Source organism: Papilio machaon, chromosome 20 (genome assembly GCF_912999745.1).
Source record: "Papilio machaon chromosome 20, ilPapMach1.1, whole genome shotgun sequence".
NCBI classification, from domain to species: Eukaryota; Metazoa; Arthropoda; class Insecta; order Lepidoptera; family Papilionidae; genus Papilio; species Papilio machaon.
The window spans coordinates 4292651-4505919 of NC_060005.1; the positions used below are offsets into that span (position 1 = coordinate 4292651).

The following is a 213269-nucleotide window of genomic DNA, read 5'->3' on the forward strand; positions in this document are numbered from 1 at the left end:
TTTATATTAAATTTGAAAATTATACGATTTACAAATAAACTTGGTTTCAGGCAAGTTATTTGAAAATTTTGTAAACAAACTTATTTATATAAAAAAAACACCCACTTTGACACAGTAAAATTTTTTAGTAATCGGAACTTTTACTAAAAAAGTTACCTAATTAAACAAACCTACATAAAATGAGGGAAACTATCAATTTTCTTAACTAAACTCCATCACTGTTATATTTTAAATTAATTTTCTATATCAACATAATAATAATTTTGATAAATGTCGCATAATTGTCGTCGAATACAATTGGTAGAGGTATTTAGTGAGTCCGTCACGAGGACAAGACGCGCGGCCGGCACGGGGTCGCGGGGTCGACTACTCTACCGGGATGAAATGGCGCGGCGGCGCGATACTATGTGCGCAGAAATAATCCTTTGCTTCCAACTTGGAAAATTGGCACTCGCAAGAGGTTTGTTCTACCCCCTTCTGATGTTTGAATACATCACTGTACGTACCTACATTCATAATATAAACCTAAAGACTCTGTTTGAATGCGTTTAGAATCAGCTTCGTATCTCCGAATTTTTCCGATTTGATTTTTTTTTGCGTTTGATGTCTCAATTATTAAGAACAATGATTTACAATAAACTGTTAAATAAATTAGATTAGAGAATAGACAACCTTATGGGTACATATTTAAGAATGAAACAGAAAAAACGCTGAACGAGAAAGAAGCGTCTGATAAAACTGTTAGGCAGATCTTCACTATTTAATATAGATAAATTAAATTAGCTTTTTATATTTTTTTTAGTATATTTAGAAAAAAACATTTACGTACTTTCGCTTGTTGCTCCTTAATGGTTAATTCAATTTACATTTTTGCGACATTTTATAATGTCGTTAGTAAGATTACAAGCTGACGATAATAACAATTTTACGATGACATATATAAAACACAGGCGCCAACAGTGCCCGAAACACAATGTACCATTAAGGGGTTTAAATTTATGATGTGATCGTGTGGTTTAATATTGGTTTCTCTTATATAATGTTGTTAGGAACTTTTGTTTATTAAGTTTCAGCGTACACTGCGTTTGTACTTGAATTTTGATAAATTACAATATTATCTCTCGGCGTTTAATGTAATTAAACAAAATGGAAATGCTTTTATAAGTGATATTAAAATACAAATTTTATAATACTTACTACTTAATACTTACTTATTCCTTCATACTTAATACTTACTACATATATTTAATGTTACTTGTTACTAATATTATAAATGCGAAATTTTAGATGGATGGACGTTTGTTTGAAGGTATCTCCGGAACGGCTCAACGGATCTTGATGAAATTTGGCACAGATGTAGAACATAGTCTGGAAGAACACATAGACTACTTATTACGTTCTTTTAATTCCGCGCGGACAGTGTCGCGGGCCACAGCTAGTGATATTATATATGCGAAAGTTTGGATGGATGGATGAATGGATGGATTTTTGTTACGTATCTCTCAAACGTCTTAACGGATCTCGATGATTTTTTTACAGATATACAACATAGCATGGAAGCACACATAGGCTACTAACAAAGTATTTTTTCATTGCGTGGACGGAGTTGCGGGCGACAGCTAGTGGCTATATTACGAAGTTCTTTTTTAAATAAAAGGAAAACCAACTTTATTCTTCGATTTAACAATACATTTATTAGGTACTATAAAAGAAACAGTAACAAAAAACAGAATAGATTGAAAATTAATAAAGCGTTAACTCAACATAGTCCGAACCTTAATTCTGTCATTCAATTATACGAGTGTACTGCAATCCGACGGCTGTCTCTATATTGCTGTGTTTAGAGCAGCGAGAGCAAGTATTACGTTATCGGCTTTATTATTGCCAAATTAGTGTTCCATTAAATTGCAAATGCGTATATTTTGTTAGATTAAAATTATGGTAACTAATACCTATTCAGTGGTTTTATGTACTCTATTTGATATATAAAAAAAAATTATAATAATTTCAAGTTTTATGAACTATTGGATGAGCTTCGGTATTTCGTCAGGTAAAGTAATATGCCCAGTGACACCATTGCCTGTTTATTTTTATATTATTAGGTGGCAAACGAGCAAGCGACCACCTAGATTCGCTGAAATAGCGATGTGACCACTGCCCATAGATATCGCCAGATGAGGGGATTCACAGAAAAATAATTTTTCTCCTTCCTATGAGTCCCTTCCTTATTCAAATCCACTTTCCCTTCCCATCTTTTCCTTATAAGAAATGGGTGGGAAGGGGAAGAAAACTAAAATTATGCTTCCGGCAACCACACTCGCTTTTTCCTTGCTTTCACTTCATGCTTGTCTTCTGTTTGGTCGTTATTAGTATTGTTTCCCTCAATTCCTTTTTTTCTCTTTTCATCATGGAATTCAATTTATAAGTAACAACATTGTAAAATTTTGTCTAAATAATATTACATCACGAGTTAAATCTCGTCGGGTAGTTGAACTGACGTAGATAGTTAGATATACTTACGTTAATTTGATAGGAATACGAGTATACTAAGCGAACAATACGTTTGTGAAGAGAAGTCAATTGCAGTACAATATCGGCATAACGTTTATAATCGTAAAACAAACCGCAGATATAACATTTAATTTAAGCATCTGTGGAAGCGTATTTTAAATCCAAATCTAGTATTATATGCATTTACAAATAATTTTAATTAATTTCTAAATAGAATAAAAAATGAGTTCATAGTTTAGAATTTATCTTACAAATATTATAAAAGCGAATGTTTAGATGGATGGATGTTAGTTTGAAGGTATCTCCAGAACGGCTAAACGGATCTTGCTGAAATTTGGCATAGATGTAGAACATAGTCTGGAAGAACACATAGGTTACTAGTTAAGTTTTTTAAATTCCGGATTAAATTCCGGACGGAGGCGCGGCAACTGCTAGTTTACAATAAATTATAACAGCGTACTAACCACAAAAACTATTAAAATTATTGCATGTGTCCAAACATTTGCGAAAGTTATATATCTAAGCGTGGGGTTTCACTGACAAAACATATTAATTATCGCTGTATTTTTGAAGGAATATGAAAGATATGACAATTAAATTTACAGATATTTTGACAATGAAAACAATTACTATTCGAAGTAGAAAACAAACAGCACGACAGGTGAAACCGTAGGACACAGCTAGTTGATTATTTTATAATTATTTCGAATACTTTAAAACTTAAATTCGAAGCGTACCCATTTTCATTTTATAAAGCCTCAAACATTTTTACTGAAGGAATTTTACAGTGGAATATTAAAAATTGTTTCTCCATTTTTGTACTATTTATTATTCATACCAAAAATGATTGCGTATTTTAATGATTTTCAAGAGTACAAAAGAACGCGTTAATGGCGAACATATAAGTTAATATGCTGGCATTATCTGACTGTTCAATATCAACAACTTTTTATATCAGAGAGGATATGTCGCTCTTACAATTTGTATAAGTTGACCTTCAAGACAAAAGTGATCGTATTCTAATACACAAAAGCCCGAAAAAGTTCTTTAATTAGCTTGTCATAAGCAATAAGCAATCATTTCGAAAGCAACGCAATTGAATTTTATATAGATGAGATTGTAAAAAAAAGATCGACACTTCAGGCAGGCAGTCCGTATATGTCAACCCTTACCGTATCTTTAGTACCGATATTTTCTCAGTCAAATCGCTACGGCTGTATGGTTAAATATAAATACACGAAAGTGATTAAGCAACACAAATAGATGCGTTCTACTAACGAAAGTGCTATTTTCGCCCTACTTTAAAACATACGTAAACTTCAAACATTATGAAAATGTTTTGCTATTAACTTTGCCCAATTACGTATCATTATAAAGTCATGTTAGCAGCGAGCAAAGAGGTCGGGTGTAGAAAAAGCGCATGAAAACTTTTTGCGAGTCGCTACGAGAGCGCGACAAGTAGACGCATCATTAGGCTGAGCTGCTAATGAGCGAGCCGACATATACAATGTCCCGACACTTACACACCTTACTATATGTATGAAATAACTCGTAATCATTACCATATTTTAAAAGAACCACTTTTAACGTCAGTTCACACGACTGGCGCAGCAGTGCGCGGCAGTGTAAACGTAGCCTTAACGGACATGTTTTCTCTTTTTTATAAAAAAACTGGCAAACTAGGAAACATTTAATTTTATATGACACTCATACAACGAGCACCGCAGTAGTTCAAGCATTAAAACTGAGGCGTAAGACTAAAAATAATTTATCACCAAACTTCTGGAATACTATGAAAACGATTTGCAAGACCTGTCACAGTATGATAGAAATATGTTTAAACTTCACCTGATGTCATATGAGTGTATGTATTTTGATTGATATCTTATTACAAATGCAATTGAGTTGTAAATCGCTTGAGTACTGAGCGTACGTTCCGTTTTCCTCTAACCTCAAATTGGATTGTTGTATATACATTGAATAACATGGTAACACACATACCTTACAGCCAGGTGCGACTGAACGTCCGGCAAAGTTCTAACCACTGCCTAACAGGATACCTTGATGATAACTTTTTATTTTATAAGTCAATATTACTGTATGTAGTGAACTCGTTAGAACTAAATTAATTAATAAGCCGATCCCTTTTAATCTGCTGTAATACCTTTGACACATATTGAAGTGTACCTCGAATCACCCTCCGCAAGTTAAATTCAATGAGTTTTTTCTAATAAAATATTTGCTTTTTTTAATTATTTCAGAAATAAATTTTCTACCACATCTTTATATGTTTTGCCTTTTTACAATCTCTATTATTAAAAAAGTCATAGAATACACATATAAATATTTATAATAAAAATATCAATCGCAATCTTCATTTATAAAATGACTTCTTTATGATACAAGTATACGATATTCGGTTTTTTATTTTTTTTCGCGATTTTGTCTTCATGGAATTAAAAGAAAACCAAGAAAGTAACCTATGTGTGTTACAAAATTCTTCCAGCTCCAATCAGTCGTTCCAACGTAACCTGATTATAAACATCCATCCATACATCCGAACTTCTGCTTTTATAACACGAGTATTATAAACCATCATTGTTGTTGTTATATGATATTGTTACAATTGTATCATCATCATCATCTCCATGGCCTTATCACCGGCCACAAGGTTTTGTAAACCTTTTATATATCATTCATATACAGTTGTAAAATTATAAATAAGCAAAGTTCTCGATAGGTAATAAAAATATATCGGAATAAACGAATATGATTTAAGTCGACATCGATACTCACAACAGTTTTATTACCGTAAATACTCGCGAATACGAAGAACCTTTAACTTTTAAGAGACAGGATCTGTCAAGCATTACTCTCTGTGAAATTAAAACGAAATATAACTTCCTAACTTGCTCTTTTGTGGATTTATTTTGCGTGTGTAAATTTTTGAGTCAATATGTGTTCATAGACATTCCAATTATACGTTTCGTCTTTACCTCACCTGCCGCAAAAAGTGGATGCAAATATTTAGTACAACGGCGGCGGTTTGACTAGTCCGTTTCTCTATCATCAAAGTGAAGATCCGACTAACAAGCTTTACGATTTCGGGGATATCACTAGTTGTCGTATGAGAATATTATTTCAAGTTCACTGGTTTCGCCAATAACTCTGTCGGTGCGACACAATTTGGTCATGTCCCATGGTTTTGTGAGTTCCGTTGCTATGGTGTTTAATATTTGTCGCCAATTTAGACAAAAAATGTACTCATATTTAACACAAAGTTCTGAAAAGATCATTCACTTGTGAGCCGTCTTCTTATAATTTGCATTACAACTTTAAATGAAAATTTTATTCAAATTACATTTATTTTAAGAAGTTAATACGTTCGATTCGATCTTTTGAAGATAATTTGATGGTTTCATATTTTTGTTCGCTTATATTTATGACTACAAAGTTATGCAAACTTCAATCTGCTTAATGAATACGTTGATATATATTATGTTAAAGTAACTAGTCAAAGCGATAAAATGACTTGATTTCATAACGTTTGCTGAAGATGATTAATTATTATTACATTCGCACACAATGCTACTTTCATATTCATTTATACTCGGAGATGGGAAAGTCTTTAAGAAGCGCCTTTGTACTAATTTCGGTGGGAGTTTTCGTCTTGATTGCGGTAATAAATCTAACCATTGACACTGCTATGAGCAAACTCGTGAAGATTGTCAAACGAAACCTAATAACTTTACAACTTAACAAACTTGATTAAGTTTAAGTAATATGTTCTCTTCTCAAATTTATTAGGACGACCGAGGACGGAATTTGCTCGTATGTTTCAAACATGTTTTAATTGATTTTAGTTAGTCTACCCGAGGAAATGTAGGTATGAACGCAATTAAGTTATTAAGACTTAGAACGTGACTGTAAAATTATTACCAAGTTTCAAAGTACGATTTTAACTTTATCAGTCTTCCTTTACAATCTACCAAGTCGCATTCAAGAACTTTGTTAATATAATCGTTTTTTTCCTCGATTAGTAAATGGGCAATATTTTTCACGATGTATGTAAAAATGTGTAAAAGGAGGATATTAAAGTCAAAATTGACTAGGATTAAGATAAATTACATCAAAATACGAAAATTGTGCACTAAACTTTAAAAGGATAATTTAATGTTAAACAAAATTAATATAAATAATGAAATAGAAATAACAGAGTTTTTGATGTCTTAAAATTTCTACTAAATTTATTATAAGTTTAGACAGCGAGGTACAAAATCGTAGTAACATTAGCGGGTGGCTTCACGTCTATCCAAGTCACGTTGTGGCCGATGTACGACACCTCAATCTGCTTGTAATTTACATTTGAATATGATGCAAGTGAACTTTATGCATTGCCAACACTCAGAAACATATTCACTCTAGATCAAATTTTTTATTGGTTTTTTTATATCATAAGGTGGCAAATGATCAAGCGGCCACCTGAATACGCCAAAATAGCGAGGTTACTGCTGCCCATAGACATCCCCAATTGCAAATGCGTTGCCTACATTTAATCGACGGAGGCTCTCCTCCTCTCGGTCTCCCTCTCTCGTCCTCCCTGTCTCGTCCTCTGACAAGGAGATGAGGATATATTCCCCTTCCTATCCGTCTCCTTCTCCGTCAACACCACTTCATTATAAAGTAATGATGTGAAGTGAAAGGGGACTAAAATTAGGCCTACGGCACCACACTCATCAACAAAACGCGGAATTGCTTCCACTTGAAGCCTGTATTCTGTGTGGTCGTGGTATTGCAGCGGGCGAGCCGGCCAATTCGTGCAACAGCTGACCTTAGTTAGAGAGTTAACTGGGTTCCTACTGTTGAATACTAAAGTAAAAGCATCCTATCATTCTAGACGTTATGATTAAATAAAATGATTATATTTTTGTACGAGTGTTTCGGTAAGAAATCACAAAGTGATGTGAAAATATTTGAAAGTTGTTTTTTTTTTGTATAATATGATCAACAGTTAAAAACAGGTCGTAAATATATTGCAAAACGGCAAGCGGTCCCTAATAACTAAACGACTTTTTTTAAAGATTATAATGACGCTTTCTTCTCGCATAAAAGTTTCGACATTATTTTGACCTTGGCATTACAAATATACCTAGTTAAGAAAGTTTGGTTAATATAAATATCTATTGAAATACAAATAAAATATTTATAAGCGATCCAATAAGCGGCATCATTGATCTTCCCTTGATGTGAGCGGCGACGTGAAATTGATACCATTAATCCATTGAACAATAAATGTCCGCTCCCAAATTGCTACTTCTATAACATTTTGCCTTAATCAAATGCTATGTACATATAGTTATGTAATATAACACTAATACTGCTATTGTATATTTATCTGATATGTAAATGAACTTTATTACATATGGAGTCTAAAAATAGAACAAAAGATGTATGATAACAGTAACCGAATACTTTTATACTCTAGTGGGAGATAGATTTCATTTATGATCCACAAATATTCTTTGTATAGTTAGTTGCCTTACGTAAGGTAATATTATAAAAATAGAAAAAAAAAAACATAAAAGTCGAAAACAAATGCATTAATTTGTATATATAATAATAATAATAATAAATTTTATTTCAAGCTACAAATGTTATGCTCATAATTTTGTTAGTAAAAACACTTATTAACTATGTTAGTAACAATATAATTGGATACTACATACAATTATTCACCGCCATGTGGAACTCTGCCCTGCTCTGTATATAATGCCCTCTTAATAGTGGATTAATATCAACTAAACTGATACATTGAACGATTTTCAAACCCCCCCTTCATCTATTAAAGGCCCTTCCTAATTGTAACAACTCCAATCCACAACAACACATCTCACTAATAACAATTTAGCTAATGGCTAAAGGCGGAGCAAACCTTTTGAAGACATCTTAAATATTTCACCTAAATGTAACTTGCGAATTACACATAAATGCAATTAAATGTAATGAATACATAGAAATTACTAGAATTTGTATAATTTACATAAATTATATATCCATATTATATTCGAATTAGAGTTGTACAAAAAACGCGCGAAATGAAATTCCTAAATACTGCCTACCCCTCATTGTTCATAGCGTGATTATTAAGTTATTGGAAAGCTCGAACGCCGTCGTTTAATTTAAAAATATTTACAAATTCAAGTGTCATTTTCACATGAAATCAGAAATGTTTTTTTCATACTTATAAAAGTAACAGTGAATAAGAGTCTTAAGTTTATTACTTAATATGTTATTATTAGGTAGCTTATTAATGTTTATTAAGTGGAGATTTGTCAGTGAAAGTGATTTAGTGTCCTAAACATTTTTGCTGAATCGATCCGGGTCTAACGCGTTATTCACATGGCAAGGTCACTTTCGGGCCTGCGCGGTAACATTTTCGTCTTAAGTCTCAACTTGCAATGTTCCTTTGTAGGCACAAAATAGAGATTTCACGGGAAGCTTTATAGCTGGGATAAGAATGTTGATCGCGCACAATTTTCAAGAAGTCTCATTTTATTTTTTGTCTTAAGTAGAGCAATATTTTATAATGGAAATTACCAAACTAATAATTGATTGAAACTGTTACTATATAGTGCAAGACATATGTTTATAACATACAGTGTATATACCCGTTATATAGTGGAAAACATTTCTTAATTTTTTTAATATAATAATAATGCTATATTCTTTAAGTATTTCAATTGTACTTAATGTTTTTGTTCGTAGTTGTTTTACAGCGAATAAAATGTCGAAATTCTAGATATCACTATTTAAAAATATTTTATTAATTACTTTAACGTGACAGGCTTTACGCAATAATTAAAAACAATATGTACTTTATGCGTGAAGTATAAAATAAGGTTCTTATGTAAATATTCTCGCCAAAGAAACCTTCGCCGCTATCTGATATAATCGAATTCTGTCCCTACCCTGTTCTTATGACTTCCAATCCAATTGGAAAAGCGATCCACTGCGTCGAGGGAACACTTCAAGTTTCTCCAGTAAGAAAAAATATACAAGACTGAGCCAACGACGACGGTGTTGATCTAGGATTTTTAAATTAACGCTCGATCAACTTTCCTTATTATTTTTTTCTTAATATAATAAATACTCTTTGTTGAACCAAATGACAATGCTTATACATTTTTCTATTTTTAAAATTTTCCTTAAGGTAATCTCTGAAATTATCTTCATGTTTTTGCCCTTTTTTCCACTTTTTACCGCGAGCAGAGTATGGTATCATCTGTTGCACGAATGGTTCAGCTCGCCCGGTGCAATACCACGACCACACAGAAGACAGGCGTGAAGTGGAAGTAATTCCGCGTTTCGTCTAATGACTGCATGCCGGAGTCCTCATTCTCTTCCCACCTTTTTATCATAAAGAACGATAGGAAGGATTTGACGAAGAAGTGGTCGCATATGTAGGGAAAATATTCTCTTCCTGTGCGTCCCCTCTCCCGTCTATTAAAGGTAGGCAACGCGACTGCAATTGCGGAAGACCATGGGCTGCTTGCTCGCTTGACACCACCTTATAATGTAAAAAATATTCATCACAGTCAGTTATCATATCTGAATTCAAACCCTTATTACGTATAGCCTCTTCCACATAATCCATCAGTATTTTCTGCGGCTATGACTGAAATAAAAAAAAACAAATTTACAACATAAGAATATATACAAAGATCAGGCTTTAAGAATAAAGATAAAATGTAAGTTATTAGTCAAAGCACGTGTTACGTCATGTTTATGACTCAATTTTGGTGTAACGATAATTTTAACAAATTGTCTCGCAGCCGTAGTTATTACTTGGCACGAAATCTTGCTTTTGATGAATGTACTTAATTAAAGTATTATTTAAGAAATGTTCACAAAAGCTGTGTTATACTTAATCTGGTATACCCGTTGGTTTTCACTACAGAAATACTTGAACAAAACACGTAATTAAGGTATTAGGAAAGTCGCATTAATTTTTATTATAATCGTTAAATTTTATTATAACTTTATATCATTACTAGCGGTTGGCTGCGTTCGTGAGCTCAGCATAAAAAAATAATGGAAGCTACCTTCCCGTCCAAGTCCCGTCAAAATCGGTCCAGTTGTTTCGAAAATTACCCGGTCCCAACGCTGCTTTGCGGACATCCATACATACACACAGACTGATTGATAGACAAACATTTTCAAAATTGGTTTTATTATATCTAATAATAAAATTCTCGTGTCACAGTTTTCGTTGCCATACTCCTCCGAAACGGCTTGACCGATTCTCATGAAATTTTGTGAGCATATTCAGTAGGTCTGAGAATCGGCCAACATCTATTTTTCATTTTTTTTTTAACTGCGCGCGGACGTAGTCGCGGGCGACAGCTAGTATATGTATAGATTAATTTAAAATAACTGTGTAAGCGGCAATTGTTTTTAGTCTTCTAGTATTATTAATAAATTAATCTCACAACTGCGGAAAACATATTATGTAAATAGAACTTTTAGGGGCTCTTTGATTCAAATATAAAGTTATAGTTAATAACCATAGATTTATGACGTAATTATGTTTCATTTTTATTTGCTCCTGGTTTTTAATAAATTGTAACAGGTTAGGAAAATTACCTAGTTGAAGAATGAGCCGTAGATAGGGCTGTCAACTGTCAACAAACGTAGACCCCAAAACTGGCGGCGCTGGCAATAAGAAAAATTTCAACCCTGACTACTGACTGACGGCAACCACAGTTGATCCTTAACAGACGACAAAAAACTAAGTTGCAACTAAAAATAATAACCTCATAGGTCTTTATAGTGCCCTTCAAGAAGGGTGTTGCGGATATCGATGAGCTTCGTGACTTTTTTATCTTAAAAGGTGTTCATGTAACTTCTGAACCCCATGCTCAGTTGCTCCCTTATTCGGATCAACACCGGTGAGGTGTCAACCCTACCCGTAGATAATGTTGCGTTGCGGTATAATGAGGTAGGATTCCACGTTGAACGCGCTGTAAGCGACGCGGGTTTACGACTTAATTTGTGCTCGTAATCATTTGAACAAAGCACCCGGACCCCGACCTGATGTAAATATTCGACGCCTACAAATTCCTACCTCCTGTAATATTGTCTAACTTAAGAAAAATTACCTTAACCTTGTACAGAATGTTTAATTTTGTTATTTAATTTAGGAAAAAAACACATAACAAATATTTTAACAGAATAATGTTATGATGCTTTTGTTCCAAATTTATTTAAATTAAGTCTTTGTGTGATTCTTTGAAAGTCGTCAATATGAAAAACATTTTAATTACCTAAAATAAACTAACGTGCATACAATAATAGAAATAGAGTCTATAGAAACATGGATAAGACAAACTAACAGCGATCTTTTCTTCTTTGTTATTTTTTGTTCACAAGAAAGAGAAAAATAAATGGTGACACTCCACATTTTACTGTCGCATTTCAGTCTATTATTAATTGAGATAATTCACACGTTCAGCTCTGTCTATTACTTTCTTACATAACTATTAAGTATACTTTAGAGCTACGTAGAAACTCATTAGACCTTTTTCCACTTGAATGACAACGATTAAAAAGATCTAAAAGTATTAGAACTTGACGGGTATTTCCCCAGAAATAGTACTGTTTGTATGCTGACCCCAAATGAATAGGAACAGAAGGGTAGAAAGTACTATTCTAGGATTGATTCTAAATGGTCAAATAACTTATTGAGTAAAAGCTTTCATTTGTCATGATGTAATTTGTTAAATCTTTATTGGTCAGAAATAGTACTAGTTATAAAGTACCTTTTAAACAAATTGGACTAGATGACTCGAGTAATAAATATTTTAAGTAACATATCATTTAACATAACATTTCAATCCAATTTATTACTCGTAATAAAAACTTTCTAGAGTTATTCTTCTCCATTCTACCGTATAATACAAGCATATTTCTATTGTAATATAATACTGTCTATTACGTCTTACAACTTGCCAACTAAAACCGAACCTTAAAACCAACTAAACCATTCGAATTTCACTTAGCTTTCTCAAAGGTAGGCATCGCATTTACAGTTCCTCTGGTATTGCAGATGTTCATGTCCAACATCTCAGTGTTCCCTCGCCTCGTTTGCCCTTTTCTCTTATAAAAAAAATTAGAAGATTACTACGGTTTAAAATTGAAGCAATTTTTTAAAGCATAAGTAAAAGCGCTGTAGTCACTGGAGCGAAGTACAATGTGTGCGGTCCCAGCGGATCAAACTGCTCTACTAAATTATACTTCGGTGTGATTTTTTAATTAAATTTATTACACGCTCTCCACACATAGGGGAATATTTTTTAAATTCCTACTCTTAACCTACATTCTCTATAGCTAGATACAAATGTATGAGTGTACAGTTAAACAATTAAATTCTCTTCTTATCATTCGAATATTTTGCATCAAACTGTAACCATAACAGTAATTTAGCAAATTGAAGCTATGCCATATTTCGGACCTAATTGAATTATCAACGTCAGATGACATTTTACTAAAATGGGCAGGAAATAAATTTCCTCGACTGCACACACCTTGGTCAAATTTTCAATCGTTAATAAAATACTTTTTATTCATCGCTTAAATAAAAATACATTTTTACGTACACGTGACGTAAATACAGGTTTTACAACAATTTTTTTTTTTGTTATGAAAAGCGTCTGATACATGCCATAGCGTACGATATTTAGAAAAGCGTAACAGATTGTTATCATTGTCAAAGCATTGCAATTAAAATGGTCGGGTAAAAAACTAAGCTTTTAACTTGAAGCCAATAGTAAAGTGGTAAAAAAGCTCGGTAAAGTTGGAACTTCCATGGGTTCCATGGGAAGTGTTTATTCCTTTTGTTCTAGTGTAAAATATAGTTCGATTACGCATTCATCCGTTCATAAAAAAAAGATAAATTCATTTTTAGATAAAAGCCAAAAAACCCAAACTGACTATAACCTTATGACAATCAGGGAAAGAATACGAATCGAAATACGCGTCACTTGTCATAGGTGGCCACAATGGAACTTGCATACTTAACAAATCCCATATATGACATACGTAATAAATTTAAGTTACACATAGGCGCAAAAAATTACATTACCCTCCTGAGTGAGTAATGTAAAAATTACATTAACACAAATAAAAACCTTGGTATTTACTAGCCATTTATATATATATATATTAAGGCCTTTTTTAATCTAATCTTTGCCGGTTTTAAAAAACGTCTTTTGTTTTATCTAGTAATTTAAACGTTCCAAATTATTATGTCAGTCAAATATATTATTACGTCAGTTATGAAAAGAAAGACTACTAAAATATTCTTATAAAAAGTGCGGTTTGAATAAACTCAGACGCTACAGAGTAATCTAGTATGTCTCAATGCTTCTCTTATGGCTTTTAATTTAAGTTTGAAAGAACGAACTGTGCCCGAGAGGATATTTTGAACGTAGAAATAAAAGGATACGGATTTCTAGAAAGAACTGTTTTATGACTGAGGCTTTATGCATTAGATATCTTCAAATTGTATTATCATACCGGTGTAGTTTCTTTAGAACCTTTACTTATATCTTAAAAATAAAACTATCGCGGGTTTTAAACGATAGATATACTTAATAAAAAAATCGTAAACTCACTATAAATTTTATATTAATGTGGGGGCGGAACAATGGGCCTAGCACGAATATTTGTTGCAATCGCCGTCGTAACGACATCATCAATTATGTCAAAATTAGTTTGTTGGTGTACTTCAGCCCGATAAACAAATGTCAATACAAATTTTGTCGTCGACTATACGATGACGATTGTCGCAAACATTCATGATAGGCCCACAGATGCGCTCTCTTGAACTGCTCTAGTTTATGTTTTTACTGTTGTTTGTGAAAAACAACTGAACTAAGTATTATAAACACTGTTAAAGTTGTCTACACTTTCTTACACTAAAATAGTTGAGAGTTTATTAAGTTTTAGATTACCAAAAGAACACAGTCGTGTTAAGTGATTTATATTATTACTATTAAATTTTTTATCCATCAGATAGTTTTAGTATTATATAAGTAATGTTTTTAGAAAGCATAAATTACAATTTTCTATATAAACAACGCAGTAAGTAACAGCTAAGAATAACCGAATTACATATACTAGTTTAGTTTCAATAAAATTTATTTACAATTTTGAATACTGTATTGGTTCTTATTCTGAGAATAGAACAGAATCCAACGTGTATTGTATTTTATTAAGAAAATACGAGAAAGATTTTATAAAAACATACTCGTACATCAGAAATTAGATTAATTAAATACTCGTTACTCTTTATTTGTAAAGACATTTTAATTATAAAATGGTTTGCACTACATATTGTTACTTACCTTTTATTTTCTCGAGTATTTTCGATCTAACTGTAAATGAAAAAACACTGTAAAGTAAATAAAAAATATATTCCTCCATTCCTTTAAAACAATGAGTTTACTCGTTAAGTAACGTTACGTTAAGTAAATATAAAGTATAGAAAATTTTACTTACAAACGTTTTAAATATTTTCGTAAGTACTTAAAACAATATTAATATTGTAAACAGTAGACAGAAAATATTCGCTTGTTTCTTATGCTAATATTGTGAAAGGAATAAAGTTTATTTTTGTGTAGGTCGTCGACTGAAAATGACTTAACTGTTTTAATGTATTGATGTAGATTCATAAGGAAAAGTTTATTTTTAAAGCCAAAAAGACAGAATAAATATCTGTAACAGTATTTGTCTTTAAATCCTTATTTATCGTTACTTAAAAGTTAGAGAAAACACGTCGCAGAACTTTATGCTTCTTTCCTTTTGGTTAGTTTATATTTTCTATCCCATTTGAATGGCGCTATAAAAGATGAAAGGTAAGAAGAAAGATAAGATTTTGCGGCTGTGGTGTAAAAAGAATTTTCCTTATCCTATGATACAATACATTTTATAGTTATTAAATTGGTCAATTAATTTGTGTAAAAGTTGATAAAACATAGTTTTAACTTAGATAGCGGATGCCTGGGACTTCGTCCGCGGAAAATTAATAAAAATCTAGTAATAAATATAGTCTATGCTACCCACCTAAACCTTTCACTTAGGGGTATGAAAAATAGATAGTAGCCGATTCTCAGACCTATTGAATATGCGTATAACATTTCATAAAAATCAGCCTAGCCTAGCCCGTTTCGGAGGAGTTTGGTAACTAACGTTATGACACGAGAATTCATATATCAGATCTTTCGTGAATATTTTTTGTCCAACAAAAAAAAAAAACATTTTAAAAAGGAAACAAATGATTAAATTTATCACTTGGTTGTTGTTAGTAATGCTCGGTGCTAAACGTTGTACGTACTGGTTTAAATAAATCAAGATAAACTTTTCCGTTTTCACCGCACCGCACGATTTCACATGTAAATGGTCTGAACCACAACAATTTACGAGTATTTAGCGGTAAGATTCATGCTTTTCTTCGTTGCAGCTGTATATTTAAATGAAATGTATACTTGGATTATTAATTACATATAATTATAGCATTGTTTTTATATATTACATATTCTTATTTTTGTTAAAAGATACTTAAACTGACAACTGTCAAATAAGATACGTTAATTGAATTCTCTCTCTCTTAGTGGACACTAAACGGGACTCTTAGTGTGGTTTTCTTATATTAAATCCATGCTAACGATACCAGTTAACGACTTTGAGTACGGCTGGATGTTTTATTATATACTATTTGGAATTCGAATAATAAATTGTCTTAAGACTTAGTTGTCAATAAATAACTAAGTCTAAAGTGTAATTTAGAAGCGTAGTGACAGAATTAATATCAATTGTAGAAGGTTTATTGAGTTTGATAAAGTGTCAGTCTTCAAAGCTAATTGGATGTAGAATGTAAATAATTAAGTGATTCATATCTTAGAACACTACATGAACGATATTAAGTTTAATAAAATATAGAAACGCAAACGCAAAGTTATACAAAATTCATCTTCGAAGACATAATTATATCGAAGAAATTTTTCAATTCGTACAAATGAGTATCTATTTCAGTTTTTTTTTTTTAATTTATTTTCCACGAGGTCGCGGTCAGCAAATAATATAAAATAAAACCAGTGTTCTACTTTTCTTGAATGTATAAGAATCATCAATATCTCTTAAAACCTCAAAAATATTTTCACCATAAGAAGTTGTTCCGTAATCAAAGCTCCATCTCACGAGAAGAGTCGCTTTGATGTTTGTAAGAACACCACAATCAAATACTTACTTTCTTTACATTTTTTTAAAATACTCGAGTACCACTCAAACATCTCAGTTGCTTTTATAAAGTCGTTTGAACTAATTTACACACCTCAACTTTGAGAGTTCGAAAATAAAAACAACAAGAACGCAACTCGCGCCCGTAACCCTGAGTACCCCCTTACAAGCGTGAGTTGGCAAAGATTGCGGAAATCCATGTGGCGCGGTCCTGGCACACCTTCCCACATTCATACATCTACGCATTCTTGCTAGTCGAGTATTGATACCGTCATTCTTGAGTATTTGATCAAACCTTCTTTCATTTATTTCGATGTGTAGAAGCCACCTATACATTTCCTTCACAATTTTAATTAAATAAAGTTACTTTTTCTTAAGTAATTGAAAATTTTGTGTTCACTTCAGCTCTTTCGTGAGTTTCCATCTACAAAGTTTTTGTACAAAGAAAAAGGAATAACGACAAAATATTCTTATATATGTGTCAGTAGTGGGAACTCACTGCATCATACGTGGGACGTCGTCTTAATTCATTACGATTCTAATAATTTGTTATTGATCGCTTTTCGTAGAACTGTTGCTGTCTAGACATTTTTGCTTAGATATCGGCGCTATAATTAAACCTTAATAAACAGGGACAATTATATTCCTATATAACATTACTAATATTGTACTAAATGCGAATGTTTAGATGGGTGGATCTTTGTTAGAAGGTATCTCTAAGGCTCAACGGATTTTGATGAATTAAGGCATAGATGTAGAACACAGTCTGGAAGAACTCATAGGCTACTTATTAAAATTTTTATTTAATTCCGCACGGATCGAGTCGCGTGCGACGGCTAGTATATAAAATAAGAAATTTAACTTCAAGAAGTACCTATATATTGGAGGCATACAATCTAATATATGCATTGACCGTTACCACTATGGTCATCAATAAAAGTAGCGTGGTGTTAAGTGGTCACAATATAACTTATAAAAATAAGTTACATTAACACAATGAAGAAAATTAATAGCCTGCGAACGTAGCGATATAACTAAAAAGCATTAAGAGCTTTTAGCTATTATGTGCCTCCATTAGGGTAGTTCTATATTGTTAGCATTTTTGAGTAAAGCCCTTAAGGTATAATTATGGTTATATTTTGGTTATATTTATATTCCCACCTTAGTATGTTCATCATCATCATCAACTCACTGTACGTCCCCATAGAGGGGCTCAGAGCCTTCACTAAGTTAGGAGTGAATATGCCGTAGTCAACCACGCTGGCCCAGTGCGGGTTGGTTGACTTCACACATATCATTGAATTTCTTCTCAGATATGTGCTGGTTGCACCACAATATTTTCCTTCGTCGTAAGAACGTCGAATAAATGTACATATGTAAATCGAAAAACTCATTGTTACACGGCGTGATTCTAACCCGGGAACTGCAGATTGCAAGCGTTTAATCCCTGAGCTACGGAAGTTCGCTTAGTATGTTACAAATTACTTGCTCAAATATACAATAGTTTACATGTTTTTATATAAACGTCTAACGTCTTGTATTCCGAGATAAGAGCTTATTTTTTAATTTGATTTTATTCTCAGATTAATTAAACTCAAAGTTGAGGTAATGAAGTTAAAACTTTGCCTTTCTATTTCTGGTTTCCACTCTCATGCCACAACAAATATAGTGCGGTTTTTTTCCATTTATATTAAACTCCTCTTTTCATGGTACTTTGACGATGGGAGGAGGCTAAAAAATTACTAATACTGTGATGAAATACAATTTTTATTTGCACCTGACTTAATGTACTCAGAAAAAATATTATTTACGCTATTTATATTTAAATAACTTTTAAAAACATTGGAAAAAATTACGTTATTTTTACGGACATGCTGATAGTAGAAAACTACATTTTTTTCTTTTTAAACCACCTTAGTTAACCATAACAAAATTTTATAGTGCTTTTCTATTTGTTATTCATCAAATATATTTTACAAGATTCAATTTTCATTTGCAAAAAGCATTGTATTTTTCTCTCAATTTCTCAAAGTGGACTGTTTGTATTAATTTACCACTCCGTTTGAAAATTGTAAAAACCATTTCGAAATTATTACCGAAGCAAAATGACATTTATAAACCTTGACTCAAATATTTTTATGTTTCCCTTTTGTCTCATTGAATTATGGTATCCCGTCGGATAAACACAGGTACTGTAACTTATGACCTCTTTTTTAAATGAGGCTGTTTTTTTGCAGTGAAAACGCAAGGATATACATATATCTTATAGTAATATGTCGCTTTTTACATAATTTTTTTTCGCATTAGGAAGTAACATAAATCTTCCCCCAATGTGTTAACAAAAAAAAATATTTAAAAATGCCATAACTATAAAAAGCAGTTAAATTTTTTTAAAGTAATTAATGGTTAAATATTGTTTTTTTTTTCTTAAATCCAAATGAATTTTTAATCTAAGAAGTAAATAAAAAATATATATTTAGTGCAGACAAAACAAATATCAAAAGACTATAAATGAAAAAATATGTTCCCGAGAGGATTTGGAGGAAAAATGCCGAGATTGCGTGAGTTTCTGAGACATCGTGTCTTTGAAAGCTTTTGACTATTTCCACGTAGAGTTCCGTAGGCGTAGCGGACAAATCGAGTTCGTTTGGATCATTATTTACGCTTCCACCTTAACAAGTAAAGCCATGGAGATTATCAGAATATTTGGAGATAAATATAATATAATATTTAGTTGTTAGAATACGATGACGAAATATTGTAATATAAAGTCGAATTAATTGGTTTCAATTTCCTTCCAAAAATAAAATCGCGACGGAAAAAAGCGAAAAAAGACAAATCTTATCTTCCTTAAAATTAAAAGTATCTACATCAATCACAATTAGATAAAAATTACGTGCAAAACTAGTGACTGTACAAATTAAATAATAAAACCTTCAAAATAAATTATTACTGCTTTCTTCTTAAATAAATAAATAAATACTGCTATTACATATTTAATCAACAGCCTGTAAAAATATTGTTATGCGATAATTTTAGGTATAATAAGGTCATTATTATAAAGACTCGTTTTCAACTTCATTAAGACGAGATGTCTCTACTTTACCTTCTTGCATAATGAATGCGGCAATAGTCAAAATTTGCTAAATGTCTGTTCTCCGTAGAAGTTTGTTTTTCATTCATTTTCTACTCATAGAAAAGTAATATTTTTAAAGGTATATTTATGTACATGTTACAGTTCTTTTGTAGCTTTTAATCGGCGAAGTGATTTGATGGAACCGATTAACCAAAAGCATCATTCGATTCGTATTTTTATAGTAGACCAGCTGTCGCCCGCGACTGCGTGTGCGCGGAATAAAAATAAAATTTATTAGTAGCCTATGTGTTCTTCCAGACTATGCTCTACATATATGCCAAATTTTATCAAGATCCCTCGAGCCGTTCCGGAGATACCTTCAAACAAACATCCATCCATCCATCCATCTAAACATTCGCAATTATACATTCGGCGCTTCAAAGTTTTTTATAAAATCTGTATTACATTTCTATTGATTTTTATTCATAACTACTCTTTATTTCCTTATTAATTCTGGAATCAAGATACGAATACAAAATACTTTAAAGAAACATAGATAAGGTGTTAAACTTCAAAGGAAAATCTTCAGATAAGAACTCTCAACTACGAAGAACTCTTCACACAAAAATATCCTGTTTCATTTTTATATTTCAAAGAGAAAAATGGAAATTTCGCAAAATTAATCTAAAGCATTTTAAAAAATATCCGCTGCACAAATTTTATCAACACGGTAATTAACAAAGAAAAAGTTAACATAAAATTATCCTAAAGGTATATGTTTTTCAGTCATTGTAAGAAACAAGGAAAATAAATAAGCATATAACATATTTCATATGTAAAATGACAGTTTGTACTAAAAGGATATTTCAGTGGGCAAGCCACGTTGTCTTGCATTCCTAATGTGCGGTGGTGCAAGTTAAATGCGACAGAATATATCCAGTGAAGTTAATGATGCTAATGAGCATTACAAAGACAACCCCAATTGACACGTTAAATTATAACAGTGGGTCTCCGCTGCTGTATTATCTATTATAATATGACTGAATTATAAATCAGGTACATAAACGTAGAACTCCACTACTACAAAAATTTGTATTAAAACATAATCTTCTCTCTGTTTTGTCGAAAACAATGAAAGGGGTGAATATTTATACAAAAAGTCAATGCAGCGGAATTCTACGGTAAGGAGTTTAGTCTTCATTCCCCTACCAACTGTGTGATTCCACGAACAAATCTTTGATTAGTCACTGTTGAACCGTACAATCAGTAAACATTCGCTAAAGTCAGGCTGAAAGTTCAGATTTGCTGTGCGCACTTATTTTTTACATCCGTATTTGCATTTTATATGATTAAATTTTTCATTGAAACGTCTTGAAATTATCAAGTAGAAAATGAGATCACGAGATAACGTTACATATGAAGGCTTTTGCGCGATTTTCATGTGACCGAAATAAAAGAAATACGAGAAAGACATTTTTCTTCTTGGAGATATTTTTTAGAAATACGAACATTTTCGTGAGTATATCAGTTTGTTCCATTGTTATCTTCTGTAGCCTATAGGTTTGTCCTGTGATTTTGAAATGCAGTATCGTGCATCTTTTCTTCGTCCAACAAGTGACAGAATCTGTCGATTTAAAAGTTTTTAAATAACCATCGCTTATTTTTAACCAGTTAGCTGCGGTTTCTAAATAAAAATCTTGATTTTGTATGTAAATTATATTCTTTGTATGTGTAAAACGCAAACGATTTACAAGCAGTCTTTAAAGCAGTGAATTAGATAAGGCGCACTTTACACAACAGCGCCGAGTGGGGGGCATTAATCACTTCGGCCGTGGTTACGAGTAGCGCTGGCCGCTAAGCGCCCCGAGCTCAAAATAAATCAAGATAAACTTTTCCGTTTTCACCGCAATACACAATTACAATATATAAACGAACAACACTCAAATTTTTCTTATAAAACAATCCTATTTACAAGAATTTTACTTTACTTTTTACTGACATTAAAAAAAAACGGACGTGAAAATGATGGAACTAAAATCAAGCACGTGTAGTTAAGATTTTCACTGGATTTAACAACGATTGTGATTATTATATTATATGTTTCCTCGTGCTTTTAAAAATTAACATAAGCTAAGATATAAGATATAGATAGAAAATAAATATGTATACCGATTGTATATTGTTTTAAGTATTTTGATAAACAAAAGATAATTCTAAATATGAATTAATATATTATTTTCAATCTTCTTATTCTATATTAGAATTTCTTAAGGAGGAAAAATGTTTCACGTATACTTTTTATATTCCGGTCACACGTAAAATGGGTAAAGTAAAAGCCTTCACGTGTTGTGTTATTTCGTGATCCGGTATCTACTTTGCCAGATGACCATTTTTCAAGGCGTTTCATTGAAATATCCTTTCTATACATTTTTATTTTTATTTTAAACTCATTTTTAACTATAGAAATGTATTATGTCACGTTTTAATAGTCACCATCAAAATGTAATACTTAAATGACCATATGTGTCTCTCTTTGTAAGTACTCCTTCTTCATGTTCTTAAAGTGCCTTCATATTATTGAAGGTTGGCATACTTTCTCTATCTTACTTTGACTTTTCTATATGGTACTTAGGAGGTGCGAGTATGCAAGCAGCCTTGTGATATCGCTAAAATTGACTGCTGCTTATAGACTTCTACAGCAAGTTAATTCCAAATACGTACATTTAATGGATTTATTTATTTATTAAAGAGGTACACCAATTGCATGTTCAACAAGCACGAACAGGAACAAGTAACACACGGACAATAAAAACATAGGAACATACAGATAACAGGCGTACACAACATTCACAAGACAAGTTTTAGAAAGAAAGATTTAAAGGTTGTATTGATTCTAAATATTGTATTGAATGGATACGGGAAAGTAAAAATTAAATAAAAAATGCTTTACATTACAGTCCTAAATAGAGGTTCTTTGTTAACGTAGTTTTTATTTTAGCTGTTTCTGTAAACATTTTAATTGCTTTTAAAATTAAATTGGTTTGAGATATACGCGAACAGCTATTGGCGCTTTAACTTCTGAATATACCTGTGTGAATAGAGCGGTCGATCGGGTGCAGGTCGGCAATAAATCGTCCTTTGTCTTCTGATATTACCTTGTACTATCACGTAATGAATTAATACCACCTTCCATATTGTTAACGGCCATATTAAGATGGAAACGTCGTTATTTTAATTGATCTTATAACACTAATATTATTATATTTTAATTAAAAACCAAAAATTCTGGCTGATTGTATCCTTTTTGACATTAAAGGGTAGAAAAACCATTTCCTGAATTATCAAAGGGAAATCTATCGATGTTGACATGAACTATATCTAACTAGCTTTTACCCGCGACTCCGTCTGCGCGGAATAAAAATTGAAAACGGGGTAAAAATTATCCTATGTCCGTTTCCTGGTTCTAAGCTACCTGCCCACCAATTTACAGTGAAATCGATTCAGCCGTTCTTGAATTATAAATAGTGTAACTAACACGAGTTTCTTTTATATATATAGATGATAATGATCTCTTTTGAATCAAAATAATGTCAACTGACTTCGTAAGTAAATCGCCTGCGATTCTTAGTTTAGTTTGATATTTACTATTAAAAATGTAAATAAGTTCCAATCAGAGCATTGGGCTCAGTACACAACTCAAGTCCCAGTTGCCTCAGTTTTCCTATTATACTGTTGCTTGAAAATAAGTAAAATTCATGCTTATAAAACGGCCTTTTGTTTATTTTTTCTTTGTTATCCATATATTTCCACACAAAATTAATATTGTTACATTATACAAATATTTAACCAATTAAATGTAAAACATAGATAACAATTTTTCGTTTGTTATGATAATGATTATCGTCATCTTCTTCATTTACCCAGTAAAAAAAAATTATTTCATTTTGATCAAAATTTCCATTCGTAAAATAAACGACGATAATTATAATTAAACGCTTTAATGAAAGGTAACGCAAGTGATATTCATCAAAGACACACTTGTCAACTGTTACAACATTACAACATTAATTAAACCTTGGGCTTCCACTCTCGAATCATTTGTTCAAAAGTGTAGCTGTCTTTGTTTTCGTTTTTTTTTTTTTCAAAAAATAACGAGTGATATGATATTACGTTATGTACAGATGTTTCACCAGTGGAAACCCAGCAGCGACTTGTAACGCTTCAAGTTTAAATTAAACTTAACTAGGATACTAACTCTCTATTCACTGACACCCTAATTAAGCTTCGGGTGTTTATTTTACTTGTTTTCATTACTTAGTGGAAAGTTTTAATGACATTTTGGATTACAATCTGCTATGAAAATATTAAAATAATGATTAATAAATTCACTTACATAGTACCTTAAAGTGTTATTTAATATTCATTCATTATGAAATATTTTTACACATGTCTCTTAACTGTTTTAACAATATCTTATGGCCTCTAGTTTTTTGCCATATCTTATATATAAAATTCTCGTGTCACAATTTTAGTTACCATACTCCTCCGAAACGGCTTGACCGATTTTTATAAAATTTTAGGTGCATATTCAGTAGGTCTGAGAATCGGCTACTATCTATTTTTTATACCCCATTTTTTTTTTAATTGCACGCGAACCGAGTCGCGTGCGACAGCTAGTTTTACTATAAAACCTATTCCAATTTAGAAAAAAGAAATCATAATATTATCCGGATCTATCTTCTATCCATTTGATATATTTTAAATCTCTTAGATTTTTGTGAGTGATTCGTCGTAAATTACGATCCAAAGGAAATCGATTTGTCTGGTAGTGAGTTCGTGTAATAGTCAAAAGCTTTCAAAGCCTCGCTACGTTCCGGATATCTTATTTATCTTACACAACTGCGTCTTACGAAATTCTTCTATGAAAAATGTCCCCTCCTTTTTTTATGTGATTAAATAATCTGTATATTTTCCACACGTTTGTATAACTAGTACTATGTATGTATGTACGAACTACCGATCTCCCCTAATATTCAAACATAACTTATATTAGAAAACAGAAAATGTGCTATATTTATAGCTCTAATTGTGAAATTCCTCTGCCTTAAGAGTCGTATTAAAACATGTTTTTGGCTACTATTTTTCAAAGCGAAAAAAGGGATCGCAATACAAGCGCTTCAACAATGAAAACCCACGGTTATTCTTAAGATCTAAAGTTCCATAGGTAATCTCTAGTATTCGATAACGTTGTAAGTAAAAACTTTCATTCCGAGCTTAAAATCAATGACAAAGTTCTTCTTTGCCGCTTCCACAAATCTTCTTTTAATTATGCGCTCTATAAAACCAGACTAAAATTGTAAGAACCCTCAGAGATTTCGGATTAACATTTTTATGTGCTCATGCGGCTTTTTACTACTAAGAGATAGGAAGAGACAGTACCGCTTTTTAAATATACAGTCTAACCTGGATAAGCGAAAAACCTCCATAAGCGAGAACTCGGCTTAGATAGAAACCTATATAAGCGAGAAAAATATCGCTGTCCCTTGGACTCTCTCTTATCCAGATATCTTATCTACTGCTAGCTTATCTACTGAATGTACTTAACAGTGGTCTTCAACAACAATATTTGTTGGATGCACCAATGGACCAGCTCGCCCAGTGAAATACCACGACCACACCAGGCCTAATTTTAGTCCTCTTTCCTTTCCCATCCTTTCCTTATAAGAAAAGTGGAAAGTGGATTTAACGGAAGAAGGGACTCATAGAAAGGGGAAATATCCTCTTTCTGTGAGCCCTCTTCTCCGTTAATTAAAGGTAGGAAACGCATCTGCAATTGCGGATGTCTATGGGCAACGGTCGCAACGCTATTTTAGTGAATTCAAGTGGCTGTGTGCTCCTTTGCCACCTTTTGATATAAAAAAAACGTTAAACTTAAGAAATTGCAGCAATAATAATACGAGTAATTGAGTACAAAAATTAAATGGGATGCAAAACAAATTATTAGACGAACAATATTATACGTATATTAAAACAAATTATCACTAAAACTTTAAATGAGTTTTAGCCGTGGCTTTTATTTCCTAAAAATCAAACGGTTTTGTATATCTTGAGTTTCGGTTGGAATTTTACAGTTGCTTTTTACGCTCCTTGTAACTTCAGCAATAAATTGCGAAGACAATCATCCCTTACTTTACTACTGATACTTTTCTTAGAAATATGCTGATCGGAGCGACTTAGTTTGAATGATTCTTCAAAAATTCGGAATGGATTTAACGGCAGCTATTGATATTGGTGAAATAAACTCATACAATTAAAATGTACCGTGGTTAAATTTTATGTTAATATTTTGTTTAAATGTTTTGTGAGAGTATTTTCAACTGTTTAAAAGAATCTATTGTCGTTTACGAATATACGTTCAACATTTACTGATTCGCAACTAAGATTTCAATCAGGCATTATGTTTGAAACAATAGTAATAGATGAAAAGTTTGTATGCAGTTGTAATCAAGGTGGGCAATTCAGATGAGAGATTTGAAAAGAGAACCGTAAAAACACAACGCGTTCTCCAAATCAAATATGTGAAAGGTAAAAAAGAAAAATTAAAATGTTACTTAAACAAAATAAAACTAAGGTGAAATGAACGGGAAAGAGAATCTTTTCTAGTTATTTTTTTAATAAGCTTTAGTGCCATTCGGTACGGGGCTATATCTCTGGAGAGTTGTGAAAAAAAAGAATCAAGCCTCAGTAACCACGTCGTTCTGATACCATCGTATTGTATTCGTTGAACTCCTTTATATCCAGCCAGTCTAAGTTGAACTACTAAGTTATACACTGTTGCAAACCAAGACCTACACTTTGTGAAAAGTTATAACCAACATTATCTTACTAACCTTTGCTTTACACATTATAAAAGTTTATCTATAAAAAAATCTAAATATTACAACTTTTCTACGTACTATATATAACATTAATTTTGACACATGAAGCAGTGTGACATCAATCCTTCGCTGTGGGAGCAGCAGGCTGCCAGACGGCCGGAGTGGAGAGCGCTAGTTAAACATAGCGTCAAACAATTTGAAAACCGGCGGCTCCTTGAGCTAGATGCCAGACGTGACGAGCTGAAAGCCCGACCACCTGCAGCTATCAGCTATAATTACGTGAACGGTGTGCTCTCATGTCCGCAATGTGCGAGGATTTTCGCAAACAAAATTGGCTACATAAGCCACATGCGAGCACACCAACGTCAAAACCGGAGCTGAAGACAGTCGCCGTGGCCGATATCGGCCGGGATTACATCATCATATAACATTAATTTTTGATTTGAACTCAACTGTATACAGTAAATAATCTCTAAGAATTTGGAAGTCCTCAAAATTCTTTCGCACCTGGAATTAGTATGAAGTCTGCAGCTTATCAGAAAACAAAACATGTGTCTATTATTTTTTGATAAAAAAAAAACAAATAGATAAAGGCATAGACGTATGCCCAGCAGTGGGCAGATAGAGGCTGTTGATGATGATGGTGGTGATGTTGATGATGATGATAATGATGATGATGAAATAAATAAAAATATTCTTAAGTTCTTAGTCTTAGAACTAAAGCGCTACGCGTGAAAACCCAATTAGAACTGTGAAAACAAGTACAGTTATAAATTTCAACTTTCAAATTTTAAATTTCAAAATTTAATGAATTAATGATGTAGCAAGTCGACCTATCCATGGCATGTCTTCCTTTACTTTGTGTAAGTTAACCATGTATGTAAACTGATTTGTAAGTTGTATTAACATGAAGGGGCAGGAGGGCCTTCATCAGAAATCATCTTGTGCGAGTATAAAAGCGGGTATGTCGGCAGGTGGGCGTGAACAGATCACGAGTCCTTGTTGCAATCGCAGTTGTTTAATAAGGGTTAGGTAACCAAAAATACACAGTGGAATGAACACTGTAGTGTCTAACCAATGCGAGACCAACTTAATTAAGCGCTAGATTTTAATTGTTAATTAGATGCTAAGCGATTCGTCGCAAGCGTGGTGCGCGGGCGCCGTCTCGAACAACACTGTTTAATGGCCGCCCTCACAACCATCGACAGTGACGCTTCGCTTGGCTGAAAAAGTCAACCAGTCATTTGACTTTGGCGGATACGCCGTCAAACAATATTGTTACGTGCTAGGGTTCGAGGAATTTGGAGAGAAAAACCTGCTGACTCTTTGAAGACTTTATTGAACTAACACTAGGTCCAACACAAAGCACTAGGTCCAATCACTAAGCACTAACGATGTCCTAGGTCGTAGCCAAGTAGAAGGTTTCCCTTGTATCGCTGGTTGTCGCTTCGAAGTCGCCTCGAAGGTAGCTCAAACTGAACTGACTCGCTCGCCTCCCTGCGGCTATTTATATAGGCCGAGTCGAGTCCGAGACCATTCCAGAAAGTTCCTTTCTGGAACGTTTCCAAAAGGCGCGAACGTCATCGACCGATTTGGACGCTTCCGGAAAGATGACTCATTTCTCACGCTCGCGCGCCGCGGTTTTCGAGATACTTCCAGTTTTATAATTTCACAACAGTACCTCTAACGCCATCTAATGTTGAGTAGAGGGTTTCACGTGACTTTGTACGTTCGTAACAATATCAAAGCGTGTAGCTTAGGGGTTAAGCACTTTACTTGTAATCTGCAGGTCTTTGACTCCAATCCCGCTTTGTATCAATGTGATTTCGATTTTAAATTTACATATGTTTATTTATTAATTAAAATGAAGTTCGTTCTTATAATGACGGAAAACATCGTGATGCAATCTGAACAATATCAGTGAAGAAATTCAAAGGTATGTATGAATTCAACCCGCACTGGGCCATCGTGATTGACATGGCCTAGTCCCTAGTGGTGACGTATACTGGGCTGATGATGACGATTAGTAATATTCAATATAATGTGTAGAGAAAGTCTCTTCGCAACTTTATTGAAAAATAGAGAAAGTTGTAATATTTCAGCAGTGTCGAATAACATGTATAATTCTCATTGGAAATGTATATGTATGTATGTATATATACATTATAAGTAGGAGACAAATTTTTAATGTAGTAATTTTTTGAGCGCTCAAAAACGATCAAATTTTTGGTCTTTGTGTTTATGAAAATATTTGATGTACCTACATAGTTTACCTACGTTTACGTAAACACCTGTGACGCGTTTTTCATGTTTAAAATGTTTGATAAATTCTATCATCAAAGAAAATTTACAACAGAAATTTATGTAATATCTATGTTTAAATGAAATAGTAGAACATGTACATTGTATTAATATATTAAAAATACAATCGTACGTTAATTTTCCACATTTACAGAATTCAAAGAAAGTTTCATTATTACATTTTCGGGTAATTTTAATAATTAAATTCAGACTTGACAAGTAAAAGTGGCTTTTCTCGGAAATCAAACAGAGCTTAATTTTTATTTACCAAAAGTAATAAATACCTTATTACACAATAACATTACGTAATTAATTAATTTGGTTTGAAATTAAATCAATAATAAACGAACAAATCTGAAATGATATTAATAAAACTTAAACTTATAAAATACTTTTTATTTATTGAAAATAATGTTTATGTTACCATTCATATTAGAAAATAGAAGCAGATATGTAATTTTAAATTTGCTGTAGAATATACGAAAGTTTAATGACCGTTCTAATTATCTCTGTAACCCTTTCTTTCTCCTAAAATTAAGGCTTAATTTATATTTCATGCACAGCCTCTCGCACAGTTTTATTATTTATACCAGACTCTGTCTACATACTTTAATTTGGGTTGACTTCAATTTACAACTGTCAAATTAGGACTGTGTTTGATTTTGTAAAAGTAAGAGATTTGTTTAGAAACATTTTAAATATGTAGGTACATTATGTTTATATATACTTCAGGCGGTTTTTAAATTCAGTCCTTTATCAATTTATACGCACATTGTAACAAAATATTTTTGAATTAAGCTTACAACTGTATTTCAAATTATACGGCTGTAACCAGAGATGAAATTAGATATTTTTATCCCTACTGTATACTTACTAACGTACCGGGTACAATGAAAGCGAAATTTTTGTGTATTCACTTGAATAATAAAAAATCAGGTAGAGTGGTCTATTTGTTTTTCAATTTGATTCGATTTCATAAGAAAAATGCTCAGAATATTATCTAGCTCGTTTCGTTTAGCGCAGAAAAAAAATTACTGAGTAAAACATAAATGTGAGATGAAATGTAAAACGTACAATGAAATAAGAAAAAATATTTTGCAATAAACTATTCCACGTCTATTGCACATGAATAAAATAATTTACACATAAACATTTTTAATTAATCAATAATTTGGCATTTTTGTGAGATTTATTTTAATTTTATTGTAAAGGTTTAATAAGTAATTTTATACATAAAGCTCTCTCATTCACATAGATTGAATAATTTTCCTTCGAAAATATAACTTTTTTAATCAATTGAAAAGGACTAAAACGTATTCTGTGTAAAACCCAAATAAGTAAAGACCAATAGGTGGAATTAAAAAAAACTAAACACAACATAACATTCTCAGCTCACTATACGGCCCCACTGAGGGTCTCGGAGCATACCCTAAGTCAAGGCCATAGTCAACCACGCTGGTCCAGTGCGGGTTGGTTGACTTCACACATACCCTTGAATTTCTTCGCAGATATATGTAGGTTGCATCACGATGTTTTCTTCTTCAACGTAAGAACGTCGGATAATTACACATATATAAAACAAATTGGTACATAGCGGGATTCGAACTCAGGACCAGCAGATTACAAGTCTAGTGCTAACCCCTGAACCACCGACACTCAAAAAAATTATTATATAAATTCTCTATTACAGTAAATCTCTCTATTTAAATATTCTCAACTTCTTTTCAATTTGACGAACAAATTTATCCGCGACGACAGCTGTCCCGCACCTGATTTTAATCTTATTAACTCAAAAGATTATTTCAGACGACTAACTAAATAATGTGACGATTTATTAAGACTCAATCGATTGATGGTGATTGGTATTTAGAACATACAAATTGTCGCCCATGACTCCGTCCGCGCGAAATATAAAAAATTAATTAGTAGCCTATGTATTCTACCAGAATATTTTACATCCATACCAAATTTCATCGAGATCCGTTGAACCGTTCTGAAGATACCTGTTAACAAAAATCCATGCATCCATCCATCTAAACTATTGCATTTATAATATTAGTATGATAAGATTAACTAAATTTAAGGACATGAGAAACTTTCTATTAACTTTGCGCAAAAGAAGTTTAAAATTTGTAATAATAAGAAGTAATAACGAATAGATAATAAGTTAATAAATGAATACGATAATAATAAAAAAATCTGTTTTACACCTATTTATTTTCGATCAGAAAACTGTGACTTCACAAAACGGCTATGAACACATTCTCATTTGAAACTCATTGTATTTGCCTCTATACTCATCAATCAATTCATCACAATGAAATCAAACGAATTTAAAAGATCAGTAAATCGTTGTAGTTTCGACTATTTACATGTGAAATCGTACCGTACGGTGACAGCAGAAACATTTATCTTGGTTTATTTAAACCTTAGTGCTTACAAGGTTCCACTAAACAAACATTACTAAAATTACCGTAGTAAATTTAAGTACTCTTTCCTTTTAAACTGATTTCATGTTTAAAAGAAGAGATTCTCAATTCGTCTGTATGTTTTTATAATCTAGGGAAACATCTTTAGTCGTGTCATCGGACGAAAACAGTTACCTTTCTTGGCACCTCCTAAAAGATGTAACTCTTTTCCTCAAATGGGTCGAAATGTATTTCAGATGCAAATGGTTACCATGTTATGTAAAGGTGTGGTTCGATTACGTAAAAGATGACATAATTGATAAGGGAGAGAAGATTCAAATGATGGAAGGTAGATCAATCTGGAGGACGTTAGCGTTATACGCCAACTCTACATGAAAATGAAAATGAAATATAGACAGGAAAATGATAGTGTCGCATAAATATGTTGTTGGACTGCATTTTTATGGATTGGCTGGTAATTAAACGCTTAACGTATAATTTGACGTACACACTCATTTATTTCTGGTAACAAAGAGAAAAAGAATACAGGAAACGACAACAATGTTGCCAGCATAAAAACATTGCCATGTTTAGTACAATAAAAATGTTGGTAATTCCAACAGATAGGTTGAAATGTACTCTTCTAATGAACGCTCAGAGTTCATACTATTTTGTTACAAACACATATCGATGAATCATATAAAGCAAGTCTGGGAAAACAAAGAAAAATTTATACTCAAAGTACATCAGGAGCGAAATGTAACGAATAAAGTTTCCAAAACATGTTTTCCTTAACTTCTAAGTAACGATAAATAAGGATTTGGAATTTGTTTCCATTCGTACCTAAACATTGTATATGTATAATTCTGTCTGTGACACTTGGAAGTGTATGAAATAAACTTTTTTAGTTAAAAGCATTTACACAATAAAATATACATTTCTTACAGCACTTCGTCGTAATGTTTAGCACACTACATATTACTAAGAAATCTGTACTAGGCCATTGTCAAAGAAAACATTAAATAAAACAGTGCGAGTCAGTAATCCATAAAGCCTATATTTTAAGTACACAAAAGGGACTATAAAATATAAAAATAATTTTTCTTCCTTTTGTATATACTTCAGCAACTTCTTGGCAAGCTTATTTTCTTAGCAAGATGTCTATGAGTAGCAGTTAATAGTAACTGACAATTCCTTTGCCACCGTATTTTATAAAAAGCATCTAATAATATGCTCTCTTATTAAAATTACTACAGGATAGATACGAACTTCGTAAACAATACTGACAGCAAAAATAAGCTCGTTGTATGGAATAGAAGATGTTTTTATCTCACAATGGAACGTTATTTTTTAATAATCTGGGCACAAAATATATTCAGTCGAAGAATTACTGAATACGTAAGAATATTTTTTATGAAAAAATCTAACGAAAGAATAATACATAGAACAATACTGAATGAAAATATTAAAATGTACATTTTGTACTTAACCATTTAAAATGCTATAAGGTACAATACTTAGATACGCATGTACAACAACATACTAGCCGTAGATTCCAGACTTTGTTCTACATATATGCCAAATACCAGCGAGTTCCATGCAGTCGTTCTGGAATTACCTTCTAACAAACATACATCCATTCATCCATTCCTGAATCCAAACATTCGCATTTATAATTTTAATAAGATAGATGGAGCGTTTCGTACAAGTCGTAGATTTATTTAGTTATAGCGAGTCGAAGTTCACTAAGGCTGCATACTGAAGGTGATGTGAACTGAGGTGTTTAGTTACGCGTTGTTATATTCTCGGTCTAGTTTATCTATGTATTTTTAATTAGTAATTATCATGTTTTATTTACTGTTGTTATATACGATGTTACGAGTATGTAAACTATTTCTAAAGTACGATAGTGTCAAATTGGTTGTAAAACCTTGTGCGCCAACCCCACGTGAATGAGATAAGATGATGGAATGATCAATAAACTGAAATGAATAAACTCTTTAAGTTATTTGAGAAACAAAATGTAACTAAATAAAGATATTATTAACTCAAGATTCCGTTTAAGGGTAAAGAGCTTTATTTAATTTGTAATCTGAGATTTCCGAGAAAATGTAAAATTGTAAGCAGTTCCTAAGATTTAGATTTAACATTAAAATAAAAGTTAATAAAATCCTTTTCTTGCTTTGTAAAAAATTGCATTCAAATAAACATTGCTAGAATAATAAATATACAACAAAGAAATGAATCAAGTTGAAAGCAGGATCTTGATGGGTGTATAATTGTATTTTTGGGTGAATTTAATTTACTTAATAAAACTGTTATCAAGTAATTATGATGCTTTTCTGCATGTTATTATAATAAAAGAGCCTCTTACAAGAAATTCGTTTGCTTTTTCCACATTCCAACATTCTCTCGGGTACAGTTCGCTCTTTCAAACTTAAATTAAAAGCCATAAGAGAAGCATTGAGATGTACTAGATTACTTTTGTAGCGGCGGAGTTTATTCAAGCCATTCCGTCGTTTTTATAAGATATTTTTATCATCTTTATTAAAAGATCTTTTCATGCAAGATTTGATAATATTCCAAAAGAGTATTGTGTAAAGTGACAGAAGTGTTTTTTCTTTTTTAAATTAATTATGTATTAAAGCATAGAGATTAATGACGAAAATTGTACGATTATAAAAAAAAACTCCGGTAATTTGAGATTGTCAAATAAACTCCTTTACAAAAAAATTGGGCACCTATATTTTCAAAGTGTAATTAATTTCTTATCCTTTTGCCACCCATTTTTTAAACATCAAATTAACAATCTCGCACTTTAAAGTAAGTTTATTAAATTATTATTTTTTTTAATTAAAATCAATTAAATCTGTACAAACTGTAATTTATTATAAAAGAAAATTAATGTAAGTTTCGCGCTATTAAAACTTTTGTCACGATGAAATGTTAATGTTCTTTTTAAAAAGCATAATTTGAATTTTTATCACAATTTCTTATATGCCAGTAATATTCCCTCAAATATAAAACATCATATTATTATTATTATTATTTCAGTTATAAATAAAAATCACAACTGACCGAATATTTTTCAAAAGGGTTTATTAGCCTAATCGTAGCAATGTCAAAATTAAAAATATCATAAAAATGCTAGCAAAAAGTTTCAGATAAATTAAAAAAAAATTCCGTCTCTGGCGCTTCAAGAACATCTACCAATAGTAGTACCCCATCTGCCCAGAATTTTAGAAAGGCATAGAACACAAACCTTTAGCCATACAATTTTGAACAAAATATCTTAATGTTAACTATTACTTTTTATGAATAATATTTTGCATATTACAATGCCAATCACGTATACTTACACCTCAGTTACGATATCTTTGTATCAGTTGGCGATATAATAAAATATATTTAACAAATTACGACAGAGGTCACTTACCTATATAAATCAAACACGTGAGCGTAAACGGTTCATATGATTTGAGTTATTTTTAATTAGATACAGTAAAATGAATGGAAGAAAGAGGTGTGATTCGAATCGCATTTTTCTCTAGAACGTCACAAGAGATTACGTCAATGCGTCATATTTATTTTAATTAACTATTACTTGTTTCTACTAAGGCATTACATTTAAGGTATTTATTTTAAAGTAGTTTTACTTTATTTATATAGCTACACTGAGATATGCGGATTTCTAGCTAAAGTTAATAGCCTCATTTTAGAGTAGATGTAACTAAAGCAAAAACAAATATTAGCAAAGTTTGCTTGTTGGTCCAGTAATTGACGGTCCCTTGGCGAGAAAATATTAACCTAGTTTAAATTATGAGGATGACGCAAACATTTTTTTATTACATGAATAACATTTGGATAAATTTAATCCATTTAAATCAAATTTCAGACAGCTATTATTTTGTGGAATCCTTCTTACGTTTCCTTTTGAACTCTAAACATTTAAATAGTTTTGTCTGTTGTCGATTTTTTTTTTAATAATTTAGTTCGGACTGTTCAGCTAAATCGCACTCCTGTGGGCAAAACTGCGAATACTGGGCCTAATTTGAATATTTATGATAATCGACATCGTCAGTTATGTCAAAATTAGTATAAGATTTTTGGTGTACTTTATGCCCCATAATTTTGATATAAATTTTATAGTTGACGATACGATGGCAATTATCACAAATATACGTGCTAGGGTCACTGTACAGTTTAACTGAAAGTTAAAATTTTGCCCAATAACGTAACAATGATTTTCTTTAACAAACGATCTTAAGTCTCATTACTTAGTTTTATAAATTAGAAATTAAAATATTCACGGAGATGTTTCGTGTCTCTCGCGGGTTGACGACCATTTTTTTTCTGCTTTAATGAGTTCACTTCGTTGGAATCTAGATTGGAGCTCGCGGAATATTTACGGCCGTCGCATTTGCCGGGTGAAGGCGGCGCGTTCAAATCATTACGAGCACGAATTAAGTCGTAAAGCCGCGTCACTTACAGCGCCTCGGAAACACTGTTTTATCCTGTTAAAACACGTCTGCATTAAGGATCGGTTTCCACTGTTGACATAATAATAAAAAAACATAATGTCCTTACATTCTCTTTCAAAAAGAAGTGACATGTTGTATGGAAGTGCCATGGCAATCGAATTGCACGGCTAATGCCTTACTTGTTACGTTACATAAATACTTGAGCTATTTTTAGCCGACTGACAAAAAGTTAATGTTTTTCGCAGGTATATGTTATGTGTGTAATTAACTCTTGTGAACAAAACGGTTTAACTGACTGAAGTTTGAGATTTTATTGCATGTTTTTTTGGTGCTTTTATACTTTAACTAGCTGTGCCCTACGAGTTACTGTCTTCTAGTAGCTTTTTTAATTATAAGCTAGGCTCATTATTTTATTTAAAATTATAAAACATGACTACATAATATATAACCTTACCAGACAAACAAACAGACAAGGTTATTTTCGAATTTATAATATTAAGTAAGGATTTATTTACTTATCTTTTTATTTCTAAATGATACTAGTATTATTATAATTTATATTAGTAAAGCCAGGTAGCTTCGGAAGCTATTAAATGAATGAATGGGTCTTCGTGGCTTATATAGAGAGTATATTAAGTATAAAGCATGAGTATAAAGCGTTCTATTAAATTATTTAATAATTATACGTACTTTTAATTGTAAAAATAAGACTTCAGTAAAAATTTTACAAATGCATTTTGGGGAATACAACATTTTATGCAAATTTAGAAATATGTTTTTTTTTTCATAAAACTGGATGAATGTTGTTTAAAGAGGAATTGAAATGGGCTCTCGTATTATAAATATTGTACGAATAAAATTTAAACAAACAAACGCAATATTTTGATAAACCAAGCGTAATGGTGAGTTAGATAAAATATTTCATATTAATATTAAATTTTTCATGTACTCGTATGTTGGCAAGTAAAGGTAAAACATTGTACACATTGAAATATAATCCGAGCTTTCATTTAGTACGCATTTTAATAAATATAATTAATAAATATGAAATACATGCTACATTATACGATTACAGTTCTTTAGACCGAGACTTGGCCAAAAATGTACAAGGGTTAAAATATCCTATTAAAATTTTAGCTGTTGATTTCCACCATAGAAACACTGTGGTTATACCTCTTATTTCCTTAAAAAAAAATTATGCACATTCTTTTCCCATCCTTTTCTTCTAAGAATGACTGAGAAGTAGATTTGGCGGAGGAGGTGACGTATATAGGAAGGTGAAATATACCATTTCTGTGCGTTCCTTTCTCCGTTGAATTTTTGGTAGACGACGCATCTGCGATTTCGGATAGCCGCATGCTCTTTTGCCAACCTTATAATAAAACACTCAAACTTTTGTGATCTAGTTACTGATTTGTTAATGGGACTAAGGTGACTTTAGCTAAATTTTAGAAGTTATATTAAATTGGAGGATTACAATTAAATTTAATTTGCTCTATTTGCTCTATTGGTTTATAAATATTACTGGGTATGATTGTCGGGAATTCATGCTACATACTAATTCTAGTAAAATATCCAGTCCCTAATCCGACCATTCAGTTATTCGTATCACTTAACTCTGCATATAAAAAAGTAGGCGCAATCACTGAAGCGAAGTGTAATTTGTAACTCCAGTCCCAAAGGATTGAACTTTGCATCGAGAATAAAGTGCGATGGTATAAGTATGTATTTTTTATTTTAAATATTAACTGATCATATTAGGCAGGTGTAATTTGGTTCAATTTGCTAAACTATATTTAAAAGCAGAATTTCAATATTTTTTTTAAATACAAATAATCATTGACATCACCAAACAAGAACACAACGATTTATCAGAGAAAAACCGTCTTAAAACAGATAAAGCAAACAGTGTAATTAGTCACGGGATATTTAATATCTAACAAAACAATAAACAAAACGTATCTTAAAATAAAAAGGACATTTTTAGTTTTTAAAAATTCATTTTAAATTGATCCGCACGGTGAAAACACGCAAAGGCTTTTGTTTTATTTTTAATAAACTGTCGAAATAGTGCTCTGAATATTTTGTTTCTGCAACAATTAATCCAAGCGCGCTCTAAAGCTTTCGCTCCAGGGCTGCCGGTACACGGTGTCCTAGATTTAGGCTACATAATCCATGACACTGTATGTAACTCGCACAAATCTTAAATTTACAAAATTATCATTTTATTGCCCTTTTCCTAACGGGGGTCGCCACAGACTATACTACTCTTCCATACAACTCTAACAATCTGAATTCATTCCCCTCTTACCCATATCCACTCTTACACAATCCAGACATACTTGCTTCGATCTTTCTCCACCTCAGTAGCCATCCATATTAAAATGCCTACTATCTTTCCGTACAATAAGACCATTATCTCTATTATTTTTTGGATAAGAAAATGTCTTAGGCAAAACTAAGAGTACTTGCGTATGATATCACCCAATACGTTAACAAACAACATAAAACAATATGCTGATCATTTAATATAAGTAAGTTCTAAAACACAATAGAAAATTTATTCGATACGCGACGCGAGTATAGAACGAAGTTTCGAAGCGTGCCTCTTGGCTTCTTTAACTTCTGCAAAGCGATAAATAAGGATTTAGAAACAAACACCTACATTTCCCAATACTAACATTTCATGATTCTGAAAAATCGGAGTTTGTTAAAAATATTATTGCATTAAATTTTATCAATGTGAATATTTTATGTAACATTTGCATTTATATTTTTTGTGCTTGGTTTTGAAAATAACGCAGTATTATTTTTTGCGTTTCATTTATTAAATTTAGCTATTTTTGCATGTGTTTTAATATGCACTGCCGAAAAACCGTTTCAATATTTTTCTGTCCTAAATCAAGTCTGTACAGTCTTAAAATAACCAGACTAAGCACATTGGCCAAATCGCCAATACATCGCTGATTTGAGGTTAATCGTTTTATTACTTTATTTTAAATCAATAAGGACTATATTGGTATTAATTGTTAATATATAATGGCAACACGTTAAAATTTTCGAATCATTTCTGGACTGGGGGTACATTTACAACCTTTTCTTTTAATGGAGATTTAGTTCCACCATTAAATGACTGCCAAAAATAAAACCATCGATAGCCAAACTAAATTCTTCTATCTTTTAGAAAAGTTAATTACGATTACTCGTATAAGGCTCATGATATTACTAAATGCACACGAGCCTCGCGTGATTAATGGTCAATCCCTTATGTAAAATATCACAACCAATCAACCGTGACGGAGAACTTTTTAAATCCTATTAATTTCTCGAAACTTCTATTAAGGCAAATAACGACCGCAAGAAAGAACAAAGAAAATTACACATCATTATAGCCTTAAGTAGTTAGTTAACACTCTTAAAAAACTTTCCTTGTAATTTTTTTCACTTACAAAGTTTACTTGATTATTACTTAGAACGTACACTACACAGTATTCTAGATAGTTTGGCTTTGAGAGGTACAAAAATGAAAGATTTTAATATTTTAAAAAGCTTCTGCCAGAAAATTTATTTTGTCGGCTTTGGTAATTTCTGGTACGAGGAGGACGTCGGAGATGATCGTAAAATGATTTATCGGATCTACAACGTACTTTTGTTCTTTATTTATGGATCTATGACGGTACTGGAAATATTTGCTGCTCTCTTGGGGGATTTCCCTAAAGACGAGAAAGGTGACTGTGTGACTTTCGCGGTAAGTCACACGATAGTAATGATAAAAATGTTTTCCGTAATCGGCAACAAGGAGCTTATTCGTAAGTTAAATTACGATATGGTGAGTGTCTGCGAAGAATTCGAAGAAACATCTTTGCAGAAAAAGAAGTATTACAATATTAAAATTAATGTTATTGCATATTTTGTAGCAGTCTACTTTTCAGCGGCTTGTTTTGTATTTGAAGGATTAAGAAAAGTTAAGGAAGGTAAGTTTACTAAAATTTAAGTTCACACAATTAAAAAATACAGACATCTCATAAATACGAGTATAGCCAGGGCCTGCATTAGGTTAAGACGCGGTTGGGCTACGTGTATGGGGCGGTACAATGCTCTTTCTGTGCGTTCCCCTCCACTGTCGATTAAAGGTAGCAACGCATTGCGAATGTCTGGCCGCAAAATGTTTCAAATAACCCTCTTTAGCCTCCCCCCACCCTCAAAGGCATGGTAAAAATAAGAAGGCGCCATAAATATCTCGACCTACGCTGGCTGTACTAGCACAGCTAAAATCGTTACTCAGTATAGTGTATGTATGGTTGGCGCACCAAGTTTACGTCCTCCAGGACGTTCCTCTTTTAATCGTCACTCCCTTCTTAATCATGTAATATTTTTCGCAATCCACTATTTCTTGCTACACCTAAAAAGTAAGCTACGTCTATTTCTTTCTTCCTGTTGAGACATTTGTATTTTGAGTTCCCCTTAAGACATGCAATCCTCCTCATGACATGTCCACACTTATTTCTAACCCATTTAAATGCTAATCTAATAACATCATTAAGTTATATCTACTGAACGTTATTTCCGTACGCATAATTATTTAATATTTTATTTTATTTCAGGTTCTCACTTTGTAACAATCGTAACATATTATCCTTCTTTCGAAGATGATTCGATTCCAGCGACCGTTTTTAGAATTTACTGCACGATTGTACTGTTCATGATGATGTTGACAATGATTATGTCGGTGGATGCATTTACAATGGTCAATCTTATTATATTCAAATATAAAATAATAACATTGAGAAGATATTTTGAAAAGATAAGCGAAGATTTCAAAGAAATGCATAAAATTAATCGTAGATTGGCTGTTGAAAATTTAGCAACTGGATTAATAAAAGGCTTTAAGGTCCACAAGGAACTTTTGAGGTACAATAATAAACAAGGAAATATTAATAATTAATATCAAATCGTATGTTTTTAAATTATAAATGTTGCTTTTCAGAATTTTGAAGGACATTGATAAAGGCTTTGGATTTGTAATCGCGTTACAGTTATTTCAAAGTTCCGGTTCCGCTGTGTCTTTATTGTTGCAAATTGCTGTAAGAAAATCTTGCCTTAGAATATGAATTATAATAGTGTTAATTTGCTTGAATTTCCTACTGTTAATATCCTCGAAACTGTCCTTGACTAATCTTTTCTCCGAAATCGTACCAAAAATTATAAGAATCTCAGCAGGACCAATTTATTTTTGTTGCTTTTTTACCACTATGTCATAAACTAAACTTTATCACTTGAATACAGATTTCTGATGATCTTACCTTCGTTGGAAAGTTGAAGATAATGTTTTTCGTCATCGCCCTTTTTTTCCTTTTGGGTCTATTTCTTTGCAATGCTGGAGAAATTACATACCAGGTAAAAATTGTTACTCACAGACGCAGAATAACTCATTGAACCTTTAGCCAAAAATACCCAAAAAAATTTAGGTTATAATTTTGCTCTTTAAATATGCATAGTTTATCCCTGATATAACTACTTACATATATGCCACTTGATACTTCATTGAAACTGATTGAAAAGCAAGTGAGAGATAAACATTCTCAAACTAAGGAGAAGGATAACAAACAGTGTCTTAGTGAACAAAACTTTATCGAGGTTTTCCTCTTCACAGACACCTGAATCTTTTGTGGTTAAATTGCACAAGACGCAGACGATCCCAATTTGAAACTTTGCTAAACAAAGTCTTCGGGGAAGTTTGTTAAAGTACCCTCAGAAACATTTCGGGAGAATAGGAGAATAATTAAATTTATTTTTTCCGCAGAGTGCTCTATTGGCTGATTCTATTTTCTATTGCGGCTGGCACGAGTGTCTTTGGGAATACCAACTTAAAGGGAAGAAGATAGGTCAAATGGTGTTGATAGCTTGCATTCAAGCTCAAAAACCGCTCGTCCTCAAGGCCTTTAAGATGATTGAACTTACTTACGGGACTTTTTTATTGGTAGGACCATTGCAATGTAATGTTCTATCGATTTCGTAACCCTTTGTATGTAAGATTTTTCAGATAGTATTCACTGTAGAAACCATATTAAAAAAGTTTTAGATGGCCAATCTAATAAAGGTTACAAATAAGTAAGTGGAAAACGAAGTTAGGCGTTAAAACCTCGAGTGCCCCACTCAACCTGTGAATCACCGAATACTCTAACTAGAATCTCACTAGAAAGCCTTCATTTAATGATTTATTCGTGCAACAATGAAAACAGCTATAGATGCGTGTCAAAGTATGGAATTGTTAGCACAGCAACTAATGCACTTAGACCTAACAACTTTCCCCTTATATACCGCCTTTCCATAAAGGCAAAATTTACGTAAGTGTGCTTAAGATTATGTTATTAACAAGTTATTTTCTTTACAGGTCATAAAAACAACTTATTCAATTTTTGCTTTGTTCAACGCACAAAGCGGAAATACTTAAAATAAATATTAAAAGTTTAATAATTAATATAACACTAAAAGTCTCTTAAGTACTCGCACAAATATATTGATCACAACTAAACACGTAAATATGTTTTAAAAAATTTATATAAGTAATAAAGTAGCCATAGAGACTGTCTAAAGCGATACAGAATTGATTTAAAAATGAGTAAGGTTTAGGAATAAAGTGACTAACAGGATATGCTTCTAGCTACAGTCGCGACGAACGACGAATATTTCTAACTTATACCTCATTCAGACATTAACAAAGATTTTTCGAAATAAATGTAGCAATGAATGTATAACCATTTAATCCTCTAATTTGGGTTTTACGCTTGAGATTTACCAATCCACTTTATAATTCGTCTCGATCAACTCCCAAAAACTTTTAATGTTGTCGGCATTTCATACTGACTTTAGAGATAAGCCGTAAAACCGTACAGTATCCGTCCATCGATTAGGGCATTAATATCAGACTTTTTATTGAACATAGTTTTAATAATAGATTTTCTTTTGTCAACTATAAAACTAGTAGCTAGCAGCAATTAATTTAATTTAAACAATGACGTTAAATGATGACGTTTTGTTACGAGTTTTTCACGTAACTTAACCCCGGTTAGACGACTACTAAATAAGTCTAAGGTTATATTTCCATTTTTAATTATCATGTCAAAAGTTCTTAGTTCGTAAAATAAACTTTTCTACGCTCATGAATTATTTTCATCTCATAATTTTTATGCATGAATTAAAAAAGTATGCCTTCTCTTTTGTGTTTTATTTCACTATAGTTTTTCGTAGTTGTTTACAAGAAAATGCTTTTAGCGTAAAACTACTGAGTGTTGTACACTCTCTGCAATTTTTCATTTGCAGAATTTCTCTGTGAGGGTATAATAGTTATTTTTATAATGCATCAATAATTCTTTTTCTCAATTAAAGGTAAAAATAGGTGGCTAGTTTTACTATCCAGTTGTAAATAGAATTGTTAGGCCACAAATTAAAGTAATGGTTTCTTATATTATATAATAAATAATAATTATATTAAATATTCTCTAATACTTCTCATTTCGGTAAACGCACACATAAAAGAATCAAACCTCCTTCTTCTCTTCTACTGACTATAAATTACCGAAATCATAAATTACGGTCGTAAATATAAGTGAAAGAAGCCTGTGAAATAAATGCATTTTTAGGTACACAGCTTCTGTGGTGAATCTTATTACTATAATGAACAACGAAACTATAAAACATTTTCGAAATCGCGGCATAAATAAAAGCAACAATGATTTATTACAAATGGAACGCTACAGCACGCCAGCAGCAGCGCCGCTGCAGTATGCTGCGGACAAAAGCAAAAACATTGTTTACTTCTTTATTTAAAAGACAAGATTTATGCTATTTTCATTCAAAAGGAACTATTAATATGAAATATTACAATAATAGTAGATTCATTATCTACCACCTTGTCACCTCCGTCTCGCTACTTTTCAGAAAAAAGATATTATAAATATAGCGAAGGATTTCTATAAAACATTTCAGAAATGTTACAAAGTGTAATCGATCTATTTACAAGGATAAATTGCATTATTGTAGGAATATCTCAGTATAATAAATAGAAATTAGAAAAATACGCTATTCTCTACTAGTCAGTCTATAAGTGCGATGTGCGAGCTCACGAAATTAACGTTGGCATCGGTACACTTTATTTTTAGTCATTTGTGAAATGTGTAATATCATATCGTGCATGAAATTTTTATTTTTTTACACTATCCAAAACAATGTTTTTATATAGAAATAATTGATTTAATGGTACTTTAAAAAATATAAAACTTATGTATTCATATAAAAACTTGGCTGTACGGATTAAACAGACTTTTGTCATTGAAAGTGACATTGATAATGACATTACTTTGACACTTGCTGTTGACAGAGGACAGCTGATAAAGTTACTTCTCGTTGAAATGTTTTAAATAATTTTTATATATCATTACAACAAAAATGACAGACAGTGCTCAGAAATTGTATTCACGTTTAGAATCTTTAAAAAGAAATATCTCATTCTATGCCAATCGCAAATCCTTTAAGTATGGTTTACCATTTTTATTGTTTGTTGTTGGCGGATCCTTTGGTTTAAGAGAGTGGACACAAATAAGGTATTTATGTTGTTATCAACTATGCAATAGATAGAATTTCATTATGGTTAATCAGTTGCATTAAAATACATGTAAAGTTTGGTTTAATAAACCTAATTTATTTGATCAGGTATCAATTTTCACAAGTAAAAGGCGTGTCTAGAGAGGAAGCAGAAAAAATGGGCCTGCATAAAACCAAAGAAGTCACTTTAGAAAAAGCTTATGAAGAGATACAGAAAATTGATATAGACAATTGGGAAAATAAACGAGGACCTAGGCCATGGGAAATGCAAGATGAAAAGAAAAAGTAATTTCAAATTTTGTTTAGTTAGAATTAGAATAAGTGTAAATAAACACAGTTGAACACAATCTTACACTTTTAATTATTTATTTATTTTCCAAATAAATGTACCCAAATTAGTTTTAACTAGCACAATGAGGTACCCATTTATAGGAAAAAAAGCATGCTTAAAAAGATATATCTTTTATTTTTGCTTCTGACTTTTTTTAAAAACTTTATTCCACTAAAACAATTTTAAATTTACTAACCAACTAGTTTTAGTTTCCCATAAGAGTGATACTAATACAAAATCAGTGCAAGTGACACATTTCAACTATTTTTTTTCATGCTTCAATAGAATCCTACGTAAATCAATTGATGTCAAATTCATTTATAAATTAGGTTCATTAATTTACAACTAATAAAAAGTAGACAATCCTGAGATCTAGTTTGTGTTAAAAATTTGGTTTGCCACACCATGAATGATGCACTAACTTATTGACATCAATCTTATGTCATATACCACAAATCTAGTAAATCAGCTACAGTAGAAGTTGATAGGTTTTAGAAATATTAGCTGACCAAATAATATTCTAAAGTGCAGTAAATAAACATACTCCATGCAAGGGATGATTGTGGTCAAGCAATAGTTTGTTCATTAAAAAAGACAAGATAAACAAAAAACTACATTTAGGTACTTACCATGCTACTTTGAGGTACATATATTTCACACACACACTTTGTTTCATTTCCACTATTTTTCAAAAATCCACGGTGGAACTGCAGTATTAACGTTATTACACATGCTCTCAAATTATTAACTATATAACAAATGACAATCAACACTGATGGCCAGCAACAACCGTCGTCATTTGCGATGGAGATTATTTCCAGCGAAATTAGGTCTTATGAGTTTGTTTTAAAGCTTAAATTATTTCGCCGTAAATTTATCAGCACTGAATAGATCTTTTTTGAATACTAGATTTTTCCCGCGCCTTCGTCCGCGCGGAATTAAAAAAAAATTAATAAGTAGCCTATGTGTTTTTCCAGATTATGTTCTATATCTCTGACAAATTTCATCAAGTTTTGGAGATCCCTTCTAGCAAACATTCGCATTTATAACATTAGTAAGATTTCTTCAAAACAACATCCATAATGGAAAAATAACAATTATTAATAATTTTATTATCTACTAGCTTTTACCCGCGACTCCGTCCGCGCGGAATAAAAAATAGAAAACGGGGTAAAAATTATCCTATGTCCGTCTCCTAGTTCTGAGCTACCTCACCATCAATTTTCAGCTAAATCAGTTCGACCGATCTTGAGTTATAGTGTAACTAACACGACTTTCTTTTATATATATAGATATAGATAAGATGAGTAAGCTTGCTTTGATCGCAGTAATTTTCTTATACTCTGATTCTGACTAAATAACAGAAGGGGGAAAAGTTAAAAATGATTTTGAGAAATGAAACAATTTCATTATCATTATAATTTATTACATGCTTTGCACATTCAGTGTGATAATATAGTGTTAAATATGTGTAGGTTATGATAAAATTATTAAATAAAATATATATTGTTTTTTATAAAACAAAAAGTGCATAAATTATCTTAAATGTTTCGAATCGATATCGACATTTTTCTTAGTAAAACACGATTCTATTCTCAGAATAATCTATAGCTTTACCAGGAATATAAATACCTTCGCTTCATTGTGGAAAAATATGGAACTAATTCCTTTCCGCAGATTAGAAAGTAATGTACTAAAAAAGGCAATTGAAGCGTCCCCAAGACAAGGTTTTTTTACTTTACTGAGTGCGGCGAGTTTATTGAGTGTTATACATTTATCGAGTGTTGAGGATATTGAGTTTTGTTAGTTTTGTGAGTGATAGGTGTTTAATTGAGTGCAGTGGATGTGAGCAGAGCGACGCCACGCTCGTAGAACGCGTGCTGCTCCTGTCCCGGTGCGATAGAGAGCCGCACCGTGAACAATAGTTCTGAACGCGCGCTGTTCAAGTACACAGGCAGCGTTAGCGTCTGTCCGGTTACTGGCTCCTCCGGACCGCTAAAAAAAATACTTATGTCAAAAAAAAGAACAAGCGATTTTAAGTAGAAAGAAATAGTTCAACTTAATGTTAGGAGACTTGTACTTATGAACATCTCAATCAATGTTAGTAGATATTTGTTGTAAAAAAGGGTGTTGCTTCTGCCCAGTATGAAATATATTTTTTTTGTGAATATAGTTACAGCTACACTAACTAACTGTGGGAGTTCGATATTGTAGATTTAATATGAAAACTTCTCCTTTTCTAAATTGATGACCGAGTGGAGTAATCATCTTTTTCTCCAAAAATGTCATGTCTAGTACTAAACAGGTTATCGATTCTCTTGAAAGAGCCTCATCCCACACTTGGCCAAAAAATGTGAAGTACACATACCGGACCCAGGTGAGTACGGTGAGGGGCAGGTCCACCATGATGGTGTTGGTGAGCAGCAGCCGGTTGCCCTTGACGGTAGCACCCTGCAGCTTCAGCCCCGTCACTGAGAACGACCACTCCGTCTGAGCGTTCTCCGTCGGAGTACCCGGGTCGGGGATCGTCACCTGTGCAACAAACGTAACACAAGTTGAACAATAATTAAACGTAAATAAATAATTATTTAAAAATATTTTATTAAATTAATTTGTCTATTTACTTATTTTTAAAAATTGAAAATATTTTGGACATTTTTATTCTGAATTCTTATTTTTTATTTGACTTTTCAAAAACAGTTTTTTGAACATACCTGCAAGTGCAGTTCCTCCAGAGACCAGGAGTTGGCCTGCGCTACGCACTGGCGCGTAGCCGTGATGTACGCTTCAGGGTTTAGTAGACCGCCCAGCCATATGGGTATACTCTGCAAGAAAAAAAAAACAATAAAACACTAGTGACTAGTTCAAACCAGTAAGATGTTAAGTCTAGACAATCGTATGCAACCAACATAGGTATAGATGTCATCTAAATCAGGTCCCGTAGTTCGCCAACAAATTGGAAGCAATTCTGGGTAACCCCAAATGAGTTTTTTCCTCCCCTTATTACCCCAATCGGGTAATTTTTCTCCGTATGAAGACTACAGTTAGGGTTTGTTTTGTTTAAAATGTAGCTTAGATTTCGTGCTGCGGATATAGTTGTTTGATAAAACTTGTAACGTTGTTATACCTGCAGTCTCTTGGCACCGCGCTCGGCGACCGCCTCAGAGACGGCGGCGAGCTGTTGAACGCGAGAGGCGAAGTCGCCAGCCCATTGCTGCACGGTGCAGCCGCGGGCCACAGCGTAGCGCCGCCACGACGCCGGCAGCATACCGCGCACCAGCGCCCCCACCATAGACCGCGTCTCGTTCGTCTGCTTCATCTCACCCTGGTACACACACATTAACACACAGCCTTAGTAACAGAAAACAAATACAAGGTTACTAATAAGAGACAGTTGAAGGAGGTTATTGTTTACTAACATACACTCTTCTCATACATAGTAAAGCTCGCATCCGTACAAGAGGATATGTTTTATGTATGTCTGATTAGCTTATTTCAGATAAACATTTAGAAATGTATATATAACTAGCTGTCGTCCGCGACTCCGTCCGCGCGCAGTTAAAAAAAAATGAAAAATAGATGTTGGCCGATTTTCAGACCTACTGAATATGCTCACAAAATTTCATGGGAATCGGTCAAGCCGTTTCGGAGGAGTACGGTGACGAAAACTGTGACACGAGAATTTTATATATTAGATTAAGTTCTAAGCAGTACAAGTGGTCGTGTATCACCTGGCAGATGGAGATGACGGCGCGCAGGTCGTGCAGCACCTGCTGCAGCAGCGCCGCGCCGGCCGCCACCTCACGCTCGAAGAACCGGTACAACGGATCCTTGATGTTCTCCACCGTACGACGCAATGTCTGCACAACACAACACGCACGTTATTTGTACGTACGGTGACTTCATCAACACGTGAACCACTGCTATTTCTTTGTGACTTATTTGTAGCAAATTTATGTTATAGCCCTGAAGTAAATTTTATTGAATGCGTTCAATTAATATTGTCATATTTGTATCTGGCTATGACATTTATAAGGTTTATTTAAAACCGAAGTTTCTGTACTATCTGTCAAACCAATGTAAGCAAAAAAACTTAACATTTACATATCCGTGTATTAACATATAAATGATATAAATATTGGCTTCTTGTTAATTTAGTAAATAAATAAAAATATATGATTATACTAATTACCGGCAGCTCCTTTGGCAAAAGTTGGAGCCAGGCGGTGGCTGTCTGGTGCAAGGTCTTCATCCAGGCCGGCCGCCCATCGCCTACAACCACTATAGCATCTGTGAAATTCATTCATTGATTACTTTATTATCACACCAGATGATTCTATGTTCATCGTAACAATTTTAATCAACAACCAATAACAGCCTATTTTTTTTTTTTGCAAAACTTCTTTCTTTTACCTCGAAATGAATGAAATACTAAGTTCCTGGTATTTTTGTTTGCTATAACTTACTAGGATCGTCTTGCGCAGCGTTGTAGGCCAGCTCCTCCTCGTCCTCTAGTTGTTGCATCTTCAGTAACTTGGACACCAAGTCACTGCCTTGAGTTGTTAGCAACACCTGAATTTTTAATACAATTATTAATGATACATGAATAATAAATATTTTTAGATCATTGTACTGAACTGTCTACATTGCGATATTAATTTCCATAAAGTTTTAGATTTTTTACGAGATATTTGTCAAAAATCATTTAAAATATAGGCTCAAAACGTCATACAAGTCGGGATACTAAGGAAGAGCCTGTTTAATTAACAATAAAAAGATTCTGATTGGAGATAACAAGCGTATATCGTTAGTAACCTTCTCAGCATTGTTGGGCAGTCCTAGCCACGAGGGCGTCTGCCTGTCGGAGAGATCTTCGATCCACTTGAGGAAGTGGTCGCGCCGGTTGCCGTCCGGCATTGTGATGTGACGCTGGTTGCCGCTAGCCTGCACACGTAACATTCAATATTTTAAATACGTTCTTAAGGGTTTTCATTACATTACTAACCTTCTGCATATTTAAACTGTGATAAGTATATTTTCAAAATGTTGATAAATAATGTAGAAAAGGCTACAATAAACTTTCATTTTTCGTCGTTAATTTAGGTCTTTTCATTAAATAAAGTCCAAATATAGTGTTGTTTCTTTTCAAAAATATAAGTTAATAAATCTTGCTTATATTAGCAAGGTATTTTGAATTAAAAAGTGCCAATTACCCCATCGACGTTGGCGACTAGCGCGAAGTCCGCCTCGAAGGACTTTGGCGTGAAAAGTTTGCAGAGGAAGGAGTGCAGCAGGCGCTGGTCGAACAAGTTGTCGATCTTGCCGCCGTAGATGCACTGCGACAGCAGCGTCACCAGCGCCTCCCATGGAACCTTCTCCGGCGGCAGGTTCGTGCGACCCTGAAATGTTTAGACACATGGTATTAGCTCTACATACTCCGCAAGATGGCGCAGAGGTCACAAATTTTGTAATTTTTTTAACCAACAAACTAATGAGATCTTTTATTAATTGGAACTCCAAGCACTTACCAATATATTATACAATTTAATAGACGAAAATAAAACTTTTTCTTAGAAAAACATAAATAGGCTTTTTGTAAAGTTTTAGTAGGGGGTTTTAGTTTCCGCGTCTCAACGATAAGCGTGTCTTCCGTGTGACAATAATTTCCTGGCGATTTCTACAGAAACAAATACTAATATAAAGTTAATGTTAATAAAGTTTAATTACCATGGCAGTGGCGTCTATCCAGGTGTCGAGCGTGTCGCAGGCGACGCGGAGGTCTGACTCGTTGAACTCGTAGTACTTGGCCCAACCCAACGGTACGTAACGCAAGCGTTCCTGTACGATGCCTGCACACGCGATACAAAAAATGTAACATTAAATCATTCAAAAAATAATAAAATGTTTTTTTTTTTAATTTGTAAATTAAATATCTCACCATGGAACCAAGCTAACAGGAAGTATAGTCTTGCTCTTTCTGAAGGTTGTTTCATCATACGAGCTGCGGGTACCTATGTTGACAAACGTAATATCTTAGTTTGAGTCATTTGTACGTAAGCTTCTTTTTTAGCGCTTAACCATTTAAAATTTGAGAATAACACTATCTAGTTAAAATCAAAAAAATAATTTACTCGACTTTAAGACTTTTAACTTTTGTTTTCAAAATGGCTTTAAAAAATTATAATGTTTAGGTTACAGCTTACAGTAGCAAATGTCCTGAGCAAGTTGGCGCGTATGCCGGGTGGGGGCTCGAAGACGAGCACGCGGCCGGCGCGCAGCAGGTTGACGGGCAGCTTGGGGCTGATCTCTGTAGTGAGGAACAGCCGGAAGTTGGGGTGCGGCTGCAGAGAGTGCAACTTCTTCTCCAGCTGCACCAGCCACACCGGCGCCAGATGCACGTTCTTCAGCATCACCCAACTGCACAAAAAACATATGGATTTGTTGCTAATTTTATTATTTCATTTTCATTTGATGGCAAATACAAGGAAAATGTTGTAATTCTGACCGTCCTGTCTTGCAGGCTGTGTTGATGGCGCGCTCGGCTTGGTTGAATCCCTCCGCGGACCCGATGGCGATACTCGAAAGCGGCTTGTTCAGCTCCGTCGCCATGTCGTCCACGCGACCTGCACACAAAGCAACACTTATGACAATGTATTACCGTGGGTTACCACTGTCAAAAATCCCATATACATGACAAGCAATTAAACTTCCAACAATTTATAATATAGATTGGGTACGTAAAAATCTACTTATAGTACGCTGCAATACTACATGCGCTGCGTATTATGTTTTTTTGTCGTTCCCACGTTTCATATTAGTATGTTTAACGCAGTGTTACCGCTAGCGTCGTATCCGGGTACAGAGCAGAGCAGCGCGGGCGTGGTGGCGTTGAGCTGCGAGTCGGTAATGGTGGACAGCTCCAGCTCGGTCTCTGCGCGGGCCATGAACCCGCCGCCCAGCACCGCGCTCACCAGCTGCGTCGCCGCCGCTATCACGCGGTCCGGACGGAACGCCTGACCATCACAGGACATTTGTGTTAAATTACTTAAATTTAAACATCATTATGTTCATATTATTATACCACATTCCTTCCAAAAATATAAAAGTGTTCATTATACTTTCAAATTATAAAAAAAACAATATTAGCAATTACTATGAGTGTGAGATATTGTATGACGGAGTATGTACCTGTATGAGCAGCAGACGGTACATGGCTAGCGAGTGAGGCGCGGGCGGCGTGCTGGGCTCCGTGTCCCACAACGTGGGCACACACTGCTCCGGCGCCGCCTGCGACAACCACGCCGACAGCTCCGGCAACTCGCCCGCCTTCTCCAGCAGACGACGGAACTCCGGCAGTCTGTAACAACACAATACGTCTTCACATCATACTGAGATCAATTAAATGTAAGATATTGTACACAGTTATTTTACCCCAAAGTAAATGTAATGAAATATCACCACCTAAAAAAGGCATTACATTGTTTCATTACTCCTTTAAAATGTATTTTTGAAGACATGGTCAAATAAAGGGAATTAAATTTAAATTGCCATTGATAAATACACAGTTTTTGTGTCAAAATTCTAAGTTTTTTTGTCTTTACAAGATATATTTTTGGGGGTGGCTTATGACACATGATATATAGAGAATGTCACCTGGAGCTGAGCCTCGCGGCGGCGTCGTGCTGCTGGTGAGTGAGCGGCGGCAGTGGCTCTGTGGCGGGCACGAAGCCCTCCTTGCCGCGCAGGAATACCGCAAACTGTCGCTCCAGCGTGTCCTCCGCACCCGTACCCTTCAGCTGGATGCGGCACAGCAGCAGCGCGAACGTCAGTCGGTCCGTGTGCAGCATACCTCGCGCCACGCGCTCATACACCGCCTGATACACCAAATACAATTAACAACTTATTTTTATCATAAACTACCTTGTGCCCATCTGTTTTAGTGCCAAAATGAAACGTAATCCCATCACTTATATCCGTGAACCTACTAAAAGTAGTAATGTGTTGATATATAACCCTTTTGGAATTCAAAGCAAAAATAATTTACAAAACAGTCCCAATAATATCAATGCATTCAAAGAAACTCTTTGGCTCATAAAATTACTTTTTAGTCTAATTCATTACTAACCACTCTCTTGAGCACGGTTCCACGGAATATAAAAAAAAAACATTAATAACTTACCGTAAATAGTTCCTCAGTAATGGTATTCAAGCGAGCTGTATAATCAGTGACGCCGCTGAGTGCTGGACACACCAACACAGAGCTGAAGATGTCGAGGAACATCTTCAACGAGTATTGATACAGGAAGTGAACTTGGTTCAATGACTCCATAGTAAAGTAGATACTGCTGCATGCCTGTGAAATAGTAAAGAAACAATTAAATTTTTAACAATTGTTTTAAAAATAATTTATCTTTTATTTTGCTATGTGTAGAACTTACTTGTGATAGCGGCAAGTACTGCTGACTGACTGTTTCAATTTCAGCTATAACTTTGTCGGTCTCTTCCACCTGTTAATTACAATTTTTATTCTTAGTTCAATTTATAATTACATATTTATTTTTCAATTTATTTAAAAAAATATTTAATTTTATATTTTATTTTATTATTTCGGCAAGTTAGGATTAGCGTCAGACCGGCCACAAAAATTAAACCAAAACATTCGAGGTTTTTAAAACCTTGTGCTCCGATGATTATCGTTTTTAGTTAATTTTATAAAATTATTTTTTCTGCTCTAATTACAAACTCAATTTGTAATTACTGTAGAAGTTTACCTTCTGTCCAATATCATCCGCTTCCTTCTTGAGCGTCTCTAGTGTGGCGATGACGGAGTCGTCGTCCAGGATCTTGCCCTTGGCGTCATTGAGCGCCTGCAGTAAAGACTTCTCAAGTTGTCTCAACCTAAGATGGAACTCGCCTGAGGGAATTATTTTATTCATTATTATGAGATAAGAGAGACATTTTGTATGATATCGGTATTTTGGTAACCGCAGTTTTACCAACTACGTCTATTTAAATAATTAACTATATTAAAAGAATAGCATTTCTATCATTACATCTTGCGTATTTTCGCTTAGAGTTCTATTTCGCTCGCTTCCTAAGCGTTGCTTTATAACTTGACCTTGAGCTGCACGCTACTCAAGCCCTCCCCCATCCCTTTACACCTAAAATTGTTCTATGCACAGACTCGTGCAATGTTCCGAGCCATCAACATATAAAATAAATAGTTTACCTTGCAGTTTGAGCAGATCAGAGCGCTTGGTATCGATGTCGGGTCGCTCCGCCTTGAGCACACGGTGCAAGCACTGCGACTGCAGCGAAGACCGCGTCACCGTGAAGTTCACGAACGTTACCCGCGAGCACATGTCCGGCGGGAACTCCACCGTCGGGTCCCTTCACATACAAGTTAAACAATATAAACTTAACAAATTGTACAGTCAACCTCACCTCATAACGACGACAACGACTGAGTGCGGCAATATTTTAGTCCTCTTCCCCTTCACAACCTTTTCTTATTAGGAAAGGATGGTAAGGGGAAGTGGAAAGAGGGAACACATAAGAAGGGGAAATATCCTCTTTCTGTGCGTCTCTTCTCCGTTGATGAAAGGTAGACAACGCATCTGCATTTACGGATGTCTATGGGCAACGGGTGCCTCGCTATTTCGGCGAATCCAGGTGACCGTTTGCTTGTTTGCCAACTTTTGATTTAAAATAGTTTTATTTTGTTTACACTATGTATTATTTAAGAAGATAATTGAAATAAAATGTGCAACGTACCTTGTACTGAGGAATATGACGAAGGATGGACTGAGATCGATGTCCTGGTCGCCGAGTGTGATGAGCACGCGGCCGCCTGTGCGCCGCAGCTCGCGGTTCAGCACCGGGTTCAGGATAGGGTCGTAGTTCTCTACATCCTATACCAAGAAGACAAAACATTTCTAAGTGTTCTTTCAATTTGAGGTTGGATTCACTATCAACTTAGGCATTCTCTCAGATTTCTGATTTATAATTAACAATATAATGTGTTACAATTATCACACGTCCTGCTTTTATTTAGGTAATTTTTTTTATAATTAATTAAGTAAGAACACTAACCTGAACGAGCAGAGGATTACCGAAACGCAGTGCAGATTCCAAATTCTTCCTGAAGGAGTCGTCAAGGAATGAGGTCTTGGTGATCTTGCGTTCGTTGAATTCTCGCATTATGAATTCTGTCGCTTGTCCCGATGGGTCAATGATTAATGGATAGCGGTTGAAGCGCTGAAAATTTGTAATAAAAACATTAAGAAAACAAAATAATCTTTTTATAATTACTAAGGGTGTTACTTAGCGTTCATTTAATATACAGCAGTTAACATTTAAATTATTATTTGATATTATACCTTAAGCATGATAGCATTTTCAACACACAGCTCGTCAGTGGGCAGCGCGTTGGCCTGCCAGCGCAGGCGCTCGTCTGGGTTGGAAAGGTACTCCGTGCGAGCAATGTCCGCGCGGTACTTGATGCTCGCCGCCGCCAGGTGACTTGTCCATGTAGAGAATAAGTGCTGACGGTACTGAAAAACACTCAGAGTCAATGATGAAGTTCAACTTATATTGGACAGTAACGCGCAATCTTACAATATTGTCATACCTCTCATTCACTTTGAAAGAAACAAAGATAGAACTAGTCACCTCATTGAGAAGGAGCGTTTATAAGGAATATTTATAGTGTTGATTATTTTACTGAAGTATAGACTTTACGAAGATGTAAACTTACATGTTGGTCAAAGTACCCGCCGTAAGCGATGAATGCTGCGGAAAGCAATACATCGCCCACTATGGTGCTCATCTGCGAGCGGAACGTCTCCGAACTGGCTTCCCAGCGCTCGCGCTCGATTACCAAGCTCTTGAGCAGCGCTATCGACCTGTCCACCTGGATGCAAGTAAGTAAGCGATTAATTATTAGAAACGACAGACTTAAACAATAAATTATGAGTGCTTTTATATATAGTGTTAATAAAATGTATAGATTCAAAAGTACCACTGTATTAATTCAAGATTTAAGTTAATAAATATTACTTATCTGGTTACAGATAGTGGGAAACTTAATTAAAATCATGTTTTCAATGAGATTTTACATATTTTTGGTGAAGTGGCATTAAGAAAAAGAAGAACTTAACATGTAGAAAAAAAGAACACATTCTTAATATCATTGTATTTTTAGTTGTCCTTTCTATTCATGTTTTTTTCAAAATACGCTTCTACAAAAAGTTTTTTTTATTTTAAATATATTTATCATATTCATCATGTTTTGCTTACAGATTAAGATTTTTCAACTCTAATATACCTTAGCTTGCACATTTTCGAGATCAGTTTTAATAGCTTGTGCTTGACTGATGAGCTGTGCGTACTCCTCCTTGTACGACGCGATGGACTTCTCCAGCTGTTCAATAAGTTCGCGCACGTCATTGCCAGCAGTCACGTTGGTCTGCGCCTGGTCTTCCAGCGCCTTCAGCTCGTTACGTAGAGGTTCAACGCGCTTCAACATGTCAGCGTATTCGATCTGAAATATTTGATAGGTTTCAAATTAAATTAGTTCATGAAACAAAGTTTGGAGCGAGAAAATAATATATACCAAACATATATATTTACCTGAGCGATAGCCCATTTGACCATAGGACCGCAAGCCATACTGGCTCTGTTGACTTTTTCAAAGTTGTAATCCGGATTGCTGAGGTAGCGAGTTCTCATTTTCTCGCGAACATCGTCACTAGCACATATTAAAAATGATTAATATTGATTTTCATAAACGTTTAAACTTAAAAAAATACAAACATGAATGATAAAGGCACCTCCACACCATAATCATTTAAAAATCCGTCCAACCAAGACATGCACAATTTATATTGACTTTACACATGGACATTGAACATCACTTACCCCAACCAAAAAAAACATGTGTAGTAGAAATCATTCAATGCCTTATGTATTGAATACTATATATAGATAGCAAACAAATAAAAAGATGAATATGGACGAAAAAACAATAAGCCAGTCTGTCATTAAGTGATTTTAACGGCTTTCTTGGTGTTCATATTAATGGAATATTATTTATTGGCAAATACATTCATGCATTAAAAAATCGCAACATGAATTTAAATGAAGTGAATACTGAATTCGTATCACTTAAATGTATTTGAAACTCTTCACTATTATGCAAAATATTTTGCAAATTCTTGTTAATTTGTAAGTCGTTGATAGAAAAATTTGCATACACAAAAGGTACCCATCACCAAGATCATGCCATTAAGTCCAGCAAAAGGTAAAATCTTTAAGACGAATGAGATAAAAAAAGATTGTAAAAGATATAAAAGATTTTACCCGTCGCTTTAAAACTGTATGCTCGCGATACCATGCAAAAAGCACGCTTAAGCCATAAAAAATAAACGAAAAAATAAACAAAAAAAACATTCTCGTGTAACATGCCACTGTGTGAGATTAAAAATGATACCATCAGTCATAAAAAATATAATAATTCATTTTTGTTAGTTAAAATTTTATTTGAAAATAATTTTGAGCATTTTTTTAAATGTCTATGTTACTTCATAAGCTTCATAATTTTGTGATTGGATGATTATTTGTTATAGATTTCATCACCCTTTTTCTGTGAATCATATCTTCTTCTTCATAATTCTGATGGTATCCAAGCCTACGCCACCACCATTGAGAATAAAAACGAAATTCATTGGATAGGGAAGTACAAGGATTGTGGTAAGCTTCACACAATGTAGAATTATTCATAAGGGGTCTTGTGTCACAATAACACAAAAATTATATTAAAAAAAAATTGTGTTACAATTTTGTTGAAATAAGAGCGGTCGCAAAGGAAATTAGTTTAATATATGAACGGAAAAAATAAAAGCGGATGAAAGATGATGTGCATCTATTAAAATAAAGCTATACTCAAAAACGGAAAACGATGAAAATATAAAAATGTAAAATAAACAAAACTATACGAATAAAAAGCACCAAATACTGTTTTGTAATGTAAAGAAAAAAAATATTAGGGAAATGTGATTTAAATTGTGAAAACTTTTTTAATTTTTGGCATTGAATGGGAGAGATAGAACGGACAAATACAATACAAGACACAAACGAGGAGACGTCGTGGACATGTAGGGCTGGGGACTGGAGGCTGAGGGCTGGGGGCAGAGGCGAGGGCAAGGGCGGGGCGGGGTATAGAAGCGGCGGTGCTCACGTGATGTCCTCGGTGGAGAAGTTGGAGACGATGCTGTTGATGAAGTTCTCGCGCATGATGACGGCGCGGATGGCCTTCCAGTCGGTGGCGTTCTCGCCGAGCAGCAGACATATCGACTCGAGCGCCACTTTGACAATCGCCGGCGGGTTCCCCATAGAACGCACTTCCACCAAATGCTGCTTCTTAATAGATTTGACGGCTGTACAGTGTAACGGTCGGGTCGAGCGTCGGGTGCGCGTCGCGGCCGCCACCAGCGCGAAGCGAGAGCGAGGACAGTACGAAAAAGAGAGAGACAAAGGCGGTTAGCGAGGTCGCTGGTACGTACGCAAGCACGTGCGCACGCACGTACGCACGCACGTAGCGGCGCACGTGCGCTACGACCGCCGCGCCCGGGGCGTCTGGGGCGATGTATAGCGGTGTTAGTCACATTATGTCATTATTAGTGTGCCCTACGTAATTGCCGTTTTATTAATTACATACAAGAGGTACATAGCGTTATTTCACATTTCATATTAAAACAAGACACATATGCAAACAAGCTTAGCGTTATATACATTATTATTAAAGGAAATTCTAAATAATCATTCACCGACGATGCTGCGGAAGATCGACTGTCTAAACGACACTGCTTTACAAAATATGGTCAACTAAATACATCGCTATAACATAACTAAAGATCGGATACGCTACAATGTTTTTGCCAATAAATATACAAAGACTGAGAAAATGTACGCTTGCTATCTAATGATGATACATGAGAAATTAATATAAAATATTTTTTAGCTAACATAAACAAGATAGCATGTTGTTTATTCAATTAAAAATAATCTTAGAAATACAAAAGGTTATTGTAGTAATAATTTCAAACAACATGCTATCATAACGTGACAAAAACTTGCAACACTAACGTGATATTCTCAGTCTCGAAGTTAACAATAGTGGATATGAAGTTGTCCTTCATAACGACGGACCGGATGCCCTTCCACGTGTCCCCCTTTTCCCCGAGCAGAGTGCAAATGGACTCGAGCGCCATCTTGACCACGGAGGGCGGATTGGCCATAGACCGCACTTCGACCAGCTGCTGCTTCTTGATAGAACGCACCGCTGTTCCGTGGGACCATTACATTTAATACTACGTTCATATAAACAACAATGGTGCTATGTCCCATTCCAAATGAACGTCTAACAGTTGGTTTCTAAGACTATAATCTTCGTATAAAACATATTGTTATCTCTGTTTTGTCAAAGACAACGAAAGGGATGAAGATCCGTTTTATACAGGGATTTTTGTCTCAGAAACCAACAATAAAATCTTGTAAACACAAAAACGTCATTAACGTCAATACCTAATGGCCTACTATTTAATATTTCGATGGGTCGTACGTATAAGGGCCAAAGTTAACAAATTGATGATTTTTACTTTTTTGCGTTAAAAAGCTACCTCTTAGTTCAATTAACAACATGCACTAAACAAAATACACATTTACAGGTGTAAATGTTATTTTTTGCTGAAGCAAAAAGGCCTATGCGGCCTATTTTCCTATATGGTTGAAACTTTGAGAGCCTCCTGGAAAGTTATCAATTTGCACATTGGCCCTTATTCGTAGGAGCCAACGATTTCATCAAAAATGTTGTAGGTTTTTTAAAATTTTGAGATAGACAAAAATGAAATTGTATGTTATAAATAAAAAAGAATTAATTGTATACATTATTAAGTCTTCATTTGGAACAAGGAATAGACAAGATAACTATTAACTACCTAATTATTTTAAGCAAAAAAAAAAATAGTTTTTTACTTTAACGCTAATGTATCTCACTGAAATACGTTAAATTTATTATTTGGCAACACTTTAGCAATACACTAATTAATCAAAAACGATGTAAAGCTTACAAAAATATAAACTAAATTTATTTACAGTAAAAAATTATGTAAATATCAGATTAGATCCTTCTAACTTTTTCTCATTTTTCTATTAGCGATAAAAGTTGCTTTATCACCTCGAACTATTTACTTGTAAGTAAGAAGAACCTTAATAATTAAGCTGCAAAACTTACTACTAAGCAAAATACTGGAAATTACGACTAATATATTTAAATAAAATCAACACAGTGGTAGAGGAATAACTTGTTATATAAATGAAACAAGGAACCAAACCGTTTTGTGCTTCGATGACAGCTGGCTCGACCTGCGCGAGGTCCGCCATCACATCTCTGCGTTTAGCTTCAATTTCCTTTGTCTGCTTCTCTAATGCAACCTGACATAGAAATAAAACTTAAGTACAAACAGTAAAGTATATAAGTGTTATTATTTTACTCATATTATAAATGCGAATGTTTGGATGGATGGATGGATGTTTGTATGAAGGTATCTTCAGAACGGCTCATTGGATCTCGATGAAATTCTGCATAGATGTAGATCATAGTCTGGAAGAACACATTGGCTACTTTTTATGTTTTTTTTAATTCTGCGCGGACGTCGCGGGAGACAGCTAGTATATACATATTATAAAAAAATCTAACAAAAACAGCAATGAATTGTTATACAGTCACTGTAAAAAATATCGTTTGTTTTATTGAGAAAAAAAAATCCAATGAAATCAAACCTGAATTTCCTGACTTTCGACTTTCTTCTTTTCAGCTTCATGCTGATCTTTGATCATTTGACGTAGTTTTGCATTTGCCGCTTCGTTCTTCGCTTGTAGCTCCTATAAAAAAACATTGTAACATTAACAGTAAACATTTAAATTTAGAAATAAATACTAAAATTACTTTGAAAAAAAAAAACCTTCAATTTTACTAAAAAAAAAAGTTCAAGAATATTATGAAATGTCAAATTAGCAGACAGTCCGTTACTTTATTCTGTTAAGTTCTTTATGAACATGTAATACCTGAGACTTGACGGCAAGACTCTTCTGCATCTCCTCGACCTGCTCGACTGTCTCTGCGATCTTGCCGAGACCGACATTGAGATGCAGCTGCTGCTCCTCCAGGTCGGCGCGCTTCTCCGCGTACAGCTTCACCATTTGCTGGATAAAGTCCAGGTAGTGCCTAAGAAGTTTAACAACTCTTGTTAAAAAGCGATCTCTTGATATTTCCAGTGTTTACTAAATTTTAATTTATTTATTTACATTTTTTTTAATATCATAAGTTGGCAAACGAGCGAGCGGCCACCTGAATTCGCCGAAATAGCGAAGCGACCGCCGCCCGCTATTTCAATGTGTCTTTTTCATCACCGAATTCTACCGACATAAGATGGCTTTAATACGAAAGCTTGTTGGGGCCCCGAGGTTGGCTCTTTCGCGTCGCATCTCCTTGGATTTTTCATTAAAACATTTTATAAAATATTTATGACATCTATTAGATTTGAAGTTTTACCTTGTCCTTGTTATTATATTTTTTTTACAACTAAATAATTCAACAAAGATCAGTTTACGATGAAACAAGCTACTAAACCGAATGAATTCAATACATAGTAGTCACGCTAGTGGAATATGTCCTCCTACAGATGTCTTAAGTGCGTCTATAGAGTAATTTAATGATATAACGAGTGGTGAATGTGGCAGTAATACCTGGGTGTGATGGCCATGGTGCGGTTGGCGCGCTTGGCGAGACGTGCATTGGCGCGATGCAGAGTCTGGTGCACGTAGACGCAGGCGTTGACGACAGCATCACGGTGCGAGGGCCGAGCGCCCAGCTCACCGCACGCCGCCGGGAACTCCGCCGGCGCTACGTACTCCGCGCACTCCAGGTCCATGCGCCGGGTGAACTCCTTGCCCACCTAACACACACAAACATTTGTCATTTATGTATATTTAAAGACAAATCATTTTAGATAACAAGGATGCTGCAAGAGCAATAGCAGTAGGTGCAACAGTAATTAAAAAAAACACGCATCATCTCAACTTACTCAACGATTATGATGATTTCTTAGATGTATTGGAAAAGAAGAGTTAGGAAACATCCGGGAATGGCCCACTATTGCCAGCATTGAACTATTTCGTAATATAGAGGCATTAGTAGAAGGAAATCGTATCTATTTTCTATACAAAACTAAAACAATAAAAGCAGACCTCAAACGTTTTAAAATTACTCAAATAGGTTCTCAGTATGAATATTCATTAAGGGACTCCATTATTGAATATTTACTGACTCAACAGAATCAACAAAGATATAATATAAAAGTACCTGGAATAGTGCCCCATCGCTCCAATCTCCGAACCAGTTGAGCACACATCTGTTGAACAGCGCAGGCGAAGTGGCCGCTCGGTCCTTCAGCCCTTCCGAAGATGGGTTCATTGTGAACACCACATGCAAGTTTCGCATCACTTGACCGGTGAACCTACATAATAACAACATCTCTTGTCTATCATTTCTTCAGACTATTTGTATGGTGGAAAAAAGTACAAATTTTAATAAATAGTGTAATTGTAAGATTTATTATTAACTACCTTTTACCCGCGACTCCGTCCGCGCGGAATAAAAAATAGAAAACGTGGTAAAAATTATCCTATGTCCGTTTCCTGGTTCTAAGCTACCTGCCCCCCAATTTTCAGTCAAATCGATTCAGCCGTTCTTGAGTTATAAATAGTGTAACTAACAAAACTTTCTTTTATATATATAGATTACCATTTATATAATTCATCGTTAGAATCCAACATGAGTCCCTCCCTCTGCGCACCTTCCTTGCATTGAGTCATCAGGGCTGCGAACTCGTCACCCTCGAATAGACCGGGCACCTGAATACAAACAATTTCTACAAATTCAAACCCACTATTACAATAAAATTACTCACTTTTAAATCTTTACACATACAAGTAAATTAATAATAATAATAATAATAAAGCCTTTTTATTTCCACATCTAAAATAAACTATTTACAAGAGTAGTATTTTGTTAGTATTGTTAGTGTTTTGCTTATATTTATATTAGTATAGTTAGATTCATACATTTAGATATGGACCCCACTTTGGGTGAAGGCCTCCTCCATCTTTTTCCAATCAGTTCTGTTCCTACCTAAGGTTATCCAGTTTCTTCCTACTTTATCTTTTATATCATCAGACCACCGTTTATTTGGCCTACCTACATTTCTTTTTCCAAGTGGTCCTTTCCATCTTGTTGCTTGTATGGTCCATCGTGAGTCGGTGAAGCGTGATATGTGTCCTGCCCATTGCCATTTTAACTTGAGTGCTTGTCTTAGAGCATCGGTTATTTTTGTTCTTTGCCTAATATTTTCGCTGGATATTTTTTGTATTTTTCTTATGCTGAGAATACTTCTTTCCATTGCGCGCTGAGTTGTTTTTATTTTCTGTTTGGATTTTTGTGTGTATACCCAAGTTTGACACCCATATAGTAAGCAGGGCAATAAGCATGTCTCAAACACGGTTCTTTTCATTGTAATCGAATAGTCTCCTTTTAGAACTTCTTTGAGTGACCAAAATCTTTTCCATGTTATATTTGCTCTTCTTTCAATTTCTTCATCATTGTTTGAGTTTCTGAATGAAATTTGTTTTCCAAGATATATATAGTCGTCTACATAGTCTATAGCTTTATTTCTTACTTCGATTTGTGATTTGTTACTGTTCGTCATTACTTTAGTTTTATTGGAGTTCATCTCTAAACCTACCTTGAGACTTTCTTCATTGAGCGTTTGTAGCATTTCTGTAAGTGATTTTGCCGTTTCGGCAAAAATAACTATATCGTCTGCGAAGCGGAGATGGGTTAGATATTTTCCATTTATGTTTAAACCTTTTTGCTTCCAATTTAATTTTCGAAATATATTTTCTAGCACTGCAATAAATAGTTTGGGCGATAGAGGGTCTCCCTGTCTAACACCGCGACCAAGTGTTATCTCGCTCCCACATGTTTCTAGTTTAATTTTGCTCTTTGAATGTGTATATATAAATTTTATGATGTTTATATATTTGATGTTTACATTCAAGTTCTGTAGTGTTTTCCAGATAGAATTATGGCTTATAGTGTCAAACGCTTTGCTGTAATCGACAAAAGCTATATACAAAGGTCTGTTAAATTCTTTATACTTTTCTATTATCTGTTCTACCGTTTGTATATGGTCGAGGGTGTTAAATCCAGAGCGAAAGCCAGCCTGCTCTATAGTCTGCCCCTTTTCTATGTCCCTTTCTATTCTTTGTAATAGCACTGCAGCAAAGAGTTTATATATACTATTCAGTAGACTGATTGGTCTATAATTTCCAATATCCTTTGGGTTTCCTTTTTTGTACAGTAGTACAATTTCTGATGTGCACCATTGTTTTGGAACTATTTCTTCTGCCAGCACCATGTTAAATAGTTGTGTCAGATGAGAGAGTAAGACGGGTGTACCCAGCTTGAGTGCCTCATTACTGATTCCATCTGAGCCAGGACTTTTTTGAGTTTTTAGCTTCTTAATGACCTGGTACAGTTCTTTTTCGTCTATTAAGTTTACTGTTGTATGTTGGACCACCTTGGTTTCATTATCTTTCTCTTCACTGTCCTCATCTCGTTTTGCATATAACTGTCTATAATATGATGTAGCATGCTCCAGGATGTCCTGTCTTGTTTTTGTCGTGTTGTGATTTGTTTCTAGGTTTTGTATCCAAGATTTGTACAATTTCAATTCGTTGAATCCTCTCTTAGCGCTTCTAAATTGGGATAGATTTTTTGATATTATGTTTTTTCTGTGTAGATTGTAGTCGTTTCTAATTGCCCTATAACTATCTTTATATAGTTTACTTAATTCCTTTTTTGTTTCTTTGTTTTTGTTTTTCTTATGTGTTAGTTCGGTTCGTCTTTTTATAAGGTTTAATGTTTCCTGTTTTAATATTTTTGTTCTTTTTTCTTTACTTTTTATGTTTTGTCTTAATGAGCGTGTGATAGCTTCTTCTAGTTTATTGTAGTATGTTTGGACATTTGTGACTTCTTTTGTATTGTTTTCAAGGTAAGATTTTAAAGAGTTGACGTATGTTTTAATTTCATATTCAGTTTCTGGAATTTTCTGTGTGTTTTTGAAGTTTTTCCTGCTCTTTTTCGTTGCTTCTAAGGTTAGTGTCGCTCTTACAAGTCTGTGGTCCGATGGAAATCTGATGTTATTCAAAACTTCGCAATTTATTACTAATTTACGGTTGTTTGTCAATATGAAGTCAATTTCATTTTTTACTCTTTGGTCCGGTGACTTCCAAGTCCACCTCTGATTAGGCCTTTTTTTTTAAAATGTGTTCATTATTGATAGTCTATATTCCAATGCATATTCTATAAGTTGCTCGCCTCGTTTATTTCTTTGTCCAAACCCGTATTTTCCAAGTACGATGTTCTCTTCGCTCTTACATTGTCCTATTTTAGCGTTAAAATCGCCAATAATTAGTACGTTGCCTTCAGTTAAGTTATGAGCTTGTCTAAGGTTGTTGTAAAATTCTTCTACCTCCGTGTCAGGAGATCTTTCCGTAGGAGCATATACAGGGTGTCCGCCGGCAGAGTTTATACTTTGGATTTCGGTTTCGCCGAGTGGGAAGGCGGTGGAGCGGGGAGAGGGGTATCGTTCGACGCGGCATTGTTGCGGGTTGTTTAGTAGCCATGAGTCAGTGGACAGTAGCGCATCGCGCCTTTGCGGTCGAGGCGTATTTCGCAAACAATAATTCCGTCAATGTGGCTAGACGTAAGTTTTGTTCTCACTTCGATATCCGACGATTAAACGATGGCCCATCGAACCAATTGATTTGGGCGTGGGTAAAGAAGTTTCGAAAAACTGGATCAGTGCAAAATAAGCCTCGAGCTGGACCTTCAACGTCTGTTACTAGTCCTGAAAACGCAGAACTTGTAAGAAGGGAAATTTTGCAGAACCCGCGTAAGTCTATTCGGAAGATTGCAGCATCAACGGGTGTGAAAAAGACTTCAGTTCATAAAATTATTCGTAAACAATTAAAATTCCATCCATACAAGCTTCAAGTTACCCAGCAGTTGAAAGAAGATGATTTCATTAAAAGGAAGAATTATGCTGAAGTCATTCTGGAACGATTTTCCACTCCTACTCGATTATGTAACATCTTTTTTAGCGATGAGGCGCACTTTCATATTGGTGGGTACGTAAATAAGCAGAATATGCGATATTGGAGCGCATACAATCCTAAAGAGATCCATGAAAGGCCCCTTCACTGCCCAAAGACTACAGTTTGGTGCGCCATTTCTGGTAATGGGATTATTGGGCCTTATTTTTTCGGTAGAGGTGAAACTGTCAACGCTGAACGTTACTGCGCGATGTTGGACAACTTTTTTATACCGGAGCTGCATCAACATGTCAGTTACAATAATAGGACTCATTTTCAGCAGGATGGGGCTACCGCACACACCGCTAGGGTCACAATGACTAAGGTGAAAGAGCTTTTTCCCGGAAAATTAATTAGTCGATTTGGTGACATACCCTGGCCCCCTAGATCTCCCGATCTCAGTCCTTGCGACTTTTTTTTGTGGGGATATTTAAAATCTCGCGTATACAGTGATTCGCCATCAACAATACAGGCCCTACAAGCCAATATCGAACGCGAGATTGCGGCTATCAGTCCAGAACTTTGCAAGCGAGTTTTCACCAACATGAAGGAAAGATTGCAAGAGTGTGCGCAGCGAGAAGGACGTCATTTAAGTGGAGTTATCTTTAAAAAATAAAATCCGCGTTATTCTTCTGTAATATGATCAATAAATAACTTTGATAGTTCTCATGGTTTATTTTATTTTCATTCTTTAAGTATAAAATCTGCCGGCGGACACCCTGTACCTGAATTACAGAGAGGGTCTGATTTTCTAATTTTATTTGCAGCATAGCAACCCTATCAGAAATTCCAGTGAAGTTTAATATTAGGTCCTTACATATGAAATTGGCGTTTTTCGTACTGGCCACTTTAATCACGAATTTCTCCTCTTTGGTAAGGAATTCCAAATTCAAATTTGTACAGCTATAGACTCATGTATTTGTGGTTCGATGACCGTCATTCATTTGTTTTTTTTCTTCTGTTTTTTTCTGTTTGCGTCACTCATTTTACAAAAAGGAAAACTTAAAATATCGCATTATTTACGAGTACGAGTTCCGCCGTGGCACTAGTGCTACGGAAACGACTCGAAGGGTGAATGATGTGTATGGCGGTCGTGTTGCAAAAGAAAACACAGTTCGTTTTTGGTTCCAACGTTTTCGTTCTGGAAATTTCGATCTGCAGAACAAGCCCCGTGGACGGCCGAGACTCAAGTTGATAATGAAGAGTTGAAGGCTATTGTGGAAGCGGATCCATCGCAAACCACGTCCGAGTTAGCTGCAGGCTGCGATGTTAGTGATAAAACTGTTTTACTTCACTTGAAGCAAATTGGGAAGATTAAAAAGCATGAAAGGTGGGTACCTCACGAATTGACTGAAGCAAACCGACAAACGCGCGTCGACTGTTGCGTTACATTACTAAACCGGCACTATAATGAAGGTATTTTAAACCGAATCATTACCTGTGATGAAAAATGGGTTCTTTACGATAATCGGAAGCGCTCAGCGCAATGGTTGGATCCTGGCCAGCCAGCCAAATCCTGCCCCAAGCGAAAATTAACCCCAAAAAAGTTACTTGTAAGCGTTTGGTGGACTAGTGCCGGTATTGTTCATTACAGTTTTCTCAAATCTGGCCAGACTATTACGGCTGATGTCTATTGTCAGCAATTGCAAACCATGATGGAAAAGCTAGCGGCTAAATAACCTAGGCTGGTCAATCGCTTCACGCCACTGCTGCTTCACGACAACGCTAGACCACACACTGCGCAACAGACGGCTACTAAATTAGAAGAGCTTCAATTGGAAAGTCTAAGACATCCTCCGTACTCCCCGGACCTTGCTCCAACAGATTACCATTTTTTTCGAAATTTGGATAACTTCTTGCAAGGGAAAAAATTCAACTCCGATGGGGCAGTCCAAATAGCCTTCAAAGATTTTATTGATTCCCGTCCGGCTGGTTTTTTTAGTAAAGGGATCAATGAACTACCTATGAGATGGCAAAAGTGCATAGAAAATAATGGTTCATACTTTGATTAATTAAATATATTATATTAAAAAATATTCGACTTTTTGTTCCTCCCATACAAACGCCAATTTCATATGTAAGGACCTAATATTTTGTCTTTAAAACTCTTTTTTATAAGAAACCCAACTCCATATAATCCTTTCTTTTGTCCGACGTAGCTTAGAATATAGTCTTCATACTCCTCGATGTTGCAACCCATTTTTCTTACTTCTGATATTCCTAAGACATCAATGTCAATTTTTTCAAGTGCGTGAGTAAGTTCTAAATATCGTTCTATCGATGACAAAGATCTAACGTTATATGTACCAATTTTAAATAAGTTTCTTTTTCTGCTTTCGTATGTGTTAATATGAGATGGAGGGTATTGGTCTAATTCCCCACGAGGACCAGTCGGCTTGGGGAATGCTTTAATGTTTGCACTAATTTCTATTTTTTCATTATTGCTTTCTTTCCGGTGGCTGATGACTTTATCCTAGATACTTTGCTGTGGCTCGTGAGATAAGGATGAAACTGAATTGCTTCTGGTTCTCAGGATATCAAAGGCGTTGATTCTATTCGTTCTAGAGGTGACGTATTGTTTTCGGGGCTGGTTTTGGGTTTTAGGGGAGGTAGATGTCTCTCTTTTTCGTTTTTCTTTATTGTAGTTTCCTTCTTTAACAATGATCTCGTCATATTTTATAATTGCGAAGTTGCCTTTGTTTCTTTCTTCTTTTAATTTTATTTGGAGTTCCTTTCTCTTGGCCACCACTTCCTTTGGGTAGTCATGAGAAATGTAGGCGTCTTTGAGTTTCTTTTTGTTTTTCATAATTTGATTTTTTAACCAACCGTTGACTAACGAGATGAGTATTGGCCTTATTTTCTCGTTGCTCTCGTCTTTTTTTCCTATTCGATAGATGTTGTCTATGTCCTTAAGATCGATTGATATTTCGGTATCATTTTTAATTTTGTCTATGATTGCTCTCATAAGGTCAGTTTGAGATTTTTCCACTTCTTTTATTCCGTAGACAATTATATTATTTTTTCTTTTTTCTTTTTCTAAAGTTGAAATTTTTTCTTTTAATTTTACATTTTCTGATTTTAATTCTTTTAATTCGTGTATCAGGGGATTAATTTTTTCGTTCATCTGTGTAATTATATCTTTGGTTTGATTGGACATTTGTTTTGACATTTCGATTTTAAACTTTTCGAAAAAACTTTCAAAGTCATCCATTTTAGTGCGGATACTTGAAACGGAACGTGTTATATTTTTGAGTTGGCAGCACTGAATTGAGTAGCGAAGTAGCGGAAGTGCTTGTCACTGTCGCAGGAACGTCAGCTTAGTGGTATTGGTAGTCCTGATTTGAGTAGCGCTACTTGTCACTGTCAATTAATAGACATTGTAGCTATTGGCAGAACTGATTTGAGTAGCGATTTGTAAATATTATGTGACTATCACTGATTAACCGTCATTCTTCGCTCATCTTGTGTTGTTTATATTCTTAATAATCACTATTTGTCGGACCTTTCACACTACTTTTCTTTTTTTGTTTTCACTTTCATGCACAAGTACACAATGCACTGTTTTTTTGCTGGATATAATTAGAAATGTTAACAAAATCGTTTAAAAAGCGGGAGAGCAGTTTATACGCGTTTAACTTGTATGACAGCCGGAAACGGAAGCTTTTTGATACAAGTAAATTAAGCAAAGATAAAATTTTCAAATAAAAAAAATCAACACAAAAATTTTACATTTTAATATTTTTTTTTTATATTTAAAAAGTTAGCGCTTGACCACGATCTCACCCGATGAGGTGAAGATGTGGTCTAAAGATGGTACGCGCTAGCTTTGTAGATGCCTATTCACTCTCTCATTACGATAGTTGTATTTTTACTAAATACGAAGTTTACTACAATTAGTTAGATATGTTTACCTCTCCGTTGGCCAGTAACGTATTCATACGCTCCAAAAAGCCGCTATCCAGTACATTAGACTCGTCCAGTATGAAGGCGACCTTCTCATCACGGCAACCAGCACGGCGCAGCACCGAACGTAAGTCTTCATCGAAGTCTGCACCAGTGTATTTGTTGTGCACCTATAGACCAACAAAATATATTTTTATTAATATTGTGTATTTACAAAAACATTTACATATGTTGATTTTTTTTCAAAGTTCAATTGATAATGGACACCTTTCTACACTTGCAAGCGGTTATATTTTCACACCGACATCCCATTTTTGTTTTAAGTTTAAAAGACCGCTTTTTTGTAGCAAATAGGTCCCTAAGCTTACCCTTTAGTGTAAAACTTCACTAAGGAATTGTTTAAGTGATCATTCAAAAACACGGAGGCGGTAAAATAATTCGTCACATTATAAAATTATATTGCATCATATTTTAAAATACTAGCAAGGACGAAAATTATTATGTTCTTACCTTAATTTGGAAGATGCTGAGGCCATTCATCCATGCGACGAAGCGACTGAGTGTGGTCTTGCCGGCGCCGGAGACTCCGATTAACAGCAAGTGACCTTGCGGCTGGCGGAAGATGCGGTCGATACGCAGCACGTGGTCCAGCACCTCATCAAACAGCACCAGCGGCACGTCCAGCTCCTCCTCGTAGAACACCTACCAAATGACGTTAATATAATGCCAGAATCTTGAGTTGACACGTCGATAATACTTTAACCCGTCGTGCCACCTTAAGTGCGTATCCGATATTTGATTTGACACGTCAGGACAACTATAATCAAACAAAAATATCTGGCCCGCTGAGATGCGCTGCTATCGAGATTACTTATGTCACAAAATATTTAAAAGCTATATTAACATATAAGGATCTTGTGATTTTTTTTTCATGGACAAGAAGGCGCTATCACTAGCTCACGCTATCGTAATTTAGCTTGACTTTTTGCCAACGGATCATCTGATCGGAGGTTATCTAACCTCCTTGGTCTAAACATAATTATAAGTAAAAAATAAACGATAAATAGAATATGTTAAAAGATTCATTTATAATATTACCTTTAGACGAGCTTTGACATATTCTCGAAGTTGATCCCTTTGGACTGGTATGTAATCTTTACTTAACCAGTTGCTGTACAAGATAGGACGAGCCAAAGCTTGCTCCCGGTTTATACCTGTGTGTATGAAAATATATAAAACAGTATAGTATTTACACAAGCTCTTGCAAATAAGTAATATATTTATCAATGAAGTACAGAAAGAATTTTTACCTGGGAAGAATCTCATAGCGACAGTGTCTATATTTTCATCCGTCCATTGTCTTTCCGAGTCTTCAACTAGACGATCTTGGAATAGACGCAATGCTTCATGCGCCCACAAACGTACCAGGCCTTCTACGCTCAAATTGTCCAAAGGCCTACAAACATAAAGATACACTTCTCAAAGTGCAATTCTATTTTAAGGTTATAAATACTTTTTGCTACAATGTTTTCAAACATCTAACACCAAGCTTTATCACTTATCTTTTTCTCCCAAAATTAACCGTAAGCCTATGCTGTCTGTATCTATTTTGTATATCTTACTAATCTTACTAATATTACAAATGCGAAAGTTTAGATAGATGGATGGATGGATGAATGTTTCTTTGTAATCAGCGGAACAGTTGAACGGATCTTGATAAAATTTGGCACAGATGTTGAACCTAGTCTGGAAGAACACAAAAGGGCTACTTTTTTAATTATTTTTTTTTAATTCCGCGCGGACGGATTCGCTGGTAAAAGCTACTTATTTATAAAATATGTATGTATGTATGTACATACCTGATGGCCTCACATATGCCGCGCACCCAGCGCGTCATCTCTCTGGGTGAGTAGACGTAGTGCGGCTGCATGTCTTGCGTGAAGCGCTCCTGTGATGCCAGGTAGAGATGCACCATGGCCTGCGTCAGCGGCTCCGCGTACCCGCGCAGTGACGGCTGCATGCGCAGCATGGCGCGCGTAAACGTACCGTAGATCTAACACAACAATTATACATCGTTTCAATTTTTTTGTACTAAGGATACATTCTATGTTAAAGATTAAAAAATGTGTTATCACACACTTCTTCTTCGTACCGCAGGGTCTTAGCACTCAAGGCAAAGGCTTTGGGCTATATTTTTCACGCCATTAAACTAATGGAGTGAGTAAATTGAAAAAAAAATGTTAGGCGTAAAAAGCACAAAAATTGGAAGCCAATAGAAGCAAAGATGTTGAAGGCTTGACATTTTGAGTATTTGACTTTTGTTTTTTAAAATGTATGGAATTTCATGCGGATGATGCCGAATAGGAATAACGTTGATAAATAGGATTTTGAAAAGAAGGAAAAATTAGAGAGCTAAAATTTATTACAAATAATGACTTGATACTAATTTTATTCCATAGACCACATCTATATATATAAAAGAAAGTCGTGTTAGTTACACTATTTATAACTCAAGAACGGTTGAATCGATTTGACTGAAAATTGGTGGGCAGGTAGCTTAGAACCAGGAAAAGGACATAGGATAATTTTTACCCCGTTTTCTATTTTTTATTCCGCGCGGACGGAGTCGCGGGTAAAAGCTAGTTACTTATAAAATTAAACAAAAATACATTGTTAATCCTTATTTTCAGAGCTGGGCATTAACTCGTTAATCCGTTAATCGTTAATTAACGAAGTTAACATTTTGCTTAACGGATTAACTTTTAAGTTAACGTCAAAAAGTGTTAACGCTTTTGTTAACTTCCGTTAAACTCAACTTCCGTTAATAAAAGTCCGTTAATCGTTAAATTAGACACTTGGAGACGTGCTGTCATTTTGTTTAAATTACGCGGCACGCCACGCTGGTAAGTTCAGCTATGTTGGGCGACTGTCGGCGACTCGAATGGTGAACGAACGAGTTGATAATAATTGATATATGTGAAGTTCGCGTGCAAGTGTGATGCATCAGAGCGTCCGGGAAAGACGTGACCAACAGGACAAAATCAAAAGAAGGTTCGAAATAGTATATTTCATTACGAGTATATAAAAGCACGAGTATGTCGAGTATGCCCACATTCCGAACGCTCTTCGTTCCTGCAATACGCCACTTTTTGAGCAACTGTATTAAAAAACTTTTTTACTTGTGCTTTTTCTTTAGCTTTTCCAAACTCGTGCGCTCTCTTTCCCAACTGTCAAAATAATGTCTGTCATATAGAAAAACCAACCACGAAGTTTTTACAAAAAACAATCATTGAAATTTTTATGATTCATGGAAATATTTTTAAAAAGAGGCTCCTAATTTGTTACAATATCAAATTTAATGATTTGACTCAATGAATTAGGTTAGGTTTAATTTTATTTCATCTCATTAAATTTAATTTTCATTTCATATCAATAAAAATAATCTACTGAAGACTTGGTTGTTTGGGCATAGTTCCCTTTGCCTACCCAGAATGGGTGAAGAAAACAAAAAAATCTCTGTTTGTATTCTTTTACGGTTGCCGCCATTTTCCAAACATTTTATTTAGTTGAGTTTATTGTGTTTTTATTATTCTATTAAATTGCTTCATTTTTTCGCAACTGTATCAAAAATGGTTGTTTAGTACACGTGCGAAACTTTCATTACAACTTGTTCCAACTGTCAACTTGTAGACATTTGTCGGAACTCTTTGCAATGACAGGCTTTCCGCACTCGTAATGAAATATATAATATAATGCATTCATGCTTGTCTCTAATACTAATGTGTTATAGAATGTATAGTCAAATTACTATTTTAAACAAGTGTCGCCACATAAGTGTAAAGTTAGTATGTATAATTTTGGTATGGTTAACTGTTAACGATTAACTTTAACTTGCGTTAAATTTTCGAGGATTTAACGCTTTAACGATTAACGAAGTTAATTTTTTAATTAACGAATTAACGATTAACGAAGTTAACTTTTCGATTAACTGTGCCCACCTGTGCTTATTTTTAATAATATAAATTATGATCAAATTACGTTACTTTTGTAACGTTCTGTGCCAATATGGATGTTTATAAATGATAATAAGCACAGGTGGGCACAGTTAATCGAAAAGTTAACTTCGTTAATCGTTAATTCGTTAATTAAAAAATTAACTTCGTTAATCGTTAAAGCGTTAAATTCTCGAATATTTAACGCAAGTTAAAGTTAATCGTTAACAGTTAACCATACCAAATTATACATACTAATTTCACACTTACTGAGGCGACACTTGTTTAAAACAGTAACTTGACTATACATTCTATAACACATTAGTTTAAGAGACAAGTATGAATGCATTATAGTATATTTCATTACGAGTGCGGAAATTTTATTGATATGAAATGAAAATGAAATTTAATGAGATGAAATAAAATGACACCTAACCTAATTCATTGAATCAAATCATTAAATCTGATATTGCAACAAATTAGGAGCTTCTTTTTAGAAATATTTGCATGAATCATAGAAACTTCAATGATTTTTTTTTTTTGTAAAAATCGTGGTTAGCTTTTTCTTTTTAATAGACATTATTTTGACAGTTGGGAAAAGCTTAAGAAAAAAAACCAGTAAAAAAGTGTTTTAATACAGTTGCTCAAAGAGTGGCGTTTTGCAGGGTCGAAGAGCGTTCGGAATGTGGGCTATTACATACTCTTGCTTTTATGTACTCGTAATGAAATATACTATTTCGAACCTTCTTTTAATTTTGTCCTGTTGGTCACGTCTTTCCAGGACGCTCTGATGCATTACACTTGAATGCGAACTTCACATATATCAATTATAAACTCGTTCGTTCACCATTCGAGTCGCCGACAGTGGCCCAACACAGTTGAACTTACGAGCGTGGCGTGGCACGTAATTTTAACAAAATGACAGCACGTCTCCAAGTTACTAAATTAACGATTAACGGACTTTTATTAACGGAAGTTGAGTTTAACGGAAGTTAACAAAAGCGTTAACACTTTTTGAAGTTAACTTAAAAGTTAATCCGTTAAGCAAAATGTTAACTTCGTTAATTAACGATTAACGGATTAACGAGTTAATGCCCAGCTCTGATAATAAGCAATAACAAATAAATACCTGTTCGAGGGACGTTTCACCAGGATAGTCAACATATATGACGGGCACATGTCTGAGCAGACGATGTGAGAGCGGCTTGCGGCCCGGGTCTGTTGGCGGATTACACGCGCCCACAAACTGAATGCGCTCCAAATGCACCCACGAATGATCTGCATACACAATTATTATTATTGAGTACATTTTTTTAAAGAACTATGGCAATATTATTGTAATAGATATATATATAGTACGACAGTGGAACATCAGAATTGTATACTACTTTAAGACATGTTGGAAATATATGCAATGTAATAATTTTAGAAAATTCACTTAACGTAAGTATTTGTTTGAATTTTCATACACTTTGCAATTTTATAAGAAACTTATAATAGTTAGAAAAAGATTTTAAACTTTCGTGAGACATAATAATTAATTAATTAAGAACGGCTAACTCACGTGTGATCGTCCAGTAACGGCACCGACGAGTTCCTGTGCACGACGCGAGGCGAGCGATAAGTCCTCAAAATAAACACTCGGCCTGAAGATGGACCCCCGACAGGTTCGAGACTAGTCGGTGCCGTCACCGGACGATCACACGTGAGTTAAGCCGTTCTTAATTAATTAGTTAGAAAAAGATTTCACCTGATGCTCTGAAGAAGCCCTTGTGTTCAAGCAGTTGACGTAAGAAAGAGATAACTCGCTGTGTGCCGTACTGGTCCATGTCAGGTAGATTGATTTCGTCGCAGAACAGCACTAGCCATTTACCGAGCTGAAAGATAGATACAAAAGTTTAATACCAGTTATATTTGAAATAACTTTATAGATGTAAATAAAACATTATAAAACCAATTAAAAATGAATAAGTACGTCTATTCAATATTTTTTTTGGAATCTCTTGTTACTTCCATAGAGATTACTACTAGATTACTACTTACATATAGATACTTTTATAATACAAAATTTTGTTCTATGCAAGTTTCTCATATCAAATGACCTATACTTAATACAGAACTCATTAAGTGGTCACTAAAGAAGAGCCTTAGGGTAGATATCGTACACTATAAAGCAAGGAAATCCTTAGTGACCAATTATAGACACTGGGTGCAGCTGTAATGATCATACCTGTACGGGAGCCAACACAACACCGTTGGGCGTCTTCCTGTACTCGCAGTAATGGTCGAAGGTCTTGAGGAGCAGCTCCGGCGTGGTGGCGGAGGAGAAGTTGAGGCCGACCACTTCCATGTCGGGGAGTGCTCGGAGCGCAGAGAATAACGTCATCGTCTTACCAGAACCCGGCGGACCGCACAGCACTAAACAAAAATAACATTAGACCACATCTGAAGATAATTTTTTGTACGGATCGGCGATGGAAAGACATTGTTATGTAATACTCACATATAAATCTTAATAATTTGTATGGATGTCTGAATGGTTGGAATTTCACCAAGACAATGGAAAATATAATGTACTTACTCTGTATAAAATACTTATTACTGAATCACATACACTTTCAGTATGTAATTGAAAGGTTTTTAAACATCATGAAATTTAAAACAGACGTAAGAGTGTGAAAATTATTAAGCTATGGTTTCAAAAGCTACATTTACCCAAGGGTTTATGTTCCGCGAGCCACGTGTACAGTAAGGCCTCATGGCGCACTGTGTCCAACGTAGGCACCACCACGTCGGGCGCCGCCACCTTGTGGGTCTCTACCTCGATCTGTGGCACCTTAGCTGACCACGGCACCCATTCCCCGGTTATTGACACCTATTACAAATTATTTTTATAAAAATCTCATAGACAAACATCTTAAACCTAGTCCGGTATAAGTACTAACTAGATTAGGAAACTTTTGAATGCCTTTATTCAGGGTTACAATGGATTAAGCGTGAAATAAACCAATAGCGTAGTAGCATAAATTTTAAAACGTGTTATCTAAAACTAACCTCAAAGTCAATAATGTGTTGATTAGCTCCACAGTTAGGCAGCACCATTGTGCTCGCTGATCTTATAAAATCACCTAATTCGTTTCGGTCCTGAAAAAAAAATGTCACTCAGGGTTTTGTAGATACATCATTAACATGAAAGATATGTTTTCCATATCTATATATATAAAAATGAATCCACTTTTTTTGTTGTGTTTTCATTATCACGAGAAGGTTCTAATGACAGAACAAATTTAAAAAATTTAGATGGGTGGATGGATAATTATGTTTGTTTGAAGGTATCTCCAGAAAGGCTCAATGGATCTTAATGAAATTTGGTATACATATAAGACAGTCTGGAAGAACATATAGGCTACATATTTAGTTTTTTTTTTAAATTCCGCGCAGACGAAGTCGCGGGCGACAGCTAGTGCTATATGTTAATCAAGACTAGAAATGTAAAATTACCTTAAGTTTAGCGTCACCCGCGAAAGACCACAGCAGCGAATAGACCAGCCACTTAGGCACGTATGCTTCTAGCTGATCGTTAGTAACAGGGAAGTCGGGATGCTGTCTGTTGTACGCGAGTATATTCCGTACGCCGCGGTTAAGCATCGAGTGTAAGGAGGATAACGCGCGGTGACGTGTGAAGTCCATTATATGATCAAGAGTAGCTGCACGTTCGAGGCACTTCACCACGAGGCCGTCGCCGTAGAACAACGGTTGTAGGATTGCGGCTACGTCGCGTTGAGTCTGAAAAAAATACAGTCAAATTGATAACCTCCTGATTTTTGAAGTCGGCTAAAAAAAAAGTTATAACATGTTCCCCTATTAAAATAAAATTAATTTTAAAATAGTATAAACATTGTCTATTTGTGAAAATACTACTTGCACCGCTATTATTTTTTCATAAGCATTGTAACTAAGTAAAACAGTACTTACTAAATAAATTTCAAGTTATAATTACCTGTAAACCAGGTGATAGTATATTTTCTGTGGCATTCTGATCACCTCCAGAGGTCGGAGCTGCCATTACGATGCTGAACGAGTCTTCTTCACCATCCTCCAATGGAATATTTCTCAACCTAGAAAAAATATACATATTAAGACAAAGAACTATCACCAATGATCTATAACTATTATCATTTTAGTGTATTACCTCAACAAATAATTCTCGAATATCATCTCAGTTGTGAGCACGTCTTGAGAGAACCAAACCATACCGCAACGAGACACTGTAGCGAGCGTTGCGTATTTAAGATCTTGCACCTAGATGGAATAAATTATTTTAGTACCAAATTACTAGAAAAAATTTCAATCTCAAATCAAATCTTATATTATAAATGGAAATATTTAGATGGATGGATGATCAGGTATTTCCAAAACTACTAAACGGATCTTGCTGAAAATGGGCATAAATCTATAAAGTAGTCTGAAAGAACACACAGGCTACTAATTAAGTTCTTTTAATTCCGCGCTGACGTGGCTGTTCAAAGCTAGCTAAATGTGTTTCTTCTTTTTTGATTTTATATATATTTTTTTATTTTTTTGTGTGGCAATAAATGTTTTTTCTTTCTTTCTTTCTTTCTTTCTTTCTTCCAAATATACTAGTGGATTTTATTTTTGTTTCCTCACCTCGAACATGACGCGGACATTGGGCGGCAATGACAACCTCTCTCCATTGGGCAACGTGAGCAGCTTGTTATCATCCAGCACGGAGTTGAGGTTCTCCACCCACTCGGGATCCACATCACCGTCGAATATTATCCATTGACGCTTGTTAATCTCGCCGCGGACGTTATCGATTATTTTCCTGAGATTTAAGACAATGTTTATAAAAACAATAATATTGACTGCTTTTCATTTATACGCATTCATCAAACTTCAAGACAAAATGGCATAATGTTTATATTTTGTAGTTTTATCTCTTCATAAACTTACCTTAAAATATGTGTGAACAATCCGTCGGTCCATTCACGCGTATTGGGATCTAGTACACCATATAGAGTCTCCTTCGACATTGCTTTAGGATCGATTACGTGAGCCACGCCTTCCACACCTTCGAATCTGTAACGAAATAGACGTGTACATAAACACATAGAGTTGGAATGAAAATATGTTATGGATCGTTCATGTATTGAAATGTTCATAACTTTGAGAAATATAAATTTATGGTCAACATTTACCTTTCCAGTGCTTTTAGTAATACACGCCATGCGGTGGACTTTCCGCTGCCAGATGGACCGACCATCATCAGACCGTGGTTCAGTTTACAGATCTGGTATAACTGCAGCACCTGTAGTCCCATAAAATTGATATCAATTTCTTTAGAACTTCAACAAAGTGCTAAATAAGAGAGAGAGAGAGAGAGTGAATATGTGCAACAGTTAACAAATACCAAGCTAACGAAAAGAAAAACACATAAAAGCTTTTCCAATGTGGCGCTAAATGAAACCAAACGTGTGCTAGTAAAATTAAAAAGGAAATAGAGATCATTAAAACATAGACACTTGAAAACAGAAATAGATTTATCACGACATGAATGCGCTGAATTGCCGTGGATTTTCACTACCGAAACACACGAACAAAAATAAAGTAAGCAAAAAAAAAAACAATAAATAGGCATCATATGGCTGAAAAATAAGCATTAAGTATTTTTATTTAAATAATTAATAACTGTATTAATATTATGTAGTTATTATTAGTAAAAGGTTAATGTATTAAGTCGGTATTAAACATTATTATAACATCACATAAAAAATATTTATATACACCTTAAATAAGAATAGAAACTAGATATTTAGTATAGTCTTCTTTTGATGTTTGTATGCAGATATTATGAATGAAGTCTAAGTAAAGTTGAAAAATGTGTACTTTTTAGCCAAAGAAAGAGGAACTGTACGGTAAGGCAAAGTAACAATGATTGCGAAGTATTGTGTGTACAGTATACTATCTCCATAAAAAAATATAACTGCCCAATACATGATTTGCAAAGCGTAGATTATTTTGTGATATAAAATGTAACTGCAGATTAAACAAGAAGACTGTAAGAAAACAAAAACTGGAACAAGCACCCGTAGAAAAATCTGCAGCGGGCTAGTTAGTAAAAAAAATTTCATCGCATTTCTTCTGACATACACTTTAATGTTTCACTGGGAAAAATATTTCAAAAGGATTTTTTTGCTACGGAAATAAAGTTCGTGGAATTTTAAAGAGAGAAAGCGAGAGATGTTGGGGAGGGAGAGAAAGATAGAGAGGAGGACAGGGAGAGAAAGACTACGACAGAATGACATGTCTCGTTTATATCTACTTTTTATCACACGAGTGGTGATACAGAATCTTCATGCATAGTATTTTTTTTTATATTTTTCCCATGGCAACACATTGCATGTTCACCAGCGGCGATGACGGTGTGCGGTGGGCGGTGAGCACTGACCTTCTCTATCCATGTGCTGTGCTGCGCGCGCGACGACGCGTTCCTCCTCTAGTGCCGTTAGCGGGTTAGCATGGAAACGCATATTCATTCACACTCATACACGATATCATGTATAACCGTGCCTCAACAAACTATACAATTATTGTATCAAAAACCGTTAATCTTTTCAACGATTTAGAACATATCATTGTATGCTAATCCTTGTTTTAAATACAATAGAGCATAGTTTCTCGCGATGATAAGCAAAAATATATTATAAAAATTAGTTGTCGTTAATGAGTTAATATAAGTAAAGTATTAATAAATATTATGGCTGGTCACCATCACCTTGATATGATATATGATAACTTAAATATGTGCCTGTAATGGTAATCATGTAGCAAAACAAGACTTGTGAAATTTGATGTCTGATGAGACGATTCCTTTAACTAAGACAAATTAAATTAAAACCTTAAACCTCATAATCACCATTTTGTTAAATAAACAATTAAATATTCAATATGAAAGTACCTTGTCCATCCAAGTCGATCCTTGTTCGTCACCTTCACCGCAAACCAAGAACTCTTCAGCGCAAACCGCACGGATTTCATTCTTCAAACCTATTTTGTATTAAAAATGTAAGTTAATTTAAAAAGTAATGTATTACTATAATTCCTAGTCAACACTAGAAAATAAAAATACAAAGGGAATGGACAATGTTAATTGTTCTCAATTTATAAATGACCAAACCCCAAAACAAATATTGAACTCTTAAAAAAAAAACTTGTGAGCCGTCATGGGACGCCTGGCAGATGTGAAACATCGTGTGTGTACAAGTAATATGCATAAAATATTAAATATTATAATTAAATAAATAATAATAATAATGACAAGAATGATGATAATAATAATAATAATGTAAACCTTAGTATAGCGTGGCGACCTGTCGCCACGGCAAGCGTCGCCACGCCAACGATTCGGTTTACAAGTGATCCTATAGATGTTTCACATCAAAAATTAACATAAATCTAGAATTGTAAATTACTTACCAGTCATTTCAGCTCTCGTGTATCCAACATTAGGGAATACATCATTTAACAATGAGAAGAGCAAGGGTATGTCTTCAGCCACCAACTTGGGCACCATTGTCTCGCACACTGATTGTATCAGAATATCTTGTTCTGGTAGGGACTCAGCAATGGATGCCTCATCTGGTACTTCAGTACCGCGTTCTATTAGATTCTCCTACAAATACAAAAAACATGTTTGTTTTACAGCCATTATAAATTGAATTATGTAACATTAATTTAACATTATTAGATTTCTTGAAATATATTTAATTTCGTATTTTTACTATTTACCTTTTTTTTAAATAATCATAAATAACATATTTTTAGAAAACTATTAGGAAAAAAGAAAGAATTACTGTTTTCGTACATGTTTTTATAAATAAATACTCTAGTTAAGATACCTTTATCTTCTGTATGCGGTCACGTTTGACATTGCCCGCAGACACCAGCACTGACTTCAGAGCTCGCAGGCCGAAGTCGTAATGAGATTGATTCGACAGCTGCTCGTCGCACAATCTACAAGTAAATTAAAATTATATATTTATTTTTGTATTACAATAGAGGAAAATAAAGTTCAACTATCACCGAAACTATAAAAAAGTGTGGGAATCTCTCGATGACGATGGTAACTAGACTCACTTGAAGAATGGTACAATTTTGCAGGCTAGCTTCTCGGCAGTCCTGAAGCCCTGGCTGAACAGCATCACCTCGGCGATGAGCTGTCTATCTGGCGTGGTCATGGCGAGGCTGCGGAACAGCTTCTTCAGGTTGTCGGGAAGGTTGGAGCGGCCCGCGTACCCCGGGTTCATAGTTATGAAAATCGCCATGTCTTGACTTACACGCACTTGCTTACCAACCAGTTCCACTGTTATGGATTTAGCTGGAAGACAATTTAATTTTATGATAAATTTTAGTAGTTCATTATAAATAAAATAGTCTTGTTTTCTTAGTTCCCAGAATAATCCATCAGTAAGTGAAACTAAAAGTTAGTTTTTTAAGTGGGTAGAATAAGGGACATTTGTACAACAATTTAACAATTTTCATACCCGTGTTATCACCTTCTTGGTGGCTCTTTAATGCTTCCTGAATGGTCTGAACCTGTTGTGACACAGCCGACAACATTCTCTCCTCTAGACGATTGAACTCATCAAAGCATCCCCAAGCACCAACCTGACCATAAACAATAAAAAGTAAATCAAGTCTGCAAAATTATATGACAAAAACAAATAGTTCATGAACATAATAAAATTGACGTAGTAACCTGGCAAAGACCGACGAAGATTCTTCCCATGGCTTGGAAATCGAATGTCTCATCGCAGTTGAACACTAACACAAACCGGCCAAGCTGATTGCCCAGCGCCTTCACGGATTCCGTCTTACCAGTTCCAGCAGGGCCTAAAACATACACAAATTTATTCCAGTAACTATAAATTATTAAAAATATTCAACTAGCTGGAACTAGTAACTTCTACATGACCTGATCTCATGGCCTAGTATTTATGACTTTCTTAAGAATCAGTCACATTGCGTATTGTAATTATATGGAACAGTAAATAATTGCACAAAAAAACTAGTGATCTACATAGTTTTTCTCTCTTCCTTACACTGAATTTACGTATATATGTACATTTTGTGTCTTCCAAATAAAAGTCAACTCTTTTGATATTCCCTGATATATAATAGAGGTATTTGCCACATTGATGTCATTATTTTTGCTTTATTTTTATTATAGGTGACATATTTACCAAATGGTGATCCTCCGAGTCGTGCCTCTAACGCCTGAGTCATGGTGAGATAACAGCGGTCTGTAAGCGGCGTCTGGACCAGTCGGTCCTGCACACCAAGGTACTCGAACCCGTACAAGAATTTTGCATTTGCCATGTGGATAGTCAGCTGTTGTAATACCTGTACACAATATTATAGTTAGTTAGTTATTAAAGAAAATAGTATATAGTTAGTTATAGTCATTAAAGAAAAATATAAAACTAAAACAGAGAAAAGAACCTTCAGCCAAGCATTAAATAGTCACTTTTGATTTTAGAATTATAACAATTTTTGTAACATATTACAATAATAATTGAAAAACACATAATATTTGGAATGAGTGTAACTTACATCATTGTTCCTGTGGTCGAAGTAGAACCTCATCTCGCAGAGCCACTCGAAGGAGCGCGCGCTGGTGACGTCAGACGCAATCAGACGCCGCGTCACCGTGCGCTTGTGTACGAACTCGTTGATCTGTCACAAACAGTAACAATGTATAACGAATTCCATATTAAATTAAAAAAAAAAACTTGTCCCGACATCTTAAAAACAGAGAAATGATTTTCTACATGTATTTCCGTAGTGGAAACACGAATTAAGGTTGCTCACCAGATGTTCAAGCTTCCTTCTTCTGAGCGGCGGCTGTTCCTGCAGCACGGAGTCAGCGAGGATGTTGAGCATGTCCTCGACATGAGTCAGCACCTGCTTGAGGCCGTCGCCGCCGCCGTTAGCTAGTGCATTCTCCACATCCTCCGACCACAAGATTTGAGCGGCGAGCACCACTATTTGAGCCTAGAGGATGAAATTTTATTGTAATAAATTTGTGTTATAGACTTCTCGATAATCGTCTTATTACTTGAATTTATCATCACTTATCTTTTACCTGATATTTATCGCACCATTCAATAAACTTCTGAGGGTCGACATTGCCATCTTTGAACTGTTTGATATCGAACACTGCATCCTTGAGACGGCAGGCGAGAGTGACACGCATCTCGCGCTCCACCAGCGACAACCACGAGTTAATCTTTGGGTTCTCGATCGTCGACACCGGCGATGTAAAATATACCTAGGAAATTAACAATGTTTTAGGCCGAAATGGAAATCTGTTTTGAAGCCTTTGTATTTTAAAAGGAGGGCGTTTCAGACCTTCGGAGTTAACCTTGAAGTATTCATAGACAAGTAGCGAAGATATTATCTAATTATCCGGAATATCGACGTGATAACATACCTCTTCGCCTTCTCGGGACGCGATACCATTTATGATGGTGTTATCTTCATTGAGTATGATGGCGGCGACGCCGGCGAACATCTTCTTGAAGTGCTTCTGTAGCCTGGCGATGTTCTTGCTGTTGCCAATTATCTCCAGCAAGTCCTCGTCGCCCACGAAGTAGAAACTGAAGTCATCAATTATTTTAAAAATGGTCTATTGTCTGAGAGTATAAAATTAAAAAATCCGGGCTACATTTTAGTCTCTTTTAAGGATCATTATATGGCGTCGTTTTGTCTATTATAAGAATGTCATTAGGATGAATAGATTTGACTAGAGATATCAATGGTGAAGAGGCTTGATAGTCTAGATAGTTGCGTTTCATACTTTTTGGTAAATAGATCGAGCGAAACAACACAGTTGGAAACCTATATATGGCGTCACAATCAACGTATCGTTCAAATACATCGGCACAATGGCAACAGAGCAATCGTACTACATAACCTACGACTTTACTACAGTACTACAATGATCATACCGTGGGAAACTGCTCCTCTCTCGCTCGAGGTACTCTCCAAGCGCCTTCTGTATCTTGCCGAGCAGGTCCGCAAGGCGCTCCAGCGAGCGCTGCACTCCGGGGATGTTCAGCACGTCCATCACCATCGGAGACTTGCTCACCTTCTTCATCAGGCCCAGGAACTCCGAACTAAAATCAATCGTTTTCATTGTAACTGATTTTTTTTAAACATTCGTGGTCCAAAAAGACCAATCGTGGTAAGAATTTCGTTTCCTTAAAACCTCATAATAAAGTAAATTATAAGGTTTTTGTAAAGAGTATTTTTGTAAGTACTGTGATATTCCTATTTATAACAACAATAAAAATGGTGATATACAGAACATAAACAGGGAAATAGCTACATCATTTTAAGACCAGGTAAAAGAAAAAAATAAAAGAAAATTCTAGGCAAGATAATTTATATTATTAAGATGTACGTATTCACCTAATACTCTGGAAACGGCTGGTCTCAACAGGCAGCAATGTCTTGATATCCGCGGAGCCGCTGAAGATGCCCTCGAGGTAGACCCAACGGCGCTGCACATCGATCCACACGTCGAACAGCGCATTGATGCGGTTCAGTTTCTCCTCCCATGTTAGCGCTTCCTCTTCAAACACCTTCATACAAATACATAATTTAATAAGAATCATAACTTATTTGTCACACTTATAAATATCCAACTTATTCATACTGCTGTAGTAATTAAACAAAAACATATCATTATCACAGTATATAAATCTAAGAAATATAAAAATATTTCTGTATGGATGTTTCAGCCGTGGTGACCCATCATCATGATGAAGACAGTGCATCCTCCTTATACTATCTACAAAGACTAGGTTTAGGGATAGCTAATGAAATCACATTATTTCAAATTTCTATAGTCAGAACTAGTTATAATGATAATTTTACCTTGTAATAGGGCGAGAGCTTCATGGCGGCGACACTGTTGATGTGCTCCTTGACCTTGTTGAAGAGGTCGTCCCATCCTCGGATGATCTTGCACTTGTTCTGATAATTGATCAAATCCAGCTCGTAGCTCTGCCACGACTCGCGAACCTATTTCATATGATAAGAATAAATGGTACTTAAACCCTTTATACTGACTAGACTAAACTAAAAAGAATAAACTGTTCCCAAATTATTAACGATTCATTTTACGAGATTACAAAAAAAAAATTGTTAATTAATAACATGTTTTATAGTACAGATTCCCACATTTTTTTATAGTCGGTACCTTACTTTTGTAAGTTAAGGGTGTGTCATACGAGCGCCGGGAACATCTAAGTAATCAACAACGCCTATAGACATCGACAACACCAGAGGACCTGCAGATGCATTAAAACACTATACCTGTTTTAAGAACTCCTCTAGCGCCATCTCCCCCTGCGCGACGGACACTACATCTTTGACGGTGTGCTCGTTGTGCAGCAGGTCTGCGTCCCACACCTGGCCCAGCGTCAGCTCTGACAGCGCCCACTCTACACGCAGCGCTCGGCAAAGCTGACGCCAGTGACGCTCCTTCAGCGCGTCAGACTTCAGCTCCACTATTAACATGTTCACCTACAAAAACAACACAATCAAAATTATACCGCCGCTGAAACATTTAACGGTTACTTAAACGCAGCCTTAGTGCAGATATCTCAAACTAAACCTGTCCCTAGAATAATTTATCTAATATAAGAAAATAGTGTGATAAACTAACTTTCATGTTAGAAAAATATAAAGTCATACAAACCTTGGTGTATGATTGCAACAGTTTGCGGACGTATTCATAGCTGTCGTACATGCGGAGTCGCGCTGGTAACTCTTTGAGTTCGTTCAACATTGCTTCCAGTTGTTGCCTAAAATTTAAATAATTTTTATTTATAATCCTACGACTGACACATATTTTAAAATAGAAGAATTTAATTTATAAATCAAATTAGAATTTTTGCATAATGTCACATTCAGCTTTTTAACAATATATTACCTATAAAATTAACACAAGAAAGGAAAACAATAACCTTAGCTTCCTGGGCTGAATGGAGAGCCAGGGCTTCTCCCTGATGTCGTCAATCTGGGTCCAGATTTTGCTAAGTGAGGACCACACGCCTCGCAGGTCCTGCAGCTCCTCCATCACCACGGTCATGCGCTCGTTGTTCACTGAACTGCCTGTTTAATGCAGATACGAATAAATTATTTTAAGACTATGTCAAACAGAGAGTTACGATCTGGTCATTAAGATAATAAATACGCTTCTAATAAAGAAAAAAAATTCAGTCGAATTGATAACCTCCTTCTTTTTGAAGTCGGCTAAAAAGTGAATTACTGTCGCTTATAATATCGCCTATAATGAATAATTAAAATAACAAGATTCCAAATGACTTAGACACTCACCAGTATCATGGAGCTCGAGGGCCTCTTTAGCCTTAGCGACATTATCCCGTTCATCCTTGAGCTTGGTGTATCGCGACTCCATGACCTGGAGGCGAGCCAGCGCGTCCTCTGGCCGTGTGGAGCCGTCTGTCGGCTTGTTGCGCTCCCACTCGCCGAGGAACTCCATCGTACGAGTCTCCACGGCCTTGTCTTCAGCTACGATCTTTTGCTGGAGAGATGCGACCTGGGAAAGAAATTACAATTTAGTGACATCCAATATTTATAAGATCAAGTCAATTATCAAAGGTACTAACTTGTGTTTGAATAGAAGAATCCTTCCTACGCATGATTTCGTTAAACGCACTCCATTCACCTTCGATGTTGTCCACATGAAGCCATTGAGTTGGGAATTGGAATCTGTAAGATTAGTAAATAGTGTAAATTCTTAATTTCATTGTAGTTCAATAATAAAATTATTTTTTAAACCAATTATATTTTCCCAACCTCTGTCGTTCCAAGATGCGTTGAGCCTCCTTGTATGTGTCAACTTGTTTCTCCCAAGCCAACACTTCCCTCTTCAGTTGTTGCACATAAGTGATAAGAGAAACCGCATCACTGGTAGACGCCGCCTCTGTTATTAACAATGATTAATAATAATAATTCGTCAATATTGTAGCTCGATTCTCATATACCTAAATCAATCTAAATGTGGGTTTTCACTGTCAAAATAACTGTGTAAATGTATACACATATTGTTTTCTGCGTTTCAATGAGAATAAGAGCTTATATTTGTTTTCGTATAAGCATTTATAATATTAATAACATATTTTTAAGAAAATATACACTCTCCAATGTCTCTTACCGATGGTCTGCTGCTCGAGCTGTCCGCGCGATTTGGCGAGACGCGCGTGGAACTGCACCATCTCTCCACCGAGCAGTGCGCCGAACTTGCCGAGCACCTCCTTGTGCCAGGCGTCGTATTTCAGCGCCACCTTGCTCTGCACACGCGCGAAGTCGATCACCACCGGCCCGTACTCACGCCGCGTGTCAGACGTGTCGAATGTCGTTCGAGATTTCCTAGTAAGGACAATTTCAACTGTCTCTATATCCATACATTTTATAGCAGACTGACAAAACGACTTTACTTTCAACCTTATTTAAAAAAATCGACAGTGTCGAAAAATATTCAAAAATTTTAGTTCTTTAGAAATGTTTTACTTCAATATTAATGAAATATTCTACTAACTTAATATCATTGAGACACTTGATCCACAGGGTGATATCTTCTCCGAGACGTCCATACAAAGTTTCCGGCTGGAGATCCCATAGCGCTTGGTAACTGTAATATTAAATAACATACTTAAATTACAGAAAATAAAATAATTAACACATTCTATGCCGCTACGGCTGAGATTGGTAGAAAAACTTAGCAGGAAAAACAATATCGTACCGTAGCCATTCATCGACGTATTCCCTAACTTGGGATATCTTCTGCTCGATAGCGTCATACGCGTTCTCCAATGGCGAGGAGCCGCCCGGCAACTTCGTAAGCAAGTTTCTGTATGTCACGGTCTGTGTGCGAGCCACGCCCACTTGATATCTGTAACAAACAACAAACATTGTAACAAAGTTATACATATTGTAAGGAATTGTCTCGAACCAACATGCCATGCCCAATATCGCGGTCTCTTGGACATTCCTTGCAATCCAGGTGCAACTGTTTACTCATTACCTTCTTGTAAGCTCTAGTGGAGTATGACTAACGTGTTTGACCATACCTGGTGCTCTGGAGGCGGTGGAGGCTGGTGACGATGGCTTGCCAGGCAAACATCTGGCGCATGAGCTGGAAGCGCGCCTCCTCTAGCGACGGGAAGAGGTACATCTGCTGGTTGGTGATGCGCACCTCATGTACTACGCGCGCAATCTGTGTAACAAACAATAACACATTTGGATATACTGGTCTTTATTACCTATATTTAAATCATTGCAAATATATTGGGCTTATGCTCGCAAAAGCGCACGTGTACGTAAATAAGTACGCACGTATCTACGTATACATACGTAGAGATGCTTAAAGATATGACATTTACCTGCGGTTCTCCACCAGGTTTGTGCGTCGGCTCGGCGGGCGAATAAGTATCCATGGACAGATCCAGTTCATTAGCCTTTCCTAACAAAGCTGCAGTCCAAGCTTCAATTCCGGCCTGGAGACGAGCTGCCAATTTCTTCTCAACCTAAATATAAAATCAGGATTACTGTTTGTTCGTGCGATTTTCTAAAAACTACGATACTAAGATCGTTACTTTTAAGATTTTTCACTTTGTAAATATAAAATTTCTAGTGACATTTTCTTGTTATTTTTGTCATGAACATACCTCTTCATCGAGACGCTGCACCCAAAGATGCAAGTTGCTGTATTGGCGCAGCGAGAGGTCGTCGATGGCGCGCTGAAGCCGGCTTAGGATGTCGGCGAGACTCTGCGCCGAGTACGGGCAGGTCTCCAGAGACCGCGTATCCACTGATATCTGCTCCTCCACAGCCAGTAGATCTTCCACCTGATAAAAAAACATTATCTCAGATATAATCCAAGTACAGGCTACCATTGTAACATAAAATAAATAATGTAGCACTCTCAAGGGTTCATAACATTTTTATTTGAAGTATGAGTATATTCAATTGGGTTACTTAATCTTTTTTAAGAAAGAAATTTGACAATATGTTATTAGACGATTAAGATATTAGACATTCAATATACCTTCTCTTGGAACAACAGAACAACTTCACTCAGCTTCTGCACGTAGGGGTCCAGCTTGAACGACTCCCAGACTAGAGCCATGCCCTCCGACACCTGGTTCAGTACATCACGACGCAGGCCAGCCACTAAAGGTATTATAGACGCCTTGTCTCGTATCTACAAATTATAAACACGTAAAAAACGTCGAAGAAATTAAAAGACAAATACATAATCATATGAATAAATTGTAGGTAAAAAAAATAACATTAAATAAATAAAAAGCTACATATTACACAAAACATTACACTAACTAAAAAAAACTAACTTACAAAAAAAACCCTCTATAACAACACAATATCGATTCTATGTGAATTTTCTCATAAAATACGCCTTATCTAAACCTGTTTGTTATAGAAGGGTAATGGGGTGAAAAACAATATTTTACATATTATAAGACGCCAAATAATAAAATATTGTAAGAAGCATGCAATCTAAAGTAACTACCTTTGTATAAGTCCTATTATTCAGCTGCGTGAATACAAACGCATGTGTTAGTTAAATCATTTGCCCTGTCTATTTATTCATTGTACAACAGTGATATATGATTGTATTTAGGCGCAATATGTGCCAAATTGATCTGTGCTTAAATATTGTGTACATAAGATAGATTTTATATACATACCTTTTCTAGAGTACGTTCGTATGTACGAACACTTTCGATAAGCGATATCGCATATGGATAAAGTTGGTTCGCCTGATGAGCCTTGTTCACTATGGCCAATGGTACTCTGGGGGTAAAAGTAAATAAAGGTATTAAATGTATTCAAATAGAAAAGACTTATTGTAGAAAACATATTGTTAAAAATTCTAAATTAATTCTTCTAAATTCTTTAGTGATATGTATAAATTATACCTGAATCCAAGATTCTTTAAGTTGCGTACTTCTTTGTATAACGTGATAATTTCAGGTAAAAAGTTAACTTTCAGCTTCAAGATTGTCCCAGTTTTGCTGGACCGAGCACGAACGGATTCTATAGCGAAAATTCTTCCCGACACACCGAGATTTCGCTGCTGTACCTATAATATAAACAACATTATAATTTAATCAAAATCGTATAGTAAATAATATCTGAATTAAAAAAAAAATTATTAAACTTACCTTTCGTGCCCAATCATCAAAGACTTCTTGAGTGTCCAATTTTAAACGAAAACTATCGCCGTCGGCTTTCAATTTTTGTCCCTCGATATGATTTTCCCATCCTTTGCCTGTAATAAATAAATATTAAAAAAAATGATTACCATCAAAACACGAAAGATAATTAAGATGTTAAAATATACAAAATAAATTAAATTATGGATATTAAAGAATTTAAAAAACATACCAAGAACATCTTCTACTCTCTTCAAATAGGCAGTGAGCTGGTGATCTATTTGCTTCGCCCAGATGATGGAGCCAGCCACTGGAGGTAAGTCGCGCACCAGAGACAAACGACTGCATTTCGATTGAGGGTATTGCACCTAATAAAACGATTCAAGTTATGTTAAATTTAAACAATTATAGGTTAACATAAATTTCACACACAAACTCACATACAGCATTATAATAGTGGATTTTAAGAGTTATAATTGTTCTCAGTAAAGAAATACATTGAGGGGCACAGCTTAATATGCTATAAAGTTTGAATCTTATAGTACCTGGAACCTCTAGTATAAAGTTTGAATATTACAGTACCTTGAACTTCTCATGCAATGTCTCGATGTCATCTTTAACACGCTGTATGAGTTGGGTTTGGTACTCGCGGATGGCACCGCGGATGTGCGGTCGTACGAACAGAGCGTTGAACCGCGAGAAGATGCGGAACATCTCATTAGCGTTCTTCGCTGTGCCCAGCTGGTCGCGTAAGTGTGCTGTGATGCGAGTCTCCACACGATCTATACATAAATACATACAGTTCCATACATTTTCATGTACCACTACTTATAACCATTAAATTAGTATAGCAGTAAAATATAAGATAATAAATTTTGTTATTTGTTTACCAATTCTATCTTCATATCGACGTACAGCCGCTTCCCACGCGTCGCATCCCTCTCTCGATATATCCAAGCAATCCACTTCTTTCACATTTTCATACGCCAAGTTGACCTACAACAATTTATCAACATTACAATGCAATCGTATCATACCGAAGCAGTTTTTACGACGATGAGATGAATTTGGATTATACATGAAATGGTCCATACCTCAGCGATGGCGTTGGCGTCGGCTGCATCCATTGGTAGTGAGAGCGGCTGCGTCACCTCTCCGCCTGGTTGTTCCGCGTTCACAGTCACACGAGGACGCAATACCTGAAGAAAGATATTAATTTTAACCTACACCTCTTACTAATTCAAATATTTTATATATATAAAAAAAAACTTAAATGTACATAAAATTGTAAATATTAATTTTGTTCATAAAATTGGTCAGATTGTGCAAAGAATAGTAAATAAACAAATTTTAGGTTAAGTCAATATACCGCATTCGGACTGCATAATACCGACCATCGATAGTTTTATGCAGAAGTGATCTATTAACATTTATCCAGTGATATACCACATTATGTTGTCTATGGATAGTGTTATGTAGATACGTTGTCTGTGGTTCAATGTATACATACGCGCAGCATGACAGTGCGCAGCTGCTCGTGGTGTCGTCGGAAGCGACGCATGTGCTCCATGCGCGCCTGCAAACGTTTGTGCGACGGCGACACGCGCCACACCATCTTTATGTGTTCGTCACGCTTCTTTTTCACAATGTCCCTGTATAGATAAAGATCCCTTACATACTTTAAATATTTACCTCTTACTAATATTATAAATGCGAATGTTGAGATGGATGGATGAATGTTTGTTAGAAGGTAACTGCAAAACGGCTGCATGGATCTCTATGAAATTTAGCAGAGATTATAGTGTTATTTTTTATTTCCGCCTGGCTGAAAAAGGTGTTTAATGACTTACCTCAAGAGACCTTGAAGTTTTTCGAATTCATCATCCCAGCATGAGAACACTTCAAAGCACTGAGTCATAACCCGTTCAAAGTCTTCAAACGGGATATGCATCAGGCGTCTTGTACCCAGAACCTGTTTATATTATAATGTTTATTTATTTCAAATATAAACATATTATTAAAATAGTTTTATTACTTTTAACAATTCCAACAGTTTTTGCAAAGATGATTCATGACAACAGTCAAATAGCGCGATTCGAACCCACAACCACACAATCCTTACCCTTCCAGTACCCTTGACCATTAGGCTATTGGTTTGGATTTGTTTCAATTATCAACTTGCATGGTAACCACTTACCTTCAGAAGTTGTTGCCCTAAGTCCCGTGAAATAGCTTCAACAAGTCTCAGACCGCGCTGGATTGGATATTTCGTAGATCGAATTTTACGGAGATGGGAGAATATTTGTTGCACCGCCAACCTTGTAAATATAAAACAAATCATAATTTTTTTTTCAAATATAAATTGAGAGACGATTTTAACTTTGTGTATGTTTCATAAGGAAACATTTGGTTACAATGACAAAAAATTACATAATTAAGATGGCTGTTACAATTTATACTGTAGTGATAGTTTTGTTTACCTGATTCTCTCGAGTTCTGTAGCACTAAGTAGATCATTGATGGGAAAGTCTTTCATCAGTGGATTGTAATCAGAGACTGTAGCCAGAGCTTGCTTTAGTCCTGTGTCGGTGTCAAAGGACACGGTAGCATGGAAACGCTTACCGTACTTCAGTATATCCAAAGTTAAAGCAACCTAAAAATTATAAAATTGTGTCAAGTTTAAACATTCGTAATTTTGTATATCTTACTAATATAAATGCGAAAGTTTTAATGGATGTTTGGATGGAAGTTTATTACGATACAGAACAGCTAAACAGATCTTGTTGAAATTTTAATAGATGTAAAAAATAATTAGTTTTTTTTATTCCACACAGAGTCGCATCAGACAGATAGTATAACAAATAAATTCAATAACTACTGAAGCGATTTCAAAAATTCATTCGCCATTCATTATAGTCGAGTAACAACTGAGGTCCCTACTAATAGAGTTAAGCAAATTCTATAAAAATTCTGCCACATCTTAATTCAACTTACTTCAATGCTTTCACGTTTTTCTTGTATACGATGTAATGCGCGCTCAAGATTGAGCCAAAACGATATTTCTTGTAAAGCTGTACCATTTGATGGGTCACGGTCTAGCTTTGTCACCTAAAATAAAAGATACAAAAAAAATAATATCCAATATCAATATGTACTTTTCTTGCTTATATAGGGTTAAAAAAAGATCATTACTTTCTGTATCTCTTTAATCCAACGGTTGACTCCATTCTGCAGCTGGTTAAGGAATGTTGAGTCTTCCACTTTGTCACCAAAATCGGCGACGCGCGGTTTTCGACCTTCATCAGCAGCTCTGAAATTTAAAAAAGAATTTGAAGAAAAATAACATAATTAGCAATCACAAATTGAAACAAAGATTCTCAGTAAAAGTTTAACATTTTCTTAATTTTTAAATGTATACGAAAAGAATAATTGAATGTGGTTAAACATTATAACTTATTTTTAATTTTAAATACAATAACTTAGCATTCTTCTGATTAATAAAACTTAACTAAAATGGTATACAGTACTTTTACGGGATTGTGAGACCCATAAGGAAAGACATAAAATATGTATTTATGCTCCTTATTCTATTGTGTATACATCATTTGCATGTATACAAGATGTGGTTATTAATATAGTAGCATAATGATGATTTCAAGTTACTATTCTAAACTAACTAGAGTGATGCAGTGACCCAAGTGGGCCTTAGCCTCCAACAACAAAAGTGAATGTGGTCTCACACTTTCTCCGGCACGGGATCAGAGAAAGTGGAGACTATTCTAAACAAATAAATAAAATTGGTTTGTAATATCAAAATAAAAGTATAACATCTTGAGTGTATGAAATCTAGTGGTAATTAATTTTTATATTGGACTAGTGGTCAGTGGACTAGTGGTAGTGGTCAGCCACCACACTACCTCATAGAAAAAAATGCCTATAATATGCCTGCATGCATCAGCCATCTTCCTATCAAAATCGGTTCAGCCATTCCAGAGATGTAGTCTAGCGGAGACACACAGGGAATTTTTAAAAATTGGCTTTTCATCATCAGCTACGTAAATACATTTTATATGAAATGACTTTTTTGTAGATATCACAGACCGACACTCCAATTTAATATATATAGTGTATATTTCAAGAATTCCTTTATTTTAGTTACTATTTTAGATACCTTTTAATAACAGTAGCAACCAGAGGATGGACAGGCAGAGTGATTTCAGGAATATCAATATTCTGTTGCAAGTGGAGTAATCCCATCTCCAACTCTGCTATCTTTTTTTCAACTGATGGTGCCATTTTGTCTCCATCCCTAAAAACATATTTCGTTTTATGTAACCTGTTATGAAACTCACAAAATGAATCATATTTATTGCCTCAATATCCACAAAAGATATTATGTCTCTTCTATTACTAAAACTTTGTCTTGGTCCCTTTTAGAATAAGATTATAATTTTTTATTTACCTGTCAGCTCTACCACTTTCTTTGACATAACTCTTAAAGAAGGGTGCCATAGTTTTGCTGATGAAAGCATGTAAGGTCTCATATGGTGAGCCATCAGAAAGATTGATGAGACGCAACTGGCTGTGTATAGATTTATCAGCTTCAATCACAGCACCACGCTTGATGCAAACAAATGCTGCAACCCGTGGTGATGTGAAATGGACCTAGCAATAAAAGAGTCACATGAAAATAACTGAAGACATGTTATATATGTATTCACAGTATTATAAACTGCATTACTAAATAAATAAGCAATTTCAATTTCAGTAATATTGTTATAAAGCTCTTTTTAATTGGATTTTAACCAGATTCTTATAACAAGATTTTAAAAAAAAATTTTACTAAAGTCAAATAAATCACATAATTAAATTCAAATATATATGTATGAGCCTGAATATGAATAGTTATATACAATAATGACTATGGTACAACTTTAATTATTACCTCATTGCTGATTTGATAGTTAACTGCCTCTTTCTCTTCTTCACCCTCTGTGGGCTGCTCACTATCATCTTCTGTTAAAAATTCAATAATTAATACTTTTAATAACTCAAAGAAAGAAAAGAAAAAGCATGTATTTTTTAAATATGATTGTCCATTACAGTGGGTACACACCCATTGCATATGCATTTTTCGTAACAAACCTTTTAGAGAAAAACGCTGAACATACAGTGACGACACTTGCGGATCAGAAATGAACTTTCTAATGCAATCTTGGTTAACTTTGTCGTCTAATGCAGCGTTTAGTGCAGGTGGAACGATGTCATCTTCAGGTAAAAGTACCGTTGCAGCTCTGCGCAGGTAATTAGCAAAATCTTGAAATTCTACTGCAACAACATTTTGCGCTTCCGAGGCGCTTTCACTCCCGTCTAGGGAGTCCCCCATGATATTTTTGTTGTTTCTAAATCTAATAAATAAGCTTAAACTCTAAATGCACGTAAAATACTTCAGACAATTGCCGGAACGATATTGACAACTAGATCGAAAAATTGGAAAGAAAAAATTTGGAGTGCAGTCAAAGGATGACGCATCAACCAATGTTACCATAATAAACACAGCAGTAAAAAATCAATAACTTAGCCAAAAATTACAACAAAGGAAAAATGTAAGGAAAAAACTATATTTTTGGTGATTTTGCTATGTCCGTGTTTTATTTTAAATAACATTCTGTGCTCTCTTTCATTTTTCTGCTTCTCTTCATTTAACGGTTTAAAAACAGTTTTATAATAGTGAAGTCATAGCTGTAAGTTGTCTGAGCAATAGATGCAAAATTGATCTTAATCGTTTAATACATGTAATTGTTTAGCTTAAGAAGGAAATTATGAAATGTTAGTTATAGGTCCAATAGATTTTAAAACAAAACAATGCGCTGTTATTTATAATTTTTAAACGTATTTCACTGTTTACAGGACCATAAACAAAACTATGAAACGAGAGTGACGTCATAGACACTGCCTACCTTTTTGCTGCCTACAAATACGTCAGAGGTTTTGGCAGCCCGTGGGTGAACTATTTTCTTCATTGTTGACCTTTCCTAAATCTTAGGTGTAATTATTTCATCATTAGCAGTGTTTGGCTGTATTCTTTTTTTATCTGATACCTAAAAATTGTGTGCTTTCGACGATGGACTCCGAAGACGATACAAAGGATGATGTGGATTCTGGTAACGAGTCTAGCGGAGACGATGTCGACTTTGTCATGGACGAGACACATAGTACAAGAGAAAGACAAACGGAGTTAGAAGAGTATCCCTATGAGGTATTATCTACGGAGGAAATTGTTCAGCACATGGTGGATTGTATTAAAGAAGTGAATACAGTAGTTGAGGTCAGTATGTTAGTGGTAAACAATGGATTAATCGAATGAGGTTACTCGTTCACTGTAGGACAGGGCTATGATGTAGGACAATTGGAATTACTATTAGAAAAACAGTCCTAAAAGTCAAAAGTATAAAAAAAATGTTAAATTAGGAATCAAATCAATGAAATATATATTTAAAAGATACAAAAATACAACAAAAGCCTGTGAATTTTTACAACAATGGAATTATTTTTTCTTTTGTTAGATTTTATAATATTGTATACTACACAATATTCTATACCTATTAATATAATTTTTCCATTATTTGCTTTATTGTTATACTTGAGCAAATTAACCACAAAGTTAAAACTTTCACTTTGTTTACATATTAGACTAAGGTAATAATATTGATTGCTATTTAGATGACTCAACATTTTAGTATTCAATTTAATTGAAAGAATTATTAGTACTGTTGTTTGAGCATTAATTTGTGGTAATTGTAAGAGGAATTATAGTGACATTGTATATAGCTGTGTTATATAGTTACGTTAAAAATGTGATTTTCCAAAAACATTTTGTAATTTACAAGTTTTTGTATAAAATTTGTGGATATCTATGCTTTAGTTTGAAACAAGAGATACTATAGATCAGAGGTTGGTTTTTCCTGGCCAAGATTCATATATTTGTCCTCAGCTCAAATACATCTCCACTGAGGGTTTTGCCTAGTCTAGGGGTGTATTTAATGTGCACATTACATGAAATTTGAACTACAATGTTTACTGGTTGTTTTATATTAATTTATAACCAGTTGTCACCTGCAATTCCATCTACATAGAATAAACAAACTTAATAAGTAGCCTATGTGTTCTTCCAGACTATGTTCTACATCTGTGCCAAATTTCATCAAGATCCATTGAGTCATTCCAGAGATACCTTCAAACAAACATCCATCCATGCATCCATCCAACTGTGAAAGTTTACATTTATAATATTAAATATGTATATGCTTCCAAAGTCATATTTACTTATGTACGGAAAAAAAGACCTTATACTTCATTATTTGATTGCAACATATTACACAAAAAAATATTTAGGAAAATAAAAAAAAAGCAACATTTTGTTTTGTTTTGCTAAATTATGTTATATGCATTCTTAATTGTGGTTTCATTTAATAATAGTTTACCTACCTACTTAATTTAAATTAACACTGATTTTACTTTAATGTTGTTTCTTAACTTGCTTTACTTACATAGATAGTCTTTTGTTTTATTACTTGATTGTTTATACACCAATACTTTATATACTTTGTAATGAATGTATGAAACCTGTTGTAATAGTGTCTAAAACTGATGTAAAAACACATGTACATCTGTTCATGAACCAAATAAATAAATAAACATAAAACCAATAAAATGTTGATATAAGATAATAATATTTATACAGATACCAGCCACAACAACCCGGATACTACTAAATCATTTCAAATGGGACAAAGAGAAGTTGATGGAGCGTTTCTATGATGGCGACCAGGATCAATTGTTCTCCGAAGCTAGAGTTATTAATCCATTTAGAAAACCAGTTATACAGAGGCCCAAGGTATGTATAACACATTGTGTACCAGATTCGGTCTGAATAAGATGCTAACAGTTTTTTAGTAACAATGTTAGTTTTTAGTTTTCAGTAGTTCATGAGAAAATTTTATTTCTTCTCTTTGATTGGTCAGCCTACCTTGTTGTATTCTCAAATTGGCAGAATTGAGCACTTTTTCTAGTGTTAATAGAGCACTTTTTAGGTCATTTTGTAGTATTCTCAGCCATGTTTATGGTTGGTAATCAATGTGTCAATTTTGGGCAACCAAACATTGATCATTTTGACGATAAAAAACAGTGGAAATTCCGCGCGGACGGAGTCGCGGGTAAAAGCTAGTGTTTGATATTTTAATGGCCAAAAACTGAGAGTCTTGTGAAATGATCACTTTAACAATTGCATTAATGAAGTAAAGGTTTTGTGGTCACTTGATGTCTGAGTACAACCGTTTTGCAAGCTTACCTCTCAAGCTAAGGATACCAAAAGTTTATGTTTTTATTTACAGCTACCCAGACGGATATCATCATCAGGCGCAGAAGAATGTGAAATATGTTTTTCAATTCTACCAACATCAGTATGTATTGTTATATTACTTATTCAGTTATCTTTTATTGTGACTATTATTTAAGTTTCTATATCAATTCCATTTTGATCTCCTTTAGAGTAAGATATCATTTAATATCTAGTCTTCAGCAAGTGTTATATGTCAGTTTGGCTTACTGGTGTTTAAAGTAAATACTAACTTGATTCAGTTAATTATAGTGTTATTGTAATGTAATACTGTTTATAATATGTAATAAAAAAAAATGTTTGTTTTAGATGATGACAGGATTGGAATGTGGACACAGATTTTGTACACAGTGCTGGTGTGAATATCTGACAACCAAAATTATGGAAGAAGGATTAGTAAGTTTACACAACAATAAAATACTGTTACTATATTAATTATGAAAATAATATTGAATAGATTAGCCACCTTAGTATGAGATTTGACTTTCCGTTGTTAACATCATTAAAGCTTTCATATATGACATACACAGCTTTATGATTCATCATGATCTTCCTGGCCTTATTCCCCTTATGTGGGGTCGACACACAAGGTTTTATGAACCTTAAAGTTTTGGCAAAGTTTTTACAGCCGGCCGCCTACCTGCCTGTCGCCAACCCTAATTGTGAGGAATTGTTTTAAAATTAAATATAACATAATAGATAAATAATTCAAAATTGATTCTAAAAATACACCAAAAATAAAAATCAAAAATTGTATATTAAATATAGTTTTATGATTGACTTGTGTGTTTGTTTGTTAGGGTCAAACGATAGCTTGTGCGGCGCACGCGTGCGACATATTGGTCGACGACGCGACTGTGATGCGGCTGGTCCGCGACGCGCGTGTCAAGCTCAAGTACCAACACATCATCACCAATAGTTTTGTAGAGGTATTGTATGATTGCCTTTATTTATAATCTGATCGGTAATTTTTTTTATTAACTAGCTGTCACCCGCGATTCCGTCCGCATGGAATTAAAAAAAAGTTTAATAAGTAGCCTATGTGTTCTTCCAGACTGTGTTCTACATCTGTACCAAATTTCATCAAGATCCGTTCAGCTGTTCCGGAGATACCTTCAAACAAACATCCCTCTAAACATACATCCCTCTAAACATTCGCATTTATAATATTAGTAAGATAGTAGTAAGTATATATAAAACAAATTGATAACCAAATAGATGGATTCCTAAATTGTATTATGTTGGCTTCTTGTCTTATAAATGCAATTAAATTGGATAAACAAGAGTCCAATGGATCGCAATAATGTTCTTGCTTATAGAAGTTTCTCTCATATCCAGGTTTGACTGTACATATAACATTATACATAGGCTTTCAACGCGTTCGTTATACCCGTTAAACCTATTAATGGGTATGATCTTCATTACTTTTTTCTTGTCTGTCTTGTAATATTATAAACATATATTAGTGCAATCGTCTGCTCCGCTGGTGCCCGTCACCGGACTGCAGCAACGCCATCAAGGTGGCGTACGTGGAGGCGGCGCCTGTCACCTGCCGCTGCGGCCACACCTTCTGCTTCGCCTGCGGAGAGAACTGGCACGATCCAGTGCGCTGCTGTCTGCTCAAGAAGTGGATTAAGGTAGGATTTGCTATGGAAATACTTTGTATTTGTTTTATATGTTTTGTAGATGGCAAATGTACAAGTTTAGTTGACAAATTAATTCCATATGTAGACGTTGTCGGTGTTTATTTGGTACAAAAGAAATGATTTCTAACTAATTACAAATATGTAAGATATTTTTTTGGAAAAAACACATATCCATATATATATGTTATTGGAGCATTCTTTTATGTATATAATACCTGTGGCAGGTTGCACCGTTGTTATATAACTATTTTTTTTTTTTCAAAATGAAACGCCTACCTTACGAATAAGCAATTTAGCAAAAGTATCAATTTTTCATGTTAAAAATTCTAAATGTTTTTTAATTGGACATTCAAAATTATTTCTCATAATGTTCTAAAAAGCATTGCGTACAAAAATGAAATAGATATGAAAATAAGTTAATTTTTAATGTTTGTATATGTGAAAGTATGTAATTGCAGAAGTGTGATGATGACTCAGAAACGTCAAACTGGATAGCTGCGAACACCAAAGAGTGTCCGAAGTGCAACGTCACAATAGAGAAGGACGGCGGCTGCAATCACATGGTCTGCAAGAACCAGAACTGCAAGGCGGACTTCTGCTGGGTCTGTCTCGGACCCTGGGAGCCCCACGGCAGCAGCTGGTACAATTGTAACAGGTAACTCTGGACTACTGTTCTCCTACACACTATGATACTATCTAATATATAAAATTCTCGTGTCACAGTTTTCGTCACCGTACTCCTCCGAAACGGCTTGACCGATTCTCATGAAATTTTGTGAGCATATTCAGTAGGTCTGAGAATCGACCAACATCTATTTTTCATTTTTTTTTTTAACTACGCGCGTACGGAGTCGCGGGCGACAGCTAGTATTTATATATATTTAAAAGATATTTTGATAAGAAGTTTTTGTTGTCTTTCTTTGTATTATGTATTTCATCGGAATCTTTTTATGTTACGTTGAAATATAGGATTAGTAAATATTATCATCTACTTCATTGCCGTCCCCCTTTTTTACCAAGGCTTTTAGGGGGGGATTACCGAGTCTCCCATCCGTGACCTATTTTAACACCGGTACTGATTTACCTGCCAATATTGAAATGAGAATTTCCATTGCGGAAACGCTTGTTCATAATCATATGGCAAATAATTTGAAAAAAAAAAACTGATAATATGTTTCTGAACAGGTGTTTTTGCAGTGGAAACTCAAAGTTATTTACTCTTTTAGTATTATAAGATGTACTGTAATGTCAGATACGATGAGGACGAGGCGAAGGCGGCGCGAGATGCGCAGGAGCGGTCGCGGTCTGCGCTGCAGCGCTACCTCTTCTACTGCAACAGATACATGAACCACATGCAGTCGTTGCGCTTCGAGTCCAAGCTCTATGCTTCCGTCAAGGAGAAGATGGAGGAGATGCAGCAGCACAACATGAGCTGGATTGAAGTAATTTGCGTCTCACACAAACTTATTGCTCTAGACTAGACTCTTTTAAAATTTTACTAATGTCCGTCAATCCCTTGTTGCTATATTTTTTCCTCAACTTTATGTTCACCCCATCGGGTCTTCAGTGAACTACTTTGGAAAACACTGTTCTAGACAAAACCGCGGTTATTTTAGGTCTGCAGTTTGTAATATTTTTTACTTATAATTGCATTTTGGTAACATTGTTGATGGTCATTTTATTTATTTATTTAACTGTAAATATGTACTTATGATAGGTTCAGTTCTTGAAGAAGGCGGTGGACATCCTGTGCCAGTGCCGGCAGACGTTGATGTACACATACGTGTTCGCGTACTACCTGCGCAAGAACAACCAGTCGGTCATCTTCGAGGACAACCAGCGCGACCTCGAGTCCGCAACAGAGACGCTCTCCGAGTACCTCGAGCGCGACATCACCAGCGAGAACCTCGCGTACATCAAGCAGAAGGTGCAGGATAAATACAGGTATGATGCATTTAACTTATCTAATATATAAAATTCTCGTGTCACGGGGTTCGAACTTGAACTCCTCCGAAAGGCTTTACCGATTCTCATGAAATTTTGTGTGCATATTGAGTAGGTCTGAGAATCGGCCAACATCTATTTTTCATACCCCCCCCCCCCATTTTTTTTTAACTGCGCGCGGACGGATTCGCGGGCGACAACTAGTAGCTTATAAAAATCTTACTTATGTTATAAATGTGAATGTTTGGATGGATGGATGTTTGTTTGAATGTATCTCCAGAACGACTCAACGGATCTTGATGAAATTTGGCATGGCATTCCGCGCGTACGGAGTCGCGGGTGACAGCTAGTATTTTATATTTTAAAGTGCCAAAAGAGCAAACAGCCACATGAATTCGCCGAAATAGTGAAGCGACTGTTGCCCATAGACTGCTACTGCATGTGTTGCCTACCTTTAATGGACGGAGAAGGGGTCGCACGGAAAGAGTATATTTGCCCTTTCTATATGTCCCTTCTTCTGCTAAATCTGGAGGTGGGAAGGGAAGGGAAAAATGAATCCGCACGCAAAATCAGATTGTATGCGGAATTGCTTCTAATTCACGCCTGTCTTCGTGGTTGTGGTATTTCACCGGTCGACCAGATTCATTCGTGCAGCCAACAAATATTATTGCTACGGGATTTACTTTTTATGTCCATCTTACTTCTTCAAGCTATCAGTACGTTTCGAGAGCAAACATTATATACAGAAGTTAACAAAATGTAACTTTTTCAGATATTGCGACAGTCGGCGTAAGGTTCTTCTGGAGCATGTGTACGAGGGCTACGAGAAGGACTGCTGGGACTATACAGAGTAAACATCTCTATTACATCTGTAGTTGTAACTTAGTGTCCCGTATTATAATAAATAGTTATAAACTAGATCATTACGTAAATCTATTTCAGCTTGAATTTGTCAGCATTTTGACATCGGACTTGTGGCATCCAGCCAAATATATTGCGTTAAATCTTATATAGTCATGCGAAATGTTTCTATTTAAAATGAATATAAAACTCTGTATTCTCACTTCTGGATGTGGATTTTTGGTTGAAATATTACATTACACATTTAACAACATTGAAATATAATGTACACATGACACTGTGACGTCATAATCAGGTACCATGTTATAGTGCGCGAATAGTATTCTAACCGGGAAATGTTGAAGAAAATTATTGTTTGTTGGGTTTGCGAAAATAAAAGTATGTAAATAAAACCTTTCTTAAAGTAAAGGCATTATTATTATACTCACAGATAACAAAAATTTAAAAGTTATTTAGAAAAAATTTATTCACAACATTACAATTTTTTTTCTTACTGAACAATATATATTTCACGTTCACTACTTACTGAATAAAATATTTTATGTGACAAATAAAAATGGTCAAAATGTTATTTTTCTTACGAAACTGTTTATTTTCTTACATTATCTACCAAAAATATTTCTAAATGAATGCAGCTAGAAATTTTGATAACAAAAAAAAAATCAAATAAAAATCGTTCATCAAAAACAAATTTTATTTACTAATATCTATTTTATATTAATTCGTATAAACATATTTAGATGATTGACAATTCATTGCTTGCGTATTAAAGGCAGACATATACGGACCACTTTAAGCGGTCGTACAGCCGTCTATATTTCGTTTCGACTAAACTGACATCCGTGTATGGCAAACGTCAACTGCTGATTGGCTAATGAACTCTTGAAATAATCTGTTTCTGACAGCCTTAAGAGATGCAAATGACATAGTCGGTGCGTGATACATAAATGGTAATATGTCAATAAATGGATATAGATTGACTTTAGATGACAGAGAATGGCTTAGCCAATAACTTAAATTTCTTTGAGATGATATATAAATCTTATATTATGTATTTTCTTAGCGATTATAAAATTAAGTTAAAAATATATATATGTTACAATTTTACTTTGCCTCATTTAGTGTTACAATAATTTGAGCAAAAATGTCCTCAGTCAAAGAACTGAGTCCAATATTATAATATACTTTGAGCATATATAAATGTATGTATTATAATTATTTATATATAACAGAAAATTATTTGAATATAAAATAATTTCGTCTACGTTTTAACAGAGCATTAACATGTTCATTTTAATATGATGTTTTATATTAAAAATTGTTGTTTTCTAAATAATAAAAATAATTGTATATTTCATTAAAACAATCATTTTTAGTAATGTCATCAAAACTTTTATTTTAAAAATAACGAGTCATTATTAAAAAATGGTTCACAAAATAGACAAACAAACAATTATTTCAAATCTGGTACAAAAAAAACTATAAACATCGTACCGGCAAACAACTATTATTATATTAAATGTCATATTAAAATGAACTTACTATTTCACTATTTTTATAGTCAATATATGATTATTATTATTTTACTTTATATTTGGAACATTTTGCTTATCGCTTATTTAAGTAGATTTTTAGATCATGCTCTATTCGATATCTTTCCTTGCGTTTCCACTGCCGATACTTGTGCAGAAACATATTGTCGTCACTTCCATTATCTTGGTGGACAGTGGAATCTCAAGGTTTGGATCACAGAAATATTTCATTATAATGTTATATATATATTAGTTTAAGTTATGCTTAGCGTGGCTTGGCTTGTTCATTTCATTTACACTGGTACTTGGATACATTTTAGCACAACATAAACGAAACTAGTATCGGCTGAGAATATAACGAGAAAATATTATTACCAAATAAACTTATTTTTGTTATTTTTTAAACTTTAAGCTAGTTCTCAGATAGTGTATTTTTTACGCTGTGATCGACTTATGATTTTATGCTACGAAGAAGGTTCGTTTGTTTTTTAGATCTCATACTCTTGGTACTCATGAACACTGTAATAATCATTAAACTAATGTAATGCAAACCGCCTTTGCCTAGTTCAGAGGTTCCTAAATTGAGTGGGCCCAGACAACAGAAATTAACTAATAATCAACTCTATTAAAGTTATTATCTACTTTTAATGATATAATCCAAATCAATTTAAATGAATATTGTGAAGAAAATACCTCGTTACCAATACTAAATAAGAACAAAATATATAAGTTTTCGTTCCATACATAATTTACATTCAAATTTTACATTTTAGGACTCCACTCAATATTAGCGACCGATAGTTTGGGAATCTCTGTCACCAATTTCTACATGTAATAAAAAATATTACAAATTTGCACGTAGGAAAACTTTGGGATGTTCATATCTGTATGCTAATAATATACTGACGTATTTTGACTAAATACAGTCGAAGACGTTTATTTCCTACCCATATCGGCGAAGTGGTGTTAAATAGCTCTTATAATGACACGGTAAAATATTTGATTTTAAGTGGGAAGGTAATTTAATTCTCTCACTGTACATGCATATTCTAACTGCATATGTATTTAGAAATTTTGCATATGCCAACCGCGAATGTTTGAATAAATTTACGTTTTAAAATTTGGCAAACTGATCTATGGCAATCGAATTCATAGATTTAAATGGGATCGCTTTCTCATCCAATCAAATGCCCGGTATTTTTAAGTATACGTATTATTTAGTGGGACTGCGATCTCATGACGTAGGTGAAGGTCTGCGGTCATTATTACGCATTAATTGAGTACATTTAAAATTTACATAAAATTCTTCCAAAGCTTTTTTTGTAATATATTTCTCCTGCTAACATATCTGTCAATAATATAATGATTAGTGAATGGTACGAATTGTGCGTAAGTCGATTGCACTGCCAGTATATTTTAATTATTTGTAGCTTGGTCTTGGAGTGTCTATTGGACGAAATGTCCGCTATGTGAAGGATAGGATTGCCCCGGGCGTCTTAGTTGGGGTGTTACACACATACATAACTGTACATATAGATGCTGTATAAATATGTATATTGTTAATGTATTTACAATTCTTATGGTACTGAGGAGCATCTGGCGTGGGAGTAGCTGCGGAAGGGACGGTGCCTGAAGCGTAGACACCGATTATGTAGTCGCTCCATTTTCCCATCTGCATCCATGACTTTCTGTATGTGTGTCTTTGTTAAGGACACGGTTGTCTTAAATAGATAAGACTATAATAAAAAAAAATAGTAACATCAAAGAGTTGTTTCTTTTTAACAAGTCTTAAAATCCAGTCCATAACATTCCGTATTCCTAACTCCCTTGCCACTCCTCCTAACTTCTTATCCTTGATATGACTTAATAAATTAGGAATTGAAACTACGAAACTATTATTTTACGAGTTAAAATTATTTATGTTACAATATATTGAATTTAATTCTTTACATAGACATAAAGTAGCTCAACATATTAAACTTTAATATTTGGTTAAGTTGTAGTTTTTGTAGTATTTTTGTCAAGTAAACTGATATAAAATATTTTTAAGTAAAAGAAGATTTAAGAAAGTAGCACAATCTCCGAGCACACAAGCTTCAAGTAAAACTTATCCTTCTGCGGGTTAAAAACTACAAAAACTTAACAACTACTACTATCTCATTCAATGTAAACTTCATACAACATAAAATATAACTCAATCTGATTGCAGAGTTTCAATATTTAGAAGTGTTAATTTGATATTGAACTTGTTCAGATGTGAATGTAAGAAATAAATATTTATTAATAGAGTATTTACAACAGGGATGCGTTGGCTCCGTCGCCCACAAGATCCAGCAAAGCCTAGTCTTATCGAGAGACGGTAAGTATCGCCAATATTTAAAATAGGTAGAGTTGATTTAACGATTGAATATCGAAAGTTTTAGAAGTAAGCAATTACTAAAATCCTCGAATCTAAAAACAATAAGAACTAGATAGTCTTTCAATGATGCTTTAAACTAAAAGGGCGGGAATATTTAATTTAAAACACAGCACTCTCCAACCTTCTTTCGTCCAAGGATTGATATTGTTTCATAAGTTTTAATTTAATTGCTTAATTTGCAGGAGGCAATTACCACGAACTCGGAGTTAAAAAAATCGAACAAGTGTATACAAGCTACATGATAAGTACGGATTCACTTAGTTAAGGCGTCATCGCAATATACATTGAATATTGTAATTTAAAATGTAGGCAATTTTCGTAAAATAAATTAAAAAGATAAATAAAAATAGATAATGCCGTTTAATTTCACTCATGTAAGCATTATGACAATAATGTACAATGCAACGGCATTTTAGAATAATAATGGCACAAAAAATAGATCTGCAAAAACTACTAAGTGTAGTGTGTTTTCAAATCCTATTTATTACATAGAACTCAACAGAGTGGCAATGTAACTAAACTAATATTAGGTTAACTACTTGTAAATCAATTTTTTGTTTGTCACAAAGTTGCAAATTAAAAACAATGTTGGCAACACAGACATGACCTTATTTATCTTATCATTTGTGCAATTTGATATCTTTATCTTTTTGACGTTTTGACCACTCTACACCCCTAGTGTAAACACAAAACAATGAACAAATATTAACAGTACTGTTATACTTCTTTATTTGTCAGTAAAATTACACTGTGTTCAACTTTTATCTTTAAGTTTTGTCTTTTCGAAAAATGGAAGGAAAAGAGTTAAAAAGTTTAGACGAACTTATAAGGAAAAACCTCACGGGAGCCGATTTACTGGAATTCAATAGAATACATTACGGAAGAGTGGACAATCATGAACTTGAGATTAAAAGAGAAAATGTTCAATACGGGAGTGAAAACAATTTCGAAATATCATGTTATGATTTTCCCGCAAATAAAGAGGAAATTAGAAAACCCCGTATTGTTAAAGTTGGCTTGATCCAACATTCTATTGCAATACCCACGGATAAACCAATAATTGAGCAAAGAACAGCAATATTTGAGAAAGTTAAAAAAATTATAGAAATTGCAGCAGATGAAGGTGTCAATGTTCTGTGTTTACAAGAAGCTTGGAGTATGCCTTTTGCTTTTTGCACCCGTGAGAAGCAACCCTGGTGCGAGTTCGCTGAATCAGTCATAGAAGGCCCCAGTACATTGTTTCTGAAAGAATTTGCTTCGAAATATGGCATGGTGATAATCTCACCTATACTTGAAAGAGATGAAACTCATAGTGACACTATATGGAATACAGCTGTTGTAATAAATGAAATGGGCAAAGTTATTGGGAAGCATAGAAAAAATCATATACCTCGGGTAGGTGATTTCAATGAATCTACATATTACTTTGAAGGAAACACAGGACATCCAGTCTTTGAGACAACTTTTGGAAGGATAGCAATCAATATTTGTTATGGACGTCATCACCCTCTTAATTGGCTAATGTTTGGGGTGAATGGGGCTGAAATTGTCTTCAATCCTTCAGCCACAGTTGCAGGTTTGAGTGAACATTTGTGGGCTGTTGAAGCTCGTAATGCAGCTATTGCTAACAGTTATTTCACTTGTGCTATAAACAGAGTGGGAACAGAAAGTTTTCCAAATGAGTTTACTTCTGGAGATGGCAAACCTGCACATAAAGAATTTGGTCACTTCTATGGTTCCAGTTATGTTACAGCACCGGATGGTTCCAGAACTCCAGGGCTATCAAGAGTCAAAGATGGTCTATTAATAGCTCAACTTGACCTCAATATGTGTCGACAAATAAAAGATAAATGGGGTTTTTGCATGACACAGCGCTTAGATCTTTATGCAAATTCTCTTAATGAAGCCATAAAACATGATTTTATACCACAGAGACTTCCTAAGAACTAAAAAAATGAATTTTATATGTTTATTTAAATTAATTATTGAGGTTTTTACGATTTTATTTACTTAAATATGATTATACAATTTTTACCTTTTATAAATTTAGTATTTTTTTACATTAAATTAATAAAATTTTCTTTGTACTTGTTGTTGTTAATTTATGTAAAAGAAAAACATTTACCAATAAAAATAATTACATTTTTCCTGTTTAATATAAAAATAAATGAAATATTACTAATTTAAGGCATTTTTTTACTAATTTCATATGCACATCAGAATATTGCATGTTAATTTTCTGTGAAGGACTTGGGGGGGGAACATTTCTAATCAGGAAATACAGCTCAAATATACTACAAATACTGTTAACTATAATAACTAAAAACCTGACTGATTTTGCCTCTGTCACTCGGGGAAGAAATGAATTAAATGACTTGGCAAATTGCCTTAATGGCCCCAAAAGTGTAATGGAGGTTATTGATATTTATGTTTGATAACTTTATGTAAACATAACACAGTCGTATTTACGTACCAAAATCAATATTATTTTTAATTACAGTTTATTTTCACAAAATAAAACAATCTTTATAAAAACAATGTGTATTCAAGAGTAATACAGATGTGATACTAATGTATATATTGTATGTATAATATAGTTATTGAGAAGGGGTACATTTACTTCAGGGACACCACAAGACAACTTCAAGTTCTAAAATAATTTCTGGATTGAATTAATGAATTACCAACTATGTTATTTGATCCAATTTATATCATAAATACAGGAACAAGACACACTTATTACTTCATTTATTACAAAATTTACAATTCAAAACAAAAATTTTCTCTGTCCCACAACTCAGATTTTCAAAACATTAATGTACCACACAAAATTGTTTTTAAATAATCTAGATAAAATATTTTATGCAATTTTTGCACGAATTGCAGCTCTCTTGCCAGTGACAGCCTGGAAACCAGATTTTATACTGGCAACAGAGCAACGTGAGCCACACGTCTCACACTGAAGGAAGAATAATCTGGTATCCTTTTGCAATATAGTATCGGGTGAGCGACAAGTGTGACAAGTTACATATTCCTTAATATACCGACGTAAAACATTCTCAATTTGTTTCTGCTGGAAACGGCCTTTGATGATCAGCTGACTGTTACCATCAACAGACCCACTAGTACCCAATTCAGCCAGTAAAAAGTCTAATAAATGTTTCGGCTGTCGGTGAAGGGTTTTGCAAATTTCTGTAAAGTTTGCAAATGATGTTTTTTTTGTTCCAATTCTTACAACTTGTGGTGGTCTCATAATGAACTTTTGTTTTTTACCGGAGACCATAGCTGGGTTCTTCTCACGCATTATGTCAAATACACGTTCAAGGAGTTCATCATAAGTATAGTCACGATCCGTGCTGACCCAATCACCATGTAAGTCTTCAGCATTCTCTTGGTTCTCATTATTCTCCTCTTCGGCAACCAGTTCATCTAAGTTTTTCTTCCTTCTCTTTTTCTTTGTTTTTGAGAAATCTATCTCAAGATCCAGATCATCGACAAGGTCCTCCTCCTGGGGCTCTGGCTCTTCCGCGGGTGGTTTTTCTTCTGTGGTTTCTGGCAGTGCACTTTCCAATTCCTCCAAATTAAAGAATGTCTTCTTTTTTTTCTTCTTTTTCTTGCCGAAATTATCTAAATCAAGATTTTCGTCCTCGGGCACGTCGACGTCACCCGACTCGACGGGCGCTTCAACAGATGTGCTTTCACCTTGTTCACTAGCCAAAGCTGCATCCATGTCGAAACCAGTCTTCTTCTTCTTTTTCTTCTTAAGAGAAGGATCAAAAATCATATCGTCATCCATATTTGCCACAATTTTATTGGATCTTTACAAAACTTGGTTATAATATTTTGGCAGGTGGCGAACTCAAAAATCACTTTTGTGCTCTTGCATCAGCCGGCTAGGGACGTTCAGAATCTAAAACCTAATCCCAAACTATGTTTAAAAAATGAAATTAAAAAAGATAAAAATACCGTCGCATGTTGGTTGTAATTAATTTTCAACGAAATCTTTACTATAAATTATTATTTCTTGAATCAAGAATTCTTTAGCTGATTCAAATCTCACAAATAACCAGGTATATTCTTTTATCCTTATCAAATGACATGTGACGTAACTAGCTGACTGTCATTCTACGGAAGACTAGGCAGTATGGTCGAAAGACTATAGCCTGCGATGGGCGAAAAAAAAAAAAAAAAATATCTGACTGTCTCTGTCAGTTGGACATAACCTTAAAAAAATTTCATCGTCAAGCTGTGTTTATACGATGTTATTTTGCTAATAAAGTTATAATTTGAAAATGCATTTATCGAAATTGAATAGAAACATTCCTAAATTTCAATTGTGGACTAGAAGATATTCTCATGCAGTGCTACACGACGAAAATGAGTATACGGATACCCCCGTGTATCCTCCGATTTTGGATATGTCGCTCCAAGGAAGAAAATTGCGGGAGAGACAATCCGTTCACGAGAAGATAAGAAATTTGAAAACCGTCGAAGAGAAGCAAATCGCATTAAACATGCCGCGGTATTATGGATGGAAATGCGTCATGTTCAATAAAAATAGAATACCATATAATGCTTTGCCAATGGTTCAGTGTTACACTAGAACACATTTTAAAACTGTAAATTCCTTACCGGATGCATATTCTGAGACAAATCCACTTGCAGAACAAGTCGTTAAGGAAACAAAATCAATTATTGAAGACATAATTGCTGTTGAATCTGAAAATGTTAGGTAATGATAATCTTTTTTAAATTTTGTAATTAAATTCGAAAACAGTTTTTTTTTTTTTACATTTGGGTCAAAATCTTAAATCAAGTAGGTGGTAAATATAGCTATTTAAAGTCTAGTTTCAGTTACATGTAATAAATTACTTTAGGCACATTCACAACAATCCACAAGAAAAGTCTGAAGAACAATTAAAGGAAGAGAACATCACAAAGAATATAGTGAGGCAAATCAACAGAGTTATCTGTAATAAACTTGCAGACCAGTTACCTCATGTTTTATCTGCACAAGTAAGTATGTTTATCATTTTAGAAAAGGGGAAAGGCAACACTGTTATTTATGTAACATAAGATCATAACTTACATGACTAAAGTCAAACCTGGATAAGTGAGAATCCTCTATAAGTGAGTGTCATAGTCCAGTCCCAACAGACAACCTACATGAGTGAGAAATTTGGGTTAGTGAAAAATTTTGATAATCAAGAACTGTTGCAGTCCGTTGGTCTCTCCCTTATCCACGTTTGACTGTTAATCATATGGAAACAAAACAAATGAAATTAAAAAAATCGCTCATCCTAACCTAGGGTTGCCCCTTATTTTAACAAACTATTTTAAGTTAGATCATATTAATATTATTGCAGATTGATTATGAACCCAGACATGAAGCATTCTGGTTTGTTGGTGGTACTGATGTACCACATAATGTAATCCAATGGAGAAAACAATATAAGTGGTTGCATGATCGGCTTGAAGAACCCATTGATAGACCAGTGCAGTATATTGGTAACTTTATATTTAACTAGCTGTCAAAAGCGACTCCATCCACATGGAATAAAAAAAAAAAATAAGTAGCCTATGTGTTCCAGACTATGATCAACATTTATGCAAAATTTCATAAAGATCTGTTGAGCCATTCTGAATATCATCATCATCATCATCATCATCAGCTCACTATACGTCCCCACCGAGGGGCTCGGAGCCTACCCTAAGTTAGGGGTGACTAGGCCATAGTCAACCACGCTGGCCAAGTGCGGGTTGGTTGACTTCACACATATCATTGAATTTCTTCTCAGATATGTGCAGGTTGAATCACGATGTTTTCCTTCACCGTAAGAACGTCGGACAAATGTACATATGTAAATCGAAAATCGAAAACACAGTGGTACATGGTGGGATTCGAACCCAGGACCTGCAGATTGCAAGTCAAGTGCTTAACCCCTGAGCCACCGACGCTCTTTTACCGATCTTTTATCGATTCTGAATATACCTTCAAACAAACATCCATCCATCCATCCAAATATTCACATTTATAATATTAGAGAGATTTTTCTTTGTGAGAAGAGTTTTAAGTTAATAGAACATGTTTTCAGGTTCTCCACATCTAGCTGTAAGAAGTCAGTTGCCCCTGAAGCCTATTGTGCCATATGAAGAGGCTACAAACCCAGATTTTAAAGTCCCTAAATTCACCTATGTACCTGAATCTGTTGGCTATTACACAGAGTTCAGGCATGGAACTAATATCCCAGGTATTGAGGAATTAAAATCAAACTTTTCTTTATTCTTTTCTTTATAAAACATAAACAACAATGTTGCCAGAATAATTGTCTTATTATATTCTTATTAATTTTTTATTATCATATTTTAATTTTTTCGTGAGTTTTTTACCAATATAACTTATGTTAATGTTACAGGGTTTTGGCCAGGTGACTATGATGAATTTGGCTTATTGTCTTATCATGGCAGAGATCATATGTTAAGTAGAAACGAATCATATGGGCATGAAGATAACATCAATGCATTACATTCACAAGCCTTGAAATCTAGTTTTGGCTGGCTTCTTGCTCAAGCTAATTATCAAGGCTTCACTACATACAATGATATAACATATCCACTTGTGACTCAAACTGTTATAACTAATGCCAAATTGTGGTCATTTTATGTATATCAAATGAATACTATAACTATGCATAATGAGCAAATGGATGAGAATCCAAAACACAATATATGCTTTGGTACAACACCTCTACAGTTGTACGATACTATAGAAAATGGTCAAGTGAAAGGTTTGAATGAAGATGTCTTGAAAATGTTAGTTCAGTTTTACCTGAATGCACCAGAAGAACGGGAACACGACATGAAACCTTACTTGGGTAAAGACGAGCAACTCATAGCTGATATTGAAGATGATAATAAGCGCTGCTGGCTGGAATCTACATACAAACATCTTGTTTCAAATAGACCAAAACATAACTTAATTCCAGAAATATATCTATGGGAAAGGATTTACAAAATTCAACATAAAACAAGATTCTTCGAAGCAAAGAGGCGATTCTTCGAATGCGGTATTAACCCATACAAAAGGCGATTGAATGAACATTTGCCACCCTATATACCCAAAGCTCTCAGGGAATATCCTAGATCTAAAAAGAAGTTTGAACGTACTTATTATCCTGATGTTTAAATACAAAGTTTGTATGAAAAAATAAATCTAAATAGAATTGTAATAGTAAGATTAATTTATACGTTTCGTTTTATTTAAAATTTCATTTTTATATTTTTCTATCCTGTAATTCAGTACCACATTAAGTATTAATTATTCTCGGAATATTTTTTACTTAGGTGTATAAGATGGCAAAAAATATGGAGCGTAATTTTACGCTCAATATAACAACAAATGAGTCTTTTAATGCTACGTTAATTTAATTTAAGCTTGATTGGAAAAAATTAGTTTATGATTCAACCGCTATTGTCATTTCAAATATCTTGACGCCCTAAAGTCATCGGCGCGCTGCGCAGTGCCCTCCCCTGCATCCTGCTTCATCAAAAATTGTGTTCACGTGATGTTAAGAGCCGCCAAGATATTTTAAAACATCCTGAAATCGATTCATGCGGCTTCATTCTCGCTTAATCGAATTTAAGAGACATCGTGCTTAATAACAATCATACATAAGCTTTGTCATTGTTTAAAAAAGTGACATAAAGAAGTCTACTCTTTGTAGCAAAGTACTTTTGACACTTTTACAGCATTGTTCGAAATTTTTTAATTCGTCAACACTAAACAGTTATGAAAAATTTAGAACTTTGGGAAGTAAATACCAGAGGTATTAACATAAACTCGAAAGAAAAGTTCCATTTATGTTACAATTATGATGGAGAAAATACAGTTAAATTTTTTGCCGTCACACATAACCTACAAGTATCAAATATTGATGAATCTGGAGCTATTAATTGGACAAAAGATATATCTGAAATTACCAACTGTGAGAATATTCCTGTAAATATAACTTACATCTCATTATCAAATCAGTTATGCATTGCATTAGCAAATGGAGAGCTAATCACAATTGACGAATCTGGAAGTGATTATGAACTAGTGGGAGTTTTTGAAAATGGATTGATGGTAAATATTGTTTTCATTTTAACTTTGAGTATTTCCAAAATAAAACGACTTAGGTTCCTTCAAAAAGACAATGTACATCTTTCTCAAAGGCTGGCTCTCAGCAGCAGCTCCTGTTCGATAATCACCTCGGTATGCCCGCCGTTCGTTCTCCTCCTTGTCTTATAAATAAAACTATAAAAAAATCTAAATATTAAATAAAATTCACTTTTCATTATATGTCTTAAATATCCCATAAACCTATTTTTTATTATTTTACTAAATCATGATTTAGGAAAAAGTCTGTTTTGGTAACACTTATAGCAATATTTATACTATATTTTCAGGCAATGGAGTGGAGTCCAGACCAAGACATACTAGTTTTAGTCACCAAAGATTTAAAAATGATAACTATGTCATGTACATTTGATCCTATATCTGAAGTGGAATTGTTGAGTGATGATTTTGGAAAGAAAGAATTTATAACTGTAGGTTGGGGCAAAAAAGAAACACAATTTCATGGATCAGTTGGAAAGCAAGCTGCTAAACAGAAACTGGAATTTTCAGATGAAAATGAAAGTACAGATTCACGTGTCAAAATTACATGGCGAGGTGATGGAAATTTATTTGCAGTTGGTTTTGCAATGAATGGTCTGAGGAGATTCAAAGTATTTGATAGAGAAGGAAATTTACAGTACACAAGTGAAAAGCAACCAGGACTTGAATGTAATTTATCATGGCGTCCATCAGGAAATCTAATAGCTACAACACAAAAGATTAATAATAATTATGTTATAGCATTCTTTGAAAAGAATGGTTTGAAACATGGTGAATTCAAAATTCCAGTCAACTCGAAGACTATTGTGGAAGATCTCTATTGGAGTCCAGACTCGGAAATATTGACTTTGAGCTGCAAAGACTTAGAAGATAATACACAGAAAATACTTCTTTTCACCACAAGCAATTACCATTGGTATCAAAAGCAGATTATGATATTTCATGATGCTGAAAGAATTGATCAAATCTTTTGGGACAATGACTTTGACGTTGCAAGTAATAAAAAATTACATATTGTTTTACAGAATGGTAAACATTTTATTTATTCTTGGATTTGGACAATCAGCCATAGTCGAGGAAAGAATAGTGAAGATGATGCCATGGTTGCTGTTATAGATGGGCGTAAATTATTACTGACAGGTTTTAGGCAGACTGTAGTTCCGCCACCGATGGCCAGTCTGGTATTAGAATTGGATTCTGATATACATTCAGTTCATTTTGCACCACCTCATATGCAAAATAATCATAATTGTATTACAAATTCTTTCTTTGTAAATACAGAAGAGAAATTAATATTTTTCGAACAAACACAAAAGTTCCCTCTACAGTATAAAACTGTCAAGACTATCAACAAAGATGTGCACAGTTTTCCATTTCAAATTTACAATTGGTACTGGTTAAATTGTAATACAATAGTTGCTGCACAAGTTGACAAGTTAAATTGTTACAATTTGATTGAATATGATATAAGTAATGAAGTACTTTCACAAAGCAAGACTGTGCCTTTACCTGCACCAGTTGTGCGTCTTCACAGCGATCCAATTGACCCATCAACTGTTTTTCTCCAACTAAATACTGGTGAAATTATGAAATACAGCTCTGGTAAAAATGTTACTATCCAAGATATATCTTTCAAAACATCTTGTAGTAAATTTGATATTGTTTTTATACAAAATAAGTTACACTTTTTGGGTCTTTCACAGAAAGGAAATTTATATATTGATAATGTCAGTGTACTAAACAATGTTAGTTCATATTTTGTACATACAAGTTTCCTTCTTATAACAACATTGCAACATTATCTTCTTTGTACTGAATTATCACAAACTGGGTTTGAAGCTATTACAGAATATCAGAAAAATGATTCACCTCAAGTTTATAAACGAAAGATTGAAAGGGGTGCAAAATTAGTAATATCTGTACCAAATGCAACCAACACAATATTTCAAATGCCTAGAGGTAATCTAGAAACAATTCAACCTCGTCCGTTGTCATTAAAAATCATTGGAGAACAACTCGATTCACTGGATTATGAAAAAGCATTTGATTTAATGAGAAAACAACGGATAAATCTTAATTTAATATATGACCATAATCCTAAGTTGTTCCTCGACAATATAGATAAATTCTTAGATTCTATTAAAAACACATCATGGCTCTGTCTTTTTCTATCAGATTTAGAAAACTCCGATGTTACTAAAACTATGTATAAAAGTAGTTACAAAAATAATGTCAACAATGAAAGTATGAAAATCCAAGAGATATGTGACATTGTACAAACACAAATAAACAAAAGAAGTGATAGAAGTGACAAAATATTACCTTTATTAACAACATATATAAAGAAAAATACAATTGAAGACCTAGAAAAGGCTTTATTGATAATAAAAGAAATAAAAGTTCATGAAATGGGTAACAATAAGCTAGCAGTAGGATCTGATGAGGCAATAAGGTTTCTCTTATACATGGTTAATGTTGATGAACTTTTTAATGTTGCCCTCGGTATGTATGATTTCGATTTAGTATTGCTAGTTGCAAATAAATCACAAAAAGACCCAAAGGAATATATTCCGATGTTAAATGAATTAAATGGTATGGATGATAATTATAAGAAATTTTCAATAAATAAATATCTAAAGAGATTTGATAAAGCAGTAAAGTACCTTGTTAAGTGTGGCAGTGATAAGTATGAAGAGTTAAAGGCATTTGTTAAATATCACAGCCTTTATAAAGAGGCATTAGCACTCTTTAATGAAAATGAAGATATTTATAAAGAAATAGCTGATGATTTTGGTCTTTATTTAAAGTTAAAAAAGGACTTTGTTGAAGCTGGTGTTGTTTATGAAAGATCTAAAAATTATATAAAGGCTGTAGATTGTTATAAAGAAGCTTTAGAATGGGAATTAGCTTTAAGTGTAGTACATCATCTGACTGATGATCAGAGATTAGAAACATGTAGGTAAGTAAAGTTAAATGTGTAACAATTATTAGTTTTAAAGTTTAATTTGTACCATTGAAAATTATTATTTATTTCAGGTATCTAGTAGATGCTTTGAAAGATGAAAAACGTCATAAAGAAGCATTAACCATATTGGAACAACATTTGCAAAATGGTGTTGATGCAATAATTTATGCAATTGAGAATGGTCAATATAAAACAGCGATACGACTATTGTCTAAATACAACAGACCAGACTTAAGAGGTTAGTTATATTTTAAGTTTAACACTTTCATTGCCACAGACTTGGCTGTCGAGTTCATATCCATACAATGAAGTTGTAGTAGCATAGAATGTATTAAACCTATTTTTTTTAATTATCAAAAACATTTTCAGAGCAACGTCTTTTGCCTGCATTATTAGAAGAGTATCAGAATCTCAAAGGTTTAATTGAAAATAATTTGAAAGATTTTATAAAACATAGAACACGATTATCAGAAGTGAGAGAGAATAAGCTAAATAAAGCTGATTATATGTATGATGCGTTTAATACAAATAAAGACGATGATTTGTATTCAGATGCAGGTAGTACTATAGCATCATCTGGTTCAGGGTATGTTTAAATTTTATTTTTGAGAATGCCATTCCACATATTTAAAATTTAAAAATCATAGTCGCATTTGGTGTGTTAATCCAAAAATTCAAAGAATTTAAAGTTTATTATGTCAGGTAATTTGATGCCTAAAGGTATGTATCTTGGTGATGTGGTTGAGTGTTCAAATCATGACATTCGACTATTGTCCTAAACCTAATACAAGCCTAGTAGGAAATACCAACTAGATTTCATGAATATATTAATAATTTATTCTTGTTACATTATTTACAAATTCTCCTCATATATTTGTAATTGGTATTGTATATTTCAGGAGATCTTTCCGATCTAGTAAGAACAGAAGAAAACATCAGAGAAAAGTTGCTTCATTGAAAGAGGGTTCACAATACGAGGATGTAGCACTAATTATGACGCTCCACAGTCTTGTTACATCATCATTTAACTTGAGGTTGCAAGTCAAAGATGTCAATGTAACATTGAGCGTTTTTAACAAGGACAAAATGGCCTCTGAATTACAGGTATTTTATAACTAAATTATAATATATACTATACTTATAATAAAAGAAGTTATTTCTGTATAAACTTAAAATTGATTGTACCATTGATGAAAATAATTTAACTTGTTATGAGCTTTCACACAGCTGAGCATACTTTATAATAGTGACTAGGCCTTAGTCAACTATGCTGGCCTATTGCTACTTTTTTTACTTTAAAATTCTTTCATTAATGATTCCTTATTCTGAATTAGTTTCAAATATATTATTAAAAAAAAAATGCATATGGATTTATTTTAGAAAAATCTGGACAATCTCCTGAATGAGATGAGGAGTCACTTTAAAGAAATATGGACAAATGATCTTGTCTTACAAGCCACCAAAGCTGCGATAGACGCTGAAAATATACCTGAAGGATCTAATGTTATAGCTGATAGCTTATCATTCCTTGGTAATTATACAAATATCTTCCTATGCCTTAATATACATACTAGCATTCGTCCGCGTCTCCGTCCTCACTGGATTAATAAAAAAGTAATTGGTAGCTGTGTGTTCTTCCAAACTATGTTCTACATCTATGCCAAATTTCATTGGGATCCATTGAGCCATTCTGATACCTTCAAACAAACATCCATCCATCCAAACATTCGCATTTATAATATTAGTAACATAATACAATACATATACCTTTATATATTTGTAAATTTCAGAGCCTCATGTAAGAATAGCACCAGTTATTCAAGATATAAGCTGGAAACTAGAAGGTCTAAGCTAAATTGTATTATTTTTTAACAAAGTATGAATTTCTAAAAAAAACAATTATGTACAATAAATAAATTATATTAAGAGAAAAGTTTTTTCATTATTCTAACAATATTTAACATAACATTTAGCCGAACAGAAGTAACATTCAAATTTCACAGTTCTATTATAATCAAAAACAACAACTCTAAAATAATCCTTGGGATCAAATTCTCTAACAATATATTCATTATTTACAACAGGATTTCCACAAACGCACATTTTAGCGTCATCGAGAAATTGCACCAAAGTCAAAGGTATAATGTTAGGTGTGTAAAACAGTTTATTTTTCAATACTGCCTTCGAAGCTAAATTTGTAAGGCTGTGAATATAAAGTTCCCAGCCATTGCTTGTTGAATTATTTTGGTATCTTAAATCAGAAACTAAATGAAAGTTATTTGATGACAAATCTAAATTTTCTAAGCGACATTGCATTAAACTACAGGGCAATGTTTCCAGTTGATTCTTTGATATGTCCAGATATCTGAAAGAGACATATTTATAAATAGTAAATTGATGTAGTCCAGTAAAATAAATTAACACTTTCACTGCGGTTGATACACTGCAAGTTCTCTGTTTTACTGTGGTTTTCAGAGGTCGAAATCTGTATAAAACATATCATTATCCTTGTAACAATGTATTTTAAATGGAGATTTTGGTCTTGGAAATCCATGGTTAATTAATAAATCAGGGCTAGACCTTGATCCTACTAGACGTTAAGGTCGAAAGATGTTCCTCACTAGTTTATTAAATGTCTAGTCACTTTTCTCATGAAGGCTCCCACATCATACTGTATGGAAAATATGATGCTGTCAAGTTCACTTCAATTAAAATCATAGTGGCATTGAATGTGTTAAATTAAAAAATACCTACTACCTTAATGTTTGTATTCTCCCGATGGTTGCAGGTACCTTAACTAATTCATTACTATTTAATTTCAATGTGACTAATTTTTCCAATTTCCAAATGGCTTTTGGTATAAATTTTATTTTATTATCACTGATATCCAGTAACTTCAATGTCTTGATTATCTAAAAATAAATAAAAACAATTAACAAAAACACCTGTAATTTTGAATTCAGTTTTTTGAAAAGAATGAAAATCATCTTCAAAGGTAAATGGATATTTTTGACTTTAATAATGATAATTTCTAAATTATAAGAATCTTTAAATAATTAACTTACTTGTGGCCCAAAAAGCCATCTCCAGTCTACATCATCATTTTTCCCTAAAGCATTCTTTGAAAGATACAATTCCCTTAGATTTTTCATTCTACCTATAAAAAAGAAAATCAGTAAAATAGATATAAAAGTTAATAAATTATTAGTAAAGAAATTATTCTTACCAAATTCTAAAGGCAATTTTTCTATTTCATTATTACTTAAATCTAAGATCAACAAGTGACTTAATAGTAAAATATCTCTTCGGAAATTACATAGTTTTAGATCATTCATGGACAGGTATTCTAGTGTCCGTGGAAAGCCTTTAATAGGTATGTCACTTCTGGATTGTATTGTCATTTTTACAGGTGCAATATCTGATGAAACAACACTTAAGTTTGATAAGTTACTCAATTGGGAATCTTTGTCTCCAGTTATGCACGCCTTCAATAATCGTAAAAAGCATTTCAGCTGAATTACTTCACTTTTGATACACAAATCATGAGGTGGCTCCTCAAATCTTAACGTGGCTTTTCCTTCGTTTAAACATTTAACAAACACTTGTTTCATGTTTTTAATTTTATATTTGTTACCACTTTTATTTACAGACGAAAAATGAATGAGAAAAAAGTCTTTGTCTCGTTTTGGTTCCTTTCCTAATGCTAGTGTTGATTTTGAGTATTTCTTATTTGAACCTATATTTACATTACAGTGATGTCTGTTAACCACTTCAACTTGACACACTAACTTCATATTAATAAATTTCGTAGTTAATAATTGTAATTCAGAACCTAATTTAATAACGATAACATTTATTTGAAAAACAAAACATAAAATTACTTTACCGCCAATTTTAATAAGTGTCAAAGTGTCACAATATTGACATCGGCCAAAGAGTGAACTAAATTAATTAGATGTTGCGATTTATAAACCTCCGTGAAGTTAGCCCCCTCACTTTAATTTTTTTAACTTTTTTTTACGCAAATCGTTTGAGAATCGTTTGAGAGGGTTTGAGAGAAAAGAAATATCGTTTGAGAGTTCCTACTTTCTCCGTAAAAACAATTTCAAATTCTAGTGTGAAGTTGGCCCCCTCACTTTACTTTTTTTTATTTTTTTCAATGCGAATCGTTAGAGAGTCGTTTGAGAGACATTAAGAGAAAAGAAATATCGTTTGAGAGTTTTTACTTTTTCTGTAATAAATATTTTAATTCTGAGCATCGAAAGTTACAAATCGATTTTCCTTTTTTTCCGAATTAAATATGGCAATCATGCACTTGGACGTTTCAAATTTATTGTGTAGGTAGAGAATGGTAAGAGAGTGATTGAGAGAAAAGAGAAATCGTTTGAGAGTTAATACTTTTTCTGAAATATATATTTCAATGTCGGAATCGAAAGTAACAAATCGATTTTCCTTTTTTCCGAATTAAATATAGCAATCATGCACTTAGACGATTCAAATTAATGGTGTAGGTAGGGAATGGTAATAGAGTGATTGAGAGAAAAGCGAAATCGTTTGAGAGTTAATACTTTTTCTGAAATATATATATTTCAATGTCGGAATCGAAAGTTACAAATCGATTTTCCTTTTTTCCGAATTAAATATGGCAATCATGCACTTGGACGTTTCAAATTTATTGTGTAGGTAGAGAATGGTAAGAGAGTGATTGAGAGAAAAGAGAAATCGTTTGAGAGTTAATACTTTTTCTGAAATATATATTTCAATGTCGGAATCGAAAGTAACAAATCGATTTTCCTTTTTTCCGAATTAAATATAGCAATCATGCACTTAGACGATTCAAATTAATGGTGTAGGTAGGGAATGGTAAGAGAGTGATTGAGAGAAAAGAGAAATCGTTTGAGAGTTAATACTTTTTCTGAAATATATATTTCAATGTCGGAATCGAAAGTAACAAATCGATTTTCCTTTTTTCCGAATTAAATATAGCAATCATGCACTTGGACGTTTCAAATTTATTGTGTAGGTAGAGAATGGTAAGAGAGTGATTGAGAGAAAAGAGAAATCGTTTGAGAGTTAATACTTTTTCTGAAATATATATTTCAATGTCGGAATCGAAAGTAACAAATCGATTTTCCTTTTTTCCGAATTAAATATAGCAATCATGCACTTAGACGATTCAAATTTATGGTGTAGGTAGGAAATGGTAATAGAGTGATTGAGAGAAAAGCGAAATCGTTTGAGAGTTAATACTTTTTCTGAAATATATATTTCAATGTCGGAATAGAAAGTTACAAATCGATTTTCCTTTTTTCCGAATTAAATATGGCAATCATGCACTTGGACGTTTCAAATTTATTGTGTAGGTAGAGAATGGTAAGAGAGTGATTGAGAGAAAAGAGAAATCGTTTGAGAGTTAATACTTTTTCTGAAATATATATTTCAATGTCGGAATCGAAAGTTACAAATCGATTATTCTTTTATTACGAATTAAATATGGCAATCATGCACTAAGACGTTTCAAATTTATTGTGTAGGTAGAGAATGGTAAGAGAGTGATTGAGAGAAAAGAGAAATCGTTTGAGAGTTAATACTTTTTCTGAAATATATATTTCAATGTCGGAATCGAAAGTTACAAATCGATTATTCTTTTATTACGAATTAAATATGGCAATCATGCACTAAGACGTTTCAAATTTATTGTGTAGGTAGAGAATGATTAGGCAGTGATTGAGAGAAAAGAGAAATCGTTTGAGAGTAGATACTTTTCCTGAAATAAATATTTCAATTTCGGCATCGAAAGCTACAAATCGATTTTCCTTTTTTTCGAATTAAATATGGGAATCATGAGGATAAACGATTCAAATTTATTGTGTAGGTAGAGAATGGTTATAGATTGATTTAAAGATAAGAGAAATCGTTTGAGAGTTAATACTTTTTCTGAAATAAATATTTAAATTTTTGAGATTTGTAAGTTTTTGAAAATCGATTTGTTACTTTCGATTCAGAAATTGAAATATTTATTTCAGGAAAAGTATTAACTCTCAAACGATTTCTCTTTTCTCTCAATCACTCTCTAATCATTCTCTACCTACACAATAAATTTGAATCGTCTAAGTGCATGATTGCTATATTTAATTCGGAAAAAAGGAAAATCGATTTGTTACTTTCGATTCCGACATTGAAATATATATTTCAGAAAAAGTATTAACTCTCAAACGATTTCTCTTTTCTCTCAATCACTCTCTTACCATTCTCTACCTACACAATAAATTTGAAACGTCTAAGTGCATGATTGCTATATTTAATTCGGAAAAAAGGAAAATCGATTTGTTACTTTCGATTCCGACATTGAAATATATATTTCAGAAAAAGTATTAACTCTCAAACGATTTCTCTTTTCTCTCAATCACTCTCTTACCATTCTCTACCTACACAATAAATTTGAAACGTCCAAGTGCATGATTGCCATATTTAATTCGGAAAAAAGGAAAATCGATTTGTAACTTTCGATTCCGACATTGAAATATATATTTCAGAAAAAGTATTAACTCTCAAACGATTTCGCTTTTCTCTCAATCACTCTATTACCATTCCCTACCTACACCATAAATTTGAATCGTCTAAGTGCATGATTGCTATATTTAATTCGGAAAAAAGGAAAATCGATTTGTTACTTTCGATTCCGACATTGAAATATATATTTCAGAAAAAGTATTAACTCTCAAACGATTTCTCTTTTCTCTCAATCACTCTCTTACCATTCTCTACCTACACAATAAATTTGAAACGTCCAAGTGCATGATTGCCATATTTAATTCGGAAAAAAAGGAAAATCGATTTGTAACTTTCGATGCCCAGAATTAAAATATTTATTACAGAAAAAGTAAAAACTCTCAAACGATATTTCTTTTCTCTTAATGTCTCTCAAACGACTCTCTAACGATTCGCATTGAAAAAAATAAAAAAAAGTAAAGTGAGGGGGCCAACTTCACACTAGAATTTGAAATTGTTTTTACGGAGAAAGTAGGAACTCTCAAACGATATTTCTTTTCTCTCAAACCCTCTCAAACGATTCTCAAACGATTTGCGTAAAAAAAAGTTAAAAAAATTAAAGTGAGGGGGCCAACTTCACGGAGGTGATTTATAAAAGCAAGCCCTTTAAACAACAATTTTTTAACCTTTTCATAAATGGACATAAAAAAATATGAGCAGGATTAGTAAATACTTATTGGCTATTAAGCCATTTTCTTAATTGTTGAATATAGAAAAAACTCTTGTGTTCAAGTTATTAATCCATCTATTCACCTGGAACAAAATTCCTAAGGGTAACAGATGTCTAAGTAGGATTCGGGTTGCATTTCATATTGTCCTGAATAGATGGACTAACCCCAACCCATTAATTTGGTTAATTCAAAAATTATCTATGTTGCACTGTGGCAATGTGGTACTCTGTGACACGAGTTTCAATTTTTGTCCTTGGTTATCCTTGGTCAGCGATATTGTTGTCTTTGGTGATACGATTTAAAAATTTCGATTTTATTAAAAAACATTGTTTTGTGTTGTTCACATTCCGCTATCGTTCGTATAGTTGTTTGCTGTAAATAAAATTTCAAATCTAAAGTAAGTATACTTAATACATTTATATTTTAAAATGACATGTATTACGGTACACAAAATGTAAAGTAGACGATTTTCTTTACTAGAAAACTAATAATATAATTGACAACGTTAATTATTCAAAAAAACCTACTACAAGCCTACATATTGTTAAATACAAAAATCTTATTGGCATTTTTGTTGTAGCTTTCAAGTGAAAATGGCTGCCTTAATCGTACAATCGCGTTTTGCTGGTCTTAACATTGAAGATGACGATTTTCCCACAACGAGTTGCGCCCAAAAGCCCAAGAAAACCAAAGTAGAAAATAATAAAAAGTGCGAAGTATCTAAAAAAACAAAAGCTAATGGCAACAAGTCTCAGGTACTCGTCGTAGTTTAATTAAAGCTGGTAAAAAAGGGTAAAAACCAAGATCGAAATACCTACAAAAGACAAAGAATCGTTGTAAACAGTTCCTTTTGTTTAGATTTTTCTTACATATAAAATGCAGTAATGACAGGAAATTCGCACATAATCGGCTTTGCAAGAACATTTTTAAAACATCTTAGCTATAAAATGCCTAAATATATTTTTTAAATCAACATTTAATCAATTTAAAACCTTTATATCTTTTCCATAGACAGTTATGTGGTAAACATATGTATGTAATTAGAAGTTAGTGTGTAATTTTTATTAATTTTTTTAAACAGAAGAAATTGTTTTAATAGAATGCAAATAAGAAAAAAAAGCAGAAGGCCAATGGGCCAACACCGGAGCAGTGGGAGCAATGGAAAGAAAAGGATGAGGAACTTGTCGATGGTAATTTTGAAACTGAATTACAACAAGTAAGACTTTAATTTTATTACTAATTATATTCCTATTTGTTTGTGTTAGGTAAGTAAGAAAAGAAATTTTGCAAAATGTGCTTCACAAGTTAATATTGCAGTTTTTAATTCATTAAAAAAACTTTCTTGATTTAAAAATTTCGATTTTATTAAAAAACATTGTTTTGTGTTGTCCACATTCCGCTATCATTCATTTAGTTGTTTGCAGTACATAAAATTTCAAATTTAAAGTAAGTATACTTAATTAGTAAGTATATATAATTATTAAACATTTATATTTTAAAATGACAAATGCAGAAAGAAATTAAAAGTAAAATAAATGACAAATAACATCTGTCAGTAATGTGACTTAAACAACAATAAAATTTTCAGGCAATTCTTTTATCCAAGCTTGATTATGAAGAAAAGAAAGATGTGTACAAACAAGTGAAGAAGGATGCAGAAATGGAGAAGAAAATGGAATCAATCCGTGTGAATAATAAAAAAATGAAGAAGAAAAATGTCATGAGCTTGGATCAATTTAATGAAATGGTCAATCCTACAGAAGATACTAAAAGTGAGTTATTTTCATTTAAATCTTATATATAAAATTCTCGTGTCGCAGTGTTTGTGGTTAAACTCTTCCCAAACGGTTGACCAATTCTCATGAAATTTTGTGAGCATATTGAGTAGGTCTGAGAATCGGCCAACATCTATTTTTCATACCGCTATTAAGTTTTTTTTACTGCGCGCGGACGGAGTCGCGGGCGACAGCTAGTTTTATTATAAAATCTTCATTTATGAATGAATTCTAATAGTGAGCCCAAATGGCTTTAAGAGTACAGCAATAAATAATTTCATGATTAATATCCTGTATTGATAAGCTGTAGTGATAAAAGATTTTTTTATTAGAGTGTTTTTATATAACTTAAATACATTTAAACTTATTTTAAAAAATCTTCACCAAATTGAAAACCAATATAACTTTTACTACTTAGGCTACATTTTTTATTTTATTAATTTGCAATATTTTTTTGCAGACATTAAAAATAATGAAATAGTAGAAGAAAAATGTATTAATAAAGACACAGAGTTTTTCGAAAGAATAAAAGATGACACTAAAAATGAATTGCTCAGAGAGAAAATTAATGATAGAATTAAAAACCAACACTCTGTATCTGATGAAGTTTTGTCTAGAGTACAGTTTGCTGATGCTTTGGATAAGAAGAATCAAGAAATAGCAGCATTACGCGAGGAACTTGTTACTCTGAAACAGGAATTACACACAGTTAAAACAAGAAATAAAAAGCTATGTAATATTCTTGGCCAAGGAGAAAGTAAGATTGTTTTCTTTATTTTTCTAAATTATATAATTTTTTTTATTACATACAAAATTTGATGTATTTTTTTTTATGAGAAAGTGTTTTTTTTCTTAATACATTGTTGACCGGTCATGACTTAACTCGTGTTTCTATGGCCGAATGTTGCTGACCGGCCACAAATAAACTCGTGATGTGGTTTTTTTCGCATCACTGTTGTTTTCTCTGTTGACGACCATACAGTGCACTTGTTAGTATAACACAAGCTGTTTCTCTTTCTTATAAGACCCGCCAAATATTTTGTTGTAAAAAAATATTTCATAATTTAAAAATTAAAAAAACGATGACGGAACGTAATGAAGAATCTTTCAATGAATTATACGCGGGTTCCATGATTGATTTTCAGTAAAATTGCTGGTCAACAATGTGTTAATATTTGTACCTTTCTAGCAATTTTTGACAGATTGAGGTAATGTGAATTTTTTTATTGAACTATTCAATAAATAATGCCATTGATACAAATATGGAGCAGTTGGTTTGCTTTTTTATCCATAAGCTTTAAATGACTGTGAAAGTCAACTTATATGTAAATATAAAATGTTTTTCAATTTTTTTCAGTGAAAGACAAAGCAGAATTACTAATAGATGTGGAGAGACTGCACACAGTGAACTCTGAACTGACTGCCGAGTTGGCATCACTACACTCTGATCTCGAGAAGGAACGTTCCAGACACACCGATACTAAATCTAGAGATAAGGTAAGGTTGATATTTATAATATGCACATTTATATAACTACGGATTATTAAGGAATTATTTTTATAGTATAAACTTTTTGACACAATGTGATTGATTGTGGGATATAAATAATGACTTTGAGTAGTGTAGATAACTTACATTAAATCTACACTTAAGAACCACTTAACTTAATTTGGACTCTGAGTGAAGCGATGAGTATAACAGTTAACTGGAAAGTCAGCTTTACCTTTCCTGGTTACTCAATTTGCTTTTTTTCAGAAATATCCAAATAAAAAGAAAAGCATCCGATTCGATGTCTCGTCAGAAGCCCTCGTTAACAAGGAGGCTGGTTGCGGGACGGAATGACAAACAGATATTGTTGACATATGTATACAAAAAGCAGCTGTTTAATGTAAAGATACAAAATATGTGTACAGATGAATAAGTTCACTTTTTAACCCAACAATTGTAGGCTGATAGTATTTGTTATTTAATTTTACTGACCATATTGCTAATTTCACACGAGGGTAGAACAGTGAGGCAATGTGGTAGAGCATTGCAAAACAGTACTTTATTTCCTACTGTTTTCTTCACTGCGCTGTCTTTCTCTGTAAAATGTGGTCTACCCTTAACACTTTTAAAGCCTAATTAAATTAGTGAAAAAAAAAAGTCTACCATCATTGGGTTTAAAATCGAGACCTTGTTTTTTAATGATTAAAATAAAAATCTCATAGATCTATCTTCACTTTAATATTTTAACTGATTAAAATTTTCTTAGTGAAGTGATTTTTTTTTATGATTATTTCATGGCCGTAATAAATATTGTGATTGATGTAGTATTACTCGCATGCGAGAAATAAACAAGCATATTTTGATATACGAATATGATATTTTATTTATAATCTGTGGTTTACATATTCTATGTATTTGTGGCAAGTTTCTACTGGTTTTTCAGCAAGTTTCTACTGTTTTTTCAGCGGCAATATGGATGACAATTTTTTGTTTTTAAATATTTTGGCAGTAAAAACACGGTAATGGGCTCTAGATCCTTTCCAAAACAAATGTTAATTTTTTATAAAAAAATAAAATTATTTTGACTGTGTAGTCTAGATTGAATTACAGTCTATGTGGTTTTATATTCTTTATCTATTATTAGAAGTTCTAAGATGTGTCTCTATTTGGGCCGATCAGGCTAAAATCGGCCCAATAGGAAAAAAAAACAGTTGGACTAATTGATCGGTATGCCGAAGCTTCGAAATTCAAATACTGGTTCCGTCACTGGCTAATGGATATCCGTGACGTCGACCTTGAGAAGCGTGTTCACATGTTATTACACACCTTTTGTTATTGAGTGATACATGTTTTTAATTTGAATGTTTTCGGCAATGCAAACATACGTTAAGAATACTTAGCGAAAACTATATAAAGCAGCAGGACAACGGGATAAATGAAAAATAATATAAAACATCGTATGATTTTATTCCGATCCTTAATTAAATACACAATTGTAATTAATAAGTGACAGCGATACGTGTATTGTATTTGTAAATGTAAAATTAATAAAATATAACATTTCTAACTAATGGTTAGTTTTATTGTTCTTCAAATTAAAATTGTGTATCAAAAGATCGATAGAAAATATTCTCTGACGAATCTTAGAACTGAAACATCAAGAATCAACTTTACATATGTCTAAGTTATAGTTAGATATTACTGGATAAATAAAAAATACTACTAAAGTTACGATTATGCTTCGTCGGTTAAAAGTAATGAGGGCACAAACATATAAATAAATATCTTCCGCTTCAATCTTGACGCGTTTTCACTGGTTTTTATACATATAAATTAGTCTTATCAAAATCAAGTAGTGGGTTAAATGTTACATAAAATGTTTACGACGACACATTTTGAATACATGAAGTTCGGCCTGCGCGGGCGACGGTCTACGTCGGCGCGGCCGCAGGCGTTTGCGTCTCGTGACTAGGCACAACGAACAGCAGCGCGTCAACGCTATCCGTATCCATTGTGATCCACAGCAATCCATTCGTACAAACATATGAATTCTGCAGCATTTATTAGTATTACCTATGTATAAGCTTACAATGTACTTATAATACGAGTGTCATATTGGCAGTAATCGTGTTTATGGCAACGTGAATTTGAATTAAAATATATTTTTGGTCCAAATTTTTTTTTACAGTAATCTACTTACGACTTTCACGTCCCGTTACTTTATTATACTTCGAAGGAATACATACACCACATTAATACTGATGTTATAAGAATTTTTAAAATATTAATATTCGTTAAGACTAAGCGAAGACTATGTTAAAACTAGAGTTCACTTATATAATATGGCAGTAAGTGGTAATCGCGGAGCGTCATCTCGCGTGCAGTCGAGACCCGCTCGCCATCACACGGTGATGTTATTCGAGGCCGTGTTAGTGAATTTATACTACTCGATGGGCTACGTACTCAACATTACGTATCTCACACGACACCTCGGCAAACTTTATATCACTCACACGTTAAATTGTCACCTCACATCTGAGACTTCGCACTTTATAGTTCATTCAATATACGTTTCGTTCACTTGACTCAATTTCATTCTCGTTCTTTCCATTTTTGTTTGTGGTCACTAAAATGTTCGACCTGTGTACTTTTTGTAACTCAACATTCAGTCGTCATTCCATCATTTGGATTTGCAACAATTCGTTCGTTTATTTGTGAAATACGCCACGTTATTTCATCTTTTATGTTTTTTTTATTCCTTATAATTTTCAAAATTGTTTCATTTAGCAGGCCGGCACATCAGCGCACTTGATAATGCTGATGGGCTTAATGGCCGCGTCGCATAAGGAATCTGGTATGACGTTATTCGTTGTCTTGTCCACGCAGTAAACGCTCCGTTGTTTTGTTGCATCCTCGCCCTGCACATAAATAACATAATTAATTTTGTTTAACATTTTTTTTGCACCATTGATAAGAACGAAAATGTTGATTAATGTGCCAAACCTTATACAAGCATGCGTATCTTTATACTAGTTTTTTTCTAACTTATATTTGCGACTCTATATTAAAAGGAAAACTGGTCTGTTGTCATCAGGTTGTAATATTTAGTTTATTGCCCTTTACTTATGTAAATGGGGAAGCTACATGTTGTTCTACGTACCGGCATGTGGCAGGTGGCGGAGCAGAGGTTCCAGGCGCCGACCCACCAGTGAGCGCGCGGGCAGGCCGCCGCCCGACACCGCTGCATCAGCGCCTCGTGCCGCGGCGGCTCGGTCTGGTAGCATTGCGACTGCTCCACCACTCCTGCAATACATTATACCAACCAACCAATATTAAATAGGAGTATTTTCACTTTAAAACCTTAAAGTAAAACTTAATGTATGAAAAAAATTACCTCCAAATAGATATTCGGGTTATGGATAACTTTAACTCTGTGCTATCCATTGTTTCTAAGCACTCAAAATTAGGTATCAATTACTTTCGGAAACATGTAAACTAACTTAGAACCTCACATAAATGAATAAAATCTAGTATATGATGATATAATACAACATAGACAAGTATAATTGCAGTACATACGGTTGTGTTCGTCGACGCACTCTATGTGCCTGCGCATGTAGCCGTCGCCGCAGGAGACGGAGCAGGGCGACCAATCAGAGAGGCGGTAGGTGTGTCTGCGCTGCGGCCGCGACACCGTGTACTGGTACGTGACGCCGGGGTTGCGGTGTTTCCCGCCAGAGATACGTTGCTGCGGATCACACGCAACGGTACATGCATTACAGCGACATCTAGCGTCACTCCTCAAAAATATATAGTCAATAAACAGTCTGCATTTATATTTGTATTATTTACTTTATAAATATTTACTCTATAAGAAATGCATTAAATAATTAACTGCGACATTTGTTAATGAATATTTTTATTACAATATTTTTTAAACGAAATTACTAGTCCTATTACTAAATCTGCTATTGACCACTTAACGTCTCTGTGTATGTCCTAAAATTTTGTGGTATTTACTGTAGATATTTGATATCCCCTAACTATTACTTTAATATTATAGTTTGTATTATTAATACTTACGAATACTTTGATATCTTCAGCAAGTGGTCCACTGATGCGCACTTTTTCCCAGTCCCGGTCTCGCTCGTAGATCGCCGGCGCCCCCGCCACGAAGTACTCCGATATTGTTGCATTTCTATATATACAGAAAAATTACGTTAAAAAAATTAACAAGGCATATTATTAACTATAAAAGCTCCATAAATTCCACTCATGGCGAAAAAAATAAAAAAATTACAGGAATAATCAATGATCAGGTTCTCGTGAAGTGACCAGAATATTACGAGAATTATTGGACAACATTCCGATATTGACAATAGTCACTGACCTGGCGCCGACGAGGTACATCCTGCGGGACTTGGCGCTTCTGATGGAGATGTAGTTGCCTGTGCTCACCTTCTCTTCGATCTTCACATTTCTGGAACCCGCCGGGATCACTGCAACCTGGAACAAAACATTTTGTTTGAAATACTAAATATTGTATCAAAAAAATCTATTGTACGTTATCGTGGCTTTCTTTACCTATGACTATAAAACATAATACTGTGATTGAAGTTTAGCTAGATTTTTCAAAGAGATGATGATACGTTTTAAATCTGAATGTTACGACTGTGAAACATGTTTTGTAGTGTGTTTACCTCAGAGAAGCCGGGCTGTCTCGCGGTGTCCTTGGTGTATATACCGAGTACAGTCTTGCAGGCGGCGCCGGAGCCCCCGCAGACGCCGCACGCGTCCTCTTCCAACTCCGAGCCCACGATCCAGTCGCAACCCACCTTGTAGCACACCCCTACACAAACACTTACCATTATCGCTACAGTTTTTTTTACACTAAGTTTTTTTATATATCCAAAGGTGGCAACCGGCCACCTGAATTCGCCGAAATAGTGAGACATCTGCAAATGCAGATGCGTTGTCTATCTTTAATCAACGGAGGAGAGAACGCACAGAAAGAGGATATTTCCCCTTCCTATGTGTCCTCTTCCGCCAAATCTACTTCCCCTTCACATCCTTACCTAATAAGAAAAGGATGGGAAGGGAAAGAGGACTTAAAATTAGGCCTCCGGTACCACAAAATGTGTGATTGAACAAAGTGATTTCCTTAGTTATAATTAAATTAATATTTATGACTTTGTTTAGCTGTTGAGAGCTCTGTGGTCGTATTATTTTTGTGATCCGCTAGCATTATATCAAAGACTGAAAAGTAGGGTTAACAAATTGTTGATTAAAAACCTTAATCATTGTTTTATTTACTTCGTCAGTCGTCACGATATGAAAATATATATACATAAAAATTTACATTTCGATTTAGAATATTGTAGTAAGTACTGGTTCTTGAAAGCAATAGTGTTATATTTACCAGATATGCACATGTCCCTGGCGCCGAGGTTCTGTTTGCAAGGCGTGCCGTCCGCCACGAAGCCGCCCAACATCTCCACGTCACTGCGACTGCGCGGGATGCACTGCAGCTCGCATGGCTTGTCTAAATAACATACATTATTGTATTGAACAACGTAGTTATTACATTAAATAATACTTTATATCTGGAGTGTCAATAGTGTGAGATTTTATTTGACTATTGATGTCAATGGTACGGATAGTGCTTTGACTGTTGCTAATAATAGTACAATTTGATTGGTGACGTCAATAGTATAGAATTGATTTGATTAAAAATGACAATAACGCGAATTTGGAATTTACAAATTAGGTGTAAGATTGGGGCCTTAAACATGGCAATGATCTTACTCGTAGCCGAGATGTATTCCTTACTGTGTTGCTGCTGCTAAGAGTGCAGTTACTGAAGATAAAAATTCAAGTTTCTCTGTAACTTAATATTTTTAAACTAAGCTACGAACCTTGATCAAAATACGGCACCCAGTCGGAGATGGTCTCGTTGTTGTATGTAATGTTGTTATACTTGGCGCACTGCACCTCTCTGAACGTCGGCTCGTTGATAGGGCACGGATCCGTGTTGCAAACTTTGTAGCTGTAATTATAACACATCTTAAGGCTAATCTTAGTTAATTATAGTTCTTAATTAACATACAAGGAGTGTGATGTAAACAGTAAAATTTAAAAATTAAACTTTATTCAGAATAGGTATGTAAACATCCTAAAAAATCATTTTCGTTTTCATTTTCATTTTATTGCGTTGCGGTGCGTCGCATGTTTTAGAATAAGTCTTACTTAATACTTTAAAATTGTCTTATATTAGTTTGTAATTATTTATGGGTACTATTTAAGCCTTTTTGCATGTAATTCTAGTTTATTTCTTAATTGTATATGGCTGTTTAGTACCTTAATAAAATAAATAAATAAACACTTATTACTGAGAATTGGAAGAGGAATATGTGAATTGTTACGTGTGCATTACGCTTGTGTATACGAGTTTTGTATTACATTAGGTTCGAGACAAGTTTGAATTTGTTAAAAGAGGAGACCAAGAGTTAGGTACAGATATTGTTAACGTCTGTTTTAACGTTTTTTATTCTTTTCTTAGATAATCTAGTCCACACTTGGAAAGGAACTTTTAAACAGTATTTAACTGTGCTTTGGTGATATTTTGCAATGTAGGTGTTGGAACGTATTTGTTACCGGCTCCTGTCACCGATGCAGTATTTGCCGTTGTTGAGGGGCTCGGGGCGGTTGCACTCGCGCGCCTGCGTGCTGACGCCGGCGCCGCACGAGCGCGAGCACTCGCTCCACTCCCCCCACTCGCCCCACCCGCCGTCGCGCGGCGCAGGCGACGGACTGCGCGCCACACACGTCTGGTTTTGACACCACTGAACAACACCATAGACAAATGTTATTTTTTTATATTGTTATAAAAGACGAAAGTACCCGCATTTTAAAAGAATTTAGAAGTGGTTTAGATCAAACTTCTGCGACAGTATAACTTAATAAAATGACTCTTGTTTGCGCTTCGCAGAAGGGAGAGCTTTTTGAGAAGTACTTAAATAAACAAATCTGTTTCATTAGAAACATAATGCTAGTGTCCATAATTACGTTTCCATCAAAACCTTAGATTCTTCTTACTGCTACATTAAGCTTCTGAAGAAATATACTTATAAAAATAAAATAACACATGAGGGTAGTCGTAATTTCTTTCGATAGTACAATTGTTTAGCAATCATACAATCAATATCTTCGATTATATCGAACAGTACCATGTTTTCTCCGCATGTGGTGCCTGGGGCGGCGGGACGCAACATGGTCTTGCAGGTGTTGTTGACGAGACACCAGAGATGCTCGCACAGCTCCGTGGGCTTGGCGCACACCACGGCCTCCGCACCAAACTGGAGGTGACACTGCGTCGCCGCATCGAACGTCACTCCTAACATCATACACAAGTAGAGACATTTTAATTTTATTATAAATATTAACAGGCCAATAGTCAAATTTGAGAAGGTGGTAAATGTTGACGGGTGCTAAAAATTGCTAGATGGTAAAACATTATATAGACAAATAGAAATTAGTAATATCAACTCACCAGCTGGTACTTCAGGATAAACGTACTCTTGCTGTGAAGGCAAGTCGCTGAGGCATTCTCCTAATCCGGCGCTGAAAATGATTACAAACTTTTTACCAGCCGTGCATCAACGAATTAGGTTTTTTTTACTTTTGTGTCGACTTTTTGAATGTCGGATACTTTCGTATTTTTAGAGGTCTTCAATAAACTCAGCGATGTGACAGAATGGTAGTGAATTTTAAAGTTGACAAATCAAATTAATAAAGATTTTGTTTAATTAGATAATTTGGGAAAGTCGTTTCTAAAGTTGTAAAATTCGACTTATCACTGATCAAATAAATTACAATAGTCTATTCTTAGGAAAAACCTGATTTGCCGCAACTGTTTGATTATAGATTACTTAAACGTTTATGTTTTGAATATGTAAATTAAATATATTAAATTTAAAAAGTATTTTGTACGATGTGATTTAGTATTAAAATGACAGTTTTATAGTTATTCACACGGGTCACTGCAGTCGAAACTAACAGACAATGATTTGATTTAAATCGATAAGAAAATTAACAATTAATTTACATAATTAGAGAATAAATGCAGTTTTTTTATATAATCTAAGTCATACTATGACTAAATTAATTCGTTCTTCTGAGAAACTGTGACCAAGATTAGTACTCGATTTGTCTAACGCGTTTTCCGGAACAACTGAGTTTTATTAGGATTTAAAAATCAAAATGGCGACCACTATGTTGACTAGCGTCATATGATTTATGTTCTACAGACCGGTTATTCAAAGAAACATATACAGATAAAGTTATGAGTATACACAATGTATGCAAAGATTAATTTGTTTGATTTAGTTGATAATTTACAGCTTTATCGCGTTAATTTTGTCTGTTCTATTTATAAATATTGTTTGCTTTTATAAAAATTATACGCGTAACGGTAACTTATATTTTAATAAACATATCTGACAAAGTCTCAAATAATTGACTTTAGTATTAACTGATTTCTACTAAATTTTTTCTAAAAACAGGTCTTGCCTTTTTACGGTAGTGTATTCTCTTTTTATCTGTAGTTGATAGTTGTTGTTGGCATTCTATAAGTAATCGCATAAAGAAATGAAATTACTTACTCAAGGAAATTGGTTACATCTCTCTTGCTGCACCGTGACCATGCTACTTGTATGGTGTCAGCTTCGAAGATGGGTGTCATGACGTGTAGCGTAGACCCCTCGCGGCGGTGACATCCAATTTTCTCCGTGTCATGGTACAGGCCGAAACTGATCGAAAGATATATAACATCAATTAAAAATAATACATAATCAAACACGCCTAGATTTTTCGTGAACGTTTCCATGCATAAAAAGTGTGGTAACAAGCATAGTTGTGCTACTTAAAATTTGCATGTAAATATTACTTAGGCGCCATAATAAATGTAGGTTAAAATTTGTAACACGAGTATCTTAGGGAATTGCATTCATTTTTAGACGAATATTGTATGTATAGAGCGTGCGAAATATAAGCCCGTGTTTGGCTACATATCTAGGTCACGGACGTGTTATCTTTATATTCAAATTATGTTTCAGAAATGCATACATTGATATCTTTAAAAAGACTTCATTATTTACTATGCAGTTAAGATTATAACAATGTCTTCAAAATATAAAGTTGCGTGGGGCCGATAGCGTCGCGTCAATGCGCTGGAGTGCATCGTACTCGACGAATGATGCATTCATACTGAGGAAGAAGGTCATTGCCTGCATTTTACTGTTTGCACGACTTACGTAACCAATATTTATTTAGGCTCACTGCGACTCCACTGTATTCACTGTTCTCTTAAAAACATATTATGTCCGCGTCCGGAGCGTGACAAACATAATATTAAGATGTGGGAACAACCAGAGTAATAGAATAATTTCTTGAAAAATTTAAAGACAACCTTAATCCAATTAAATATTTATACGTAACATAGAAATTTCATATAATATAAGCACATACTGAAGGGTGTCCTTTTCCTATGAAACAAGGGTTTATCAAGTTTATTTTATAAAAAAGCCAAAAACAATTTGGTTTTAAAAAGAATCGATTAAATTACCGATTTATAGTTTCAACATAATAATGTACAATAAATTTTTGATATATTATAACAGTTAACGTTAAGAAAAACATTAGGATATTTTGATAGGCGCGGATGTTGCGCCGCGTCCTTGCGGTAGTCTCAGTTCAGAGCGTGACTCACGTCTTACAATCGAAGTGCTCGGCAACAGCTCACGAATAAAACTCAATACAGAATTATTCCCGAATGTATATACCCATATAGTACGATGCTAGAACATTTGAATTGCGTAAACCCGTTTACTCTAAACTAAAATACGATGTAACAAGTATACGAATTATCCGAGTATGCATAGGCGTGCGTCTTATGTATTTTTTTAAATTCTACCAAGTTTTGACCCAAAGGATCACAAAAACGGTAATACCGAAGAGAATACGACGTTATTTCTTCTTTCAGTTAATTAACACAAAATTAATAAACACAGATTTAAAGATACCAAAGGATCTACTCACTTGTATGGCTATCACCACATAGTTGGGGTTAAAATATAAGAGACCTTTTGTAAATTAATATAAAAATACCCACATACAAAGTTTTAAGGTTAGGTCATTACGTGAGGTTAAGTCGTTCGTTAAAAGATTTGTGGATACTTCTAGCGTAAAATCTATTCTAACAATATCTTCAAATCGTTTCATAAGTATAACAATAACAATCCGCCCTCTAAAATCAAGATTGTAAGGATTAAACGATGCTGTTGCAATGTTTTAATAACCCATTTTACGAGAGTCCGCATCGTAATTGTGCCTTGCGCCGTACGCACGGGCTTTTGTACTGGACAATGCAGGGTTGCCAACATTACTGTATTTATGGACGATTAATGTTCATGCAATTTATGTTATCTGTTATAATAAATGTCAATTAACAACTACGAATAACAATGTAGTTAAACGATTTTATCATACAAACATCTAAATAAAAATTAAATTTTAAATTGATTTAATTTAAAGTAACGCTAGTGTAGAACGTGTTTCTGTCGTAAATTAAATTGTATAACAAATACATTGATATTATAACCTATAGTCGCAAAAAAGAAAAATCGATAGTCGAGAACACGGACGTAAAGATTGGTTACGCCATAATGTTAGATTTAAATGTTTCTTGATAAATGGTTAATACTACTAATAGGTTTAATTTAATGTGTTAACATAATAGGAATCTTGTAACCTTCTGATAGGAAATTGATTTCATATTATTTAAGGAAGAGTTAACATTTTAAATTTAGTTTTTTTTACAATGGCCTTAAGTTTGGCAGCCTCTTATAGTATTGTAACAAATTTGATTGCATCATTAGAGACATGTCGTCTCACAATCACTAATACGCTTGCAATAACTTTATAAACCGGTTGTATTGCTTGTGTTTATTGTTAGGTAATTGATATTTCAGTTAATTTGAGATCAATTGAACCATAGACATTCTGTTCGAATGGAATGAGCACAATAAGTAATTATCGTAATTTAATGTTATACAATGTTGTTAAAGAATAACACTGCTCAGTTTTATGTTGTTAGATAGTCCAATTCTAAAAGTAATACTTTGTAGATTTAGAAGTTTGCATGCTATGCTAGACTGAGATTTATTTACGCCAGGGAATCAATATGCATTAAAGTTAGATTTTAGCGATAATGCTAATCAAAAAGTAAAAAATATACAAAACAAAGGGCCCAGCACGAATATTTATGACACGCAACTTCATAACGTCATCGCCATAATTTGTATTAAGATCCGTGCAGCGCTTTTACCGTGCGTAAAGTACACCAACAATCTCATACATGTTTTGGCAATTAAGTTGTGAAGGGGCGTGTCGCAATATTCGTGGTAGGCCCTCTGACAATAACTTTTTTTGACTATTCTAATAGCGTTATCACTAATCTAATGTCACCGCTTCAAAAAAAAGAGACTTCGGCTGTGCTCGCCTCGGCAGTACACTCTGAGTACTGTGGGGTTGGTATTTTAATATTTTAATTATGATACTGACTTGTGTCCGAGCTCGTGCGTGATGGTGTGCGCCAGCATGATGCCGTTGTCTTCGTTGACGGAGCAGCTGCGGTCCGGCTTGCACATGCCCGCCACGTGCGCCACGCCCAATGTACTGCAACAACACGCCCGTTACACGATACATGTTTTAAATATAGTGGGAAATGACAGCAGTTGCGGATGTCTATGGGCAAAGGTCGCTTCGCTATTTCAGCGAATCAGGTAGTCGCCTGCTCGTTTGCCACCTTATGATATAAAAAAAAAACATCACACTGGCAGCAATTTTTTACTCAGTACTGTTAAAAATGCACGCACCAGCAGTTTATTAAATTAAATATATCCATCATCATATTATTAAATCAAAAAGTAACATATAAATTCGTTATCATTTATTTTTCATACAAAATGAATGAATGAATGCGTCTTGTTACATATCGCTCGAAATGAAGCAGCAGTAAACCAGACATGGCAGTGTCAATATTGAACTACTTCGGTTTACTTTTACCACAGATAAGATTTTATAACCCAATATCAGCTTTATCTATTCCACTTTAGGCTATTTCTTTCTTATATAGATAATTTGTTTTAACATCCGACGTTTCTGGCGCTGTGTTTAGACATGTAAAAGGTATACTAAAATAAACGCAGTGAATATTTTAGATGTAGGAGATTTTATATAACAAATGTTTTTAGTACTCTATTTAAGATCGGGAGTTTAAATTAGGTAAATGACTTCTGGCTTTTCATGTTTATTAAAATATTCTTTGACTTTTTATCAACAAAATAGAACTTACGTACAGTCTTCAAATAAATGGAATAAAATATATTAGGGATAGAAATGACGAATAAAATATGATTACTGATAAAGTGTTTATATCTTTCACAGTGGAACCGATTACAGATATATTTTAAAAGATTAAATAAAAAAATGTAGTACAGGACTGTAATGTGTACCGTCTGGAATAGAAACTTGTTGTGTCGTCTGTTTCGCGTCGTCCGACCACATACCAAGGTTCTACAAGTTGTCCGGCGCCGCGCACAGTAAATAACGCAATCAAATGTTTGGTCGTTCGCTATTTCTTGAACTACGACTAAAATAGACGTTGCAAATTGGAATATACCTACATTGTGTGTTATACCACTTAATGATCATATTTCTTTAGGTAATTAATTAATTATTTTCGAACATAGATGATTCGTTCAGACATACGTATCAAGAATATATGACTATATCTACAACCCATAGACAACGATTTTCCTTCATAAATTAAACGTTTTCATGATCAATTTTAGTCTACCAATTAGGTGTAATTTTAGCCCTTTTTTCCCTCATTATTTTTATTAAGACCAAGGGAATTAAATCACGTTCCATTTTCAAATTCTTGTAGATGTTCTTTTCAATCTGTTCCATGCTCTGACCTCTATACATGGACAGGTTATAAGCCGTGGTATTTTGTGCTTAATTGAATTGATTTGATAAATAATGGAGATAGAATTAACTGTCGGTAACATCAACATGCGTGTTTAAGTTGGTACGAAGCAAAAGCTTTTATTTCCAAGCAATGACCTATTCATATAGAGATCTGTGGGTTTAGCACGAATATTTATGACAATCGCCATAATATCGCCATCGACACATTATGTATTAAAATTTGTGCAGGGCCTATATCGGTAAAGTACATCAAAAAATCATACTAATTTTGACATAATTGACGATGACGATACGGAAGCATTGTTACAAATAGACCAGGCCAGTTCCATAACACGAAACGCAAATATTCAAAATATTTTACAGTTGCATGTATACATGTATGACATAATAAATCGTCTGTGAACTGTCAACACACGATTACATTAGATTAAAGTTGTATAGTGGGTGTGGTGCATAGCAATATTGAAGCATCGCGGTTACGGGCGCGGTTGGTTGCTGCCAGACGGGAATAGGCGGCTAATAATATGCGCCGACGCTGACTCAGCCACGCGGAAGCCGACAGAAAACTTTATAAATTCACAATAATAAATTCTAAAACTCTATAATACTTAAATAGTGTCAACACACCGCGCAATCTTAAATTATTTAACATAGTTGTTAATTTATCACTATATGACATACTTATTGTAAAATTGTAGGATGAAAAAACTAAATTAGAAGTTATGTGATGAGAATTATGTAATTGTAATTTAGCTGTTTGGATCAAGTTTATAAAGACTTTTATAAAGCTACTTAAGGTAATACCTACAACTAAAATAAAGTTACTCATAGTAATATTTACTAGTGTGATAAGTAATTATAATTATTACTTATGCGTTGATGTCTTTTCTTAGCGTGTTAAGTTACGAAAAACATGTTATATTACCATGCAATAAGCTATATAATAGATATGAAAAGACTTATTAAATCTTATTAATGTATGTGTATTGTATGTGTTGTCAACAGGTCGTCGGTAAATGTTAAAGACGTTATTACAGTGTCGGCTCGGAGGTCCTGTGTAACTGGAATTGGAATTAGTTTCGAAAACAGCGTTACGAAATACAAACGAGCGGTTTGCGGCTCGCGTCCGACTGTTACTTTAGACTTTAATCGACCGCGAACAGGTTGTCGCGTCACAACCATACCGCTTTTATATTTCATTTCAGTGTCGGCCTTTATTCGGATGTCATTAAAAATTAAACAGAAATAAATGTTATGAATGAACACTTTTATAATTTAAATGAGATTACCGTTTAAAAGAGAAGAACTTGCTTTTAAAAACCGAGTAATTTTTTGTGAATATTAATGTTTGGCCTTCGTTAAATCGTATTTTTAATTCAATGCAAAAAAAGAATCGCATAAATATAGTCGTGCGAGGCAAAATAATTCAGACAGTTCGATATTTAATGTTTTTTAGAGCGATAAATTAGTTTTATACGGCCAGGTTCTTTTAATAATAAGCAAAAAGTTTTTATGTAAATGTCTAGATGACTAAAAAAAGCTAGTGCAAAAAAACTAGAATTACGTTCTTCGTCAGAGATTAGCGAAGTGGGTGCGCGGCTTTGAAGCGTGAGGTGTGAGGCGTGAGGCGTAAGGTATGAAGTGTGAGGTGCGAGCCGAGGTGAGATAAGTCGTGGCGACACGAGACCGCTTGGCGGCGGCGCGGCGGCGGCGGCGGCGGCGGCGGCCAGTTCACGCTTTTGAATTCCAATCGATCGACTTTTATGTACAATACATGATACGTCACGATTAGATGATTTATTGAAAATATTAAAATTTATGTATCTACAATAAAACTTACGTACACTTCAAATGGGAATATTAAAAAAAAATGTTTTGAATAAGATAAAATGTCAGCGGGCATAAATACCGAAAGTAAAGTGACAGACAATACAAATCTAAGTTGCGATATCGAGTATTAGTGTTGGTTCTTCCTGGATGAATTTATTAAAAATATATTTGTTAACTTAGGAATAAATGCATAATGGATTTGGCACTATCGTAAGACATTCTATTGGCTATAACTACATAATATGTACACAAAGTCTTATGTTCAGAACTTAGATAAATACTTCCGGGTATTTGGATCAGAAGTGAGTGACATGAAACTGTCTTAAATATATGTGGGTAACTAGTTACTCGATGAGTTAAAGTTTCACGGTTTTCAATGCATAATGTATGAATACAGAGGTGGCGGCCACCCCAGCACCGTTACCGCCTCATTGTATTTTGATTGCAGACTTCCCAGAATATTCGGCTACTCGTTTGTACCGTTTACTGCGCCCATCGGCTTACCTTATTGCATTCATTATACGCTTTTTTGGTGGAAATACGTGCCCAGTATAAGAATTAATTCGCTTAAATTCAACAGTAAACATATCGACAATTTAATCGGCGATATTAAAAACAAACAATCTTAACTGCCAACATCGTCGCTTCTTTTTATCGACTTTAAAGGATATGAGGCTGGTTTTTTTGTTTAAAGATCTTTGCAGTTATGTAAATTTATATTGTCCCTAATTGATATTTTATTTCAAGAGTGTAAATTTGTTTTAAAGTTTCGGAAACATACGAGTATAGTAGGCATGATGGGGTTGGGTAAGAATCGATCTTTGTTTGGCAACAGACAGCGTCTTGTTCATGTTTATGTAACGTTCAGTTATAGGCTTTTGTTGTAATGAATACCCAATTTGTACACACCCAACATCCTTGGCCTTAATGTCGGCGCTTTTGAAGCGACGTCACGGCTCAATCGCGCCGTTAGCGCTTCGCGAAACCTTCGCAAAAACTGATATTAATAAGCCGACCGGTATCCGTCCACATCTCCTTTATTTTGACAATGACGTAATTATTTTATTCATACTTAACTATTGAGTACGCTAACGAGATTTAAATCTTAATGACAGCCTTGTGGAACATTAACTTTTTTTCGAACGCATGTAATTTTGTTTAATTCGTGGTCATATTTTACGTGATATTCCACCGCTGTAATAATTCTATTAAAATATATCATTGTCTCTGGTTTTTTAATGAATGAGAAAGATAACAATATGTTTTATACAAGTGTTTCAATAATGGAAACTTGCAATTGTGTAGAGATAGAGGCAGGTATTTTATAGGTAGAGATTTCGAGAACTTGTATGACAAGATATCATTTCGAGTGCTAGTTTAATCTTATCGTATTTTGTACCATATTTCGTGTATACAAAAAATTCTTATTCAAGAACTGTTATCTAAGTTTCCAATATGTTTTGAAATATTTTGTCGTACGTTGGCGCCCTGCTGACCGACTTCAACATGATATCTGTTAAGGCAACGAATTGTCACACATATACGCGAAGTGTTAGCTTGAAGCGTGATTTATGTAAACAAAAACGTTGGATTTTTTTTAGCTAATTGACATCTTTTAATTGATTATTGTAAATTGATTTAATAGATAATTTGCCACACTTAGACTTAATTAAATAGTGACTGAGGACTAAGATCTAACAGCAGTATAGAAAATTTCTTAGTTTAGGAAATCTAAACCAAAGGGTCTGAGATTGAAACTTATTAATGAATCTGTATGTAGCAGTTAGTTGGCCGTTTTTTCTATTTAAAATGCTTTTGCTGCGTAAATATTGTGAAAGTACAAATCAAGTTTTCACTGTAAGAAAGCTTTTAGAAACCGGCAACAAATGTTGACTCATGTAATTTTAGACGAAGAGCAACAAATAAGCAAAGGTTCGCTAAACCTTTTATCTTTAATAGGACTAAAAGCTAAAAGACATAAATGGTTTCCTATTTATGTAACACATAATAACTGTTACATGACTTACCTACTTTTCCCATGTTATTAAGCTAATTAAAGCTAATATTAAGTTCATATTTTTATTGACGTTCTTACACCCGTTGTGTAATTGCCAGGTACTAAGCGTCGTGAATGAAAATTCGCTTGTAAATCTATCAATAGTTTTGTTAACAAGATGTATATTTACAATTGTAAGTAATACGTAGGCAGTGACGATTGGCCCAGTATTGTGGCAGGTGAAGTGGCCCACGTCGGAAAGTGTTCTAATTCTAGCCGCACGGTTACTCACCGGACTATTTACTTTGCAAACAGACGCCCCTGCCATTGACCTTGTGATAGTGATTTTCACGAACAGATGTGCCTATCGTCAATTTATAAAACGCAATTACGAACGTAATAATCGTACGTAGATTCCATTAAATATGACCTTACTATTAAAAGCACTTCGCAATTACTTTTAAATGTAATTTCTTGAATTACTTATAGCTTTAGCTCTATCAAATCAACTATATCTATCGAATCAACGTTGTCGTTTTTTAAATTAATGAAACACTTGAATTTAAAATTAATGGAAACAAACAACATTAAAGTTCTCTGTTTACTTCATTTTTGAAGGCTATTCCTCTTACCAGTTACTTCTCTCAATTTCACACTTAAAATTATGTATAGCGGTTACTTAATACTACATATACCAGTGGGCAATTGTGACTGACTATAGACTGATAAGGATATCTGACCAGGTGAGCAAATATCAAACTAAACTATGACAGCTAACTAGCACCACTCTGTTAATGTTAAAGTTTTACAAGAACCATGTTTTTACGGTAGCTGTTTTGTAGTTTTTCTTTAAAACCTATTTAGGCACAGAAAATGTCACAATTTTATTTTTGTGACTGTACTAACCGCGATAGCTGTGTTTTTGCCACCGAGCAAGATAACCTTGTTTTACTATAAGGTCTAGTAACTTATTTATTATTATTTATTGTAGGCCGGAACTTTGGTGATGATACATATAAGCGGACAACGATTTAAAAAGCTAAGTCAGTAGCGTATGTGCTATTCCAGACAGCATATATTTGTTCTAAATTTCATCTAGATTTGTTCAGTCGTTCTGTAGTTACCTGATAACAGACATCGATACATCCAAACATTTAATTTTATAATAGTGAGATAAAAATGATATTCGTACCTACAAGGGGAGTCATGTTGGCTGCAGATGTCTTTCCTGGTGACGAGAATGGCCACGTCGTGGTGGTGCGGATTCTCATCATCATCAGGATTCAGCTGCTGTTGCCACCAGCAGAACGATTCCAGCGTCGCGTCCGCGTTCGTCGACACTTTCAACTCTGGCGCTGATTGCATCTCTTCGACCAGAATTATTTTGACGACGGCAACTTTTATGTAGTTTCCAATTGATGGGTCCATATACAGAGACGAAACCTAGAGGATAAATATAAAGATATTTGTAGTAAATAAAATGTTAAAAGTATGTTATGATTGGCAACATTGAGTATTATAACAATGACTAATTTTCAAGAGAGCCATGTAATTTATATTACCTGGGCTCCTATTTGTTAGTATGCTCAAAAGCTTACAGAGAACCCCATCTTGTTTGAGATATTCTTTAACAAAGCTGATATTTAACAACTGCTTTGGTGTTCTTGATGTGACCATGAGAAGTTTTTTATTTTTGTATTTTTACTCAATTTAAATAACAAAGTAATATAATTCACATTCTATGTGATTCTGCACTAAGCATACATTAAGAAACATATTTAGTAAAAAACGAGATTTACATGCAAGTTTGCTTTAGGAATTAAATCTTATGTTGTTATCGTTGTCTTCAGTTATATTTTTGGATGGAGTATCTAAATATGTCGATTTGATGATATTTTGTCATGGAACGTAAACACTCAAAATTGAACAAACTTTCTTATTTTAAAAATATTATTTGTACAATATTAAAGCACTTTCGTTCTAAAAAAAAACATTATTTGTCAAACGAGAGATTTACTTCTGCAAATTTATTAAATAAGTGAAATAAATATTATATTTACCATATTCATAATAGTGAGTAGGTACGTCTCCAAGCTTCCCCGATCGTGGAAGTCAGTCATTGACTTATCAGCGACTAACAAAACCTCGACGTGCTGTGGTCGACTGACAGAGCGCGTGGACCGTCGCGTGCTGTCTCTACTGCCGTGCTTCCAGTGCTCCTTACTGCGACTGTTCTAAAATCATACTTTATATTGTTATAAATGTTGTTAATTTTATTGACCAACAGATAAACAGATTGCTAGATATATGTGTTTAGTAGCGAATCATCTCAAGGCATATGTCAGACAATTTCATTTAAGAGCGAGATTTGTAATTCTTAAAGATTTAAATGGTAATAAAGTTAGGAGAAACACTTTAGATCCCGCCGCATTTCTCGTCCACCAGTATACTAGACTTGCCTTATTCTTGCCATTAAATCGCCGACGATACACACGTGATTGCAGCATTTCGCAACTAGAAATCGTGGGATAGCGCTATTTATTACACGCTTAGTGTATCCGTTATAATGCAACCATAAACTCTCCTTACACTAAATAGGGTCAGTCCTGAATCTGACATTATCTGCTTTCGATGAGACTCAAGTGTTAGTGCACATGTATTTCTAAAAAGCGTTTGAAGCTTACCTTAATATTCTGGTGCGTACTTGATGTGTCATTATGCCGATGGAAATTTTTCGTCTTCCATTGATACGGAGGTTGTTTAGTTGCGCAATTTTTCGATCTCTTTCGCCTTCGTCTATTTCTAATACGTCGTAACCTCAGACTGTCCGATGTCTTTTCTCGACTCTGACTTCTGCTGTGAGAAAATTCGTAAGAATTACTTTTTTCGACGGATCCACTTCTTGAATTTGATTGGTGCCGTCGTTGTTCCATTCGTAATCTCGCCTGGTGCCTCCTGAATTCGGTAGGATTAAGTCTAATAGCTTCTAATCGTTTTCGTCTTGCTTCTAAATATTCTCTTCTCCGTCTGTCCATAGCCTCTTTGTTGCTGCGGTTTTGATGAGTGTTTGAGTATCTTCTGTAATTAGTGTTAGTAACTTTGTTATTGGCTTTATTTTGTGGTAGATTTGAATTAGTTCTGCTGTCAACTTCTCTCTTCGCTCGATGATAAGCTTTAACTTTGTCTACGGCCGACCGCTTAAATATTACGTGTGGTCGCCCCGCGGAACTATCGGTGGGAACTTGATTGGATGGCTCGATCCAGTACTCTCCGTGCTCAGTCCGTAAAAGGCCCGCCTGTCGGATACAGAAATTCTATTACAATTTTATTTACTATACAAAAATATACTATATAAAGTTATATAAATAAAATATATTATAAAAATCCTAAGTCATCAAAAGATACTCATTCTCCAAGTATTTGTTGAATTGTGAAATTAAATGGTTCATCAGTATGTGTATATCTTTGTGAAAAGAGTTAACAATTAAAGTGACTATGTCTGCACGGTCTCTGTATAAGTTTTAATAATGGATTAAGCCTTATTAAGTAGCCTATGTGTTCTTCCAGACTATGTTATACATGTATGCCAAATTTCATCGAGATCTGTTGAGTTCTAGAGAGACCTTTAAACAAACTTCCATCCATCTAAACATTCGCATTTATAATATTAGTAAGATGTTCAGTTTAAATTCACGCATCTACAACCGGTTTTACTAGTCGATCGACCAATCTGTTTCTATTACTGCTCGCTACTAAGATAAATTGTTTGATAGCGAAATCAACATAATTTTGCGGGGAATTTAACGTAAATCGTTTCATTTAGACCGCTTTATTAAGTGCCAGTTAACTAATCTACAATGTTGTTAAATGTTATTCTTGGTCATTAATGTGACCAGATATCAAATGAAGATTGTATCTTTTCTACGAATATAATAATTATTTAAGTTTTGTAGCGTGAAAGTTACTGCTTCGTAAGACAGAAAATGCCTACAGCAAAATTATGTGTATCACAAAATATAGTTAAGTTTGATTTTTATTTATACGTTGATTATAAATGTTTTGATGTCGATAATATACGTACACTCCCTAAAATAAATTATATAAATAACATATAAATGAGGAACACATGTTACGGTACTAGACATAAAGTCGACTATAGTAAATATTTGCTATCGATTAAAAATTTGATAAGCATAAAGCGTTGCTAGCACTTGACTGGTCACTTCACCGGGCGGCGGTCGGTCAAGTGGCTCCTACACGACTGATAGTTGACTGCTATTTATATCAATTTTCTATTATTATCTGGACTAAAAGTTTTTATTATCTTGTTATGGAAAATATTTTAAAATATGCAACATTTGGGTTTCAGCAGAAAGAGAACATTCTCCTATGTGTCCACACCTTCGTTAAATCCACTTCTCTTTCCATCTCTTTATAATAAGAGATTGGGAAGGGAAAGTGGACAAATTATTCCGGCATTAGGCGAATCGCGGAATTACTTCCACATCACTTCTGTTTTCTGTGTGGTGGAGGTATTGCACCGGGTATACCGGCCCATTCATGGAACAGATGCTATTGTTGCTGGCGTCTACCACTGTTAAACGTCTATCAGATTTTAGTATTACAAAAAAGTGTAAAAATAATTAAAAATAATATGCTCTTTGAGTTATGAGCTTGATTATTTATATATCTATTTATTAATTTTTAATGCATATTTATTAGATTACTCATGTTATTAGATCTTTAAACTGAGGATCAGTCAGTTTTAGATGTAAATACTAATGAAGGTTTACATCTGAAATAACATATGACCGTCAACTTACGACCATGACTAAATCCTTTTATCTTTGTATCGAATTAATCGACCTCATATTCAAGTTGGTATAATAATAAACGTGAAAACGCTATTCATCGTATCAGGTGAATAAGATTGTGTAATATATTGTTATTTTTAAATTAATAATAGCTCTCGCACGCGACTCCGTCCGAACAGAATTAAAAAAACTTCATTACTAGCCTATGTGTTCTTACGGACTACGTTCTACATCTGTGCCAAATTTTATGAAGATCCGTTTTGATCCGGAGATATTTCATATCAAACATTCATCCATCCAAACATCCATTATTTATCCATTAGTAAGAAGTAAGAATAAAGGTTATTACCATTTTTTGGCAAATCGTAAAGATAAAGGCAGAGAAACACTCTAATGTTTTATTAATCTGTACTAATTTTTTCTAGTGTGCTATTATGTTAATCAGGTGCGTAATTTTTTTTTTTGTTGTACTTATCAGTTATTGGTTTTCGTGTAAAAAAAATAATATTTCTGTCCACCCCGTAAAGTTTAACAGTGACGGATCAATTATATTATAATTTATCCAGATAAGTATCGTACCCATTATAATGGTATACTATCGTATGTTTAAAGCATATTGAAAAAATCATGAGTAGAATGAATCATAATAAAAACCAATCTATCGTACGATAAAGCAAACACGTTTTTTTTTCTCGTATATGTTTATAGTTTCGAATGTATTAAATCTTTTAAATTGATTAAAAATCATTGGCCATTCATAATTCAAACACGCCAGACAACTCACGTTTCATAAAGTCGAAAAAAGGACGGCTATAAAATAATTTATGTTAATTAAGACTAAAACTGATTTGGATAGAGTCTATTTTACAATAATGTTGGCTAATCAGACAATATAATCAAGCTATCGTATTTGGGATTAAACAAGGGACAATAAAATACGATATGTTTCAAATTAAAAAGTAAGAAGAATTCCTCATGTATATCGAATTTACAAATTTTATAAGCTTCATTTTTAAAAATAAAATTTACAAAACAAATGAGGCAACTAAACGTCAACATGACTATCAACGTGAAAACGGCGAAGAAGAAAAAAACACAAAAGATTTATAAAATAAACACTTTTCGACAATTTAGACTTTTGTTTAAGACTTTTTATTTCAAATAAAATCCAAGAGAAACAGTGAGTTCATACACACGTTGTCACAGGAGTAAAACGGACAACTACATATACATTTGTTTATTGTTTACTAGCTTTTACCCGCGACTCCGTCCGCGCGGAATAAAAAAAAATGCACACAAGATAAAAAAGTTCCTATGTCCGTCTCCTAGTTCTAAGCTACCTCCCCATCAATTTTCAGCTAAATCAGTTCGACCGATATTGAGTTATGAATAGTGTAACTAACACGACTTTCTTTTATATATACAGATTTGTCTTTTATTTTCGTCTCAGAACAATATACTCTCGCATATAACCCAATTAAAAAACCTTTAGAGTTCATTCACCAATATGGCAGACACATCGCGTTACGCTCGTGTAAGAAATTATAAAATAATTCCGTTTTACAATTAGGTTGTTAATTTTATTTGACACTTAATTTAAAATTCAAATTCGTTTCATTGAATAAACTGTAAATCTTTAAAGATATTTTTAGAGCTTAAATAACCTATCATTAGAATTATAACAATTTTTTAATATTTCTTGGTAATTATAATTTGCATAGATTAAGCTACTACATTGTATGGTGATCATTAATTTTTATATAAAAAGCTACAAACTTATTCATTTTCTAACAGATTCATGTGTTTTTTAATTTATAGCGTATAGTATAACCGACAATAAAACCTGACAGTTCTTAGTTATACTTAATTTTTTACTACTTGCGGTTATGATGGTTTTGCATTAGTATGGTAATTCGAATATACATAGTACATGAATGGATATATCCATCTCTTTCCTCAATTTAAATGATAATTATAGTTGATAGCAAAAACAGCTATTAATTCTAAAATTGTTAAGATAGTTAAGGCGGAAAGATTTGAGTGGTCACAAACATTTTGAGGGTCTTCTCATATTGAATTTAAGGTAACATTTTAAGACACAAAACTGCTGTAAAATGATATTGATTTTACAAGTTCTTCAAACTTATCTAGTCCGGTAAGAGTGGCACTGTTATCGCGGTTAATTCTAATCAATTTAGATAAGTTTGCACTATTTGTGAATGAAAGTTGACTTTGACTTGTGTATGTGACTGTATTCAATATGCAAACTTTATAGTTCGTGGTTGGCTGTGACTGGTTGTCTACGCAGGTGAATGCCAGGAGTCATCTGCTAGTACCCCACGCCATTATTCCTTTTACATTTTAATTGTTTTTAAATACGTTGCTACGTTTAATAGTGTTGTGTGTTTCTTCTGTGAAAATCAGCTTCAATAAAATTTCTATGCATCTATATGTACGTTGTGTAAGTGAGTATACTGACCAGGCCATCGCACGCAGAAAGCGCGACGCTCGACGAGGGCTGTCCGCGAATAGCGCCCGTGTAATGACAGGACGTGGCGGCGACATGCGGCCTCTCCCGCGTGCGTCCGCTCGCCGTGTGCCTCTCTATCACCATCGCCGGAGTTATGAATGTTACCGAAGGCCTGCGTAAACAAAATGATTATTGTATTAACTGCGTTACTGTACAAATAAGAATTACTATACATTATTTAAAATAACTTCAATGATATAATGAAAAATAAAGAAAAATGAAGAAAAAAGCTTTTATTACGTTAATTAAAAGAAGTAAAAGTAACAGACGACTCAAACGAGACCAAACTCTATAAGTTCCTTCAGCCATCTTCTAGCTCTATCATTAGATCACTGCCATATCATCATAATATTGCGTCACGCGATTTACACATATATGTAAAATTTCAGCGTAATCGGTAACCGGGAAGTGGATCAAATTGAATTGCAAGATTTGATGACAAACATCTGTATAAGAGTAATTAAAAAAAAACTTGTAAATAAAAAAGCACTACATCAACTATTTGATGGTAGCCCAAAGTGATTCTATATAAAAAGACTACAAGTTTTCTATTGTATATGGATATGGAATATATCCAGTAGTAGACTGGTTAAAACTAAATAATTTTAAGATTTAAAAAAAATTAAGAATAATGTTTGATATGACCAAAAATACTATCAAATTTTGATGATCTATGAATGGTTACCTCAAAAATCTTAGTTCGAATTTTAAAAATATTTTAAAAGATGAATGTTTTTAGGATGTCGCTGTAATTCCCGATAGGACGTGTCCCACATACCGATAATTTAACAGGAATGCACGGACGATCAACTGGAGATTAATGACCCAACGAAGGCAACATAAATAAAATAAGAAAACTGCATTCGTTGCAATTAAGTTTTAGCATTTATATGGCCCCTTTTTAATTCCAAGTATTAAAATAATTACTCTTAATAATTTAAAACAGATGGCGTTTTTTATGTATTTCAATGTCACATGTCAAATTAAATTATTATGTTCAGTTCGATTCAGTTCAAATCTGAAAATGTGAATCTTAGATCGAATTACGACGAGGCAACGAGGATTTGTTTTGGAAGATTACTGTTTATTTTACGTTCTAGTGAAAGTTTAAAGAAATTTGATTGAAAAACACTATATTAGAGCGTGAACTTTCGGGGAAACTTAAAGGGTCTTCACAGCATTTATTACTCCTCCATATTAGCCGTCATATCTGTATTCACCACCTTCTTACACATATCCTCTTTTCACACAATCCATCCATACTTTCTTTGGTCTTCCTCTACCTTTGTAGCCATCCACATTCAATCTCATTACTTTAAAAATGTATAACTTCAAATTTGCTATTATTACAAATTCTTTTTCATTCAAGTACCAACAAGGTACGATAACAATAGTAATTTTTTTAGGTTCCTTTCAACAACGAACACCACAGATTTTGGTTAATTTTATGAATCAACGCGGGTTGTAATTTTAAATGAAACCGTCTCGCGGTTAAAACATATTTTTCATCGGCTATAAATCGCGATTTGATTGCATATCGGTCAAGGCATCTGTCCAGTGTGTTGGTCATAAAAAACGTAGAATTCGAGTTAGCACTCGGTTAAGATTTATCGCGCTAGTTCCCATGGCCGGCCTTAGACGACGGAAAACGAGGAATGCAACAATTTATTGACCGCTACAGAAAAGGCAAAGATATATTACAGTACAGCCATTGACACTGTATTGACTAGTTTAGATGCGTTACATTAAATATTTATTAAAGAACCTTTTCCTTCTCTCTATTCACATATGTTGGAAAAACGCGTCCCACTTTTGGTAGAGGTCAATCTAAGCCAAGTTACTAGGACAGTATGAAATAAAAGTCCACTAAAATGCAGTTAAACAGTTACTATATTAGTGAAAATTATAGAATCCGATAGTAAATGAAAGGTATGGGGGTTTTGTTATCGACATCTCAACAATTCGTATTTATCTTACTTATGATTAATAATACGTAGACTTTCACGGCTATTTTATCTAAGGAATTTTCTACGTAAGTCTTTGTAAGGACTTCAATGCGAGCTTTATATCATTTGTATTGAGGAATGCTATCTTATCAAGTATTATTATCTACTACTACTAGTACTATATCTTTAAGATTGCTTTTATAATTAAAATTTCTAGTTAAGCTTAATATCTTCCAATCTTATGACTAAAATGAAGACATGAGAATTAAAAATTTTAGAAACGGTAGTCGTCAACAAACTATTACAACGAGACATTATTCAACAAATGTACAAAATCCAAACACAGTCCGGTCTATGTTATTTTAAGTCAATGTGGGCAGTTCAACCTTGGACAGGGTGAGCTGTCGATCGTCAGGCAAACAGGTCGGCAACTAAGCACACAGATAAGGCTCATTATGGCAATTAGTGGAGGTAAATATGGCCGCCCCAGATATACAGAGGCGCTACGGCTGGCGCGATTTGATACGACGTGTGGCGTGTAGTCGGACTAAGTGACAAGACATAAATTAAGCTATAAGGCGACAAATTTATCTAACTCAGTTGGAATACGTAAAACTAAATTACAATAGCTAATCAGTGCCCCCTTTGAATTCAAAAAGTGCAAAATTTTAATTTTGGAGTGTCTAGTCCGACAATATTTTCTGACCCGGTCGGTACAAGTTAAACTAAATTGAAACATTATGCTGTATTTCCTATTCAGTTTACCCCTTTCAATGTCAAAAAATGCCACAAAATCCTCGTCAGACTGTAACTGTTTTGTCTTGTTGTGTTATTTTATATGTCCAAGTAGCGCAGCGTCCTCTCTCATCGGGTTAGTTAAGTTTGTTTGAGTATACATCACCGATGCGATCCACTCTCGCGATTGATCTTTGTTTTACCTCATCGTTCGTCTCAACGACACTCTAGTGGATTGTTAGTAACTGTTTGAAGTACTAGCGTAAGTTTGCAAATTGGAGATATAACGGAATAATTAGCTTGTCTTACGAAAGTTTTTGTTTTTTAGTGGAAAACTTATTTTAAGTAAATAAAAAAAAATTAGCTCAAGTACAAGATAGTGAGTGTTTATCGCCATTAAACTGCTATGCAATGAAATCAAAATTCTTATAAAATACATTTTTTGTAAATAAATAAATAAACATATATTGAGAAGTATTGTCATACTCTGACTACCTATTCCATGTGCCTTTAAAAAAGATGAAACATTCGTATGTTTTACTTAAAAAAGGTATACTTAGAAATCTTTTGACCTTTAACAGATAAAAATCTAGTCATTTAAACTGAATAGATGTTTAATGAAATTCATTTTCCATGCGAAGGAATCCAAAAACGGAAATGATTTGTAAACGAGTTTACCTTTTACCGAATTTAATATTAATAAGTTTGCTTAGCTAGAGCTTTGGTGGCTTAGGGGTTAAGCAATAGACCTGTACTGTGCAAGTCCTGGGTTTGAATCCCGTCATGTACTAGCGTGTTTTATTATTTATATCTGAGAAGAAATTAAAAGATATAGTTGATAGTCACCCCTAACTTAGGGTAGGCTCCGAGTCCCTCGGGACGTTTAGTGAGCTGGTAATGAAGTTTGCTTTTTAGCCGACTTCAAAAAGAAGGAGGTTATCAATTCGACTGAATTTTTTTTTTTTTTTTTTTTATGTGTGTTACCGCGAATCTCCGCCCCTGGTGGTCCGATTTTGATAAAAATTATTTTAATCGAAAGGAAGTGCTTGCAGGTGGGTCCCATTTTTTTGTTTTTTTTTTTAAATAACTAGAAGACTAGTAGATTTTGAATAAGCTTCAAAATTTGTTGCGAAAATTAGGGACATTTTTGCTTTCAGCGCTTACGTAGGCTAAACTATAAGACCTACATCAAAATGACGTATGGCGAATTGTAGCTCTTTAAATGTGCTAAATAAAAGTCCGCGATAGCATATATCTATCTTTTATAGTTTTCTCACAATAACCATTCTTTTCTTTACGAAACATTAATTAAATTCTTGCCCTATTTCCGACGCTATTATTCAAGTTCAGTATTAACCCTTATGTAAATAAATATGTTCATTAACAAGAGAATTTAATGTAGATTATATTTGCAATTGAAACTATATCATTCTGTCTAATAATTTAGGAGATATCGTAAGAATAAAATTACGCGGAAACGAAAAATGCTACATCGCGTTACAATGAATAGCACAAATTTGCTTTCTGGGCTTACGTAGGTCAAACTATATGACCTACATTAAAATGATGTATCGAGTAATTATAGATCCTTAAATTTGCTAAATAAAAGTCTCAGGTGGCATATATCTATAATCTATGGATGTCTCACAAAAACCATGTTATTATGAACAAACTTCGATTAAATTGCACACGAAAAACAGCGTCGTAAGCTTACGGCGCTATTATATTATATTCGATATGAATCCTTATCCAAATAAATATGTTTGATGGCTAGAGTATTAAATGCAGATTACATTAGCCTTTAAACTATGTAATTCTGATCAATAGTTTGGAAGATATTAAATTATTAAAAACTACGCGCATTCGAAAAATGCTACTGCGGCGCGCGGCTGGACAAAATTAAAGGCACGCTACGATGTATTAGTTCGTTAATTTTCAATTTGTATACCGATTTTGATAATTATTTCATTGTTTAAAGGTTAAGTGGTTATCTGGTGTATTCTAAATTAGTTTTTGAATGGAAGTACACACATATTAAATAGGAAAGTCCTTTTCTTTATTTGTCTTATTTATGTCCTTATACGTATTAAGGAAATTTGTAATTAAACTTCAAATTCACTAAAAATTGAGAAATAAAACAAACATTTTAAGAAAAAAAAAATAGCCGACTTCAAAACAAAAAAAACTATCTCAAACAAAATGCGCTCAAAAGTAACTTAAAAAAAACAATTTCAAACAAAATGCACTCAAAAGTAACGTAAAAAAACAATTTCAAACAAAATGCACTCAAAAGTAACGTAAAAAAAACAATTTCAAACAAAATTCACTCAAAAGTAACATAAAAAAACAATTTCAAACAAAATGCATTCAAAAGTACCATAAAAAACAATCTCAAACAAAATACACTAAAAAGAAACAAAATAATGTCATGAAAACTTCTTCCTTTCTTTCTTCTCTCTTTCAAAAACCCTCTAAACTCTAAAGAAAGTTCTCTTCTTTCTTGTAACATGTCTATATTGTATAATTATTGTTATTTTGGAGTCGGTTTCGGCCTAAGTAGGGACATAAACGTAAGTATGTCTAATACATCTCAAATATAAAATGTCACCTATTTACTTCGGCCGACACCGACTCCAAAATAACAATAATTATACAATATAGACATGTTACAAGAAAGAAGAGAACTTTCTTTAGAGTTTAGAGGGTTTTTGAAAGAGAGAAGAAAGAAAGGAAGAAGTTTTCATGACATTATTTTGTTTCTTTTTAGTGTATTTTGTTTGAGATTGTTTTTTATGGTACTTTTGAATGCATTTTGTTTGAAATTGTTTTTTTATGTTACTTTTGAGTGAATTTTGTTTGAAATTGTTTTTTTTACGTTACTTTTGAGTGCATATTGTTTGAAATTGTTTTTTTACGTTACTTTTGAGTGCATTTTGTTTGAAATTGTTTTTTTTAAGTTACTTTTGAGCGCATTTTGTTTGAGATAGTTTTTTTTGTTTTGAAGTCGGCTATTTTTTTTTTACTTCTTTCTGTCGTTTTGTGGGACGAAACGATTATTATAAGATTTTTTTGTTATAAGTAATAAATAATGATAAATTTTAAGAGTTATAAAAACAGTGTAAAATTATTTAAGATCTCGTTTTATTTCTAATATCTTTAACATAATATGTGTTTATGAAACTCGACTTTACCACTTATTTCAATACAACTTAACTTCAAAGTTTAAAGGATAAGTGAATTAAGTAACAATTGAAATAAGTCATGGTATAAATTTTCTTACCCTTTAAAGTACTGAATAGACTTAACATAAATCTCTGAGAAGTTTTCTGCCTCCCTGCTGAGTTAGTACTTTATTTTATTATGCTTTTACGAGGCCTTTGCACTTGAACCTTGACTTTAGGCCGTTTAAAATGATTTTTTTTCTCACAGACGCTTCTTGCTTTATGTTTGCAATTTTGACAGGGAGAAATAAAAGAAAACATTGGAAGATAAACGATCGTAAACATTTCACGTTGTTTGAAGAATGCGAGGAAAAAGGTGCAAAATGTGCGCTAATGGTTACCTTGGAATTGCCTGTAATTTTTAGGTATGTTTTTTAAATTATTGCTCACTATACTTTAAAAAGTAAGTTTCGAAACATTAACAATTTGTTAATGAATACGGTGAGATCATGATTTATTGTTCGCAACATTACTCTGAAGCAATTTTAAAAAAATATAAGAAGAAATTGTTCCTTTTAGCAGTTAGCAACAGATCAATGTTCTTGTACTTTTGTTTAAGTATTATATAGTAACCTACTCTACTAATAAATATAAAAATTTATATAAAAGCTTTTAAAATAAATTAGTAAACTAAACTACGTAAATGAATCCGCGGGCGTTGGCTAATATTTCATAAATAATATTAAAATCGTATTCGCTCTGTTACTAAGTAGCGTTAAACTGGCAACATTGCGTAGGGCATTGCGTAAATCGATCTAACCGAACTGAATTTAAATGGCCGTTAACCGCATGCTGGTTAATTTAGCGTCATCTATATTAAACTTTACCGCTGCTAAAATGAAACTTGTACAGCGATACTGCGATGCACTAATACAGAATAATTTGCGCTATAATTCAGTTGTGCCATTTAAAAATTGACTACAAAATTTAATTTATGATCCGTAAAATTGTAGATTAAAAATCAAAACGTAAATGGGCAAAATCAACTGTGGTAATTTAACATGGTTGCAATATATTGGACGTCGTAGGTAGACCTCCCACAAGATAGAACTGGTCAAGGTTGTAAGAGTGCAATTAATTAAGATGGCAAAGATTATACTATTTAACTGTATTAAAAAAAAACTATCTTTTTTTAAATTATTTGTCCAGTGTACGTTTTTTTTCAATTAATATATGTTAGCTATTAATCGGTGAAAGGTTATATCAATGATAAATACAGAATTCATTGAGCAAACTCTGTCAGCACTTTCAGATAAGTAACGCACGAAGTTTTAAAAGCGGAGATAGTTTCTCAGTAATAAGGTCTGATGAGACGCTGTAGAGAGATCCTTCCGAGAAACACTCGGAAGCGAAAACCTGGCTATTGATTATCCGATGATCGTCCGTGTAGTAATTGTAATGTGAACTTACGTTTAGCTTTTACTTATGGCATTACGGCCGCAACCAACTATGACAGGTGGAGATTAAGGTTTTTATTTAGTAACGGTTTAAGCTTTAGTGCACTGGGCGAGATTTTATAGCGTCCTCTTTTTTACCATGTCTTTTAAAAACAGACAGACTGTGTAATTTGCAGATTTGTGACGCCCCTTTCTGACCAGGGTCTTGGACGGTCGCCTAACCGAGTCTTACCCTAATTCCGGCACTGTTTCTATTAGGTGTGATCTGGCATACCTCTTTGGCTTCTTTTTTGTTCATATAAATGTACATATTCGTATTTTTGGTGCTCCTTGTATGATGTTTCTTTTATGTCAGATTTTTGTATTATATTATACTAGCTTTTACCCACGACACCGTCCGCGCGGAATAAAAAATAGAAAACGGGGTAAAAATTATCCTATGTCCGTTTCCTGGTTCTAAGCTACCTGTCCACCAATTTTCAGTCAAATCGATTCAGCCGTTCTTGAGTTATAAATAGTGTAACTAACACGACTTTCTTTTATATATATAGATTAATATCTGTAGTTATTGACCTAGGTTGCAGAAAACTAATCACCTACTCATGTAAAATCAGACGATTGCAAATGGAAAATTAAATATATAGTTATAGTATCCGCGTTTCGTAGTATTTTCGTACGCGAAAGTTCTTTGATCCTATATTTGTAATTATAAAGCCATGTGATACAGCGATTATGTAAACTTGTTAAGATTATTTACTACAAATTCTTTGAATTAAAGTTCTATTGATTCTATAATCGAAAATTAAATCGATATTAATGACTATTATATTACTAAAATTTTCGGTATATTTTCCTCAATTTGGATTTGAACACTTTAGAAATTATCCACATTTTTCTTAACTTTCTAAAATTATAGATTGTTAAGTTAATTGCATAATAATATATCAAACAAAAATATAGACATTTACATACAGCTTTGAGCGATGTTATCATAAACACCGATCTTATTGGGACAAGCTTTGTATGGAAAAAATGTTACAAAACAAAAATTAGCGTGGGTCGAAAGATATTGATGATAGATAACGTAAGAACTCAACAATATGTAATAAAAACTAAACGTAGTATAAAAATATTCCTCAATCATGAAATAAAGAGAATTACAAGTATCTTGTAATTCTAAGGGGTTAGAAGTAAAGGCAGACCAATTGAGAGACCACTAATATTTTAACGAACATTTTTTATGAATCAAAAAATAATTATAATAGAAAAGTTGGCGTTATTTATGTTTAAGCTTAAAAATTTCCTTAGAGTTTCTTTGTGAGACTTATGTCGGGGGAAATCTGGATGCGTAATACTTAGTACTTCTGTTTTTTGATTTTGATTCTTTTGTTTTTTAACTTTGTTAGGATAATTATAATAACTAGCCTTTGAATCAACACGTACATTGTATCTTTTGTTGAAAATCTACGTATTCAATTTCTGTATGTAATTTTATTGTGTATACTAATATCATAATACAAATAGGAAAAAATTGATCGTTTGTTTGCATTGAATTGGATCTGAAATTACTGAAGCGATTTGAAAAATTCTCACACTGTTGGGAAGCTACACTAACCCCGGGTGACATAGGCTATGTTTATTACTATATATTTTATAATTCCGCGCAGACAAAGTCACTGGCAACTGCTAGTTATTGAATAATTAGATAATAAATTATGTAAGTTATACTATAGATATAATCTTCCTTATAAACATAAATTGTAAGTAAGATATAGCATTTGTAGAATAATCAAATAATTCATAATTAAATGATAAATACGAAACGGTGCCGTTCCGAAAGTTGAATTCAATATGCAATATTCTAAACAAGAATGTTGTTCTGGTGCCTTAATATGAATTAATTATATCTAACTTTAGATAAAGATTAAGGTAGAACTATGTACGGCAGCGGTAGATAACAAGCTCTGCGGTTATTTATTGCTTGTGGTCAGCGCACTCAGTCTATTGGAATTTTAGCGTCAACAAAGACAATGTCTGAGGTGTAATCGACTATTTAATTTAATTTTAAAAGAGGTGAACACTAATTCAATTGAAATACTTAAGGTATCTTGAATAAAATGGAGATGGGAAATTAATGCAAAGTCTAAACGGTTAAGTAGTGCTTTTCTATGTTATAAGGTGGCAAACTAGAAAATGTCAACCTGAATTCGCTGAAATAGAGGAGCGACCGATGCCAATAGACACCCACTATGTATAGAAGATGCGTTGCCTACATTAATTCGACAGAGGAGGAAACGCAGACTTCAACTTGCCAATGACAATGTCTTTTTGGTCATAAACGTAGTTCATATTTAGTTATAATTACTATTTGATTATTTAGTATGAGAAATATACACTAAGGGATGGCTTAAGTAAACATTAGTCTCTGCGTGTGAAATTTAGAAGTTAAAAGAAAAAGTCTAACTGTCGTCGGTAATATCTTTTTACGATTTAAATTAGAAGATGGGAGGTCCAGGTATCCAATCTGTTTATCAAGAAAACTTAAATGATAAGAATCGAATCCCCTACAAAACACCAAGCGACTTTATCGCAGTAAGCTGCAATTACTCTTTTATTTGGGATTAACTACCTTTTATTTGGGACTTTATAATTCGGACCCAATACTGATCACTATCAGATATTTTCGGGACATTCATCGAACGGAAAGATGCATTAGAGCGTACTTTTCATGGAATGAAGCTAAGGAATTTATAAAATTGGAGTGCCTGTAAATATATCCGTTATATTTTTAAACGAATTTTTGTCTGTCTGTCCGTGTTTGTTCCGGTTAAATACCGTAACGGTTGCACCGATTTTGACGGGACTTTAACTAGAAGGTAGCTAAGCTTCAAGTGCGGAAGTAACTAAGACTACTTTTATTTTTCCTGACAAGAATGTAATGTATTTTTTAATTGCTATCTTCTGCTGCTCTCAGAGACGTTAAACAGTAACTTAAGTAGTCTAAAATGTATTTGTGTTCAATAAACAGTGTTTTGGCAGTGGGTACGGTTACTTTACGCTGATATTCTATACGATTCTGAGGGTAGTCTCGTAGTATTGTACGATGCAAATTAAGAGTGCGATTATTTTGAAATTTCCTCTACAATAATAAAAACCTACAATAGAACAAGCGTTAAGATGTTAGGCTCATTGCCAACATCTTGTACGAAATTATAATTCACTTGCATCCAAAACAAACAATGATAGATGGGTTTTTAGTTATCTAACAACTAAAATTGTCCCATAAAATGCCACAACACAGCGATTAAAGTATCTTTCTTTCTTCGCGTGCCCAAAGCGTGAAATAGCTTTGTGTGCAGTGTCTCTAGTTTTGCCTAACTTGCCTGTTGGCCTACAGGTTCTAGATTTGAAACCTATATAGATTATAATGTTTAGATGTTTGTAGTACATATACAAACAAACACATCCATGAAAAAAATACCGTTGTGTTTGTCATAGTAAGGTAATTATTAACATGTGTTTCTGTCCCTTCTGGGTTCGAGTAAGGTACAAAGAGGTTAAATATTATTTCGTATGCCACACATGAATGACACGCGTGGCAACATTGTGTAACCTAGAGTCTTATGATTACGGCTCACTGCACATATAACACGGACAGCCATACAAATTGTTCTAATTTGAATACAAAGTGGTACCATAATTAATACTGACATCAACGCTAAACAGCCTCACCCCTCGTCTGGCGGCTTTACAAAGATTAATGTGTATATTACTCGGTAACCGACGGCATGCTCAGATGCGTCTCAAGGCCGGCGCGCAATGTAACGTATTAAATATAAATTAATCTTTAAACATTACACATGGACGGTTTTATAAAATGTTATATTGCTACGTTTTTAAAATTCAATTTTTATATTCTTATAGACGCCATGACGCCATTTTTTAGTTATAAATGCCATAAAGTCTGAACACTTATTCTCCAAACATATTGACAGAATAGATACAAAAATCCTTAACGTGTGTGTGTTTATCAGAAAGTAAATTAATTATTCGAAAGTGACTCAATTACATTTCCTGCCCACCTATTTACTTTTACCAGATTATCTTTTTATCGCTAACATTTATCGCTCGCTGTGATATATTTCTTTGACACGAGTCTTTTGTCTGGAGATACGTTAACCTCAGTAGGAGCGATCAATCAAACAAAACACAAACGTTAAACGACTTGGCAGGTTTTTGTTTCATACGACCACACGCGCCCAGAGAGGCCGCACGGTTAAGGCCAAACACACACGATCCGGTTTTAACTGCAATCGCATCGATATTGCCGAAACTCACGAGCTCCGTCTGGTCTACACCTTCGACGATCGAACGGCAGCATAAGGTTTGCAGAAGTTGCAAACAATCGGACGCCTTCCACCAACCGTATCGTGAAAATGGAATAATTTTTTTTACGTTCCAATCGATCTAAGCGACGAAATCAGATATTGCTCTATAGATTGTTTTCGTCTTTCAATAGCTGTACTCTTTCCTTACAGAATGTTTTCGTCACATAAAAGATGTAACCATATTTTATTGCATGTGTCGAAATCTGCATTGTACATAAACCACGGGTATCGCTCGTGTATACGGCAACACAGGTAAAATGGATGGTGAGTGTTTGGCCTATACCGGATAAAAGGCATTATAAAACAGACGTGACGAGAGATAACGAATTATGACATTAGTGAGAGCGACGCGGCGCGGCGGGGTAACGAGATATGAAACAAGTTCAAATACACGAGAAGGTCGATGTGATAGCAAAATAAAGTGTGCCAGATTAGGACACTTGGTAACAATAACTAATATCATGTAACAGATATAAAACTTCAATGTTTTGCTGATCATAGTGTTTGATTAAAAAACAAAAGAATCGAAAGATCGATTTTCAAAAAGAAGACTGTTGGTACAATCATAGATAGCAACTAAAGTAATTTTAAGAAGATTTAAAAGGTCCAGAGGTAAGGAGAACCGAAATATAGACGAGATTTCTTCTTTATGGTGGTCTGTTTAATAATAAACTACTTAATGAAGTTGTAATATGATAATACCAACACAATATTAAGTTACTGTGGATCTTAACTTTCGACGGAACTTTACAAAAAATACTATGATCTCAGTTTCCCAAAAGACGGATGATTATATTTTCGTATTATGTTTTGTAAGAATATATCACGGTGTTGATAAACCCTTTATCGCATGGTTATTATACGAAAAAAACATTTCGTATAATTTGTGGGGCCTTGAATTGATAGTATAATAGAGGACTAGATGAAGAAGTCACAAAGTCAATGACTTTTTAAACAATGATATTGATAATGAGTTAATTTACACGTTACATAAACGGCGCCAGAATTATTAATTGTCATAGAACAAGTTTTTCATGTTTGGGTTAAAGATTCCGTCTTTTGACTGATACGACTAAAATACGAAAAAGAAATTAAAACATTAATAATAAAATAAAGAATCTCGTAATATTTTATACGATAGTGACAATAATTTCAACATCTAATTGCGGATACGAAGGTCAAGTTAAAACACGATATAAAGAGATAGTGTATGAGTAATATCGGTTAAGTATTCGTCATAAATTATAACATGAGTGGCCAAATATATATGTTCGCAAAAGAGAATTAAAAAAAAAACACCGTCTATTCCTAATTTCTCTGAATACTTTCTCCATGCCTCATTAAATTCATCTTCAATTTTATATTATATCATCGTATACACTTGTCTGCTCTACTGTGGAACCCAGAGTGTCCACCCGACCACTTTAGGAATGTTGTAGTCTACACTAGTAGACTATTCAACTACTCAAGAAATAGATAAACGAAGCTTACCTAAGGTCCAGCCTCAGTTGTCGGCCGTCGACGGTGAGGTTGTAGTGCAGCTCGTGCGGCTGCAGATGCTCCCTCTGGTGTAAATCACGGCGAGCGCGCGCGTGTCCGTGCGCGTGCGCGTGCTCCACTTCGTGCGATAGCAACGCCCCCTCGCTCGTCACCTTCACGGGCACCGTAACTTGCACCTGCGACGTGTCCAGGTGCTTGTGCGAGTAAATACCTGAAGCAAAATATAGAGTAATCATGTATCCATGCGATTATTATTTTTCCTATGTATAGTCAATTTCCACTGCCGCGGTTATAAATGCTGCGTGTTCGGCTATAGTTCCGTGACTAGTCGTGCTAGTAGAAATAGGCTTTAAACCATTAGATTTTGTCACTGATTGTCTCGCATTATGTTCGCATCGTGTTCGTTGTTAACTCTAGGTGTTGGCAAAGATAGATAATAAAGCATTGCAGTTAATCACATCTGATCCGCGTGACTCTAGTCTAACTATTCAGCTTTTCTGCGATGATAGTTAGTGAACTATTCTCAACATTACATAGTTCAACAATGAAATGATAACCCAGTTATAAATTAATGGAGATTAGTCATTTTGAATGTGGATTTAATGGCAAGTGATTTATGTAATGTTTTTGACCTTCTCTATTGCGTGTATGAGGTTCTCAGAGCCAAGCAAACGTGATACAGCCGAAATAAACAGCAATATATTAATTTGTGGTATGTTTAAGTGACAGGCTAATAATAAATGTTCATGGTCAATTTGGTTTTTTACACTTTTAATCATATAGGCCAAGTATATAGATCGAATTCACATATTTGATTATATACTAGCCTGATTTTGCCTGCGATTTCGTTCGCGGGGAATTAAAAAAAAGTTAATTAGTAAGTAGCCTATGCCTATTTATTAAACTGTTCTGAAGATACACAATACCAAACATACATCCATCCATACATATAAACTTTGTATTTATAATATTAGTAAGAAGTAAGATTGCCAAAATACATACATAATTTCGTAACAAAATTAGCCAATGTGTCGTATTTCAAAATAAATTTATGCCTCCTACATTTTATTTTAAGGTTATAATCAGACGTCAGTTTTATAGCTGATAATACGGTATCCAATTACTGATCACCTGACTTTGCTTTCCACGAAAAACGGAAACTTATCCTCATTAAGTAAACTCAGTAAATGATGACTGAATAGTTTGTGTGTCGCGTTTAGCGCGTGTTTATACAAGTAATGTCAGGCTATGTAATTTGACGCCTTTATGCATCCGTCAACAATAATGAGAGAACTATGCAAAGAAATAGATAAGTAAACTTTGTTGTTAAATGCTTGTTTTTTTTTATATCATCAGGTGGCAAACGAGTAAGCGACCACCCGATTCGCTGAAATAGCGAAGCGACCGCTGCCCATAGACACCCGCAATTGCTGATGCGTTGCCTACCTACCTATATAATTAACCAAGAAAACTACGACGAACTAGGAGGTGAATACGAACATACCTAAACGATCTTCAGTTCTATTTTCATTCTCGCTACAATTATGGACTCTATTTCAGCAAAGGAAAAAGATATTTTTACTACTTGGGATAGCAATTAAAATTTAATTTAAAAAAAAATATATTTTTTAAATTAACGGTTCTATCATAATTATTTATTTTTCACTTAGGTACTGTTCGTTATTAATTCGCATCAAATTATTTAAATTTGAAAGATTTACACCGTTGATTTATTAATAACATATAAAACTTGACTTTAATGGTTTAAATTAACATATTTTATATTTTATAAATAATAAACCCTTCTCATAAATAAAAAAGCTGTTCATGTTACATCTTCATTATATAAACTTTGATAAAATCATTACCATTTTACTTAAAAGGTAGGTCGAAAGTTTTATCAAACAAAAGCAACATTTTTTTTTTAAGATAAGGGAGCAAACGAGCAGCGGGAACACCAAGGTATTCATCTACGCCCATGGACATCTGCAAACCCAGAGGAACCGCAGATGCGTTGCCGGCCTTTGAGATGGTGATACGCTCGCTTCTTGAAATTGGTAATTAAATCTTAAAATAGAATTATAATAAATTACTCAGTGAAAAGGGAAATAATCGATTCATTAATCATTTAAATAATAAGGTTATCAATGTCACCACGGCAGGCAGTGGCATTAACATGTCAACCGGAATAAATTAATGAGAGCTCGCGACGTTCGGGTGTGAACATACTGTGCGAGGTTCAATGCCGCGCCCTCTGCACTCCAGATGGCGCCACATATCCTTAGTGTGAGTTTACACTGACAAAACATATATACAAACGTATACTCTTATCTCAGATGCAAGTTGAATGGAAGGGATGACACATTAGAAAAGCGTTTCAGCAATGAAACCCCACGGTTATGTACTTGTATGATATAGGTGCTCTCTTCGTACGACTACGAATAAAAATAGATTATTGCTTTTCTTTAGATTAATTACTAAATAACAGGAAAGTAGTACATTAGTAGTATATCGTTTAAATGCTATCACATTCGTTAAATAAATAATATATCCGGAAAGATAACCAGTTAAAGGTCAATTTATAAACTATTTTATAAAATCTAAAAACTATAGATTGTGTATTGTGTATGTATTAGGTTTATTTTAAGTTTATTCGTAACTTTAAAATTATATTCATACTAATACTAGCTGTCACTCGCGGCTCCTTCTTAGCGGAAATAAAAAAAAAACATAATCAGTAGCCTATGTATTCTTCCATAGTATGTTCTACATCTATGCCAAATTTCATTAAGATCCGTTGAGCTGTTCCGGAGATACCTTAAAACAAACATCTATCCATCCATCTAAAAATTCATATTTATAACATTAGTAAGAAGAAGTACCTAAAATTTTTACGAATTCACAAAAATATGAACCCTCTCTGCTCTAAATATTACTAATATTATAAATGCGAAAGTTTAAATGGATGGATGGATCTCCGGAACGGCTTAACGGATCTTGATGAAATTTGGCATAGATATAGAACATAGTCGGGAAGAACACATAGGCTACGTATAAATTTCTTTTAATACCGCGCAGACGGCATCTTGGGCGACAGCTAGTATATTATAAACATACAAAGGGATTATAGTATGTATCATTGTGATAATATTGTAGTAATGGTGCGTAAGATTTACTACGTGATATACATTCAGTTAGTCATTACGTATATTGTACACATCATTTAGTAGGCAAAGTTTACTTCCGTTTGAACAAAGGTAGTCGTAATTGGACGTATGACAACGGTGTAAAGTGTTATTATTAACAAGTTAATCAAATAATATATGATATGGTAAATATGATAGGTCTCTGATAAATAACTATGATATAGTTCAACATGTCTTCTGGAGTTATCTTGAGAAAATTCATCACCGCAAGGTTTTACCTTTAAAATAAAACTGAAGGAAAATAATTTTTAGTAAATATCTATTGGGTCTTGAATTTAATTTCGGAATAAATACATCTCAGATATAGGATTTAAAAAATCATTGAGGATAACTGTTTTATAAACAACCTAAGTTTATCTATGAGAATTTATTTTAATAAGTGTCTCATAGCAACTAATGTTTAAACTATCATCAAATGACTTATCAGTGATCGCATGAGTAATTTCTTTGGAAGTAGGATTGGCGAGTCAGCGCATCATTGATGCTAGTTTCACAGAAGCGTACTTTAATGAGATAGTACAGAAAAACAGTGCAGTACTGCAGCCAAGCAACCGAGGCGAGAAACAGTACTGTTATATTTGTTTTTGGTGTACTCTACGCCCGCTACACAAATTTTAATACAAATATTAACGATTACGATACCATGGCGATTGTCACAAATATTCGTGCTAGGCCCACAGAACTCTACTGCAGTGACACACACAGATACGATACTATGTATTCGAAACACAGTGACAATTTTCGTTCTAACAATACCAGTAGGTACTGTACTGTCAACTGTTCTGCCTCATTGTGTCTTCGTGTAAAACAATTATGAGTGAGTGAGTGAATGACACTGGACACCCCGCAGCGGGTGCTACGGCCACACAAGTTTCTCTCGCAGTTTGTACTTTTCTCATGCCTTATTAGTCTCAAAACACATACATAATTCATTGAAGTGGAAGCGAATGAAGTGATACGTATCAGACCGGTTCCTAAGTGGTTCGCGCACATATCATAAACGAAGATGCCCGATACTTATAAGGGATGCGGTCGCTTTAATGTTGTCTTAACGCGCGAACTCTCACGACCACCTTGGTCTGTACTAGCCTTTAGGTCTGTACCTTGCTCCAAATAAAAACCTTAATAACGTAAAGACGCCGAATATTTACGTTAAAAGTCATAAATTGCAAAATATCTCTGGAAAACGCTTTTTTTTCAAGTCCTTTGTTAATTATATTTAGACATCTTTTTGAAATAGAGTAATATACTGTAACAGTATTACTGATGTCGTTTTAAAGTCTTTCTTAATTTGGAATCTAAAGAATGTTATTACATTTCAAATCTTATTTTTCTTTGTATTAGAATTTTAATAATTTTCATATTGTAATAAAAATACAATGAACAATAAACATTACAAAATTGTTTAGTAATAAACAATATCGGTACGCAACCAAAATACATTTTTTAGTTGAACCTTATCCAAAATCTGTATTCGATCCTTGAGATCAATTCGAAGATTATTTTAATTTCTTTGTATAAAACCGAGCACAGAAATTCCATTTCTATTGCTATCTTTAGATTTAAATTTTAATCGAACGGATTAAAAATGTTATGTTAAATATACGAATAAGCAAAAATGGTTTAAGATCGGATATTGATTTCAGCCGTTGAGACATAAATTATTTTTGCGGCATAGTGTGGGTGGCTTCGAGATTTACTCGAGTGTCGTACAGAGGCTCGCCGGTGATTATTCCCCATTATCCGTAGCGCCCTCTAACGAGCCCCGAGAGCGTCAGACCTAGCGCGTGGGAGGAAGTTTATCCGAACGACCACTTAAACTACAATCAGATTTAAAACTAAATAAAAAACAATTGAGTGTTATCTTGTCTGTCCGTGTCAATTAACTTTTTCTATAATTCTAGAAGTATGAAGGTTTGATAGTTATAACAATAAAGATCGAATCTCTCTGAGGTAAATGACCAAATGTGAAAATCATATTTGTGTATGATTTTACGACCGTACACTATATTATAGCAAGCATTATTCCAATTTTCAGTGAACATCGGAACTTACAGACATCTAAAGATATCAATTAAGTGAGTTATATATAAACTAATCTCACAGAAGATCCATTTCCTAGATATTATAAAAAGGTAAGCACGACCAGTACTTTTCTTATCAACTGAAAACGCAGTCATAAATTATCTCTACTTCATACATGTTTTTTATGAGGTTATACATTATCGGTTATGCTAGCCCATTCATGGGATTATCATATAAATTGTGCTTCAGCCAGGAATCGAACCCGTTAATTATAAGCGACATCTCCTGCGTAAATAATCGTATTTTCCACAATGGTATTTTTTTTTATATCGACTTCGTGAATACAAAAAACATGGAATAAAATAAAATAAAAGATAAAGATCTAAAAGCTTTCGGCAAAGACAAAATATTGTTATAAATACTAGATTAAGCACGTATATATATTTTTGATATAATCAAGCACCTTGTATCTATTAAGCGTTGAAACGTTTTTCTTTTGGCAATAAAAAGTGCTAACGACCTTCAGAACAGATAACACTGCGTATAATCTGACTTCTTTTTTTTTCACGCGTTTTATAATGCGGATAAATTAGACATCTTAAATGAACCGTGTTTTAACATTTTAGAATTTATATAATATATATTGCGTAAGGCAAAAAAGTTAAATGAGATGAGAATACGAAACATCACCCTATGTAAGATTTTGGTAAAAATAAAACACGACATAAAGAAGCAAATAGATTAAAAATGTTATAGGGCCCAGCTGTCCTAGTTCAAGAGCCAACGCTTCCACAAAATTATGTAAATGAGTGTCAAAATAAAGCTTTTATTAAATTAAAAAAAAAATAGATAAGCAAAAATAGTTCGAGATTGTTATTGGGTCATCACAACATCTGTTAATTCAATTGTTTAAGCTCTTTAACTAAAAAGAAGTCTAACACTCACTCACTTCACTATTCAATTGTAAAGGTTAAATTATTTAACATTTATTAACCGGAATCTAATACAAGCGTCATTTCTATCTTAAAAATGAAATGCACTAATTGAATTTGCAGACAATGAAACTAATCAGTTTGTAGTAACACGAAAATTTTAAAATTAAAAATGGGTTTGTATGTTTTATTAGAGCTTTATGAAATAAGAAATTATGTTACACAAATTAATCTACAAAACTAATACTTCACTAAAATACGATACACAGATTAGATTTTTTTTTAACTTTTAATTAGTCTGCTACTTTCCATTCGGAGTAGACAGAGATAGTGAAATGTTAAATTGATACTGCATTTCCTTAGCGCGTAGATACAAGGTTAGAAGGATTTACTTGTGCGATAACGTTGTTACATCATCTTTAATTGTATACGTTGTAAGTAAACGTGGAATTATAGTATGGTGTGACATTAACAAATGTTTAAATAGTCCACGACAGTTATAATTTTTACAAGATTAACTGCCGCACTCACAGTCGTACGATTATAGATTTCTAATACTAGATTTAAAATAAAAGACTGTGAGAGTGATCATTAAACGACCCTGAGTAGTAAATAAGTATAACTAATATTTTACTATGGTAGAAAATGAATATAGATTAGAAATAAATCGAATACTAATCTGACCCGAAAATAAATTAAGGCTAAATTCTCAGTTATTGATTACGTAAGCATTTTACTTTAATGGCTAGCAATTATCTTCTCTGTTTTATAAATTTAAATCAAATATAGGGTTGCAAGGTTAGATTGATATAGACAATATAGTGTACAAAAATAAAAAACTAAAACTAAAATTTTGAAATAAAAAAAAACATTGGAATATTTTATGGGAGGAAATCACGTATGTTCTCAATATAGTAAATATAAGGGATAATCTCAGATAACAGATAGCGCGTCACAGCGTCACAGTGGATATTTGATTTGGGGGTATTACTATCTAAATCTAAAACCTATATCGCACGACAGATGACGTGGTTGCGTCATACGTCACCACACCGCTGGCACCTCTCACCACAGATAAGATAGAGCGAGCTAATATTGATTTTAGATAAACCGGATCGTTACACTTTACACTTTCGGTGATAAAACTTCGAGTAAAAGTACGTACAATTACGATAAATGTGACAAATGTCGAGTTGTATTTGATTTACTCTTTAAATTGACCTATTGAGATAGTTTCTTTTTTATTGATAACATTTGATATTTTTAACTTGATTTAATATTATTGTTACATCCGTTTTTAGTTTTCGTTATATTTAAGTTTTAGGTTATTCTGATAAAGATAAAAAACTGAACGATAGCAAAAAAAAACTAATTTTTCAACCCACTGCAATAATTATTGTAAACAAAAACAATATACCGCGGAAGACTGAAGAAAAGTTGTTGCCAACCTTACAATAATATGAAACGGACAGAACGATAATCAGAAGGCAACATGTATAAAATAATATTTATAACAGATCGGTATATTAAGCGGAAGTTAAAAGTTCAATGATCACAACCAAAAGTAAGAGTACGAGGCCTTTAGTACGTTGATAGCAGATCCACTTTTGCGTTTTATGATTATTGACGTACCGACTCGGTGCTTAGGTTATGTTGTGAGGGTATGCTTTCATCTCTGTATAGATATTTTTAACTTATCAGTCTTGCTTTTACAACAGTTGTTATGCAATATTGACCGTAAACTTTAATAAAAACGATATTTGTACTGACTGGGAGTATTCTAGCTGCTACAAATATTAGACTAACTTGATAAATTTTAAAAACTACATGATAGTAATTCGATCGTACTGATATTATAAAAAGGAAAGATTTATTTATTTACTAATAATGGGTCACCATAAAATTTAAAAAGTTAACAGTGTAAGGAGGGAAAAGATTTAGCTATGATAAAATCATAAAAAACTACAGACGTAAATAAACGATTTGAAACAAATTTGACTCCACATTTATATTGTAAAATGGGGCAACCGTTTAAAAGAAAGAAAACGAATCAAGCCCAAATGTTTTATATAGATTCTCGTCATTCTAGATTAAACATTGATTGATTTATACAATACATAATGGTTTCAGACTTGCATACCATTGAGAGTAAAACGAAGCGAGTGAGCCGAGACCCTGTCATCCTAAATCTACGAGCGTCAGGACTAAAATTATCCTTCAAAGTCGATTCTGTAACGTCACTCACGGCTCGTATCCAATTATCGTCCACTCAAAACTCCTGACATTCCAAAACAACTCGAAGCGGTTAGTTTTGTAAAGTTTTAAACCAACTGTCGTCTTCGATCGTTTACGCTCCAAGAGATTATTTAATTTTCTTAGAATTTTTTATTCTTGTGGTGGCTGTCTGAATTTTAGAATGGAAAAAAATAAATTTGAAATACGTGTCATAAGTAAGAACCTTTATAATCAGCTTTAAATATATTTGCGGATAAAAATGATGAGATTCCAAAAAACAATTAGAAACGACTACATTCAGGGTAGGTGTGATATAAGCGCCGAGTTTAACTAAATACAAGTAAACGTGATTTTTAATTAGTTTAAAAAACGTCACACGAAAGTTTAATTACAACAAAATTACAAAGTAAGTTAGTTTTTAAAAATACGAGTCACAGTTAAATAAAATACTCACCCGTATGTATTGTTTGCCTGATGCTATCTTGGATTTCATCTTCCAAGTGTTCAATATGTACTCTTGGCATATGTATATACTTGGCAGTACATCGATCCGTTAGCATTAGGAAGAGAAGCAGTTTGAATATCGAATAACGTACATCCATCTTCCTAAGCACTCGGTAATCTGTTGTAAACATCCTTCACTTCAGAGTCCCTGGGCTCTTATACTATGATTCTAACATACTAGTGATGGGAAACTATGAAACTTTATGTTTGTAATTAGATATCGATAGAGAGTATATAATTCTTCCTCTGCCTTGTTGTAATCTCATCGTAATCGACCTGTAGACAAAGAAAAATAAACATTATTAAATTTTAGTTATTACAAAACGATATATTAATTCCGACCCCACCGTAGTAGGGTAAGGACAGAGAAAATGATGACAATATTGAATCCCCTACTTTTTCCTTCTCTTAGCTATAACTACATCCTTTTTTAAATCTCTATCTTTCTAATGTGAGAAATCTTTATAGTTTTACCCAATATAATTAATCAAAAATGTTGTACGCAAATGTTTAAAAAGTTAAAAAAAAATAATGATGTTTTTCTATTACCTTTAATTTAAACCGACATAAATAATCACTTGAACACATGACTTTAAAATAATTCAAAACATTATTTCTTGATAAAAATAATACACAAATAATTAATTATTATTTAGTTAACTTACAACTCTGCAAAGATATTAAAACTATTTATTCATTGACTTTTCACATTATAAACACAAATATTAGTATTTTAAATAGTTACTATACTCGTATAAATTATAAATATTTGTGAGATGAAATAAAACACTAGTTAATTTTTTCGCAACGTCCCAGCCGGCCGTGCACCGAGGTTGCTATCACCTAAGTGATAATACATCTGTTATATAATTTCAGTTTTAAACTTGATAATTTTATCTCCCGCCCACCAACGTATGCGTGAATTACGAACAAATTAAGATTATCGTTGTACAAGTTTTCTCTGGTAAAATCCAATTTTATACTTCTTAATATTAACCCAGTCATTAATCGACCAGTATGTGAAAATTGCAACCAAGAAGGTTTTAATGCAGAACACATTAAATTTATTAAAAAAAAAGTATGTGATTTAAGCCGCAAATTGTACAAGGCGAGGAACTATAATCGATTCGATCCCTATGTGGAATGATTGACAGACTTACGCGGGTTACGCAAACAATCGACACGGTCAATAAATTACGGTATTTTACTACCAAATTTTTGGACAAAAAACGGCATGACACGTAAAAAAAGAATATTACAAAATAATTTAACATAACCTCGAATTAAACAGTATAACTGTGAGTTTCCATTGCTGAGAACAAGCTGTTAGACAAAATAGAGCAACTCAACTAGAATATTATGACCTAACAAGCTTGAACATTGATGACATGACAGTATGAGCCGAAAACTTCATAATCAAGTGTAAATAAATTAAAAAGAATGTTAAAAATTTTTACAGTCAATATTCAATCTCAACCTATTTTTATGCCATAATAGGTCAACAGTACTGAAGAAAATAACTTGCGAGGTTGATAGTAATCTTAAAACAAAATAAAACAATAATTCTATAATTTTTTGTTGTTTCAACGATATTGACATTGAACAGGCGAACCCTTTTTAACGTAAGGAATGTGTTCTACGAACAAAAAGCAAGGATAGAGTCCACGTGCAACGATAAGAAAGGCGCCAAGCAACGCGTCTGTCCTATACTTACTGTTTTTGTTTCTTTTCCAAGCGGGTTAAAGCGGTGCATGGCGCCAGTATGGATTGTTTACTTTTTGGTGATTACTTTTTTTTTGTTAGAAAGTGAACTAAATACATGTTTTACTTAACTACGAAGTTCTAATTGTGGAGGTCATTATTGTAGTTGTTGTTTTTCACTTTTTATAATGATTCAACTTGTTTTAAATGTTTTGAATTAAACCTTATAATGAACAAAAAGGATATCGAATTCTGTTATGTTTGTTTCTTTGGCTAATATTATAATCTTTTACTTCATTAGGCTGTCAAATTGTCAAATATAGCTATTTGTGGTTAAAGATCTTTATTTCTCTAAGAATTTACAAAATTCATTGTATGAGAAACAAATTATTATAATATAACATACAATTCATATTACACCAGTAGTCTAAGTTTACATACTAAGGTTTGTATATATAAAATTTACATTTTAATAACAAAATTCTTCAGTGTGTTTTTAAATGATGACATTGTTTTTATATCACAGATATATCTAGGCAAATTTTTATACAACTGCGATCCCTCAAATGTTACATTTTTCTGACCAAAATTCGTTCTGGGTTTTGGTAATTTTAATTAACCTTTGTTTCTGGTTTGATATTTAACATAATAATGAGTGCGAATGATTGTAATGGTATATAATTATATACGAAACGTGCGAACGTTATATATTTACTGCAAAACTAATGCAAATAACGTTTTGTAAAGTTGGGTACAACTGAGTAAATTTTTATACGATCTGTTCTTATGTAACCTGTGTTACTATTTGAACTAAATTAATTCTATAGTTATACGTTTTTATGATATCAAGTGACGTATAGAAAGAAATTAAAACCTACCGCTAAGGCTAATCTTTTTAAAACTATAGTAGCCTTTTCTTTAAAAAAAATAATAAAATTATAGCCTATTGAACAGTTAATATTAAATACAAAAAATAAGTATTTGTAATATCTATATATATAAAAGAAAGTCGTGTTAGTTACACTATTTATAACTCAAGAACGGCTGAATCGATTTGACTGAAAATTGGTGGGCAGGTAGCTTAGAACTAGGAAACGGACATAGGATAATTTTTACCCCGTTTTCTATTTTTTATTTCGCGCGGACGGAGTCGCGGGTAAAAGCTAGTTAAATATATAAATAAATAGCTGTCGCCCGCGACTCCGTCCGCGCGTAATTAAAAAAAAACTTAATTAGTAGCCTATGTGTTCTTCTAGACTAGACTATGTTTTATATACATCCAACTAAACACTCGCATTTGTAAAAAAAAAAAAAATTACAAAATTATTAAATTTAAAATTTAATGATGTTATTGGTGTATATGTAATATAAAATTATCTCATGATATAGTATTAATAGTTAATCTTTACAACTCTCTGATTTCCCAGTATCATAGTATCTGTTATCAGTGGTGAGATATCGGTGTGTGAACAGCGCCTAATCTTAGTGCCGACCTGAATCGCGTCTAGACTAATAACGACGTATGACCTAGACTCAAACTCTTCCCACCGGCCTTAGTTAAACAATAGATAAGGGAGATTTAAAGTAGGTATCGCATTTGGGCCGTCGTCATGGAAAGGACGTTTACGACGACCGAGTAACAAAGTTTGTTTTTATTTTACGACAAACTTCTCCGGTTTCATCATATTTTTTTTATTTATTAAATTAACTAGTTGTAAATACAGTAATAAATATTTGATCAATTATTTTAGATGCTTAAAATTTATAGGATTTATTTGATATTCGTTTGTAATAACTAAATTAATTTTGTAAAATTTTTAAATTAACATAAAATTATGATAATGCCTCTGGAACGAACCTGTTTCTAGTTAGTACTATTACTAAAATACTGTAAAAGCATCGTATTATTGTAGACAATACATAATTGTCGTAGACTTTACCCACTTATAAAGCATTCACTTCAAAGTACCATGGCGTCACCATGTCGCGTAGCCACATCGACGCATTTGGTGATGCTTTACAATTAAGGCGACACAACTTTTTACTCAATTGGTTTCTCAAGACATAAGAGCGGGCATGCCGAAACAATGAACAAGGCAAAAAAACAATCCATACGTACATAATGACGAGACAATAATTTATCTCCTATTATGGTCGTTTCGAGACATCGAATAAATTTTGTATTACGTTGAATTATACGTCGGAATTGTTTGTATGTATATGTATGAATGTAATGTTCGGATACGGAATTAACAGTGCTGACACTAATTTATACGCCCTTTACATTTGGTTTATGAATAAAACATAAGAATTGGACGTTTTAATGTTGATTTTTTGAGTAACAGTACAAGACAAGACTGTCGGAAACCGTTTCGGCAGATTACTTTTTCTTCTTTTTAACTTTAAAGAACCGATATGTAAAAAAGGAAGAAGCAATAAAAATAACCGCAGTATTGAATTACTTTGATATTTTATAAAAGCTCGCTTCTTTTCAGTCCATTCTAAAAATTCTTAGTTTAGGAATTAGAAGGAAAGGAAAAATAACAAAAAACGCATCATCATTGTAAATGACTTCGAAGATATGACAAGATCTTTGTTTAATTAGATGAAATGACGAAGTGCGTAAGCGACCTATTTAAATGCGGTGGAGCTATTCCAGATGGCATTAGGGTTGCCAATTTACAATATCCATTTGTTCTAAAACTCTCAACGAAAAACTGACTTGTCAACCCTTGTCTTCGAGGAGGACGACGAAAAATTCGAAACATATTGACCATCCACTATGATCTGAAGACATCGATGTTAAGACTGAATTTGCACTTCCGGATAGAAGCGTCACGTTGTTGGCGCAGAAATTAAGCACAGACTCAAGTCCAAGTTCGATCCCCGCCATGTCCCAATGTGTTTTTAATTTTGAAAATTTCATTTGTATATTTATCGGACGAGATTTAATCTGCACATTTCTGCCAAGAAATCAAAGATGTGTTATCATCCAATCCGCACTGGGTCAGTGTAATTAACGTGGTAACCCTAATATATATGGGGTATGGCTCAAGAAACTCGGTGGGGATTTGTATGAAATTTCGACGAATCCCGCAGAGGTGGCAGCCCTAGGTGGCATCCGTCATCGTCAGGCGGGGCTTTGTCTGGAGCCATTGTACGGACCGGTAGCGCCGGTTGTGTAGCGCCCGACTCGAATTATTGCCCTTTGTCGACTATGCAGCTCCGTCTTTAGAATGTTGGAAATGTACATTTATATGTAGCACATGTTACGTGTATTGTTTTGTTAGTGCTGCTATTAAAATAAAAAAAATCCTTGAGTCAATTCTTGAAGTGGTAAAAACATGTATGTACTTTTAGTTCTCTATATTGCAAGGTATGTATGAATACAATCAAAATTATCAAAACCTTTCTCAACAAGGGTACCTATTTATTCAATACGCGTAAAAAATTAGGGCTGGCAACATCTAAACAATTGTCATTTATTGTAATGTGAAAACACTATTTCTGAATATAAATATAAAAATCTCCTGAGACATTATGTTGCATAGAGTCGTAACAAACAAATATGACGGCGTGCGCCGCGTCGCGCCTTTGACTCGGAAGCGAGGGAACCCCTGATTAGTTGCACGGCGACCGGTATGACCACTTTTTATTACACAGTCTGTGGCCGCGACGGCGTCATTTTGACAGATGCCATTAACAATAATGACGGCAACAAATAGTGGTGCGTAAAGATACAGATTTCTAGAGCGTTAACCAAAAACATACTACGAAATAGAAATTTCTAACAGCAATTTATTAACATGTGCTTGTTAAGACATCGCCCATCGAAAAGCAAGTTAAAGCGACAAATTAATTGACATCGAAGTGAAAGTAATCCTGTCGGTACTAGTAAGTAGTTGTCACGTACGGTTATTGAACTTCGATAGTGCGAGTAGATTATATTAAAATTAGTTTAGTTCACGTCGCCGAATGTAAGACGAGGTTCAAGCGTGCGCCTTTTTTTAATTGAATGCGAAAAGAAAAAGCTTTTAATAGATGGCCAGTGTCACAGATTGTCTAAAAAGAAAACCAAAGAGGTGATTAGCCTATTCTCTTAACAACGTTCAAACATTTGTGTTTCGAGAAATAAATAGAATTTACTTTTTTACAACATAAATGATAACAGTTTTAGTAATTATAGATTTTACGGTGTATTTAAAATATTGCAGATCAAAAATTTGTGTTATAAGTCGTCCATTCACCCATGCTAGCTTACTCAAGGTTATAGTAATGTGCCAATTTAGCACCATTCATCGATTGAAAAAAACGAGGTTATAACTTAGAGGACATGCAGGTCCGCCTCCGTCTCGTGTTGTACAGACATACAAATAGTATTGTTCCAATGATGACATGGTTGAATTGCAGATTGTAAGTTCTACTTAAAAAATATAGTTAATTTAACTAATTGTTATTGGATGCTATTTTAACTAAGAGAAAACCAACCGAGCGTGAAAAGTTGTTATACATGTTGTTTGTACAACCGACGTTATTACGCTTCGAGATATGAAAAGTTATAAAATTATCATTAACGATGAACCTATTCAGGCCGTTTATGTTATCTAACCAGTTTGGCAGACTGGAACTTCGGCTTTAAAGCAATACCACGTATACTCTGTGATGACCAACCGCACTCAGTGTATTCTCAGATCAGAAGAAAGCAGTGAATTCAGATATGACGGCTTTTAGAGGTCACACAGAAGTACTAAATACTGTTCCGAATCTCCGCCAGGAAATGAGAAGGAAGATAAGATGTCAGATCAGATACCATTTGTAGGTCTGTCAATAAAAAAGTAGAAGAATAAAATTATCACAAACATTAATTAAATTATATAATATTCAAACATACTTTGTGTTACGGACTGCAAAAGTGATGTTTTGTTAATATTTATTTTATGTACTGGTGATTAGAAACTACCATTGAGTCAATATGATCAGATTGGATCAAATTATAGCACGTGATATCTTCATGGTTGTCTATTGGCTTTTGTCTTGGAAGGTACGTAATCGGTCAGGTAAAATGACGCTTACGCCTGAAATACGCATTGTGAACTACGAGTATGCACCGAAACGTTTTATGCACACAACAAAACAAGATCGATTAGAAGTTGTTATAAGATAATTGTAAACAGTGGTTGCTAGAGTTACGAAGAATATTTTTCGGCACCAAATGGTCGTGAGTGCAGATTTCTCATACTAAATCTAAACTAAGAGACTTCTTTAGTGATAATTAAACGATTATGAGTTCAGAAGTTAAACTTTTAATTCATCAACCTTTAGGTGCAAGACAATTCAATAGAGTCACAAACAACTAGTCCTCTTTCAATCGTTCAGGTTCATTTTTTTGGGTACGTTCACAGATTAACCTTAAAGTTTCGTTTGATTTCTAAAAAACTAACACAAGTAGCGTCCGGGGCGTTCACTTCGAAGTCCATGTTATGACACTACTGTGCTTGTTTCGAATGACAACTCGTGAATTCTCAGAATATCGATTTAAGATCGCATACCAATGACTTTGATACTTATGCCATCTTCACACGAGGGTAACAGTGACAGTAACAGGACAGTAGACAGTGCAACAGTACTAGTTTTTGAATGCACATTTGTTATATGACCCGGTGGACACAATAACTCATTAACGCCTCCCTGTAAATGTCAACAAAATATGACAAAATGCTTTTTGCTTGCTGTCTCTTCTTGGTTAAGTTTACACATTTTCAGACTGAGAACTAAACGCAATAACAGGGCTCTCACTGGGCCAGATAACTTTGTTGTACTATACTGTCAAACAGTACTGCTCTGTCTCGGCTTTAGCAATACTTCTTGAAACAATAGCAGTACTGCAGTCTACAGCTCTGAATAACAATTCTACCCTCGTGTGAAACCGGCATTAGAGCGTGTGTGAGCGTCGTACGTGTAGGATGGGGTTTATCGGCACTGTAACGAGTACATTCGACCTATGTTATGTCCCATTGTATTCCGCATTTGTCGATCGAGATCGACTTTATTCGGTTTACAGAGATATTTGCATATGATTCGAGTTTGATTCGATGTTTAACAATAGCTACATAGAAAGTGGTACAACATAGCGAAGGTATTCAGGTAAAGAGACAATTAAATTTAGAGTAAGACATTTTCAATTAGCTGCGTACGCGTTTATATATCGAACAAGTTATATTGTTTACGTAATCGAGGCTTAATAACATGTGTGGAAATTTTAACATCAGCGTTATTATTAGGTATCTATACAGTGTCATACGATTTTAGACTGATCCAAATATTTCCCATAATAGCATTGAAAAGAATGTAAACGGTTCAAACTATATATCTAGAAATAAATTCCAAGGGTCTAGGATGTTTTAAAAATAGATTTTAATATTATGTGCACGAATTTTTTTTTACCAATGCAATCGCAAATAGACGTACGAGTCATCAGAACTTAAGCTGTAACCGCATGCTGCCACATTTACAACACCAGCGGAAATTTGGATACGTTTAGAGCATTCAACTCGCATAGAAAAAAAATACTATCAGATGTGGAAGAGAAAACAGTAGCTACATTAAAATGTGATTTAAAAAGAAGTTATAAAAGTAAAAAAAACTCTTTAAAAAATAATACGTACGTATGTTAGAGCCCATACTTGATGTGAAAATACTTTGCTATATTTGTATATATACCGGTTTTATTGTAAAAATCTTAATAGGCCATAACTATGTGGGACTCGCCATAGCGTACGAGGTACGCGTGTAAATTCACAATTCGTCTAAGTATTTACCATCGACTTTTAAAAGACAGGACCTGTCAAGCTCACACATTCCACTCAGTCATATAAAAACGATCAATAACTTACTTGTGGGCTCGTTAAATTTTTGACTCAGTATGCGTTACTAAAGACATTTCAATTTTACTATATATTAATCAGCATGATATACACGTGTGGGATTGTCATCTTTACCTGACTCCGCACAATGTTGTAGAATTTATTTATTACACCGGCGGATCATTGCCTAGTCCGTATCTATATAGTCAAAGATTGGCATACTGTATAATGGAATACATTTTCTTTGTAACTAATCAGTTTTAATTATAATAACGATTAAACTTAGGAACTAGGACATAGGACACGGCCTAACTGCCGTCGTTTCCAATCTAGTAAAAACTAATTCACTCAATTAAATTCATTCGATAAAGTTCACGCGTAGTTCAAATTACACCCACGTTGACCCATACAAATGTGAAATAGTGCATAATACAGCTAAGATTTCTAGTAGATGCTTAATGGATCAAATTATAAATATAAATGTACGTACGAAGGATCGAATTTAAAAGCGAACAGTCGTTTGAACGGTTCGTAAGCATTGAGACGACGCGGTAACAATAACCAATAGGACGCAGCTTTTAAATGTATGAAAAAGGTCGATCAATGGTACAAGACTAATTGCTTTTCAGTATTATGCCGTGGTTTGTGTAAATCACTGCTCCCTAATTGGTTATTTTGGTAAGAAGGGACGGATTGTCTCGTTGCAAGGAACAAGGTAATTTATCTGTAAGTGGAACACCGCGAAGGGCCCTGACTGTACATACTGTACCGACCCTGACAATTCGAGGCAGTCAGTTCGTAGTACTCTTCCATACATATCAATTAACTGTCATATCAGAATTTACTCTCTTATTGTGCACTCTCCTTCACACAATCCATACGTACTTTCTTCGGACTTGCTCTACCTTTACACCCATCTACATTCAATCTCATTACCTTCTTATTTATGTACCCATTACCTTTCCAGTTACGAAAAAGACAGTATATACAGCATATTTGTTTTGCGTTGTAGACAATGGCTCAACTAAAAGTTTTGTTAAATTATATTTCAAAATATATAATGATTATTAATTCCACTAAAGTTGCTTAAAATTTTGTTTTAATCTTTCTAATTCTCTAATAATACATTATTAAGTCCCTACGGAAATTAAATTAGAATTATGTTAACAATTTTGAAGATAAAGATCGATTGGAAATTGAACTTAAACTATTTTTAGTTAAGAATATAATAGCTAGATTATGGTCTCAGAAACCTACGATATATCGGGCTTAGTCATTAAATTCTAACATCAATATACACATAGATTATTTATAAAATTATGGACAATTTATGTTATTCGATTTTAAAAGTCAATGTTTGGTTGTATTGTAAAATATATCATTCAATTCTTTCGTAAGCGCTTGACAACAATCACACTTGATGTTGAATGACAATTTGACCCATTCATGCTTCGCCTTGAAGACACCCACGTCGTACTTACAATAAAATTCATAAGATAAGTATTACAATTATACCTACCGATTGTAAAACCCAACGGGATTTTCTAATATGCATTATAATTTGAATAATTTACTATAATTCAATAAACTAAATTTTAGGAAACACGAACATGTTCATAAATACATACTTTAACAAATAACACACTCGTTTTTGGGGTTCCGTAACTCGAAAGGAAAAACGAAACCCTTATAGGATCGCTTTGTTGTCCGTCCGTCTATCTGTCTGTTAAGACAAGTCTGTCAAGGTATTATGCTGCAATTTATATGAAATACTTAGGTCTACTGTCCCTTGGAGCTTATTTACTTATATCTTACTTAGATATACTTGTTCATTATCTACAGGTTTGTACAGAATACTCGGTGCGTAAGTGCGACTCGCACTTGGCCGGTGATTTAATAAAAGAAAACAATATAATTAACAATGATAGAAAAATAAACTAACATTCTATCAACGCTAGCAAAATTACCATTATTTGCTCAATAAAATTCTATACTAATTTTTAATATGTTTACTTGCAAAGCACTAAGAAACGATGTAGTCATTAAATCCGTCCCTTAGTGTAGGTTTCTTTAAGCAATAAATACTTTGAATGTAGTAGTAAGATACCTTGACCAACTCCTTGGTCTTATCCCACTCAAGGGTGGACGTAAACGTTTTCATAAACCTTAATGTTTTAGCTTCATTTGTTATAACCGGCCGCTTGCCTGTCGTAGTAATGATTATTTAAGCAAGTTTATTTAAACTCTACATGAAAAATCACTACTACGCTAGTATCTCTAGTATGTCTGTCGTTATTCTTAAATAATAAAATCTCTGAAGCTGTATCGACTTTAGTAAAGAGTTTAAGATGAAACGTATCATCAGATTTTGTTATACGATACTAGTTAACAGTGTTAAATTGCTGCTTACCTTGTAATATTATGGTGAATGGACGCGGACATTAACATATTGAGGGGACGATTAAAAAAAAACTTTAATATAACTTTCGTTTTTCAACCAGTTACAAGCAACCTTGTACGGAATGGTGCATGTTGAACATGTTTTTAGACTACAAGCTCATCCGTTCTCTTTGTACCTACGCATTCAAGCATTGCATGTTTAAAGACAGTAAGTTGGCTTTTATGTTCTTTTGAGTGATTTCAACATGTCAATTGGTACCGGATGATTTCAACTATATAAAAGTATACGCCTAAACATGCATTCACTTGTCCTTGACAATCCGGCCCAAAGGTTTGCACTCCTCCGCGAAATAACGTATAAATAGTAAAATCGACTAAAATATGAAGACAAAAATTGAATCTATCATACATAAACAAAACACAACTGGAAACTCCCTTCCGGAAAAGAAATAAGTATAAAACTGATATAAATGTTTAAAAACAAATTTCAGCAAACGTTATTGTTGGTTTCACATAGCATTATCACAATCATTTACTTACAAAAAAATAGAGACATCAATATTATTGTGTTTCGAAAGTGGTAATCGGTTAGATAGTAGAAACATAAAAGATAAGTTTTATAATCCCCCCCCTTCTAAAATTCGGAACACAAATGATTACTCAATTATAACTCAATGCTATCTTAAAAGTAGAAGAATTACGTAGATGGACGTATGATATCTTATCAACAGCTCAAGTAGCTTACGTTTTGATAGTCCCACAATTACAAGACAGTCCGTCACTATGTATGGACCGAAACGTTAGAGAGACTGATAGTTATTATATGTGATCGTGATAAATAAGTGATGTATTTAATAAATAATATTGAATTAAGATTTTAAATAGTTTAAATGTAACCGCTGATCATATCAATATTGCTAGTAGATGATCAATAAATAATAACAGCTGCGTCGGACGTTCGTGGCGCGGTATCTCCGGCTGTCTCATCTCTTATTGTTGCCGCCCACTCGCGCGATCTCAATACTGGCTCATTTCAGTTCTACATTATTGTAAATATAGTCCTACTTGCCTGGTTACTATATTAAGGTAGGTTAACACGGTGTGATTCAAACGACCAAGGATAGCACACCACGCACAAATATCACGATTATTTTTTGTTTTTACATGACCATTATCCCACTTCATGTTAAGTAGTGATGTGGTCAAAAATTACACGTCAATAAAGTTAGTAAATATACGAAGGTTGTAGTGAATCCGATGTTCGCTACCACACGCAACTCTCCACGGTGGTGCGTAGCATCTCATAGGCCGGTAGAATAACGCACGGTGGAAACCAACCCTAATACAGTTAATAGTACAGCACAAACAAAATGACTGCGGTTTCCTTTATTTTATGTCGGTAACAAGACAAATGAGTGATCTTACATGGCCAATTTGATTTAAGATAAGATTCAATTCAGATAACAGAATAGATATAGGATCTGTTTTAAAACCTAGCGATGGAGAAAAGCTGTGAATACTCGAATCCCATACATATTATGTTTAAGTTTCAGCCATCAGTTTGCTTTATATTTTTAGCCGACTTCAAAAAGAAGGAGGTTATCAATTCGACTGTATTTTTTTTTTTTTGTATTAGAAACTTGACTTACAGTTCTACTATCATCTCAGTTAGCCACTTCTTTATTAAAGATGTAGATTTTTTAAGCAAAATCACTTTTAACTGTTATCAATTAAATTCGAGTAGCAGTATTTAAACCGATTTATTTAATTATCAAACCTCTTTACACAATCATCGTGGTTAAACACTGGTTTGTTATAAAAACGATTTATAAAGATTGCGTAATACAAGTAGCTTGCATAGCTCTATTTAATTTTTGATAGCAACACTTTCGATAAGATAAAAATCTTGACAAATCTATCTGATCAAATCATTAAAAATGGCCTCATTAAAAAGGGGCCCATATTAATGTGTTCATTATACTATGAAAATAATTAAATTATGTTTTTTAATTAATAGAAAAATTAAGTTGATTTTATAATAGTATCCTTGTGCGTGATAATTTGAATTAATTATAAACGGTTATTTATATTAAAATAGGAGTAGGCAGAAGTAATTACTGTACTCATCAATTTTCAATGTCAAAACATCTGTACAAAAAAGAATCGTTATCTTTTTTATTTCCAAGAAAATGTGCGGGATAATAATAAATCATTGTACAGGAGTTTCGGCAGTGAAAATCACCGTTAAGAATAACTTCCATTCAATTTATAAATGAGGTGCGCTTCGTTAAACAGGTTAAATATCTAGGAAATATTTTGATAATGCTATTTTACTATGTTTATTTATTTTAGCTCAGTGCTTTTATACATCCCACGTCTTGTCTATTTAAAAGGATAAACTAAGAATACTGGTAACTGGTTGGAACGGGAAAAGGACGTATAAATCTCTTGCAGATTGTCAAGAGAAAATCTAGAAACGATGCTGCAGAATGTTTCGAAAGACCGTGGGCGGGCGGATTTATATACTTAGCCGCGTGTTACTGTTAAGAATGTTTTGTGGATGGCATTTAACAAGCCAACTACGATATAACAATCATTAAACACTAATAAAGTACAATATCTCGCATTCGTGTTATAAATACGTAGTTCAGGTGACGAAATGAGGCCACTATATTATTAAATAATTTTAAACTGTTATCTTATATATATAAAAGAAAGTCGTGTTAGTTACACTATTTATAACTCAAAAACGGCTGAATCGATTTGACTGAAAATTGGTGGGCAGGTAGCTTAGAACCAGGAAACGGACATAGGATAATTTTTACCCCGTTTTCTATTTTTTTATACCGCGCGGACGGAGTCGCGGGTAAAAGCTAGTTAAATATATTGGTCAACGAGAGAACGATGATTTGTCTTTATTGATTTCTAGTTCCCATTGATACATCTTATGGTATTGTAGATTGTCACCTGACGAATGTTTGTTAAATACAAATGGCACTATTTAGCCTTCTAAACAAAATAATGAATACTGTTACTCTAATAATTTTTAACTTATCTTAATTGTTTTATCTCATACGGAGTAAAATAAGATACGAATCTACATGATATTAATTTCCTTATTAAGTTTTAAATACGAGACGGTCTTGAATATTATAGACACCAATTCCTACATAAAAATTAGAACAACTTTTACAAGTGTGTCAATAAATTATCGTGGGAATATAATTTGTTTCCACTGTTGACATCAATGTGAATTTTTAAACAGGTAATAATTAAACATCGCCATTTTATAGTCTCTGCAGTTGTAATAAAAATTAGCGTTAATTTCTACGAGTTGTCGTGAACTATGCCTGCCATTGTCGAGGACATTTATTTCCTACCCAATCCGATGAAATGTCATTCGACGCATCCAATGCAATTAGGTCGAAAATTCGTCATAAACAATACATACTTATAAATTATACCTCTTACGGTGACAGCTGATAGTTTATCCTAAAGTGGGAAGCGAATTAAATTCATTGACTATAGACGTAACCTGATTTGTAAATATATTTACGTACATCTTACACATACGCGTAAACATCGCGAGAATTGACCAATGAGATTGACAAAATTGATAATGTTTGCGACAGCTAGACGGTGCGAAGACTATTATGTAATGAACTGAAGAATGTAGGAACCTGATCACGGTAAACTTTGACCTTATCGTATATTGTGAAAGACGTGTAACAAGGAGAACTTGTACGTAGAAGTAGGCTTAAGGAGAAGTGGATGTGACAACTGAAGATAGATTACGAAGACCAAAGCTTGTTCGTTGACCCCACATAGATTTTGGTAAGAACAATATGTATGGTTGCTGTGAAAAAAAAAAACAGATTTAGAAAACAATAATAAAGGCGTATCCACTCTGTCATTAAACTGTAACTATGCCGTGATAGTAAATTGACATGTTTAAAAAATTCCAAAGTTCATTGAACATATATCCGATATTTCATAGACTAAACACTAATTTGCTTACAGATTTTTATGCTTGGAAATTTGTTAATTTTTTATCGATTCCATATAAATACGACATTGCAATTACGAGTCTTATAGTCAAATGTCGGTTGCTAAGCTTAAAATAAATAGCGTAAACAAGATTTATCGATATTGATATATGTTATTTGGATTGTGTTTTATTTAATACTAGCTATCGACCGCAACACCAACCATGCGGAAAAAAAACTATATGTCTTTTTGTTCTTCTAGACTATGCTCTACCTCTATGCCAAAATTCATCGAGATCCATCCAGCAGTTGTTCTGGAGATACTATTCTCATAAACATTCAACCATCCTTCTATCCATCAATCCATCCATTCATCTAAACATTCGCATTTATAATATTAGTAAGATAAGTAAGATGTGGTCATATTTTAGTGGATAGCTGTTCAACATAATATCTCTATGTCCACTTCGAATTACAGTCATATTGTATTTTATGTCAAAAACGATACGTCTCATTTGACTTTTTAAATCTTAGTACAAGATATAATGTTCGTAAGAAACGGGATTCTTACCACGATTAGGCTGTTTGAGCTCCCGACATTTCGGCACAGTTGCATGCGCCATGTTCACGGGTTGACGTGACGCCTATTCGTGGTAAGAATCCTGTTTCTTACGAACAGTATATTAGTAAAAACCACGAAAGTTTGAAGCTACTTAGTACAAGATGTTTATCGAAAGGTTAAAACCTTAAAATAAATTTTGTTACAATAATACGATTAAGTAATCATTGAAAGACGTATGATTTTGTATATTACAAAGAGACAAATGTTCTAAAAGTCATCGAACCGGGTTCAGTGAATATAAAGTAGTATAGATACGAGGGTCAAGATCGTGTTGCATATTTAAATAAAATTAACATATTAACATATGTTCGCAATAAATGGGTTTTACACGACATACATAACTTTTATACATAGATTTAGATAGTCTATACTAAGTTAAAAGTATAACGATAGAGTGACTGATTAATTGATAGTCAAATAAATCACAACGGCAGATAAATACTAATAGGTTTTCAAAGGACAATTATGTAGCCAATATAATATGTATAAAATATAATTGATTTTGCTGTTTTAAGATATTGCAAAGAAAATTACACGATTCATAGTCAGTCCCTGCGGAAGAAAAGATATATAATTAGTAGCTTATGTATTCTTCCAAACTATGATCTACATTTATGCCAAATTTCACCGAGATCCATTAAGCCGTTCTGGAGATACCTTCTAACAAACTTCTTTAAATTCTCTATACTCTTTCATTTAGTAGCAATCAGAAGTGATTTCGGGTTATTTAACTGGACGAAATGCAAAGTAAGAAATTAGTACTCCATAAGGACATCTCAAAATACCGGCATGTAAAATAGCAACGACTTGCCCCTATTTTATTTATATTCATGATTTTATGCGTAAAAGTTTGTCATAAAAGGGAGTATAAATAAACTGGGCGCGCATTAAACCGTAAAGGTCCAGTTATAAAATGATAATGACCAGCGTATACGTTACTATCATAAAAATATACAGTACATTTGTTTGAGCTCGCTGTGAAATAAGGCGATTTATTTATAGATTTATAGATCACTGGATGTATGTATTGAAAAAATTCTCTAGTCTTTTACTAATGTAGGAAGACAACACTCATTTCTTTTGCACATTGAGAACAAATATGTGAAAGTGTCAAAAATGTGGAAAGCGTTTCTGGACTATGAAATGGAAAATACAACTAAACATTTGTTGAATTTATTTTGTAAACGTCCATATTTTTGTATTTGAATACAATGGTTTTGCACCATTCTATTTGGTAAAAAGACTCTCATATGAAATACATAGAGTTGGTGACCTACTATCATAACGTCCTTTGAACGATAAATTAAAAATGAAAAATATTTATTAATTCACACTAAGTTTACAATATTCAATGTTGCCTAGTCTTCTTAACTAGTAAAAACTGTATTTAAGGAGCAAAGGAAATGATAATGTATTTTGGCAGTGAACATAAACAGAATAACGTTTGCACTGACAAAGTAGCAGGCGACCGCTGTTTATAAAAATATATTTATTTATTTCGAATTTGATCGATCTTAGGTTAGCAATAACAAGCGAAAACGCCTGCGTAGATGTTAGATCTGTCGCCGTCTGTTTAGATAGCGTTCGAATCATTTTCGTACTCGTATTTAAAATAATCTTTGGAACGATTTTAAGAATCGATTATTGGATTCACACTTGATAAAACTTTTATTTTTTTAAAAAAACACTTAAAACTATCAATTCTGTGAAAATATTTTCGCATTACGCTTTCTTGCGCTTACAAATCCATGTAGTAAATCCACCTATCAGCGTGCAGTTTATTTTTGACTCAACTACGAGCATCTGTTTTACTCGATATCTAATTTCCATGGGCCGAGCAACCGCAAGTTCAGGGAAATCAGATGAGGAAGCTGTAAAACGTCCCACGTATATAGGCCAATGTGTCAGACAGACAGACCGTTCACCCGGTGCACTCTATGATTTAGTACAGTCCTGTCTATAAACTATAATATCTAGAATATATTTTTAATATTTGTTTATTAATCTGGTCAGTCAAATATGATAAAGATATTCAAAAGAGTAGGAAAAAATTAAATAAATGAAATCAATAAATATAATTTTTTTATCATTTTCGTTACCATACCGATCCACTCGCAATGATGTTTACTTTGTGATGATTGTGGGTTTCCACTGCTTTAGCAGTTGAAACCCAACATTACATGACAAGACTAACTGCTCGCGACTCCGTTCACGCGATATAAAAAAAAACCTTACTTAGTAACCTATGTGTTCTTCCAGACTATGTTTCATCGAGATCCATTGATCCGTTTTGGAGATACCTAATATCCATCCATCCGAACTTTCGCATTTAAATATTAGTAAGATCATATTTAGGAATAAGATATCTTGTTTATAATTATTTAACAACCGGTAACGCATTATAACCGCAAACGGCGGTTGATTTTATTGATTTTACCTACTTTATTTGTATAAAATCTTTAAATATGGTACAATTTTTTCTTGTCAATGCCAAATTTGATTACAACGAATTAAATCAAATTCAGACTAATAAGTTACTTTAAACCACGGATCCCCAAACGATATTGGACAAGTGATCCCTTTTCCAAAATGAACTGTTACAAATTACCTTATTATTATTCTGTCTCCGCCTGGCTGGTTTTTATATGATAGATAAAGTAAGTAAATAATAATAAAATATAAAGTAATAAATATACTACGTGTTTACGATATATACATATATATAAACCCTTAATTACACACTATACCTGGATATATATAACTGGGATTCCCTCAATTATTATTATAATTTTTCATTCTGACTTAGGTCAATAGAAGACAGAGTGAGAATAAGCAATGCTTTAAGTTCTATATCGACCCCAAGAGGTCGTGGATATCGACAACTTTGGGAATCCCTGCAACTGTAAACCGCAAGTCCGTATTGATCTTGTGAATGTTGCAATTAAATTTTTTATTATCAAAACAGAAAATATAAATAATTCATGTTGACGTCTGATTTTAAGGTTATAACCTTCGTCGTTGAGTCAATGGAAATCAGTTTTGTTAAATACCCATTATTGATAGCTCTTACATGTTTACAAATGTGTCACTTTTATAACATTTTAATATTTATTCACTTTTATTTCTGGTATGACGATAATGGAAATAAAAATGTACGCATTTGTATGTGAGTAGACGTAAAAAGATAGTTGTGGTAGTTGATAAATTGCCAATACCGACTACTTCAATATTTATATTGAATTAATTATTTATAGAATGATTTATGACTAGTTTTGATAGTCATTTCATAAAAAAAAACACTTTCACGCCTAAAAATTAGCATTAATAGTTAACCGATGATACATTTTTGAGGTCACGTTATGATTCTACTAAATCTGTTAGTATCCACAAGTAATAATTAATAAAAATATATTTTAATATAATTACATACTAAAATGTAACTAATTTTATTGATTAAGTTAATATAAATTGTGAAATACTTTAATATTTAGTTAAAATGGTACATAAATAAGATTTCACCGGAAAAAATGACAGAAAACATCGTCCACCACTATAACTTTTTTGCTTTATCGTAGTAATAACTATAATGGTCAGACGAGATGTAATATTTTCAATAAATATGAATGAGTTGTCTTTATCACGTTATAAAATAATAATAAACTTTGTTGATTGCATTCTAAAGAAACAAACACAATAAAGCGACATGCAAATTCAAATTAAGATTCGATTGTAAAATGCATAATTCTTTGACTTAAATTCTTTCAATTAAATTATTAAAAACTAGCTTTTTCCCGCGACTCCGTCCGCGCGGAATAAAAAAAAAAGAAAACGGGTTAAAATTATCCTATGTCCGTTTCCTGGTTCTAAGCTACCTGCCCACCAATTTTCAGTCAAATCGATTCAGCCGTTCTTGAGTTATAAATGGTGTAACTAACACAACTTTCTTTTATATATATAGATAGATAATAAAACCAAAATCAAACATACCCTGTGTCGTAGAATAGTTGTCAGAGAATAACGATTTTCATTTATTTTGTTCAATTGTTTAATTAGTTCTTTCCTTAATTAATTAATCTGCGGTTTTCGTGACAACGAAATACGAAAATTATGGTTACCATATAATTAATGCTAATAATAAACATCATTAGTAACTTTTCAACATTTTCTACCAGAATTATAGAGCATCTTTCAAAAGGTGTAAGAGAAACTAAAGATTTTTTCTTCGAATTATTAATAAAGAATAGCTGGAGTTTCTAGGATTTTGACTACGTGTTAACTATTATTAAATTTATTTTTCGCAGCAAATGGTAACAAAAGTTCTGAAGCTTAAATCTAGATTATCTTTTTATCTTTATCGTTTGTTTCAAATTAATTTAATTTAAGCGAGAAAAATGTAAGATACTACCTTTACCTATACCTCCAGATAAAATAGAGTTTAATATTAAATCTCACAGAAAATTTAACCCATCTTATAACAGCTACATTTCTTAACTACTAAGGTACTTTGTTTAGATTTCTGTCTTTTTTTTAATGATAATGCAACAGTTTATGTCAGACAATACTTTCCCCGCTGAGAGGCGCTACCGTCGACAAAGCGATGTCGTAAGACGCGTCGAAGGCTGCCGGGCCAAGTTCACGATCGCACGTTCAATGACCGTTCTTATCGTGACAATGCAATGCGATACTAAAGGGAATATTAACTATTCTTCTAACAATTATATATTCAATTATGTCATATGCTACACTCGGACACCTTCCATGGTTACTAAGGGTGTTGATATTCATTAAGATCAAACCCCTAATTTAAGTAGAGGAACGTCATTTCAAACATGGCGAACAGTACATCTCACTTTTTTAAATGCTTCACTAAATATGTAATCATTGGAGAGACTTTTTATCCGGACGAAAACAGCTAGCAACTTATGAGTAAAAGCAGAACAGAAATAATAACTTATAATTCAATTGTTTTCAACTTTACATTGTGCAGTCGGCGATTGCGGTCTTTTGTCTTAAACACGACAAAGAAGGTTACTCTTCCGGTACGTTTAGTGCCAAAAATATGAAACGAAAGTGAAACCAGACATCTTCATTATTCACGGCGTATTATAAGCGTAATTAGGGTTGCCATCTACACTTTATTATTATTAATTATACAGTAAAGAGAACAATATAGTACGTAAAAATAATTTAACATAATTTAATTTGTTTAGAATTAATTTGACATACTGAAATAGTCGATAACCTATTTTTACTGTCGAATAATCTCTATGAAAATGCTTTTTATCTGTTTAATCATTTGTTGAATATTACAATGTACAAAACAGTGGCAACCCTATTTTTAAACCAGCCGCGTTGTGAAGCGGCCTTCAGCGGGGCCACGGATCCGAAGCGGGTTCACGGTGAGGGCTACTTTTATTGCTACAGTCCATTTAGACCATATCAATGACGCAATGCTATTGATTATATAGAGCATCTCGTCTGTTACCACAATATTACCAAAATACCTAAGACGATATTTGGTAATTCCACTGTGAAAAGTAACAGTTTGTCACACAATTATCAACGAAAGAGATTGACATTGTGTGTCTGTGAATTCAAGCAATTCATTTATGTTAGCAATAGCCCGATAGAGAACTCGTTAAACAAATTCGATTGAGGCCACACGTTCGTAGACTTTAAACGAAATAGCTCTCAAGAAAGTATCGCGGAAATTAACAACGACACTTTAATTGATATAAATAGTCCGTAATAAGCGAGACTAACATACAGCCCACATTTTTCAGACTATAACGGCACGGTTACCCAATATGAGGCTCTGTCTACACATAAGGCGCTAAAAGGTTTTAAATTGAAGCCAATTAATGAAAGATGTTGCTCGAAAATTATAGAACACACCAAATATTAATTGATTTTCTTAGAAATCGATCTATTTCGTAAATTCGCTTATGAAATTTTTGGAACAATTTACACTTCGATTTTTAAACAATACAGTTGCTAGTGGTTTTTAACCACCACTAGCAACATTGCTGATGTGACAAAAAATGAAATTAACACATCTGAAACACAAGTCATTCACCCCAAAAATATCTACGTTTTCATCTTTTAGTTTTAACCGTATTTGATAACTATATACTAAAATAATTATTTTAAAACTATAAAAATATTTATCATTAATAATTCAAGTAGATAAAAATTACTATACAAAGTTCTCGATTAAATTTATCGAATATTTTTAATTGTTATGTTTTTTCCTTAGGTCAATTTACGTTCGATAACCTTAATGTAATTTGTAGGCGCACAGTCTCTATAAATAGATTAAAAATTTTCAATAAAAAAAATATCGCGTTTCATTCTATACCTTCATTTATTCAACGAACAGATTTTATGGCGCCATTTTTATACTATAGCGCTAACGTTAATAAATCTTAAAAATTACATTTATTTTTATTTTGAAATATCATTTAGTTTTATCAATCGAGATAGCTTAAACAATAATTGTCTTCATTTTATACATAACAAAAAATATATTTTCTTGAATTGAATAAGGTATAAGTAACAGTTTATTATATTTTAATCCTATTTAAAATGATTTCGTTATTATTTATGTTGTTTATTTATGTTATTATTATTTAAAACTTAATTCTTATAGTTTGTAGTTACAATATTACGTTGCTACAAGAAGTTTAAGTAAATATAGAGTAAATGCAGTTAAATAAATAAAACATTAATGTTAGAGAGAGAGTTTATGTATTCAGCTGAATTTAAAAATTGTGTCACGATAGAGAATAAAAAACAAATAGTTCGTAAACTAATTTTTAAAAGGTAATCAAATTGTTAACATAACTGCTGAAGAGTTTACAAATTATAATTAGGAAACTGTCAACATCAGTTTTGACATTTCGTAATGAATTTTCTGAATTGGATAAAAAATTAAAGAGTTACTTTGATATAACTTTTATAAAGAAAATCATATTACTTTTCCAAATAGCACCCTATAATTTGAAGTTGTTCGTGAATTTTGTAAGTACGTATACATTTTTTAAAGTTATTTTGTTCACCGTCTATTTTCCGATTTAATTTAACATATCGACTTTTCTAATGAAATATACCTATTCAGAAGATTATAGCATTGTAATTTGTTGTACTTACTCGGTTCATAGTTCCATTTTCGTCCATATCTCGTTCTCGTTGACATGTTGAGACGATCCTCGCCGGCAAAAAGTGAAATTTCACGCGAGACGCGCCGGCTGCTAATTTATTCACTAGCAGCGAAAAACGTGGATCCGGACGATACCGTGTTCGCGCAAACTATATATATACACGTGTTTGATAATATGTAATTTGATTCCTTTACTAATATTATAATTTTGTAAAGGGTCGTCTAGTAATAAATTATTCGATTGTAATAAAATCGTTAGTTAAAATTTATTATAGAAGCATGAATATCGTGAATGCGTTCGGATTTATCGGAAGACTTTGAGACGGAGCGACTTGTCGACGTGACTGTACCGCGCGACGACTACCGAGCCACTGAATCGCAACTGCGCGCGCGCAACTACTGACTCTGCTCCCCGACTCCAATTTTAATATTTTTATACTCAGTCCATACTTTTCCCGAATTGCACTATATTTATGTATTAATGTTCTCTGCAGACAGAGCCCTAACAATTAAACTCAACAAGGATTGTCAATTGAAAATTGAATTATGTATGCGAATATACTTGTGTTGCGCTCCTCATTTTTGCGTGCACGATTGTACTTACGTTCGTACATACGTCAAAAATTTGTATGTGTATTAAGTGTTTGAAGAAAGAAAATTAAACGAGCTTTCATTACGAAAAAAAACTTGGAAAACATCGTAAACGGTAAAATTAATAAAAAAGTTAAAAATTAGTTTTAAGAACAAATTTTTACGAATTAAAGAATGTATATCTTACTAATATTATTATAAATGCGAATGTTTGGATGGATGGATGGATGGATGTTTGTTTGAAGATATCTCCGAAACGGCTCAACGGATCTTGATGAAATGTGGCACAGATGTAGAACATAGACTGGAAGAACACATAGGCTTATTAAGTTTTTTTATAATTCCGCGCGTACGAAGTCGCGGGCGAAAGCTATTTTAAATAAATACAGATATTATAAATAAGTTCTAATTATGTCAACAAAGAAAAATTTATAGTATTTCTGAATATTAGAAGTAGGAATAAAATATACAAGAGGTGATAAGATTAATATTAAATAAGATCTAATTATTTATAATTAAGTACATATTACTTTTAAACCAGTTAACATATAATATATATTTTCTGGTAGATTTGGTTTGTTTTGCGACTGTAATTTGGCTATTATATCAGATCTATATAAATCACTGGGAGAATGAAAGGCCTATCTCCTGTTTCGACACAATCAAGATGAATGAAATATTCGAGGGGAAATATTTATTATTAATTTAATTCATATTTATTTATCAACATATTTTTTATTTAATCTTACTAATATTATAAAAGTGAATCTTCAGATGTATGTTTGGATGGTTGGATGGATGTATAGATGGATATTTATTTTTAGGTATCACCAGAACATCAAAACGGGTCTCGCTGTAACTTCGCACAGATGTAGTACAGTCTTTAAGAATACATAAGCTAGTTAGCTAGGTATTGTTTTTAATTCCGTGAGGACTGAGCCGCGGGCGACAGCTAGTACATTTTATAAAAAAATAATAACAAAATATTTATTTATTTATTTATTTATTTATTTATTTATTTTAGGAAGCCAACATATTACATGAACACAAATTATAATCTAATAATTTTTTTTTTTATATCAAAGTACATTTAAATATGTTACATAAATCTACGAAACATATTATTTTTATTATTCTATGTATCTTAAAAAAATAAGCACCACTTAAAACGCTGACGAAAAGATGATAACAATAATTTTTGCGATACCAAATTAGTCAGTTGTATTTATTCAAACTTGTTCCCAATTTACATGCAAATTGTTTTATTTTTTATATCCGGGTATATTTTTTTACTGACACTTTTTTTGTTATTCTTGATACAACTTAAGAATTTTCCACACTCGCCACATCTGGAGGCATACAAAGGTATTTAAATCTTTTCTATTTAATTAAAAGTTAATATTTTTATGTGCTCTATGTGAACCAAAACCATTGGACAAATGATTAACCTGCGTTGTTAGTTTCTGTCGACCTCATAGTAGGCTTGCACAGAAAACGAAATCATGATAGGCATTTTGTTTTACAAAAATATATTTATTAGTTAAAATTACTGATTTTAAATGTGATTTTGTATAAAAATGAGTTATAAATTCATTTTATTTAATGAAAAAACCAACTATAATCGGCTTGGTTAAATTAGCATACGTTTTCCAAAAATATTAAAGTGACCAAATATTACCTAATCAATTGGCTAACTAACGAAGGACAATATCTTTTAACCTCTACATTTTCTCGTATGATTTTTTTTATGGTAATTAAATTAATGTAGAGATGTAATTAGTCTTATTAATGTATGTACCAGATCTTTTTTTATTTATCCTTATGACCACAAATTATTTATTTTTTCAATTGCACTGTTTAAATCAAAGAACTCTTAAAACGTTGAAAAATTTACAACAGTATAAAAGAAGGAATTGGAATTAAAATACACGCCAACGACGTACAAATAAAAATGTTTATTGTCTACGTTTAAGAGTAAAATATTGTTTTCGTCGAAATCATTACAAGTTACAATCGAGACAATCACTTTGATCTAAAATTAACATGCGACAAATACAAAGTAAACAAGATTAACAATAACTAAACTAATAAGAAGTTTCATGAAATGGGTAAAAAAGTTGTGAAGTTACAAATAAAAACTCGCTCTCTAAAGCACCCTCTGATGTAACCATGATTTTATTTTCTATTAAAAGATAACGAGATAAGTGTAATCTGGTGTAATGGAAAATAAATAAGCTAGTTGATTGATAAATTTGTTTAGTATAGCAGGTCACGTAGGCAATGCGTACGTCTGCCGAAATAGGACTTGTTGAAATCAGTTCACTTTAATTCATAGGTTCTCAAAGTAGCACTAACCCCTAATATCAACTAAAGATACCTATATCAGGGGCCGACCGAATCTTCGAGTAATGTTGAGGAGCGCTGGAAAGTTAAATATAAAAGTTAATAGGTTTTATAATTCTCGTTTTTTTACTAAGATAGAGTTCTCAAGAAACGGGTTTCTTACCACGACTGGAGATCCTACGAACATGACGCTTTCAAATACATCGATACATCGGGAGCTCAAAAAGTCTAATCGTGATAAGAATCCTGTTTATAATGAACGTTGCTTGTACTTATTTAAATTTAGCGTCAAATATAATAAGTAGAACCCGCAACAACGGAGTCGGCCGGTGTAATACCACAACAACACAGAAGACAGACGTAAAGTGGAAGCAATTGAAAGATGATAATACCTGCAGGAGTCCTGGACTTGGATTTTTTGTTGAGGTCATAGGGCTTAGTGATTGTTCCTTTAGTGGGTAAAAAAGTTTGAGAAACACTCCTCTAGTACGCTGACATGAAACGTAGTGTCATTACACGGAAGGTCGTTCCAGACGCTGATGTCACCAATCGCATCACTTTATTGACACTAGTAGGGCTCCGATGGGATATTACATAACTAACAATTTAATTAATTGAAAAAAATGTGTGTTACTTAAAAACAAATGTAACATAAAATGTATGAATAAATTAACGTAATAACCATTTGACGTATCTGGGAATACATTCAACAGTTTTGTCGAAACGATAGAATCTTTCCCGGAAAATACATATTTCACAAAATACTTTACAGTATAATAAAACACAATGAATAATTCATAACAGGAAAACAAAAATAAAGAAGAAAAATGCCTCCGTTTAAACGACAAATAAATTAAGTTACCTGTCAGTCCATTTAAATTTTATTTTTATTTATTTATTTTAAAGTTAAATATAATGCAAATATACTTACTATGTACAAGTTCTCCATACATGTACGTAGACTGAATATCTAAATAAATTAATCGTTCTTATGATTCAAGTTTGTATTTAGGCTAATTCTCGAACGTGTGAGGTCCACAGAGCCATCAACAAGTCGTCAAATAAACAAGCGCGTGCCACTCTAATGCTTGTCAGCGTACAAATTAATATTATTCATTATTTATACACGTAGGAATACCAACTAATCTTAAATAAGTGGTATCCTTGATGTTTATTTCGAATTTTAAAACTTAGTCTACATCGTAGTAATATACATAGTTAGAGAGCACCCGTAACTGATATGATCATTTATATATGAATGTGAGAGAGGTGAGGGTACCCCTCTAGGTCATACAATGTTGTTATAGTTAAATGCTTGTCTAGGTAATATTACATTAGCCAGTATAACCATTGGTTTCTACTGTCAAAGTACTAGTGTTATAAAGAATTGACATCCCTTGACAGAACTGAGATCATCATCTTCTTGTCCTCGTCCCACTCACGTAGGGTGGGCACAAAAGTTTTCGTCTTCCATATCAGTCTCTTCCGTCATCTCATTCGTCACTCCCTTCTTGATCATGTCACCTTTCAAATTGACATCTCTTACCAAAACTGATATATTTAAGTTATCTTTCGTACAGGTGTTTATGTAATAAATCATGATCACTTTAAATTCAACTAGAACGAGCTAATTAAAAAAATATATATATCCTGTAAAATACACATTTGCTCAACAATCACTATACTTTGAACTATAATAGAATATCCCGTTTATTATATGGAGCAGTCTGGCGCCCTAAATACATCATAGTACCGGACATGTCCACATAAACAGGAATATATATTTATCCAGGGTAAATAAATTTTACTATATCACTATCTGTTTATGTACTACATTTATTAAGGTTACGTATTTATATGATAAAGAGCGTTTTAATACGTTCCTATGACAACTGCTATAAATCCAATGTGTCAATTGAACCCTGAAAATTGTACGAATCTAAATAATAAAAATAAAATTCGTTAATGTCACTCCTTTGATAGATTTCTAGATATGAAATATCACATTTTTTTGGTCTATTTACCTAATTGTCTTAAAAATATGGCAGTGACAAAAACCAATGTCTAGAGAAACCTATTAATCTTACTATCTTATTAATATTATAAATGCGAATGTTTGGATGTATGGATGAGTGCATAGGTATGTGTTAGAAGATATCACCAGAACAGTTCGACGGATCTCGATGAAATTTGGCACAGATTTAGAACATAGTAATTATTCATCATTACAGCTCACTATATGTCCCCACCGAGGGGCTCGGAGCCTGCCCTGAGTTAGGGATGACTAGGCCATAGTGAACCACGCTGGCCCAGTGCGGGTTAGTTGACTTCACTCATATCTTTTGAATTTCTTCTCAGATATGTGCAGCATCACGATGTTTTTCTTCACCGTAAGAATGACGGATAAATGTACATATGTAATTCGAAACTAGAAAAACACATTGGTACATGGCAGAATGGTACACCCAGGACCAGATTGCAAGTCAAGTGCTTAACCCCTGAGCCACTGACGCTCTTCTTGTATAGGTATAAAAATTAAAAACACTGAAGCAAAATTGACCTATACATATTTTATATTTGTATAAAATGTTAATTTTAATATTGTCACCATCTCGTATTTTCCAATAACAATCTCGCTGTATTAATTACCGTGTCTCATTTAATATGTAACTATTACATGTCACTATAAAAAAACATGTCACTCTTGCAAAGTTATCAACTTTAATTTGGCACCTCTTTTATCATAGAAAATCTAGATTTATGACTTTTAAATAGCAAAATGTTTCACGCGTTGAAGTGACATTGGAATTTGAATTTTTTAAATACTTATACTCAATCAAACTAGAGAAAATTATTATTTCTGCTTCTGAAATTCTAGGTCGAATCTATCATTAACAGCTAGTTTTTCGCTCTCTTTAAATAAAGTAAAATGATTCAAAGAGGAAATGCCTTACGTACCTTTACGATATCTTTACCTTTAGAGCGTTGAATATTTTTTAACAAACTAGCATTTTTTATGTAAAAGTTTAGTGTCTGCTTATGGCGTTCTTGATGTAACTAAACACATACACCTAAATCCAATTTTATAATTTGAAATAAAATATACTTAACTGAATACTTAAGCTCGCTCCAGTAACTACTAGTACTTGAGTAAGTACTCGCTCACAGCGAGCTTGAATGTTAAGGTAAGTTACTAATAAATAACCGTGAATTTTACCGAAAGAAGGATCACAATGTTTTATACAACTGCTTTAACAGTAGAAACATACATATTATTTTGTATCAAGCTGAAAAGCAATATTTTTGGCTGTTACTCAGCCTTGAGCCAAAATTTTACCTGCTTGTAGTTTTAGTTAATTAATATTAATTTTACTTTAAGTGTATTAATCAATTAAGATCAATTACGATACAGTAAGAATTACCGAACTTGTATCACAAACTCGTATTTCTTGAAATCGATAAGCATATTAACTGATTATATATAGAACGGTTGATTCAGTACTTTGATTTTATGCGACAGGACCTGTCAAGCTCGCGCATTTCTCTCTGTCAAATAAAAAGTAACAATAATGTCTTCACATGCTTGCTTGTCCTCGTATGCTCGTTTTAAATAAGTGTGTAATTTTTTGTGCGTTTATAAGCACAAGTGTCAGCACGATATACACTTATGTGACTGTCATCTTAATCTCACTTTCCGCGCTTGTCTAGTCCCTTTGTCTATAGTCAAAGATCTAGTACGATGTTATTTCAACTTCCACATTGTAAGTCTAATGAAGGCAAGCAACAAGTTAACTATTTACTATTAGATATGAACTCTCAGCTGATGGCGTCAGATTGGCGAAGTCTAAAGGCATACACGGACTGACACAAACAGTCAGTATTGATTGGCGGCGTAAGGTCTAAAATTTGCGGTACGCGGACTACTACATATATAGCGGCTCTTAGCGCCTTGAAACTCCATACATAGTGACGCTGAAATGTTTCGGACTAAGAAAAATGTAGTATAAATGCGAAATACTAAGGACACAACAGATTACTCTGTTTGAAATTATTTGATTTGTTCGATTCACTAAATTTTGTGACTTTTAACAGATTTAGTAAAAAAGGGAAGTACTATCTAGCTCTACCTTTACTAATGAAGGAATAATTTGAATTTAAAAGATATTAAAAAACATAGAACTTACGACAATTACAAAATTTAAAAACAAAAAAAGATGAAATATATTTTGGCGCGTCTGCAATGATTTACTCTATGTTCGGCGCAATGCCAAAATGTATGATTTAGCGAGCGGGACTCGGCGGGCGCCACTTACATATGCCAACATCGACAGCCACACTTCGCAAACTGATTCTAAAATTCTATTAAGCTCGTAAAATATTTCTATTGCACAACATGAGTTTTCTCATAATCAAATATTAGACCTCGGTAATAAAAGATAATTGTGTAAAAGAGTACGCAATCTCTAAGAATTCTTAGTAAATGTTTATAGCATTTATTTTATGTTAAATGACACAATAGTTAATAGTGAAGAATATAAAAAAGAAACACGGTATGGAAAAGCAGGGTATCGTATTAATCTAATTTAAGACAGGTCCATCATTCATTTATTCATTCATTCATTTCCCTATGGAGAGTCGGTCATCATCCTACTATACTCTATATTGACTCTATTCGGCTATACACAATTAATAACTTAGTAAGGAAGATCCCATCATATCAATTTCCATTAACAATTATTAAAGTCGTCGTCGCTCATGTGGCACTGTCTACACAACAGAAGTCACACGGCATCATTGTTAAATTGGTAGGCGCCGTCTACGTCGTCTGCTCACTGGCTCATACAGATAATGCAGTCTGAATTGATTACACGCCTTGACATGCTCCTCACCGATGATTTCTAGACGGACTTCGCTACAATCACTGTCTTATTTACAGATTTAGAGAATTAAAAATAACATTTAAATGTTTAAAAAACTAACGCATTTACTGAAACGTATTGTGACAGGTAAAACATTTTTTTAGTTATGCCTATTGTTGTACTGACATTTTTGGGTACTAATTAAGATTTTTCCGAGATTTGATTCAAATGGCAAAGGTCAAAAAATGCGATAATGTAAAGTCGACCAAGAAATAATACCGTAGCTTACTCTTAATCTCTTACTAGTTTTTTTATATATTTTAAATAATTATTTAAGGAAATCCTAATTGTATTTTTTCTGTTTGGAATTCTGTGTAAATTTTATTTTATCTGCTATAAATCATTCCATATCAAGAGTATTTAATGATCGATTTTACGATGTTAGAGCGTTGAAGCGTAGACCTTAATAAATTAAAAGTCGAATCTGTTTCTTGGTCACATTATATATGTTTCCAGCAGTTAACTGGCCTATTAAGCTTCCGTTAAGAGCGATAGAACTAGTATAGATTAATAAGAAGAGACATTACGACGACTTATATTACATTCTGAAGCAGAGCTAGATTAGAGGCATATAGCCCGACATTTGAAAACCGTAATTCAATTTGACAATTAGGTACAAATCTTCATTGCACAATTAGAGCTTTTAATTCAACGATGAAAACAACGAAAAAAATTGAGTTTTAAAAGGACATGCTACGAGCTCTAATCGATATTGAAATCAGCTTGAACCCGAAAAGGTGGCAACTCTAATTATAGCTAGGCAAGGGACTGTTGGCATGCGTGCTGTTAATGGCACGCGACACAATATTTTGGGTACGTCACCTATCATAAAATTCATTATGCACTACAAAAATAGTGTGAAATACGTTTTTTTTATTAGAAACTAGCTTTTACCCGCGACTCCGTCCGCGCGGAATAAAAAAAAAGCACACAAGATAAAAAAAGTTCCTATGTCCGTCTCCGAGTTCTAAACTACCTCCCCATCAATTTTCAGCTAAACCAGTTCGACCGATCTTGAGTTATAAATAGTGTAACTAACACGACTTTCCTTTATATATATAGATAGATAAAAGCAAGTGATCTCAACGGTACGGAATATTTCATGGCAAAATTATTTGATGGCAAGTCTGCGACCTCATTTTAGAGAAATGGTACGAAAAGGATCGCCATTCTTGAGATAGACTTAAGGCTAAAGCTTTTAATACTATTGCCAGTCCTCATAATGTACTGTGACTATTTCCAACAATTAGATTTTTATTTCCTTGAACTGAGCAATTTGACTATTCGCATCTTAGATTGGCTGACAGGCTAGAAGTGATGTTTTAATTAAAAGTGTGATTCTAACCTCCAATCCTATGATATCAGGCACTTCAATTAATCTGTAGGAGCAGTTATAACAATTCCCATGGTGACTTATCGCATCTTGTCTACCATCTAACATATTTGTATCAATCAAATCAATGTCAGTCGAGTCCCAGCGACCTATTTTCTCAGAGCGCCTCGTCCGCAGTCCATTCACCTCATGATCTCATTGCTACCGTATAAAAATTCACCAGTTGGGGCCAATTGAATTTGTTTATAACGCTTTCTCAGACGAAACTAGACGTCCCACTTTAGACAATGTTACGTTTGTCTGTGATTGTAGCTGGCTAGCCTATACGTCATTTGTATAATAACGGGTCAAGCACGTGTTGTAACAGTTTCGATAATTTCATATATATTTTAATTACTGTTCTTAGAGTTAGCAATCCAAGCTCGGTTCCATCTTTGTGGACACAACTATGATAGACATTTGACGTCATACTAATGTTCACCCTACGGCTTTATACAATCTTGGCAGGTACATAATAAAAACATCGGTGAAGTTCTTGTTTTGTCCGTCCGTCAAGCAAGAGGATTGATTAAAGGTGTCTCTCATCGAAGATTTAAGTGCTTTAGTTAAGTTCTAGATCATACGATATGCAATTAACCTTCCGAGATTAATGAAAAAGAGAGGTGAGTCAGGACCGCGCCAAATGGAGGTCCGTAGTCTCTGCCTACCCCTCTGGAAAACGGGCGTGAGTTATATTGTTGTTATACTAAATTCGAGGTTATTGAAATAATAACCATCAGTAACGGTCATATAAACAAATAATATTGTTCGAGGTGCTTGCACTGTTCAGTACTGGCAAGTGTAAACTATGTTAATCTTGATAATTATGAAAATTAGAGTGTTAGCAATGATATCATGAACCTAACACTTCGGCCAATTACTCAATTGAAAATTAACACAAGCCTTTCGTCTGATACTATTTTTAATTAATTTTAGCAATTGCTTCTTTCTTTATATTGATATTTCTTTTATTTAGAACTTGTTTCTAGAACTTTTGAAATGAGGAAATGAGTCACTTCATTTGTTTTTGATATTTACATAAATTCGTTGAAGGTTACTTGTTTTGCAAACCTTAAGTACTCGTATAACGTCCGTAGAATTAGTCATAAGTGCCCTTTTGTTTACATTATTTAATAAACATATATTTTTGAAACTTTGAAAAAGGCCTAAGTTCACACACTGATCGTTTTACTCTGAAGTTTCCGCGGGTTTAAAAAAATCTCTTCCATTTATGATTATTAATTATATAATTTGTAACATACATGTAAAGTGTTGTATAACGAATTGCATATTATATACATAAATGAATAGTAATTAGAAATAATCGTAAAGAAACATTATAAATTATATCTGAATAGTCTAAGACAAATTCCAAAGATGTGTACACAAATGTCAAATAGAAACTAAATAATATTAAATTAGGTTATACCTTAACCTTGCTCTATTTAAATATTTATACACAAAAACAGTTACAAATGGATTTCGTAATACACTGTATTTATGTGGAGTTTATTAAAAGTTTATGTTTACGCACAGAGCACGCACGCAATAGTCGTATCCGCAACAGTGGAAACTTGCAAATGTATCACAATACGACAAACTAAAAATAAACAGAAACATTTTACTCTCGTTTTTTATCAAACACAAAACACGTACAATGACCCTGTATATTTATTAGAATAAAGAAAATTGTACGTTAGTTTTTCTGGTATGGTATAAACCTAGACTTTCATATGTACAAAAACTATTAGCTACTATAACCCCTCTGTTTATTTAAATGTTTCTGCACAGATGTTTTATCAGTGAAAGCCGACGGCAAGACATACAACGATAGATCACTATATATCACCACCGAAGGTCTCGGAGCCTACCCTACCCTACCTAATTTACGGGTAACCAGGCCATAGTCAACCAGGTTGACCCAGTGCGGGTTGGTTGACTTCACACATACCATTGAATTTCTTCTCTTCTTTTTCATCACCGTATTTATTCCTTCACCGTATGAACATCGGATAAATGCACATTTGTATATCGCAAATCGAAAAATTGGTACACATTGGTACATGGTGGGATTCGAATCCAGGATCTGCAGATTGCAAGTAAAGTGCTCAACCCCTGAGCCACTGACGCTCTATCTATAGATCTATAGGATATTTAGTTTAATTTAGTTTGATCAACAAAATTTGATATCATTTATCAAGTGTTGCATCGTTGTTCTTTGATCTGTATGTTAAAGCTACGAGCTAAAAATCGACGTTGATTCATTACATTTGTTGAAAAACATTTTTCGTGGGTCATTTTCTAAGAATGCTTTCAGGAAAAAACGCTAACACAAACTAAAACTAGACACAAAGCTCACTGTATTTAATTCCGAGAGTTAATCAAAAACTTAATTTAGATATATAATTAATTTAATACATTTTATTTAGTATAGTACTTTAATTTTTTTTTAATACGCCACAAGGTCTGGAAACACTTCAAACTTTACGGCTTTAATCGACTAAAACCACCTGTTTTAGCTAATGTTTTAGCTAATTCTCGGTCTGTTGCTCGTTTGCCCCCTTCTCCTATAAAAAAAAAAATGTAGGTATTTCTTTCCGGATTGTTGTAAGAGGAAAATTGGGCGGGGTATATAGTTTTTTTCAATTCATCATTGCAATTTTGAAAGTTAGATGCGTCATAATAACATATTAAGTACAGGAACAAATTATAATGAACATAAATAACATGGTAGTACAAGGTTCTTTTGCGAGAAGCAATTTGTTTCACTTGACCTTTGCCTCAGAGGGTTTGACGAAAACAAAAGTTAGGGGAGTGGCCGTGATAGACAGGTACAATTTCAGTCTAATTTAACGGATATAAAAGACAAGTGAAAACGCATAAGTAATACTTACATTGAAGCTTACCAATCATCGATACAAGTGATAAATCTTACTAATATTATAAATGCGAATGTTTAAATGGAAAGATGGATGTTTGTTTGAAGGTATTTCCGGAACGGCTCAACTGATCTTGATAAAATTTGGCATAGATGTAGAACATAGTCTGGATGAACACATAGGCTACTTATTATGTTTTTTTTAATTCCGCTAGAACGGAGTCGCGGGCGACAGCTAGTTTGCTATAAATTGCTTTACTATCTAACGTTTAGATTCCAAACTAACACAAATCTATCACTGTTTAGTCGTGTTGAGTTTAGTTATAGTAGACACCAAAAGATAGCGTATTTAATTAAAATGCGGCTCAATAAAAATTTTAGCAGAGAAAGCTTAAAGCTTAAGCTTCTAAATAACTTCATAAGAAGCTTTTCCTAGGATAAGTATTTTTATAATACAACCATTACTAACAATGGCTACTATGACAGTCTATCGTTGAGGCATATTTTATTTAGAGTCGGAAGCATTTCCGCGGAATTATTTTAGTACAGGACTTCTTTTGAATATCAACGAGACATTCCGATATAAATAAACAATGGTCTTGTACCTGAGTTAAATGAGTTAACTTCCTTTGTGTCGTCATTTTTGTATGAATCATAACAAAATTCAGTAATAGAAGACTTGGAAACTGACAATTAAATATATGACAAGTCAATTAAATAGTTACTAATGCATAATTTTTATAAAAACATGGGAAACCAACTTGCGTTTCATCGGGTCTCTTCGAACAGGGTAATGTGACTACGTCTGGAAAAGCCCAACAAACGTGATTAATGACTTGTTTCTGAGAGCTTAATTACTGCTACATTAAATTTTTACAGTAATCCTTCATATAACGTAAACTAGAATTTAACCGGAAATCAATTTGATGGACCTTTCATAAACTGTAAGAATTTTACTCGTATCACTATTTACTTCGAGTGGCGATACAATTGCCTCTATTCTGTAAAGTCCTGATACTTCCCCGTTCCTTTCGAGTCGACCCAATGGTATATAACAAATGTTAATTATAAAGTTAAATTCGAAGGCGCAGTGTTCTCGGGCGTGCCTCCATTACGATGATACGAGCGTATCGGAGCAAGGGTCTTTCGCAGACTTGTTTTGTCATTAACGGATGTGTCACCGACAACTCGTGTACGCCGCCTGTTTATAATTTGCCCTGACACTCACAAATTAACGTGTTATGTTTTGGCAATTTGTAAAAGTGACATTAAATTGGTAGTGATACTATAATCAGTAATAACCAGTCTGCGATTCTTTTTGCTGTATACAAAATGAGTCCAATGAATTGTCTTAACACTTAAATGAATTGGTTGGATTTTTGCCAAGTTTTATAATTTTATGGGACAAATTACAAACGGACGATGTTCTTCAATTTGCCGGTGACAAATGTGCATTAATACGTGCACGTTTACATTATTCAAAACATTGAAGCAATGGGGTCCATTGTATTGATGGTAATTCTGTTGCGATCCAGTGCTCTGAGACGCAAGCATGCCATTCAGGAAACTGTTACATAATGTCTACAAGCGTTCCATATGGAGATGTTGCGAAATGGAGTTGTTGGTGAATTAAGTTAGTAATTCTGTTCAATTCATACAGAACCACGCCTATACAAAGAGAGAACTTGGGCGGTCGAGTTAATGTTTACAACTTTAGTGGTTATAAACGTGATCGAGATCACACTGTAGATATATAAATAAGACATAAATTGTTAACGCGGATTTTTTCAGAATTTGATGAAATCATCGAACGTAGATTTATTAAAAAGCGAGAGCTTCGATTATCGACGAATGTACCAAAATAGCTAAATACTTATTGTATTTCAAATGGTATAAAATTATATTCTTCAGGAATTCTAGTATTATCTGGAAATTTCAAATATAAATTACGCTAGAACCTAAAACTAAAATCCTAAAAAAATATTTAATATAGAAACTACATCAATTCAGATCACGACATATAGTTTTAAATACTTACTGTAAAATTTCATATTCAAATCACATATTATGTGTCGCCCTACTCATAATAAATGATATATAAAGGGACACGAAATTGGCGACATTTTGACGGCCACAACCTTACCCTAGCAATACGGTTGGAATAGCAACTACAATGAACCTTATTGATAACAGATCGATCCACATTCGATGTGAGGTCGGAGAACTTCTGTAAAGAGGTTATTTGGAGGTAATCAAGCGTGTAATGAGCATGTCATTGGGCGTAGGCCGAAGAAGCGATCGACCATTGCTTTCCAATAAACAAGACACATCATCGAACAAAGCTTTGCAATTTAAAATGTTATTCTATCTCTT

At 33.7% G+C, this 213269-nt stretch overlaps 11 protein-coding genes across 13 annotated transcripts; 7 read left to right on the plus strand and 4 right to left on the minus strand.

Moving 5' to 3' along the window:
- The first annotated feature begins 39458 nt into the window (after positions 1 to 39458).
- Positions 39459 to 42404, plus strand: LOC106712494 (odorant receptor 47b-like). Its single transcript, XM_014505089.2, has 6 exons — positions 39459 to 39924; positions 40555 to 40861; positions 40938 to 41034; positions 41237 to 41347; positions 41754 to 41930; positions 42345 to 42404. The coding sequence occupies exons 1-6, from the start codon at positions 39474 to 39476 to the stop codon at positions 42402 to 42404; spliced, it is 1203 nt and encodes a 400-aa protein (XP_014360575.2). The 5' UTR covers positions 39459 to 39473.
- Positions 42405 to 44328: 1924 nt separating this feature from the next.
- On the plus strand, positions 44329 to 44895 carry LOC106712513 (cytochrome c oxidase assembly protein COX16 homolog, mitochondrial). Its single transcript, XM_014505110.2, has 2 exons — positions 44329 to 44553; positions 44663 to 44895. The coding sequence occupies exons 1-2, from the start codon at positions 44399 to 44401 to the stop codon at positions 44841 to 44843; spliced, it is 336 nt and encodes a 111-aa protein (XP_014360596.2). The 5' UTR covers positions 44329 to 44398; the 3' UTR covers positions 44844 to 44895.
- Positions 44896 to 46708: 1813 nt separating this feature from the next.
- On the minus strand, positions 46709 to 96853 carry LOC106718526 (dynein heavy chain, cytoplasmic). 2 transcript variants are annotated; one of them, XM_045682753.1, is made up of 95 exons: positions 96490 to 96853; positions 96290 to 96360; positions 95807 to 96009; positions 95516 to 95653; positions 94537 to 94654; positions 94339 to 94452; positions 93825 to 93997; positions 93542 to 93662; positions 93195 to 93316; positions 92855 to 92996; positions 92439 to 92543; positions 92235 to 92340; positions 91927 to 92126; positions 91577 to 91712; positions 91354 to 91460; positions 91108 to 91271; positions 90877 to 90982; positions 90699 to 90722; positions 90216 to 90371; positions 89836 to 90015; positions 89551 to 89694; positions 89239 to 89384; positions 88911 to 89060; positions 88707 to 88799; positions 88323 to 88537; positions 87965 to 88091; positions 87775 to 87877; positions 87482 to 87704; positions 87109 to 87256; positions 86841 to 86946; positions 86456 to 86665; positions 86015 to 86161; positions 85547 to 85719; positions 85084 to 85251; positions 84567 to 84732; positions 84219 to 84404; positions 83945 to 84127; positions 83687 to 83809; positions 83317 to 83476; positions 82833 to 82966; positions 82618 to 82741; positions 82211 to 82451; positions 81973 to 82087; positions 81551 to 81746; positions 81033 to 81121; positions 80523 to 80570; positions 79273 to 79382; positions 79028 to 79153; positions 78722 to 78899; positions 78246 to 78355; positions 78054 to 78171; positions 77555 to 77839; positions 77108 to 77197; positions 76769 to 76928; positions 76284 to 76471; positions 75804 to 75930; positions 75183 to 75331; positions 71921 to 72114; positions 71372 to 71517; positions 71160 to 71275; positions 70572 to 70763; positions 70070 to 70231; positions 62749 to 62858; positions 62308 to 62461; positions 61692 to 61900; positions 61011 to 61170; positions 60726 to 60827; positions 60278 to 60377; positions 58123 to 58321; positions 56517 to 56634; positions 56212 to 56427; positions 55642 to 55797; positions 55265 to 55438; positions 54978 to 55142; positions 54660 to 54796; positions 54115 to 54275; positions 53657 to 53799; positions 53324 to 53392; positions 53065 to 53238; positions 52539 to 52759; positions 52074 to 52242; positions 51724 to 51898; positions 51391 to 51508; positions 51089 to 51302; positions 50824 to 50896; positions 50613 to 50734; positions 50099 to 50284; positions 49701 to 49829; positions 49352 to 49457; positions 49078 to 49175; positions 48617 to 48745; positions 48013 to 48210; positions 47600 to 47710; positions 47254 to 47417; positions 46709 to 46880 (listed from the first exon to the last, which is right to left on the minus strand). In XM_045682753.1, exons 1-95 carry the CDS (start codon positions 96728 to 96730, stop codon positions 46712 to 46714), a joined length of 14025 nt encoding a protein of 4674 aa, XP_045538709.1. In that variant the 5' UTR covers positions 96731 to 96853; the 3' UTR covers positions 46709 to 46711. The 2 variants fall into 2 exon arrangements, with proteins under 2 accessions (XP_045538709.1, XP_045538710.1); XM_045682754.1 differs by lacking the exons at positions 80523 to 80570; positions 90699 to 90722.
- Positions 96854 to 97320: 467 nt separating this feature from the next.
- LOC123722164 (E3 ubiquitin-protein ligase ariadne-1-like) lies at positions 97321 to 108424 on the plus strand. 2 transcript variants are annotated; one of them, XM_045683039.1, is made up of 12 exons: positions 97321 to 97672; positions 99089 to 99241; positions 99738 to 99806; positions 100052 to 100138; positions 100543 to 100671; positions 101209 to 101379; positions 101847 to 102043; positions 102641 to 102830; positions 103106 to 103332; positions 104105 to 104182; positions 108027 to 108084; positions 108327 to 108424. In XM_045683039.1, the coding sequence occupies exons 1-11, from the start codon at positions 97469 to 97471 to the stop codon at positions 108067 to 108069; spliced, it is 1548 nt and encodes a 515-aa protein (XP_045538995.1). In that variant the 5' UTR covers positions 97321 to 97468; the 3' UTR covers positions 108070 to 108084; positions 108327 to 108424. The 2 variants fall into 2 exon arrangements, with proteins under 2 accessions (XP_045538995.1, XP_045538996.1); XM_045683040.1 differs by lacking the exons at positions 108027 to 108084; positions 108327 to 108424 and having other exon boundaries at positions 104105 to 104580.
- Positions 108425 to 108756: 332 nt separating this feature from the next.
- On the plus strand, positions 108757 to 110096 carry LOC106717987 (beta-ureidopropionase). The gene has a single exon (XM_014511981.2). The coding sequence runs from the start codon at positions 108934 to 108936 to the stop codon at positions 110092 to 110094; it is 1161 nt and encodes a 386-aa protein (XP_014367467.2). The 5' UTR covers positions 108757 to 108933; the 3' UTR covers positions 110095 to 110096.
- An 863-nt stretch (positions 110097 to 110959) lies between these two features.
- LOC106717965 (eukaryotic translation initiation factor 2 subunit 2) lies at positions 110960 to 112030 on the minus strand. The gene has a single exon (XM_014511956.2). It carries the CDS (start codon positions 111938 to 111940, stop codon positions 111005 to 111007), a length of 936 nt encoding a protein of 311 aa, XP_014367442.1. The 5' UTR covers positions 111941 to 112030; the 3' UTR covers positions 110960 to 111004.
- A 312-nt stretch (positions 112031 to 112342) lies between these two features.
- On the plus strand, positions 112343 to 115362 carry LOC106717928 (28S ribosomal protein S30, mitochondrial). Its single transcript, XM_014511900.2, has 5 exons — positions 112343 to 112876; positions 113022 to 113160; positions 113511 to 113652; positions 114240 to 114395; positions 114561 to 115362. Exons 1-5 carry the CDS (start codon positions 112437 to 112439, stop codon positions 115328 to 115330), a joined length of 1647 nt encoding a protein of 548 aa, XP_014367386.2. The 5' UTR covers positions 112343 to 112436; the 3' UTR covers positions 115331 to 115362.
- A 523-nt stretch (positions 115363 to 115885) lies between these two features.
- On the plus strand, positions 115886 to 121122 carry LOC106719042 (elongator complex protein 1). Its single transcript, XM_014513286.2, has 7 exons — positions 115886 to 116269; positions 116593 to 119261; positions 119339 to 119505; positions 119637 to 119853; positions 120167 to 120371; positions 120648 to 120798; positions 121058 to 121122. Exons 1-7 carry the CDS (start codon positions 115934 to 115936, stop codon positions 121120 to 121122), a joined length of 3810 nt encoding a protein of 1269 aa, XP_014368772.2. The 5' UTR covers positions 115886 to 115933.
- Positions 121123 to 121214: 92 nt separating this feature from the next.
- On the minus strand, positions 121215 to 123061 carry LOC106717496 (leucine-rich repeat protein 1). The gene is made up of 4 exons (XM_014511370.2): positions 122494 to 123061; positions 122333 to 122424; positions 122025 to 122179; positions 121215 to 121632 (listed from the first exon to the last, which is right to left on the minus strand). Exons 1-4 carry the CDS (start codon positions 123059 to 123061, stop codon positions 121215 to 121217), a joined length of 1233 nt encoding a protein of 410 aa, XP_014366856.2.
- A 3695-nt stretch (positions 123062 to 126756) lies between these two features.
- On the plus strand, positions 126757 to 130466 carry LOC106717486 (G kinase-anchoring protein 1). The gene is made up of 7 exons (XM_045682867.1): positions 126757 to 126887; positions 127071 to 127245; positions 127590 to 127706; positions 128079 to 128262; positions 128726 to 129022; positions 129623 to 129762; positions 130021 to 130466. The coding sequence occupies exons 2-7, from the start codon at positions 127084 to 127086 to the stop codon at positions 130105 to 130107; spliced, it is 987 nt and encodes a 328-aa protein (XP_045538823.1). The 5' UTR covers positions 126757 to 126887; positions 127071 to 127083; the 3' UTR covers positions 130108 to 130466.
- Positions 130467 to 131347: 881 nt separating this feature from the next.
- LOC106718908 (A disintegrin and metalloproteinase with thrombospondin motifs 7) lies at positions 131348 to 199003 on the minus strand. Its single transcript, XM_045682790.1, has 20 exons — positions 198784 to 199003; positions 176013 to 176338; positions 167152 to 167371; positions 153923 to 154085; positions 149314 to 149925; positions 148690 to 148863; positions 147822 to 148072; positions 141373 to 141486; positions 138414 to 138560; positions 137303 to 137373; positions 136980 to 137146; positions 136408 to 136595; positions 135669 to 135799; positions 135173 to 135295; positions 134454 to 134602; positions 134144 to 134259; positions 133837 to 133951; positions 133333 to 133501; positions 132914 to 133056; positions 131348 to 132671 (listed from the first exon to the last, which is right to left on the minus strand). The coding sequence occupies exons 2-20, from the start codon at positions 176191 to 176193 to the stop codon at positions 132537 to 132539; spliced, it is 3369 nt and encodes a 1122-aa protein (XP_045538746.1). The 5' UTR covers positions 176194 to 176338; positions 198784 to 199003; the 3' UTR covers positions 131348 to 132536.
- Between the last annotated feature and the right edge of the window lie 14266 nt (positions 199004 to 213269).

Bases quoted from the DNA above. Each gene is read 5' to 3' on its own strand.
- LOC106712494 (XM_014505089.2), top strand. From the start codon at position 39,474: ATGAAAGATTTTAATATTTTAAAAAGCTTCTGCCAGAAAATTTATTTT. The intron at 39,925-40,554 runs GTAAGTTTACTA...ATTTTATTTCAG, and splicing joins ATTAAGAAAAGTTAAGGAAG to GTTCTCACTTTGTAACAATC. The intron at 41,348-41,753 runs GTAAAAATTGTT...TTTTTTCCGCAG, and splicing joins CTGGAGAAATTACATACCAG to AGTGCTCTATTGGCTGATTC.
- LOC106712513 (XM_014505110.2), top strand. From the start codon at position 44,399: ATGACAGACAGTGCTCAGAAATTGTATTCACGTTTAGAATCTTTAAAA. The intron at 44,554-44,662 runs GTATTTATGTTG...TTATTTGATCAG, and splicing joins AGAGAGTGGACACAAATAAG to GTATCAATTTTCACAAGTAA.
- LOC106718526 (XM_045682753.1), bottom strand. From the start codon at position 96,730: ATGGGGGACTCCCTAGACGGGAGTGAAAGCGCCTCGGAAGCGCAAAAT. The intron at 71,518-71,920 runs GTATGTACATAC...TTATGTTTGTAG, and splicing joins GGCATATGTGAGGCCATCAG to GCCTTTGGACAATTTGAGCG. The intron at 70,232-70,571 runs GTAAGAACATAA...GTTGGTCTATAG, and splicing joins TCAGCATCTTCCAAATTAAG to GTGCACAACAAATACACTGG.
- LOC123722164 (XM_045683039.1), top strand. From the start codon at position 97,469: ATGGACTCCGAAGACGATACAAAGGATGATGTGGATTCTGGTAACGAG. The intron at 100,139-100,542 runs GTAAGTTTACAC...TTTGTTTGTTAG, and splicing joins AAATTATGGAAGAAGGATTA to GGTCAAACGATAGCTTGTGC. The intron at 100,672-101,208 runs GTATTGTATGAT...AACATATATTAG, and splicing joins TCACCAATAGTTTTGTAGAG to TGCAATCGTCTGCTCCGCTG.
- LOC106717987 (XM_014511981.2), top strand. From the start codon at position 108,934: ATGGAAGGAAAAGAGTTAAAAAGTTTAGACGAACTTATAAGGAAAAAC.
- LOC106717965 (XM_014511956.2), bottom strand. From the start codon at position 111,940: ATGGATGACGATATGATTTTTGATCCTTCTCTTAAGAAGAAAAAGAAG.
- LOC106717928 (XM_014511900.2), top strand. From the start codon at position 112,437: ATGCATTTATCGAAATTGAATAGAAACATTCCTAAATTTCAATTGTGG. The intron at 112,877-113,021 runs GTAATGATAATC...AAATTACTTTAG, and splicing joins GTTGAATCTGAAAATGTTAG to GCACATTCACAACAATCCAC. The intron at 114,396-114,560 runs GTATTGAGGAAT...TTAATGTTACAG, and splicing joins GCATGGAACTAATATCCCAG to GGTTTTGGCCAGGTGACTAT.
- LOC106719042 (XM_014513286.2), top strand. From the start codon at position 115,934: ATGAAAAATTTAGAACTTTGGGAAGTAAATACCAGAGGTATTAACATA. The intron at 119,854-120,166 runs GTATGTTTAAAT...TGTATATTTCAG, and splicing joins ATAGCATCATCTGGTTCAGG to GAGATCTTTCCGATCTAGTA. The intron at 120,372-120,647 runs GTATTTTATAAC...GATTTATTTTAG, and splicing joins AAATGGCCTCTGAATTACAG to AAAAATCTGGACAATCTCCT.
- LOC106717496 (XM_014511370.2), bottom strand. From the start codon at position 123,061: ATGAAGTTAGTGTGTCAAGTTGAAGTGGTTAACAGACATCACTGTAAT. The intron at 122,425-122,493 runs GTAAGAATAATT...TCTTTTTTATAG, and splicing joins AAAATTGCCTTTAGAATTTG to GTAGAATGAAAAATCTAAGG. The intron at 121,633-122,024 runs GTAGTAGGTATT...TGTCTCTTTCAG, and splicing joins GGGAGAATACAAACATTAAG to ATATCTGGACATATCAAAGA.
- LOC106717486 (XM_045682867.1), top strand. From the start codon at position 127,084: ATGGCTGCCTTAATCGTACAATCGCGTTTTGCTGGTCTTAACATTGAA. The intron at 128,263-128,725 runs GTGAGTTATTTT...ATTTTTTTGCAG, and splicing joins TCCTACAGAAGATACTAAAA to ACATTAAAAATAATGAAATA. The intron at 129,763-130,020 runs GTAAGGTTGATA...GCTTTTTTTCAG, and splicing joins ATACTAAATCTAGAGATAAG to AAATATCCAAATAAAAAGAA.
- LOC106718908 (XM_045682790.1), bottom strand. From the start codon at position 176,193: ATGTTTACAACAGATTACCGAGTGCTTAGGAAGATGGATGTACGTTAT. The intron at 137,147-137,302 runs GTGAGTTGATAT...GTATGATGTTAG, and splicing joins TTATCCTGAAGTACCAGCTG to GAGTGACGTTCGATGCGGCG. The intron at 134,603-135,172 runs GTAAATATAACA...GTGTTTGTGTAG, and splicing joins CAGGGACATGTGCATATCTG to GGGTGTGCTACAAGGTGGGT.